This window comes from Ranitomeya variabilis, chromosome 1 (assembly GCF_051348905.1).
Source record: "Ranitomeya variabilis isolate aRanVar5 chromosome 1, aRanVar5.hap1, whole genome shotgun sequence".
Classification (NCBI taxonomy): domain Eukaryota; kingdom Metazoa; phylum Chordata; class Amphibia; order Anura; family Dendrobatidae; genus Ranitomeya; species Ranitomeya variabilis.
Window position 1 is genome coordinate 11,012,056 of NC_135232.1, and position 210,695 is coordinate 11,222,750.

The 210,695-nt window shown below is 46.8% G+C and overlaps 3 protein-coding genes and 1 pseudogene across 4 annotated transcripts; 3 read left to right on the plus strand and 1 right to left on the minus strand.

Moving 5' to 3' along the window:
- The first annotated feature begins 21,750 nt into the window (after positions 1-21,750).
- Positions 21,751-34,352, plus strand: LOC143793500 (uncharacterized). The gene is made up of 9 exons (XM_077280531.1): positions 21,751-21,884; positions 22,361-22,507; positions 22,824-23,003; positions 25,346-25,469; positions 26,636-26,733; positions 26,813-26,891; positions 26,997-27,073; positions 27,196-27,313; positions 31,803-34,352. Exons 2-9 carry the CDS (start codon positions 22,418-22,420, stop codon positions 33,932-33,934), a joined length of 2,898 nt encoding a protein of 965 aa, XP_077136646.1. The 5' UTR covers positions 21,751-21,884; positions 22,361-22,417; the 3' UTR covers positions 33,935-34,352.
- Positions 34,353-56,489: 22,137 nt separating this feature from the next.
- On the plus strand, positions 56,490-132,172 carry LOC143793366 (uncharacterized). The gene is made up of 18 exons (XM_077280275.1): positions 56,490-56,621; positions 57,346-57,492; positions 57,809-57,988; positions 67,375-67,498; positions 72,252-72,349; positions 72,418-72,496; positions 72,603-72,700; positions 72,823-72,940; positions 84,484-85,771; positions 100,283-100,487; positions 101,102-101,311; positions 110,212-110,388; positions 112,069-112,192; positions 125,531-125,628; positions 125,707-125,785; positions 125,892-125,989; positions 126,112-126,229; positions 130,764-132,172. The coding sequence occupies exons 2-18, from the start codon at positions 57,403-57,405 to the stop codon at positions 132,077-132,079; spliced, it is 4,500 nt and encodes a 1,499-aa protein (XP_077136390.1). The 5' UTR covers positions 56,490-56,621; positions 57,346-57,402; the 3' UTR covers positions 132,080-132,172.
- Positions 132,173-135,634: 3,462 nt separating this feature from the next.
- Positions 135,635-143,825, plus strand: LOC143793556 (uncharacterized). The gene is made up of 5 exons (XM_077280626.1): positions 135,635-136,004; positions 136,083-136,161; positions 136,268-136,365; positions 136,488-136,605; positions 142,211-143,825. Exons 1-5 carry the CDS (start codon positions 135,882-135,884, stop codon positions 143,497-143,499), a joined length of 1,707 nt encoding a protein of 568 aa, XP_077136741.1. The 5' UTR covers positions 135,635-135,881; the 3' UTR covers positions 143,500-143,825.
- A 28,239-nt stretch (positions 143,826-172,064) lies between these two features.
- On the minus strand, positions 172,065-190,582 carry LOC143793374 (uncharacterized; annotated as a pseudogene). The gene is made up of 3 exons (XR_013220117.1): positions 190,391-190,582; positions 184,338-184,449; positions 172,065-173,299 (listed from the first exon to the last, which is right to left on the minus strand). The product of XR_013220117.1 is annotated as an uncharacterized LOC143793374 (transcript).
- Between the last annotated feature and the right edge of the window lie 20,113 nt (positions 190,583-210,695).

Consider the following 210,695-nt stretch of genomic DNA (forward strand, 5'->3'; position numbering starts at 1 on the left):
TCATGTATTACTGCCTTACCATTGTGGACTACTGCATACCGGTGATGAATGGTTCATGTATTACTGCCTTATCATTGTGGACTACTGCACACCGGTGATGAGTGGTTCATGTATTACTGCCTTACCATTGTGGACTACTGTATACCGGTGATGAGTGGTTCATGTATTACTGCCTTACCATTGTGGACTACTGTATACCGGTGATGAGTGGTTCATGTATTACTGCCTTAGCATTGTGGACTACTGCATACCGGTGATGAGTGGTTCATGTATTACTGCCTTACCATTGTGGACTACTGCATACCAGTGATGGATGGTTCATGTATTACTGCCTTACCATTGTGGACTACTGAATACCGGTGATGAGTGGTTCATGTATTACTGCCTTATCATTGTGGACTACTGCATACCGGTGATGAATGGTACATGTATTACTGCCTTACCATTGTGGACTACTGTATACCGGTGATGAGTGGTTCATGTATTACTGCCTTATCATTGTGGACTACTGCATACCGGTGATGAATGGTACATGTATTACTGCCTTACCACTGTGGACTACTGCATACCGGTGATGAGTGGTTCATGTATTACTGCCTTACCATTGTGGACTACTGCATACCGGTGATGAGTGGTTCATGTATTACTGCCTTACCACTGTGGACTACTGCATACCGGTGATGAGTGGTTCATGTATTACTGCCTTACCATTGTGGACTACTGTATACCGGTGATGAGTGGTTCATGTATTACTGCCTTACCACTGTGGACTACTGCATACCGGTGATGGATGGTTCATGTATTACTGCCTTATCATTGTGGACTACTGCATACCGGTGATGAGTGGTTCATGTATTACTGCCTTACCATTGCGGACTACTGCATACCGGTGATGAGTGGTTCATGTATTACTGCCTTACCATTGTGGACTACTGCACACTGGTGATGAGTGGTTCATGTATTACTGCCTTACCATTGTGGACTACTGTATACCGGTGATGAGTGGTTCATGTATTACTGCCTTACCACTGTGGACTACTGCATACCGGTGATGAGTGGTTCATGTATTACTGCCTTACCATTGTGGACTACTGTACACCGGTGATGAGTGGTTCATGTATTACTGCCTTACCACTGTGGACTACTGCATACCGGTGATGAGTGGTTCATGTATTACTGCCTTACCATTGTGGACTACTGTATACCGGTGATGAGTGGTTCATGTATTACTGCCTTACCACTGTGGACTACTGCATACCGGTGCTGGATGGTTCATGTATTACTGCCTTACCATTGTGGACTACTGCATACCGGTGATGAGTGGTTCATGTATTACTGCCTTATCATTGTGGACTACTGTATACCGGTGATGAGTGGTTCATGTATTACTGCCTTACCATTGCGGACTACTGCATACCGGTGATGAGTGGTTCATGTATTACTGCCTTACCATTGTGGACTACTGTATACCGGTGATGAGTGGTTCATGTATTACTGCCTTACCATTGTGGACTACTGTATACCGGTGATGAGTGGTTCATGTATTACTGCCTTACCACTGTGGACTACTGCATACTGGTGATGAATGGTTCATGTATTAGTGCCTTACCATTGTGGACTACTGTATACCGGTGATGAATGGTTCATGTATTACTGCCTTACCATTGTGGACTACTGTATACCGGTGATGAGTGGTTCATGTATTACTGCCTTACCATTGTGGACTACTGCACACTGGCGATGAGTGGTTCATGTATTACTGCCTTACCATTGTGGACTACTGCATACCGGTGATGAGTGGTTCATGTATTACTGCCTTACCATTGTGGACTACTGCATACCGGTGATGAGTGGTTCAAGTATTACTGCCTTACTATTGTGGACTACTGTATACCGGTGATGGATGGTTCATGTATTACTGCCTTACCATTGTGGACTACTGTATACCGGTGATGAGTGGTTCATGTATTACTGCCTTACCATTGTGGACTACTGCACACTGGTGATGAGTGGTTCATGTATTACTGCCTTACCATTGTGGACTACTGTATACCGGTGATGAGTGGTTCAAGTATTACTGCCTTACCATTGTGGACTACTGTATACCGGTGATGGATGGTTCATGTATTACTGCCTTACCATTGTGGACTACTGCACACCGGTGATGGATGGTTCATGTATTACTGCCTTACTATTGTGGACTACTGTATACCGGTGATGAGTGGTTCATGTATTACTGCCTTACCATTGTGGACTACTGTATACCGGTGATGAGTGGTTCATGTATTACTGCCTTACCATTGTGGACTACTGCACACTGGTGATGAGTGGTTCATGTATTACTGCCTTACCATTGTGGACTACTGTATACCGGTGATGAGTGGTTCAAGTATTACTGCCTTACCATTGTGGACTACTGTATACCGGTGATGGATGGTTCATGTATTACTGCCTTACCATTGTGGACTACTGCACACCGGTGATGGATGGTTCATGTATTACTGCCTTACTATTGTGGACTACTGTATACCGGTGATGAGTGGTTCATGTATTACTGCCTTACCATTGTGGACTACTGTATACCGGTGATGAGTGGTTCAAGTATTATTGCCTTACCATTGTGGACTACTGTATACCGGTGATGAATGGTTCATGTATTACGTCCTTATCATTGTGGACTACTGCATACCGGTGATGGATGGATCATGTATTACTGCCTTACAATTGTGGACTACTGTATACCGGTGATGGATGGATCATGCATTACTGCCTTACCATTGTGAACTACTGCATACCGGTGATGGATGGATCATGTATTACTGCCTTACAATTGTGGACTACTGTATACCGGTGATGGATGGTTCATGTATTACTGCCTTACCATTGTGGACTACTGCATACCGGTGATGAATGGTTCATGTATTACTGCCTTACTATTGTGGACTACTGTATACCGGTGATGGATGGTTCATGTATTACTGCCTTACCAATGTGGACTACTGTATACCGGTGATGAATGGTTCATGTATTACTGCCTTACCATTGTGGACTACTGTATACCGGTGATGAGTGGTTCATGTATTACTGCCTTACCATTGTGGACTACTGCACACTGGTGATGAGTGGTTCATGTATTACTGCCTTACCATTGTGGACTACTGTATACCGGTGATGAGTGGTTCAAGTATTACTGCCTTACCATTGTGGACTACTGTATACCGGTGATGGATGGTTCATGTATTACTGCCTTACCATTGTGGACTACTGCACACCGGTGATGGATGGTTCATGTATTACTGCCTTACTATTGTGGACTACTGTATACCGGTGATGAGTGGTTCATGTATTACTGCCTTACCATTGTGGACTACTGTATACCGGTGATGAGTGGTTCAAGTATTATTGCCTTACCATTGTGGACTACTGCATACCGGTGATGAATGGTTCATGTATTACGTCCTTATCATTGTGGACTACTGCATACCGGTGATGGATGGATCATGTATTACTGCCTTACAATTGTGGACTACTGTATACCGGTGATGGATGGATCATGCATTACTGCCTTACCATTGTGAACTACTGCATACCGGTGATGGATGGATCATGTATTACTGCCTTACAATTGTGGACTACTGTATACCGGTGATGGATGGTTCATGTATTACTGCCTTACCATTGTGGACTACTGCATACCGGTGATGAATGGTTCATGTATTACTGCCTTACTATTGTGGACTACTGTATACCGGTGATGAATGGTTCATGTATTACTGCCTTACTATTGTGGACTACTGCATACCGGTGATGAGTGGTTCATGTATTACTGCCTTATCATTGTGGACTACTGCATACCGGTGATGGATGGTTCATGTATTACTGCCTTATCATTGTGGACTACTGCATACCGGTGATGAATGGTTCATGTATTACTGCCTTACCATTGTGGACTACTGCACACCGGTGATGAGTGGTTCATATATTACTGCCTCACCATTGTGGACTACTGTATACTGATGATGAATGGTTCATGTATTACTGCCTAACAATTGTGGACTACTGCACACCGGTGATGAGTGGTTCATATATTACTGCCTCACCATTGTGGACTACTGTATACTGATGATGAATGGTTCATGTATTACTGCCTAACAATTGTGGACTACTGCATACTGATGATGAATGGTTCATGTATTACTGCCTTACCATTGTGGACTACTGTATACCGGTGATGAGTGGTTCATGTATTACTGCCTTACCATTGTGGACTACTGCATACCGGTGATGAATGGTTCATGTATTACTGCCTTACTATTGTGGACTACTGTATACCGGTGATGGATGGTTCATATATTACTGCCTCACCATTGTGGACTACTGTATACTGATGATGAATGGTTCATGTATTACTGCCTAACAATTGTGGACTACTGCATACTGATGATGAATGGTTCATGTATTACTGCCTTACCATTGTGGACTACTGCATACCGGTGATGGATGGTTCATGTATTACTGCCTTACCATTGAGGACTACTGCATGCCGGTGATGGATGGTTCATGTATTACTCCCTTCCATTGTGGACTACTGTATACCGGTGATGAATGGTTCATGTATTACTGCCTTACCATTGTGGACTACTGCATACCGGTGATGAATGGTTCATGTATTGCTGCCTTATCATTGTGGACTACTGCATACCGGTGATGAGTGGTTCATGTATTACTGCCTTACCATTGTGGACTACTGCATACCGGTGATGAATGGTTCATGTATTACTGCCTTACTATTGTGGACTACTGTATACCGGTGATGGATGGTTCATATATTACTGCCTCACCATTGTGGACTACTGTATACTGATGATGAATGGTTCATGTATTACTGCCTAACAATTGTGGACTACTGCATACTGATGATGAATGGTTCATGTATTACTGCCTTACCATTGTGGACTACTGCATACCGGTGATGGATGGTTCATGTATTACTGCCTTACCATTGAGGACTACTGCATGCCGGTGATGGATGGTTCATGTATTACTCCCTTCCATTGTGGACTACTGTATACCGGTGATGAATGGTTCATGTATTACTGCCTTACCATTGTGGACTACTGCATACCGGTGATGAATGGTTCATGTATTGCTGCCTTATCATTGTGGACTACTGCATACCGGTGATGAGTGGTTCATGTATTACTGCCTTACCATTGTGGACTACTGTATACCGGTGATGAGTGGTTCATGTATTACTGCCTTAGCATTGTGGACTACTGCATACCGGTGATGAGTGGTTCATGTATTACTGCCTTACCATTGTGGACTACTGCATACCAGTGATGGATGGTTCATGTATTACTGCCTTACCATTGTGGACTACTGAATACCGGTGATGAGTGGTTCATGTATTACTGCCTTATCATTGTGGACTACTGTATACCGGTGATGAATGGTACATGTATTACTGCCTTACCATTGTGGACTACTGCATACCGGTGATGAGTGGTTCATGTATTACTGCCTTACCATTGTGGACTACTGTATACCGGTGATGAGTGGTTCATGTATTACTGCCTTACCACTGTGGACTACTGCATACCGGTGATGAGTGGTTCATGTATTACTGCCTTACCATTGTGGACTACTGTATACCAGTGATGAGTGGTTCATGTATTACTGCCTTACCACTGTGGACTACTGCATACCGGTGATGAGTGGTTCATGTATTACTGCCTTACCATTGTGGACTACTGTATACCGGTGATGAGTGGTTCATGTATTACTGTCTTACCACTGTGGACTACTGCATACCGGTGATGGATGGTTCATGTATTACTGCCTTATCATTGTGGACTACTGCATACCGGTGATGAGTGGTTCATGTATTACTGCCTTACCATTGCGGACTACTGCATACCGGTGATGAGTGGTTCATGTATTACTGCCTTACCATTGTGGACTACTGTATACCGGTGATGAGTGGTTCATGTATTACTGCCTTACCACTGTGGACTACTGCATACCGGTGATGAGTGGTTCATGTATTACTGCCTTACCATTGTGGACTACTGTATACCGGTGATGAGTGGTTCATGTATTACTGCCTTACCACTGTGGACTACTGCATACCGGTGATGAGTGGTTCATGTATTACTGCCTTACCATTGTGGACTACTGTATACCGGTGATGAGTGGTTCATGTATTACTGCCTTACCACTGTGGACTACTGCATACCGGTGATGGATGGTTCATGTATTACTGCCTTATCATTGTGGACTACTGCATACCGGTGATGAGTGGTTCATGTATTACTGCCTTACCATTGCGGACTACTGCATACCGGTGATGAGTGGTTCATGTATTACTGCCTTACCATTGTGGACTACTGTATACCGGTGATGAGTGGTTCATGTATTACTGCCTTACCATTGTGGACTACTGCATACTGGTGATGAATGGTTCATGTATTAGTGCCTTACCATTGTGGACTACTGTATACCGGTGATGAATGGTTCATGTATTACTGCCTTACCATTGTGGACTACTGTATACCGGTGATGAGTGGTTCATGTATTACTGCCTTACCATTGTGGACTACTGCATACCGGTGATGAGTGGTTCATGTATTACTGCCTTCCATTGTGGACTACTGCATACCGGTGATGAGTGGTTCATGTATTACTGCCTTACCATTGTGGACTACTGCATACTGGTGATGAATGGTTCAAGTATTACTGCCTTACCATTGTGGACTACTGTATACCGGTGATGAGTGGTTCATGTATTACTGCCTTACCATTGTGGACTACTGCACACTGGTGATGAGTGGTTCATGTATTACTGCCTTACCATTGTGGACTACTGTATACCGGTGATGAGTGGTTCAAGTATTACTGCCTTACCATTGTGGACTACTGCATACCGGTGATGGATGGTTCATGTATTACTGCCTTACCATTGTGGACTACTGCACACCGGTGATGGATGGTTCATGTATTACTGCCTTACTATTGTGGACTACTGTATACCGGTGATGAGTGGTTCATGTATTACTGCCTTACCATTGTGGACTACTGTATACCGGTGATGAGTGGTTCAAGTATTATTGCCTTACCATTGTGGACTACTGTATACCGGTGATGAATGGTTCATGTATTACGTCCTTATCATTGTGGACTACTGCATACTGGTGATGAAGGTTCATGTATTAGTGCCTTACCATTGTGGACTACTGTATACCGGTGATGGATGGATAATGCATTACTGCCTTACCATTGTGAACTACTGCACACTGGTGATGAGTGGTTCATGTATTACTGCCTTACTATTGTGGACTACTGTATACCGGTGATGAGTGGTTCATGTATTACTGCCTTACTATTGTGGACTACTGCATACCGGTGATGAGTGGTTCATGTATTACTGCCTTACCACTGTGGACTACTGTATACCGGTGATGAATGGTTCATGTATTACTGCCTTATCATTGTGGACTACTGCATACCGGTGATGGATGGTTCATGTATTACTGCCTTACCATTGTGGACTACTGCACACCGGTGATGAGTGGTTCATGTATTACTGCCTTACTATTGTGGACTACTGTATACCGGTGATGGATGGTTCATATATTACTGCCTCACCATTGTGGACTACTGTATACTGATGATGAATGGTTCATGTATTACTGCCTAACAATTGTGGACTACTGCATACTGATGATGAATGGTTCATGTATTACTGCCTTACCATTGTGGACTACTGCATACCGGTGATGGATGGTTCATGTATTACTGCCTTACCATTGCGGACTACTGTATGCCAGTGATGGATGGTTCATGTATTACTGCCTTACCATTGAGGACTACTGCATGCCGGTGATGGATGGTTCATGTATTACTGCCTTACCATTGTGGACTACTGAATACCGGTGATGAGTGGTTCATGTATTACTGCCTTACCATTGTGGACTACTGCATACCGGTGATGAATGGTTCATGTATTACTGCCTTATCATTGTGGACTACTGCATACCGGTGATGAGTGGTTCATGTATTACTGCCTTACCATTGTGGACTACTGTATACCGGTGATGAGTGGTTCATGTATTACTGCCTTAGCATTGTGGACTACTGCATACCGGTGATGAGTGGTTCATGTATTACTGCCTTACCATTGTGGACTACTGCATACCAGTGATGGATGGTTCATGTATTACTGCCTTACCATTGTGGACTACTGAATACCGGTGATGAGTGGTTCATGTATTACTGCCTTATCATTGTGGACTACTGCATACCGGTGATGAATGGTACATGTATTACTGCCTTACCATTGTGGACTACTGCATACCGGTGATGAGTGGTTCATGTATTACTGCCTTACCATTGTGGACTACTGTATACCGGTGATGAGTGGTTCATGTATTACTGCCTTACCACTGTGGACTACTGCATACCGGTGATGAGTGGTTCATGTATTACTGCCTTACCATTGTGGACTACTGTATACCGGTGATGAGTGGTTCATGTATTACTGCCTTACCACTGTGGACTACTGCATACCGGTGATGAGTGGTTCATGTATTACTGCCTTACCATTGTGGACTACTGTATACCGGTGATGAGTGGTTCATGTATTACTGCCTTACCACTGTGGACTACTGCATACCGGTGATGGATGGTTCATGTATTACTGCCTTATCATTGTGGACTACTGCATACCGGTGATGAGTGGTTCATGTATTACTGCCTTACCATTGCGGACTACTGCATACCGGTGATGAGTGGTTCATGTATTACTGCCTTATCATTGTGGACTACTGCATACCGGTGATGGATGGTTCATGTATTACTGCCTTATCATTGTGGACTACTGCATACCGGTGATGAGTGGTTCATGTATTACTGCCTTACCATTGCGGACTACTGTATACCGGTGATGAGTGGTTCATGTATTACTGCCTTACCACTGTGGACTACTGCATACCGGTGATGAGTGGTTCATGTATTACTGCCTTACCATTGTGGACTACTGTATACCGGTGATGAGTGGTTCATGTATTACTGCCTTACCACTGTGGACTACTGCATACCGGTGATGGATGGTTCATGTATTACTGCCTTATCATTGTGGACTACTGCATACCGGTGATGAGTGGTTCATGTATTACTGCCTTACCACTGTGGACTACTGCATACCGGTGATGAGTGGTTCATGTATTACTGCCTTACCATTGTGGACTACTGTATACCGGTGATGAGTGGTTCATGTATTACTGCCTTACCACTGTGGACTACTGCATACCGGTGATGGATGGTTCATGTATTACTGCCTTATCATTGTGGACTACTGCATACCGGTGATGAGTGGTTCATGTATTACTGCCTTACCATTGTGTACTGCATGTCAAAGAAACTTAGTAGAAACTTGCAGCTCTCTGGCATCTTGTTACCCTACTGACCAATAAGGGTATTGACAGAGGATAAGGAAAGGGGAGCAGCTGCTCTAATTTATGGTGAGTATTGTGGCATGTGATGTGACAGGATGTATATATACCACCGGTTCCTGATAAGAACATATATACACTCACTGGCCACTTTATTAGGTACACCTGTCCAACTTCTTGTTAACACTTAATTTCTAATCAGCCAATCACATGGCGGCAACTCAGTGCATTTAGGCATGTAGACATGGTCAAGACAATCTCCTGCAGTTCAAACCGAGCATCAGTATGGGGAAGAAAGGTGATTTGAGTGCCTTTGAACGTGGCATGGTTGTTGGTGCCAGAAGGGCTGGTCTGAGTATTTCAGAAACTGCTGATCTACTGGGATTTTCACGCACAACCATCTCTAGGGTTTACAGAGAATGGTCCGAAAAAGAAAAAAAATCCAGTGAGCGGCAGTTCTGTGGGCGGAAATGCCTTGTTGATGCCAGAGGTCAGAGGAGAATGGGCAGACTGGTTCGAGCTGATAGAAAGGCAACAGTGACTCAAATCGCCACCCGTTACAACCAAGGTAGGCCTAAGAGCATCTCTGAACGCACAGTGCGTCGAACTTTGAGGCAGATGGGCTACAGCAGCAGAAGACCACACCGGGTACCACTCCTTTCAGCTAAGAACAGGAAACTGAGGCTACAATTTGTACAAGCTCATCGAAATTGGACAGTAGAAGATTGGAAAAACGTTGCTTGGTCTGATGAGTCTCGATTTCTGCTGCGACATTCGGATGGTAGGGTCAGAATTTGGCGTAAACAACATGAAAGCATGGATCCATCCTGCCTTGTATGGAGCATCTTTGGGATGTGCAGCCGACAAATCTGCGGCAACTGTGTGATGCCATCATGTCAATATGGACCAAAATCTCTGAGGAATGCTTCCAGCACCTTGTTGAATCTATGCCACGAAGAATTGAGGCAGTTCTGAAGGCAAAAGGGGGTCCAACCCGTTACTAGCATGGTGTACCTAATAAAGTGGCCGGTGAGTGTATATACCTGTCATGTCGGACGCTGTTCAGACCAGGTTGTCCGACAGACAGCGGTAATTCCGCTTTTGACCACTATTTACTCATTGGCGTCTGCTAGATTTTATCTAGCTGTTCCGGGGTTAATTTACCTGATGCTCGGATTGGAAGCTGGGCCATGCCCATTGCCTTTAAATAGTTCTCCTGATCTTTGGGCGTCGCCGATTATAGCTTCTGTCTTGCGTTGTTATCTCGGTCTGGAGTGGAGAGCTGGTGGTTGGAGATTCGTTGCTGGTGGTGTATATTCCTTCGTCTTATTTACTCCTTCCTATATTTGTGTTTATTTTGCCCTGCACATTTATAGTGTATTCCTGAGTGACTGCGGCGTGGTGTATATTTTCCTTTATCCTTGTCTGTGCTAACTGTGGGTATTTAAGTATTACCTCTTCACTGGGTGGTGGGCGGAGGTTTCAGCCTAGGGCTGAGCTCAGGAGTTGGGGTGAGGTTCGAGGCCTGAACATGCACACCATCAGTGTAAACTTCAGGTAGAGGGTCAGTCAGGATTTCCCTAGTCTTAGGGAAATTGCAGGAGCCCGGGTTATTAGCTCTCGCTCACCAAGTCTCTCCCTGACAATACCTCGATCCAATCACCATCAAGTTCCCAACACCAGATAAATACGAAAACTATGCTGCCACCACTGACCTCTTATAGGTGGATCTGACATCCGTTTGGTAACGTTAATTTGCGCGCAGTACATGGCAGATCACTCATGGAACAAGAAGAACGAAGCTAGCAAATGTATAATTTTATTCCAGAAGAATCGGCATTGTTTACAAAAGATACAAACGATATTACAAAAGAGACAAAATACAAATATGGATAAACAGTTATGAAATAAAACGGGATAAAAAATATGAAAGCTTACTAAATCTCAGTCACAGGTATGACGTGTCGATAAAGGGGAGGAGAGATCCCAAAGAAATGAACCACAGCATGGTGTTCAGCTGTCTCTCCTGGCTCTGAATGCTGCCAAAGATGACAATCCTGTTACATGCTTCGGCCATAAAACTAAGAACTCCCACTTTGCTGACCTCACATATGGGCTGTTTTCTGGGAGGTGCACATAGCTGGGAAAGTTATCGATAACTCCTTTTCTTCCCATCTTTGGTCTTGAAGCTCACAGGTCAAAGAGATTGGCACTCTTTCTTCCCTTGTGATTTTACCACTTTTTAGAGTCCACACATGGCATGTCTGGGATTTGCGGGTGGGCAGAAGTAATTTCCAAGGTTTCTTTTCTTTTTTGTAACCATTAATTTTTTATTAAATTTTCAGAAAATGTTTAAACACACAAAGGGTCAAACAAAACCCTATAAAAATTTTACGGACGTATGAGAGGCGCAGAAAATACGGATTGCATACGGTACAATGATTCTCTATGGCCCAGCTCCTATCTGCCGTATTTTACGGATCCGTATTATACGGTCTTGTACGGCCGTAGAAAATCGCAGCATGCTGCGTTTGTCAGAGTATTGCGCAAAAAATCGGCCAATGAAAGTCTATGGGGGCGAGAAAATTACAGATTACACATGGACCATGCGTGTGACTTGCGAGAAATACGCAGCGGTGTTCTCTAGAAAAGCCGGCAATTCAGTGCGGTGAACAGTAAAATCACACTGACAGAATAGAATAGGTAGAATAAATGTGTACAAAGAAGAAAAAACAGTATTTCAGCTCACCCTTAATTCAAACGAGATGGTAGAAGTCAGTCCGAGCACGGAGACAAAGTGTTGCTGCCACAAGACTGATTAGCATGTAGAAGAAAACGGTGTGAATCCAGCTCCAGGATAAAATGCAAAAAAAAATTTATTTCAACATTGCTGCTAGAACATGACCAGCATAGAAATTAGCGGAGAGCTACCAGCACCTGACTGGACGCGTTTCGGGCAGCGAATGTGCCCTTAGTCCTATATTTATATTTAATTCAGCGCTAGATATCAGAGAGGCCGGTAATTCAATTGCCGGCTTTTTCTTTCTCCTTCACAAACGCGACATGATATGAGACATGGTTTACATACAGTAAACAACAATATCCCATACCTTCCGTCGTTCCGTCAGTCCCACGATGTAAATCCATCTGAAGGGGTTAAATCATTTTACAGCCAGGAGCTCTGCTAATGCAGTCGCTCCTCTCTGTAAAATGTTGTGAATGAATGTAATGCAGGGGAATGTCCTGTAGTTACCTCGAGTCGCGGTGAGGCGCCCTCTGCTGGATGTCCTCATATGAACTCGAGCCTGGGAAAAGTTCCCACGCTCGAGTTCATATGAGTTCATCCAGCAGAGGGCGCCTCACCGCGACTCAAGGTAACTACAGGACATTCCCCTGCATTACATTCATTCACAACATTTTACAGACAGGAGCACACTTGCATTAGCAGAGCTCCTGGCTGTAAAATGATTTAACCCCTTCAGATGGATTTACATCGTGGGACTGACGGAACGACGGAAGGTATGGGATATTGTTGTTTGTTTTGTTTTTTTACTTTATTTCATTTCAGGTGACAAGGGTCTTCAGGTGGATTACCAGTATAATAAAATATTTATTTCATTAAAATACTTTCAAATAATGTGTGTGTGTTTTACTAACCATTTGGTACGATTGGATTAATAATGGATAGGTGTCATAATTGACTGTCACGGGAGACCTAGGTGTGAAAGAGCAAATAACCCGGGCCCCTGCGATTTCCCTGAAAACTAGGGAAACCCTGACTGACCCTCACCCCAGAGTTTACACTGATGGTGTGCATGTCTGGGGCTCCACCCTCGCCCTATCTCCTGTTTCAACCCTAAGCTGAAACCACCACCCAACCACCCAGTGAAAGGCCCTCTAACCAGCACCCACAGTAAGCACAGACAAGGATAACGGAAAATATACACCACGCCGCAGTCACTCAGGAATAGACTATAGGTGCTACAGGCAAAACAAATACAAATATGGGAAGGAGGAAATAAGACAAAGGGAAATACACCACCAGCAACGATATTCCAACTACCAGCTCACCACTCCAGACCGAGATAACGACGCACAAGACAGAAGCTATAATCGGCGACGCCCAATGTTCAGAAGGACTATTTAAAGGCAGTGGGCATTTCCTAGCTTCCAATCCGAGCACCAGGTAAATTAACCCCGGACCAGCTAGATAAAATCTAGCCGACGCCACTGAGCACATAGTGGACAAAAGCGGAATTACCGCTGTCTGTCGGAAGACCTGGTCTGAACAGCGTCCGACATGACAGTACCCTTCTACGAGGGACCCCAGGGCCCTCACGGCTTATAGGACCCGGCTTGACCGGATGGCGGCGGTGAAACATTCTGACCAGCCGGTCCGCATGAACGTCCGAGGCTGGTACCCAGGACCTTTCCTCAGGCCCATAACCACGCCAGTGAACCAAGTACTGTAAAGTGCGGCGCACTACACGAGAGTCAACCACCTTGGAGACTTCGAATTGCAAATTACCATCCACCAAGACTGGAGAAGGCATAGGTGTCACGTCCACAAGACCCACTGTCCTTTTTAGCAATGATCTGTGGAACACGTTGTGTATCTTGTACACCGTAGGAAGCTCCAATCGGTACGCTACAGGGTTAATGACGGCGGCGACCCTAAATGGATCAATAAACCTTGGACCCAATTTAAGGGATGGTATCTTGAGTCTTATGTTTTTTGTGGATAACCACACCCAGTCATCCACACTCAGGTCCGGACCTGGCACACGCCTACTGTCAGCCACACGTTTGTACCTAGCACCCACACTCAACAGGCGCTGTTTAACTCTCCTCCAGACTGATGATAATTGTGCTCCTAACTGGTCTTCCTCCGGGACGCCAGAAGAGCCCCTCTGACTCAAAGTACAAAATTGAGGATGTAGCCCGTAAACACAAAAAAACGGAGACTCCCCAGACGACTCCTGGCGGTGATTATTTATGGCAAACTCAGCCAAAGGAAGGAACGTAGACCACTCCTCCTGGTTATCAGAGACAAAGCAGCGTAAATACTGTTCCAAATTTTGGTTCATACGCTCAGTCTGACCATTTGACTGAGGATGAAATGCCGAGGAATGAGACAACTTGATCCCCAGCCGTGAGCAAAATGCTTTCCAAAATTTTGCCACAAACTGAGTACCCCTATCAGACACAATGTCAGACAGAGCCCCATGAAGTCTGACCACCTCCTGCACAAACACCTGAGCCAGAGTCTTAGCGTTAGGCAACGAAGGCAAAGACACAAAGTGCGACATTTTTGAAAACCGATCAACAATCACCAAGATGACCGTGTTCCCAGCTGAGGAGGGCAAATCAGTGATGAAATCCATGGAGATTTCCGTCCATGGCTTACTAGGTACTTCAAGAGGAAGTAGTGTGCCAACAGGATGGGAGCGGGGCGTCTTAGCCCTAGCGCACGTGGTACAAGCTGACACGTATGAGACCACGTCCTGTCGGATCTTGGGCCACCAAAACCGACGTGTCACCAACTGCAAGGTACTTCTAACCCCTGGGTGGCCAGCCAGGACAGCATCATGATGCTCCGCCAAAACTTTTAAGCGGAGATGAAGCGATACAAAAGATTTGTTGATGGGAAGCTCAGATGGTGCCTCCTCCTGAGCCTCGGCAATATCAGCCTCAACCTCGGTAGTGAGAGCCGAAACCACAACACCCTTTTGGAGGATGGGTACTGGATCCTCCCGAGGTTCTCCCCCCGGAAAACACCTGGACAGAGCATCCGCCTTAGTGTTTTTAGACCCCGGTCTGTAAGTGACAACAAAATTGAACCGCGTGAAAAAATTCTTATGGTCGGTAATAACAGTAAACTGATGAACCGACCCCTCCAAGAAGTGTCGCCATTCCTCAAAGGCCAACTTGATAGCCAACAACTCCCTGTTGCCGATATCGTAGTTACGTTCGGCGGACGACAGTTTCTTGGAAAAATAGGCGCATGGACGCAAATCACTCAAAGATGAGCCTTGAGATAGTACCGCCCCCACACCAACCTCAGACGCATCGACTTCCACAACAAAGGGTTTAGATACGTCTGGCTGCACAAGAAGGGGGGCTGAAACAAAACTGTTATTAAGAAACTCAAATGTGCGCACAGCAGCCTCAGGCCAAACGGAAAAATAGGTACCCTTTTTAGTCAGTTAGCGGTTTAGCAATGATGGAAAAATCCTTGATAAATTTCCTATAGTAGTTAGAAAACCCAAGGAACCGCTGAAGTGCTTTCAGGTTATCAGGACGTTCCCAATGCAGCACCGCTTGCACCTTAGCGGCGTCCATTTTAAAACCAGAAGCAGACACAATATAATATAACCCAAGAAAGGCAACTCTTGAACAGAAAATACACATTTCTCAAGTTTAGCATACAGCTTATTCTCTCTGAGAAGCTGTAACACCTGCCTGACATGATCTAAATGAGTATCACGGTCGCAAGAATATATGAGGATGTCATCTAGGTACACGATAACGAATTTCCCCAAAACATGCGAGAACACATCATTAATGAAATGTTGGAACACTGCAGGTGCGTTAGTCAACCCAAATGGCATCACCAAATTTTCAAAATGACCCTCAGGGGTATTAAAAGCCGTCTTCCACTCATCACCTTGACGGACTCTTATGAGGTTGTACGCCCCCCTGAGGTCAAGCTTGGTGAACCACTTAGCACCTGCCACCTGGTTGAACAAATCTGGTATCAGAGGCATAGGCTATGAATCACGAACCGTAATCTGGTTCAACTCCCTGAAAGCCAAACACGGACGTAATCCGCCATCTTTCTTCTTCACGAAGAAGAACCCTGCTGCCACAGGCGAGGATGAAGGCCTGATGTGCCCTTTGCTCAAACTTTCAGCAATGTAATCCTTTAACGCTTGTCTCTCCGGACCGGAGATGTTGAACATCCTTGCTTTAGGCAATTTGGCCCCTGGTTTAAATCTGATAGTGCAGTCATATGGGCGATGTGGCGGCAACTCTGAACAACCCTTCTCAGAGAACACATCCACAAAATCCAGAAGTGACTCCGGAACACTTGAAGTCACAGCAGACACACATGTGGCCAGGCAATTCTCCTGGCAGAACTCGCTCCACTGAATTATGTCCTGAGTTTTCCAGTCAATTACCGGGTTGTGTATAGACAACCATGGAAAACCCCAAACCACCTGAGCAGGAAGATTCCTGAGCACCTTACATGTAACCTGCTCGGAATGTAGAACCCCGATGTGGAGTTTTACCTCAGCCACAAATTCAGTAATCTCCCCCTGTGAGAGAGGAGCAGCATTGATGGTGATGACCACGCGGATAGGACGAGGCAGTTTTTCGATCTTAAAACCCGAAGTGCGCGCAAACTCCTCATCAATGAGATTTGTGGCTGAACCACTATCCACAAAAACAGTAATTGGCAGCTCACTGCCAGCGATAATAACCTTAGCAGGGAGCATGCATTGAGAAACCACCATGGAGGATATACATAAGCTCAGATTGGACTCCTCCACACCCTCTGAGCTTAGAAGTTTTCCGCCGTTGCATTTTTCTTAGACAGCAGAGGACAGATGTTAATAAAATGACCAGTCTTACCGCAGTAAAAACAGGCTCCCTGCTTCATGAGCTCAGGGGCTCGACGCTTCACATGTGACACCCCTGCGATTTGCATAGGCTCCGTGGGCTCACCTGCAGCAACCTCACGTGAACCTAAACCCTCTCCCATAGACGGTGTCTCATGCTCCCCCTGCCGCAGACGGCGATCAATGCGGACAACCAGACTCATGGCGGAATCTAGAGAAGCAGGAGTCTCATACATCAGAAGGGCTTTTTTAACCCTTCCAGAAACCCCATGAATAAACTGACTTCACAGCGCAGGATCATTCCATTGTGTATCGATCGCCCAGCGACGAAATTCAGAACAGTAATCCTCTGCAACTCGCTCCCCCTGGTGAATAGTGCGTATCTTAGATTCTGCTAGAGCCATTCTGTCAGGCTCATCGTAAATATTCCTAAGACAGGAAAGAAAACTCTCCACAGAGTCAAATGCAGCAGAATCAGATGGCAAAGAAAACGCCCATGCTTGGGGATCCCCGCTTAACAATGACAACACCAGGCCCACACGCTGAGCCTCATTACCCGAAGAGATCGGGCACATACGGAAATATAGTTTGCAAGCTTCACGAAAAGAAACAAATTTACTGTGTTCCCCAGCAAATTTTTCAGGCAAAGGAAACTTAGGCTCAGCAACTCTACCTGTCGCTCCAGCTTGCACATTAGATACTGCAAGTCCCTGTTGCTGCACTGCCCCCCTCAACTCAGTGACCTGTAGGAACAGCGCCCTCAACTGGCGGTTTATGGAAGTCATGGGATCCATGACAAAACAAAAAAAAAAGGAATCCTTTTTTGTTTGTTTGTTTTTAAGGCCGATTATAATGTCACGGGAGACCTAGGTGTGAAAGAGCAAATAACCCGGGCCCCTGCGATTTCCCTGAAAACTAGGGAAACCCTGACTGACCCTCAACCCAGAGTTTACACTGATGGTGTGCATGTCTGGGGCTCCACCCTCGCCCTATCTCCTGTTTCAACCCTAAGCTGAAACCACCACCCAACCACCCAGTGAAAGGCCCTCTAACCAGCACCCACAGTAAGCACAGACAAGGATAACGGAAAATATACACCACGCCGCAGTCACTCAGGAATACACTATAGGTGCTAAAGGCAAAACAAATACAAATATGGGAAGGAGGAAATAAGACAAAGGGAAATACACCACCAGCAACGATATTCCAACTACCAGCTCACCACTCCAGACCAAGATAACGACGCACAAGACAGAAGCTATAATCGGCGACGCCCAATGTTCAGGAGAACTATTTAAAGGCAATGGGCATGGCCCAGCATCCAATCCGAGCATCAGCTAAATTAACCCCGGACCAGCTAGATAAAATCTAGCCGACGCCAATGAGAGCATAGTGGACAAAAGCGGAATTACCGCTGTCTGTCGGACGACCTGGTCTGAACAGCGTCCAACATGACAGTGACGCCTCTCCATTATTAATCTGGCTTAATGTCACCTTACAATAGCAAGGTGACATTAACCCTTCATTACCCCATATCCCACCGCTACATGGGAGTGGGAAGAGAGAGGCCAAGTGCCAGAATAGGCGCATCTTCCAGATGTGCCTCTTCTGGGGTGGCTGGGGGCAGATGTTTTTAGCTAGGGGGGGGTCCTATAACCATGGACCCTCTCTAGGCTATTAATATCTGCCCTCAGTCACTGGCTTTACCACTCTGGTGGAGAAAATTGCACCGGAGTCCACGCCATTTTTTTCCGCGATTTAACCCTTTATTTTAGCAGCTACAGCGCCCAAATTTTGCACATACACACTACTAACATTAGTAGTGTGGAATATGCAAAAAAAAAGGGGATATGAGATGGTTTACTGTATGTAATCATGTCTCATATCCTGACGGGTTTGTGAAGGCGATAGCAAAAGCTGGCAATTGAATTACCGGCTTTTATTATATCTAGCGCTGTATGAAATATAAATATATGTGTCTCACTGACATATATATATATATATATATATACCTATTCTATGTGTAGACATTAATTCTACCTATTCTATTCTATTCTGTCAGTGTGATTTTACTGCACACCGCACTGAATTACCGGCTTTTCTATAGAACACTGGTGCATATTTCTCAGAAGTCACACTGTTGGTCCGTGTGGAATCCGTATTTTTCTCGCCCCCATAGACTTTCATTGACGATTTTTTTGCGTAATACGGTGACAAACGCAGCAGGCTGCTATTTTCTACGGCCGTACAAGACCGTATAATACGGATCAGTAAAATACGGCAGATAGGAGCTGGGACATAGAGAGTCATTGTACCGTATGCAATCCGTATTTTCTGCACCTCTCATACGTCCGTAAAACTCGCTAGTGAGACGCCGGCCTAACAGTCCATCTGGTTTATTATGCAGTCATAAACCAGGTTATGCACAGTTCATTGTATACTTCATAGAACACAATAGGCACCTCAGATGACATTAAGTTGCAGCTCTAACTTCATATACGGCTTAACTCACAGTTCAGACACTACACCTGCCTTGACTAGTTCCCGGGGGTGTCCGTACACCGTATCAATGTCTCTAGTCATATAGCGCACACGACATTGATTTGTAGTCTCTAAATACGCTGGACCTCACTTTGTCCAGTTACCGTGGGAGACCACACAGTTCATTACTGACCCCCTGTCAGTGCACACAGTTCCCCATACTCTGGGTTACCTTCCAGGAGCTCCTGCTCCACACGCTGACTCCTGTCAGTCCTCTCTCAGGGAAGCTGCCAACCTTGGATCACCATCTTGGACAATGCCTTGCTCACTAGGCCACATGACAGTCCACATCCTCAGACGGGCTGTAGCTCCCCCTGCGCAGTGCTGTTGCAGACTTTGCTTCCACTCCTTCCCAGGACTCCCAACACAGGTTGTACTATTCAGGAAGTCCTACTCCCAGGAATTCCAACACAGGCCACTCAGTACGCTATTCAGGATGTCCGTCCCCACCTGGGACCGTCCAACACACAGGTCTCTAAGTGCTCTGTTCAGGGATCCGATCCTACTCCCAGGACTCCCAACACAGGTTGCGCTATTCAGGAAGGTCCTACTCCCAGGACCTCCAACACAGGCCACTGCGTATGCTGTTCAGGACGTCCAGCAGCCAATCGCTGCACAACCACAACAAAGATGGCTGCCGCGTTCCATGGCCTGGCAGACAATCCCTGCAGCGTGACTGGGTCTCTAAAGTCCACCAAAACTGCTGGGTGCAGACACCAGTTACCGCCGAATAATCCCGGAAATGCTCGCTGCTCGGCGAGTACAGTGATGCTCGGGCGAGTAACAAGCAGTGGCGAGCACGTTCGCTCATCACTACTTATGTACGATTGAGTACATTTGATTATGTGCGACATAAATAAGCGATTTACGTGAATAACCCAGGACCACAAGTAGGCAAAATAAACATCTCAAAGTCCTGAACAAAATTTTATCCAATCAATATCCACGCTATGTATAATTCACCATACATGAAAATCTAATAGCTGAAGTCTAACTGCAGACTCCGGCTACTTTCACACTTATTCGTCGGTACGGGCCGTCGCAATGCGTCGTACCGACGGAATAACCGAATAACTGTAAGACGTGGGCAGCGGAAGCAGTTTTACAACGCATCGCTGCCCCATTGTAATGTCCGGGGAGGAGTGGGCAGAGTTTAGGCTGCGCATGCACGGTCGAAAATGGCGGACACGACGCACAAAAAAAGTTACACGTAACGTTTTTTTGTGCCGACGGTCCGCCAAAACACGACGGATGCGACGTGTGGCAATCCGTCGCTAATGCAAGTGTATGGAGAAAAAAACACATCCTGCAGGCAATTTTGCAGGATGCGTTTTTTTCTCCAAAATGACGCATTGCGACGTGAGTCCACTCATCTCCAGCAACAATTTACTCACAAGAGACGGAAAAGGAAACAACGTCAGGAACCGGCACTGTATACCGAACACAATGACACAACCGTACACGTCACGCTGGTTTCACATTATGTTTGTAGTAGCAGCTGCGGACTTCCTCCGTGAAGCCCCGCCCTCGGCCGCTAGCTCTGCCTATTTCTGCTTGCGGCCTGTGTGCCTATCTTTAACACTAGGTAGGCAGGTCGTGCCGCAGTATGCGGATGCTTCTGCATGCGTTGTTTTGACGATGCGGCGACCAGCGTAGGACGCAGCTTGTAGCAATTTCTTTTTTTTTTTCCGCATCCTACGCAGGCCGCATGCAAAAATAGGCGGAGCTAGCGGCCGAGGCTTCACGGAGGAAATCCGCAGCTGCTACAAACATAATGTGAAACCGGCGTAACAATAATCACAACCCAGACACCGCACTGCTGACAGGTCCTGAGCCCCGCCCCCTGATCACATGACGGTGACGTCACCACAGGTCCTTCACCACTTCTCTCCTGAGCCCCGCCCCCTGATCACATGACGGTGACGTCACCACAGGTCCTTCATCTCTTCTCTCCTGAGCCCCGCCCCCTGATCACATGACGGTGACGTCACCACAGGTCCTTCATCTCTTCTCTCCTGAGCCCCGCCCCCTGATCACATGACAGTGATGTCACCACAGGTCCTTCACCAACCCTGTCTTGAGCTTTGCCCCCTAATCACATGACATTTACATAACCATAGGCAGTCACTTCCCTCCTGAGCCCCGCCCCCTGATCACATGACGGTGACGTCACCACAGGTCCTTCAGCTCTCAGTGCAGCAGCTCCGTCCTGGTTGTGTGCAGCTCGTGTTCTCTGGTGTCAGCCAGCAGCAGATTTCCCGCCATTCCGGTGAGATTACAGGAGGGTTTGGTGGAGTTTTGGTGCTTGTGGTAAATCTGTGAGAGGAGAGTGTGGGGTGAGATCAGAGCTGTTCCTGTGGAGGCTCCTGCTCCATGTGACTGCGGCTCCTCAGTGTTGGGGACGGGCAGCATTGTATGGGGGATGTGCAGCGTCTGCTCCTCATCTCACGGCCCCGCTGGTGGTGTAGTTACCACGGTGACCGTCCTCTCCTGGCGGTGTAGTTACCACGGTGACCGTCCCCTGCTCGTGCTGTAGTTACCACGGTGACCGTCCTCTCCTGGCTGTGTAGTTACCACGGTGACCGTCCTCCTCCTACGAGGCTGATAATGAGCGGTCAGATCGGCGGAGGAGGCCGCGGTGGAGTTTTGTGGCTTTTCCTCCTGATAAATGTTGATATTTGGCAGAATTTAGTGATTGTCGTTCTCTCGTCCCCTGTGATTTCCTTCTTCTCCTCCATCATGAAGACGCCGGCAGGACGAGATCCCTCCAGCTGATCCAGTGTTCATCCCTCCTCCTCCTGAATGACCCCGAGGATGGACGAGGACAGGGATGAGACCACCAGAAGATTATTCCACTTGGCCCTGGAGATCGTCTCCCTGCTGAGCGGAGAGGTAACTCCTCTACATTTCTATCAGCTTTATTGTGTTCTGTGACAAGTCCGACATCGGGAGGAGGAAATCCAGAATAGAGAGAAGGATTCTTTCCTGTAAGAGCAGTGATTGTGTGGAGCTCTCTGCCCGGAGGAGTTGTCATGGGGATTCCCTATAAGAGCTGTAGAGGGGCCGGGATGTCTGTCCGGAGGGGAATAATATTCCCGGTTATGGCCCCAGATTACTGGAGACGGTTATTGATCCCGGGATTTCTACTGATTGTCAGATCTGGAGTCGGGAAGGAATCTTCTCCCTAAGTGTCTCTCTCCATACACAGGATTACACAATAGTGAGGAAGACACCGGGGGACGGTGTGACTCCCATCATCCATCTCCAGGAGTCAGGAGGGCGGAGCCCGGGCCCCATCACAGAGCCTCCCCCGCACTCCCTGCTACATGAGAGGAACAAGAAGATCCTGGAGCTCAGCAACAAGATGATTGAGCTGCTGAGCGGAGAGGTGACCGCTGGGACATTATACAGCACTGGAGGATTCTGGGGGATGAGCAGAGAGGTGACTGCTGGGACATTATACAGCACTGGAGGATTCTGGGTGATGAGCGGAGAGGTGACTGCTGGGACATTATACAGCACTGGAGGATTCTGGGTGATGAGCGGAGAGGTGACTGCTGGGACATTATACAGGACTGGAGGATTCTGGGTGATGAGCGGAGAGGTGACTGCTGGGACATTATACAGGACTGGAGGATTCTGGGTGATGAGCGGAGAGGTGACTGCTGGGACATTATACAGCACTGGAGGATTCTGGGTGATGAGCGGAGAGGTGACTGCTGGGACATTATACAGGACTGGAGGATTCTGGGTGATGAGCAAAGAGGTGACTGCTGGGACATTATACAGGACTGGAGGATTCTGGGTGATGAGCGGAGAGGTGACTGCTGGGACATTATACAGCACTGGAGGATTCTGGGGGATGAGCGGAGAGGTGACTGCTGGGACATTATACAGCACTGGAGGATTCTGGGTGATGAGCGGAGAGGTGACTGCTGGGACATTATACAGGACTGGAGGATTCTGGGTGATGAGCGGAGAGGTGACTGCTGGGACATTATACAGGACTGGAGGATTCTGGGTGATGAGTAGAGAGGTGACTGCTGGGACATTATACGGCACTGGAGGATTCTGGGTGATGAGCGGAGAGGTGACTGCTGGGACATTATACAGGACTGGAGGATTCTGGGTGATGAGCGGGGAGGTGACTGCTGGGACATTATACAGCACTGGAGGATTCTGGGTGAAGAGCGGAGAGGTGACTGCTGGGACATTATACAGCACTGGAGGATTCTGGGTGATGAGCGGAGAGGTGACTGCTGGGACATTATACAGGACTGGAGGATTCTGGGTGATGAGCAAAGAGGTGACTGCTGGGACATTATACAGGACTGGAGGATTCTGGGTGATGAGCGGAGAGGTGACTGCTGGGACATTATACAGCACTGGAGGATTCTGGGTGATGAGCGGAGAGGTGACTGCTGGGACATTATACAGGACTGGAGGATTCTGGGTGATGAGCAAAGAGGTGACTGCTGGGACATTATACAGGACTGGAGGATTCTGGGTGATGAGCAGAGAGGTGACTGCTGGGACATTATACAGGACTGGAGGATTCTGGGTGATGAGCGGAGAGGTGACTGCTGGGACATTATACAGCACTGGAGGATTCTGGGGGATGAGCGGAGAGGTGACTGCTGGGACATTATACAGCACTGGAGGATTCTGGGTGATGAGCGGAGAGGTGACTGCTGGGACATTATACAGGACTGGAGGATTCTGGGTGATGAGCGGAGAGGTGACTGCTGGGACATTATACAGGACTGGGGGATTCTGGGTGATGACCGGAGAGGTGACTGCTGGGACATTATACAGCACTGGAGGATTCTGGGTGATGAGCGGAGAGGTGACTGCTGGGACATTATACAGCACTGGAGGATTCTGGGGGATGAGCGGAGAGGTGACTGCTGGGACATTATACAGCACTGGAGGATTCTGGGTGATGAGCGGAGAGGTGACTGCTGGGACATTATACTGCACTGGGGGATTCTGGGTGATGAGCGGAGAGGTGACTGCTGGGACATTATACAGGACTGGAGGATTCTGGGTGATGAGTGGAGAGGTGACTGCTGGGACATTATACAGCACTGGAGGATTCTGGGTGATGACCGGAGAGGTGACTGGTGGGACATTATACAGCACTGGAGGATTCTGGATGATAAGCGGAGAGGTGACTGCTGGGACATTATACAGGACTGGGGGATTCTGGGTGATGAGCGGAGAGGTGACTGCTGGGACATTATACAGGACTGGAGGATTCTGGGTGATGAGTGGAGAGGTGACTGCTGGGACATTATACAGGACAGCACTGGAGGATTCTGGGTGATGAGCGGAGAGGTGACTGCTGGGACATTATACCGGACTGGAGGATTCTGGGTGATGAGCGGAGAGGTGACTGCTGGGACATTATACAGGACTGGAGGATTCTGGGTGATGAGCGGAGAGGTGACTGCTGGGACATTATACAGCACTGGAGGATTCTGGGTGATGACCGGAGAGGTGACTGGTGGGACATTATACAGCACTGGAGGATTCTGGGTGATGACCGGAGAGGTGACTGCTGGGACATTATACAGGACGGCACTGAAGGATTCTGGGTGATGAGCGGAGAGGTGACTGCTGGGACATTATACAGCACTGGAGGATTCTGGGTGATGAGCGGAGAGGTGACTGCTGGGACATTATACAGCACTGGAGGATTCTGGGTGATGACGGTGTGGTTGTTGTCAGGTTCCTATAAGGTGTCAGGACGTCGCTGTCTATCTCTCCATGGAGGAGTGGGAGTATCTAGAAGGACACCAGGATCGGTACCAGGAGGTGATGATGGAGGAGCTCCGGCCTCTTACACCACGAGGTGAGAAGCGAGGCTCCTTGTTGGCTCCGGTGGATGTGATGACGTCTCTCCGGCGTCGTCCTATAATAGATGAGTTTTCTCCAGACTTGCTCTGGTTTTCTCTACATTTTCTCCGTCTGACAACAGCTTTCATTTCCCTGATTATTTCCTTTTGATCTGTGAGTCGCGGTTTTCCGTTGTCGTCACGTCTTCATCAGTCTTAAGTCTTCGTTCTCGGCGGCTTCTTTCAGAATCTTTCTCCTTCCTTAGAGCATCGGTCACATTTGCTATTATTGTTAGTTTCTGAGAGGGCACCAGTGACAATAGATGGGCTGATCGCAGCGTCGCCTGTTTATTAACCCTTTTGGTTCTAATTGTCTAATCAGTAGTTATTGGCTGATCGCCATCAAGAATTCATTTAGCCCCTTTCATCATTGCGATCTGCACACATTGGGGTGCGAGGGCGATCGCTGCTGGTTATCAGCTGATTCTGACTGCAGACACTTGGCACTAATTGCCAGTAGCGGTCACGCACTGCTTCTAGCAGTTTAACCCCCTGTATGCTGCGATCCAACGAGATCGCATTATTTTTGGAGCTGGCAGAGTATTGACAGCCCCTCTGCCTTTGTATTGGAGACCCTGCAGCGTGACGCAGGGTCCCAATCTTTGCCATGGTGACCTGATATCATCATGACGACATCGGTCACCAGGCCTAGGAAACTTGCTGATCATCCCCAGTGCATGATGAGCAAGTTTCTCTGTCAGTGCAGCGCTGACTGTTTCTGCAGTATGGGGATACTGCTGCATCTCCATGCAATCAAGCGCTCAACCTGCAAAAAATGATTGTCCCATAGTGGGACAAAATAAAAAAAATAAAATCAAGATATTGATTTGGTTGGTGGTGAGTGGTGTGTAATCAGTATCTCGCACCTGAATGTGTATTATGGGGCTTTTCTGTGGCATCTGACCAGACAATCTCTCCTCGGCTCCCCGTGTGCATCAGTAAGCGCCCATGACCCTGGTGCCTGCTCTCTAGTTGTCCTTTCTGCACATTGATAGGCATTAATCGCTGTGTACCGGGGGCTCCCCACAATACGCCGAACATAGAATTACCGGTTCTGAGAGACGTGTCTCATATATAGACAGATACGCGGCAGGTCATGTATTCAGTCTGTGTGTCTCCACAGATGGATCCAGGAGGAGAAATCCACCAGAGAGATGTCCCCGTCCTCTGTATCCCCAGGCCTGTCCGGAGGAGAATCACAACATCCTGGAGGATCATCAGGTAGATGACACTGAAGCCTCCACAACATCTGACCATGAAGTGATGGGACCTGAGCTCATCTTACATTTTACTTTTTAAGGGTGAAGATCTGATTGATATTAAGGTTGAGGTTATACATGGAACACAAGAGGCGATCGCAATATGGGCCGATCAGCAGGGTGAGGAGGGGAGACTGTCATGTCTGTTCTATGGTCACCTACTACTACTCCCATCATCTCATTATCACATAACACAATCTATTCCATCACTGTGTGTCTCCACAGATGGATCCAGGAGGAGAAATCCACCAGAGAGATGTCCCCGTCCTCTGTATTCCCAGCACTGCCCGGAGGATCATCAGGTAGACGGCGCTGAGCCCTGTACCGGATCTGTATATGGGGGGACATTTCTGATCGAGGTCATAGATGTCACAGATTTTGGTGGTTTCTTGTATTGTGCTGATTGTTACATCTGATAAATCAGGAGGAAGATCCGACTAAGAATAAAGTGAAGGAAGAGACAGAAGAAGAAGCGATGACGAGGGGGGATCAGCCGTGTGTGAGTGACGGGAAGGAGGAGAGTCCGGGAGGTGTTTACACAGGTGTGTGATATTAACTGGCGCATGATGATAATGATGATGATGATGATGATGATGATGATGACGATGATGACGATGACCGGTATGTAATAATAACGGTACTGTGTGATATTCTGTGGAGTCTACGGTGCAATAAAGCTTTATCCGCTGTCAACATTACAGCAGAAGTGTCCGGTGATGGCGCGGCTGCTCTTGTAAAGTCCGGCGGTGCACTGATGAATAACGAGGCCGCCTTCACACCTCTTAATGATTTAGGAAGCACAGATTTAGTTTTCTTTTACCTTTGTTAATATTCTTTCCATCCATATTTTTCATCCACAAGTCCCGTGCTGCCATATAAATGACTGAGCTTGTGTTACGGGTTATGAATCTCTCCGTCCTATGGATGTCGGTGATGTAGCAGCCTCTGTCTGATGCTTATGATTGACGACTCATGTCACATGTAGAGTCGTCCTACCAGTCGCCTGTGTTTGCCTCCTACACTGAGGCTGGCGTTCTGGTCTCTCTTCAGCTGGAGGCTGATGGGATGAGTGCACAGACAGAAGTCTCCTCCCATCAGCCCAGAGGAGTGTTTTTTATTTATTGTTGGTTTCCCGCTGCCCATGTAAAATGTAGACATGTAGCCTGGGGGAGACATGTCGGATAAGGATTAAGTTGGGTACCCATCAGAGGGAGGTCACCCTGCCGTGGTTGATGGGCACACATGAATTGGCCAATTTATGGTTTAAGAACCTTCATTTTTGTAAGTACATTTAATTTAGCAATTAGGCAGCTCAAATCTCATGTATTCAGTGTTTGCATGTATTTTGGCCCTTACAGAGTGCTGCTGTGCCCTTTTTCTTAATGGGGTGTAATGTTGCTGGCTGTGAACCCGCTGCACCACAGACAGGGCTTACCCTGGAGGGATGTGACTAAGTGTCTACCGGTATTCACTAGAGCAGTGGTGGCGAACCTATGACACGCATGCTAGAGGGGACGTGCAGAGCCCTCCAGATGAGCACGTGAGCCATCTCCTCAGCACTAGTGCCACTGCCATCTGAACGAGCACTGTCCCAGCAGGCCACGCCGGCTGAGGGGACGGCGCTCATGCAGAGGAGAGTAGTAGAGTCCCTAATGCTGAGGAAGTGTTGCGCGTACCCACAGGTAGGACTGATATATTAAGAGACCAGAGCAGCGGGAGACCAAGCGGAGGTGAGTAGTTGTTTTTTTTAACCCCTTTCCGACATTGGGCGTAATGATTTGCCCCCATTAGAGTCCCACTAAGTTCCGGAGGCCGCACCTTTCCAGGCACATGGCAGCTGATCTATACAGCTGACGTGCCCACAACAGCCTTGGGGGAAATCGCCAGCGTTGGACTGGCCCACCGGGATACCGGTGAAATGCCCGGTGGGCCCCGACCCAGAGAGGAGGAGGAGGAAGAAAAAAAAAAAAAGAGACGCGGGCCCTTTAAATCTTTGGGCGGCGCCGACCGCTTTTTTTTTGGAAATGGTGTTGTGGTATTTCTCCCTTGTATGTGCTATTTGGTCACCAAGTGGTGGTAATATGCGATCTGGTCATGGTGTGGCGGTATTTGTTCCTTGTATGTAGTATTATTCGGTCACTATGTGGTCTGGTCATGGTGTGGTGGTATTTCTTCCTGTATGTGGTATTATTGGTCTTGGTATAGTGGATTGTGTTGTGGATGGCGGTCATTTGTTCTCTCTGATATTAATTAGGAGAATATTCTTTATTTCCATTAGAGTTTTAATGATTTGTACACAGCGGCAGAGATGCACTTACAGGGGGTTTCCTGTGGAAAAAAGTAATCACCTCTCCACAGGATAAGTGATAACATATTGATTGGTGGGAGTCTGACTGCTTGGACCCACTCCGCAAAATGTGGAACTTTTTATCCCCATTAGACTGCAGTGGCATGTCCGACTAGATCACTGATCCATTCATTCCCTCAGTGGCTGCACTTGTTCTTTTCTGGAAGCCCCAAAGAGAATGAATGGAGCTGCGGTCAGAAATCCCACCTGCCGCTGCATTTTAAAATAGTGATAAAAGTGTCCTGTCAGGGAAAAAACATCCCCATTCTTCCGATCGGTGCAGTTTCTAATGGTCGGATCTAAGCGATCACCTATCCTGTGGAGCCCATGGATCGGTGATAACTTGTTTTAACCAAGAACCCCATTATTACCGTAATTATACATCCCAGTTATTGGTAGATGTGCAGCAGCCGCCGGTGTTTTACAGCCGATGCTCCACTATAATGACAGATATTTGCATATAGCTGTAGGGTGGGCCCCTAGAGTCCATTCCTCTGGTGGGCCCCAGACACCCCAGTCCGACTCTGGAAATCGCTATCCACCTGCGGCTGTTAACTAGTTAAATGCCCATCTCTGACAGCGGCATTTAACTCACGCTTACCAGAAGCGCATTGGAAATCCTGCCCATCGGTGACCCCCATCACTTGTTTACGGGTCACCGATGGGTCGGCATGACAACCAGAGGTCTGAAGCAGACCTCTATGGTTGTCACTGCTGGATTGCTATGAGCGCTGGCCTCATGATTGGCGCTCATAGCAAGTGAGCATTTCTGCTACACACAGGCGATCTGATCATCGCCTGTATGTAGCAGAGGCGATCAGACAACTGCAGCTTCTGTTCTCATATGGAGACTATTGAAGCATGCAGAAATGTTTTTAAAAATATTAAAAAATATGAAGGTTAAAATCACCCCTCTTTCGCCCCATTCAAAATAAAACAATAAAAGGCAAACATGCACACATTTGGTATCGCCACGTTCAGAATCACCGGAACTAATCCGATCGCCAAAAGGTGTAACGAGAAAAAAATTACAAACTCTAGAATTACGTTTTTTGGTTGCCGCTGCATTGCAATAAAATGTAATAACAGGAAATCAAAGATCGTGTCTGCATAAAAACGGTATCAATAAAAACGTCAGCTCGGCAAGCAAAAATTAATCCCTCACCCGACCCCAGATCACAAAAAATAGAGACACAACGGATATCGAAAAATTGTGCCTTTTTTTTTTTTTTTTTTTTTTTTACCAAAGTTTGGATTTTTTTTCACCATTTATATAAAAAAGAACCTAGACATTCAAGATTTATTTATTGTAATTGGTATTGATATTGTTTTCCAGGGTTAATTACCTATGTGTGCACACATATATATGCTGCACTTTGCCTTGACATTATATTGTTATATGTCATAGTCATATGGGACTTTTGGTGATGTGTTTTGTGTTTTAATGGTTTTATTATGTCTACTAATAAATATTGCACATCATCTCAATATTGCTTTATTTTGAGTGTGCGCTTTGTATGCATGGATCTTTTTCTCCTTTTCTTTACATGTTTACCTTCTCCGTGCATGAGGCAGCAGCCTCATTTATATTAATCTTTATCTAGATATGCCCTATAGTAGTGCTCCCTACCTTTCTGTTTTTGTTTTTTATTCTTATTATCGTGACACTACACAAATTGAGTTAAATACCTTGTACATAGTCCTGAGATCCTCTGATTCTTCCGCTGTTTTCCATTTTGCTCTGCATCACTCTAATGAAGAGATATAATGATTTGTTCCTTCTGGCGCTCACCATGTGAAATCTCTACTCTGCAGTCCAGCTGGGCTTTCTTCTTAGTCTTCTCTGGGGACATTCCCTTTCACCCATCCCAGACTCTGCTAATCACAGCTCGGCATCTGATCTAGCAGTCTGAGACTGCCAAGCTGTGATTATCAGCATCTGGGAAGGCTGGAGAACACGCATGTCCCCAGAGACGTCTGAAGAACTCTGAGATTTCACATAGTGTGCATCAGGAGGAACAAATGTGAATATCTAGGCAGTGGCGTGATGCAGCACGGAGCAGAAGAGTCATCAGCGCTCAGGGATTTTTACAGGGTATTTAACTCATTTTTTTTGTGTTCTAGCAGGTGACTAGTCCTCTTTAAAGGACGCCTGTAATTAAGATTTACCCCCTTAATGTACATTCAATGCTATTGCAGTCTTCTAGGGTTTCCTATCATGCCATTAAGCATGCTGAGGACATGATTATGGTGCCTGAAGCTCAACTGCTCCTTGATGTAGGGTCACCTTTGTGACTAGTCTATCTCATTTACATACAGTAATGAAAAATATTAAAGGTCCATTTTTAATTGTGTGGACACTTTTCTACACTAAGGGCATGATAGGAAGCTTGAGAGAGTGAAATGGCACTGGTGGTACTTTAAGGGGGTAAATCCTGATGGCAGGTTACCTATTAGAGCTGTCTCTTTTTGCTGTCTAATCTCGGCCACCCCTGACTTGTGCCAATCTATAAGTGTTCTTCACTTTACCCGTCATTGTGTTAATGTTATGGCATGTAGTTGTCTTTCTTATTACTGGTCCTTTCACTGATGAGAGTCTTCATTGTGAGCTCCATAAAATAAATGTAGAAAACCCTTTTTATGTTGTTAAAATAATTCACCAATTTATCTTTCATCTTTTATAGGAAATTCTTGTGAGAAAAGCGGGTTATCACTAAATTGTAATAAAGAAGATATCAGGAAGCTCTCTAATGGAGAAAACCTCATTAATCTTCATGGACCTCCTGGACATCACAGCACTTCACTTTCTTATAATTCTCCTAATCACGAGGAACATTCTCCTGAGCAATCTCATGTTGTTACCACAATTCCAGGTGACAAAATGGTTACAAGATTTCAGGGTGACAAGCAACTTCCTAAAAACTCAGTTTTTTTAACACAGAGAAAGCATAAAGGAGAAAAGCCATACTCCTGTTCAGAATGTGGGAAATGCTTTACAAAGAAATCAAAATTTGTTATACATAAGCGAAGTCACAATGGAGAAAAGCCATTTTCATGTTTAGAATGTGAGAAGTCCTTCACAAATAAAGGGAGTCTTATCATACATCAGAGAATTCACACAGGAGATAACCTGTATTCATGTTCAGAATGTGGGAAATGCTTTACATATAAAGGGAGGCTCATTAAACATCAGAGAATTCATACCGGAAAGAAGCCATATTCATGCTCCGAATGTGGGAAATGCTTTACAGATAAAGGGAATCTTATTGCACATCAGAGAATTCACACAGGAGAAAAGCCATTTTCATGTTCAGAATGCGGGAAGTCTTTTACGGACAAAGGGTATCTTAAGAAACATCAGAAAATTCACACAGGAAAGAAGCCATATTCATGTTCAGAATGTGGAAAATGCTTTAAAAATAAAGGGAGTCTTATTACACATCAGAAACTTCACACTGGAGAAAAGCCATATTCATGTTCAAAATGTGGGCAATCTTTTATATGTAAATCAAGGCTTGATACACATGAGAAAATTCATACTGCAGAGGAGCCATATTCATGTCCACTGTGTGGGAAATGTTTTAGTCAAAAAAGATATTTTGTTTGTCATCAGAGAAGTCACACTGGAGAGAAGCCGCATTCATGTTCCGAATGTGGGAAATCTTTTGCAAGTAAATCAAACCTAACTATGCATGAGAAAACTCACACTGCAGAGAAGCCATATTCATGTCCACTGTGTGGGAAATGTTTTAGGCAAAAAAGTTATTTTGTTTGTCATCAGAGAAGTCACACTGGTGAGAAGCCGTATTCATGTTCCAAATGTGGGAAATCATTTGCAAGTAAATCAAACCTTACTATACATGAGAAAATTCACGCTGCAGATAAGCCATATTCATGTCCACTGTGTGAGAGACGTTTTATACAAAAATATAATCTTGTTCTACATCAGAGAATTCACACTGGAGAGAAGCCGTATTCATGTTTACACTGTGAGAAATGCTTTACATATAAATCAAGTCTTGTGACACATGAGAGAAGACACACAGGAGAGAAGCCGTATTCATGTTCAGAATGTGGGAAATCATTTACATGTAACTCCAGTCTTGCTATGCATGAGAGAATTCACACAGGAGTAAAGCCGTATTCATGTTCTGAATGTGGGAAATCTTTTATAATTAAATCAAAGCTTGCTGCACATGAGAGAATTCACACTGGAGCGAAGCCGTACTCCTGTTCCGAATGTGGGAAATCTTTTACAAGTAAATCAAAACTTACTATACATGAGAAAATTCACACTGGAGAGAAGCCGTATTCATGTCCACTGTGTGAGAGACGTTTTATACAAAAATATAATCTTGTTCTACATCAGAGAATTCACACTGGAGAGAAGCCGTATTCATGTTCACACTGTGAGAAATGCTTTACAGATAAATCAAGTCTTGTGACACATGAGAGAAGTCACACAGGAGAGAAGCTGTATTCATGTTCCGAATGTGGGAAATCTTTTACATGTAAATCAAGTCTTGTTAAACATGAGATAATTCACACTGGAGTGAAGCCATATTCATGTTCAGAATGTGAGAAATCGTTTATAATTAAATCAAGGCTTGCTGCACATGAGAGAATTCACACTGGAGAGAAGCCGTATTCATGTTCCAAATGTGGGAAATCTTTTACAAGTAAATCAGGTCTTACTACACATGAAAAAATTCACACTGGAGAGAAGCCGTATTCATGTCCACTGTGTGAGAGACGTTTTATACGAAAATATAATCTTGTTCTACATAAGAGAACTCATGAAGGAAAGAAATTGTAATTATGTTGACTTTGTTTTGTAAAATGTAATAAACGGTGGAAGGCCCAGGAGTGTCATACATGTATTTTAAGGGCAGTTGAAGACATTGGACCACTTTACATTTTTGCTGAATCGATTTTGTTCCAAAATCACAATGTTTGGCAAATCGATCCACAACAATTTTGGGTGAAAAAATTAAAATGATCTGGATGTTTAACCCCTTTCTGACATCAGACGTGCTATTCCGTCCATGTGACCCGGGCCAATTTGTCCATCGACGGAGTAGTACGTCTGAGCGATCGGCCGCAAACGGGGGGTGCGTGTCTGATCGGCGCCGGGTATCAGCCAGTAGGTGCCAGGAGTGGTCACAGAGAGTAAGCGCTGTTCCCCGGCGGCAGGTGCTGAACACGGCTCTCATTATTCTCCCCTGCTCTGCCAGCGATCGGCGTGAGCTGGGTAGAATGATGAGAGTTACATTTAAGTAATAAAAGAGACAGCAGGCAGCAGCTGCTGAGACTATTACTCCCATCAGCCTACCCCTGCTGCTGCTAATAAAAGTGACAGCAGGAGCGGCGAATGGGAGTATTCATCTGCCGCTCCTGTGCTGTAAATAAATATGGTAATTTAAAGAAAAAAAAATGGCGTGGGTTCCCCACTATTTTTGATAACCAACCAGACGAAATTCACAGCTGTGGCTGGAGCCCTCAGGTTTCAGCTTCAGCAAGGTTGGATATCAAGAATAGAGGGGTCCCCACTAGTGATGAACGAATATACTCGTTGCTCGGGTGATCTCCGAGTATTTGTTAGTGTTCAGAGATTAAGTTTTCATTGCCTCAGCTGAATGATTTACAGCTACTATCCAGGCTGAGTACATGTGGGGGTTGCCTGGTTGCTAGGGAATTTCCACATGTAATCAAGCAGGCTAATAGCTGTAAATCCTTCTGCTGCCATGATGAAAACTTAATCTCCGAACACTAACACTAACAGTCCCACAGGACTGCACAAAAGAACGCACATCCCGTGACAAGGAAGGCCACCAAAAGGACCTAGCAACCAAATCTCTGGTACCAAAAATCCCAGGATGACCAGCCAATACTGAACAATGAACCTCAGAAATAACTTTACTAGTCCATCTATCAGGGACAAACAGTTTCCCCACTGGACAGCGGTCAGGTCTATCAGCCTGAAACTCCTGCAGCACCCGCCGCAAATCAGGGGAGATGGCAGACAGAATCACCCCTTCTTTGAGAATACCAGCCGGCTCAGGGACTCCCGGAGAATCAGGCAAAAAACTCCTAGAAAGGGCATCAGCCTTCACATTCTTAGATCCCGGAAGGTAAGAGACCACAAAATCGAAACGGGAGAAAAACAGCGACCATCGAGCCTGTCTAGGATTCAACCGCTTGGCAGACTCGAGGTAAGTCAGATTCTTGTGATCAGTCAAGACCACCACGCGATGTTTGGCTCCCTCTAGCCAATGTCGCCACTCCTCGAATGCCCACTTCATAGCCAACAACTCCCGATTGCCGACATCATAATTACGCTCAGCAGGCGAAAACTTTCTAGAAAAGAAAGCACATGGCTTCATCAAAGAGCCATCAGAACTTCTCTGAGACAAAACAGCCCCTGCCCCAATCTCAGAAGCATCAACCTCGACCTGAAAAGGGAGCGAAACATCTGGCTGACGCAACACAGGGGCCGAAGTAAAACGACGTTTAAGCTCCTGAAAAGCCTCAACGGCCGCAGGGGGCCAATGCGCCACATCAGCGCCTTTCTTCGTCAAATCAGTCAAAGGCTTAACCACACTAGAAAAATTAGCGATGAAGCGACGGTAAAAATTAGCAAAGCCCAGAAACTTCTGAAGATTCTTCACAGATGTAGGTTGAGTCCAATCATAAATGGCCTGAACTTTAACAGGATCCATCTCGATAGTAGAAGGGGAAAAAATGAAGCCCAAAAAGGAAACCTTCTGAACTCCAAAGAGGCATTTAGACCCCTTCACAAACAACGCATTAGCACGAAGGACCTGGAACACCATCCTGACCTGCCTTGCATGAGACTCCCAATCATCCGAAAAGACCAAAATATCATCCAAATATACAATCATGAACCTATCCAGATACTTCCGGAAGATGTCGTGCATAAAGGACTGAAACACAGATGGAGCATTAGAAAACCCGAATGGCATCACCAGGTACTCAAAATGGCCCTCGGGCGTATTAAATGCTGTTTTCCATTCATCGCCCTGTTTAATACGCACAAGATTATACGCCCCTCGAAGGTCAATCTTGGTAAACCAACTAGCCCCCTTAATCCGAGCAAACAAATCAGACAGCAGAGGCAAAGGGTACTGAAATTTGACCGTGATTTTATTGAGAAGGCGGTAATCTATACAGGGTCTCAGAGAGCCATCCTTCTTGGCCACAAAAAAGAACCCTGCTCCCAACGGTGACGAAGACGGGCGAATATGCCCTTTCTCCATGGACTCCTCTACATAACTCCGCATAGCGGCATGTTCTGGCACAGATAAATTGAAAAGTCGGCCCTTAGGGAACTTACTACCAGGAATCAAATTAATAGCGCAATCACAGTCCCTATGAGGAGGTAGGGCACTGGACTTGGGCTCATCAAATACATCCTGGTAATCCGACAAAAACTCAGGGACTTCAGAAGGAGTGGAAGAAGAAATTGTCATCAAAGGAACATCACTATGTATCCCTTGACAACCCCAACTAGACACAGACATTGATTTCCAATCCAGTATTGGATTATGAACCTGTAACCATGGCAAACCCAACACGACAACATCATGCAAATTATGCAACACCAAAAAACGAAGATTTTCATGATGTGCGGGAGCCATGCACATGGTCACCTGAGTCCAGTACTGAGGTTTATTCTTGGCCAATGGCGTAGCATCAATCCCCCTTAAGGGAATAGGACTTTGCAAAGGCTCTAAGGAAAAACCACAGCGCCTGGCAAACTCCAAGTCCATCAAGTTCAGGGCAGCGCCCGAATCCACAAATGCCATAACAGAGTAGGATGACAATGAGCAAATCAGAGTAACAGACAAGAGAAATTTAGGCTGTACAGTACTAACGGTGACAGACCCAGCGAACCTCCTAGTGCGCTTAGGACAATCAGAAATAGCATGAGTGGAGTCACCACAGTAAAAACACAGCCCATTCCGACGTCTGTGTTCTTGCCGCTCAGCTCTGGTCAAAGTCCTATCACATTGCATAGGCTCAGGCCTCCGCTCAGAGGATACCGCCAAATGGTGCACAACTTTGCGCTCGCGCAAAAGCCGATCAATCTGAATGGCCAAAGATATTGATTCATTCAGACCAGCAGGCGTGGGGAACCCCACCATAACATCTTTAGGGGCTTCAGAAAGACCCTTTCTGAAAATTGCTGCCAGGGCACACTCATTCCATTGTGTAAGCACAGACCACTTTCTAAACTTCTGGCAATATACTTCTGCTTCATCCTGACCCTGACATAGAGCCAGCAAGATCTTTTCTGCCTGATCCACAGAATTTGGTTCATCATAAAGCAATCCGAGCGCTAGAAAAAATGCATCTACATTAAGCAATGCAGGATTTCCTGGCTCAAGGGAGAATGCCCAGTCCTGTGAGTCGCCACGCAACAAAGAAATAACAATCTTTACTTGCTGAATGGGGTCACCAGAGGAGCGGGGTTTCAGAGCTAGAAACAGTCTGCAATTATTTTTGAAATTCAAAAATTTAGATCTATCCCCAGAAAACAAATCAGGAATTGGAATTCTAGGCTCTAACATCGGATTCTGAACTACATAATCTTGAATACTCTGTACCCTAACAGCGAGTTGATCCACACAAGAGGACAAACCTTGAATATCCATATCTACAACTGAGTCCTGAACCACCCAGAGGTTAAGGGGAAAAGAAAGGCAAAACAAGCTGAAAAGAAAAAAAAATTTACTCAGAACTTCTCTTATCCCTCTTTTGAGATGCATTAACACTTTGTGGGCCAGCTGTACTGTTGTGGACCTGGTGGTTAGGAGCACCCGGAATGACCTGATGGTTAAAACGTAAAACCTGGGACAAGCTCTGAGGAGGTGGTAACTCTACTGACTGCAATCCCTAATCCTATCACACACACTAGAAATAGCCGTGGAGCGTACCTAACTCTCCCTAGACGCCTCTTCACAGCCTAAGAGCTAACTACCCCTAAAGATAGAAATAGGAGCCTACCTTGCCTCAGAGAAATTCCCCAAAGTAAAGGTAGCCCCCCACAAATATTGACTGTGAGTTAAGAGGGAAGTGACAAACACAGGAATGAAACAGATTTTAGCAAAGGAGGCCGAATCTTCTCTAGAAAGACAGAGGATAGGAAAGGGAACTGTGCGGTCAGTATTAAAAACTACAAAAACCACGCAGAGTGTGCAAAAAGACCTCCACACCGACTCACGGTGTGGAGGTGCAACTCTGCACCCTCAGAGCTTCCAGCTAGCAAGGAAATATCATAATAGCAAGCTGGACTAGAAACATAGCATGTACTGAGAAATATATTCAAAAACCAATGAACAACAAATGAACTAGCAGGGACTTAGCTTCTGCTGGAGTAGACAGGTCATCAGAGAAATCCAAGAGAGATCTGAACCAGTACTGAGACATTGACAGCTGGCATGAACTAACGATCTAAGCAGAGTTAAATAGGAAAGCCAGCAGAAGCAATAAGCGAGGGCAGCTGAGAAAGCCAATCTCAAAGATCAGCAGTTCCACTCAAAGCCACCAGAGGGTGTCCAAGGACAGAACTCACCAAAGTACCATTCACGGCCACAGGAGGGAGCCCGAGAACGGAATTCACAACAACTTCCCTCACCAGATCCAGCTTCATATCTCATACCCGGTGTCCACCGGTCAGCTCCACCATATCTGTTCTTCAACTATATCAATAGTAAAAGAATAAAAACTGAAAATGTAGGCCCCTTAAAAAATAGTGAGGAAAGAATGGTTGTAGATGACGAGGAAAAAGCTAAGATATTAAACACCTTCTTCTCCACGGTATTCACGGTGGAAAATGAAATGCTAGGTGAAATCCCAAGAAACAATGAAAACCCTATATTAAGGGTCACCTATCTAACCCAAGAAGAGGTGCGAAACCGGCTAAATAAGATTAAAATAGATAAATCTCCGGGTCCGGATGGCATACACCCACGAGTACTAAGAGAACTAAGTAATGTAATAGATAAACCATTATTTCTTATTTTTAGGGACTCTATAGCGACGGGGTCTGTTCCGCAAGACTGGCGCATAGCAAATGTGGTGCCAATATTCAAAAAGGGCTCTAAAAGTGAACCTGGAAATTATAGGCCAGTAAGTCTAACCTCTACTGTTGGTAAAATATTTGAAGGGTTTCTGAAGGATGTTATTCTGGATTATCTCAATGAGAATAACTGTTTAACTCCATATCAGCATGGGTTTATGAGAAATCGCTCCTGTCAAACCAATCTAATCAGTTTTTATGAAGAGGTAAGCTATAGGCTGGACCACGGTGAGTCATTGGACGCGGTATATCTCGATTTTTCCAAAGCATTTGATACCGTGCCGCACAAGAGGTTGGTACACAAAATGAGAATGCTTGGTCTGGGGGAAAATGTGTGTAAATGGGTTAGTAACTGGCTTAGTGATAGAAAGCAGAGGGTGGTTATAAATGGTATAGTCTCTAACTGGGTCGCTGTGACCAGTGGGGACCGCAGGGGTTGGTATTGGGACCTCTTCTCTTCAACATATTCATTAATGATCTGGTAGAAGGTTTACACAGTAAAATATTGATATTTGCAGATGATACAAAACTATGTAAAGCAGTTAATACAAGAGAAGATAGCATTCTGCTACAGATGGATCTGGATAAGTTGGAAACTTGGGCTGAAAGGTGGCAGATGAGGTTTAACAATGATAAATGTAAGGTTATACACATGGGAAGAAGGAATCAATATCACCATTACACACTGAATGGGAAACCACTGGGTAAATCTGACAGGGAGAAGGACTTGGGGATCCTAGTTAATGATAAACTTACCTGGAGCAGCCAGTGCCAGGCAGCAGCTGCCAAGGCAAACAGGATCATGGGGTGCATTAAAAGAGGTCTGGATACACATGATGAGAGCATTATACTGCCTCTGTACAAATCCCTAGTTAGACCACACATGGAGTACTGTGTCCAGTTTTGGGCACCGGTGCTCAGGAAGGATATAATGGAACTAGAGAGAGTACAAAGGAGGGCAACAAAATTAATAAAGGAGATGGGAGAACTACAATACCCAGATAGATTAGCGAAATTAGGATTATTTAGTCTAGAAAAAAGACGACTGAGGGGCGATCTAATAACCATGTATAAGTATATAAGGGGACGATACAAATATCTCGCTGAGGATCTGTTTATACCAAGGAAGGTGACGGGCACAAGGGGGCATTCTTTGCGTCTGGAGGAGAGAAGGTTTTTCCACCAAAATAGAAGAGGATTCTTTACTGTTAGGGCAGTGAGAATTTGGAATTGCTTGCCTGAGGAGGTGGTGATGGCGAACTCAGTCGAGGGGTTCAAGAGAGGCCTGGATGTCTTCCTGGAGCAGAACAATATTGTATCATACAATTATTAGGTTCTGTAGAAGGACGTAGATCTGGGGATTTATTATGATGGAATATAGGCTGAACTGAATGGACAAATGTCTTTTTTCAGCCTTACTAACTATGTAACTATGTAACTATCTGTTTATCCCGCTAGGACAGCTGCCACGTGTCCGCGGTCTAACTGGAGCTAGCACCTGTGTCCCCCAGGTGTTCTATTCTGGTCCTGTTCGAGGCATCTTACTATGGATACCTGGGGCTCAAGAGTTACGCCCCCTTCGGAGCCCCCCGGACTGAGGTCTCGAGGTTCCACTCAAAAAATAAAAAACGAATGTGAACTTCATCACCTGTGCCTCCGCTTCCATTCATTACACCATGTATAAGTATATAAGGGGACAATACAAATATCTCTCCGAGGATCTGTTTATACCAAGGAATTTTTTCCCACCAACATAGAAGAGGATTCTTTACTGTTAGGGCAGTGAGGAACTGGAATTCCTTCCCTGAGGAGGTGGTGATGGCGAACTCAGTCTAGGGGTTCAAGAGAGGCCTGGATGTCTTCCTGGAGCGTAACAATATTGTATCTCACAGTTATTAGGTTCTTTAGAAGGACGTAGATCTGGGGATTTATTATGACGGATTACAGGCTGAACTGTATGGACAAATGGCTTTTTTCGGCCTTGATAACTGTGTTGCTATGACGCTCACTGTGTCTCTCTGCTGGTAAAGCCAGAATTGAGCCCTTCTTTTCCTCACTCAAGACTTTTCTTTTCAACTCCTTTGGCACGGTTAAACGTTATTTTTTCATTCCTATTACTTTTGGGATATTACTAGCACTTGTTTTGCCATCCAGCTTGTCCTATTGCAGGAGGACTGTGAACACCACAGCAGGGTTTTTTATACTTTCCTTCATTAAATAAGATTTGGTTCAGGTGATCACCTAATCAGAAGCACATTAAGTAGAATGAGGTGTACTCTGGGTGGAGTTCAACTGACCCTGGAATGGAATGGCTGTCAGATATGTAGAGAAGCGGATTTTTATAAAGCTGTGCAGTGGTCTCTTAATTTTTGCCAGAGCTGTATATATTCCTACCAGGAACCGGTGGTATATATACATCCTGTCAGATCACATACCGCAATATTCAACATAAATTACAGCAGCTGCGCCTTTTTTTCTTATCCTCTGTGAATACCCTTATTGGCCAGCAGGGTAGAGGGCGCCAGAGAGCTGAAAGTTCATGACTAAAGGTGAAGTTTTCCTGACACTTCCCAATTGCAGACACACTTCTCCCATTCCTTCCTAGTGTTCCACTATATCACATGCAGGGACGAGGGCGGCGCCTCTGAGGTTACTGATTCCCCACAGTCACCAGTCCTCATGACTGCAGTTATCAGAAGAACTGACCGGGCTCATACAGTCCTGACCACAGAAGACTCCACTCATCTCCAGCAACAATTTACTCACAAGAGACAGAAAAGGAAATAACGTCAGGAACCGGCACTTTATACCCGAACTGCAACGACAGAACCGACAAGAAGGTCTGTTTCACACATCAGGTTTTCGCTGTCAGGCTAAATCCGGCATCGCGTCGGAGCAACGGATCCAACATAAATTGTGGAAAACTGATGTGACGGATCCAATTTTTCGCCGGAACCGTCTAGCGGATCTGGCTACAAACCGGATCCGTCCCATCCTTTTTTTATCTGTTTTACGACAGATTCGTTTTTTAAAAACATCCATGGGAGGCTCCCAAACGTGATTGGTTACTGAAAACATATATACAGTGTTCCTACAGCCCATCTTTGACAGGTTGTTGAGGAGCAAGTGGCTGGTGAAGATGGAAGGCGTGAAGGCAAACATTCTAAAGGTTACTGTGGATTTTACTGTTGAGGTGAATCGTTTGAAAGCGATTGTTCTGGAGAAGGAGCGAGAGAGACAGCAGTGCATCATGCGTCTGCGCCGACGACTTTTTTGGATTCACCCAATATCAGCACAGAGAATGATTCGTGGGGTGTATTCAACATTATACATGGAGTTAAGAGGAAACCCAGAGAAGTTTTTCAGATTCATGCGGATGAAAGCGGAAAACTTCGACTAGTTGGTGGAGCGGGTTGGACACCACAGTGCAAGAAGTGATACATATTGCCGCTTTTCAGTTTCACCGGCAGAACGTGATGGTGACTCTTCGGTAAGCCATTTTTATTGTATCTCCTACTGTTAAATCACACTTATAACTGTAATGTTGTTGCTGGTAGTTTTTAATAATTATTTTTATTGTAGCTCCAACTGTTAAAGCTAACTTCTAACTGTAATGTTATTGCTGGTATTTTGTACTAATTTTTGTCTTCCTTTTTTCACAGATTCCTTGCAACTGGAGAATCCCTTTCGTCACTCCATTTCCAGTTCAGACTTGGGATTTCTACAATATTGGGAATTGTGAAGCACACCTGCCATGCATTGTGGGACTCTTCACATGGCGAGTTTATACCATATCTCACAGCAGAGAGTTGGCTGGAGATTGCCAATTTCCACCACCAAGACCACTGCGTGAAACCTCGGGCTGCCAATGCCTTTTGTATATGTTGGAGATGAAGCCTTCCAACTCTCGGAACACCTGCTGAAGCCTTACTCAAGTAGTGGATGGACGCCAACTAAAAGAATTTTTAACTACCGACTAACACGAGCACAGAGTATGGTGGAGTGCGCTTTGGGGATTCTAACAGCCAAATGGCGAGTTCTGTTAACCGCTATCAACCTGAAGACTGACACTGTTGACAAGGTGGTTAAAGCTTGTGTGGTCCTTCACAATTTTGTTATATGCAAGGAACAGATTTCCATTGATGACAACTTAGAAGAAACCACCTTGCATAATTATGAGAACATTACTTATAGAAGTTCTGTGTCAGTTTCCAGAATGAGGGATAAATTTGCTGAATACTTTATTTCACCTCAAGGAAGAGTAGACTGTCAGGATGAGAAAGTGTGAAAGATTTGTCTTGGACTTTCTTTACCCAAAGTATTTGACCTTTTTTTTTACCCAAAGTATTGTACCTGGTTGGGATTTACCCAAAGTTTTTAACATGTTTAACCCAATGTATTTTACCTGTTTGGTTGTATTGTACCTTTTTAACCCAAAGTATTGTACCTGGTTGGGTTTTACCCAAAGTATTATACCTTCTTTTACTCAAAGTATTTAACCTTATACTGTAATAAATGAAAGACAAAAAAATTAAAACCAAAAAACTGTTTTATTTACAAATTAACAAAAGTTTCATACATTTAAAAAGTGTGGGGTGGAGATAATACTGGAGGGGCTGTCAGTTTGGGACACTTCGACAGTGGAAGTGTGGAGAGATAACTGTGGTGGTGGTGGTGACGGATCAGGAGCAAAAACAAGATGAAGGGGTGGAAAAAGAAAGAGAACATGTGGATATAAAAGCGGGAGTAGAGTTGGGATTTTGGAAGGTTTGAGGGGTGGTGTGGAGGGATTGGGAGGCAGAAGAGGTGGTGGGTGAAGAAGAGGGTTGTGTTAGGGGCATGATGGGTGTGGAAGGAGACTGGTGGTAGTGGGCATGGAGTAGAGGTTGGGTAGGGAGTGGAGGCGCAGGTGATGTGGTTGGGAACTGGTACGGGGCAGGATTACTTGCATCTGCTGGTCAGGAGATAGCTTGTCCACGCGCTCGAGTACGACTGGAAAAAGGTGTAGTTTGGAGATTTACTTGCATCTGAATGCATCCTATACAGACGTGTGTGCAACTCAAGAATACTGTTGCTGAGCAAATTAAATCCTGCAGTCATTTGCTCAGACAACAGTTTGAGACAGTTCTGGAAGGCTGCATTCAGATGCAAGAACTCGGGCGCATAGCTCAGTACCTGACCCCTCTGGCGCTACTGCCCAGAACCCACAGGTGTTGCAGAGGTGGCAGCATCAGAAAGGTGGGGTAAAGGAAAAGCTATATCCTCACCAGCAGATTCATGTAACGCAGTCGGCCACGATGCTCCAGCGCTGGTGGATGGGACCGAGGGATTAGATGTGAAGGAAGGCTGGGAAGGTGCAGAGGGGCCGGGACTGTCGAAGTGTCCCTCGGTGGCAGTCTCCTGAGGGATCGCTCCAGAAGGGTTCAAGTCTGCTGGCTCCTGAATGCTGCAGACGGGGCTGTGGAAAAAAGAAAAAAAAAGTAATTAATATATTGATATTGCTTGGCCCTGGCTGAACCCCCCCAAAAAAAGTGTTAGACATGTAAACATTTTTTATTAAATGGGGTGGGTAATATTTACCTTTTGCTCCCCATCGTTGACTGGAGGAACAACAGGGCCCTTGCATATTTGTACTTGCTCCTGCATCCTCCCCATCCACTCAGGGCCTGCATCTCCTTGTTAAACTCCTTCTTGAAGCGATTCCGGATTGACTGCCACCGCTTGACAACTTTTTCACCTGTAAAGTGAAAGCACAAATTGGTTAGTATACAACACTTTACATCCAGCAACATAACTGAACTGTGAATACTTATGCGCTTGATTCTGGGCCAGAGCATCGAGGTCCTCCCAGTTGTCCACAAGTTGTTGGCATACTTGCTCCCAGAGCCAATGGGTAACACCAAGATCTGCATGGCGGCGGTCCCCCATATTCCACAGTCGCTTCCGCATTCATATTAGATCAATGAGGAGGTCGATGTCTAGCCCGGCCTCCTTACCGTCCGAGTCAGGAGCACGCTGTGAAGCCTGTTAAAAAAGACAAATAACAAAGACATTAGAATCAAAACAACATAAAGTGGAAATTTAAAAAAAAAAAGATACTTACTCGATGACGACCGCCCTGGCGCTCACAACGACGACCCTGGGAGGCGCTTTGAGGAGCTCTAGATTGAGCCGCAGAATTAGAAGACTAGAAGAAAAAAAAATGTGCTTGGATGTATGCTATGTGTTGTGCATACGGTGATGTCTGTTTATGTGTTGTGTGTACTGTGATGTGTGTGATGATGTGGTTCTGCGATGCCTGTAAACTTACCAATTGCGAGCCCACTCCGGGTATCTCCCCACCCCTTACGTCTCCTTCTGGAGGCACTTCTTCTGCAGCTTCCTATTATTAAAAAATGATATATTAATTATGTATATATATTACATGAACATCACCGAAAAAAAAAGTGAACAAAACCGAAAAAAATATATTTATTTACCTCACAGCACTGACGATGTGAGGGAGGGCTCACAGATGAAGACATGGCTGCCTACTGCTGGCTGTAGCTGGCTGCGGCTGTAGCTGGCTGTAGCTGAAGCTGGCTGTGGCTGTAGCTGGCTGCTGGCCGTAGCTGGCTGTGGCTGTAGCTGGCTGGCTTGGCTGCTGGCTGGCCAGGAGCAGGTGCAGCTCTGGCTCTGGTGGCAGGTTCAGCTCTGGCGGCAGGTTCAGTTCTGGCACTGGCGGCAGATTCAGCTCTGGCGGCAGGTTCAGCTCTGGCGGCAGGTTCAGCTCTGTCGGCAGGTTCAACTCTGGCTCTGGCGGCAGGTTCGGCTCTGGCGGTAGGTTCAGCTCTGGCGGCAGGTTCAGCTCTGGCTCTGGTGGCAGATTCAGCTCTGGCGGCAGGTTCAGCTCTGGCTCTGGCGGCAGGTTCAGCTCTGTCGGCAGGTTCAGCTCTGGCAGCAGGTTCAGCTCTGGCACAGGCGGCAGATTCAGCTCTGGCGGCAGGTTCAGCGCTGGTGGCAGGTTCAGCTCTGGCTCCGGTGGCAGGTTCAGCTCTGGCTCTGGAGGCACGTTCAGCTCTGTCGGCAGGTTCAGCTCTGGCAGCAGGTTCAGCTCTGGCACAGGCGACAGATTCAGCTCTGGCGGCAGGTTCAGCTCTGGCTCCGGTGGCAGGTTCAGCTCTGGCGGGAGGTTCAGCTCTGGCTCCGGTGGCAGGTTTCAGCTCTGGCGGCAGGTTCAGCGCTGGTGGCAGGTTCAGCTCTGGCTCCGGTGGCAGGTTCAGCTCTGGCTCTGGCGGCAGGTTCAGCTCTGTCGGCAGGTTCAGCTCTGGCAGCAGGTTCAGCTCTGGCACAGGCGGCAGATTCAGCTCTGGCGGCAGGTTTAGCGCTGGCGGCAGGTTCAGCTCTGGCTCCGGTGGCAGGTTCAGCTCTGGCTCCAGTGGCAGGTTCAGCTCTGGCTCCGGTGGCAGGTTCAGCTCTGGCTCTGTCGGCAGGTTCAGCTCTGGTGGCAGGTTCAGCTCTGGCTCTGGTGGCAGGTTCAGCTCTGGCTCTGGTGGCAGGTTCAGCTCTGGCTCTGGTGGCAGGTTCAGCTCTGGCTCTGGTGGCAGGTTCAGCTCTGGCTCCGGTGGCAGGTTCAGCTCTGGCTCTGTCGGCAGGTGCAGCTCTGGTGGCAGGTTCAGCTCTGGCTCTGGTGGCAGGTTCAGATCTGGCTCTGGTGGCAGGTTCAGATCTGGCTCTGGTGGCAGGTTCAGCTCTGGCTCTGGCGGCAATTTCAGCTCTGGCTCCAGTGGCAGGTTCAGCTCTGGCTCTGGCGGCAGGTTCAGCTCTGGCTCCAGTGGCAGGTTCAGCTCTGGCTCCAGTGGCAGGTTCAGCTCTGGCTCTGTTGGCAGGTTCAGCTCTGGTGGCAGGTTCAGCTCTGGCTCTGGTGGCAGGTTCAGCTCTGGCTCCGGTGGCAGGTTCAGCTCTGGCTCTGTCGGCAGGTGCAGCTCTGGTGGCAGGTTCAGCTCTGGCTCTGGTGGCAGGTTCAGATCTGGCTCTGGTGGCAGGTTCAGCTCTGGCTCTGGTGGCAGGTTTCAGCTTTGGCTCCGGTGGCAGGTTCAGCTCTGTCGGCAGGTTCAGCTCTGGCAGCAGGTTCAGCTCTGGCACAGGCGGCAGATTCAGCTCTGGCGGCAGGTTCAGCACTGGCGGCAGGTTCCGCTCTGGCTCCAGTGGCAGGTTCAGCTCTGGCTCCGGCGGCAGGTTCAGCTCTGGCTCCGGCGGCAGGTTCAGCTCTGGCTCCGGCGGCAGGTTCAGCTCTGGCTCCGGCGGCAGGTTCAGCTCTGGCTCCGGCGGCAGGTTCAGCTCTGGCTCCGGCGGCAGGTTCAGCTCTGGCTCCGGTGGCAGGTTCAGCTATGGCTCCGGTGGCAGGTTCAGCTCTGGCTCTGGTGGCAGGTTCAGCTCTGGCTCTGGTGGCAGGTTCAGCTCTGGCTCTGGTGGCAGGTTCAGCTCTGGCTCCGGGGGCAAGTTCAGCTCTGGCTCTGGCGGCAGGTTCAGCTCTGGCTCCGGTGGCAGGTTCAGCTCTGGCTCTGGTGGCAGGTTCAGCTCTGGCTCTGGTGGCAGGTTCAGCTCTGGCGGCAGGTTCAGCTCTGGCTCCGGTGGCAGGTTCAGCTCTGGCTCCGGTGGCAGGTTCAGCTCTGGCTCCGGCGGCAGGTTCAGCTCTGGCTCCGGTGGCAGGTTCAGCTCTGGCTCTGGCGGCAGGTTCAGCTCTGGCTCCGGCGGCAGGTTCAGCTCTGGCTCTGGCGGCAGGTTCAGCTCTGGCTCTAGTGGCAGGTTCAACTCTGGTGGCAGGTTCAGCTCTGGCTCTAGTGGCAGGTTCAGCTCTGGCTCTAGTGGCAGGTTCAGCTCTGGCTCTGGTGGCAGGTTCAGCTCTGGCTCTGGTGGCAGGTTCAGCTCTGGCTCTGGTGGCAGGTTCAGCTCTGGCTCTAGTGGCAGGTTCAGCTCTGGCTCTGGTGGCAGGTTCAGCTCTGGTGGCAGGTTCAGCTCTGGCTCTAGTGGCAGGTTCAGCTCTGGCTCTAGTGGCAGGTTCAGCTCTGGTGGCAGGTTCAGCTCTGGCTCTGGTGGCAGGTTCAGCTCTGGCTCTGGTGGCAGGTTCAGCTCTGGCTCTGGTGGCAGGTTCAGCTCTGGCTCTGGTGGCAGGTTCAGCTCTGGCTCTAGTGGCAGGTTCAGCTCTGGCTCTGGTGGCAGGTTCAGCTCTGGCTCTGGTGGCAGGTTCAGCTCTGGCTCTGGTGGCAGGTTCAGCTCTGGCTCTAGTGGCAGGTTCAGCTCTGGCTCTGGTGGCAGGTTCAGCTCTGGTGGCAGGTTCAGCTCTGGCTCTAGTGGCAGGTTCAGCTCTGGCTCTAGTGGCAGGTTCAGCTCTGGCTCTGGTGGCAGGTTCAGCTCTGGCGGCAGGTTCAGCTCTGGCTCCGGCGGCAGGTTCAGCTCTGGCTCCGGTGGCAGGTTCAGCTATGGCTCCGGTGGCAGGTTCAGCTCTGGCTCCGGTGGCAGGTTCAGCTCTGGCTCTGGTGGCAGGTTCAGCTCTGGCTCCGGGGGCAAGTTCAGCTCTGGCTCTGGCGGCAGGTTCAGCTCTGGCTCCGGTGGCAGGTTCAGCTCTGGCTCTGGTGGCAGGTTCAGCTCTGGCTCTGGTGGCAGGTTCAGCTCTGGCGGCAGGTTCAGCTCTGGCTCCGGTGGCAGGTTCAGCTCTGGCTCCGGTGGCAGGTTCAGCTCTGGCTCTGGTGGCAGGTTCAGCTCTGGCTCCGGGGGCAAGTTCAGCTCTGGCTCTGGCGGCAGGTTCAGCTCTGGCTCCGGTGGCAGGTTCAGCTCTGGCTCTGGTGGCAGGTTCAGCTCTGGCTCTGGTGGCAGGTTCAGCTCTGGCGGCAGGTTCAGCTCTGGCTCCGGTGGCAGGTTCAGCTCTGGCTCCGGTGGCAGGTTCAGCTCTGGCTCCGGCGGCAGGTTCAGCTCTGGCTCCGGCGGCAGGTTCAGCTCTGGCTCCGGTGGCAGGTTCAGCTCTGGCTCTGGTGGCAGGTTCAGCTCTGGCTCCGGCGGCAGGTTCAGCTCTGGCGGCAGGTTCAGCTCTGGCTCCGGTGGCAGGTTCAGCTCTGGCTCCCGTGGCAGGTTCAGCTCTGGCTCCGGTGGCAGGTTCAGCTCTGGCTCCGGTGGCAGGTTCAGCTCTGGCTCTGGTGGCAGGTTCAGCTCTGGCTCCGGTGGCAGGTTCAGCTCTGGCTCCGGTGGCAGGTTCAGCTCTGGCTCTGTCGGCAGGTTCAGTTCTGGCTCTGGTGGCAGGTTCAGCTCTGGTGACAGGTTCAGTTCTGGCTCCGGTGGCAGGTTCAGCTCTGGCTCTGGTGGCAGGTTCAGCTCTGGCTCTGGCGGCAGGTTCAGCTCTGGCTCTGGCGGCAGGTTCAGCTCTGGCTCTGGTGACAGGTTCAGCTCTGGCTCTGTCGGCAGGTTCAGCTCTGGCTCTGGTGGCAGGTTCAGTTCTGGCTCTGGTGGCAGGTTCAGCTCTGGCTCTGGCGGCAGGTTCAGCTCTGGCTCTGGTGGCAGGTTCAGCTCTGGCTCTAGTGGCAGGTTCAGCTCTGGCTCTGGTGGCAGGTTCAGCTCTGGTGGCAGGTTCAGCTCTGGCTCTAGTGGCAGGTTCAGCTCTGGCTCTAGTGGCAGGTTCAGCTCTGGCTCTGGTGGCAGGTTCAGTTCTGGCTCTGGTGGCAGGTTCAGCTCTGGCTCTGGCGGCAGGTTCAGCTCTGGCTCTGGCGGCAGGTTCAGCTCTGGCTCTGGTGGCAGGTTCAGCTCTGGCTCTAGTGGCAGGTTCAACTCTGGTGGCAGGTTCAGCTCTGGCTCTAGTGGCAGGTTCAGCTCTGGCTCTAGTGGCAGGTTCAGCTGTGGCTCTGGTGGCAGGTTCAGCTCTGGCTCTGGTGGCAGGTTCAGCTCTGGCTCTGGTGGCAGGTTCAGCTCTGGCTCTAGTGGCAGGTTCAGCTCTGGCTCTGGTGGCAGGTTCAGCTCTGGTGGCAGGTTCAGCTCTGGCTCTAGTGGCAGGTTCAGCTCTGGCTCTAGTGGCAGGTTCAGCTCTGGCTCTGGTGTCAGGTTCAGCTCTGGCGGCAGGTTCAGCTCTGGCTCCGGCGGCAGGTTCAGCTCTGGCTCCGGTGGCAGGTTCAGCTATGGCTCCGGTGGCAGGTTCAGCTCTGGCTCTGGTGGCAGGTTCAGCTCTGGCTCTGGTGGCAGGTTCAGCTCTGGCTCTGGTGGCAGGTTCAGCTCTGGCTCCGGGGGCAAGTTCAGCTCTGGCTCTGGCGGCAGGTTCAGCTCTGGCTCCGGTGGCAGGTTCAGCTCTGGCTCTGGTGGCAGGTTCAGCTCTGGCGGCAGGTTCAGCTCTGGCGGCAGGTTCAGCTCTGGCTCCGGTGGCAGGTTCAGCTCTGGCTCCGGTGGCAGGTTCAGCTCTGGCTCCGGCGGCAGGTTCAGCTCTGGCTCCGGCGGCAGGTTCAGCTCTGGCTCCGGCGGCAGGTTCAGCTCTGGCTCCGGCGGCAGGTTCAGCTCTGGCTCCGGCGGCAGGTTCAGCTCTGGCTCCGGCGGCAGGTTCAGCTCTGGCTCTGGCGGCAGGTTCAGCTCTGGCTCCGGTGGCAGGTTCAGCTTTGGCTCCCGTGGCAGGTTCAGCTCTGGCTCCGGTGGCAGGTTCAGCTCTGGCTCCGGTGGCAGGTTCAGCTCTGGCTCCGGTGGCAGGTTCAGCTCTGGCTCCGGTGGCAGGTTCAGCTCTGGCTCCGGTGGCAGGTTCAGCTCTGGCTCTGTCGGCAGGTTCAGTTCTGGCTCTGGTGGCAGGTTCAGCTCTGGTGGCAGGTTCAGCTCTGGCTCTGGTGGCAGGTTCAGCTCTAGCTCTGGTGGCAGGTTCAGCTCTGGCTCTAGTGGCAGGTTCAGCTCTGGTGGCAGGTTCAGCTCTGGCTCTAGTGGCAGGTTCAGCTCTGGCTCTAGTGGCAGGTTCAGCTCTGGCTCTAGTGGCAGGTTCAGCTCTGGCTCTGGTGGCAGGTTCAGCTCTGGCTCTGGTGGCAGGTTCAGCTCTGGCTCTGGTGGCAGGTTCAGCTCTGGCTCTAGTGGCAGGTTCAGCTCTGGCTCTGGTGGCAGGTTCAGCTCTGGTGGCAGGTTCAGCTCTGGCTCTAGTGGCAGGTTCAGCTCTGGCTCTAGTGGCAGGTTCAGCTCTGGCTCTGGTGGCAGGTTCAGCTCTGGCTCTGGTGGCAGGTTCAGCTCTGGCTCTGGTGGCAGGTTCAGCTCTGGCTCTGGTGGCAGGTTCAGCTCTGGCTCTGGTGGCAGGTTCAGCTCTGGCTCTGGTGGCAGGTTCAGCTCTGGCTCTGGTGGCAGGTTCAGCTCTGGCTCTGGTGGCAGGTTCAGCTCTGGCTCTGGTGGCAGGTTCAGCTCTGGTGGCAGGTTCAGCTCTGGCTCTAGTGGCAGGTTCAGCTGTGGTGGCAGGTTCAGCTCTGGTGGCAGGTTCAGCTCTGGCTCTGGTGACAGGTTCAGCTCTGGCTCTGGTGACAGGTTCAGCTCTGGCTCTGGTGACAGGTTCAGCTCTGGCTCTGGTGACAGGTTCAGCTCTGGCTCTGTCGGCAGGTTCAGCTCTGGCTCTGGTGACAGGTTCAGCTCTGGCTCTGTCGGCAGGTTCAGCTCTGGCTCTAGTGGCAGGTTCAGCTCTGGTGGCAGGTTCAGCTCTGGTGGCAGGTTCAGCTCTGGCTCTGGTGACAGGTTCAGCTCTGGCTCTGGTGACAGGTTCAGCTCTGGCTCTGGTGGCAGGTTCAGCTCTGGCTCTGGTGGCAGGTTCAGCTCTGGCTCTGGTGGCAGGTTCAGCTCTGGCTCTAGTGGCAGGTTCAGCTCTGGCTCTGGTGGCAGGTTCAGCTCTGGTGGCAGGTTCAGCTCTGGCTCTAGTGGCAGGTTCAGCTCTGGCTCTAGTGGCAGGTTCAGCTCTGGCTCTGGTGGCAGGTTCAGCTCTGGCGGCAGGTTCAGCTCTGGCTCCGGCGGCAGGTTCAGCTCTGGCTCCGGTGGCAGGTTCAGCTATGGCTCCGGTGGCAGGTTCAGCTCTGGCTCTGGTGGCAGGTTCAGCTCTGGCTCTGGTGGCAGGTTCAGCTCTGGCTCTGGTGGCAGGTTCAGCTCTGGCTCCGGGGGCAAGTTCAGCTCTGGCTCTGGCGGCAGGTTCAGCTCTGGCTCCGGTGGCAGGTTCAGCTCTGGCTCTGGTGGCAGGTTCAGCTCTGGCGGCAGGTTCAGCTCTGGCGGCAGGTTCAGCTCTGGCTCCGGTGGCAGGTTCAGCTCTGGCTCCGGTGGCAGGTTCAGCTCTGGCTCCGGCAGCAGGTTCAGCTCTGGCTCCGGCGGCAGGTTCAGCTCTGGCTCCGGCGGCAGGTTCAGCTCTGGCTCCGGCGGCAGGTTCAGCTCTGGCTCCGGCGGCAGGTTCAGCTCTGGCTCCGGCGGCAGGTTCAGCTCTGGCTCTGGCGGCAGGTTCAGCTCTGGCTCCGGTGGCAGGTTCAGCTTTGGCTCCCGTGGCAGGTTCAGCTCTGGCTCCGGTGGCAGGTTCAGCTCTGGCTCCGGTGGCAGGTTCAGCTCTGGCTCCGGTGGCAGGTTCAGCTCTGGCTCCGGTGGCAGGTTCAGCTCTGGCTCCGGTGGCAGGTTCAGCTCTGGCTCTGTCGGCAGGTTCAGTTCTGGCTCTGGTGGCAGGTTCAGCTCTGGTGGCAGGTTCAGCTCTGGCTCTGGTGGCAGGTTCAGCTCTAGCTCTGGTGGCAGGTTCAGCTCTGGCTCTAGTGGCAGGTTCAGCTCTGGTGGCAGGTTCAGCTCTGGCTCTAGTGGCAGGTTCAGCTCTGGCTCTAGTGGCAGGTTCAGCTCTGGCTCTAGTGGCAGGTTCAGCTCTGGCTCTGGTGGCAGGTTCAGCTCTGGCTCTGGTGGCAGGTTCAGCTCTGGCTCTGGTGGCAGGTTCAGCTCTGGCTCTAGTGGCAGGTTCAGCTCTGGCTCTGGTGGCAGGTTCAGCTCTGGTGGCAGGTTCAGCTCTGGCTCTAGTGGCAGGTTCAGCTCTGGCTCTAGTGGCAGGTTCAGCTCTGGCTCTGGTGGCAGGTTCAGCTCTGGCTCTGGTGGCAGGTTCAGCTCTGGCTCTGGTGGCAGGTTCAGCTCTGGCTCTGGTGGCAGGTTCAGCTCTGGCTCTGGTGGCAGGTTCAGCTCTGGCTCTGGTGGCAGGTTCAGCTCTGGCTCTGGTGGCAGGTTCAGCTCTGGCTCTGGTGGCAGGTTCAGCTCTGGCTCTAGTGGCAGGTTCAGCTCTGGCTCTGGTGGCAGGTTCAGCTCTGGCTCTGGTGGCAGGTTCAGCTCTGGCTCTGGTGGCAGGTTCAGCTCTGGCTCTAGTGGCAGGTTCAGCTCTGGTGGCAGGTTCAGCTCTGGTGGCAGGTTCAGCTCTGGCTCTGGTGACAGGTTCAGCTCTGGCTCTGGTGACAGGTTCAGCTCTGGCTCTGGTGACAGGTTCAGCTCTGGCTCTGGTGACAGGTTCAGCTCTGGCTCTGTCGGCAGGTTCAGCTCTGGCTCTGGTGACAGGTTCAGCTCTGGCTCTGTCGGCAGGTTCAGCTCTGGCTCTGGTGGCAGGTTCAGTTCTGGCTCTGGTGGCATGTTCAGCTCTGGCTCTGGTGACAGGTTCAGCTCTGGCTCTGGTGACAGGTTCAGCTCTGGCTCTGGTGGCAGGTTCAGCTCTGGCTCTGGTGACAGGTTCAGCTCTGGCTCTGGTGACAGGTTCAGCTCTGGCTCTGGTGGCAGGTTCAGCTCTGGCTCTGTCGGCAGGTTCAGCTCTGGCTCTGGTGGCAGGTTCAGCTCTGGCTCTGGTGGCAGGTTCAGCTCTGGCTCTGGTGGCAGGTTCAGCTCTGGCTCTAGTGGCAGGTTCAGCTCTGGTGGCAGGTTCAGCTCTGGCTCTGGTGACAGGTTCAGCTCTGGCTTTGGTGACAGGTTCAGCTCTGGCTCCGGTGACAGGTTCAGCTCTGGCTTTGGTGGCAGGTTCAGCACTTGATGCATGCGTTCTCTATCGTCTTGCCGGCTGGCAGATGGATGAGTGAAGGCCTACTTGGTTGGCTTTATATCTGTTTCCAAATTGGGGACTGGCTAATTGTATCAGAGCATGCTCAGTTAAAAAAAAAAGGAATCCTGCGCCCATAGGCTTCCATTGTAGCAAAAAGCTGGAAGCGCCGAATCCGGAGCTGTCGGGTTTTTCACCGCAGACAAAAAAATGTAACTTTGTACATTTTTTTCCAGATGCCGGAAAACCAATTTTTACCGGATACGGCGAAAGACGGACGAAACATGAGGCCATCCAGCGCTAATACAAGTCTATGAGAAAAAAATGGATCCGGCGACAGCTTTCACCGGACCTTTTTTTTTTCCAGAAATAGCCGGATTTAGCCTGACAGCGAAAACCTGATGTGTGAAAGGGGCCGAACAATCCAGACAGCGCACCACCACCAGCCACCACAGGTCCCTCACCACTCCCGTCCTGAGCCCCGATCACATGACAGTGACATCACCACAGGTCCTTCACCACATCCCTGCTGAGCCCCGATCACATGACAGTGATGTCACCACAGGTCCCTCACCACTCCCGTCCTGAGCCCCGCCCCTCATCACATGACAGTGACATCACCACAGGTCCCTCACCACATCCCTGCTGAGCCCCGATCACATGACAGTGATGCCACCACAGGTCCGTCACCACATCCCTGCTGAGCCCCGATCACATGACAGTGACATCACCACAGGTCCTTCACCACATCCCTGCTGAGCCCTGATCACATGACAGTGACATCACCACAGGTCCCTCACCACATCCCTGCTGAGCCCCCTGATCACATGACAGTGATGTCACCACAGGTCCCTCACCACATCCCTGCTGAGCCCCGATCACATGACAGTGATGTCACCACAGGTCCCTCACCACTCCCGTCCTGAGCCCCGCCCCTCATCACATGACAGTGACATCACCACAGGTCCCTCACCACATCCCTGCTGAGCCCCGATCACATGACAGTGATGCCACCACAGGTCCGTCACCACATCCCTGCTGAGCCCCGATCACATGACAGTGACATCACCACAGGTCCTTCACCACATCCCTGCTGAGCCCCGATCACATGACAGTGACATCACCACAGGTCCCTCACCACATCCCTGCTGAGCCCCCTGATCACATGACAGTGATGTCACCACAGGTCCCTCACCACATCCCTGCTGAGCCCCGATCACATGACAGTGATGTCACCACAGGTCCCTCACCACTCCCGTCCTGAGCCCCGCCCCTCATCACATGACAGTGACATCACCACAGGTCCCTCACCACATCCCTGCTGAGCCCCGATCACATGACAGTGATGCCACCACAGGTCCGTCACCACATCCCTGCTGAGCCCCGATCACATGACAGTGACATCACCACAGGTCCTTCACCACATCCCTGCTGAGCCCTGATCACATGACAGTGATGCCACCACAGGTCCGTCACCACATCCCTGCTGAGCCCCGATCACATGACAGTGATGTCACCACAGGTCCGTCACCACATCCCTGCTGAGCCCCGATCACATGACAGTGACATCACCACAGGTCCTTCACCACATCCCTGCTGAGCCCCGATCACATGACAGTGATGCCACCACAGGTCCGTCACCACATCCCTGCTGAGCCCCGATCACATGACAGTGACATCACCACAGGTCCTTCACCACATCCCTGCTGAGCCCTGATCACATGACAGTGACATCACCACAGGTCCTTCACCACATCCCTGCTGAGCCCCGATCACATGACAGTGACCTCACCACAGGTCCCTCACCACTACCGTCCTGAGCCCCGCCCCTCATCACATGACAGTGACATCACCACAGGTCCTTCACCACCTCTCTGCTGAGCCCCCTGATCACATGACAGTGATGTCACCACAGGTCCGTCACCACATCCCTGCTGAGCCCCGATCACATGACAGTGACATCACCACAGGTCCTTCACCACATCCCTGCTGAGCCCTGATCACATGACAGTGACATCACCACAGGTCCTTCACCACATCCCTGCTGAGCCCCGATCACATGACAGTGACCTCACCACAGGTCCCTCACCACTACCGTCCTGAGCCCCGCCCCTCATCACATGACAGTGACATCACCACAGGTCCTTCACCACCTCTCTGCTGAGCCCCCTGATCACATGACAGTGATGTCACCACAGGTCCTTCACCAACCCTGTCTTGAGCTTTGCCCCCTAATCACATGACATTTACATAACCATAGGCAGTCACTTCCCTCCTGAGCCCCGCCCCCTGATCACATGACGGTGACGTCACCACAGGTCCTTCAGCTCTCAGTGCAGCAGCTCCGTCCTGGTTGTGTGCAGCTCGTGTTCTCTGGTGTCAGCCAGCAGCAGATTTCCCGCCATTCCGGTGAGATTACAGGAGGGTTTGGTGGAGTTTTGGTGCTTGTGGTAAATCTGTGAGAGGAGAGTGTGGGGTGAGATCAGAGCTGTTCCTGTGGAGGCTCCTGCTCCATGTGACTGCGGCTCCTCAGTGTTGTGTGGGGGATGAACATAACACTGTCTCGGTGCACAGATGTGGAGGTGTTGTAGATTCTTAGGCATCTTGGATATGAGGTGAACATGAATTCTATGTAGATAATAAAGGAAGGACCACAGATCCCAGATCATCTACTTATGTTCCATGTTCCTTCCCCACCTATAAAGCTCCGGGAATATAATATACACCTGATTATCTGGGATCTGTGGTCCTTCCTCTATTATCTACGTAGAATTCATGTTCATCTCATATCCAAGATGCCCAAGAAATCTACAACACCTCCACATCTGTGCACCTAGACAGTGTTATGTTCATTCTTTTTACCACATCCCATGTGCAGCGTCTCCTCCTCATCTCACGGCCTCTACTGGCGGTGTAGTTACCACGGTGACCGTCCCCTGCTGGTGATTTAGTTACCTCGGTGACCGTCCTCCTCTGAGGCTGATAATGAGCGGTCAGATTGGCGGAGGAGGCCGCGGTGGAGTTTTGTGGCTTTTCCTCCAGATTCCTCCTGATAAATGTTGATATTTGGCAGAATTTAGTGATTGTCGTTCTCTCGTCCCCTGTGATTTCCATCTTCTCCTCCATCATGAAGACGCCGGCAGGACGAGATCCCTCCAGCTGATCCAGTGCTCATCCCTCCTCCCCCTGAATGACCCCGAGGATGGACGAGGACAGGGATGAGACCACCAGAAGATTATTCCACTTGGCCCTGGAGATCGTCTCCCTGCTGAGCGGAGAGGTAACTCCTCTACATTTCTATCAGCTTTATTGTGTTCTGTGACAAGTCCGACATCGGGAGGAGGAAATCCAGAATAGAGAGAAGGATTCTTTCCTGTAAGAGCAGTGATTGTGTGGAGCTCTCTGCCCGGAGGAGTTGTCATGGGGATTCCCTATAAGAGCTGTAGAGGGGCCGGGATGTCTGTCCGGAGGGGAATAATATTCCCGGTTATGGCCCCAGATTACTGGAGACGGTTATTGATCCCGGGATTTCTACTGATTGTCAGATCTGGAGTCGGGAAGGAATCTTCTCCCTAAGTGTCTCTCTCCATACACAGGATTACACAATAGTGAGGAAGACACCGGGGGACGGTGTGACTCCCATCATCCATCTCCAGGAGTCAGGAGGGCGGAGCCCGGGCCCCATCACAGAGCCTCCCCCGCACTCCCTGCTACATGAGAGGAACAAGAAGATCCTGGAGCTCAGCAACAAGATGATTGAGCTGCTGAGCGGAGAGGTGACTGCTGGGACATTATACAGGACTGGAGGATTCTGGGTGATGAGCGGAGAGGTGACTGCTGGGACATTATACAGCACTGGAGGATTCTGGGTGATGAGCGGAGAGGTGACTGCTGGGACATTATACAGCACTGGAGGATTCTGGGTGATGAGCGGAGAGGTGACTGCTGGGATATTATACAGGACTGGAGGATTCTGGGCGATGAGCGGAGAGGTGACTGCTGGGACATTATACAGGACTGGAGGATTCTGGGTGATGAGCGGAGAGGTGACTGCTGGGACATTATACAGGACTGGAGGATTCTGGGTGATGAGCGGAGAGGTGACTGCTGGGACATTATACAGGACTGGAGGATTCTGGGTGATGAGCGGAGAGGTGACTGCTGGGACATTATACAGCACTGGAGGATTCTGGGTGATGAGCGGAGAGGTGACTGCTGGGACATTACACAGGACAGCCTGGAGGATTCTGGGTGATGAGCGGAGAGGTGACTGCTGGGACATTATACAGCACTGGAGGATTCTGGGTGATGAGCGGAGAGGTGACTGCTGGGACATTATACAGCACTGGAGGATTCTGGGTGATGACCAGAGAGGTGACTGCTGGGACATTATACAGCACTGGAGGATTCTGGGTGAGCGGAGAGGTGACTGCTGGGACATTATACATGACAGCACTGGGGGATTCTGGGTGATGAGCGGAGAGGTGACTGCTGGGACATTATACAGGACTGGAGGATTCTGGGTGATGAGCGGAGAGGTGACTGCTGGGACATTATACAGCACTGGAGGATTCTGGGTGATGACCAGAGAGGTGACTGCTGGGACATTATACAGCACTGGAGGATTCTGGGTGAGTGGAGAGGTGACTGCTGGGACATTATACAGGACAGCACTGGGGGATTCTGGGTGATGAGCGGAGAGGTGACTGCTGGGATATTATACAGCACTGGAGGATTCTGGGTGATGAGCGGAGAGATGACTGCTGGGACATTATACAGGACCGCACTGGAGGATTCTGGGTGATGAGCAGAGAGGTGACTGCTGGGACATTATACAGGACCGCACTGGAGGATTCTGGGTGATGAGCGGAGAGGTGACTGCTGGGACATTATACAGGACAGCACTAGAGGATTCTGGGTGATGACCGGAGAGGAGACTGCTGGGGCATTATACAGGACAGCACTGGAGGATTCTGGGTGATGAGCGGAGAGGTGACTGCTGGGACATTATACAGGACTGGAGGATTCTGGGTGATGAGCGGAGAGGTGACTGCTGGGACATTATACAGCAGTGGAGGATTCTGGGTAATGAGCAGAGAGGTGACTGCTGGGACATTATACAGAACTGGAGGATTCTGGGTGATGAGCGGAGAGTTGACTGCTGGGACATTATACAGGACTGGAGGATTCTGGGTGATGAGCGGAGAGTTGACTGCTGGGACATTATACAGGACTGGAGGATTCTGGGTGATGACCAGAGAGGTGACTGCTGGGACATTATGCAGGACGGCACTGGATGATTCTGGGTGATGAGCGGAGAGGTGACTGCTGGGACATTATACAGGACAGCACTGGAGGATTCTGGGTGATGAGCGGAGAGGTGACTGCTGGGACATTATACAGCACTGGAGGATTCTGGGTGATGAGCGCAGAGGTGACTGCTGGGACATTATACAGGAAGGCACTGGAGGATTCTGGGTGATGAGCGGAGAGGTGACTGCTGGGACATTATACAGGACAGCACTGGAGGATTCTGGGTGATGAGCGGAGAGGTGACTGCTGGGACATTATACAGCACTGGAGGATTCTGGGTGATGAGCGCAGAGGTGACTGCTGGGACATTATACAGGAAGGCACTGGAGGATTCTGGGTGATGAGCGGAGAGGTGACTGCTGGGACATTATACAGAACTGGAGGATTCTGGGTGATGAGCGGAGAGGTGACTGCTGGGACATTATACAGGACGGCACTGGAGGATTCTGGGTGATGAGCGGAGAGGTGACTGCTGGGACATTATACAGGACCGCACTGGAGGATTCTTGGTGATGAGCGGAGAGGTGACTGCTGGGACATTATACAGGACTGGAGGATTCTGGGTGATGACCAGAGAGGTGACTGCTGGGACATTATACAGGACTGGAGGATTCTGGGTGATGACCGGAGAGGTGACTGCTGGGACATTATACAGGACTGGAGGATTCTGGGTGATGAGCGGAGAGGTGACTGCTGGGACATTATACAGGAAGGCACTGGAGGATTCTGGGTGATGAGCGGAGAGGTGACTGCTGGGACATTATACAGAACTGGAGGATTCTGGGTGATGAGCGGAGAGGTGACTGCTGGGACATTATACAGGACGGCACTGGAGGATTCTGGGTGATGAGCGGAGAGGTGACTGCTGGGACATTATACAGCACTGGAGGATTCTGGGTGATGAGCGCAGAGGTGACTGCTGGGACATTATACAGGAAGGCACTGGAGGATTCTGGGTGATGAGCGGAGAGGTGACTGCTGGGACATTATACAGGACTGGAGGATTCTGGGTGATGACCGGAGAGGTGACTGCTGAGACATTATACAGCACTGGGGGATTCTGGGTGATGACCGGAGAGGTGACTGCTGAGACATTATACAGGACTGGAGGATTCTGGGTAATGACCGGAGAGGTGACTGCTGGGACATTATACAGCACTGGGGGATTCTGGGTGATGAGCGGAGAGGTGACTGCTGGGACATTATACAGCACTGGAGAATTCTGGGTGATGAGCGCAGAGGTGACTGCTGGGACATTATACAGAACTGGAGGATTCTGGGTGATGAGCGGAGAGTTGACTGCTGGGACATTATACAGGACTGGAGGATTCTGGGTGATGACCAGAGAGGTGACTGCTGGGACATTATACAGGACTGGAGGATTCTGGGTGATGACCAGAGAGGTGACTGCTGGGACATTATGCAGGACGGCACTGGATGATTCTGGGTGATGAGCGGAGAGGTGACTGCTGGGACATTATACAGGACAGCACTGGAGGATTCTGGGTGATGAGCGGAGAGGTGACTGCTGGGACATTATACAGCACTGGAGGATTCTGGGTGATGAGCGCAGAGGTGACTGCTGGGACATTATACAGGAAGGCACTGGAGGATTCTGGGTGATGAGCGGAGAGGTGACTGCTGGGACATTATACAGGACAGCACTGGAGGATTCTGGGTGATGAGCGGAGAGGTGACTGCTGGGACATTATACAGCACTGGAGGATTCTGGGTGATGAGCGCAGAGGTGACTGCTGGGACATTATACAGGAAGGCACTGGAGGATTCTGGGTGATGAGCGGAGAGGTGACTGCTGGGACATTATACAGAACTGGAGGATTCTGGGTGATGAGCGGAGAGGTGACTGCTGGGACATTATACAGGACGGCACTGGAGGATTCTGGGTGATGAGCGGAGAGGTGACTGCTGGGACATTATACAGGACCGCACTGGAGGATTCTGGGTGATGAGCGGAGAGGTGACTGCTGGGACATTATACAGGACTGGAGGATTCTGGGTGATGACCAGAGAGGTGACTGCTGGGACATTATACAGGACTGGAGGATTCTGGGTGATGAGCGGAGAGGTGACTGCTGAGACATTATACAGGACTGGAGGATTGTGGGTGATGACCGGAGAGGTGACTGCTGGGACATTATACAGGACTGGAGGATTCTGGGTGATGAGCGGAGAGGTGACTGCTGGGACATTATACAGGAAGGCACTGGAGGATTCTGGGTGATGAGCGGAGAGGTGACTGCTGGGACATTATACAGAACTGGAGGATTCTGGGTGATGAGCGGAGAGGTGACTGCTGGGACATTATACAGGACGGCACTGGAGGATTCTGAGTGATGAGCGGAGAGGTGACTGCTGGGACATTATACAGCACTGGAGGATTCTGGGTGATGAGCGCAGAGGTGACTGCTGGGACATTATACAGGAAGGCACTGGAGGATTCTGGGTGATGAGCGGAGAGGTGACTGCTGGGACATTATACAGGACTGGAGGATTCTGGGTGATGACCGGAGAGGTGACTGCTGAGACATTATACAGCACTGGGGGATTCTGGGTGATGACCGGAGAGGTGACTGCTGAGACATTATACAGGACTGGAGGATTCTGGGTAATGACCGGAGAGGTGACTGCTGGGACATTATACAGCACTGGGGGATTCTGGGTGATGAGCGGAGAGGTGACTGCTGGGACATTATACAGCACTGGAGAATTCTGGGTGATGAGCGCAGAGGTGACTGCTGGGACATTATACTGCACTGGAGGATTCTGGGTGATGAGCGGAGAGGTGATTGCTGGAACAGTATACAGGACTGGAGGATTCTGGGTGATGAGCGGAGAGGTGACTGCTGGGACATTATACAGGACTGGAGGATTCTGGGTGCGGAGAGGTGACTGCTGGGACATTATACAGCACTGGAGGATTCTGGATGATGAGCGGAGAGGTGACTGCTGGGACATTATACAGCACTGGAAGATTCTGGGTGATGAGCGGAGAGGTGACTGCTGGGACATTATACAGCACTGGAGGATTCTGGGTGATGAGCGGAGAGGTGACTGCTGGGACATTATACAGGACAGCACTGGAGGATTCTGGGTGATGAGCGGAGAGGTGACTGCTGGGACATTATACAGGACGGCACTGGATGATTCTGGGTGATGAGCGGAGAGGTGACTGCTGGGACATTATACAGCACTGGAGGATTCTGGGTGATGAGCGGAGAGGTGTCTGCTGGGACATTATACAGGATGGCACTGGAGGATTCTGGGTGATGAGCGGAGAGGTGACTGCTGGGACATTATACAGCACTGGAGGATTCTGGGTGATGAGCGGAGAGGTGACTGCTGGGACATTATGCAGGATGCCACTGGAGGATTCTGGGGGATGAGCAGAGAGGTGACTGCTGGGACATTATACAGGACTGGAGGATTCTGGGTGATGACCGGAGAGGTGACTGCTGGGACATAATGCAGGACAGCATTGGAGGATTCTGGGTGTTGAGCGGAGAGGTGACTGCTGGGACATTATACAGGACGGCACTGGAGGATTCTGGGTGATGACAGGAGAGGTGACTGCTGGGACATAATACAGGACGGCACTGGAGGATTCTGGGTGATGAGCGGAGAGGTGACTGCTGGGACATTATACAGGACGGCACTGGAGGATTGTGGGTGATGAGCGGAGAGGTGACTGCTGGGACATTATACAGGACCGCACTGGAGGATTCTGGGTGATGAGCGGAGAGGTGACTGCTGGGACATTATACAGGACTGGAGGATTCTGGGTGATGACCAGAGAGGTGACTGCTGGGACATTATACAGGACTGGAGGATTCTGGGTGATGACCGGAGAGGTGACTGCTGGGACATTATACAGGACTGGAGGATTCTGGGTGATGAGCGGTGTCACGATTCACACCGTGACTGTCACCAATTGTCAAGATCCCTTAGCCGCTGCCCACAATATGTCACGGATTGGGGTGACTTTAGACCAGCAGACGGCTATCACATGTGCAGGGGGCTTATCCTAGTTATCCCTCCACTGCCACAATGTGATGAAAAAAAACACACAAGGCTATTGACCTCTTAGTTTACAGCAGGGGCTTATTTTAGGTATCCCACTGCTCTTCAGTATACCATGAACTGCAGGGATTTGTGTCTATCCCGCTTACAGTTCTACTTAACACTTGCAGCTTTCTGGCGCCCCCCTTACTCTCAGGTCAGATTAGGTACTGCACCTGGGGTAATTAGTCGCCAGAAAGGCTGCCTGCTATGTACTGGCTATTGGGCGCACTGCAGCAACGCGATAACTACTCCCACTCAGGCAGGAACAATAATTATCAAGCCGCAGTCGCTACAGTGACCCCCCCAAAAAGCCGGCACACGGTAAGCTGCCACCAGCTCCGATCAAACAGGTCCGGAGCTAACCCCCAAAATAGTAGCGTAATTCCCTTCAGAGACAGGGTACGGTTTAGGGCAGGAAGAACTAACTAGTATTAAATATTATACTCCATAAATGATTTTTAGGCAGTGTTTATAAAATATTTTACAAAGATGTTACAAATGAGACAATTGCAAATATGTACAAGGTAATTATGAAAATAAAAGGATTAAAGGAAGAAAAGGTAACACTCACATATTCTCAGATCATTGCATTGCAGGCTAGGCTAGGAGAGCTTTCCATCTATCCCAGTGCATTGGCACTCGCAGTCTGGTCGCTTCAGGTAAAAACTCACAACTCCCCCCCTGGAAGCCTGCCAGCAACTTTATAACCTACAGCCTGTGACCTCACAGAAAGGGCTGGCTTTTCCAGATCCTCCTACCTTTCAGTCTGAGTACTTTGAATACAAATTGGTCTAATGCTTATAACTCCGTTCCAGTACATATCAGAATCATATCACACCCAGCATTCAGCTTGTATTAACATGAGCTTTCTTATGAGATCAAATATGTCCTATTATTTACAGAGCAATCCCTACTTCTTCCCCCGATGGAGTTAGACGACTGTGTTTAGAGTGATGGGTAGATGCTTCGATGGAGATCAAGAATATGTATTTATCATTCTACTATCCTAAATAGTTTGTCTAATATCTCACAATAACAGAACAAAGGACCGCATGGTTCTAGAAGTTTCTCTAACAGTTCCTGCTAGTACAAATTTCCCTTGCAGCTATGCCAGTCGTAAATACCTTTCGTCAATAAAACTCCCCCACAAGGCAAGCTCTTCTACACAGACAGATCGAAACACAGGGAAGGAAAGAGAAAAAGAGAGAGGGGGGTTTTAGCCCCCGCATGCTAGCAAGAAACTAACTTATGATATTTCATACCATATCGTGACAAGCGGAGAGGTGACTGCTGGGACATTATACAGGACAGCACTGGAGGATTCTGGGTGATGAGCGGAGAGGTGACTGCTGGGACATTATACAGCACTGGAGGATTCTGGGTGATGAGCGGAGAGGTGACTGCTGGGACATTATATAGGATGGCACTGGAGGATTCTGGGTGATGAGCGGAGAGGTGACTGCTGGGACATTATACAGCACTGGAGGATTCTGGGTGATGAGCGGAGAGGTGACTGCTGGGACATTATGCAGGATGCCACTGGAGGATTCTGGGTGATGACAGGAGAGGTGACTGCTGGGACATAATACAGGACGGCACTGGAGGATTCTGGGTGATGACCGGAGAGGTGACTGCTGGGACATAATGCAGGACAGCATTGGAGGATTCTGGGTGTTGAGCGGAGAGGTGACTGCTGGGACATTATACAAGAAGGCACTGGAGGATTCTGGGTGATGACAGGAGAGGTGACTGCTGGGACATAATACAGGACGGCACTGGAGGATTCTGGGTGATGAGCGGAGAGGTGACTGCTGGGACATTATACAGGACGGCACTGGAGGATTGTGGGTGATGAGCGGAGAGGTGACTGCTGGGACATTATACAGGACCGCACTGGAGGATTCTGGGTGATGAGCGGAGAGGTGACTGCTGGGACATTATACAGGACTGGAGGATTCTGGGTGATGACCAGAGAGGTGACTGCTGGGACATTATACAGGACTGGAGGATTCTGGGTGATGACCGGAGAGGTGACTGCTGGGACATTATACAGGACTGGAGGATTCTGGGTGATGAGCGGAGAGGTGACTGCTGGGACATTATACAGGAAGGCACTGGAGGATTCTGGGTGATGAGCGGAGAGGTGACTGCTGGGACATTATACAGAACTGGAGGATTCTGGGTGATGAGCGGAGAGGTGACTGCTGGGACATTATACAGGACGGCACTGGAGGATTCTGGGTGATGAGCGGAGAGGTGACTGCTGGGACATTATACAGCACTGGAGGATTCTGGGTGATGAGCGCAGAGGTGACTGCTGGGACATTATACAGGAAGGCACTGGAGGATTCTGGGTGATGAGCGGAGAGGTGACTGATGGGACATTATACAGGACTGGAGGATTCTGGGTGATGACCGGAGAGGTGACTGCTGAGACATTATACAGCACTGGGGGATTCTGGGTGATGACCGGAGAGGTGACTGCTGGGACATTATACAGGACTGGAGGATTCTGGGTAATGACCGGAGAGGTGACTGCTGGGACATTATACAGCACTGGGGGATTCTGGGTGATGAGCGGAGAGGTGACTGCTGGGACATTATACAGCACTGGGGGATTCTGGGTGATGAGCGGAGAGGTGACTGCTGGGATATTATACAGCACTGGAGGATTCTGGGTGATGAGCGGAGAGGTGACTGCTGGGACATTATACAGGAAGGCACTGGAGGATTCTGGGTGATGAGCGGAGAGGTGACTGCTGGGACATTATACAGGACTGGAGGATTCTGGGTGATGAGCGGAGAGGTGACTGCTGGGACATTATACAGCACTGGAGGATTCTGGGTGATGAGCGCAGAGGTGACTGCTGGGACATTATACTGCACTGGAGGATTCTGGGTGATGAGCGGAGAGGTGATTGCTGGGACATTATACAGGACTGGAGGATTCTGGGTGATGACCGGAGAGGTGACTGCTGGGACATTATACAGGACTGGAGGATTCTGGGTGATGACCGGAGAGGTGACTGCTGGGACATTATACAGGACTGGAGGATTCTGGGTGATGAGCGGAGAGGTGACTGCTGGGACATTATACAGGACAGCACTGGAAGATTCTGGGTGATGAGCGGAGAGGTGACTGCTGGGACATTATACAGCACTGGAGGATTCTGGGTGATGAGCGGAGAGGTGACTGCTGGGACATTATACAGGACAGCACTGGAGGATTCTGGGTGATGAGCGGAGAGGTGACTGCTGGGACATTATACAGGACGGCACTGGATGATTCTGGGTGATGAGCGGAGAGGTGACTGCTGGGACATTATACAGCACTGGAGGATTCTGGGTGATGAGCGGAGAGGTGACTGCTGGGACATTATACAGCACTGGAGGATTCTGGGTGATGAGCGGAGAGGTGACTGCTGGGACATTATGCAGGATGCCACTGGAGGATTCTGGGGGATGAGCAGAGAGGTGACTGCTGGGACATTATACAGGACTGGAGGATTCTGGGTGATGACCGGAGAGGTGACTGCTGGGATATTATACAGGACGGCACTGGAGGATTCTGGGTGATGACAGGAGAGGTGACTGCTGGGACATAATACAGGACGGCACTGGAGGATTCTGGGTGATGAGCGGAGAGGTGACTGCTGGGACATTATACAGGACAGCACTGGAGGATTCTGGGTGATGAGCGGAGAGGTGACTGCTGGGACATTATACAGCACTGGAGTATTCTGGGTGATGACGGTGTGGTTGTTGTCAGGTTCCTATAAGGTGTCAGGACGTCGCTGTCTATCTCTCCATGGAGGAGTGGGAGTATCTAGAAGGACACCAGGATCGGTACCAGGATGTGATGATGGAGGAGCTCCGGTCTCTTACACCACGAGGTGAGAAGCGAGGCTCCTTGTTGGCTCTGGTGGATGTGATGACTAGAGATGAGTGAATATTTCAATGTTCGGTTCAGATTACGATTGCCAAATTTGCAGAATTCACCAATCATAACTGAACGCCATTACAGTCAATGGGAGGCAAAAACAGACTCATGCTCGACACCTTATAACAGCCCCAAATGCTGCCAAAACACATTAAATTATGGGGAGAAACCAAGTGGCCTCAATTCACCCACAGTACTAATTATAGCATGGCACTGCAGCAATCAGCCAGGCATGAGGTATCGGGGTCTGGGACAAAATTTACAGCTTTCAATTGAACGTCACAGTAAGACGAGGTGGGTGAGCGATCGGTGTAGACCTCCTGTCCTGGGAGCCCTGATACCACATGCAACACCTCTACCTGCTTTCATGCTGAGCCACACTCAGGGGGCACAAATGTGATATAAATTTCGTAGACTACCATTGTCATAAAAATGTAAGGATAGTAACACTGGTAGTTGATTGCAAGGAAGTGGAGGCCTGACGGTCTCGGAGGCCTGCTGCTACAGGCAAGATGCTTGGAGGAGACCCAACCAGGAGTCTACACATTTTCAAAAATTACTGGCAGACACCAACAAAGTGGCATCAATTTCACCTCAGTATAGAAAGTATAATAGGGACTGACGGGTCTTCCACTACACCCAATCCAGCAGATGTTAATATCAGCAGCAGCCGACACAGAAGCCACACTAAAGATATCATAGAGTGCAGTTACGAGACATTAATGCGTCACACTAAAAAATGCAATATCACTTAGTCTGTTCAGTCTGTGATTGGGCTGCAAAAGTCCTTGGAGATCCATGACTTGTTTATCAGAGACAAGCCAGGGAGTCAGTAACGGTCAGGAGCGGATAAGACAGAAGCAGGTCAGGATACAAGCCAAGTCAAAACTAGGGAGTTAACACACTGAAGGGAAACACTGAGTCAAGACGGGAATAGGGGAAAACAGAGACCCGGGTTCAGACAGCAAACGCGGCAGGACAAATCAGAGCAATCAGAGTCACCTACAGCAGCACTAGGCAAAAACTATATCTGGCATCGCCTGCAGGAAGCAGCAGCGATAAATAGTCAACCTGAACCCAGACAGAGGGTGAGAAAGGTTAACTCTTGACATGACCAGATTGGGAAAACAGGACTCAAAACCCGGTCTCGATCATAACACCTGTGCTGCCAGTCTGTTGAATGCCCTGCTGAATAGTAAAGTTAAACTGTTGGAAAAGAACTGTGACTCTGAGATGTTTTGTGGAGCTTGGGATCGCGGAGCTGGAGTGACAGATCCTGAGAGGAACCTGGCCGTGACTGTAAGTGTACTGCTGCACATGCAGCTGAAGGGACACTGTATTGTATCTGTGGGGCGCCAAGGTGTGAGAACAGCCATCTACCACAACTACCACCCTGGCTGCCTTACATATACACGGCCTTCCCTTTATGCAGGTTCAGCGGAGACAGCCATTGATCAAACTCAGCCTGGAGAGCGGTTCAAAACTCTTCAGCTGTATGGCTGCGATCTCCAAGGCATATCACTTTTAAAACTGCCTGATTGCGGTGAGCACTGGCTGCGCAGTATGGAGGTGGTGGGGGTTCGCTATGCATTGTTGGAATGCGTGTCTCAATAAAGCAGAAGTTGAGGGTGCAGGTGGAGGCCCTAGAAGAGATAGAGGAGGAGGCAGAAGCAGTGGAGGAAGTGTTAAATGTAGAGGTTTTTCCTGCAAGCCTTGGGGATTCCAAGACTTGTGCAGCAGCGTCTACCCCCACAGCCACCAGAGTCACCAAGTGCCCAGTCAGTGAGATGTAACGCCCTTGGCCATGCTTACTCGACTAAGTGTCTGTGGTGAAATGCAACCTGGCAGACAGAGATTTAGTCAAGAAATGGATGATGTTGTCTGCGACATGCTGATGTAGCACAGGCACTGCTTTCTTAGAAAAGTAATGGCGACTGAGCAATTGGTACTGGGGGACTGCGACGGCCATCAGCTTTTGGAAACCATCTGTAACAGGTGGAAAGGCAGCGTTTCCGTGGCCAACAGATTGGAGATAGTAGGAGGAAACAATCTTTTATGTGACCACAACTGCGGAACCATGGGCTGGCTGCAGTGCTGAGAGAGGGAGGAGTACGGGGAACTGGTCAAACTGCCGGACCGTGAGAGAGGTGCAGGCGGAGATATTACGGGGGATTGCAAAAGTTGTGGTGTGCTCGTTCTCCGAGATGGGCCTAAAACAGCAGGCATGTCCTTTTCCGTTACTGCTAAAGGTGGGCTTTCAATCAGCGTGACTGGAGCGGGTAGAGAACCTGAGGTTCTGAGGTTGAAGACCTGTGTCTCAATAGTTGGCACAGTAACAGAGGAAGAAGCAGCAGATGCAATTGGTGGGGAGACTAATGGTTGTTGAGGTCCGCTGTTCCACATTTGTGCACAGTGGGTTTCCCAGAGTAACGCATGTTGATTGCGTATGTGAAGGTTCGTACATGTAGTAGTCAAAATATTGCACTTTTTACCTCTACTAAGTTTTATTTTGCAAAGTTAGCAGATTACATGAGTGTCAAAAAAGGCCCAGGCTAGGCAACCGTTGCCATCCCGGCGAGCTGCAGACCCACGGACGCTGCTGGTCACAACTACATTTGTGGCTGAGGATGCATTGCTCGTCGTGGCTGCCACATATGGCACAACGTAACCTCCTCGTCTTCCTCCTCAGATGTCCTACTCAGCTGTGTGCCTCTATGTTCACGTCAACTGGGATCTAACATCTCATCATCATCATCCTCTGTGTTATCACATTCCTCACCTTTGTAGTCGCCCCCCTTCTCTTCCTGCTCTGACAGCACAGTATAGTGTGCATGAGCCTCAGATATCTGAGTCTCATCATGATCACCTCACCCCTGAGGTTAACGTCTGATGACAATGGTCAGGATGCTGCTTGGATCCTACTTCGTCCTGCCCTTGATCCAAGCTAAAAATTTTGGGCATCGGTGCAGATTTCCTTCTCTTGACTCTGTGAAGCTTTTGAATACACTTCTGATGACCATGGCATAGAATGTGTGAACAGCTATTCAGACTCACCCATCTGTGGTTCCGTACTGTCAGTTGTACTGTTGGAGAGTTGGGACGCTGGGGGAAGCAAGGGGAAATTGGTTGCCACCTCTGTGGACTGTACTGGGTGTGATGTTGAGGTGTAGGAAGAGGAGGAGAGGCCACTTGAATCTGCGCTTGCCATCCGCACATGCTCTTTCTGGGCATCATCAACGATGCATACCGCTGTGCGTCTGCCATAGAAAGGTAGTGGAGTAGCCCGTCCAGTAACAGAAGTTGTCAGTTGTCTTTGCATAGGACGTGTCGTTGGTTCACTAGTGCTTTCACAAACATTACCACCTACCCCACATACACCTTGATCACCAAGCCTAATTCCCCTTCCACCACAGCCTCACTTTTTCCCAGTCATGTTGCTCAGATAGTGTGGTAGGAGCTCAGTATTAGCAACCAAAAATTAGATTTTAAATTCTGCACCAACTCTGCAAACAGCTGAATTTCAGCTGCAGTAAATTCCAAGGTGAAATATGGCGTGCTGTGTCGTGTTAGGCTACTTTCACACTAGCGTTAACTGCAATCCGCCACAATGCGTCGTTTTGCCGAAAAAAAGCATCCTGCAAAAGTGCTTGCAGGATGCGTTTTTCCCCATAGACTAACATTAAGCGACGTATTGCGACGGATTGACACACGTCGCAACCGTCGTGCGACGGTTGCACCGTGTTGTGGCGGACCGTCTGGACCAAAAAACGCTACATGTAACGTTTTTTGCTCATGACGGTCCGCTTTTTCCGACCGCGCATGCGTGGCCGGAACTCCGCCCCCACCTCCCCGCACTTCCCCGCACCTCACAATGGGGCAGTGGATGCGCTGGAAAAATGCATCCGCTGCCCCCGTTGTGCAGCGGAGACAACGCTAGTGTGAAAGTAGCCTTAGTCACAGAAAAAAATAATTGAGTGTGGATGAGGCCTGTCTGACAAAGAAGATATGCTGCAAACTATGGTATTTAAGTCAGGTCCCTTACTATGTGACACTAGCAACAGAAAAAAATGTTTTGGTTATGTGCGTGAGATATGCAGACAGCTTAAAGGGAACCTGTCACCACTTTTTTACTCTATCAGCTAAAAATATCATTTAATTGATTGACAGGTATGCATTCCACATCTACATGGAACCAGGTGCAACCAAACAACCCCGGTTCGTGACAAATTGGTGTGAGTGGTAGGGACGATCATGATATCCTCCCCGGGATCTCCGACATATTGTAGGGATCCGTGACATAGTGTTGGCAGCACGGTGTGAACCATGACAAGCTCTCAGAAAACTATCACTGGTAAATGGTAACCGTCCTTCTCCCAATCTGCATAACGGCAAATTAGGAGAGAAGAAAGCGCTGGATAGAAATGTGGAGCTTTCTCCAGCTCCTCTGTGGTTCTATCCCTCGTGGAGAGGGAACTTGGAGAAGTTGTGTTTCTTAGTACGGCTCCTCCATCCGACTGATGAGGGTCTTCTCTGTCCCTCTCCTCGGGGTCCTCTTCCACCGAGTGCAGAGCAGAGAGCATTAGGCTTTGGCCTCGCTGATTATCACTTCATACTTGGGGTCACAAAGTGCTGGGACCTCGGTACCGGTGGTGAAGACCACAACAATGTAATTTCAGGTCATGTATTCAGTCTGTGTGTCTCCACAGATGGATCCAGGAGGAGAAATCCACCAGAGAGATGTCCCCGTCCTCTGTATCCCCAGGACTGTCCAGAGGAGAGTGACAACATCCTGGAGGATCATCAGGTAGATGACACTGAAGCCTCCACAACACCTGACCGTAAAGGGAGCTCTTCTTATATTTTTCTCTTTAGGGTGAAGATCTGATTGATAGTAAGGTTGCAATTATACATGGAGCACAAGAGGCGATCGCAATATGGGCCGATCAGCAGGGTGAGGAGGGGAGACTGTCATGTCTGTTCTGTGGTCACCTACTACTACTCCCATCATCTCATCATCACATGACACAATGTATTCCATCACTGTGTGTCTTCTACAGATGGAGTTGTGGAAATTAATCCACCGGAGAGATGTCCCCGTCCTCTGTATCCCCAGGACTGTCCGGAGGAGAATCACAACATCCCGGAGGATCATCAGGTAGACGGTGCTGAGCCCTGTACCGGATCTGTATATGGGGGGACATTTCTGATCGAGGTCATAGATGTCACAGATTTTGGTGGTTTCTTGTATTTTGCTGATTGTTACATCTGATGTATCAGGGGGAAGATCCGACTAAGAATAAAGTGAAGGAGGAGACAGGAGAAGAAGCGATGACGAGGGGGGATCAGCCGTCTGTGAGTGACGGGAAGGAAGAGATTCCGGGAGATGTTTTCACAGGTATGTAATAATGACCGGTGTGTGGTGATGATGATGACCGGTGTGTGATGATGATGACCGGCGTGTGATATCGTGTGGAGTCTCCAGTGCAGTGAAGCTTTATCCGCTGTCCACATGGCAAAAGAAGCGTCCGGTGATGGCGCAGCCGCTCCTGTAGAGGTCCGGCAGTGTAGGATGCTAGCAGGTGTGAAGGGTGTAGTGACACACAGAAGGCAGAGCAAGGGTTAACAGGTTCTTTATATCAAACAGTAATAGTACAAGTGGGGAGGTAAAAGATATGAACTTGCGGAAGTGAAAAGTCAATTGCAGCAGGTAATAGCAGATTAACTTATCAGTCTCTGGGCACTGGACGAAGGTGGCTGTAAGATACCCCGGCTGCACCGCAGGCTTCACGATATGTCTCTGATCCGGTCCCGCAGAAGGGCGATGCACTGTCTCCTTGCTATGACGAATCCTCCGGGTCCTTCGGCACGTGACTTCCTGATCCGAGGACACGGTGGGGTAGAGATTATAGTCGGCGGCACAGTGGAAGAAGCAGAAAGTTTAGTAGACAAGACCGCAGTAGAAGCACACAGTCCAGCGGACACAGCCACGGGCCAGTCCTTAACAGGCACAGCAAGGATGGGACTAAGCGGCTAATCTGCGGTGGTGAGCGGAGCCAAGGTATGCACTCTATCCTGGTCACTACCCGGTGCGGATATCTCTCTGGGCTGAGGGTAGAATGTGTCGGCAGTCTTCTTGCTAGTCAGGGATATAGGCAAAGCTAGCTGGCTTGGGTCTGTCGAGAGTCATCCGTCTCACTGCTCACAAGCTCGTTCCACACCAAGTGTCCCATCTTCCCGCGCAGACTGCTATTTATGTCCAACCCACCCCAATCAGTCAGGTGTCCTTTACTGCTTTGGTCAGGAACCTCTTCCCCCTGAAACAATGGTGTCAGCCCCGACAGTTCCGGCCCAGACACGCAAGAGAGACCGTTAGCTTGGCTCTCCTCCCTACACTCCCCCACTCTTTTATCTCGCCATTCCACGGGCGAGACTCTTAGAGGAGTGTGTAACCGTCTTCTCTTTTTCTGTGCGGATTGTTGCCAGATGAAATTTTCTTGGTCGTTGCGATTGGGGGGCTTGCCAGCTGTTGTTCGTTTGACGCATCTCAGATCAGGAATAGTATTGGAGCTCTCTAGTGGGGCCTAATCCGGCTGTGAGGGAAGAGCCATGGGTGAGCTTGTATCTTCTGGTTCCAACCTCTCGGAGCTTAATGGTTCACCCCCTTCTTCGTCCTCTGCTTCTACCGGTGTATGGACAATCTCAGGAGCCTCGGGCTCCTCTTCTACTTGGGCAGGGTTCTTAGACAGGCAGGGTCGGCGCATATTCCGGTAAAGAGTTCGAGTGGGGGCATCTTCTTTTCCTTCAGGCTGGACTTCATAGACAGGTCCCTCTGGACTAACTCTTCTCTTCACCCGATACGAGTCATTCTCCCAACGATTTTCCAGCTTGTCTCGAGGGTGCTTCTCCCGCACTAAGACACAGTCTCCAACTCAAAACTCTGTCGCTCTGGATGGGGTCTTCTCTGTATGTTCTGGCTCCTGTAATCTGGTCTGGACCAACCGGTGTAAGGTCTGCAGGCAGTGTCAATGTTCCTGCGCCCACGAGGACACCCCTGTCCGTGGGTAGTCCTCTTCTGGGTCCAATGCCAACTCGGTGATTCCCTTTCCTTCTCGGCCGAACAGAAGAGAGTAAGGTGTATATCCTGTGGTTCGATGTACGTGATTATTGTATTACCCACACCAGTTCAGAAATGTACTCTGGCCACCGGGCCTTCCGATCTTCCTCTAAAGTTCTTAGTATCTGAATCCGTGTATGGTTAAATCGTTCACAGGCACCATTATCTTGAGGATGGTACGGTGTGGTGCGGGACTTGTCAATCCAGTACAGGCGGTGCAATTCATCCTTTACCCTTCCCAAGAAACAAGCTCCCTAATCGGAGTGAATTCTCTTTGGACACCCATAGGGTTGGATGAAGTTCTTACATATTGCGTACGCAGCGGACTCTGCAGTCTGATCCCGGGTCAGAGTCACCACAGCAAATTTTGTGAAGTGATCCACCATCATCAGGCAATATTCATAGCCCTGATGGGCTGGGCCAATGGCCAGATACTCCATTGTCAAGAGTTCCAGAGGAGCGGAGGTTACAATGGACTGTACAGGAGCTTTCTGCTCTGGTGGCTTAGCCAGTCTACATGTCCGGCACTTCCTACAGGCCTCGTCCACTTTCGCCTTCAACTGGGGGGTGGAAGATGAACCGTTGTAGCCATTGGAAGGTTTTTTCTGAACCAAAGTGGGCTCCTTGCTCGTGTGTATCGACAGCAATTTCAGACAATGATATTGTTGGAAGGATGACTTGCCAGGTCACATTCAGCTCAGTCCGCAGTTGTGTTTTCCAATATAGTAAGCCGTTCTTCAGCTGTAGTTGTTCCCATTGTCATAGGATCCTTCAAAGTACCTCTTTCTGTCGAGCTGGGGAGTCTCTGAGAAGCCACACACTCTCAACAAAGCCAGTTCGCTATCTTCCTGTTGAAGCCGAACCCACTCATCTCGAGTCTGTCCCAGTATACCGTCTTGGACTGAGGAATGTATCTGTCCTGCGTAGCCACCACCGTCCTGGTGGACCTCCAGAAATCTAGGGACCTCATCATCTTCTAGCTCTTTGTCTCTGTCCAGCTCGGGTCTTTTACTCTTCCTCTTGAACAGGGCATCGGCGTGGGTATTTTCTGCCCCCCTTCTGTAGGCAATCTTATAGTTGAATTTACCATTCTGGCTACCGATCGCTGTTCCAGGGCCCCCAGTCTCGCATTCTCCAGGTGCGCAAGCAGGTTGTTATCATTACGCACCAACACTTCGGAGCCAGACAAATATTCTGCGAATCTCTCCGTCATATCCCACACCAACGCCAGTAGCTCAAACTTGAAAGAGCTGCAGTTGTCTGGATTGCGTTAGAAAATGTGAAGGGAACGACTTGCATAAGCAATCACCCTCTCTCTTCCGTCCTGCATCTGTGACAACACAGCCCCAAGTCCCAGCAGACTCCCGTCAGTGTGGAGAATGAACGGTTGGGAGAAATCTGCGTAAGCCAGGATAGGGGCTTCGGTGAGTGCCTTTTTGAGATCTTGAAAGGCCTCTTCTTGGTACTCCTTCCAGCAGATCTTCCAGTTCTTGGCACCAGAGGGTACCTTTTTCAACAGTTCCTGTAAGGGCTTTGCTCGTCGAGCAAAGTTCTTCGCAAACCGCCTGTAATATCCGGTCAGTCCCAGGAATGCCCGCACAACCTTCACGGTCTCTGGAGTGGGCCAGTCTTGAATCATGGCGACCTTCTTTCTGGAGGGTTCTACCCCTTCAGGAGAAACGACATGGCCCAAGTATTCAATTTGCATACTGAACAAATGGCACTTCTGGGGCTTCACTTTTAGTCCGTGTCTCTGAAGGCGGGCCAACACTTGTTCTAGGCATTGCAAATGTTCCTCAAATGAAGCCGCAAAGACTATGTCGTCCAGGTAGATGAGCGTAGATTCAAAGTTCAAATCCACCTCTCCATGAGACGCTGAAAAGTTCTAGGAGCATTGGCTAAGCCAAAAGGCATATGGTTGACTTCTTACAGGCCCAATGAAGGCAGTCTTTGCTCGATCTTGTTCAGATGTGGGGGCTTGCCACTAGCTGCTAGCGAGGTCCAGTGTAAAGAAGAACCTAGCTTTCCCCAGAGCAGACAGGGACTCTTCAATCTGAGATAATAGGTACGAGTCCCTCACAGTACAGGCGTTGAGTTTTCGGTAATCCACACAAAAACGCAAGGTGCCTTCTTTCTTCCGTACTAACACAATTGGAGCAGCCCCCGGACTCTGGCTCTCCCTAATCATACCGTCCTGCAACATCTGATTCAATATGCTCTTCACTTCCTGATATAACTGTGGGGGAATTTGCCGGTGTCACGAAAAGGGGGTGACCTTTGATCAGCCCACGGCTATTACATGTGCAGGGGGCTTATCTTAGTTATCCCACCACTGCTACAATGTGATGAAAACACAAACCAGGCTATTGACCTATCAATTTACCGCAGGGGCTTATTTTAGGTATCCCACTGCTGCTACAATATGTCACGAACTGCAGGGATTTATGTATATCCCGCTTTCCAGTTCCACTTTGGAACTTGCAGCTCCCCCTTACCCTCAGGTCAGTCAGGGAACTACACCTCGGATAATTAGTCGCCGGATGGGCCACTTCACTGTGGACTGGCTATCAGGCTCGCTGCAGTGAGGGAATTATAAATGCTCAGGCCACAGCCAGACAATAGCTTATAAAACCTCGTTCCGTCGCTACCAGCTGTAATAACCTAGCCCAGAACACACTTCGCTGCCACAAGCTCAGATTTGTCAACAAAGGGGTTCAAGCCAACCCAATTGAGTAGCGTAATTAACTTCAGGCACGTGAAAATTCGCATAGAACATGGAGAAGACGAAACTAATAAATTTTATATTTTACTCCGAAAAGGTAGGCAGTGTTTACAAAAGGTATATAAAGATTTTACAATATGAGACAATTAGGGTATGTACAAGCAATTATTAAAAAAAACAGGGATTAAAGAAGATTAACACTCACATGTTGCTTAGATTATCCTAGCTAACCATGCTGGTGGGAGGAGCCAGATATCCCAATTCATCAGGGGGTCTTTGTGCAGTAAGGTCCCAGGCAAGAATGAAGGCTGGGCTGACTGGCAGGGGCTGGTTTACCTGCACCCTCCCCTAGCTGCCCAGGTGCACATTTTGGTACGAAAACTTATAATACTCCTAAATGTGCTTGCGAACCTAGCAGAATAACAGCACACACCACTCATCTTATATTGAAATTAGCTTTCTAGCTATTCCCCACGGTTCAGGAGAAATCCATTTCTCTGGTTCTTGGAGCTAGGATTTAGCAAAAGGCCCCGTTGCAAAGCTCAATCAAAGCACGTTCTGAATATGTATTTGTCATATTCCTATCATACACTGGCGGCGCAGTATGGCTTCTTTAATATCTCCCCCACACACAGCAAACCTCGTGTTTGAAGACAAAGAAATTCCTACGGGAGGGGGGAAGGAGCAGTGAGGAGTTTCAAGTTACACAGGGTTTGTGCCTAGGCCAGCGAAGGCAGTGGAAGGGGAAGAAGGGGGGTTGGAGCCCGCAGTGTTGGTCTTGTACAGCTATGCGGATACTCAGACATGGCATATTCACATTATCGTGACAGCTGGCAACGCTCTCTTATGGGCGCGGTGCTCTCAGTTGTTAGTTCTTGCACAATGGCCATGGTGCAGCCAAAATCATCTTTGTGGAGAGCAAAAACTTATTTATACCTTCCCAGCAGAGCGTCTACCTGAGTGGGTTTGAGTTAGGCCAGCTCAGCCCGCATTTGTTCCAATATGGGTCGGCCCTCTTTGATGTAATGAGGTTCTGGCACTGAAATGGAGTTTACTGACACAGTCCAAGGGTCTCCAGGTTGTATCTCCAGTTGTACTGTTTGGGAGGGCATTATTTCTTCAGGTAGGTTCATTATTCGGGCCACCACACTTCTGGGAACAACAGTAATGTCCTGATCTCCTAAGTTAGTGCACCACACCTGAACAGACGCTTCCCGTACAGCGGCTAATGTATGCGCCACTAGGAGCCCCGTGGGTAATTGTTCAGAAGAGGATGGTTCAATGTGGATCTCAACCCCCTCCAAGGGGACACAAGCGCGAACGGGCAGGAACAGTACTGTTTGTCCTGGTGGAAGAACAATTTTGGTGGAGGCCAGTATACCGTATTTTCCGGCGTATAAGACGACTTTTTAACCCCTAAAAATTGTCCCAAAAGTCGGGGGTCGTCTTATACGCCAGGTACGGCATGTGCAGGGAGCGATCCTGAATGTTCCCAGGGTCTGAAGGAGAGGAAACTCTCCTTCAGGCCCTGGGATCCATATTCATGTAAAAAATAAAGAATAAAAATAAAAAATATGTATATACTCACCCCTCCGAGAAGCCTGGCTGTCACCGCTGCAAGCGTCTGCCTCCGTTCCTAAGAATTGCAGAGCGTGAAGGACCTTCGATGACGTCACGGTCAGGTGACCGGTCACATGAGCGGTCACGGACCAATCACAGGACTGCGATGTCATCGAGGGTCCTTCATGCTCTGCAATTCTTAGGAACGGAGGCAGACGCTTGCAGCAGTGACAGCCAGGCTTCTCGGAGGGGTGAGTATATACATATTTTTTATTTTTATTCTTTATTTTTAACATGAATATGGATCCCAGGGCCTGAAGGAGAGTCTCCTCTCCTTCAGACCCTGGGAACCACACGCCGTATAAGATGACTGGGCATATAAGATGACCCCCGTCTTATACAGCGGGCATATCCCAAATTCCATATTTTATATGGAAAAGTTGGGGGTCGTCTTATACACCAGAAAATACGGTAATTACTTTTCCTAACACTCCTCCCTCACAGTTAGACTCCTGTACTTGTGCCACTCGTGCTAGTTGTTGGAATAAAATTTTCTGTGATGTATGTGGGCCCCACTGTTTTAGAGTCTCGTTAGAGGGGTCTCTGAGGAGAAGGCTTCCAAACTCCTTCAGCACATTCATTCCCAAGGTGATGGTGGGTCCATTACTTATTTCTCCCTGGGTTAGTGTCACACCTTTCCGTCCTAGGTCTCTGCCACAGGTAGACACTTGCATCCATGCCACCACTGTGACCGAGATGGGCAGTTGGTTGGCCGCCATTTACTTTATCACAGGGCCCCATTCAGACCGCTTTGCTCCAGGAAAATGTCACCGGAAATAAGCCACTAGCATCGTTGTCACCTGTGAACCCTTGTCTACTAGGCATTGCACTGCACGTCCATCTATCTCTGCCCATATCAGGGGGCATGTTGACACTAAACTTGCCGGACTTCCACTACTCTTCCTCACCTGTTCTGGCTCCGGGCGGCAAGATGTCACTCTTCCCCGGCGGGTGCACTCCCGTGTCCGCTCTCTCCACAGTTGTAGCAAGTGATGAGCCTCGGCTGAGAAAACACTCAGGAGTCACGGCGGGGTTCCGGGCCTTCCCTGCTCTCTGAAGAATTACTGATAGCTTCTGTTTTCTTCCTTATGTCAGCCAGCTCTACTTTCACACTCTCACAAGTTCTCTCATTTCTTCCACCTATTGGGGTTCAGCAATGGCGTTTACAGACACCCCACGCTCTGGACCTCCCCACCGGGACTGTCACCCCCTGCTCACAAGCTCGTTCTCCGCCAAGTGTCCCGTCTTCTCGCTCAGACCGCCATTTATTTCGGACCAACCCCCATCAGTCAGCTGTCCTGAACTGCTGCGGTCAGAAACCTTTTCCCCCTGAAACGATGGTGACAGCCCCGACAGTTCCAGCCAAGACACGCAAGAGAGACCGTTAGCTTGGCTCTCCTTCCTACAACAGTACATGACAAATGTTTAGTCCCTCCTCTGTGCCGGGGTGGAGAGTTGCTTTATCATAAGGGATTACGAGCTTGTATCTACAAACAGCTGCAATGGCCACATTGAGGGTATGTGCACACGTTCAGGATTTCTTGCAGAAATTTCCTGAAGAAAACCGGAAATTTTCTGCAAGAAATCCGCATTTTTTTTTTTGCGTTTTTTTTCCGTTTTTTTTGCGTTTTTTTAACATTCTGCAAGCGTAATTAGCTTGCAGAATGCTAAAGTTTTCCAAGCGATCTGTAGCATCGCTTGGAAAACTGACTGACAAGTTGGTCACACTTGTCAAACATAGCGTTTGACAAGTGTGACCAACTTGTTACTATAGATGCTGCTTTTGCAGCATCTATAGTAAAAGATAGAACGTTTAAAAATAATAAAAAAAATAAAAAAAATGGTTATACTCACCCGCAGACATCAGATCTCCTCACCGGCGTCCATTCCTATAGCTGATGTGTGCGCGCAGGGCCTTCCATGACGTCACGGTCACGTGAGCAGTCTCGACCAATCACAGGACAGTGACGTCATTCGGCAAGGTCCTTCTCCGCACACCAGCTACAGGAACCAGCCAGCGTGCAGCACAGAGGCGGGAACACTGCGCTGGACATCGAGGGTGAGTATAGGACTGTTTTTTATTTTATTTCTTATTTTTTGACCACTTATATGGTGCCCAGTGCGTGGAGGAGAGTTTCCTCTCCTCCACCCTGGGTACCAACCGCACATAATCTGCTTACTTCCCGCATGGTGGGCACAGCCCCGTGCGGGAAGTAAGCAGATCAATGGACTCCTAGGTGTGCGGAATCCCCGCAATTCCGCATTTTTAATGAACATGTTGCTTTTTTTTCCGCTATGCGATTTTTTCGCGGAAAAAATCGCAACATTTGCACAAAAAATGCGGAATACCTTGTAAATAATAGGAGGCATATGTTAGCGTTTTTTTCGCGTTTTTATCACGTTTTTATAGCGAAAAAACGCGAAAAAAACGCTAAAAATCCTGAACGTGTGCACATGGCCTTAGAGTTCTCGTTATCTGACAATCATGTTGGTTTTTGAGACCTGGTTCAAATAACGTATAAACATGGAGGCAAGATACTGCCCAGAGCAGGCGCCCCTTAACATACACGGATTATATCACTAGTCAGCATGTCATTTATGGTGTTGGGCTACCCGTATTAATCATTGCATTCTGGATTCTCTTTCAGCCCTTATTTTTCCCCCAGTGTATAACATCCAGCCCTGTTGTACCTTGGTGTATAACATTCAGTGCTTTTGCCCCCTGGTGTATTAACATCCTGCCCCGTTGCCCCCCCAGTGTATAACATCCAGCCCTGTTGCACCCCCGGTATATAACGTCCAGCCCTGTTGCACCCCGGTATATAACATCCAGCCCTGTTGCACCTTGGTGTATAACATCCAGCCCTTTTACCCCCTGGTGTATAACATCCTGCCCCATTGCCCCCCCACTGTATAACATCCTTCCCTGTTGCACCCTGGTATATAACATGTGGCTCCTCACGGGTTTTTTTTACCAATGAATAGGATAAAATTATTTTCTGACAAGAATTGTGTTACTAAAGAAAGAAACTCCTGCCCAGATCCACTGTGGTTCCTCCTAGATTTGTGAATAACATGATAACGAGGTGTTAACATTCTCCATGCATGCGTCCCCACACTTTCTGACACTCAGCACTGATTGGACAATGTAGGGGAACTCCCTTTTGATAAAGGGAATGGTAACACCCAGTTGTCAGTATTTTCTTGCATTTATAGGTTGAATAGCAGAAGAACTGCACAGCTTAGTGAAAAATAACATTATTAGTCTGGAAATGTGAGGATGGAAAACTAAGAAAAAATAATTAAAAATTAATTAAAAAATTGATATGTAAGGCCTATAATGGGGGGGAATGTTTTTCAAAAAAATCAACTCTAGTTGTACATGAAAGAAGTCACACCAGAGAGAAGCCGTACTCATGTTCAGAATATGGAGGGGCCTCTTCACATAAATCAATCTTGCAAGGCATAAAAACATTCACACAGGAGAGAAGCCAAATTCATGTTCACAACATGGGAAATGCTTTATAAACAAATTGCATCATATTAACCTCTTAAAGGGGTGTAACACTAGTGGGTGTGGACCCACTGCGCCACGGACCAGTCTGGAATGGCGTGACGAAATGTCAAAGACAAACAGAAGCAATGAAACCAGGTGCAGAATAGACACGTAACTGGTGACGCCCAGCAGACTGCGGGAGCCTACTAGGATGTGGCGCTGCCCCATAGGTCACTTCACAGGAAAGGCAGGGAGGGTGGGGTAGACTTATTACTGCACTGGCCATCCTGGAAGCGGAGAGGGACCACTGATCTGAGCTGAGGGGGCAGCTGGGAGCACAGGACACCATAGAGGACTGTAAAAGGGAAATGTGTAGTGTTTGTTCAGTCCCAGGGTGGAGGGTCGCTGTAACTGTGGGCAATACAATAAATTGAGGCCAATACCAAATATATTTAGATTACTTTTTCTTTTAGGACTTTTCTACAATAAATATATTTTTTTTTTTTCAAATATTTTTGTGTTCCCAAACATATATTAAATTGTTACATGGTACCAGTATTTCTCATTGGTGCCATATGGTATACACAACTTTTTGATCAGTCTTATTACATAATAATAAGTGTAATACAATTCATGAATTGTATGAATAGAAGACATGAAAATAGGAAACTTTATAGCATGTGTCACCACAGAAATCTGTGCATTTCTTATTTTGTCTCAGAATTCTCAATTCCTGGGTAAAATCTCCAGAAATTGAGTTAAATACCTTGTGCCTAGCCCTGTGCTCTCCTGATTCATCCGCTGCTGCTAATCAAAGCTCGGCATCTGATCTAGCCGTCTGAGGCTGCCAAGCTGTGATTATCAGCATCTGGACAGGCTGGAGAAAGCACATCTCACCAGAGATTTCACATAGTGCGCTCCAGGAGGAACAAATGTGAATATCTCAGCAATTGAGTGACACAGAGCACAACAGACAATCAAGAAGAATCAAGGAAGCAGAGGGCTTTTTACAAGGCATTTAACTTAATTTTTGGAGATTTTTATCCAGGAATTGAGAATTCTGAGACGGAATAAGAAATACACAGAATCATCAGAGCTCAGGGACTTTTACAAGGTATTTAACTTATTTTTTTCTTTTCCAGCAGGTGACCGGTGCTCTTTAAAGTGCGCCTGTAATTTGGATTTACCCCCTTAATGTATCTCCAGAGCTATATCTGTCTTCTAACGTTTCCTATCATGCCCTTAGGTATACTGAGTAAATGATTACGGTGGCTGGAGCTCGACTGCTCCTGGATGTAGAGCCACCTTTGTGACTAGTCAATCTTATTTACATAGGGCAGTACGGTGGCTTGGTAGTTAGCACTGTAGCCTTGCATCGCTGGAGTCCTGGGTTCAAAGGACCACCAAGGACAACATCTGCAAGGAGTTTGTGTGTTCTCACCGTGTTTGCGTGGGTTTCCTCTGGGTTCTCCGGTTTCCTCCCACACTCCAAATACATACTGATAGGGAACTTAGATTTTGAGCCCCATCGGGGACAGCAATGATAATGTGTGCAAACCGTAAAGCGCTGTGGAATATGTTAGCGCTATATAAAAATAAAGATTATTATTATTATATGGTAATGAAATATTATTTTTTTATTGCGTGGACTCTTTTCTACACTAAGGGCATGATATGAAGCTTGAAAGAGAAATGGCGCTGGTGGTATATTAAGGGATGTAAATCTTGATTACAGATTCCCTTTAAGAAGTGTCTTTCTATTTGCTGTCTAATCTCTGCCACCTCTGACTTATGCCAATGTCACCAGTTTGTAAGTGTTATTCATTTTACCCGTGGTTGTGTTAATGTTATGGCATGTAGTTGTCTTCCTTATTACCGGTCTTTTCACTGACTGTGATCTTCATTGTGAGCTCCATAAAATAAATATAGAAATCCCTTTTGTGTTGTAGAAAAAATTAACATCCAATCTATCTTTCATCCTTATAGGAAATCCTTGTGAGAATAACGGTTTATTACTAAATTGTAAAAAAGAAGATATCAGGAAGCACTCCAATGGAGAAAACCTCTTTACCCTTCATGGACCTCCTGGACTTCACAGTACTTCACTTTCTTATAATCCTCCTAATCATGAGGAACCTTCTCTTGAGCAAACTCACATTGTTACCACAATTCCAGAAGCCAAAGTGGATACAAGATTTCAGTGTGACAAGCAACTTACTAGAAGCTCAGATGTTTTAACACAAAAAAAGCGCACAGGAGAGAAGCCATACTCCTGTTCAGGATGTGGGAAATGCTTTACAAATAAATCAAAATTTGTTAGACATGAGAGAAGTCACACAGGAGAAAAACCATTTTCATGTTCAGAATGTGGCAAATCTTACACAGATAAAGGGAGTCTTAATAGACATCAGAAAATTCATACAGAAGAGAAGCCGTATTCATGTTCAGAATGTGGGGAACGTTTTGGAAATAAATCACATCTTATTAAACATCATAGAATTCACACAGGAGAGAAGCCGTATTCATGTTCACACTGTGAGAAATGCTTTACAGATAAATCAAGTCTTGTGACACACGAGAGAAGTCACATAGGAAAGAAATATTCATGTTCAGAATGTGCAAAATCTTTTAAGAATAAATCAAGTCTTGCTACACATCAGAGAATTCACAGTGGAGAGAAGTTGCATTCATGTTCAGAATGTGGGAAATCTTTTATATATAAATCAAGTCTTGCTGCACATCAGAGAATTCACACTGGAGAGAAGTTACATTCATGTTCAGAATGTGGAAAATCTTTTTTATGTAAATCAAGCCTTGCTATGCATGAGAGAATTCACACTGGAGAGAAGCCGTATTCATGTTCAGAATGTGGGAAATGTTTTATACAAAAAGGAAGTTTTGTTTTTCATCAGACAATTCACACTGGAGAGAAGCCGTATTCATGTTCAGAATGTGGGAAAGGTTTTACAAAAAAATCTCGTTTTATTAAACATCAATCAACTCACACCGGGGAGAAACTGTTTTCATGTTTACCATGTGGAAAGTGCTTTTCACATAAATCACAGCTTCTTAACCATCAGAGAATTCACACAAAAGGAAAACCGTATTCATGTTCTGAATGTGGGAACTCTTTTACATGTAAATCAAAGCTTACTACACATGAGAAAATTCACACTGGAGAGAAGCCGTATTCATGTCCACTGTGTGAGAGACGTTTTATACGAAAATATAATCTTGTTCTACATAAGAGAACTCATGAAGGAATGAAACTTTAGTTATGTTCACTGTTTTTAGTACATTTTTATAAAATGTGGAAGACCTGAGAGTGTTGTACATGTATTTTCAGGGCTTTTAAAAGTATTGAAACACTTTAATACTTTGCTGACTCAATTTGGTTCCAAATCAGCTTTTATGGGCAAATTGAATCCAAAACAAATTTGTTGACAAAAAAATAAATTAAAAACGAAAAAAATAAAATTATTTGGTTGTTTAAAGGGGACCTTCCACCAGCTTTAGCATGTTAAACTGGTCACATCATGGAATACTGGCTGCGGAGCTGAATAAAATGTCTATTTTTTTAGATTTTAATTCTCAGCTCTGTTGTGGGTGTAATCGCTCATAAAGTTTAGGTTAAACTTTGTGATAAGCACAACCAGGGGCGCACCTATAATGAGGACAGTTGAGCACTTTGCCTCAGGCGGCAGTAAATCAGTGAAGATGGGGTGGCAGCGCGGCGCCGCCCCCTGCAGTCAGATAACTTGGTGCCCTGCTCCTGCTTGCATTCCTGTGTGAGGGAGGAGGCTGCGTGGTTACACTTTTAATACAGCAGCAATTGACTCTGCATCCGCCCCCTCCAGCCAGGGAGTGTGAATGATTGGTCCATCCGTGAGTCATTTTACCTCTCTGCAGCAAGTGACTGTGTCTGTGTTCATCAGACTCCAGGTGCTGTATATGGGGGGTGCTGTGTATATGGGGGTGCTGTGCTGTATGTGGGGGGTGCTGTATGAGGGGTGCTGTGCTGTATATGGCGGTGGTGTGCTGTTTTGTATATGGGGGTGCTGTGCTGTATATGGAGGTGCTGTGCCGTATATGGAGGGTGCTGTGCCGTATATGGAGGGTGCTGTGCTGTATATGGGGGTACTGTGCTGTATATAGCGGTGCTGTGCTGTATATAGGGTGCTGTGCTGTATATGAGGGGTGCTGTGCTGTATATGGGGGTGCTGTATATGGCGTTGCTGTGCTGTATATGGGGGTTGCTATGCTTTATATGAGGGGCGCTGTGCTGTATATAGGGGTTCTATGCTGTATATGGGAGGTGCTGTATATGGCGTTGCTGTGCTGTATTGTATATAGGGGTACTGTGCTGTATATGGGGGTGCTATTTGATGGCGGTGCTATATTGTATATGGGGGTGCTGTGTTGTATATTGGGGGTGCTGTGCTGTATATGGGGATGCTGTGCTGTATATGTGGGGTGCTGTATTGTATATAGGGGTGCAGTATATGGGGATGCTGTTCTGTATATGGGGGTGCTGTGCTGTAGATGGAGGTGCTGTGCTGTATTGTATATAGGGGTGCGGTGCTGCATATAGGGATGCTGTGCTGTATATGGGGGTGGTGCTGTATTGTACATTGGGGTGCTGTATAGTATATGGAGGGCTATGGGGAAGCATTATAGTATTTGGAGGGCTATAGATGGTGCATTATAATATATGGAGGACTCTGGGGTTGCCTTATAATATATGGAGGATTATGGGGTGCATTGTAATATATGGAGAATTCTAGGATGCATTTTCTATGAGGCTCCATTATACTATATGGAGGGCTATGGGGGATGCATTATAGTATTTGGAGGGCTTTGGGTGGTGCATTATAATATATGGAGGACTCTGGGGTTGCCTTATAATATTTGGAGGATTATGGGGTGCTTTATACAGGGTGGAGCGCGGTAATTTGCTGATTTGGGAATGAAATAAAAAAATTATGATCATTAGAAAAATTTATTTTATATTTTAATTATACTGAACAGTAATGGAATTTTTAAATTACATGGTTTTAAATAGTGTATCTGGCAAATGTCGACCTTCGCTATCCACACACTGCTGCATACGTTTTCTGAAGTTTTCATGAACTCTAACAAGCATGTCCACTGGTATTCTGCCAATTTCAGCTTCAATATTGTTCCTTAGGTCTTCCAAGGTGTTGGGACGGTTGATATACACCTTAGACTTCAGGTAACCCCAAAGGAAAAAATCGCATGGGGCTAAATCTGGTGAGCGTGCTGGCCAGTTCACATCTCCCCACAAAGAGATAAGCCGTCCAGGAAACATTTGCCTCAAACAATTCATAGTAACCCTCGCTGTGTGTGCAGTGGCACCATCCTGTTGGAACCATGTATCCTCTAGTTCCATTGCCTCAAGAGCCGGCTGAAAATAATCCTGTATCATAGACAAGTACCGTTCGGAGTTCACAGTTATGGCACGACCGTTATCCTGAAAAAAGTAAAGACCAATGATGCCTACTCGTGATATGGCGCACCACACAGTGACGCGGTCCAAATGCAGAGGTCTCTCGTGAACTTCTCTGGGGTTTGTTTCACTCCAGTAACGCATATTTTGTTTGTTTACACACCCACTGAGGTGAAAATGTGTCTCACCAGAAAAAAACACAATTGCGTCACGGGGTATCGTTGCTAACATGTCTTCACAAGAGGTCCGCCGTGTCAAATAGTCCCGTGCTGACAATTGTTGGACCACGCACATTTTATACGGGTGAAAATTCAGTTCATCATGAAGAATCCGGTGGAGAGAACGTCTTGAAATGCCAAAAGCAAATGATTGCTTCCGAGCAGAGCGTTTCGGAGATTGCAGTACTGCTGCTCTAACTCTCTCGATGTTTTGTGGTGTTGTAATCCTTCTCTCAGGTCCCCTTCGTACACATGACACATTCCCTGCTGTTCTGAATGCATTCACCCAATTTACAATTGATTGCCGTCCAGGAACACGTCCGCGTGGAGGAACAGCGAATTGTAAACGAAAAGCACGCTGCACTGCAATGATCGAGTGGGCATTTGAAAAATACGCTTCAACACAAAATGACCTCTCCTCACGTGTCCACTGCATGATGGCAACTGAAAGGCGGAGGAATACAAATCTCCCATCAGCCACTGTAAGCCACACCCACTCTCCCCTCTCTTCGACCGACAGTGCCGCCACAGCATGCAGTGCAAAAAAGCAAATTACCGCGCTTCACCCTGTACTATATGGAGGGCTATGGGGGTGCATTATAATGTATGGAGAATTATAGGATGCATTTTCTATGGGGGTGCATTATACTATATGGAGGGCTATGGGGGTGCATTATAATATATGGAGCCAATTATACTACATGGAGACCATTATATTTGTAGGGTCCTGTGGGGGCATGATAATACTTGGAGGCCTGTGAGGGCACTGCCCACATCTTGGGAAGTTCTCTGCACCCAGCTTGTGCATAGTATTAGATGGCCATGGTAAGTTGAATTTAGATTTTTTTCTGTGGTTTAATAATGAGGGCTATGAGGAAACCTTTATACTTTTTTGGGGGGCGATTTGAGGGCTGTGTTGGGGGCCATTATACAGTGTGAAGAGATGTAGGGGCCATTATATTGTATATGGGTCAATGATACTACATGATGGGCAGTGTGGGGGTCACTGTTGGGAATCATACTGTGCCGGAGTAGTTGACATGGAGTACAGTAGGGTCATTATGCTGTGTGTGTGGAGGGTCCTGTGGAGCAATTCACTGTGGGGGGATCACAGTGTTTTTTGGACACTTTTGTTGGGATCACACTTTATGGGGGCAATGAAAGAGGAATCTAGGGGCTTCAATAGGAGGAAAATTACTTTGTAACGGCGGCAAATACATGAGATATTATGTGACCCAGCAAAATATACTTTTTTTTAAGAGGGATCCCAATTAGAATTCCTTCTATGGGGCCCCATGATTTCTATGTACGCCGCTGGTGCAGGATGCTTTGTCTCTTCCACATACGTCTCTCCTGCAGGACTGATTGCCCATAACTTACACACCAGGTCCATTCCTGCACCTCAGTATATACAGGCATTCCAGCCGTGTTCCTCCCGAGCGGCGGTTGGGCGGTGGAGCTCGTCCCTCTTCCCGCTCCCACATCCCTTGGTAAACCCCATTGGAAAACCCCTGCTATTAGCTCCGGACAGCCCTGTGTGTGGCGCTTGTGATTGGCTAAGCGTTTTGGGAGAAGGAGGCGTAGTCTGTTGGGGAAGACGCGCCATTTTACCAGATTAGTGCAGTGGTGGCTTGTTGAAGCTCAGAAGTTTTAGGTCATTGTATGTGGTGTGTGGGCGATGCTGCATGGTGGACTTGCCTGACTGGTCAGTGCCAGGCAGTGGCCACATTGGAGCTGCCCAGAGTTTTGTAGGTGAGTGCCAGAGATAATAGGTTGGCAATCAGTGCTGCCTCCTGTGCTATAAAGATGTGTCTGTCTACAGGACCCAGCTCTGCCAGCCATCACTGTGTGTCTGTATGCTTGTGCCAGGCCTGCCATTGCCATTAATGATCCTTGTTCTGGATTCTTCTGTGTGGTTCTTGTATGTGCGGTGATGGCGCTGACATACTTGTGTTTGGGTGGCGCCGTTTTGAAGTTCGCCTCAGGCATCAGAGAGGCTAGGTTCACCCCTGAGCACAACTGAATGTTATTGGAGATTTGTCTCTAGGGGTGTGTACTTCATCCTCTCCATGATCTTGAGCAGTCATAATCAGGAAGCAAAACACTGGAAAAAAAGAACACACTCCACAAAATAATGACCTGACAGTATGTTCTGCTCACTGATCTCTGCAGAACTGTGTGTGATTACAGAGTTCCATGAGTAGAACAGAGATGAGTGAGATTACTGTTGAGATTACTGTTCTTCAGGTTTCATTTCTTGGCCGTCAGTGTGGTTGAGGGGCCATAAAGCAAAGCTGAGATGTGTCCATTACAAACATCTCTGCAGCTCTCTTCCCACCGTGCTATCAGCTCTGCTGTATCCCCTCCCCCCACACTGACTGCCTTGAGATTAAAGCTGACTAAAGCCCCCGTCACACTAAGCGAGGTCGCTAGCGAGATCGCTGCTGAGTCACAAGTTTTGTGACGCAACAGCGACCTCCGTAGCGATCTCGCTATGTTTGACACATAGCAGCGACCAGGTCCCTGCTGTGAGATCGCTGGTCGTGTCGGAATGGCCTGGACCTTTTTTTGATCGTTGAGGTCCCGCTGACATCGCTGAATCGGTGTGTGTGACACGGATTCAGCGATGTCTTCACTGGTAACCAGGGTAAAAATCAGGTTACTAAGCGCAGGGCCGTGCTTAGTAACCTGATGTTTACCCTGGTTACCATTGTAAATGTAAAAAAAAAAAAAAACACTACATACTCACATTCCGGTGTCCGTCAGGTCCCTTGCCGTCCGCTTCCCGCACTGACTGACTGCCGGCCGGAAAGTAAGAGCAGAGCACAGCGGTGACGTCACCGCTCTGCTGTTAGGGCCGGCACTCGCAATCAGTGCAGGAAGCGGACGCCGGGGGACGCGCAGGTGAGTATGTACTGTTTGTTTTTTTACATTTTACACTGGTAACCAGGGTAAACATCGGGTTACTAAGCGTGGCCCTGCGCTTAGCAACCCGATGTTTACCCTGGTTACCAGGGGACTTCGGCATCGTTGGTCGCTGGAGAGCGGTCTGTGTGACAGCTCCCCAGCGACCACACAGCGACCACACAGGGACGCTGCAGCGATCGGCATCGTTGTCTGTATCGCTGCAGCGTCGCTAAGTGTGACGGGGCCTTTAGTGTTAATAATTACACTTTGTTCAGCTCTACTACATGTATTTATAATCACGGTGCAGTGAGACCTGTCAGGAGAGCAGACTGTCTCTCATGACATGTCTCACATAGACCTGCTCTAAGTAGTGATGACCGAAAGTGCTCTTTACTCGAATTTGCAACGGGTGCTTGGGTACGCACCAAATATCGCAGGTGCTCAAGCTACATGCCCGTCCCATTAGACAGCCTAAAAGCATGCGGGATTGACAAAACAGTTAAAAAGGCCATACAAGAAAAAAACAAAACCTAACACTGACCAAACGTGTATCAACATGATTTCTCTATGTATATTGTGTCTGAAATTTTACACTGCGAGGAAAAATGACTGTAGAATTACAGATGAAGTGTTTGTCAAAAAATCAGTGAATACACAGATGAAATAACATCGTGAGAAATTAATTCTCAGTAAAGTGCGAAGTGCAGACAAACGGCCCATGGGCTGGGTATACAAACAGAGAAAATGAGGCTGCAAGGTGCTGGGTATATATCTGCTATCTCCTGCGGAGGTGTGTGATCAACCATCAATAATTGGTAATACCATGATCAAAAAATAACCTCATTAATAGCATATAGCACACTGTATACAATCAGACAAACAGATTGTATCATACAGAAAATGTGCTGCTAGACCGGCCTTGTGATCCTTGCTGACTGATTGGTGTTCAGGCATAATTACCAGAGCTCAAGTGCGGCACTTCTTCCTCAGAAGGGGTGCGGTTCTGAGGAAGAATACACTTGAGCACTGGAAACTGGGTAATTATGCCTAGTTTTTTTCTTTTTCTTCTATGGTCTGTTAACATCTCCATAATTTTAATTGTTTTGTATTCCTTGTGTCAATAAAATTGGATATTTCTATTATATACTGCTGCTGTTTGGAGGACCTTCTTTCTTCATAGGTTTTTCTGTAGTCACGGTCCTCCGTGTTATTATGGAGGGCACCATAGCCTCCTATGTTTTCTTCAGCTGTGCAGCCATTATTCCAGGATGTGGCAGTTTAGCATGCTCATACTGGTGAAAGATCCTCTTTAAAGTCGTACTGGGGGGATTTCTGCAGAAAGTTTCCAACAGAATTAGGATGAATATGGGAAAATAATGTTTGTCCTATAAGTGACTTGTAATGGGTTAAAAGAAAAAAAAAGGATAAAATATATCAAATAACCAGTTCTAGGTAATAACCTGGTAAATAAGAAGTGGAGATTAAAGGCTGTATAAAACATAACAATTTTATTGAATCACATTTTCCAGTCCATCCCTCCGGACAGGACACCATGAGGTAGCCCTTCCTTTCTTCCACACTCCCCTCCCACCTCCACCCTCCAGAGTTTTTCCTGTCCTCACAGGGAATTGTCGCATGAGAGGTTGCTCCTAGAGGGAAGGTACCTTCTCCTTTGGAGCTCCAGACTATGGACTCGGAGGGATCGAGGGGTTTCAGCCTTCACTTTACCCCTGTCAAGCACTCCGGGGCTCAACACCTCTCTGGGTAGAGGTCACTTAGCCATCAGTGCTGTATCAGAATACAGATTCAAGGGGATCTGGGGGTCTCAGCCTTCCCTTCTCATTGTCACAGAGTCCAGGCCGACACCTCTCTGGGTAGAGTTCCTTAGCCAACAGCCAGTCTCTGCACCATCTGCAATAATGCACCATTCCTGGATGTGACAGTGTTTTCCTCCATGGTGGGCTCTCATGGTGCCTTATAGTATCTCTGTATCTCATAGTGCCTCTGGTCCTCGTAGTGCCTTTATATTGCCTCTGTGCCTTATTGTGCCTATGGTCCTCAGTGATTCATTGCACTTCTGCATCTTATAGTGCATCATAGTGCCTTGGAAGTGCCTCTGTGCTTTTTGGTCCCCAGTGTCTTGTGCTGCCTCATTGTACTTTTGAGCCTTCTAGTGCATCTGTGCCTCATGGTGCCACTGTGCACCTTGTGGCTTTGTGCCTTGCAGCTTTGTGCCTCTGGCTTCATGCCTTGTGCCCCTGGCTTAGTGCCTTGTGCCTCTTGCTTCGTGCCTTTAGCTTCGTGCCTTGTGTCTCTGGCTTCGTGCCTGGTGCTTCTGACTTCGGGTCTCATACCTCGTAGCTCATGTCTCTGGACCTAGATCCAGCTTCCTTTTCTTCATTCTTTGCAACTTCGCTTAGCCAAAGCAGCAGCTCTGCTCGGATTGGCTTGAGAATTTCTATGTTTCGGAACAGAAGACTCATTTCAGCTACTGTCCCTGCTTTGTCTGGTCAGAAGTTTTCAGATTTCGCCCTTTAGTGTTAAAGTCAGGACTGTTTCATAGTTATAGATGAAGGGAGACATAAATCTATTGAGTGCATCCTATAACACGACACACTAATGACCGGGAGTAAGGAATTAAATCCCAGGAGGTAGATGATTTCCTCATGTTGGGGGAAAGGATCCTTCCCATCTCCACATACGGCAATCGAACTAGTTTCTTTGATCAACATCCTGTCAGCAGATTCCTAATTGTGAAGACGCCTAGTGCCGCTACCGAATATATATATATATATATATATATATATACATCACCAATATATAATTGGTGATGCCGCACAGCGGGTCTTATCACACACCAGTTGCGATGAGCAAACACCTTCTAGCAAACATTGCGGATACATTTAAAAACTTCTAGTCCTTCCTGTACTATGTGGAATTGAGTGATCCAGTAACACAAACTGCGGACATCAGGTTTTGCATCTAAGGCTAAGTGCACACGTTGCAGAATTGCCGCAGAAATTTCCGTGGCAATTCCACAACTGCCGCGGGTATATCGCATGCGGAATTAGCATGCATATTCCCGCTAAACACTAGCGTTTTGCAAGCGTAATTAGCTTGCAGAATGCTAGTGTTTTCCAAGCGATCTGTAGCATCGCTTGGAAAACTGATTGACAGGTTGGTCACACTTGTCAAACATAGTGTTTGACAAGTGTGACCAACTTTTACTATTAATGCTGCCTACGCAGCATCAATAGTAAAAAGATCTAATGTTAAAAATAATTTTTAAAAAATGGTTATTCCCACCTTCCGGCGGCCCCCGATCTCAGCGGTGCACGCGGCGGCTTCCGTTCCCATGAATGCTGTGTGCGAAGGACCTGGGATGACGTCACGGTTTTGTGACCGTGACGTCATCACAGGTCCTTCGCGCACAGCATAGCTGGGAACAGAAGGCGCCGTGTGCACAGCTGAAAGGCTGGAAGACTCCGGGGGCCATCAGAAGGTGAGTATCTCACTATTTTTTATTTTAATTAATTTTTTTAACAATTATATGGTTCCCAGGGCCTGGAGGAGAGTCTCCTCTCCTCCACCCTGGGTGCCATCCGCACATGATCCGCTTACTTCCCGCATGGTGGGCATAGCCCCATGCGGGAAGTAAGCGGATCAATGCATTCCTATGTGTGCGGAATCCCCGCGATTCCGCAAATTAATAAACGCTGCGTTTTTTTCTGGAATGCGTTTCCGCTCAGGAAAAAAATGCAGCATGTGCATACAAAATGCGGATTTCATTCTTTTAATAGGATGCTAATGTGAGCGTTTTTTTTTCGCGGTTTTATCGCGTTTTTATAGCGAAAACATGAGAAAAATCCGGAACGTGTGCACACAGCCTAAATGTATTGTAGAGATTTGAGGTAAGCAAGGGAAGTGGTTGCAGCAAAACATCTGGGCTGGTTTATGAAGACTACATGAACTGCTCAGGACAAAAAAATCAAACAGCCTTTTCCACCACAAAGTAAAAAAAACATAAAGCAAATAGTCCATAGCATAGGTTCGCCTGCTCGGGATAGTGGCCTGCTCTTTAGTCCTTAGCCAAGACAACAGCTCACTGAAAAAACCCTATTACAATCTAACCTTTAATGCGTATAATAAAATAGAAACACAAAATCTAGATACCCCCTCAATAGAAATGTCTCAATACAAAGGGCTGAAAAATGCTAGAGAGAAACAACCATACACCTACTCTAGTCTCTTTATTTCGCTAGTATAATGTAAATCTAGTTAATAACCACCTCTGCTTATAAGATAAATGCAGGGGTGAGCCCATTCTTCTACCTCACAATAAAGAAAAATAGCACCAAAATCAGTTACTCTAATATGGACAAAAAGTGATAAAATTATGCTTACATATCGCAACAGTCTCACTCAACCGGTGGATAGACATGAGTGATCTTCCCCTAGATACCAATCTGCCTGGATGTCTACCTAGGTGCGGAGTTTGGCATCCTAAGAAAAGTGAGAATAGCGCCCCCACTCGTCCGACGGCTGTCCCTTATCTCCTAATTCACCTTATAAGATTTTAGTCAGAAAAAGAAGGCCAGATGGCCTGTACCAGCCATAACTATGTCATCATCCCCAAACCATCCTAACAGACAGGGATTATATGGCGCTAACCTAGGACAACAAGCTCTCACAATATCATGCTTCAAACATAAATATACCAAATGTAAATTTTTGGTGAAGAATCAACAAGTGGAACACAATTGTGAAGTTGAACGAAATTTATTGGTTATTTTACATTTTTGGGGAAATTCAAAACCTGAAAAGTGGGACTTGCAATATTATTCGGCCCCTTTACTTTCAGTGCAGCAAACTCCCTCCAGAAGTACATTGTGGATCTCTGAATGATCCAATGTTGTCCTAAATGCCTAATGATGATAAATATAATCCACCAGTGTGTAATCAAGTCTCCGTATAAATGCACCTGCTCTGTGATAGTCTCAGGGTTCTGTTTGAAAGCACAGAGAGCATCATGAAGACCAAGGAACACAACAGGCAGGTCCGTGATACTGTTGTGGAGAAGTTTAATGCCGGATTTGGATACAAAATGATTTCCAAAACTTTAAACATCCCAAGGAGCACTATGCAAGGATCATATTGAAATGGAAGGAGTATCATACCACTGCAAATCTACCAAGACCCGGCCGTACCTCTAAACTTTCATCTCAAACAAGGAGAAGACTGATCAGAGATGCAGCCAAGAGGCCCATGATCACTCTGGATGATCTACAGCTGAGGTGGGACAGTCTGTCCATAGGACAATAATCAATCGTACACTGCACAAATCTTGCCTTTATGGAAGAGTGGCAAGAAGAAAGCCATTTCTCAAAGATATCCATAAAAAGTGTTGTTTAAAGTTTGCAACAAGGCACCTGGGCACCACTAAACAATTCAACATGGGTTCTCCATAAGCATGTAATTTACACTAGAACAACCAAGGAAAAAAGGCCATGCACACAACAATATAGCCAATGTGTGTGGTATGCAGTGTGCTTGAGTATCTGTATGATTGTCTTCTTCTGAGCATTTCGAGCCCCATCTGTTGCGCTTACATAATTTGATTTTTTCGGGCTTGCGTCTTAGACGATTCCAGCTCTGCAGAGCCAGTGCGCATGTAAGCCTGACTTTTTTTGGACATGCGCTTTAAGGGGTACTTACGCCATCCAGCGATTACGCACGCGCGATCCTATATATTGGGCGCATGCGCAGACTGACTTTCAACGGACTTTATTGACTGGTAATCATAGACGTACAATAACAAGATGGCGGCAACCATGTGCGCTCCTTCGTCCCCGAGCTGGCCGGCTCTCTTACCTTTCAGGTGATCGGCTTTAACTAATCTTGTTTATTGTATATATATGTATATATGTATATATATATATATATATATATATATATACACACTATGTTCCAAATTATTATGCAAATTACATTTTTCTCAGATTTTCCTAAAAGGTCGGGGCAAATGACAGTCAGTCTAATAAAAGTCATCACCCGTTAGATTATACATCGAATTTTATTGAAGAAACCTCCCAATGATAACAGTATAATCTTCAAAATGAATAAAAACTCAAAATGCACTGCTCCAAATTATTATGCACAGTAGAATTTCTAAGCATTTGATATGTTTTAAGGAACTGAAAATGCTCACTTGTGGAATTTGCAGCATTAGGAGGTCACATTCACTGAACAAAAAAGCTATTTAACGCCAAAACATCCTAACAGGCCAAGTTACATGTAACATAGGAGCCTTCTTTGATGTCACCTTCACAATTCTTGCATCCGTTGAACTTGTGAGTTTTTGGAGAGTTTCTGCTTGAATTTCTTTGCATGAAGTTGGAATAGCCTCCCAGAGCTGCTGTTTGGATGTGAACTGCCTCCCACCCTCATAGATCTTTTGCTTGATGATCCTCTAAAGGTTCTCTATAGGGTTGAGGTCAGGGGAAGATGGTGGCCACACCATGAGTTTATCTCCTTTTATGCCCATAGCAGCCAATGACTCAGATTCTTTGCAGCATGAGATGGGGCATTGTCAGCATGAAGATGATTTTGCTCCTGAAGGCACGTTTCTGCTTTTTAGACCATAGAAGAAAGTTGTCAGTCAGAAACTCTATATACTTTGCAGAGGTCATTTTCACACCTTCAGGAACCTTAAAGGGCCTTACCAGCTGTTTCCCATGATTCTGGCCCAAAACATGACTCCTCCACCTCCTTGCTGACGTTGCAGCCTTGTTGGGACATGGTGGCCATCCGCCAACCATCCACTACTCCATCCATCTGGACCATCCAGGGTTGCTCAACACTTATCAGTAAACAAGACTGTTTGGAAATTAGTCTTCATGTATGTGTGGGCCCAATACAACCATTTCTGCTTGTGAACACTGTTTAAGGGTGGCCGAATAGTAGGTTTATGCACCACAGCAAGCCTTTGAAGGAGCCTACACCTTGAGGTTCGAGGGACTCCAGAGGCACCAGCAGCTTCAAATATCTGTTTGCTGCTTTGTAATGGCTTTTTAGCAGCTGCTCTCTTAATCCGATGAACTTGCCTGGCAGAAACCTTCCTCATTATGCCTTTATCAGCACAAATACATTTGTGCTCAGATTCAGCCACAAATCTCTTTATGTTTAAAACATATCGCTTATGTTTTTGGAAAATTTCTAATGTTTTCATCCCTTCACCAAGGCATTGCACTATTTGGTGCTTTTCAGCAGCAGAGAGATCCTTTTTCTTTCCCATGTTACTTGAAAACTGTGGCCTGCTTAATAATGTGGAACATCATTTTTAAGTAGTTTTCCTTTAATTAGAATCACCTGGAAAACCAATTATCACATGTGTTTAAGATTGATTTCAGTGATACATTGAGCCCTGAGACACAATACCATCCACGAGTTTATTTGAAAAACAAAACAATTAAATCATTATGACACTTAAATCCAATTTGCATAATAATTTGGAACACAGTGTATATATATATATATATATATATATATATATATATATATATATATATATATATATATATATATATATATATATATATATATATATATTCCTCGCTTATAGGACACAGGACATCACTTTCCCTGGGGAAGCCACATTTATTGTGGCTATACACGTGGGTTTCATCCCACATTATTTTCCTCTTAGCATTCATTTCTCCATTTGGGACTTGAGGACTCTTGCAACTCTCGGTTTGGGCTATTGGGCCCTCCACTTTGTTTTTCCTCTATTTCAAGAGAAAATTGGGTAACTTTTCAAACATTTGTGCCATATAGAATATGTTATTCTGAGCTTGATTTGGTACCTCAACAAGTTATTTGGCTTGTCACCTGGTCCATGTATCTATATTTGTATATTTGTCTATACATGCTAGGTTCTCGAGCCTTCATGGTTGCCATTTGGCTCATATACATGGTACTGTGAACGAGTATGATCCCAGACACATTCATCTAACTATGCTGTATACTTCGACTACCATATGGTTGTTATTGAATTTATTTGTTTTTGAGCCATACTGAATTAACTTCTTATGCTTTGAGGATTATTGTGTGGGCAGCCATTGCTTCTATATTAATGCATGGCTAGGCTAAGCACTCTGCAGTTTTTAATTGTTTTTATCTGTTGTTGTGTCCTGTATAAGTGTCATATTTTTTAAAATAAATCATATGTAATTTATAAAATTTGGGTGTTCCCATTCTTGTGGGCATGGCCTTTTTTCCTTCTTGGTTGTTTTAGTGTAAACATATTGACCATTTGGACATTAAACCAAATGAAATCAAGAAGTGTCTTTTATTTTTTAATTAAAAAAACAACCTTTATTTACACATGTTAAAATACACATAACAATAAAATAGTGCCTCTAAACCAGTGACTAATATCTCTTAAAGGTCAGCTGAAACATGTGCATGCAAATATCAAAAAACACGATTTGGGAAGATTAAATTCTTTGCTGCTCATATAATCATTATATACTGCTTGCTAACAATATAAAGGACATTTATGTTTCACCTAGTATTAAACATAGGTTGTTTATGGAAAGATCTATTGTCCTAAGAATAACTACTTGAAATAAACTGTCTATTCAGACATACTAATGAGGAGCACAAGGAGAAACAGTAATGAAAAGCATATATACGGAGTGTGACTATCTGCAAAAGTCTCTACAGCAATGCCCCACAGAGGATTATCAAGGATGGCTGAGGCTAATTCAACAACACCAAGAGACCGAGAGGGCCAAGCGGCAGGCCCAAGCCCAGCGAGAGGCTGAGAGAGCCGAGCGAGAGGCCAAGTTCGGAGACACCATGAGCTGCATATGGCCCAACTCAGGATAGCACAATCTACCCCACAGAACTGTGAGTCCAATAATTCAACAACCTTCTTTAAACCCCAGCCAGAGCACTTTCCAGTGATGGAAAAGTATGGGGACTTGGACATATTTCTGCGGAGCTTTGAAAAAGCCTGCAGACAGTACCAGCTGCCTGAGGACCAATTGGCCCGATATTTAACTCCAGGACTCAGATGAAAAGCTCTGGAGGCATTTGCTTCTCTCCCTCGAAACCAAGATGAAGACTATGAGGCCATCATGTAGGCCCTGATAAAAAGTACCAGCTGACTCCTGAGGTCTACCGTAAAAAGTTTCGGAACCTCCATTGTGGACCACACGACAGCTACAGGACTGTCAGTGACCACCTTTGAGCAGCTAAATGACCTGATGGTGAAAAACCAGTTCCTACATCTTTGTCCGGCTGAGGAGCGACAGTTCGTTATGGACCGGAAGCCAAAAGAGGTGGATAAATCAGCGGACATTGCCGACACCTACGAGGCCAATCGTAAACTAGAGGTGCGGAAGCCGGTCATCGCCAGCTGGAAAGGGGGTACTCCATCGATCACCATCCCTGCCCCTGCCAGCTGACCCTCCAGAGGCCTTGTCCCCTTTTCCAACGCCAGGCCTACATGTGATCCCCGCAAGTGTTATTTCTGCAGTCGGACTGGACACCTCAGTGCCACTTGTCCAGAGAAGCAGAAAAAGAACCCTCCATCCAAGGCCCCCAGTTCTTTTTATGGGTTGGCCGGTTGGGACGACCTGTAAAAATTTGGAGTCTGTCACCGTGGAGGGCACTTTCTCTGTAGGCCTCAAGGATGCTGGGACAGAACGAACCCTCATCTGACCTGAACTGGTGTCCCCTGAAGAAATAATCCCAGGGAAAACCCTGAATGTCACCGGGATTGGGGGCGTCTGCTGTCCCCTGCCAATGGCCCGGGGTTTTTATAGATTGGGAAGCAAGGAGTGGGGTGAAGGAAGTGGGAGTGTCCAAAAATGTACCCACAAATGTTTTGATGGGGACTGATTTGGGGAGGATGCTTGCTTATTATGTCCCCGATACCCCTCCCCGATCTGATACTGATGGTAATGTTAATTCTAATTATGTAAATGTAAATGCTTTACCTGATAAGGATGTATCTGGAGGTACAGGAGGGCTCAGCCATGTCACACAGCGGGGTGATATTGCTGAGGATTCCCTAACAGGAGCAAGCATCAGAGCTAAAGGGGATGGGGAGAGGCACGGGAACCATGAAGCAGGTGATGCCGTGCAGCAGACCATGGTCATAACAGAAGGTGACCTGGCTGATGGTAGCTGCCCCATAAATAGCACTGCTCCTGAGGTAATACGGGAGGATGGGGAGGTAGTACCCATAGCCAAGCAGGTTGATGTGACTGTGTTATTCCTCAGGGAGACAGCCTATATAGCTATATAGCCGCTGTCACCCGCAGAGTGTCCAGAACGCAAGTATCATCCTGCCTGCTGGACCCTCCTCAGCCAGAGGAATAACTGAACCAGTTACGGACCTAGAGCAGGACTCAGGGTCCCCACGAGGACGGGAGCTTAACGTTACTTCTGGCTGCCCCCAGCCAGAAGATCCAGGCGGCTGTGCATTCAGATGCTAGCCTGGAGACTTTGAGGAACCTCACTGAGAAGCCCACCTCCGAGACTGATAAGGAGAGGGTATTCTGAAAGCAAGGGAGGTTGTACCAGGAGACAGTTGCCTGTGAACACCAACAGAAATGGTTGAGGGAGAGACAGCTGGTCGTACCCTACCAATTTAGGGATGAGTTGTTACGGATCGCCCATGAGATACCACTCGCTGGACACTTGAGGGTCAGCAAAATGAAGGCCTGGCTGTCTCAACACTTCTACTGGCCCAAAATGGGGACAGATGTGACAAACTACTGTCGCTCCTGTATCATGTGTCAAAGATTGGGAAGGTTAGGGCCTGCTCCCAAAGCTCCCTGCCAGTGATAGAGGAGCCTTTCCAGAGGATTGCTGTGGACATTGTGGGACCACTGGCCATACCCTAACAGTCATATCTAACAGACCGAACATTCAGTGTCTCTCCCACACCACCTCCTCACCTCACTCCCTGTGTGTCGGTGTTCCCCAAGGCTCAGTCCTAGGGCCCCTGCTCTACTCCACCTACACCTTTGGCCTGGGACAGCATATAGAATCCCATGGTTTTCAGTATCATCTCTACGCCGATGACGCGCAGATCTACCTATCTGGACCCGACCTCACCTCCTTACTGACCAAAATCCCACAATGTCTGTCTGCTATTTCAGTTTTCTTTTCTGCTCGCTTTCTAAAACTGAACATGGACAAAACAGAATTCATCATCTTTCCCCATCTCACTCTACCCCTCCACGGGAACCATCCATCAATGTCAATGGCGAGGGTGATCCTCGACTCTGCCCTCTCTTTCAAGCCACATATCCAAGCCCTTGCCTCCTCCTGCCGACTGAAACTCAAAAATATTTCCCGGATCTGTGCATTCCTTCCATGAAACCATGAAAATGCTAGAGCATGCCCTTATCATCTCCCGCATCGACTACTGCAACCTCCTACTCTCTGGCCTCCCCTCTAGCACTCTGGCACCACTCCTATCCATCCTACACTCTGCTGCCCAACTAATCCACCTGTCTCAGCAGGTGATGTCCTTCTTGGGCACTGCAGGGTACTATAGGTGCTTTGTACAACACTATAGTAGCCTTGCGAAGCCCTTGACAGACCTCACCAAGAGGAAGTTACCCAGTACAGTCGATTGAACAAATGACTGTGAGGTGGCCTTTTGGGCTTTGAAGACTGCCCTGAGCACCTCCACTGTGCTAATGGCGATCAACTGCAGTCAGCCGTTCTTAGTACATACCGATGCCAGTGAGTTTGGCCTCGGTGCTGTGCTTAGCCAGGTCAACTCAGGGAATCAAGAGCATCCTGTGTTGTACCGAAGCCGGAAGCTCCTACTGAGGGAAGTGGTCTATTCCACTATAGAAGAGTGCCTGGCCATTGTATGGGGCTTGCAACTCTTGCAGCCCTACTTGTACGGGCACACCTTCACCGTCATGACCGACCACAACCCCCTGAGTTGGCTGCACACCGTGTCAGGTAGCAACGGAAGGTTGCTACGCTGGAGCCTCGCCCTCCAGCAGTATGACTTTACTGTTTAACACAGAAAAGGCAGCGAGCATGGCAATGCAGATGGGTTATCCCAGCAGGGAGAGCCCGCAACATGCGTCTGGAGAAGTACCGAGAGGTTTTGCCTCCGTAGCGCAATCTAAAAGGGGGAGATGTCAGCAAAATATGAATTATTTTCTATTGTCTGGAGACACAAGCAGAGCTGGACTACTCCTCCTCCCATCATTGGTTCCTGTAGGACCAAATACTTCATGCAGCCCCCTCCCCCCTCTGTGGATTTCCACTCCCCCTCCCTTCAGGCAGATGGTCAGCTTTGGAATGAGTTTTTTGCCTGCTAGCACTAGTTAAGCTGAATGCGTTTCCTTCCAAAAACCTCATTGTCCTATAAGCGAAACACTCAAAGTCAAATACAATAGTACACATTAATTCCAGAAACATGAACATTAGATTTCCAGGATCTGAGCACTTGGGGTTACGCATGGCAGCGTTTTGCAGCATTTAGGGCCATCAGAATGATAAAATCGCAGGGGAAAAAATAATGCCAATATTGTTGGCCTGCGTGCTTCCCGGCCAAAGATATAAAGAAAAGTAGTTTTGGATAACTTTCCAAAATAGGTGTACCTCCCTGAAAACAGCTCATATGTTAGGCTTTCAAAGTGGGAGTTCTTAGTTTTATGGCTGAAGCATAAAACAGGCTTGTCCATCTTTAGCAGCATTCAGAGCCAGGAGAGACAGCTGAACACAATGCTGTGGTACTGGATCATTTCTTTGAGAACTCTCCTCCCCTTTATCGACACGTCATACCTGTGACTAAGATTTAGTAAGTTTTGTATTTTCATTCCTTTTATTTCATAAGTGTTTATGCATATTTGTATTTTGTCTTTTTTTGTAATTTGTATTTTGTAATACAAGGAGAGAACAATGGAAAGGACACCATTGTAGGCATTTACTACAGGCCGCCTGTGCAAGCTGAAGATATGGATGAACTCTTTATGCATCAAATGGCAAGTTCTCAAAAAAATATGACATAGTGGTCATGGGTGATTTAAACTAGCCAGACATTTGTTGGGAATCTCTCTCAGGCAAAACTAACAGGTCAAGCAAATTCTTATCCTCTCCTCCTGAGAATTTTATCTTCCAAAAGGTAGGGGAGAAAACAAAGAGATCTGCTACCTTGGATCTAATCCTTATAAACAGGGAGGACATGGTTGCTGGGGTAAGAGTGGCTGGGACCGTAGAAGGTAGCGAACATGCTATTTTAGAATTTTGGATAACTAGAGTAGGAAGACTCAGACTTCAAAGTAAGATTTCAGAAAGGCAGATTTTAAGGGACTCAGAAAGAGAATCGGGGGGGATCCAATGGCTGGATATCCTAAAAGACAAAAATGTCCAGGAAGGATGGGAAATCTTGAAAAATTAGATTCTCAAAGCACAATCATTAACAATTCCAAAAAGAGGGAAGAATAAGAAGCATCTAAGGAAACCAGGATGGATGAACACAGAACTTAAACACATGCTAAAAAGGAAGAAAGAAATGTTTATCAAATGGAAAGAGGAAGGCATATCTAAAGAAGAATATAATGCTGTCTGCAGAACCTGCAGGGCAAGAATCAGATTATCTAAAGCTGACAAATTAAAGCTTCCAAGAGACGTCAAAAGCAATAAAAAGGATTTTGGGGATATGTCACAAGTAAAAGAAAAGTCAAAGATGCTATAGGATTTTTACAGGATGAAAATGATGAAATGGTAAGAAAGGATGTTGAGAAGGCTGAACTTTTAAATTCCTATTTTGCATCTGTTTTCTCTCAGAAAGGAAATGTAACATCAACTGATCTTCACTGTCCTATTAAGGGAATAGAAGAATCCAGGATATCTATAAACAGAAAGATAGTGAGGAAACACTTAGCTAACATAAATTAATTCAAGTCTCCAGGTCCAGATGAATTATATCCCAGAGTACTGAAGGAGATAGCAGAAGTAATTTTTGAACCACTCTCCATAATCTTTGAAAATTCTTGGAGAACAGGAGAAGTCCCAGAAGACAAGAGAAGAGCAAATGTTGTTCCTATCTTTAAAAAAGAGAAGAAGGTGGATCCAGGGCACTATAGGCCGGTGAGTATGACTTCTATACCAGGAGAGATCTTTGAACAAATTATTAAACAACATGTATGTAAGTAGCTGGATAAGAATGAAGTGATTAACCAGAGTCAGCATGGGTTTGTAAGAAATAAGTCATGTCAGACTAACTTAATTTCCTTCTATGACAGAATCACTGACTGGGTGGATCAGGGAAATGCTGTAGATATAGTATATCTTGACTTCAGCAAAGCATTTGACAAAGTATCTCACACAATCCTTATTGAAAAAATTACTAAGTATGGAATGGACAAGGCAACTGTTAGGTGGATTCATAACTGGCTTAGTGATCGGACACAGAGTGGTCGTAAATGGCTGCACATCCAGTTGGAAGAATGTCTCAAGTGGGGTACCACAGGGCTCTGTCCTGGGCCCTGTATTGTTCAACATCTTTATCAATGATTTAGATGAAGGAATTGAGGGTACACTGATTAAATTTGCTGATGACACAAAGCTAGGAGGGATAGCTAATACTAGAGAACAGAGATGATTACAAAAGATATAAATAAACTGGAGCAGTGAGCAGCAACTAACAGAATGGTTTTTAACAAGGAAAAATGCCAAGTACTATATCTAGGCAATAAAAATGAAAAAAGCATATACAGAATGGGAGGAACAGGGCCAAGCAACAGCACATGTGAAAAAGACTTGGCTATACTAATAGAACATAAACTGAACATGAATCAACAGTATAATGCAGCAGCAAAAAAGGCAAATGCAATTCTGGGATGTATCAACAGAAGCATACAGTCTAGATCACGTGAAGTCATTATTGCCCTCTACTCCTCTTTGGTCAGACCTCATCTGGAATACTGTGTCCAGTTTTGGGCTCCACATTTAAAAAAACATCAACAAACTGGAGCAAGTTCAGAGAAGAGCGACCAGAATGGTGACCAGTCTGCAAACCATGTCCTATGAGGAACGGTTACAGGATCTGGGAATGTTTAGCTTTCAAAAAAGAAGACTGAGAGGAGACTTAATAGCTGTCTACAAATATCTCAACGGCTGTCACATTGTAGAAGGATCATCTTTATTCTCATTTGCACAATAAAAGACTAGAAGCAATGGGATGAAGCTGAATGGGAGGAGACACAGATTAGATAATAGAAAACACTTTTTGACAGAGAGAGTGATCAATGAGTGGAACAGGCGGCCACGAGAGGTGGTGAGTTCTCCTTCCATGGAAGTCTTCAAACAGAGGCTGGACAGACATCTGTCTGGGATGATTTAGTGAATCCTGCTTTGAGCACGGGGTTGGACCAGATGACCCAGTAGGTCCCTTCCAACTCTACCATTCTATGATTCTTGCTCTATGAGCAATCGGCCACGTACTCCGTGCAAATTCACTCTATCAAACGGGTGTCCGATCCACCTATAAGAGGTCTGTGCTGGCAGCATAGTTTTGGCATTTATGTTGTGTTGGAGACTTGATGGTGACTGGATCGAGGTACATACAGCTGTGGCAAAAATTAAGAGACCACTGCTAAATTTTCAGTTTGTTTATTTTTTCTCTTTATAGGAATATTTTTGAGTAAAATGTAAATTGTTCTTGTATTCTATAAAGTACTGACAACATGTCTTCGAATTTCCAAGCACTAAATTTTGAATTTATTTTCAGAAAATGAGAAATAGTTAAAAGAACAAAAAAATGCATTGCTCGCACACCTCAAATAATGCTAAGAAAATAAGTTCATAATCATTTAGAAACAACAATACTAATGTTTTGACTCAGGAAGAGTTCAGAAATCAATATTTTGTGAAATAACCATGATTTTTAATCCCAGCTTTCATGCGTCTTGGCATGCTTTCCACCAGTCTTTCACACTGCTTTTGGGTGACCTTAGGCCACTCCTGGCACAATAATGTAAGCAGTTCTTCTTTGTTTGATGGCTTCTGACTATCCATCTTCCTCTTGATTACATTCCAGAGGTTTTCAATGGGCTTCAGGTCTGGAGATTGTGCTGGCCATGACAGGCATTTGATGTGGTGATCTTTCATCCACACCTTGATTGACCTAGCTGTGTGGCATCGGCATTGTCCTGCTGGAAAAAAACAGTCCTCAGAGTTGGGGAACATTGCCTAAGCAGAAGGAATCAACTGTTTATCCAGGATAACCTTGTATGCGGCTTGATTCGTACGTCCTTCGCAAAGATTAACCTGTCCAATTCCAGCCTTGCTGAAGCATCCCCAGATCATCGATCCACCACCAAATTTTACAGTGGGTGCAGACACTATGGCTTCCACGCCTCTCCAGGTCTCCGTCTAACCATTAGATGACCAAGTGTTGGGCAAAGCTGAAAATTAGACTCATCAGAGAAGATTACCTTACTCCAGTCCTCTATGGTCCAATCCTTATGGTCTTTGGTAAATTTCAGCCTGGCTCTCCTTTGCTTCTCATTGATGAAAGGCTTTTTTCGTGCTTTACATACTTCAGTTCTGCCTCTAGGAGAATGTTACGAACTGTTCTTGCCATGCACTTCACCACAGCTGCCATTTGCCATTCCTTTTGTAGGTCACTTGATGTCATCCTGTGGTTGCTGAGTGACATTCGAATAAGATGATGGTCATCCCGGTCAGTGGAGTCGTTTTCTCCCTCTGCAGGTCTGTAGCTTTGTTGTCCCCAATGTCTGCTGCTTGACCTTATTGTAATGGACTGCCGTCTTAGAAATTTTAAGGATGGAAGCAACGTGACGCTCACTGTGTCTCTCTGCTGGTAAAGCCAGAATTGAGCCCTTCTTTTCCTCACTCAAGACTTTTCTTTTCAACTCCTTTGGCATGGTGAAAAGTTATTTTTTCATTCCTATTACTTTTGAGCTATTTCTAGCACTTGTTTTGCCATCCAGCTTGTCCTATTGCAGGAGGATTGTGAACACCACAGCAGGGTTTTTTTATACTTTCCTTTGTTAAATAAGATTTGGTTCAGGTGATCACCTAATCAGCACATTAAGTAGAATGAGGTGTTCTCTGGTTGGAATTCACCTGACACTGGAATGGAATGGCTGTCAGATATGGAGAGAAGCGGATTTTTAAAAAACTGTGCAGGGGTCTCTTCATTTTTACCAGAGCTGTATATATTCCTACCAGGAACCGGTGGTATATAAACATCCTGTCACATCATGTGCCGCAATATTCAACATAAATTACAGCAGCTGCGCCCTTTTTCCTTTCCTCTGTCAATACCCTTATTGCCCAGCAGGGTAGAGGGCGCCAGAGAGCTGCAAGTTCATGACTAAAAGTGAAGTTTTCCTGACACTTCCCAATTGCAGACACACTTCTCCCATTCCTTCCCAGTGTTCCACTATATCACATGCAGGGACGAGGGCGGCGCCTCTGAGGTTACTGATTCCCCACAGTCACCAGTCCTCAGGACCGCAGTTATCAGAAGAACTGACCGGGCTCATACAGTCCTGACCGCAGAAGACTCCACTCATCTCCAGCAACAATTTACTCACAAGAGATGGAAAAAGAAATAACGCCAGGAACCGGCGCCGTATACCGAACACAACAACACAACCGACAAGTAAGGCTACTTTCACATTTCCGTCTTTCCTCTGCCGTCGCAGTATGTCGATTTTTGAAAGTGCAGAATCCTGCATTTTCCCATAGACTTGTATTGGCGACGTATGTGCTCACGTTTTGTCCGCCGGGCACTGGATCCTGCGAAATGAGACGGCCCGTCTATTACAAAAAGCATTCAAGGGAACGGTTTTCTGTACGTTGTAGCCAGTGTTTCTGACTGCACATGCCCAGCAGGAAATCTCGCACTCACTCTCTTTCCTCCCCGGGACTACAGACGGAAATGTGACAGGACAAACATCCGTCGGTACGTCGCGCCGATGCTTTGTGACGGGTGAGTACGACGCAAATGTGAAAGAAGCCTAACAACCCAGACACCGCACTACCGACAGTCACCACAGGCCCTGAGCCCCGCCCCCTGATCACATGACCGTGACGTCACCACAGGTCCTTCCGCTCTCAGTGCAGCAGCTCCGTCCTGGCTGTGTGCAGCTCGTGTTCTCTGGTGTCAGCCAGCAGCAGATTTCCCGCCATTCCGGTGAGATTACAGGAGGGTTTGGTGGAGTTTTGGTGCTTGTGGTAAATCTGTGAGAGGAGAGTGTGGGGTGAGATCAGAGCTGTTCCTGTGGAGGCTCCTGCTCCATGTGACTGCGGCTCCTCAGTGTTGGGGACGGGCAGCATTGTATGGGGGATGTGCAGCGTCTGCTCCTCATCTCACGGCCCCGCTGGAGGTGTAGTTACCATGGTGACCGTCCTCTGCTGGAGGTGTAGTTACCCTGGTGACCGTCCTCCACTGGCGGTGTAGTTACCACGGTGACCGTCCTCCGCCTACGAGGCTGATAATGAGCGGTCAGATCGGCGGAGGAGGCCGCGGTGGAGTTTTGTGGCTTTTCCTCCTGATAAATGTTGATATTTGGCAGAATTTAGTGCTTGTCGTTCTCTCGTCCCCTGTGATTTCCATCTTCTCCTTCATCATGAAGACGCCGGCAGGACGAGATCCCTCCAGCTGATCCAGTGCTCATCCCTCCTCCTCCTGAATGACCCCGAGGATGGACGAGGACAGGGATGAGACCACCAGAAGATTATTCCACTTGGCCCTGGAGATCGTCTCCCTGCTGAGCGGAGAGGTAACTCCTCTACATTTCTATCAGCTTTATTGTGTTCTGTGACAAGTCCGACATCGGGAGGAGGAAATCCAGAATAGAGAGAAGGATTCTTTCCTGTAAGAGCAGTGATTGTGTGGAGCTCTCTGCCCGGAGGAGTTGTCATGGGGATTCCCTATAAGAGCTGTAGAGGGGCCGGGATGTCTGTCCGGAGGGGAATAATATTCCCGGTTATGGCCCCAGATTACTGGAGACGGTTATTGATCCCGGGATTTCTACTGATTGTCAGATCTGGAGTCGGGAAGGAATCTTCTCCCTAAGTGTCTCTCTCCATACACAGGATTACACAATAGTGAGGAAGACACCGGGGGACGGTGTGACTCCCATCATCCATCTCCAGGAGTCAGGAGGGCGGAGCCCGGGCCCCATCACAGAGCCTCCCCCGCACTCCCTGCTACATGAGAGGAACAAGAAGATCCTGGAGCTCAGCAACAAGATGATTGAGCTGCTGAGCGGAGAGGTGACTGCTGGGACATTATACAGGACTGGAGGATTCTGGGTGATGAGCGGAGAGGTGCCTGCTGGGACATTATACAGCACTGGAGGATTCTGGGTGATGAGCGGAGAGGTGACTGCTGGGACATTATACAGCACTGGAGGATTCTGGGTGATGAGCGGAGAGGTGACTGCTGGGACATTATACAGCACTGGGGGATTCTGGGTGATGAGCGGAGAGGTGACTGCTGGGACATTATACAGTACTGGAGGATTCTGGGCGATGAGCGGAGAGGTGACTGCTGGGACATTATACAGGACTGGATGATTCTGGGTGATGAGCGGAGAGGTGACTGCTGGGACATTATACAGCACTGGAGGATTCTGGGTGATGAGCGGAGAGGTGACTGCTGGGACATTATACAGCACTGGAGGATTCTGGGTGATGAGCGGAGAGGTGACTGCTGGGATATTATACAGCACTGGAGGATTCTGGGTGATGAGCGGAGAGGTGACTGCTGGGACATTATACAGGACTGGAGGATTCTGGGTGATGAGCGGAGAGGTGACTGCTGGGATATTATACAGAACTGGAGGATTCTGGGTGATGAGCGGAGAGGTGACTGCTGGGACATTATACAGTACTGGAGGATTCTGGGTGATGAGCGGAGAGGTGACTGCTGGGACATTATACAGCACTGGAGGATTCTGGGTGATGACTGGAGAGGTGACTGCTGGGACATTATACAGGATTGCACTGGAGGATTCTGGGTGATGAGCGGAGAGGTGACTGCTGAGACATTATACAGGACAGCACTGGAGGATTCTGGGTGATGACCGGAGAGGTGACTGCTGGGACATTAGACAGCACTGGAGGATTCTGGGTGATGAGCGGAGAGGTGACTGCTGGGACATTAGACAGCACTGGAGGATTCTGGGTGATGAGTGGAGAGTTGACTGCTGGGACATTATACAGGACTGGAGGATTCTGGGTGATGAGCAGAGAGGTGACTGCTGGGACATTATACAGCACTGGAGGATTCTGGGTGATGAGCGGAGAGGTGACTGCTGGGACATTATACAGCACTGGAGGATTCTGGGTGATGAGCGGAGAGGTGACTGCTGGGACATTATACAGGACGGCACTGGAGGATTCTGGGTGATGAGCGGAGAGGTGACTGCTGGGGCATTATACAGGACAGCACTGGAGGATTCTGGGTGATGAGCGGAGAGGTGACTGCTGGGACATTATACAGGACCGCACTGGAGGATTCTGGGTGATGAGCGGAGAGGTGACTGCTGGGACATTATACAGGATGGCACTGGAGGATTCTGGGTGATGAGCGGAGAGGTGACTGCTGGGGCATTATACAGGACAGCACTGGAGGATTCTGGGTGATGAGCGGAGAGGTGACTGCTGGGGCATTATACAGGACAGCACTGGAGGATTCTGGGTGATGAGCGGAGAGGTGACTGCTGGGACATTATACAGGACGGCACTGGAGGATTCTGGGTGATGACAGGAGAGGTGACTGCTGGGACATAATACAGGACGGCACTGGAGGATTCTGGGAGTTGAGCGGAGAGGTGACTGCTGGGACATTATACAGCACTGGAGGATTCTGGGTGATGAGCGGAGAGATGACTCCTGGGACATTATACAGCACTGGAGGATTCTGGGTGATGACGGTGTCGCTGTTGTCAGGTTCCTATAAGGTGTCAGGACGTCGCTGTCTATCTCTCCATGGAGGAGTGGGAGTATCTAGAAGGACACCAGGATCGGTACCAGGACGTGATGATGGAGGAGCTCCGGCCTCTTACACCACGAGGTGAGAAGCGAGGCTCCTTGTTGGCTCTGGTGGATGTGATGACTAGAGATGAGTGAATATTTCAATGTTCGGTTCAGATTACGATTGCCAAATTTGCAGAATTCACCAATCATAACTGAACGCCATTACAGTCAATGGGAGGCAAAAACAGACTCATGCACGACACCTTATAACAGCCCCAAATGCTGCCAAAACACATTAAATTATGGGGAGAATCCAAGTGGCCTCAATTCACCCACAGTACTAATTGTAGCATGGCACTGCAGCAATCAGCCAGGCATGAGGTATCGGGGTCTGGGACAAAATTTACAGCTTTCAATTGAACATAACAGTAAGACGAGGTGGGTGAGGGATCGGTGTAGACCTCCTGTCCTGGGAGCCCTGACCCCACATGCAACACCTCTACCTGCTTTCATGTTGAGCCACACTCAGGGGGCACAAATGTGATATAAATTTCGTAGACTACCATTGTCATAAAAATGTAAGGATAGTAACACGGGTAGTTGATTTCAAGGAAGTGGAGGCCTGACGGTCTCTGAGGCCTACTGCAGGGCCGGTTTTAGGCAAAAATGGGGTCCAAGGCAAAAGTTTCAAATGGGGCCCCAAATGCTAACATATTGCACAACACACAGAAACATTTTGGTTGTAGTTACATGCGCTGAGTTCAGGCTGCTAAACGAGTGTGACCAACAATGTTGAAGTCATTCGCCGCTTGTTTCCCAGCCTCTTTCCACCGGCTGAGGAGTAATGATGAGGACAGAATGATTACTAGTAGATAAATCTGTCCATATGCAGTATCATCTTAGCAGCATATCTGCAGTTTTCACTGGGTGATGTGCTGATGAGAACAATGGTTTTTGTTCCGGCATAACCAATCCAATCACTTGACGAATATCCTGCATTTTGCACTCCCCCTAGTCCTCCATATAGTATAATATACACCCCCTAGTCTTCCATATAGTATAATATACTCCCCCTAGTTCTCCATAGAGTATAAAACACTTCCCATAGTCCTTCATAGAGTATAATACACTTCCCATAGTCCTCCAAAGAGTATAATACACTCAATACACTCCCCATAGTCCTCCATATAGTATAATACACTCTTCATAGTCCCCCATATAGTATAATATACCCCCCAGTCCTCCATATAGTATAATACACCCCCATAGTCCTTCATATAGTATAATATACTCCCCCTAGTTCTCCATCTAGTATAATAGACTCCCCATAGTCCTCCATCTAGTATAATAGACTCCCCATAGTCCTCCATCTAGTATAATAGACTCCCCCTAGTCCTCCATATAGTATAATACAGTCTCCATAGTCCTCCATATAGTTTAATATACTTCAGTCCTCCATATAGTATAATACACCCCCATATAGTATAATATACTCCCCCTAGTCCTCCATAGAGTATAATGCATAATTCTGACCTAATGAAGTATAACGCAACCCCCCCCCCCCATAGAATATAATGCAGTCGCCCATAGAATATAATGCAGTCCTACAATATTTTGGCCATTACGTGCTCACTGATATATACCGTATTCATGGGCGTGGAGAGCAGTGAAGATTCATTCCCTTTAGTAACGGGCACATGTGATTGCCCAGCAGCAGAAAGCCTGCACCTGCGGCTACTGTGTCCGCTATTAAAGTGAAATTCATATTCACTGCTCTCCACTCCCATAGTCCCTCTCATCTCTCGGTGCCAGCTTCAGTGCATAGCGGTGGGAGGGACTATGGGCATGGGGAGCAGTGAATTTAAATTTCTCTTTAACAGTGGGCACAGGCTTTAGCCACAGCAGTCGGCTCTTGCCTCCTTTCACCCGCTTCTCTGCTGCTTCACTGGCACCAGGCAGGCCCCTGAGTCACAGGCCCCATAGCGGCACACCATGCAGCTGCTATTAGCGACATGCCACTGGCTGGGGCGGACACTAATAGCTTGGGGCCCTTGTTTAAGAAATGTGTTTGGGCCCCCCTCCCTGCCCGGTACGCTGCTTATGAAGATGGCAATCTGGCAATGGAACCCTGGAGTCTCGGGCTCTGAGAAACAAATCAGATTGCCCTCATTATGACTTCCTTGCAAGCAGGGGCCTACATAGCAATCACAGGGCCCCCACAGCTCTAAAAAATATATATATTATATTTTTTCACTGAGATGGAGACGTGATCAGCCCATGTGATAGGTACCTCGCCTGTGGGTGTGGTTATAGTCTATGTAATGGATTTTTTTTTGTTTGGCACTTGTTCTGTGTGAGGAGCTAGGCTGGAGTGAGCCTGAATTGGTTTTGTCAGTTTACATATACTACCAAGACTGATAGCAACCCTGGGAATGGCACCTGGCGGACGCCGCTGACCAGGCAGCCACTTAGTTAAGCCCGTCCCATGCAAGGGTGAGTCTGAGACCAGTGTTTCTCCAAGTTGGAGTATGTTTGTGTTTTTCTCTTACTTTCTGCCATTAACTGTTTAAAGTGTTAATAAACCACTGAAGTTTGGACTGAAAGCCTGTGTGTTGCCTCATTACTGCGGTCCTGCCACTGCCTACCAGAGCAAATCCCTACATTTCGGTGGCTTGAACACGGGCATACGCAGTAAGGCCAGGCAGTTTTTGCTTATTTTTACTCTGGACTCCAGCTTATGTCCTGGGTGAAAGGAGTGGAGCAAACCCAGTCGGGGAACTCTGCAGAAATGGAGGCCACAATAAAAGTACTTATGGAGGCCATGCGATAGCAGCATCCGGCTACGCAGCAGCAGCAGGATGCCATGCGACAGCAACAGCAAGAGGTTATGCAGTAGCAGCAGATATTTAATCAACAGCAGCAGGAAACCAACCAGCTGTTGATACAGCTCATCACGGCGTCGCAGACAACAGGAGCTTCACGGGGGAGTCCATGATGTCTGGAAAGCGATTCGTACAGCGATCCCCAAAATGGAGAAATCTGACAACGTTGAGACGTACCTGGAGATGTTCAAGGGAGTGGCTGAGAGGGAGAGACTACCCCAGGACCAGTGGGCAGAAGTCATTGCTCCGTTTCTGGCCCCAGGACCTATGAAAGCCTATCAAGACCTACCTCCTGAGCAGAGGGAGGACTACACGATCGTCAAGGGTAAGATAATGGCACGTCTTGGGGTAAATGTGTTAGTCTGCGCCCAGCAGGTACACCAGTGGGAGTTTAACCCCTCCAAGCCAGCTCGGTCCCAGTATTATGACCTGTTGCACTTATTCCAAAAGTGGTTGCATCCTGAGGTACTGTCTCCCACGGCTGTGCTGGACCGCATAGTGACATAGTGATAGTAAATTTTGGAGGGCTTTGCCCCACTCCCTACAATCATGGGTCGAGCAAGCATCCCCTACTAATGCGCTCCAGATGATGGACCTGATAGAACGATATGGGGCTACCAAAGAGCTCCAGGGAGGGACTCCCCAGAAGGTGACCGAAAGGTTCCCTAAGTCTCTACCCCTGGCTTGGTGAGCAGAGCCCAGGAAGGCTGCTCAAGACTTGTCTGGGGGAGAAAGGGGCCCCATAGTCTGCTGGCGGTGCCAGGAGCCTGGCCATATGAGAACTGATTGCCCCCATAGGCTGAGTCCATGGACACAAACTTTGGGTATTGCCAATCCCATTATGCCGAACTGATTTGCGCAACCGGCACCCCGGAGGGATCCAATATGGGACATTTGTGTAAAGTTGATGTGGAAGGCATCCCAGCTGTGGCCCTACTGGACTCAGGGAGTCTCGTGACCCTGGTACGAGCCAGCCTGGTGCAAACCAGTGAGTATACTGGTCGGAAAATTGGGGTGTTGTGTATACATGGGGACTTAAAAGACTATCCTACCGCACTAGTGGTGATAAACACGCCAGCGGGGAGGCGGTGCCATGAGGTGGGGGTTGTGATTAACTTACATTATAAATTGATTTTCCTTTATTTTCTGTACTTTGGCCAACAGTTGCCTCACCCAATGGACAATTGCCGACACCGGTGGCAACCAGGTTACATTCTCCAGAAGTGGGACATGAACCTGGTGGCCCAGAGGAAGAAGTATTGGCAGTAGGGGTAACCTCCCCTTCGGGTGGAGGAGGGGGAGAATTCTCCCATAGAAGTGATGGCTGGGGATGAGGAAGACTTGCCGCAAGGACCTGAATTGTCAGACTTAAATGTATTGGGCGATAATTTTGGTACAGTGCAACTACAAGACTCTACTTTGTCTCGAGCCAGGGAAAATGTACTGTTTATTAACGGGGAACCCCAGCAACCTGGGGCAGCCACAGTGTTGCCATGCTTTGAGCTAAACCGAGACCTGTTGTATTGAGTCGAGAAAATATGTGGGGAAATGGTAGAGCAGTTACTGGTACCTCAGGTATAACGTAGGCTGGTAATGGACCTAGCGCATGTACTTGGTGGGCATTTGGGCCAAAAGAAAACCCTAGACCAAATTTTGCAGAGGATTTACTGGCTAGGGGTCCATGAAGAAGTTAAACAGTATTGTAATTCCTGTGCAGTATACCAGGTAACCAGTCACCAGCCACACTTTTGAAGTCCTCTACTTATTATAGAGGTACCTTTCGAAAGAGTGGCAATGGATCTGGTCAGTCCTGTCAATAAGTCAGCAAGGGGGCACCAACACATCCTAGTAGATCTAGATTATGCCACCCGGTATTCTGAGGCCGTTCCGCTTCGCCACACGTCAGCTAAGCTCATAGCAAAAGAACTCATGGGTATGTTTTCCCAGGTGGGGATTCCGCAAGAGATTTTATCAGACCAAGGAACCCCTTTATGTAAAAAATTATGAAAGAACTCTGCCGCTTGTTAAATATCAAACAGTTGCGCACATCAGTTTATTATCCCCAAACAGATGGTCTGGTAGAAAGATTCAATAAGACGCTAAAGAGCATGCTAAAAAAGCCGTTTCTAAAGATGGGAAGGATTGGGATCTCTTACTACCATATTTGTTGTTTGCAGTGCGGGAGGTGCCCCAGGCATCTATTGTAGGGAGATTAGAATAGAGATAAGGAATAGAATAGAATAGGAGTGATAGTAAGGTGCAGGCAGCATGGGGTTACTCAGTGGGGGGGTGGGAGTTAGAGCAGGGCAGAGCATCAGGGATATAGGAGAAGTACTTCTTGATTAGGCAGCAGAGCCCGGGCAGCCTTGCCCAGGGCGAGGTGTGAGAGCAGTGAAGCTGAAAGCTCACAGACCATGGGGATAAAGCTGCTACAGCAGGTAGGGGCCCCAGGCAAGCCATGAAGTCAGTAACGGTCAGGAGCAGATAAGCCAAAAGACAGAAGTAGGTCAGGAAACAAGCCAAGTCAAAACCAGGGAGTCAATACACTGAACGGAAACACTGAGTCAAGATGGGAATAGGGGAAAACAGAGACACGGGTTCAGACAGCAAACGCAGCAGGACAAATCAGAGCAATCAGAGTCAGCTACAGCAGCACTAGGTAAAAACTATAACTGACATCGCCTGCAGGAAGCAGCAGCGATAAATAGCCAGCCTGAACTCAGACAGAGGCTGAGAAAGGTTAACTCTTGACATGACCAGACCGGGAAAAAGGGAAAACAGGACTCAAAATGCGGTCTGGATGACACCTGTGCTGCCAGTGTGTTGAATGCCCTGCTGAATAGTAAAGTTAAACTATTGGAAAAGAACTGTGACTCTGAGATGTTTTGTGGAGCTTGGGAACGAGGAACAAGAGTGACAGAACCTGAGAGGAACCTGGCTGTGACTGTAAGTGTACTGCTGTGCACGCTGCACATGCAGCCGAAGGGACACTGTATTGTATCTGTGGGGCTTCAGGGTGTGGGAACAGAACAGCCAGCTACCACAACTACCACCCTTGCTGCCTTACATATACACGGCCTTCCCTTTATGCAGGTTCAGCGGAGACAGCCATTGATCAAACTCAGCCTGGAGAACTGTTCAAAACTCTTCAGCTGTTTGACTGCAACCTCCATGGCATATCAATTTTAATACTGCCTGATTGCGGTGAGCACTGGCTGCGCAGTACGGAGGTGGTGGGGATTCGCTCTGCACTGTTGGAACGCGAGTCTCAATAAGGCAGAAGTTGAGGGTGCAGGTAGAGGCCCTAGAGGAGGAGGCAGAAGCATTGGAGGAAGTGTAAGTGTAAGGAAGTGTAGAGGTTTATCCTGCAAGCCTTGGGGATTCCAAGACTTGTGGAGCAGCGTCTACCCCCACAGCCACCAGAGTAACCCAGTGCCCAGTCAGTGAGATGTAACGCCCTTGGCCATGCTTACTTGTCCAAGTGTCTGTGGTGAAATGCACCCTGGTAGACAGAGATTTAGTCAAGAAATGGGTGATGTTGTCTGCGACATGCTGGTGTAGCGCAGGCACAGCTTTCTTCAAAAAATAATGGCGACTGGGTAATTGGTACTGGGGGAAAGTGATGGCCATCAGCTTTTGGAAACTGTCTGTATCAGGCGGAAAGGCAGCATTTCCGTGGCCAACACATTAGAGATAGTAGGAGGAAACAATCTTTTACGTAACCACAACTGTGGAACCATGGGCTGGCTGCAGTGCTGAGAGAGGGAGGAGTACGGGGAACCCGGACAAACTGCTGGACCGTGAGAGAGGTGCAGGCAGAGATATTACATTGGATTGCAAAAAGATGTGGTGTGCTCGTTCTCTGAGATGGGCCTAAAACAGCAGGCATGTCTGCATCCGTTACAGCTAATGGTAGGCTTTCAGTCAACATGACTGGAGCGGGTAAAGAACCCGAGGTTCTGAGGTTGAAGACCTGCGTCTCAATATTTGGCATGGTAACAGAGGAGGAGGAAGGAGCAGCAGATGCGATTGATGGAGCGGCTAATGGTTGTTGAGGTCCGCAGGTCCGCATTGTTGCGCAGTGGGTTTCCCAGAGTTACGCATGTTGATTGCGTATATGAAGGTTCATACTTGTAGTAGTCACGTTATTGCACTTTTTAACTCTAAAAAAACACCAGTACACAGGCAAATGTTCTTACCTGTCCAGGCCTCTAACAATTGCACTATCAAGGTGCAGCGGACCCAAGTTAAGATGATAACTACACAGGTGCAGTAATACCGTTGAGGCAGCCAGCCTACAATCAGGGATTGGCCGCTTGGTACACCAGTGCAAACAAATAATCTTTATGTGGCGATGTTCATACAGAAATGCAAAGTATATGGCTCAAAGCCTATTAATGACGCCATATGGTGGGCTAACCAGTGCTGACTATAATGCTGTTGTGAATTCCGTTCTTGGGCTCCCTCCGGTGGTTGTAAATGGCACTTTTGTGAATTCGGCCCTTGGGCTCCCTCTGGTGGTTTTTTAGTGGAACTGCTGCTCCTTGGGTTTAGCATTAGCAGCTGCTTCCACTGATCGTCTCTCCTGGCTCTGCTATTTAACCTGGCTCTGGCCTTCAGCCAGTGCCAGCTGTCAATGTTTCTTGGTTGGATTCAGATCTCTCCTTGGATTTCTCTGATAGCCTGTCCATTTCAGCAAAGATAAGTCCTTGCTTGTTCTTTTGTTGTCCACCTGCTGTGGACTTAATCGCTCAGCTCATGTTATGTTTTTTCTTGTCCAGCTTTTCAGTATGATATATTCAACTTAGCTGGAAGCTCTGAGGAAGCAGATTTGCCCTGCACACCGTGAGTCGGTATGGAGATTATTTTTGTAAACTCTGCGTGGATTTTTTAGCTTTTAATACTGACCGCACAGTATCCTTTCCTGTTCTGTCTATTTAGGTAGTTTTGGCCTCCTTTGCTAAATCCTGTTTTCATTCTGTGTATGTCATTTCCCTCTCCACTCACAGTCAATCTTTCCTTTGGGGGTTTTCTCTGAGGCAAGATAGCTTTCTGTTTCCATCTTTAGGGGTAGTTAGTTCTCAGGCTGTGACGAGGTGTCTAGGGAGTGACAGGAACATCCCACGGCTACTTCTAGTGTTGGTGTTAGGATTAGGAACTGCGGTCAGTACAGATACCACCTCCTCAGAGCTTGTCCCATGTTGCTTCTTAACCACCAGGTCATAACAAATGCATCCCGTGTGAACAGAGGCCACAGTTTACAGAACCATATGGGCCCAGCTGCACCCTGAAAAATATATAAAGTGCACAAAAACATAACAATGTATGTAAGGTATTGGTTGATATTATGGCCACAATACTTAAACTGGCAACCCACGTCAAGGGTCCTTACATTTGCCAGTCCTAGTCTTAACAACAAAAAACACCATAAGAGGAAAAAGCTCCACTAAACACGATTTGGCTATGTGCCTCAGTTAAGTAGTAATCCACTACTTGGATTCTGCTGGTACGGGAAATTGGGAAACGCATTGGTGTGTAGCTCTATTGTTGCACATCCCAAATATGTAACTTTCACACCTATACCACTACTTGGGGTCGAGTTATTCAATAACTCTCATACACAAATGGAAGCACATGGCTGCAAACAAAGAACTGGTTTCTGCTAGCCAACACATTCTGGAGGGAGGGGGGCTGAGTGGTTTAGAATTACTCAGAGTGGGAAGGAGAGCTATCTAGGCAGGGAGAAGAAGGAGGGGCTGTGGGGGGAACCACAGCTGCAGTGTGTGTCTTACACAGACCTAATGGATGTAGGAGAGCTTAGTGTGCATGATAATATAGAATCAAATACGTCATATTTCCTGACAAACACCAAACCTAATTCCCCTTTCACCACAGCCTTGCTTTTTCCCAGCCATGTTGCTCAGATAGTGTGGCAGCACAGTATTAGCAACAAAAAATTAGATTTTCAACCCTGCACCACCTCTACAAACAGCTGAATTTCAGCAGCAGTAAATTACAAGGTGAAATATGGCGTGCGGTATTGTGGTAGTCAAAGAAAAAGAACTGTTTGAGTGTGGATGAGGCCTGGATGACAAATAAGATATGCTACAAACTGTTTTAAAGTCAGGTTCCTTACTGTATGATGTTAGGAACACAAGAATTTTGTGTGACTTCTGGTTCAGTCCTCTATAACACACTAGATGCTACAAACTATTTGAAAGTCAAGTCCCCTATTGTACGACACTAGGAACAGAAAAAATATTTTGGTTATGTGCGTGAGATCTGCAGACAGCTTAATTTCAACCCAACAAAATCACAAAGTGTGATACGGCGGGTTGTCTAAATTTTTGAAACAGAAAAATTTTATATTTTTTTAATGTGCCTTAGCTCTGCAGACAGGTTCAAAACACCGCTACAAAATGACAATGTGGGATACAGCAGGCTGTTTCACATTTAGCTAGCGAAAAAATATTAATTAGAATGCTAGACTCGTGCATTGAGCACAATAGAAGCAGTGCACAACACACTTGTAGGACATGTGCCCTGCTGGCTTTGTCTGTGGACCTCAGTAACGGCCAAAAAAATGCTGGAAGGTAAATTTTAGGGCTCATTTCCACATGTGAGTCACAAGTCCGTATCTCGCATGTGGAAACCAAGCTGTGGAGCCGGCACTCAGGAGCGGAGCGTGCGGCCGCATAGGAACACATGGAGCTGCACAGCTCCGCTCCTGAGTGCCGGCTCCACAGCTTGGTTTCCACATGCGAGATACGGACGTGTGTCTCGCATGTGGAAATGAGCCCTTACAGACACACTGGACTGGAAAAAAAAAGTTTACAAGAACGCCGCGCCTCTGAGCTCTGCAAACCCCCTCCTCTCTTCAAACATGTGACAAACGCTCATGATACACCACCATTATCGCTGATAAAGTGCTGAAAATACTTTTGTGGCAACGCAAATATTTTCCCGCACTTTATACCGAATGTTAAAGATTTTATAAAATTCTTATCGTGTTTTCGATCAGGAAACCGAATGTGCCGTATTTGTGCAGAATTCTTGTTTGGCGATCGTTTTGCGAACAAATTCCTTATTACTAGTGATGACATCTCTTCAGCGTCATCCTATAATAGATGAGTTTTCTCCAGACTTGCTCTGGTTTTCTCTACATTTTCTCCGTCTGACAACAGCTTTAATTTCCCTGATTATTTTCATCTGATCTGTGAGTCGCGGTTTCTCCGGTGTCGTCACGTCTTCATCAGTCTTGAGTCTTCATCCTCGACAGATTCATTCAGAATCTTTCACCTTCCTTAGAGCATCGGTCACATTTTCTCTGCAGATGTCCCGTCCTTCTGTCCGTTCTCTCCTGTGAGTTCTTTCGGTCCCTAAGTCTGTTGTGGATTGTTCCTCAGCAGAGTCGGGGTTAATTTACTGATCATTTTCCCCCTAATCCGCTGTCGCTCGTCCGTCCCTCAGAATCGGTGCAGGCTCAATGTCGTCATCAGTCGTGGTCGGTGTCCGGCTCCTCCCTCTTAGCTGACACTTGTGTCTCCTTCCTTGGACTCCTCCTTCATTCTCTCTCTTCTTCTTTGTGACAAATAACTTTCTCCGTTCTGTGCACAAAGTCCTGGATAAATATCGGCACCGGACCGTCCCTCAGATCTCGAAACACGAGTCGCTGTCCTGACATAAAGATGGAACAGCATCTGGTAAAATAGTTCTTTCTTTATTTTCAGTCCATTAAAAATTTACAAAAATTCCAAAGGTTGCATAGACAGGGCAAGGCAGCAAGACGCGTTTCAAATGCTCACTTGCGTTCTTTATCACAGCTTCTTTTTTCCTTAAGTATATTATATTATCTGGTGTGGATCCACCTGATTCCGTGCAAGTTGGACTTCAAGTATTAGGTGAGCTGGCTTTCTCTTTACTATATGTGACTAAAGATGGAACGTGGTGGAGCCGATCACCTGTCAGAGTCTGACATGGAGGCTTTCCGGCCGTTCTCCGGCCCCTGCGTAGAAGCCAGAACTTTCCATACTGGAGGAGAAGGTCGGATCACCGCGCACTCCTCTCTATAGGATGTTAAAGAAATGGTTCATTTCTATTCTGTTCCTTAAACTGAATAAAATACAAGAAAATAGTCTTATGCAAGAATGGCCTATGTTCCAGTTATCATCTCTCTACGCACAGACTTTTTTATGGCCTGATGTTGTTTTTTTTTCACAATTCCAAAAAATTGGTCAAGGACACATTGTGGTTTCCAAATTCTATGATGATATAGGATAACCAGTGGTTATTAACCACCCAAAATTCTGTGGATTCAGCCCAATTCTTCCTGAGAAGTTCAACTTTTGAACCACTCTGAGGTCACTCTGAAATATAGAAAGTTCCTCCACATTTCTCATGTAATTTATCTCATATCCCAGGATGTTTGACAACCCATTGTATAACTCACATTTCTGCCAATTTATTGTGAAATGCCTCTATTCCCTTTCATCTTGCCGTATAAAAGATAACCATATCCAATAATAAACTGTGATGTTTCTCCTTGAGGAGAGCGGCAATTGTGAGTACGGAGTGTTATAGGCCATGCAGTGCCCCATGGGACATATGCAAATTTCCGCTTCCCAGATGCAGAGAAGTGGACTTCAGCGCCTCCTATAACATTTTTCCTCCCATGAGACATAACATTTTTTATCTTTACACAGACGTTATGTTCTCTGCAGGATGAATTTTGCATTGTCCCGTATGTGCTGAAAAACTGGAAAATATTCAAAGTGAAGTGAAACCGTTATTAAAAACCCGCAATTTCACATTTATTTTTTGGGTTTTGTTTCTCTGCATTTATTGGGCGGTAAGAACGACCTCGCTGTAATTTTCCAGGTCGGTTATGGTGACACAATCTTGTGTGTTTGGGGTTTTTTTAGAATATATTTTCTTGATTATAATATCAGCCCTTTCCCTGACACCCATCACTTTATCTTCTGTTATCAGCGCTGTCTGACGGCTTCTCTTGAATGGAGCGCTGACCTTTTTATGGGACCATTTTGGGGGCACCTGTGACCTTTTGATTTTTTTTTTATGGCGTTCACCGTGTAAGATAAATCCTGACATGGCAATGACAAATATAGTTATTTTTTATTTGTTAAAAAAAATGTTGTTCTTAATTTGGGGAACAATCAAATATAATGGGGACTTGAACCTAAGATCCTATAAATACTGGGCTTCATAGGAAAACCTTGGTGGCAAGGACAGGGGTCTTCGACAGGCCCCCGGCAGCCATTGCAACCCATTGCTGGGGCCCTGCAATCAAGTGACTGATTGGCAGCACCCAACCGCTTACCTGGTACTGTCAGGGTGTCAGCGGCAGTGAAATGGTTATACGGCAGCAATCAGAGCTCGCCCCACAGACCCGCACCTGGCGTCCTTCATACATGACACCAGATATCAGGAAGGGGTTAAAGAGCCTTATCACATGACGTCAGAATGCACGGGGAGGGGAGTCCTTGCCTCAAGGGCTCAATGACCACAAAATGTCAGGAGTTCCGCTCTTCCTCTTCATGGGGTCCGATCACAACTATATAATTGGGATGGTGACGCAGGTGTTGGCCCTGCAGGGACATCGGGCAGCACAAGCTGGGGGGGAGGAGTAATAATAAGTTTTTCGGTCTCCCTTAACCCCATCACGACATGCGCTGTACATGTGCCGGCCACCACGCTGAATCAAATGGTGACCAGTTAAAGATGAAAAGTTGTTTCTTTTTTAATAAAAAACGTGTACATGTTTGGTATCTGCATACTCGTACTGGCCTGGAGAATCCTATTGCCAGGTCATCTTCACTGTATAGTGAACATGATAAATAAAAAAACTCAAAATAACAATTGTGAAATTGCACTTTTCTTGCAACTGTCCTGTAAAAAGCGAGCCCTCGTACTGCTATGGGGATGAAAAATAAACCGTTATAGCTATATCGAGGTGGATGTTGAGATTTATCTTTATTAAAAGAGAAATATGCAGTAACTCGTCTATTAATAGGAGGACGGGAGGTTCTCTCCTCTTAGAGTGATCCCAGAGGATCCTGTCCAGGAGGGAAGCCATGTCCTCATGGTGACGTCATGAGTTTATCAAAAAACAACCACTGGTAAATGGTAACCGTCCTTCCCCCAATCTCCATAATGGTGAATTAGGAAAGAAAAAACCGCTGGATAGAAATGTGGAGCTTTCTCCAGCTCTTCTGTGGTTCCATCCCTGGTGGAAACGAAACTTGGAGAAGCTGTTTCTTAGTACGACTCCTCCATGTGAATGGTGAGGGTCTTCTCTGTCCCTCTCCTCAGGGTCCTCATTCTCAGAGTCCAGAGCAGAGAGCATTAGGCTTTGGCCTCGCTGATTATCACTTCATACTTGGTGTTCACAATGTGCTGGGACCTCAGTGATGAGGACCACAACAATGTAATTTAGCCCCTGATACATAAACCTAGAATTATGGGTTCTGAGAGACGTGTCTCATATATAGACAGATACACGGCAGGTCATGTATTCAGTCTGTGTGTCTCCACAGATGGATCCAGGAGGAGAAGTCCACCAGAGAGATGTCCCCGTCCTCTGTATTCCCAGGACTGTCCGGAGGAGAATCACAACATCCCGGAGGATCATCAGGTAGATGACACTGAAGCCCCCACAACATCTGACCATGAAGTGATGGGACCTGAGCTCATCTTACATTTTACTTTTTAGGGTGAAGATCTGATTGATATTAAGGTTGAGGTTATACATGGAACACAAGAGGCGATCGCAATATGGGCCGATCAGCAGGGTGAGGAGGGGAGACTGTCATGTCTGTTCTGTGGTCACCTACTACTACTCCCATCATCTCATCATCACATGACACAATGTATTCCATCACTGTGTGTCTCCTACAGATGGATCCAGGAGGAGAAATCCACCAGAGAGATGTCCCCGTCCTCTGTATCCCCAGGACTGTCCGGAGGAGAATCACAACATCCCGGAGGATCATCAGGTAGACGGAGCTGTGCCCTGTACCGGATCTGTATATGGGGGGACATTTCTGATCGAGGTCATAGGTGTCACAGATTTTGGTGGTTTCTTGTATTGTGTTGATCGTTACATCTGATATATCAGGAGGAAGATCCGACTAAGAATAAAGTGAAGGAAGAGACAGAAGAAGAAGCAATGACAAAGGGGAATCAGCCGTGTGTGAGTGACGGGAAGGAGGAGATTCCGGGAGATGTTTCCACAGGTATGTGATAATGACCGGCGTGTGATGACGATGACCGGCATGTGACATCGTGTGGAGTCTCCGATGCAGTGAAGCTTTATCTGCTGTCCACATCACAGTAGAAATGTCCGGTGATGGCGCGGCTGCTCCTGTAGAGTCCAGCGGTGCACCGATGAATAACGGGGCTGCCTTCACACCTTAATGATTGAGGAAGCACAGATTTAGTTTTCCTTTACCTTTGTGAATATTTCTTTCATCCTTTCTGTCCATATTTTTCTTCCACAAGTCCCGTGCTGCCATATAAATGACTGAGCTTGTGTTACAGGTTATGACTCTCCCCGTCATATGGATCTCGGTGATGTAGCAGCCTCTGCCTGGTGTTGACGAGTGACAACACATGTCACATGTAGAGTCGTCCTACCTGTCCCCTCTGTTTGCCTCTCACTGCCTCCTGGACTGAGGCCGACGTTCTGGTCCCTCTACATCCAGGCCGGCCGCCCGGTGGCATGAAGAGCCCTGTGGTAAGTCAGGAAGTGCCATGCTATGGAGGTGTGGGTCTGACATACGGCTATCATCCCTCTGCCACTATGGAGGCCATCTTGGATGTAGAATGACCAGAACACCAGTCTCAGTCGGAGGACAGCGGAGGACACCAAGTAGGTGACAGTACATGACAAATGTTTAGTCCCTCCTCTGTGCCAGGGTGGAGAATTGCTTTATCATAAAAGTGATTACGAACTTGTATGTACAAACAGTTGCGATGGCCACATTTATAGTTCTCGTTATCTGACAATCATGTTGGTTTTTGAGACCTGGATCAATGAACGTATAAACATGGAGACAAGATATTGCCCCGAGTGGGCGCCCCTTACCATACAGGGATTATATCCCGTCAGGATGTCATTTATGGCCGATATTAAAATATGGATAGATTCACTATATGGAGAAAAGTATTGGGCCACCCCCATCAGTCATTGCATTCTGGCTTCTCCTTCAGTCCCTTTTGCCCCCTGGTATATAACATTCAGCCCTTTTGCTCCCCAGTGTATAACATCCAGCCCCATTTTCACCCCCTGGTGTATAATATCCATGTAACGCTCGCACCCAGACTGGTTGGCGCAGGCGTGCGGAGTTGTGGCCCCACTGGATCACTGACCAGACTATCCTGGAAGGGGCATGACTAAGTAGCTTCCTTGGTGTTCGCTGGAGCCTCTGATGGTGAGGTCAGACTTGTGCTTCAGGTAGCTACCAGGTACCACTCCAGGGTGGTGTCTGGCTGTGGCTGCTGATCCCACTGGGGGAGCAAACACAGGCAGACAGGCACCACGGCTGTGACACTGACAGGCGGATGGGCACTGCAGAGACACTGGCGGGCAAACGGGCGCGACTGAGACCCAGGCAGGCGGGCACGGCTGGCAGACAGGCGGGCACGGCTGAGATACTGGCAGGCATGTGGGCACGGCTGGCAGGACAGGCGGACAGGGTTGATACTCTGGCAGGACAGGTAGGAACCAGTATACAAACGGGTATATGGAACTGGTATGAACCTGTTCAGACAGGTGGGTATATGGGAACAGGTAGGGACCTGTTCAGGCTGGACGATATAAGGAAACAACAAGGGACCTGTTCGGCAAGTTGCAGAACGGATGTACAGCAAGACCACAAGAGAGGATGCAGAAACAGAACCACAAGAGGTGGAGCCAAGAGCAGAAACGTAGAAAGCAGAGATGAGAGGAGAGGCTAAGAGCAGAGAAGGAGGAGGTGGAGCCAAGAGCAGAACCTCTGGAGGTGGAGCCAAGAGCAGAACCTCTGGAGGGGGAGCCAAGAGCAGAACCGCTGGAGGTGGAGCCAAGAGCAGAACCGCTGTAGGCGGAGCCAAGAGCCAGAAGGCGCCAGAGCCACAGGTTTGTGGCAAGTAGAGCAGAGAAGCGCAGAACCACAGGTTGTGGCGAGCAGAGCAGAGAGGCGCAGAGCCACAGGTTGTGGCAAGCAGAGTAAAGAAGCGCAGAGCCACAGGTTGTGGCAAGCAGAACAGAGAGGCGCAGAGCCATTGGTTGTGGTGAGCAGAGCAAAGAGGGGCAGAGCCACTGGTTGTGGTAAGCAGAAAGAGAGAACACAGAGGTACACACAGCAGAGTGTGAATTGCAAACAATCAAAGAATGGACATAGACGAGAGTTCAGACAGGGACAGACTCAGATACAAGAAGAGGACGTGGATATAGGCCTGCGAATTGCAGCCCTCAGAGACAGAACAGGACTTGGCAGCTCAGTAGCAAATACTAACTGAGGGAAATAGTTTGCTCAGGTGTCCTCCAATGGGTGAGGACGCCTTAAGTATCAGAGGCCTCTAGGCAATTATGCGGGGACACCTTAGGAAGGTGCACAGTCTCAATAAGAATCTGGAATTGCCAGCGCTGACCCCTATGCACACAGCTAGGAGGCGTGCTCAGAGCAGACAGACATGAGGCACACCGCATGGCCCGGGGTGAGTGTTGATGTATCAGGCAGGTGGGGGATGGAAGACCATGCAGTGATGCCGGCAGGGTTGTTACAATCCAGCCCTGTTGCCCCCCGGTGTATAACATCCTGCCACGTTTCCCCCCCCCCCCCCCGTTTATAACATTATTTATTATTTAGTTATACAGCACCATTAGTTCCATGGTGCTGTACATGAGAAAATGGTTCCATACAGCTTTATACATAGCATTTACAGTAAACGAATTTACAATGACAGACTGGTACAGAGGGGAGATTTGCGCACTTACATTCTACGGATATATATAACATCCTGCCATGTTTTAACCCCCCTTTGGTGTATAACATCCAGCCCTGTTTTCACCCTCCCTGGTATATAACATCCTGCCCCGTTGCCCACCAGTGTATAACAGCTGGCCCTGTTGCACCCTGGCATATAACATGTGGCTCCACACCTTTCTTTTAACCAGTAAATAGGATAAAATTATTTTCTGGCAAGAATTGTTTTACCAAAGAAAGAAACTCCTGCCCAGATCTACTGTGGTTCCTCTCAGATTTATGAATAACATGATAACAGGGTGTTACCATTCTCCATGCATGCGTCCCCGCACTTTCTGACACTAGGCACTGATTGAACAATGTAGAGGAACGCCCTTTTGATAAAGGGAATGGTAACACCCAGTTGTCAGTATTTTCATGCATTTATTGGTTGAATAGCAGAAGAACTGCACAGCTTAGTGAAAAATAACATTTTTACTCCGGGAATGTGAGGATGGGAAAACTAAGAGAAAAATATTCAAAAATTAATTACAAAATTGATCTGTAAAGCCTATAATGGGGGGAGTGTTTTTAAAAAAAATTAATCTCTAGTTGTACATGAAAGAAGTCACACCAGAGAGAAACCGTACTCCTGTTCAGAATATTGAAGGGGCTTTCCACATAAATCAATCTTGCGAGGCATGAAAACATTCACACAGAGCTGTGATTATCAGCATCTTGACAGGCTGGAGAAAGCACATCTCACCAGAGACGACCAGAGATTTCACATAGTGCGCTCAAGGAGGAACAAATGTGAATATCTCAGCAATGGAGGGACACAGAGCACAACAGACAATCAAGAAGAATCAAGGAAGCAGAGGGCTTTTTGCAAGGTATTTAACTCAATTTTTGGAGATTTTACCCAGGAATTGAGAATTCTGAGACAGAATAAGAAATACACAAAATCTTCAGAGCTCAGGGGTTTTTACAAGGTATTTAACTTATTTTTTTCTTTTCTAGCAAGTGAGTAGTCTTCTTTAAAGTGCGCCTGTAATTAGGATTTACCCCCTTAATGTATCTCCAGAGCTATTTCTGTCTTCTAACGTTTCCTATCATGCCCTCAGGTACATGATTATGGTGGCTGGAGCACGACTGCTCCTGGATGTAGAGCCACCTTTGTGATTAGTCAATTACAGTGGTTAGCACTGCAGCCTTGAGCCTTGCAGCGCTGGAGTCCTGGGTTCAAATCTCACCAAGGACAACATCTGCAAGGAGTTTGTATGTTCTCCCCGTGTTTGTGTGGGTTTCCTTCAGGTTCCTCCCACATTCCAAAGACTGATAGGGAATTTAGATTGTGAGCCCCATCAGGGACAGTGATGATAATGTGTGCAATCTGTAAAGCGCTGCGGAATATGTTAGCGCTATATAAAAATAAAGATTATTATATGATAATGAAAAATTAAAACTCCATTTTAAATTGTGTGGACCCTTTTCTACACTAAGGGCATGATATGAAGCTTGAGAGAGAAATAGCACTGGTGGTATATTAAGGAGGTAAATCCCGGTGACAGGTTCCCTTTAAGAAGTGTCTTTCTATTTGCTGTCTAATCTCTGCCACCCCTGACTTGTGCCAATGTCACCAGTTTATAAGCGTTCTTCAATTTACCCATCGTTGTGTTAATGTTATGGCATGTAGTTGTCTTCCTTATTACTGGTACTTTCACTGTCGAGGTTCTTCATTGTGAGCTCCATAAAATAAATATAGAAATTACTTTTGTGTTGTAGAAAAAATTAACATCCAATCTATCTTTCATCCCTATAGGAAATCCTTGTGAGAATAACGGTTTATCACTAAATTGTAAAAAAGAAGATATCAGGAAGCACTCTAATGGAGAAAACCTCATTACCCTTCATGGACCTCCTGGACTTCACAGTGCTTCACTTTCTTATAATTCTCCTAATCATGAGGAATCCTCTCCTGAGCAATCTCACATTATTACCACAATTCCAGGTCACAAAGTGGATACAAGATTTCAGTGTGACAAGCAACTTACTAGAAGCTCAGATGTTTTAACACAAAGAAAGCACAAAGGAAAAAAGCCATACTCCTGTTTAGAATGTGGGAAATGCTTTACAAAGAAATCAAAATTTGTTAGTCATGAGAGAATTCACACAGGAGAAAAGCCATTTTCATGTTTGGAATGTGAGAAATCCTACCCAGATAAAGGGAGTCTTAATAGACATCAGATAATTCATACAGGAAAGAAGCCATATTCATGTTCAGAATGTGGGAAATGTTTTACATATAAATCTAAATTTGTTATACATGAGAGAATTCACACAGCAGAAAAGCCATTTTCATGTTTGGAATGTGTGAAGTCCTTCGCAGATAAAGCGAGTCTTAATAGACATCAGAGAATTCACACAGGAGAGAAACCGTATTCATGTTCAGAATGTGGGAAATGTTTTGGAAATAAATCACATCTTATTAAACATCATAGAATTCACACAGGAGAGAAGCCGTATTCATGTTCACACTGTGAGAAATGCTTTACAGATAAATCAAGTCTTGTGACACACGAGAGAAGTCACACGGGAGAGAAGTATTCATGTTCAGAATGTGGGAAATCTTTTATATATAAATCAAGTCTTGCTGCACATCAGAGAATTCACACTGGAGAGAAGTTACATTCATGTTCAGAATGTGGAAAATCTTTTTTATGTAAATCAAGCCTTGCTATGCATGAGAGAATTCATACTGGAGAGAAGCCGTATTCATGTTCACTGTGTGGGAAATGTTTTACACAAAAAGTAAGTTTTGTTTTTCATCAGAGAAGTCACACTGGAGAGAAGCCATATTCATGTTCAGAATGTGGGAAATGTTTTACAAAAAAATCTCATTTTGTTAGACATCAAACAACTCACACCAGGGAGAAACCATTTTCATGTTTACAATGTGAAATGTGCTTTTCACATAAATCACAACTTCTTAACCATCAGAGAATTCACACAAAAGGAAAGCCTTGTTCAGAATGTGGGAAATCTTTTACATGTAAATCAAGTCTTACTACACAAGAGAAAATTCACACTGGAGAGAAGCCGTATTCATGTTCACTGTGTGAGAGACGTTTTATATGAAAATATAATCTTGTTCTACATAAGAGAACTCATGAAGGAAAGAAACTTTAGTTATGTTCACTGTGTTTTGTATATTTTAATAAACAGTGGAAGACCTGAGAGTGTCGTACATGTATTTTTAGGGCAGTTAAAATCATTGAAACACTTTAATATTTTGCTGAATCAATTTGGTTCCAAATCAACTTTTATGAGCAAATTGAATCCAAAACAAATTTGTTAACAAACAAAACAAAAAAACTAAATAAAATTATCTGGATCTTTAAAGGGGACCTTCCACCAGCTTCAGCATGTTAAGGTACCTTCACACTAAACGATATCGCTAGCGATCCGTGACGTTGCAGCGTCCTGGCTAGCGATATCGTTTAGTTTGACACGCAGCAGCGATCAGGATCCTGCTGTGATATCGCTGGTCGTTGAACAAAGTTCAGAACTTTATTTGGTCGTCAGACCGGCGTGTATCGTCGTGTTTGACACCAAAAGCAACGATACCAGCGATGTTTTACACTGGTAACCAGGGTAAACATCGGGTTACTAAGCGCAGGGCCGCGCTTAGTAACCTGATGTTTACCCTGGTTACCAGTGTAAAATGTAAAAAAAACAAACACTACATACTCACCTTCGCATCCCCCGGCGTCCGCTTCCCACACTGACTGAGCGCCGTAAAGTGAAAGTGAAAGTACAGCACAGCGGTGACGTCACCGCTGTGCTGTTAGGGCCGGCGCTCACACAGTGCAGGAAGCGGACGCCGGGGGACGCGAATGTAAGTATGTAGTGTTTGTTTTTTTTACATTTTACGCTGGTAACCAGGGTAAACATCGGGTTACTAAGCGCGGCCCTGCGCTTAGCAACCCGATGTTTACCCTGCTTACCCGGGGACCTCGACATCGTTGGTCGCTGGAGAGCGGTCTGTGTGACAGCTCTCCAGCGATCAAACAGCGACGCTGCAGCGATCGGCATCGTTGTCGCTATCGCTGCAGCGTCGCTTAATGTGAAGGTACCTTTAAACTGGTCAGATCATGGAATAGTGGCTGCGGAGCTGAATAAAATATCTTTTTTTTTTTTTTTTAGATTTTAATTCTCATCTCTGTTGTGGAGGTAATAGCTTGTAAAGTTTAGGTTAAACTTTGTGATAAGCATAACTGAATGTTATTGGAGATTTGTCTCTAGGGGTGTGTACTTCATCCTCTCCTTGATCTTGATCAGTCATAAGCAGGAAGCAAAACACAGTAAGGCTGTGTGCACACGTAGCATATTTTTCGCGTTTTTTTTGCGGTTTTTCGCTATAAAAACGCTATAAAACCATGAAAAAAACGCTAACATTAAGCATCCTATGTAATAGAATGCATTCCGCAATTTTTTGTGCACATGCTGCATTTTTTTCCTGAGCGGAATCGCATTCCAGAAAAAAACGCAGCATGTTCATTAAAATTGCGGAATCGCGGCGATTCTGCACCCATAGGAGTCCATTGATCTGCTTACTTCCCGCACGGGGCTGTGCACACCATGCGGGAAGCAAGCAGATCATGTGCGGTTGGTACCCAGGGTGGAGGAGAGGAGACTCTCCTCCACGGACTGGGCACCATATAATTGGTAAAAAATAAAAGAATTAAAATAAAAAATAGCGATATACTCACCTTCGATGTCCCCCGCAGTCTTCCGGCCTCTCCGCTGCACGCTGCCGCTTCGGTTCCTATAGATGCTGTGCGGTGAAGGACCTGCGATGACGTCGCGGTTTTGTGATTGGTCGCGAGACCGCATGTGACCGCTCACGCGACCAATCACAAGCCGTGACGTCATCTCAGGCCCTTCACCGCACACCAGCTATAGGAACGGACGCCGCTGAGGTCTGCAGGTGAGTATAACCATTTTTTTTATTATTTTTAACATTCTACCTTTTACTATAGATGCTGCATAGGCTGCATCTATAGTAAAAAGTTGGTCACACTTGTCAAACACTATGTTTGACAAGTGTGACCAACCTGTCAGTCAGTTTTCCAAGCGATGCTACAGATCGCTTGGAAAACTCTAGCATTCTGCAAGCTAATTATGCTTGCAAAACGCTAGTTTTCTGCGGGTATATGCATGCTAATTCTGCATGCGATATACCCGCGGCAGGAGGCGCAGAATTGCCGCGGAAATTTCCGCGGCAATTCTGCAACGTGTGCACTTAGCCTAAAAAAGAACACACCCCACAAAATAATGACCTGACAGTATGTTCTCCTCACTGATCTCTGCAGGACTGTGTGTGATTACAAATCTCCATGAGTAGAACAGAGATGAGTGTGAGTACTGTTCTTCAGGTTTTTTTGGAACCATTTTGGGGGCACCTGTGACCTTTTGATTATTTTTTTTTATGGCGTTCGCCGTGTGAGATAAATCCTGACATGGCAACGACAAATATAGTTATTTTTTATTTGTTAAAAAAAATGTTGTTCTTAATTTGGGGAACAATCAAATATAATGGGGACTTGAACCTACAATCCTATAAATACTGGGCTTCATAGGAAAACCTTGGTGGCAAGGACAGGGGTCTTCGACAGGCCCCCGGCAGCCATTGCAACCCATTGCTGGGACCCTGCAATCAAGTGACTGATTGGCAGCACCCAACCGCTTACCTGGTACTGTCAGGGTGTCAGCGGCAGTGAAATGGTTATACGGCAGCAATCAGAGCTCGCCCCACAGACCCGCACCTGGCGTCCTTCATGCATGACACCAGATATCAGGAAGGGGTTAAAGAGCCTTATCACATGACGTCAGAATGCACAGGGCGGGGAATCCTTGCCTCAAGAGCTCAATGAACACAATCTCAGGAGTTCCGCTCTTCCTCTTCATGGGGTCCGATCACAACTATATAATTGGGATGGTGACGCAGGTGTTGGCCCTGCAGGGACATCGGGCAGCACAAGCTGGGGGGGAGGAGTAATAATAAGTTTTTCGGTCTCATTTAACCCCATCACGACATGCGCTGTACATGTGCCGGCCACCACGCTGAATCACATGGTGACCAGTTAAAGATGAAAGGTTTCTTTTTTAATAAAAAACGTGTACATGTTTGGTATCTGCGTACTCGTACTGGCCTGGAGAATCCTATTGCCAGGTCATCTTCACTGTATAGTGAACATGATAACAAAAAAATTAAAAAAAAAATTGTGAAATTGCACTTTTCTTGCAACTGTCCTGTAAAAAGCTAGCCCTCGTACTGCTATGGGGATGAAAAATAAACCGTTATAGCTATATCGAGGTGGATGTTGAGATTTATCTTTATTAAAAGAGAAATAAATATGCAGTAACTCGTCTATTAATAGGAGTACGGGAGGTTCTCTCCTCTTAGAGTGATCCCAGAGGATCCTGTCCAGGAGGGAAGCCATGTCCTCATGGTGACGTCATGAGTTTATCAAAAAACAATCACTGGTAAATGGTAACCGTCCTTCCCCCAATCTTCCATAATGGCGAATTAGGAAAGAAGAAACCGATGGATAGAAATGTGGAGCTTTCTCCAGCTCCTCTGTGGTTCCATCACTGGTGGAAACGAAACTTGGAGAAGCTGTTTCTTAGTACGACTCCTCCATCTGACTGACGAGGGTCTTCTCTGTCCCCCTCCTCAGGGTCCTCATTCTCCGAGTGCAGAGCAGAGAGCATTAGGCTTTGGCCTCGCTGATCATCACTTCATACTTGGTGTTCACAATGTGCTGGGACCTCAGTGATGAGGACCACAACAATGTAATTTAGCCCCTGATGCATAAACCTAGAATTATGGGTTCTGAGAGACGTGTCTCATATATAGACAGATACACGGCAGGTCATGTATTCAGTCTGTGTGTCCACAGATGGATCCAGGAGGAGAAATCCACCAGAGAGATGTCCCCGTCCTCTGTATCCCCAGGACTGTCCGGAGGAGAATCACAACATCCCGGAGGATCATCAGGTAGATGACACTGAAGCCCCCACAACATCTGACCATGAAGTGATGGGACCTGAGCTCATCTTACATTTTACTTTTTAGGGTGAAGATCTGATTGATATTAAGGTTGAGGTTATACATGGAGCACAAGAGGCGATCGCAATATGGGCCGATCAGCAGGGTGAGGAGGGGAGACTGTCATGTCTGTTCTGTGGTCACCTACTACTACTCCCATCATCTCATCATCACATGACACAATCTATTCCATCACTGTGTGTCTCCTACAGATGGATCTAGGAGGAGAAATCCACCAGAGAGATGTCCCCGTCCTCTGTATTCCCAGGACTGTCCGGAGGAGAATCACAACATCCCGGAGGATCATCAGGTAGACGGTGCTGAGCCCTGTACCGGATCTGTATATGGGGGGACATTTCTGATCGAGGTCATAGAGGTCACAGATTTTGGTGGTTTCTTGAATTGTGTTGATCGTTACATCTGATATATCAGGAGGAAGATCCGACTAAGAATAAAGTGAAGGAAGAGACAGAAGAAGAAGCGATGACGAGGGGGGATCAGCCGTGTATGAGTGACGGGAAGGAGGAGATTCCGGGAGATGTTTCCACAGGTATGTGATAATGACCGGCGTGTGATGACGATGACCGGCATGTGACATCGTGTGCATTCTCCGATGCAGTGAAGATTTATCTGCTGTCCACATCACAGCAGAATCATCCGGTGATGGCGCGGCTGGTCCTGTAGAGTCCGGCGGTGCACCAATAAATAACAGGGCCGCCTTCACACCTTAATGATTGAGGAAGCACAGATTTAGTTTTCCTTTACCTTTAAGAATATTTCTTCCTTCCTTTCTATCCATAGTTTTCTTTCACAAGTCCCGTGCTGCCTTATAAATGACTAAGCTTGTGTTACAGGTTATGACTTGTTGTGAATTCCGTTCTCGGGCTCCCTCCTGTGGTCATGAGCGGTACTGTGTGAGTTTATTCTGGGGCTCCCTCTGGTGGCCTTTAGCGATATGGCTGGTCTTGGCTGGGCTCAGCTTCTTCATTTCCTTCTATGCTGGGCCTATTTAATTCACCTGGCCCTTCATTTGTTGCCTGCTGTCGGTGTATTCAGTCCTGATATTGAGCTCTCCTGAATATTCCTTGTGACCAGTCTCCTGCTGGAGAAGCTAAGTTTGTTTGTTCATTTTGCTCATTATTTCCTTGAAAACGTTTCTCTGTATATGATGAGTTCAGTCCAGCTTGCTTATATGTGATTTTTCGCTTGCTGGTTAGTTCCGGGGTGCAGAGTGCGCCCCTCACATCGTGAGTCGGTGTGGGGGTTCTTGTATTCTCTGCGTGGTTTATTTTTGATAGTTTTTGTACTGACCGCACAGACTCCTATCTATTTTCAGTCTATCTAGTGTTAGCGGGCCTCATTTGCTGAACCTGTTTCATTTCTACGTTTGTCTTTTCCCCTTAACTCACCGTTATTATTTGTGGGGGGCTGACTAAAACTTTGGGGTTATTTCTCTGAGGCAAGTGAGGTCTTTGCTTTCTCTCTAGGGGTAGTCAGTTTCTCAGGCTGTGAACGAGGCGTCTAGGATTTTAGGAACGCTCCACGGCTGCCTTTAGTGTTTGTGGATAGGATCAGAATTGCGGTCAGTATAGCTTCCACATCCCCAGAACTTGTCCTATATTCTGGTCATATGTGTCAGGTCAGTTTTGAGATCCTACCACCGGATCATAACAATGACTCTCCCCGTCGTATGGATCTCGGTGATGTACAGCCTCTGCCTGATGCTGACAAGTGACGACACGTCACATGTAGAATCGTCCTACCTGTCCCCTCTGTTTGCCTCCCACTGCCTCCTGCACTGAGGCCGACGTTCTGGTCCCTCCATATCCAGGCCGGCTGCACAGTGGCATGAAGAGCTTTGTGGTAAGTCAGGAAGTGCCGTGCTATGGAGGTGTGGGTCAGACATACGGCTGTCATCCCTCTGCCACTATGGAGGCCATCTTGGATGTAGAATGACCAGAACACCAGTCTCAGTCGGAGGACAGCGGAGGACACCAAGTAGGTGACAGTACATGACAAATGTTTAGTCCCTCCTCTGTGCCAGGGTGGAGAATTGCTTTATCATAAAAGTGATTACGAACTTGTATGTACAAACAGCTGCGATGGCCACATTTAGAGTTCTCGTTATCTGACAATCATGTTGGTTTTTGAGACCTGGATCAATCAACGTATAAACATGGAGACAAGATATTGCCCCGAGTGGGTGCCCCTTACCATACATGGATTATATCCCCTGTCAGCATGTCATTTATGGCCGATATTGTAATATGGATAGATTCACTATATGGAAAAAAGTAATGGGCCACCCGCATCAGTCATTGCATTCTGGCTTTTGCCCCCTGGTATATAACATTCAGCCCTTTTGCTCCCCAGTGTATAGCATCCAGCCCCGTTTTCACCCCCTGGTGTATAACATCCATGTAATGTTCGCACCCAGACTGGTTGGCGCAGGAGTGCGGAGGTGTGGCCCCACTGGATCACTGACCAGACTATCCTGGAAGGGGCATGACTAAGTAGCTTCCTTGGTGTTCACTGGAGCCTCTGATGCTGAGGTCAACTTGTGCGGCAGGTAGCTACCAGGTACCACTCCAGGGTGGTGTCTGGCTGTGGCTGCTGATCCCACTGGGGGAGCAAACAGGCAGACAGGCACCACGGCTGTGACACTGACAGGTGAATGGGTACTGCAGTGACACTGGCGGGCAAACGGGCGCGACTGAGACCCTGGCTGGCACTCTGCCACACAGGCGGGCATGGCTGAGATACAGGCAGGTGGGCACGGCTGGCAGGACAGGCGGACAGGGCTGATACTCTGGCAGGACAAGTAGGAACCAGTATACAAACGGGTATATGGAACTGGTATGAACCTGTTCAGACAGGTGGGTATATGGGAACAGGTAGGGACCTGTTTGGACTGGAGGATATAAAGAAACAGGTAGGGACCTGTTCGGCAAGTTGCAGAACGGACGTACAGCAAGACCACAAGAGAGGATGCAAAAACAGAACCACAGGAGGCGGAGCCAAGAGCAGAAACGTAGAAGGCGGAGATGAGGAAAGGTGGAGGAGGAGCTAAGAGCAGAGAAGGAGGAGGCAGAGCTAAGAGCAGAGGAGGAGGCGGAGCTAAGAGCAGAACTGCTGGAGGTGGAGCCAAGAGCAGAACCTCTGGAGGTGGAGCCAAGAGCAGAACCACTGGAGGTGGAGCCAAGAGCAGAATCGCTGGATGCGGAGCCAAGAGCAGAACCGCTGGAGGTGGAGACAAGAGTCAGAAGGCGCAGAGCCACAGGTTTGTGGCGAGCAGAGAAGAGAAGCGCAGAACCACAGGTTGTGGTGAGCAGAGCAGAGAGGCGCAGAGCCACAGGTTGTGGCAAGCAGAGCAGAGGTGCAGAGCCACTGGTTGTGAGCAGAGCAGAGAGGCGCAGAGCCATTGGTTGTGGCGAGCAGAGCAAAGAGGGGCAGAGCCACTGGTTGTGGTAAGCAGAAAGAGAGAACACAGAGGTACACACAGCAGAGTGGGAATTGCAAACAAGCAAAGAACGGACATAGACGAGAGTTCAGACAGGGACAGACTCAGATACAAGAAGAGGACGTGGATATAGGCCTGCGAATTGCAGCCCTCAGAGACAGAACAGGACTTGGCAGCTCAGTAGCAAATACTAACTGAGGGAAATAGTTTGCTCAGGTGTCCTCCAATGGGTGAGGACGCCTTAAGTATCAGAGGCCTCTAGGCAATTATGCGGGGACACCTTAGGAAGGTGCACAGTCTCAATAAGAATCTGGAATTGCCAGCGCTGACCCCTATGCACACAGCTAGGAGGCATGCTAAGAGCAGACAGACATGAGGCACACCGCATGGCCCGGGGTGAGTGTTGATGTATCAGGCAGGTGGGGGATGGAAGGCCATGCAGTGATGCCGGCAGGGTTATTACAATCCAGCCCTGTTGCCCCCCCCGGTGTATAACATCCTGCCACGTTTCCCCCCCCCCCCCCCCTGTTTATAACATTATTTATTATTTAGTTATACAGCACCATTAGTTCCATGGTGCTGTACATGAGAAAAGGGTTCCATACAGCGTTATACATAGCATTTACAGTAAACGAATTTACAATGACAGACTGGTACAGAGGGGAGATTTGCGCACTTACATTTTACGGATATATATAATATCCTGCCCCGTTTTCACCCCCCCCGGTGTATAACACTCAGCCCTGTTGCCCCTTTGGTGTATAACATCTAGCCCTGTTTTCACCCCCCCTGGTGTATAACATCCTGCACCGTTGCCCACCAGTGTATAACAGCTGGCCCTGTTGCACCCTGGCATATAACATGTGGCTCCACACCTTTCTTTTAACCAGTAAATAGGATACAATTATTTTCTGACAAGAATTGTTTTACCAAAGAAAGAAACTCCTGCCCAGATCCACTGTGGTTCTTCCTAGATTTGCGAATAACATGATAACAGGGTGTTACCATTCTCCATGCATGCGTCCCCGCACTTTCTGACACTAGGCACTGATTGGACAATGTAGAGGAACGCCCTTTTGATAAATTGAATGGTAACACCCAGTTGTCAGTATTTTCTTGCATTTATAGGTTGAATAGCAGAAGAACTTTAAAGCTTAGTGAAAAATAACATTGTTACTGCGGGAATGTGAGGATGGGAAAACTAAGAGAAAAATATTCAAAAATTCATTACAAAATTGATCTGTAAAGCTTATAATGGGGGGAATGTTTTTCAAAAAAATCATCTCTAGTTGTACATGAAAGAAGTCACACCAGAGAGAAGCCGTACTCCTGTTCAGAATATGGAAAGGGCTTTCCACATAAATCAATCTTGCGAGGCATGAAAACATTCAGGCTGCCATCACACTAGCAGTATTTGGTCAGTATTTTAAATCAGTATTTGTAGCCAAAACCAGGAGTGGGTGAAAAATACAGAAGTGGTGCACGTGTTTCTATTATACTTTTCCTCTAATTGTTCCACTCCTGTATTTTGGCTTACAAATACGGATGTAAAATACTGACCAAATACTGCTAGTGTGACGGCAGCCTCACACAGAGCTGTGATTATCAGCATCTGGACAGGCTGGAGAAAGCACATCTCACCAGAGACGACCAGAGATTTCACATAGTGCGCTCAAACAAATGTGAATATCTCAGCAGTGGAAAGACACAGAGCACAACAGACAATCAAGAAGAATCAAGGAAGCACAGGGCTTTTTGCAAGGTCTTTAACTCAATTTTTGGAGATTTTACCCAGGAATTGAGAATTCGGAGACGGAATAAGAAATACATAGAATCATCAGAGCTCAGGGTTTTTTGCAAGGTATTTAACTTAATTTTTTCTTTTCTAGCAAGTGAGTAGTCCTCTTTAAAGTGCGCCTGTAATTAGGATTTACCCCCTTAATGCATCTCCAGAGCTATTTCTGACTTCTAATGTTTCCTATCATGCCCTCAGGCATACTGAGTACATGGTTATGGTGGCTGGAGCACGACTGCTCCTGGATGTAGAGCCACCTTTGTGACTAGTCAATCACAGTGGTTAGCACTGCAGATCTGCAGTGCTGGAGTCCTGGGTTCAAATCCCAGCAAGGACAACATCTGCAAGGAGTTTGTATGTTCTCCCCGTGTTTGTGTGGGTTTCCTTCAGGTTCCTCCCACATTCCAAAGACTGATAGGGAATTTAGATTGTGAGCCTTATCAGGGACAGTGATGATAATGTGTGCAATCTGTAAAGCGCTGCGGAATATGTTAGCGCTATATAAAAAATAAAGATTATTATATGATAATGAAAAATTAAAACTCCATTTTAAATTGTGTGGACTCTTTTCTACACTAAAGGGCATGATATGAAGCTTGAGAGAGAAATAGCACTGGTGGTATATTAAGGAGGTAAATACCGGTGACAGGTTCCCTTTAAGAAGTGTCTTTCTATTTGCTGTCTAATCTCTGCCACCCCTGACTTGTGCCAATGTCACCAGTTTATAAGCGTTCTTCAATTTACCCATCGTTGTGTTAATGTTATGGCATGTAGTTGTCTTCCTTATTACTGGTACTTTCACTGTCGAGGTTCTTCATTGTGAGCTCCATAAAATACATATAGAAATTACTTTTGTGTTGTAGAAAAAATTAACATCCAATCTATCTTTCATCCCTATAGGAAATCCTTGTGAGAATAACGGTTTACTAAATTGTAAAAAAGAAGATATCAGGAAGCACTCTAATGGAGAAAACCTCATTACCCTTCATGGGCCTCCTGGACTTCACAGTACTTCACTTTTTTATAATTCTCCTAATCATGAGGAATCCTCTCCTGAGCAATCTCACATTATTACCACAATTCCAGGTCACAAAGTGGATACAAGATTTCAGTGTGACAAGCAACTTACTAGAAGCTCAGATGTTTTAACACAAAGAAAGCACAAAGGAAAAAAGCCATACTCCTGTTCAGAATGTGGGAAATGCTTTACAAAGAAATCACAATTTGTTAGTCATGAGAGAATTCACACAGGAGAGAAGCCATACTCTTGTTCAGAATGTGGGAAATGCTTTACAAAGAAATCAAAATTTGTTAGTCATGAGAGAATTCACACAGGAGAAAAGCCATTTTCATGTTTGGAATGTGAGAAATCCTACACAGATAAAGGGAGTCTTAATAGACATCAGAGAATTCATACAGGAAAGAAGCCGTATTCATGTTCAGAATGTGGGAAATGTTTTACATATAAATCTAAATTTGTTATACATGAGAGAATTCACACAGCAGAAAAGCCATTTTCATGTTTGCAATGTGCAAAGTCCTTCGCAGCTAAAGCGAGTCTTAATAGACATCAGAGAATTCACACAGGAGAGAACCCGTATTCATGTTCAGAATGTGGGAAATGTTTTGGAAATAAATCACATCTTATTAAACATCATAGAATTCACACAGGAGAGAAGCCGTATTCATGTTCACACTGTGAGAAATGCTTTACAGATAAATCAAGTCTTGTGACACACGAGAGGAGTCACACGGGAGAGAAGTATTCATGTTTAGAATGTGGGAAATCTTTTATATATAAATCAAGTCTTGCTGCACATCAGAGAATTCACACTGGAGAGAAGTTACATTCATGTTCAGAATGTGGAAAATCTTTTTTATGTAAATCAAGCCTTGCTATGCATGAGAGAATTCATACTGGAGAGAAGCCGTATTCATGTTCACTGTGTGGGAAATGTTTTACACAAAAAGTAAGTTTTGTTTTTCATCAGAGAAGTCACACTGGAGAGAAGCCGTATTCATGTTCAGAATGTGGAAAATGTTTTACAAAAAAATCTAATTTTGTTAGACATCAAACAACTCACACCAGGGAGAAACTGTTTTCATGTTTACAATGTGAAATGTGCTTTTCACATAAATCACAACTTCTTAACCATCAGAGAATTCACACAAAAGGAAAACCTTATTGATGTTCAGAATGTGGGAAATCTTTTACATGTAAATCAAGTCTTACTATACATGAGAAAATTCACACTGGAGAGAAGCCGTATTCATGTTCACTGTGTGAGAGACGTTTTATATGAAAATATAATCTTGTTCTACATAAGAGAACTCATGAAGGAAGAAACTGTAGTTAAGTTCACTGTGTTTTGTACATTTTAATAAACAGTGGAAGACCTGAGAGTGTCGTACGTGTATTTTCAGGGCAGTTAAAATCATTGAAACACTTTAATATTTTGCTGAATCAATTTGGTTCCAAATCAACTTTTATGGGCAAATTGAATCCAAAACAAATTTGTTAAAAACAACAACAACAAAAAATTATCTGGATGTTTAAAGGGGACCTTCCACCAGCTTCAGCATTTTAAACTGGTCACATGGAACAGTGGCTGCGGAGCTGAATAAAATGTCTGTTTTTTTAGATTTTAATTCTCATCTCTGTTGTGGAGGTAATAGCTTGTAAAGTTTAGGTTAAACTTTGTGATAAGCATAACTGAATGTTATCGGAGATTTGTCTCTAGGGGTGTGTACTTCATCCTCTCCTTGATCTTGAGCAGTCACAAGCAGGAAGCAAAACAGTAAAAAAGAACACACCCCACAAAATAATGACCTGACAGTATGTTCTCCTCACTGATCTCTGCAGGACTGTGTGTGATTACAAAGCTCCATGAGTAGAACAGAGATGAGTGTGATTACTGTTGAGATTACTTTTCTTCAGGTTTCATTTCATGGCAGTCAGTGTGGTGGAGGGGACCAGGACAATGGCCTCCGGTGGCCATTTTCCTGGAAACCACAGCATTACAGGAATGGAAGTGAGGGGGCTCCGGACTTTCACAAAATGTCGTTGGAGCCGGCGCACCACCGAACATCTCTAAAACTGCCACACATCAGCCTGGTATGAGACTCCTGGTAAGTACATTCTGACTATATGATGCATCCCCATTTTCCTCTAAAATTTTTTTTTGGAAAAAAGTGTCTTATAGTCCGAAAAATACGCTGTCTGAAATTTTACACTGTGAGGAAAAATGACTAGAATTACATATCAAGTTTTTGTTATCACAAATTTCCATAGCCTCTCTAACCTTATACCCATCTGCCCAGCCCCCGCTTCCCCAGTCCCACTAACAGGAGCTCTGTGGAACGCTCGCTCTGTCCACAACAAGCTTTCCTACATCCATGATCTTTTTGTTACTACCAAACTTTCCTTCCTCGCCATCACCAAAACCTGGCTCACCCCTTCTCACACAGCCTCTCCTGCTGCACTTTCGTATGGAGGCTTCCACCTTTCTCACACACCCCAGCCCAGCAGCAAGCATGGCGGAGGAGTTGGTTTGCTTCTGTCAGATAACTGCTCCTTCACCCCAATCCCACTGCCACCCTGTTACCCTCCATTCCTTTGAGGTGCACTCTGCGCATCTACTCCCCCTCCGACTGGCTGTCATTTACCGCCATCCAGGACCTACCACCACCTTCTTTGACCACTTCACCACCTGGCTACTTCATTTCCTTTCTAATATTAGAAATCCCCAAATCATATTATTAGTCTGGGACAACACATGTGTGTTATGTATAACCAGACCCATCAATTAGCTCCAAATACCATGAAGAAATAGGAGAAACCGGAGCATATTTGTATAGAAAAAGATATACTTTATTGTAACAAAAGATGATAAAAACAGCAGTAACACTAAAAAGTGTGTGGTGAGTACCATGATTCACAAATACAAGAAGGCATCCACCCCTCTAAAATCCCCATATACATACTGGTCCAGGAGGGAAATCCCTTCTATATAATGCAGCCCGGTAGAGTGACTAACAATTGGTCAATTATCAGAATAAAGAAATGAAACAAAAGATATGTACTAAATAGATAAATAAGACCAAGTCAGCTTACCAGGGTGCAGAGAGGGGGATAGAGGAGCGGAGTCCCACCAGAGTAACAGCCCCCGACACGTGTTTTGCGGCTAAAGAACGCCGCTTTTTCAAGGAAGTGCACACATAGCAGGAAAGGACCTATATTTGACCTGGCTGACCTCTGTCACATGTGCAAGTTCGTCCAATAGCAGCGGCGGCGCATGCGCACGGCGACGGACGGGTCCGCCATGGGGGTAGGGCGTCAGGCCAAGTGCGCACGCGCCGGGAATGAACCCGGAGCGCCCGCACAGACACAAAGACGCCCGCCCACATGGGGGAGCCGCCCACCGGCCGGGCGATGCGCACGGCCGCTGGGTTAGGCTACTTTCACACTAGCGTCCGGAACAACCCATCGCTGTGCGTCGGGCCGCCGTTCCCGACGCTAGCGTGGTCTCCGCCGCACAACGGGGGCAGCGGATGCATTTTTCCCACGCATTCGCTGCCCCATTGTGATGTGCGGGGAAGTGCGGGGAGGTGGGGGCGGAGTTCCGGCCGCGCTTGCGCGGTCGGAAAAAGCGGACCGTCGGGAGCAAAAAACGTTACATGTAACGTTTTTTCTCCCGACGGTCCGCTACCACACGCCCAAGCGTCGCAAAACGGACGCGACGTTTTGCAATGCGTCGCAAATGCGTCGCTAATGTTAGTCTATGACGAAAAAACGTATCCAGCAAGAACTTTTGCTGGATGCGTATTTTCGGCAAAACGACGCATTTGCGACGTATTGCAGTTAACGCTAGTGTGAAACTAGCCTAAGAGTAACTACTTAAAGTCCCAACCAAAGAGCATGCAGTGGTAGTCTCTGTCTATTGGGGCAAGGTAAAACGTATATAAGACACAGTGGTGGAAACACAGTATAGCGATGTAAAAATATATATATGCAGCAATTTACATAAATACAGGTAGATATAATACACTGTGCATGATGAAAGAATATGTAAAAATAGGGGCGGAAATATGTACCCATGATAGCAAAAATACTGGATATATAAAAGACATAGTTGATAAATATTCACAAAATAACAATTATATTATAAAAATAAAATACAGTAAATAGTATAACAATACATCAATTTTTATAGAAACTGATAATAAATATAATTAAATATATATCCAGTGGGTAACAAAGTTGTAGTTGTATCCAGCACCAAAAACCATAGAATCAATATATCCAATAAATAGCACATGTGGTATAATAAGTTGTAGTTGTATCCATTTGTTGAGACACTGCCGTCATACATTAGAGACACTACGGACGTCTTGTCGAGGGTTGATGGCATCCTTGTGGATGATGACACAATTTTGGTTACCGCCGACGTCGAGGGGCTCTATACGTGCATTGACCACTCTCATGGGTTGGCTGCTGTTCGCCGTTTCTTGGGGGCCTCCGATCTGGACGGCCCTCTGAGTGAGCTGATCCTCGAGCTGGTGGAGTATATCCTCACCCACAATTTTTTCGTCTTTAAAGACAGATTCTATCTACAGAAGCGCGGCACAGCCATGGGCGCGGCGTGTGCGCCCTCGTATGCCAACCTCTTCCTTGGCGCCTGGGAGAGGGAGATTTTTGGTGACGGGGGCCCACCCGCTGCTGCCCATGTGCTGTGCTGGTATCGCTATATTGACGACATTTTGTTTTTGTGGGGGGGGTCTGCCCACCAGCTCGAGGAATTCATGGCTATCTTAAATAACAACAGACAAAATATACGGCTCACATATACCTATAGTGAGACCGTTGTGGACTTCCTGGATGTCCGTCTGGAGGTAGATTCTGACCAGCGCATCCAGACGGATGTCTTTAGGAAGCCCACCTCAGTCAACTCTTTATTGCATGCCACTTCTGCCCACTATCCAGCCACGGTGAGGGCCGTCCCGATCGGACAGTTCCTCAGGATGCGGCGAATCTGCTCCTCCGAGACCAAATTCGAGGCACGGTCGGATGACCTAAAACAGAGGTTCAGGGATCCCGGCTATAGCCGCAGATCCATTAAGGCTGGTTATGACCGTGCCCGCAGAACCCAGAGAAGCGATCTACTGCACCCTGCCACTCGACGTCGAGCGGAAGGTGGAGGTGATCATATTCGATTCATCTCCACCTTCAATCATGAGTGGGAGAGCATGCGTACAATTCTTAAAAAGCATTGGCCTGTACTTAGGACCGAACCTTCCCTGCGTGTTTCCCTGGGTGACTTTCCTCTCATGACGCCGAGGAGGGGTATGAACCTTGGCGACATGCTAGTCAGGAGTCATTATATTCCTACTATCAATTCTCCCTTTGGTACTGCTGGTCCCCGCCCGGGTTGCACCTCGTGTGGGCACTGTCTTGCCTGCGCCAATGTCCTGCGCTGCTCTGAATTTAAATCTAGTGATGGCTCTAAAACCTTCCAGATAAGACATCGGATTTCTTGTGGGTCGACCAACATTATTTATTACGCAACTTGCCCATGTCCAAAGATTTACGTGGGCCTTACCACACGTGAACTTAGGGTCCGTATACGCGAGCATGTGCGGGACATTGACGCGGCCAGGACGGTGCCCACAGAGATAGATTTGAAAACACTCCCCCGGCACTTTTGGTTGCACCATAATTGCAACTCTAAACTACTCTCTGTTCGGGGGATTGATGCGCTTCATTTGGGTGTGAGGGGCGGGGACAACAAAAAACGTCTCGCGCAAATTGAGACAAAATGGATTGTCCTTTTGGATAGTGTGACCCCGAAAGGACTTAATGAGTCCTTGAGCTTTGCTCCATACCTCTAGTAGCTTATATGTGATACAAATGGGTCCTCATTATCCCGCCAGTTTCTCTTGTTTTTATTCTATTTTTTAATTTTTAATCTTGTTATTCTCGTTTTTGCAGCATTAATAATTCCTCTTACCTGTGGGCCTTCTTTTTGGCCCTGGCTTTCCTTCTGCCCCGTCCACTTGGATTCGTTCCTCTGGAGTTCCTGGTGTCTCAAGATATGGACAAGCTGTGGGAACACATCATATACCACATGTGCTATTTATTGGATATATTGATTCTATGGTTTTTGGTGCTGGATACAACTACAACTTTGTTACCCACTGGATATATATTTAATTATATTTATTATCAGTTTCTATAAAAATTGATGTATTGTTATACTATTTACTGTATTTTATTTTTATAATATAATTGTTATTTTGTGAATATTTATCAACTATGTCTTTTATATATCCAGTATTTTTGCTATCATGGGTACATATTTCCGCCCCTATTTTTACATATTCTTTCATCATGCACAGTGTATTATATCTACCTGTATTTATGTAAATTGCTGCATATATATATTTTTACATCGCTATACTGTGTTTCCACCACTGTGTCTTATATACGTTTTACCTTGCCCCAATAGACAGAGACTACCACTGCATGCTCTTTGGTTGAGACTTTAAGTAGTTACTCTTACCCAGCGGCCGTGCGCATCGCCCGGCCGGTGGGCGGCTCCCCCATGTGGGCGGGCGTCTCTGTGTCTGTGCGGGCGCTCCGGGTTCATTCCCGGCGCGTGCGCACTTGGCCTGACGCCCTACCCCCATGGCGGACCCGTCCGTCGCCGTGCGCATGCGCCGCCGGCGCCGCTGCTATTGGACGAACTTGCACATGTGACAGAGGTCAGCCAGGTCAAATATAGGTCCTTTCCTGCTATGTGTGCACTTCCTTGAAAAAGCGGCGTTCTTTAGCCGCGAAACACGTGTCGGGGGCTGTTACTCTGGCGGGACTCCGCTCCTCTATCCCCCTCTCTGCACCCTGGTAAGCTGACTTGGTCTTATTTATCTATTTAGTACATATCTTTTGTTTCATTTCTTTATTCTGATAATTGACCAATTGTTAGTCACTCTACCGGGCTGCATTATATAGAAGGGATTTCCCTCCTGGACCAGTATGTATATGGGGATTTTAGAGGGGTGGATGCCTTCTTGTATTTGTGAATCATGGTACTCACCACACACTTTTTAGTGTTACTGCTGTTTTTATCATCTTTTGTTACAATAAAGTATATCTTTTTCTATACAAATATGCTCCGGTTTCTCCTATTTCTTCATGCTATTTGGAGCTAATTGATGGGTCTGGTTATACATAACACACATGTGTTGTCCCAGACTAATAATATGATTTGGGGATTTCTAATATTATTAATTCTTTCTGTGTGTTTCACAGCTTTTCCCTCTACATTCATGGACTTCCGTGCACGGGATCGTACCTGGCGTGCACAATTGAATGAGGTGTTCCATGATAACATAGAAGGGGGTAATGATGGGCCCAGTAAAGAGTTACATGAGACGATTACACGTTTTAAGGACCTTTTGCGCAAAAGAACGCGCATTTGGTGGAATCACGAGTTCTTGGATAAATACATCCAAAAGGACCTCATCCCGAGGGGACTCCGTATACAGGTGTTCCCCTCGTTCCCTATAGAGGAGGAGGATGTAAAAGGGAAGTGGGAAGATTTAATTAATAATTGTTCTAAGGGCTTCATGGTTCTCCTTAAACAAATGAACCAGAAATCACTGGAAAGCATGGAGATTGAGATTGATACCTTACAAGCCATCTTACATAGGGATTTGACAGGGGACTCCCTAAAAAAATTAAACGATGAGCTCGATTTGGAGCTCCAGAGATGGGCCAACGAGATTCAGGCAACTAAATCTAAGAAATTCCAACGGGATGCCCAAGATAAACAACTTGGCCGAATGTATAGATGGCAACACTCATATGGACGGTCCCGTGCCAGATCCAGGAACAACTACCAATCCAGGTCGAGATCTACCTCCACACGCTCCAATACATCTAATTATGATGACGATACGACTACCGTGTCTCAACCCAGTGGCTCGATGTCTACAGGACCTAGTGACAATAAAAGAATGGCCACAAGACAATTGGCCAAAACTAAGACCACTGGAGGGAGGGCTGCCCAGGTAAATACGCAGGGATTGTTGCGGGTGATTAATTTATCTACACACGCTCTTTCAGTAAACCAGATAGAGGTTCTGAGTAGAGGTCTGACATTCTCCCCCACTAACTCTTTTAATTATTTTGCAGCATTGAAGGACCTTCATTTATTTTCACGTAAATTGATTTTCAAGAAACTTCACAACAGTAGGGACCTGAATGACTGTGAGAGGGAGACTCTTCGGGATCTGGAGGATTTGCTTGAAGAGCAACAAATGCCAAGCTTAAGTAAGTTTCCACCATTCACCCGTCCCAAATCCGCCAGGTTCCCCTCCTTGGCTCTATCACCAGCAATTGAAATCTTTACTAAGCTGGTGAGTGAGGATTTCAAAAAACTATCCTCACGGCGCACGTATGATAATCTAACATCACAACAGCGCCTTGCTATTAAACAACTAAAAGATATGAAAGATGTAGTGTTTAAGCCAGCAGACAAGGGGGGGAACGTGGTGGTTTGGCCATGTGTGAAATATGAGCGGGAGGCTTTCCGCCAGCTCAGAGATTCTAGTACTTATATCAAGCTTTCCTCCAGTCCCTTGACCTCCTTCTCGCGGGAATTACAGGATATACTTGTGGGAGCCTTTGAGGCTAATGTCATCACTAAACAGGTACTTGATGGACTCATTGTCAGGTCACCCAGGGTCCCCACATTTTATCTACTACCTAAGATCCACAAGGATGCCCTCAACCCCCCGGGACGTCCTATTGTGTCAGGTATTGACGGCATTTGTGATCCGGTATGTCAATTTGTTGACTTTTACCTTAAACCATTTGTTGAGACACTGCCGTCATACATTAGAGACACTACGGACGTCTTGTCGAGGGTTGATGGCATCCTTGTGGATGATGACACAATTTTGGTTACCGCCGACGTCGAGGGGCTCTATACGTGCATTGACCACTCTCATGGGTTGGCTGCTGTTCGCCGTTTCTTGGGGGCCTCCGATCTGGACGGCCCACTGAGTGAGCTGATCCTCGAGCTGGTGGAGTATATCCTCACCCACAATTTTTTCGTCTTTAAAGACAGATTCTATCTACAGAAGCGCGGCACAGCCATGGGTGCGGCGTGTGCGCCCTCGTATGCCAACCTCTTCCTTGGCACCTGGGAGAGGGAGATTTTTGGTGACGGGGGCCCACCCGCTGCTGCCCATGTGCTGTGCTGGTATCGCTGTATTGACGACATTTTGTTTTTGTGGGGGGGGTCTGCCCACCAGCTCGAGGAATTCATGGCTATCTTAAATAACAACAGACAAAATATACGGCTCACATATACCTATAGTGAGACCGTTGTGGACTTCCTGGATGTCCGTCTGGAGGTAGATTCTGACCGGCGCATCCAGACGGATGTCTTTAGGAAGCCCACCTCAGTCAACTCTTTATTGCATGCCACTTCTGCCCACTATCCAGCCACGGTGAGGGCCGTCCCGATCGGACAGTTCCTCAGGATGCGGCGAATCTGCTCCTCCGAGACCAAATTCGAGGCACGGTCGGATGACCTAAAACAGAGGTTCAGGGATCCCGGCTATAGCCGCAGATCCATTAAGGCTGGTTATGACCGTGCCCGCAGAACCCAGAGAAGCGATCTACTGCACCCTGCCACTCGACGTCGAGCGGAAGGTGGAGGTGATCATATTCGATTCATCTCCACCTTCAATCATGAGTGGGAGAGCATGCGTACAATTCTTAAAAAGCATTGGCCTGTACTTAGGACCGAACCTTCCCTGCGTGTTTCCCTGGGTGACTTTCCTCTCATGACGCCGAGGAGGGGTATGAACCTTGGCGACATGCTAGTCAGGAGTCATTATATTCCTACTATCAATTCTCCCTTTGGTACTGCTGGTCCCCGCCCGGGTTGCACCTCGTGTGGGCACTGTCTTGCCTGCGCCAATGTCCTGCGCTGCTCTGAATTTAAATCTAGTGATGGCTCTAAAACCTTCCAGATAAGACATCGGATTTCTTGTGGGTCGACCAACATTATTTATTACGCAACTTGCCCATGTCCAAAGATTTACGTGGGCCTTACCACACGTGAACTTAGGGTCCGTATACGCGAGCATGTGCGGGACATTGACGCGGCCAGGACGGTGCCCACAGAGATAGATTTGAAAACACTCCCCCGGCACTTTTGGTTGCACCATAATTGCAACTCTAAACTACTCTCTGTTCGGGGGATTGATGCGCTTCATTTGGGTGTGAGGGGCGGGGACAACAAAAAACGTCTCGCGCAAATTGAGACAAAATGGATTGTCCTTTTGGATAGTGTGACCCCGAAAGGACTTAATGAGTCCTTGAGCTTTGCTCCATACCTCTAGTAGCTTATATGTGATACAAATGGGTCCTCATTATCCCGCCAGTTTCTCTTGTTTTTATTCTATTTTTTAATTTTTAATCTTGTTATTCTCGTTTTTGCAGCATTAATAATTCCTCTTACCTGTGGGCCTTCTTTTTGGCCCTGGCTTTCCTTCTGCCCCGTCCACTTGGATTCGTTCCTCTGGAGTTCCTGGTGTCTCAAGATATGGACAAGCTGTGGGAACACATCATATACCACATGTGCTATTTATTGGATATATCGATTCTATGGTTTTTGGTGCTGGATACAACTACAACTTATTATACCACATGTGCTATTTATTGGATATATTGATTCTATGGTTTTTGGTGCTGGATACAACTACAACTTTGTTACCCACTGGATATATATTTAATTATATTTATTATCAGTTTCTATAAAAATTGATGTATTGTTATACTATTTACTGTATTTTATTTTTATAATATAATTGTTATTTTGTGAATATTTATCAACTATGTCTTTTATATATCCAGTATTTTTGCTATCATGGGTACATATTTCCGCCCCTATTTTTACATATTCTTTCATCATGCACAGTGTATTATATCTACCTGTATTTATGTAAATTGCTGCATATATATATTTTTACATCGCTATACTGTGTTTCCACCACTGTGTCTTATATACGTTTTACCTTGCCCCAATAGACAGAGACTACCACTGCATGCTCTTTGGTTGGGACTTTAAGTAGTTACTCTTACCCAGCGGCCGTGCGCATCGCCCGGCCGGTGGGCGGCTCCCCCATGTGGGCGGGCGTCTTTGTGTCTGTGCGGGCGCTCCGGGTTCATTCCCGGCGCGTGCGCACTTGGCCTGACGCCCTACCCCCATGGCGGACCCGTCCGTCGCCGTGCGCATGCGCCGCCGGCGCCGCTGCTATTGGACGAACTTGCACATGTGACAGAGGTCAGCCAGGTCAAATATAGGTCCTTTCCTGCTATGTGTGCACTTCCTTGAAAAAGCGGCGTTCTTTAGCCGCGAAACACGTGTCGGGGGCTGTTACTCTGGCGGGACTCCGCTCCTCTATCCCCCTCTCTGCACCCTGGTAAGCTGACTTGGTCTTATTTATCTATTTAGTACATATCTTTTGTTTCATTTCTTTATTCTGATAATTGACCAATTGTTAGTCACTCTACCGGGCTGCATTATATAGAAGGGATTTCCCTCCTGGACCAGTATGTATATGGGGATTTTAGAGGGGTGGATGCCTTCTTGTATTTGTGAATCATGGTACTCACCACACACTTTTTAGTGTTACTGCTGTTTTTATCATCTTTTGTTACAATAAAGTATATCTTTTTCTATACAAATATGCTCCGGTTTCTCCTATTTCTTCATTCATTTCCTTTCTGCAGACAACCCCACTATCATAATGGGCAATTTTAACATCCCCATTGACACTTCCCTCTCAGCTGCCACTAAACTTCTAGCTCTCACTTCCTCCTTCGGCCTCACTCACTTCTGCAGCCACTCACAAAGATGGTCACACACTGGACCTCATCTTCACCCGCCTCTGCTCCCTATCTAACCTCTCTAACTCACCTCTTCCTCTTTCTGACCACAATCTGCTCACATTCTCTTTCCTCTCCATTCCTTGTCTACAATGCTGACCCCACAAACTTGCACACCCTTGCAGAAATCTTAACACTTAGATCTACACTAACTCTCTGAATCCCTCTCACAGACATAAGTTCCCTACACAATGTGGATGATGCTGCCGCTCTATCTAACATCACAATAGCTGTAGCTTTGGAATCTCTTGCCACTCTTACACATACCAAAGCTCGCAAAATCAACAGACAGCCCTGGCACACCAGCCTGACCAAAGAACTGAGGCGAGCCTCCAGGGCTGCTGAGCGGAGATGGAAAAGATCCCACTCCAACGAGCACTTCATCGCATTCATCAGTCTCTCACTACTTTAAAGACCACACTCGCCACAGCAAAACAAACCTAATTCTCATCTCATATCCTCCCTGTCTCACAACCCTAAACAGTTATTCAACACCTTCAATTCTCTCCTCCGTCCCCCAGCACCTCCTCCCTCCCCAATCATCTCAGCTGAAGACTTTGCCTCATTTTTCAAGCAGAAGATTGATAACATCAGAGACAGTTTTAGTGGACAACCCCCAGAGCCCTTCCTCCCAACTGCCCAGCCCTCCACCTCCAAAACCAACTTCTCCACCATTACAGAAGATCAACTCTCCACTCTACTCTCAAGATCGCATCACCACCTGTGCACTTGACCGAATCCCTTCTCACTTCATCCCAAACCTCGGCACAGTCTTCATCCCAACCTAAACCCATCTCTTCAACCTATCATTAACAACTGGTGTTTTCCCCTCAAGCTTTAAACATGCCTCAATCACACCTATCCTCAAAAAGCCTTCTCTTGACCCATCCTCTGTATCTAGATATCGCCCTATATCACTTCTCCCCTATGCCTCAAAACTACTGGAACATCACGTCCATCTTGAACTGTCCTCCCATCTTTCTTCCTGCTCCCTCTTCAACTGCTTACAATCAGGCTTACAGTCGCACCACTCCACTGAAACTGCCCTAACTAAGGTCACCAATGACCTATTAACTGCCAAGAGCAAGCAACACTATTCTAGGCTCCTCCTCCTGGACCTGTCCTCTGCCTTTGACACAGTGGACCATTCCCTGTTGCTGCAGACCCTCTCATCCCTTGGCATCACAGACTTGGCCCTATCCTGGATCTCGTCATACCTAACTGACCGGACATTCAGCGTCTCACACACCACCTCCTCACCTCGCCCCTTATCTGTCGGAGTCCCGCAAGGATCAGTTCTAGGGCCCCTGCTCTTCATTTACACTTTTGGCCTGGGACAGCTCATAGAAACTCACGGTTTTCAGTATCATTTCTATGCTGACAACACACATCTCTGGACCAGATATCACCACCCTACTAACCAGAATCCCTCAATGTCTGTCCACTATTTCATCCTTCTCCGCTAGATTTCTAAAACTTAACATGGACAAAACAGAATTCATAGTCTTTCCCCATCTCACGCGACCCCCCCAACGAACCTATCCATTACGGTAAATGGCTGCCCACTCTCCCCAGTCCCACAAGCTCGCTGTCTCGGGGTAATCCTTGACACTGATCTCTCCTTCAAACTACATATCCAAGTCCTTTCCACTTCCTGCCGCCTTCAATTCAAAGATATTTCACGGATCCGTACATTCCTAAACCAAGAATCTGGAAAACCCTTGTCCATGCCCTCATCATCTCCCACCTCGACTACTGTAACCTCCTGCTCTGTGGCCTCCCCTCTAACTCTCTCGCACCCCATTCAATCTATTCTAAACTCTGCTGCCCGACTAATCCACCTGTCCCCCCGCTATTCCCTGGCCTCTCCCCTGTCAATCCCTTCACTGGCTCCCCATTTCCCAGAGACTCCAGTACAAAATCCTAACAATGACATACAAAGCCATCCACAACCTGTCTCCTCCATACATCTGTGACCTCATCTCCCGGTACTTTCCTGCACGCAACCTCCGATCCGCACAAGATCTCCTTCTCTACTCCCCTCTTATCTCCTCTTCCCACAATCGTATACAAGATTTCTCTCGCGTATCACCCCTACTCTGGAACCCTCTACCACAACACATCAGACTCTAGCCTACCGTCGAAACCTTCAAAAAGAACCTGAAGACCCACCTCTTCCGACAAGCCTACAACCTGCAGTAACCACCGATCGACCAAACCACTGCACAACCAGCTCTATCCTCACCTACTGTATCCTCACCCATCCCTTGTAGATTGTGAGCCCTCGAGGGCAGGGTCCTCTCTCCTCCTGTACCAGTTGTGACTTGTATTGCTCAAGATTATTGTACTTGTTTTTATTTTGTATACTCCTCACATGTAAAGCGCCATGGAATAAATGCCGCTATAATAATAAATATAATAATAATAATTGTTAAAAAATCAATACACAGAATTGAAATAACATCATGAGTAATTCATTCTCAGTAAAGTGCGAAGTGCAGACAAACGGCTCATGGGCTGTGTAAACAGACACTGAGAAAATGATGCTGGAAGGTGCTTGGATTTATCTCTGATGTCTCCTGAGGAGATGTATGATCAGTCATTAACAATAGGTAATACATGATCAAACAAATTAATATTCCACAGGAGGATCCGGAATTAACAACATAAATAGAATATACAGTGGGTACGGAAAGTATTCAGACCCCTTTAAATTTTTCACTCTTGAAGCTCTATGGGTATTGCACCCTTCCCAGGCTATAAACATTGGCCCCCATCTGTCGGCTTTCCCTCTGCTGGTTACAAAAATTGCGCAGGGGCCCACGCCATTCTTATGAAAAATAATCTTTTATTAATTAAATACATGTACAGTAAGCTGCACACACACTACACGAATTGTGTTTGTCACATACATCTGTATAGCTATCTATTCTATGTGTATTTAGTGTATGTAATACAGCGCTTCTATCCTGTCGGCTCCTGCTGTGATTTTACAGTACACGGCAGATGAATTGCCAGTTTTCTTCTATCTACGTAATATATACAGTACAGACCAAAGCTCTTCAAGAGAATGCCAAAAGTGTGCAAAACAGTCATCAAAGCAAAAGGTGGCTACTTTGAAGAACCTAGAATATGACATATTTTCAGTTGTTTCACACTTTTTTGTTAAGTATATAATTCCACATGTGTTAATTCATAGTTTTGATGCCTTCAGTGTGAATGTACAATTTTCATAGTCATGAAAATACAGAAAAATCTTTAAACGAGAAGGTGTGTCCAAACTTTTGGTCTGTACTGTACGTGTCTCCAGAAGCGCGGGCTGGGCATAATGTCCTGGTGACTACATCGTACTGGTCACTACAGCGGCAGTTTGCAATTTTCACTCTGTAACATCCACTGCTGCTTGTTTCTGGAAATTAACTATGGAGTCAAAATCATTACTACACCTGTAAATAAATTCCCAAAGGGGTATAATTTCCAAAGTAGGGTCACTTGAGGGGGGATTCTGTTCTAAGAATTAGGGGCTCTGTATATGGAGTCTGCAAACTGTTCTAGGAAAATCTGCTCCAGGAGGCAAATAGCGCTCCGTTCCTCCCGAGTCTCTCCGCATGGCTAAGTAGCACTGTTCAGCCACATATGGAGTATTGCCACATTCAGTAGGAATTGTGGGACAAATTTTGGTGCCATTTTTACCCACTTGTGTAAAAAATGTAAAATCTTTGGCTAAAACAAAAATTTGTTAAAATTTGGTAAAAATGTAATTATTGTATCTTTTATCACTGCCCAATGGTATAAAGTTATATGACACACCCATGGTGTCAATATGATCACTACACCACTAGATGAATTCATTGAGAGGTGTAATTTGTAAAATGGGGTCAGTAATGGGGGGGGGGGGGGGGGGGTTCTGCTGTTCTGGCACCTCATGGGCTCTCCCAGTGGGTCATGGCACCTGCAAACCATAACAGTAAAATCTGTCACTCCTTCCCTTTTGAGCTTTGCTTGGTGCGTGAAAAATATTTCCTGATTACATGTAGTGTATTGGCACACTCAGGAAAAATGGACCTCAGTTTGTAGTAAAATAATTTCCTAATAGCCCTAGAAAAATTAAAAACTTGGGACTAAAACAAGATTTTAGTGGTAAAAATGTAATTTATTCTTTACCGCTCAATGAAATGTGGAAACTACAAATACGACAAAAACGATCCAATATATCTTGTGATGCAGTGACCCCTGTGGCAGTTAGGGGGCGCTGTGTGTGCTCCTTGGGATATGCATGGAGGCATATGTTGTTATAATGGTGGTGAAACAGTGAATGGCAGAATTGTGAGTGGCCGATATGTGTCGCAGAGGGAGTCTGCGTGGTAAGTCTGATGCAATGTTGTTGTTCTGGGACCTGTAGTCCCTAAAGAGTTTGTATAGTTATGAAGGGAGACTTACTAGGCTAGTTATGAGAGATGGGCGGGTCAAACTAGCCACTCACCCACACACTCCCACTGTGGGAGTGGTTACAGGTGTATAATGCGACCAGGGTGTGGGTCACATGGTTCCTGTATGGTTCGCTGAGTGTGGACCTGAATGGTCTATGCTGGAAGGTCCTGGAGAGCCTTTGTGTTGGGAGTGTCATCTCCCTGAAGAGCACATGGGGCTTTGGACCTGGTGGCCTGGGGTGTTGGACAGATGTCCTGAATAGCACCCGGACAGGTCACATGCCTGTGTGTTGGACGGTCCCATGTGGGATGGACATCCTGAATAGCGCACTGAGTAATCTGTGTTGGAAGTCCTGGGAGTAGGCTTCCTGAAGAGCACAACCTGTGTTGGATCTCCTGGGAGTGGGAATCCTGAAGAGCACTTGCCAGTGTGTTGGACGGTCCCATGTGAGATGGACGTCCTGAATAGCGCAGTGAAACTGGGGTCCTGGACGGTCTGTGTTGGAACCTCTTCTGAGTGGAGTCTTCCTGGAGCACCTGAGAGACTGTAGACCTGGATGGTCTGTGATGGGGAAGCTACCGTCCTTCGGTGGCTCTGGACTGACTGATGTGTGCCTGCCAGGCAAGTTGGTGAACCCCGTAAGGCAGTTTTCCCAGGAGAGAGGACTGACGAGGAGTCAGCAGGTGGAACAGGAGCTCCCATAAGGTACCATTGACTGTTGGTGCTTGTGATAGTCTATGAACTGTGTGGTCTCCCACGGTAACTGAACAAAGTGAGGTTCAGCGTGTATAGAGACTGCGACCCAATGGCTTATGCGCTATATGAATAGGGATGTTGATGGACTGTTCGGCGTACGGACACCCATGGTAACTGGACGAAGTGAGAGGTCCAGCATGTTTATTGTCTGTGAGACAAAGCCGTATATGAAGTGTCTAAGATAAAGCTGCAAGTTAATATCACCAGTTGGTGCCTATTGTGTTCTATGAAATGTATATAATGAACTGTGCATAACCCGGTTTATGACACTTTAATAAACTGCATGGACTGTTTTGTGTGAAAAACCGTGCCCGTGTGCTTGAATCCCGTGCCAAGTGAGTGTCCCCCAAGACACGTGGTAAGCGCAATCTTACAATATGTACAAAAGGTCTTTTATTACATATATGACAGAAAAAATGGGGTCCATGGGGAACATGTGCAAAAAACAAGCAGAAAGTGCAATTGTGCAAAAAACGACGTTTGGACCAGGACAAACCACATTTAGTATTTGTATTTACCATGTATCATATATTTTAGATTCAATAATCGGCAAGATACTATTAAAAATGAGGTTAAATGCCCTACCAATAGGGAGTGGATTATAAGCCGGCAGGATGTCATAATAGTATACACTTCAAAGAATGAGTAACAAGATATTCTAATTTTGGCATCCCATGTTTAAAATTAAACTGTCTGGGAGGGGCATTGCCCAATTTTTAAATTACTTGTACCACTAACCTGGTCATATGGCCATTAAGCTCATGTCCACTATAAAGCTAATGCCCCTATAGTCATATCACTGAAGGTGTGTCTCTTTAGGGGGTCCTTTTTCCTGCAGCTCCAGGGGAGCAGCCTTTGTGCCCTCCTATGCTAACCTGTTCCTGGGGCTGTGGGAAAGGGACCTCTTAAGGCCCCGTCTCACATAGCGAGATCGCTAGCGAGATCGCTGCTGAGTCACAAGTTTTGTGACGCAACAGCGACCTCCATAGCGATCTCGCTATGTGTGACACGTACCAGCGATCAGGCCCCTGCTGCGAGATCGCTGGTCGTGTCGGAATGGCCTGGACCTTTTTTTGGTCGTTGAGGCCCCGCTGACATTGCTGAATCGGTGTGTGTGACACCGATCCAGCGATGTCTTCACTGGTAACCAGGGTAAACATCGGGTTACTAAGCGCAGGGCCGCGCTTAGTAACCCGATGTTTACCCTGGTTACCAGCGTAAATGTAAAAAAAAACAAACAGTACATACTCGCCTTCTGATGTCCGTCAGGTCCCTTGCCGTCTGCTTCCTGCTCTCACTGACTGCCGGCCGTACAGTGAGAAGTGAGAGCACAGCAGTGACGTCACCGCTGCGCTCTGCTCTCAGTGTACGGCCGGATCTCAGTCAGTCAGAGCAGGAAGCAGACGGCCAGGGACCTGGACACCGAAAGGCGAGTATGTACTGTTTGTTTTTTTTGGTAACCAGGGTAAACATCGGGTTACTAAGCGCGGCCCTGCGCTTAGTAACCCGATGTTTACCCTGGTTACCCGGGTGCTGCAGGGGGACTTCGGCATCGTTGAAGACAGTTTCAACGATGCCGAAGTCGTTCCCCTGATCGTTGGTCGCTGGGGAGAGCGGTCTGTGTGACAGCTCCCCAGCGACCACACAGCGACTTACCAACGATCACGGCCAGGTCATATCGCTGGTCGTGATCGTTGGTAAATCGCTAAGTGAGACGGGGCCTTTACTGTCTGACCAACAGTCGTCTATGGAGCGCGTCCTACTCTGGACGCGTTACATAGATGACATTTTTTGGTCTGGCAGGGCAGTCAGAAGTCTCTTGAGGAATTTGTTGGGGGCTTGAATGACAATAGTCGGAACATATATCTGACTGCTACGTTTGACAAAGACAAAATCGAATTTCTGAATATGACACTGACTAGAGATATGGAGGGTACTATACAGATGACAATTTTCAAGAAACCCACATCAACAAACATGTTGCTTCATGCGTCCTCCTCCCATCTGGCCCACATGGTTCGGTCGGTCCCAGTTGGCCAATTTTTACGCCTCCGACGTATATGTTCAACAGACGAGGATTTCGAGACAGAAGCTAGGGATCTCAAGAGCCGTTTCAGGTAACGAGGATATAGCCATCGCATTATTAATAAAGCCTATCTTCGGGCCAAACATAGTAATAGGAACTCTCTATTATACAGGACGGGTTGTGTGGCACAGAACGGATGAGGTTACATTTGTGACCAACTTTAATTCTCGCTCTGAACAGGTACAAAAAGAGGTTTTTGGAGAGGTCTTGGCCCATCTGAAAGACAGATCCAATCATTGCTAAATTAATATCAGACAAACCATTAATCACATATCGGAGGGCTAAAAATTTGCGCAACCACTTGGTACAGAGTCATTATGTAGGAGACCCTCCTAAAACATTCTTGGATAATATCAGCGACAAGTAGAGAGGTGGATGCAAAGTCTGTGGCCACTGTGTAGCATGTGTAAGCATAGTTAAACATGACAAATTTGTTGATTCCTCAGGCACAAAAGAATTTAAGATACTCAAATCTATTATATGTACATCCAAAAATGTAATTTAACCCTAGCATGTGTATTGGAGGCCTTTTATGCTTACTTTTTTGCTATTATCTGCAAAATTACTTAAGTTAGAATTTTGAAACTCCAGGTAATCCTCAAGTATGTCGTTGGTAATATCCAGTTGTTCATATAATTGTTTTCATAGGCATTTCGGTGTGACAATGCTTTTTTGGTGAAAACAACATGTGTACGGATTGGGGGCCTTTTAGGCCCCCATGTATTTTTTATCATGTTCTCAGTAGTGTTTGTGTCTCAAGTTACTTTAGTTGTACTCAGTAAGGCCAGTCTCACACGTCCAGATAATTCCGGTACCGGAAAAATCGGTACCGGAATTATCGGTGTCCGTGTGCCCCTGCGTTTCTGTGGCACATCAGTGTGGCACACGTGTGCCGACTGGGTACCACACGTACCGTGTCGGAGACAGTGCTAGAGATAAGTGCTGTCCCCCCACGTGGTGCTGAAGCCACCATTCATATCTTCTCTGCAGCAGCGTTTGCTGTAGAGAAGATATGAATAATCCTTTTTTTTTGTTTCTCGTCTTTAACATAAAGATCCCTGTCCCCGCCCGCTGTTATTAAAATACTCACCCGCCTCCCTCGCAGTGTCCTGTCCTGGCCGCAGCTTCTACTGTATGAGCGGTCACGTGGGGCCGCCGATTACAGTCATGAATATGCGGCTCCACCTCCCATAGGGGTGGAGCCGCATATTCATGACTGTAATCGGCGGCCCCACGTGACCGCATACAGTAGAAGGTGCGGCCAGGACAGGACACTGCGAGGGAGGCGGGTGAGTATTTTAACAACAGCGGGCGGGCGCACAGGGGGTGGGAGGGGGGTGGGGACCTGGATCTTTATGTTAAAGACGAGAAACAAAAAAAAAGGATTATTCATATCTTCTCTACAGCAAACGCTGCTGCAGAGAAGATATGAATGGCGGCTTCAGCACCACGTGGGGGGAGAGCGCTTACTGTAAGCACTGTCTCCAGCACGGCACACGGACTGCACACGCGCTCCCACGAACACTGACATGTCTCCGTGTTTGGCACACGGAGACACGGTCCACAAAAAATCAATGACATCTGCACAGATGCATTGATTTCAATGTGTCTACATGTGTCAGTGGCTCCGGTACATGAGGAAACTGTCACCTCACGTACCGGAGCCACTGACGTGTGAAACCGGCCTAATGCTGGTGGAGGGGCCAGGGTGTGGATAATAACATGTGAGGATGTCATGTGATTTTTGGAGGGAGAGATAAGGCCATAACATCATCTCAGGTCCTTCTGAACACAGTAAGGCTATGTGCACACTTTGCGGTGTGCTCTGCGGGTTCTCCCGCAGCGGATTTGATAAATCTGCAGGGCAAAACCGCTGCGGTTATCCCTGCAGATTTATCGCGGTTTGTCTTCCAGTTTCCGCTGCGGGTTTTACTCCTATACTATTGATGCTGCATATGCAGCAATATGCAGCATCAATAGTAATGTTAAAAATAATAAAAAATGGTTTATACTCACCCTCTGACGTCCCGATCTCCTCGGCGCTGCACGCGGCAATCCGGTTCCAAAGATGTACGAGAAGGACCTTCGCAACATCACGGCCATGTGACCGCGGCGTCACCGCAGGTCCTGCTCGCACAGCAACCCTGAGACCGGACGGCCGTGTGCAGCGCTGAGAGGTGAGTATATCATTATTTTTTATTTTAATTCTTTTTTTTTTACACTAATATGGTTCCCAGGGCCTGGAGGAGAGTCTCCTCTCCTCCACCCCGGGTACCATCTGCACATTATCCGCTTACTTCCCGCATCGTGGGCACAGCCCCATGCGGGAAGTAAGCGGATCAATGCATTCCTATGTGTGCAGAATCGCAGCGATTCTGCACAAAGAAGTGACATGCTGCAGGTTATAAACCACTGCGTTTCTGCGCGGTTTTTCCCGCAGCATGTGCACAGCGGATTGCTGTTTCCATAGGGTTTACATGTAAATGTAAACGCAATGGAAACTGCTGCGGACCCGCAGCTGCAAAAACGCTGCGGATCCACGGTAAAACCCGCAAAGTGTGAACATGGCCTAATGATGCTGCAAGTTCATACAATACATGCCCAGCAAGCCAGCCAAATATGGAATCAAAATCTTCTGGATGTGTGATTCTGCAAATTATTATGGCATAAATGGCGTAATCTACTGTGGCAAAGAGGTTGGTGCACCAGTACAGAAGGATCTGGGGTCTGAGATTGTGAAAACACTTGCTGTTCCAATATTCAATTCAGCTAGAAACATTACCATGGACAATTATTTCACCAATGTTGAACTAGGCAATTTTCTGCTTCAAAAAGCTATTACACTTGTTGGTACTATCAAGCGAAACCGCCAAGAAATTCCAGCAGCACTCAAACACAATCGTCAGAGAGCCCTTTATGAGAGTGTCTTTGGATTCAATAAAGTGACTTTGGTATCTTACAAAGCGAAGGAGAAATCAGTGATTTTACTCAGTACCATGCATCACAATTGCAGTACTGACAGCAATGACAGAAAATTAAAACCAGAAATCATCCTGCATTACAATAAAACAAAAGGAGGTGTAGACAAAATGGATGAGATGGTGGGAGAATACTCATGCAAGAGGCAAACAAAATGATGGCCTGTAGTACTTTTTTCAAATATGCTTGATGTAGCAGCCCTAAATTCATTCATCATTTATACAGAAACTCATCCAGAATTCCATGCACGGAGGAAGGACAGGAGACGCCTATTTTTGAAGGACCTTTGTCATGAACTTGTAATGCCTCACATGATACAGCGAAGCGACGTGAAAGGCTTGCTAACGCAAACTAAAGAAGCAATGAAACGGTGTGGTGTAGTTTCAGATGATTCCAGGGCCGAGAAAGAAAGAGAAAGCGCTGTTTCATGTGACCAAGAAACACAGACAGGAAAACTGAGAGATTTCGTTCAATTTGTAAGGAAAATGTTTGCAAATAACAATCTTCCGAAAAAATAACTTGTCAAAATTGTTTGGAAGACTAATATAATAGAAAAGAAACATAATAGAAATGTAGCTGCAGCTAGTTTGGTATAGATTTCTATGCGTTTTTTCATATGTTTGTGTGAAATTTTGTAAAAAAAAATTTGGGGGGTGTTTTCGGTGAAAAATTATAATAAAAATTTTGCTTACTAATCATATTTTATTTAGCAGTTTTAAAATAACTTGTAAAAGTTATATGTGTGTTTTTTTCATATGATTTGCATGGGGGCCTAAAAGGCCCCCAATACATTAATATGAAGATTTCTGATGTCACGCATACTAGGCTTAATACGCATCTTGTTTCTGTTCACTGATATATATAGGATTGACTACCCGTCAATTGAAGGCCAGGGTCAGGGAAGACGTGCTAGGAATACAGGCAGCAGTTAAAGAGAAGGATGCATACTCTCTCAAAACATTACCGAGGCACTTTAAGCTATACCACAATTGTGATAGTAGTGCCATACGTGTCAAAGGCATTGACATGATTGATGTGGGGATCAGAGGCGGCAAGATTTCGCAACGCTTAGCGCAATTAGAAACTCGCTGAATATGGACCTTGTTGTGGGCTTGAATGACAATAGTCGGAACATATATCTGACTGCTACGTTTGACAATGACAAAATCAAATTTCTGTATGTGACACTGACTAGCGATATGGAGGGTACTATCCAGACGACTATTTTCAGGAATCCCACATCAACAACCATGTTGCTTCATGCATCCTCCTCCCATCCGGCCCACATGGTTCGGTCGGTCCCAGTTGGCCAATGTTTACGCCTCCGACGCATATGTTCAACAGACGAGGATTTCAAGACACGAGCTAGGGACCTCAAGAGCCGTTTAAGGGAACAAAGATATAGCCACCGCATGATTAATAAAGCCTATCTTCGGGCCAAACATAGTAATAGGAACTCTCTATTATACAGGATGGGTAGTGTGGCACAGAGAACGGATGGTTAGATTTGTGACCAACTTTAATTCTCGCTCTGGAGGGGTACGAAAGGTTTTGGAGAGGTCTTGTCTTGGCCCATCTTAAAGACAGATCCAATCATTGCTAAATTAATATCAGACAAACCATTAATCACATATCGGAGGGCTAAAAATTTGCAAGACCACTTGGTACAGAGTCATTATGTGGGAGACCCTCCTGAAAAATTCTTGGATAATATGAGTGACAAGAAGAGAGGTGGATGCAAAGCCTGGAGCCACTGTGTAGCATGTGTAAGCATAGTTAAAGATGACAAATTTGTTGATTCCTCAGGCACAAAAGAATTTCAGATACTCAAATTATTACATGTACATCCAAAAATGTAATTTATTACGCATCTTGTCCCTGTTCACTGATATATATAGGATTGACTACCCGTCAATTGAAGGTCAGGGGCTAGGAATACAGGCAGCAGTTAAAGAGGAGGATGCATCCTCTCTCAAAACATTACCGAGGCACTTTAAGATATACCACAATTGTGATAGTAGTGCCCTATGTGTCAAAGGCATTGACATGATTGATGTGGGGAAAGAGGCGGCAAGATTTTGCAATGCTTAGCGCAATTAGAAACTCGCTGGATATGGACCTTAACCCCTTTAGGACATGCGTTGTACTAGTACAGCGCATGTCGTGTCTCCCCCTTTGATGTGGGCTCCGGCGGTGAGCCCATATCAAATTTGCGACATGTGAGCTGTTTTGTACAGCTGACATGTGCGCACAATAGCGGCGGGTGAAATCGCGATTCACCTGCAGCTATTAACCTGCTAAATGCCGCTGTCAAACGCTGACAGCGGCATTTAACTACCGCTTCCTGCCGAGCGGCCGGAAATGAGCGCATCACTGGCCCCCGTCACATGATTGGGGGTCGGCGATGCATCAGGATGGTAACCATAGAGGTCCTTGAGACCTCTATGGTTACTGATGCCGGCCTGCTGTGAGCGCCACCCTGCGCTCATAGCAAGCCTGCAATTCAGCTACATAGCAGCGATCTGATGATCGCTGCTATGTAGCTGAGCCGATCCAGTGGTGCCAGCTTCTAGCCTCCCATGGAGGCTATTGAAGCATGGCAAAAGTAAAAAAAAGTTTTTAAAAATATGAAAAAAAATCTAAAAGTTTAAATCACCCCCCCCCCCTTTCGCCCCATACAAAATAAAACAATAATAAAAAAAAATCAAACCTACACATATTTGGTATTGCAGCGTTCAGAATCGTCCGCTCTATCAATAAAAAAAAATTACTTGATTTCTAAATGGCGTAGTGAGAAAAAATCGAAACGCCAGAATTACGTTTTTTTGGTCACCTCGACATTGCATTAAATGCAATAACGGGCGATCAAAAGAACGTATCTGCACCAAAATGATATCATTAAAAACGTCATGTCGGCACGCAAAAAATAAGCCCTCACCCGACCCCAGAACACGAAAAATGGAGACGCTACGAGTATCGGAAAATGGCCCTTTTTTTTAGCAAAGTTTTGGATTTTTTTCCACCACTTAGATAAAAAATAACCTAGTCATGTTAGGTGTCAATGAACTCGTAATGACCTGGAGAATCATAATATCAGTCAGTTTTAGCATTTAGTGAACCTAGCAAAAAAGCCAAACAAAAAACAAGTGTGGGATTGCACTTTTTTTGCAATTTCACCGCATTTGGAATTTTTTTCCCATTTTCTAGTAGAAGAAATAGTAAAACCAATGGTGTCGTTCAAAAGTACAACTCGTTTCGCAAAAAATAAGCCCTCACATGACCATATTGACGGAAAAATTAAAAAGTTATGTCTCTGGGAAGGAGGGGAGCGAAAAACGAAAACACAGAAATGAAAAAGGGCCGTGGCGGGAAGGGGTTAAAAACAGTGCACCCCCATGGACTCAATGAGACTCTTAGCTACTCTATGTGCCATTCCTGTGATCGTTAGTCCGTGTAGTGAACTGTGCCGTTACGTGCAGCTACGTGATTGTGCGTGTTTTTAGCATTGTTTTTATTATTTTAGATTTGCATTTACGTTTGGATTGATGTTGGTATCTGATTCCGCCACTTCACCTCTTCGCTCTACTAAGGAAGTTTGAAATACAGCTGCCATTTAATTATATGCTATATGGTGTGATTTGTTCTTTTAAATTCAGTGTTTAATTGTCATCTATGCATGTTTATTGTGATACGTATGTCACATCATGTGTTGTTGTTGTATGCCCCAGTCTATATACAAATGGTACATTTTCTGTAGGGGTAATATGATCATAATATGTATTATGTATTCAAATTGTTTATTAAATTATTGATTGATTGCTAAAGGATGAGCATAGTAGCTGTGCTATGTGCATGGTGTACTGCGTGCATAGCGAGGATATCTTTGTAATTTTGATATAGGTATGGGGAAGTTAGTTTAGATAAGTTATCCTTTAGACGCTGAACTTCTCACCGTTCTTGCCATAACTTGCTATAATTTCTTGTATTTAGCAGCAATTCCTATTATGACAGGTAGGCGGAACTAACGATGATGACCTTGTACGCGCATGCGCCTGGCCCCGACACGCTGTGCGGCCTTCGGCGTCTATATGCAGGGGAGGTTGTCATGGTGAACACAGGGCGGCACCTCTGCATGACGCCGACGCCGCCTGGGGTTGCGGGTAGTCATGGCAGCGGGCGTGTCATTTTCGGTAAGGGTCATCGCTACTTCCTGTCCGGCGGCAATTTCAACCCGGCACTTTATTCACTTTGCCCCTGACGAAGGAGCCAGTCTCCAAAACGTGCGTCGGGTAAGACGTGCGGACCCTGACTTCCACATCCAATATTTTCAGCTTTTGAAGTAATTACTTTACAGATGGCTCTAGGGGCATTTGCTTTATAGTGGACATGAGCATAATGGTTATATGACCAGGTTAGTGGTACAAGTAATTTAAAAATTGGGCAATGCCCCTCCCAGGCAGTTTAATTTTAAACATGGGATACCAAAATTAGAATATCTTGTTACTTATTCGTTGAAGTGTATACTATTATGACATCCTGCCGGCTTATAATCCACTCCCTATTGGTAGGTTATTTAACCTCATTTTTAATAGTATCGTGCCGATTATTGAATCTAAAATATATGATACATGGTAAATACAAATACTAAATGTGGTTTGTCCTGGTCCAAACGTTGTTTTTTTGCACGATTGCACTTTCTGCTTGTTTCTTGCACATATTCCCCATGAGCCCCATTTTTTCTGTCATATATGCAATAAAAGGCCTTTTATACATATATATTGAATCGTTTTTGTCATATTTGTGGTTTCCACATCCCCGTTTGGTTAAGTTTTTGGTGACTGATCCACATAATGTCCAAGATTGACAGCAAATCTATTTGGAAAAAAAAGAAAAAAATAGGCTTACTATGAGATTGATATAATGCTGTTATATACCATTATCATCCTATTATATTTTTACCACTCAATGGTATAAATCTCTGTGAAGCACCTGTGGTGCCAATGTGATCACTGCACCCTTGAAGGACCACTACGTACCCATCTTGGACAATCAGAAAGCACTGAAACTTTGTAACACAAAGGGATAATCAAGGCAGGTTTTTTTTCCACCGATTTATGGAAAAGGTCAAAGTAGTCGGGTCACAGAGAGGTCCAGTTAACCATCCCAGCTTTCAGGCACCATGTAAGGCCGGTTTCACACGTCAGTGGCTCCGGTACGTGAGGTGACAGTTTCCTCACGTACCGGAGACACTGACACACGTAGACCCATAAAAATCAATGCATCTGTGCAGATGTCATTGATTTTTTGCGGACCGTGTCTCTGTGTGCCAAACACGGAGACATGTCAGTGTTCGTGGGAGCGCACGTTTTACACGGACCCAATAGAGTCAATGGGTCCGCGTAAAACACGCACCTCACACGGACATTCTCCGTCTGGGGTCCGTGTGCGTGCAGGAGACAGCGCTACAGTAAGCGCTGTCCCCCCCACATGGTGCTGAAGCCGGTATTCATATCTTCCCTGTAGCAGCGTTTGCTATAGAGAAAATATGAAGAATAGTGTTAAAAATAAAGATTTAGGTGTCCGCCGCCCTCCCACCCCCTGTGCGCCCCCCCGCTGGTCAGAAAATACTTATCCGGGTCCCCCGTCGGCTGTCGCTCCTTCCTGGTCTGGCCGCGCCTCCTACTGTATGCGGTCACGTGGGGCCGATCAATTACAATCATGAATAGTCGGCTCCGCCCCTATGGGAGGTGGAGCCACATATTCATGACTGTAAATGATCGGGCCCACGTGACCGCATGCAGGAGAAGCCGCGGCAAGACCAAGAAGGAGCGACAGCCGACGGGGGACCCGGGTAAGTATTTTCTGACCAGCGGGGGGGCGCACAGGGGGTGGGGGGGCGGCGGACACCTAAATCTTTATTTTTAACACTATTCTTCATATTTTCTCTGCAGCAAACGCTACTGCAGAGAGGATATGAATCGCAGCTTCAGCACCATGCAGAGTGGGTACCACACGCTCCGTGTGGTACCCACTCGCCATACGGGCGGCACACGTGTGCCGCAGGTATGGCCTCCGTGAGTTCCCAGGCACACGGACACGGATAACTCCGGTACCGATTTATTCCGGTACCGGAATTATCTGGACGTGTGGGACAGCCCTAATGTTGAAGTAGACCCTTCCAAGGAGAGCTAATTTCGGCTGAGGTACAAACGATCTACAGATCTGCCATTATTGGTTTAAATTAAAACGAAAAAAATAAATACGATGCATCGGAGGCAAGAAAATACACCAGTGTCTGTCCGTGTACAATTATGGTCTGGTTCTCAGATTCTCAGTCACAAGTATTTATTACAACCACAGAAATAAGGAAAGTGGGAATGGCTTCTTACATTACATTACTTAAGAGAGAAGATATTTAAATTGGGAAAAACAAAATCATAAATTATGGATTCTGCTAAAATTCCTTTTACACTGGTTCTACCCAGCTTACTATACTTTCAGAGATAAAGAACACACAGACACCGTTATATCAGAGACAACGCCCTGTGTTATTGCTTTTATGAATAATACTTATAAAGCGAATACTAAAACACAGAATTATCCGAGATATATAGGGAGATGTAACTGACTAAATAATAATCAAAGTACAAATATTTACCATAACACTCAATATGAATTATTTGATGCATTTCAAAATTTGATTTGCCTGTAAAACATTTTACACATGTAACGGATCAAAATGGCTTCTCACCTTTGTGACTCCTTTGGTGACTTCAGTAGTCTATCTTTAGTAATAAAACATTTCCTGACGTATAAACAAATGTATCAGCCTTTCACCTTAATTCTGTAATGTGTAACAAGATCAAACATCTCTGTAAAGCACATTGTACATTCTCAACATAATTACACCTTTCCCCCTCTGTGTAATCTCTGATAGTAAACCAGACTTGACATATGTACAAAATGATTCTTACATTCTCAAGATGGATAAGGGTATGTGTCCACGTTCAGGATTGCATCAGGATTTGGTCAGGATTTTCCATCAGTATTTGTAAGCCAAAACCAGGAGTGGAACAATTAGAGGAAAAGTATAATAGAAACATATGCACCACTTAAGCATTTATCACCCACTCCTGGTTTTGGCTACAAATACTGATGGAAAATCCTGACCAAATCCTGATGCAATCCTGAATGTGGACACATACCCTAAGGGTATGTTTCCACGTTCAGGAAACGCTGCGTTTTTGACGCTGCGTTTTTCTGCTGCGTCAAAAACGCAGCGTCCAGATGTTACAGCATAGTGGATGGGATTTTATGAAATCCAGACTCCACTATGCGTTTAAAAACGCATGCGTTTTTGCCGCGAAAACGCATGCGTTGTGCGTTTTTTCAAAACGCTGCATGTTGCTACTATGAGCAAAACACGCAGGTACACCACAGGTGACCTGCCAGTGACCTCAGGTGCAGTTTTGGTCAGGATTTTACTTGCATAAAATCCTGACCAAAGACTGATGCAATCCTGAACGTGGAGACATACCCTAAGACTTCCCTCCTGTGTGGATTCTTTCATGTGTAACAAGACTTGATTTAATTACAAAGTGTCTCGCACAAAACGAACAAGAAAATGGCTTCTCCCCTGTGTGACTTCGATGATGATCAAGAAGTTTGGCTTTAGAAATAAAACATTTCCAACATTCAGAACATGAATATGGCTTCTCTCCTGTGTGAATTCTCTGATGTTTTGCAACATCAGCTTGATATATAAAACATTTCCCACATTCTGAACATGAATATGGTTTCTCTCCTGTGTGAATTTTCGTATGACTTACTAAAGCGGAATTATCTGAAAAACTTTTCCCACATTCTTTACAAGAATATAGCTTCTTCTCTCCTGTGTGAGTTCTCAGATGAGCTACTAAACCTGATTTATCTGAAAAACATTTCCCACAATCTGAACAAGGGTATGGCTTCTGTCCTGTGTGGATTCTCTCATGTGTACCAAGATTTGACTTAATTGCAAAGCATTTCCCACAAAATGAACAAGAAAATGGCTTCTCCCCGGTGTGACTTCGATGATGATCAAGAAGTTTAGTTTTAGAAATAAAACATTTCCCACATTCTGAACATGAAAATGGTTTCTCTCCTGAGTGAATTTTCTGATGCCGGACAAGATGCGATTTACCTCCAAAACATTTCCCACATTCCGGACATGAAAATGGCTTCTCCCCTGTGTGACTTCAATGATGATCAAGAAGTTTGGTTTTAGAAATAAAACATTTCCCACATTCCGAGCATGAAAATGGCTTCTCCCCTGTGTGACTTCGATGATGATCAAGAAGTTTGGTTTTAGAAATAAAACATTTCCCACATTCCGAGCATGAAAATGGCTTCTCCCCTGTGTGATATTTTTCATGTATAACAAGATTTGATTTATTTCTAAAGCTTTTCCCACATTCTGAACAAGAGTATGGCTTCTCCCCTGTGTGAATTCTTCTATGTATATGAAGATTTGAGCTTCTCGCAAAATGCTTTCCACAGAGCCCACATTGAAACTCTTTGCTTACTGTCTGATCTCTGCTTCTAACAATCTGAGATTGGTTAGAAGACGGTTCCTCAGGATTAGGTGGATTATATGTTGGCTCTGTACAGTTGAATCCTGAATGTACTTTAGAGCTGGTGAGATTTTCTTCTTTAGAGTGTGGTTTCGTATTTTCAGCTTCTAATTTATAATTTGCCGATAACCTGAAGCTTCTCTCAGACTTGTTGTCATTTTCTGTAAAGAGTAAACATGATTCTTTTTAAGTTTCTTCACAATCCAATGTAGATATAATGTTACTATTAGGGTATGATCACACATGGTGTAATTACAGCTGAATTTTTTGCACCAAAGACCAGAGAATGTTGGCAGGAAAAATACGGAGTACAATATGGGCATTTTTGAGACATTTTGATGCGTTTTCACTTGTATTAATTTTTTAATGCATTTGAATTGGTAAAAAACAATGAAAAAACTGACAAGCTGCTTATTTGAAAAAAAAAAATACATTGATGATTAAAATACCCAAGGAAACAAAAAAAAACTAGAATGCACATAAGATTCCAGAAATCACATCCATTTTGTCAGTTTACTACGTATTTTACATACAAAATATGCTGCTTAAAATGCACAGCAAAACTGCTGCAATTACACCCCGTGTGAACACAGCCTTAGAAAGAACAAGACACATGCAGATTGTGATGAATTTGAAGTGCAGTTTTTGTTTTTTTTACCCAAAGCCAGACAAGGATCCAGCAGGAAGGAGAAGTAAAGAACATTTCTTTTGAACCAAATTACAGTTCTGGCTGAAAAAAATTGCATTGAAAACTACCACAAAAAAAACTACAGGTGTGATTCTCAACATCTTTGTACACACATAAACTAAGTATAAAATAGTTGCTAAATAGGTCAGCTGTTAGGAAAATGATATCTGGCGGAGATAAAACACAAGTAGTATGGTGTATGATCTGTGCAAGCAAAGGATCATATGTTCACATTCTCTTAAAAAACTAAGAAATACTTTTTTTCCAGGATGAGTTGTAATTTATTTATTTATTTTTTTTACATACAATTTACTGAAAAAAGGGGAAAAAATTCCAAGTGCAGCGAAATTATGGCGAAAAAAAATTGCAATTCCACCAGTGTTTTTGGGTTTTGTTTTTAGTTCATTCATTGTGTGGTAAAAATAACTCCGCTCCACGATTCTCCAGGTCAGAACAATTCCACCGATATAAAACTTAGTGTTTTTATTATGTTAGTGATGAAAAAATCTGCAATTTGTATTAATAAAAAAAAAAAACTACATACATATTTTGTTTAGGACACCGTAACCTTCTTATTTTTCCGTCCATGGAGCTAGGTCAGGGCTTGTTTTTTGTACAACAAGTTGATGTTTTTATTAAAACTATTTTAAAAGGTTTATAAAAGTTTTTTTTTTATTCGGGGGGGGGGGGGAACCAAATATATTTAATTTTTAAATTGTTTTACATTATTCTTAAAGGGGGGCAATTTTACGATTTCTTATCCTATACAACACCACCACATTACTGCAGTATACAGCTCTGGGTAAAATTAAGAGACCATCACATCAAAACGCTGTCATGGGCAGCCCAATCTCCAGACCTGAACCCAAAGAAAACCTCTGGAATGTAATCAAGAGGATGATGGATAGTCACATGCCAGCAAACAAAGAAGAACTGCTTACATTTTTGTACCAGAAGCAGTGTGAAAGACTGGTAGAAAGCATGCCAAGACGCATGAAAGCTGTGATTAAAAATCATAGTTATTCCACAAAAATATTGATTTCTGAACTCTTCCTGAGTTAAAAAGTTAATATTGTTGTTGCCTAATGATTATGAACTTGTTTCCTTTGCATTATTTGAGGTCTGAAAGCACTGTTTGTTTGTTTTGTTTTTAATTTTGATCATTTCTCATTTTCAGAAAATAAATACAAAATTTATTTCTTGGAACTTCGGAGACATGTTGTCAGAAGTTTATAGAATAAAACAACAATTTACATTTTACTCAAAATATTCCTATAAAGAGAAAAATCAGACAAACTGAACATTTTGCAGTGGTCTCTTAATTTTTGCCAGCGCTGTATAGATGATGTCTTATCCTATATAACACCACCACATTACTGCAGTATATAGAGATATCGCGGTTCTACTGAGGCTCAACCTCTCACAAGAGGACCATGATGTCAGTAATGGGGACCTTCAGAAGGCCCTGGATGACCAGAGTAACACAGAATTTCTTACTGTTCATCAATCCTTCCATAACTAAATGGTCACTAAGGCTACTTTCACACTAGCGTTAACTGCAATACGTCGCAAATGCGTCGTTTTGCCGAAAATACGCATCCAGCAAAAGTTCTTGCTGGATACGTTTTTTCGTCATAGACTAACATTAGCGACGCATTTGCGACGCATTGCAAAACGTCGCGTCCGTTTTGCGACGCTTGGGCGTGTGGTAGCGGACCGTCGGGAGAAAAAAACGTTACATGTAACGTTTTTTGCTCCCGACGGTCCGCTTTTTCCGACCGCGCATGCGCGGCCGGAACTCCGCCCCCACCTCCCCGCACTTCCCCGCACCTCACAATGGGGCAGCAGATGTGTGGGAAAAATGCATCCAGTGCCCCCGTTGTGCGGCGGAGACCACGCTAGCGTCGGGAACCTAGGCCCGACGCACAGCGACGGGTTGTTCCCGACGCTAGTGTGAAAGTAGCCTAAGATGCACACAGCCCAGAAGGGATAATAAAACACGGCTTCTATTAAAAAAAAACTCTCAAAGCTCCGAAAATAAAAACAAAATCAAATTAAAAAAATAACAGAGTATGAAGACCCCAAGAAAAGGTTTTATAAAGTATTTTTCTCATGTAAAACTAAACTTTATCATTTGGACATCGCTGTAATTGTTTCGACTCACAGACCTCATCAACTGTATCTTTGCTCCGTGTCAGCCAGTAGATACAAAATACTAAACTTTGCGGACTCTCAATAACGCTGAATGGTGAACGATGTGAAAAATACAAATTTATAGTTTTCTGTTCATCATTGCTATAAAAAAATGGAATAAAAAATGTTAAATCATATTTACAAAAAAAAATGGCCCAGCTGAAAACGGCAGGAAGTCCTGCAAAAAAACAAATCCTTACACAGCTCTAGATATGATAAATAATAATAATTTTATTTTATATAGCGGCAACATAGTCCGCAGCACTTGACAATTAACCAGTGACATACAGACAATAAATGCAATACAAGGTAAGACAGCTGAACAGTTATAGGAGGAGCGAGGGTCCGGCTCCTCGCAAGGTGCAATCTACAAGGACACAGGGGGACACAATAGGTGAAAAGTGCGGTTATTTCAGGTCTAGCAATTGTAATCAATAGGGATTTTTAGATAAAGCTGCAGGATCCGTTCATCAGCCCGTGCAAATATCAAGTGCATGGAGTATGTGGAGACAGATGAATAGGAGGGAGCAGATTCTGAATAATGTTTAGAAGGAGGGAACAAGGGAGAGTAAGGTTATTATTTTTACAATTCTGACCACTGTCACTTTAAGAGGTTACAACTCTGGAGCTTCCATGGCTCCCACTGATTCTGAGATTGTTTTCTCGTGACATATTGTACTTCATGTTAGTGGTAAAATTTATTCGATATCACTTGCGTTTATTTATTTAACCCCTTCCCGACATGTGACGGTATAGTACGTCACATGTCGGGACCCCCGCTTTGATGTGCGCTCCGGCGGTGAGCGCACATCAAAGTCGCGACATGTCAGCTGTTTTTTACAGCTGACATGTGCGCGCAATAGCGGCGGGTGAAATCGCGATCACCCGCCGCTATTAACTAGTTAAATGCCGCTGTCAAACGCAGACAGCGGCATTTAACTACCGCATCCGGCCGTGCGGCCGGATATGAGCGCATCGCCGACCCCCGTCACATGATCGGGGGTCGGCGATGAGTCAGGAAGGTAACCATAGAGGTCCTTGAGACCTCTATGGTTACTGATTGCCGGTGGCTGTGAGCGCCCCCCTGTGGTCGGCGCTCACAGCACACCTGCAAATCTGCTGTGTAGCAGCGATCTTATGATCACTGCTGCATAGCAGAGCCGATCGGGCTGTGCCTGCTTCTAGCCTCCCATGGAGGCTATAGAAGCATGGCAAAAGTAAAAAAAAAAAGTTTTTAAAAATGTGAAAAAAATAAAAAAAATATAAAAGTTTAAATCACCCCCCTTTCGCCCCAATCAAAATAAATCAATAAAAAAAAACCCCAACCTACACATATTTGGTATCGCCGTGTTCAGAATCGCCCGATCTATCAATAAAAAAAAAGCATTAACCTGATCGCTAAATGGCGTAATGAGAAAAAAATTCGAAACGCCAGATTTACGTTTTTTTGGTCGCCACGACATTGCATTAAAATGCAATAACGGGCGATCAAAAGAACGTATCTACACCAAAATGCTATCATTAAAAACGCCAGCTCAGCACGCAAAAAATAAGCCCTCACCTGACCCCAGATCACGAAAAATGGAGACGCTACGAGTATCGGAAAATGGCGCAATTTTGTTTTGTTTTGTTTTTTGCAAAGTTTGGAATTTTTTTTCACCACTTAGGTGAAAAATAACCTAGTCATGTTAGGTGTCTATGAACTCGTAGTGACCTGGAGAATCATAATGGCAGGTCAGTTTTAGCATTTAGTGAACCTAGCAAAAAAGCCAAGCAAAAAACAAGTGTGGGATTGCACTTTTTTTGCAATTTCACTGCACTTGGAATTTTTTTCCCGTTTTCTAGTACACGACATGCTAAAACCAATGATGTCGTTCAAAAGTACAACTCGTCCCGCAAAAAATAAGCCCTCACACGGCCAAATTGACGGAAAAATAAAAAAGTTATGGCTCTGGGAAGGAGGGTAGCGAAAAACGAAAATGGAAAAACGGAAAAAGCTCCGGGGGTGAAGGGGTTAAAAAAAACAGAAATTTGGCAAAAACTTTGAAAATTTAGCAATTTTCAACCTTTTAATTTTTGTACACTTAAACTAGAGAATGGTGTCACCCAAAATAGTCAACATTTCCCACATGTCTACTTTACATCAGCACAATTTTGGAATCATAATTTTTTTTTTATTAGGACACTATAAGGCTAAGTTCACACGTTGCAGAATTGCCGCAGAAATTTCCGTGGCAATTCTGCAGCTCCTGCCGCGGGTATATCGCATGCAGAATTGGCATGCATATTCCAACAGAAAACTAGCGTTTTGCAAGCGATCTGTAGCATGGCTTGGAAAACTGACAGGTTGGTCACACTTGAGTGTGACCAACTTTTTACTATAGATGCAGCCTATGCAGCATCTATAGTAAAAGATAGAATGTTAAAAATAATAAAAAAAAATTAAAAAATGGTTATACTCACCTGCAGACAGCCGATCTCCTCAGCGGCTTCTGTTCCTATAGATGCTGTGTGCAGGACCTTCGATGACGTCGCGGTCACATGACCGCGACATCATCGCGGTCATGTGACCGCGACGTCATCGCAGGTCCTTCACACACACCATCTATAGGAACGGAAGCGGCCAGGTGCACTGCTGAGAGGCGGGAGGACTCCGGGGCCATCAGAGGGTGAGTATATCACGATTTTTTATTTTAATTCTTTTTTTTTTTTTTAACAATTATATGGTGCCCAGTCCGTGGAGGAGAGTCTCCTCTCCTCCACACTGGGTACCAACCGCACATAATCTGCTTACTTCCCGCATGGTGGGCACAGCCCCGTGCGGGAAGTAAGCAGATCAATGCATTCCTAGGTGTGCGGAATCCCCGCGATTCCGCAAATTTAATGAACATGCTGCGTTTTTTTCTGGATTGCGATTCCGCTCAGGAAAAAAATGCAGCATGTGCACAAAAAATGCGGATTGCATTCTATTAAATAGCATGCTTAATGTGAGCATTTTTTTCGCGGTTTCATAGCGTTTTTATAGCGAAAAACTGAAAAAAACGCAAAAAATCTCCTACGTGTGCACACAGCCTAAGGGCTAAAAGTTGACCAGCGATTTTTCATTTTTCCAACAAAATTTACAAAACCATTTTTTAGGGACCACCTCACGTTTGAAGTGAGTCTAGGGGGTCAATATAACAGAAAATACCCAAAAGTGACACCATTCTAAAAACTGCACCCTTCAAGCTGCTCAAAACCACATTCAAGAAGTTTATTAACCCCTCAGGTGCTTCACTAGAACTAAAGAAATGTGGAAGGAAAAAATGAACATTTTACTTTTTCACAAATTTTTTTTACTTTGGAACCAATTTTTTTTTATTTTCACAAGGTTATCAGGAGAAAATGGACCACAAAAGTTGTTGTGCAATTTGTTGCGAGTACATCGATTCCCCATATGTGGGAGAAAGCCACCGTTTGGGGGCATGGCAGGGCTCAGAAGGGAGGGAGCGATATTTGACTTTTTGAACTCAAAATTGGCTGGAATCAATGGCGTGCACCATGTCACGTTTGGAGACCCCCTGATGTGCCTAAACAGTGGAACCCCCCAATTGTAACTCCAAACCTAACCCCAACACACCGCTAACCACAGCCCCTAACCCCAACACATCCAAACCACAAACCTAACACTAATCCCAACCCTAACCGTAATCCCAACCATAACCACAACCCTAACTTTAGCCCAAACCTCACACTTTAGCCCGACCCTAACCCCAATGGAAAAATGGTAATAAATAATTTTTTTTACATTTTATTATTTTTACCTAAGGGGGTGATAAAGGAGGGGGGGGGTTGATTTACTATTTTTTTTTTAAATTTTGATCACTATGATAGGGTCTATCGCAGTGATCAAAATGAACCAATAGGAAAAATTTCCCATTGTTGCCGGGTGCCGGCCGGCAGATCTTGGTTGACGCAATGCACATGCGCCCGCCATCTTCTCCCGGAAGAAGACGGCGGCGGCCAGGGGGACTTCACGGGGGGATGCGATCACATCAGAGGAGAGAGAAATTAAATGGAAAATTTACTTTTTTTTTTGCGGTCGCCGTTGTACCGTTAATAACAGCGATCGCAACACTGGGATCAGGAAAAACTGACCCGAATCATGTTCTCTGGGGTCTCAGCTACCCCCGGTAGCCGAGACCCCAGATAAATCTTGACCCTGGGGGTGCTATACACTTATTTCTCAGCACCGTTAAAAAGCGGAGATGAGTGTTCACTGTATGAAGAAATAACAAGTAATGATACAACTGGTTCGGCCGGAATCATACCGCTGCACAGAACGACGTCACCATGGCAAATGGTTTCACATTTCAGGGGTTTAAAAGAAAAAAAGAAGCCAGAATTGCTGTTTTTCTTCTATTTCTTCCCATAAAAAGTTTATCAGTTATTAAGTTTAATCTGTTATTAAGTTTAATCTACCCCATAAATAAACCACCGATATTGGAAAAACAATGCTTTGTAGTAAGAACCGAAAAATGGTCGATCATAAAGATATTACAGACTTCACAGAAGAGAAAACCATCTGACTCAGGACAGCGCTCGTCCTCACAAACCATTAAATCTTGTTTTACAGACAACGACTGAAGAGAAATATTATATAGAAATAATAATCGCTGTAGAGTTCAGAGCTGAAGTCGGTGGTAGATGTGACAGGAACGAGAACTATGAAGGAAGGAAGTGTAACAGGTGCAGGAGAGTCCACAGAACACCTTGTAGAGGACGTCTCTGCACCCCAGCTCCCTTATATACTGTACATGACTCTGTACAGCTCCTGCCCAATGTGTCCATATATATTTGGACAGAGACAACATTTTTCTAGTTTTGGTTATAGACATTACCACAATGAATTTTAAACAAAACAATTCCGATGCAGTTGAAGTTCAGACTTTCAGCTTTCATTTGAGGGGATCTACATTAATTGGATGAAGGGTTTAGGAGTTTCAGCTCCTTAACATGTGCCACCCTGTTTTTAAAGGGACCAAAAGTAATTGGACAGATTCAATCATTGTAAATAAAATGTTCATTTCTAGTACTTGGTTGAAAACCCTTTGTTGGCAATGACTGCCTGAAGTCTTGAGCTCATGGACATCACCAGACGCTGTGTTTCCTCCTTTTTGATGCTCTGCCAGGCCTTCACTGCGGTGGTTTTCAGTTGCTGTTTGTTTGTGGCCTTTCTGTCTGAAGATTAGTCTTTAACAAGTGAAATGATGCTCAATTGGGTTGAGATCAGGTGACTGACTTGGCCATTCAAGAATATTCCACTCCTTTGCTTTAATAAACTCCTGGGTGGCTTTATGTTTTGGGTCATTGTCCATCTGTAGTATGAAACGACGACCAATCAGTTTGCTGCATTTGGCTGGATCTGAGCACACAGTATGGCGGCTCTGAAGACCTCAGAATTCATTCCTGTGTCACATCATCAATAAACACTAGTGACCCAGTGCCACTGGCAGCCATGCATGCCCAAGCCATCACACTGCCTCCGCCGTGATTTACAGATGATGTGGTATGCTTTGGATCATGAGCTGTACTACGCCTTCACCATACATTTCTCTTTCCATCATTCTGGTAGAGGTTGATCTTGGTTTCATCTGTCCACAGAATGTTCTTCCAGAACTGTGCTGGCTTTTTTAGATGTTTTAGCCTTTTTCTTCTTGATGCTTATGAGTGGCTGCACCGTGCAGTGAACCCTCTGTATTTACTTTCATGCAGTCTTCTCTTTATGGTAGATTTGGATATTGATACGCCTACATCCTGGAGAGTCTTGGTCACTTGGTTGGCTGTTGTGAAGGGGTTTCTCTTCACCATGGAGATTATTCTGCCATCATCCACCACTGTTGTCTTCCGTGGGTGCCCAGGTCTTTTTGCATTGATGAGTTCACCAGTGCTTTATTTCTTTCTCAGGATGTACCAAACTGTAGATTTTGCCGCTCCTAATATTGTAGCAATTCCTCAGATGGGATTTTTCTGTTTTCGCAGCTTTAGGATGGCTTGTTTCACCTGCATGGAGAGCTCCTTTGACTGCATGTTTACTTCACAGCAAAACCTTCCAAATGCAAGCACCACACCTCAAATCACCTCCAGGCCTTTTATCTGCTTAATTGAGAATGACATAACGAAGGGATTGCCCACACCTGTCCATGAGATAGCCTTGGAGTCAATTGTCCAATTACTTTTGGTCCCTTTAAAAACAGGGTGGCACATGTTAAGGAGCTGAAACTCCTAAACCCTTCATCCAATTATAATGTGGATCCCCTCAAATGAAAGCTGAAAGTCTGAACTTCAACTGCATCTGAATTGTTATATATATATATTGTTAAATATATATGGACCTAACTGTATATATATATATATATATATATATATATATTTATTACACACCTATGAAGGACGGACGAGTAACTGGTGCAGGAGAGTCCACAGAACACCCTGTAGAGGACGTCTCTGTGCTCCCAGCTCCCTTGTATCCTGCCCTGTACATGACTCCATGTACAGCTCCTGCCCAATGTGTCACTTATACAGTATACATACACTGCTCAAAAAAATAAAGGGAACACTAAAATACCACATTCTAGATATCTCTGAATGAAACATTCCAGTTGCAAACTTTTATTCATTGAATAGTGGAATGTGTTCAGAACAATAAAACATAGCAATTATCAATGTAAATCAAAATGATTATACCATGGAGGTCTGGAGTTGGAATGATACTCAAAATCAAAGTGAAAAATCAAATTACAGGCTGATCCAACTTCACTGGAAATGCCTCATGATAAGGAAAAGATGCTCAGTAGTGTGTGTGGCCTCCACGTGCCTGTATGACTTCCGTACAACGCCTGGGCATGCTTCTGATGAGGCGGCGGATGTCTCCTGAGGGATCTCCTTCCAGACCTGGACTAAAGCATCTGCCAACTCCTGGAGAGTCTGTGGTGCAACTAGACATTGGTGGATGGAGCGAGACATGATGTCTCAGATGTGCTCAATCGGATTCAGGTCTGGGGAATGGGCGGGCCAGTCCATAGCTTCAATGCCTTCATCTTGCAGGAACTGCTGACACACTCCAGCCACATGAGGTCTGGCATTGTCCTGCATTAGGAGCAATCCAGGGCCAAGGGCACCAGCATATGGTCTCACAAGGGGTCTGAGGATCTCATCTCGGTACCTAATGGCAGTCAGGCTACCTCTGGCGAGCACGTGGAGGGCTGAGCAGCCCACCAAAGAAATGCCACCCCACACCATTACTGACCCACTGCCAAACCAGTCATGCTGAGGATGTTGCCGGCAGATCGCTCTCCATGGCGTCTCCAGACTCTGTCACGTCTGTCACATGTGCTCAGTGTGAACCTGCCTTCATCTGTGAAGAGCACAGGGCGCCAGTGGTGAATTTGCCAATCCTGGTGTGCTGTGGCAAATGCCCAGCTTCCTGCACGGTGTTGGGCTGTGAGCACAACCCCCATCTGTGGATGTCGGGCACTCAGACCTTCCTCATCCAGTCAGTTTCTAACCATTTTTGCAGACACTTGCACATTTGTGGCCTGCTGGAGGTCATTTTGCAGGGCTCTGGCAGTGCTCCTCCTGTTCCCCCTTGTACAAAGGCGGAGGTAGTGGTTCTGCTGTTGGGTTGTTGCCCTCCTACGGCTCCCTCCACGTCTCCTGGTGTACTGACCTATCTCCTGGTAGCACCTTCAGCCTCTGGACACTACATTGACAGACACAGCAAACCTTCATGCCACAGCTCGCATTGATGTGCCATCCTGGATGAGCTGCACTACCTGAGCCACTTGTGTGGGTTGTAGAGTCCGTCTTATACTACCACAAGTGTGAAAGCACAACCAACATTCAAAAGTGACCAAAACATCAGCCAGAAATCATTGGTACAGAGATGTGGTCGGTGGTCCCTACCTGCAGAACCACTCCTTTATTGAGATGGTCTTGATAATTGCCAATAATTTCCATCTGTTGTCTATTCCATTTGCACAACAGCAGGTGAAATTGATTGTCAGTCAGTGTTGCTTCCTAAGTGGACCGTTTGATTTCACAGAAGTTTGATTTACATGGAGTTATATTCTGTTGTTTAAGTTTTCCCTTCATTTCTTTGAGCAGTGTATATTACACACCTATGAAGGATGGACGTGTAAATGGTGCAGGAGAGTCCACAGAACACCTTGTAAAGGACGTCTCTGTGCTCCCAGCTCCCTTATATCCTGCCCTGTACATGACTCCGTGTACAGCTCCTGCCTCATGTGTCACTTATACAGTGTATATATATTACATACCTGTGGAAACATCTCCCAGAATCTCCTCCTTCCTGTCACTCACACACTGCTGATCCCCCCTCGTCATCGCTTCTTCTTCATCCTTCACTTTAATAATAATCAGATCTTCCCCCTGATACATCAGATGGAACAATAAGTACAATATAAGACGAGTGGGAAATAAGAAACCACCAAAATCAATGACTACAACTACAGGATCAGAAAAGCCCCAAACCCTCCATATACAGTGTCATCTACCTGACTGTCCTCCGGGATGTTGTGATTCTCCTCTGGACAGTCCTGGGGATACAGAGGACGGGGACATCTCTCTGGTGGATTTCTCCTCCTGCATCCATCTGTGGAGACACAACCACGTAGTGACTGACTACACAGCACCTGTATATCTATACACCCGAAACTTCTCTATCAGAACCAGTTTTTCTATGTTGTGGTCTTCTCCACATAAATGAGGGTCCCAGGGCATCTAGTGTAGACCTGATGGGGACAATGGCCTATGAGAGAAGATGGACGGGCAGGAAGTCCTCATTATAATATTTTTACAAATGTCCTGTTGGACAAAGGATTCATACAACTTCCACCGATCATAAACACTAAGGCCTGTTTCACACATCAGGTTTTCACCGTCAGGCTGAATCCGGCGAATGTTGAAAAAACGGATCCGTCGCAGATTGTGAAAAACTGATGCGACGGATCCGTTTTTTCGACAGATCCGACTAGCTGATCCAGCTAGTTGGATACTAAAAAAATCTGAGCATGTGCAGTTAAAAAAAAAAAAAAAAACCCGGAATCCGGCATTTGAAGGATTCGGCGTCATCCAGTGCCCATAGGCTTCCATTGTAGCAAAAAGCCAGAAACGCCTTATCTGGGGCTGTCTGTTTTTTTGCCGCAGACAAAAAATGTAACTTTGTACGTTTTTTCCAGACGGATCCGGCGAAAGACGGACGAAATGTGAGGCCATCTGGCGCTAATACAAGTCTATGAGAAAAAAACGGGTCCGGCGACAGCTTTCGCTGGATCTGTTTTTTTCAAAAAAAAGCCAGATTTAGACTGACGGCGAAAACCTGATGTGTGAAAGGGGCCTAACTTGTATTAATTTTAGCGAAAAATTCATTGTCCGTATTTTTCTTCTAGAAAATGAGCCGACAGCGAGGTACTGGCCACTGTGGTGGAGCAGAACCCGTGATACTGTGGGATCACTGTATGTGCACACGACGTCTTCAGGAGGTGAGCCCGCAGAGGTTTAGCTACAGGACGACACTTTAGGAAATGCCAGGAGATTTTTTCCTAAAGCCTCTTGTTTAACATTTTTGATTGTTTTCTGGGCGCTTCATCAACATTTTAGACTGATAGTTTTTAAGCATTTTTCTATTGTTTTGGGGTGACCATTATTTACTGGCATTTTAAAGATGGAGAGCAGCTAACAGTGAAAAAAACTCAGAAAAAATACATACCATGAGATACAGCCTTCCCAAAACCCTGTCTGATGACAAATGCACACTTAGCAGGATGCAGCAGGCCTCCACTGATAAAGGCAAGGGGCAGCGCAGGTGCAAACTACTGATAAAAAGAGCCACCCCCACACCAGCCAGACACTGCAGGGGTTGGCTGCCTAGTAGAAAAAATACACATTGATATAGCTCGCATAGGACGCCAGTCATACAGGTAAGTGTGATGCACAGTGTCTGGTATGCAGCCTATTAATGACACCCCTGTATTAACAGGCGGGCTGCCCAGCACCATAGTATGCAGCACACTGTGACAGACGCCCCAAAAACCAAACCAACAAAAAGATGCCTGGCCACATCCCGCAAAAAAATGATATAATATAAAGTGCAAACAATTAATGCATATGATAAACACATACATTAAATGAGGTATTGGTTTAATATTTTGGCCAAAATTAATAAGCTCGCAACCCAACATCAAGGGTCCTCATTACTTGCGAGTCCTACCACTAAAATAAAAAAACAGCTAACATAGAAAAAACTCTGAAAAAATACATACCATGAGATACAGCCTTCCCAAAATCCTATCAGTAGTTTGCACCTGTGCTGCCCTTCGCCTTTATCAGTGGAGGCTGCTGCATCCTGCTAAATGCGCATTTTAGGCTACTTTCACACTGGCGTTAACTGCATTACGTCGCAATGCGTCGTTTTTCCGAAAAAACGCATCCTGCAAAAGTGCTTGCAGGATGCGTTTTTTCTGCATTGACTAACATTAGCGACGCATTTGCGACGCATTGACACACATCGCAACCGTCGTGCGACGGTTGCGCCGTGTTGTGGCGGACCGTCGGGAGCAAAAAACGTTACATGTAACGTTTTTTGCTCACGACGGTCCGCTTTTTCCGACCGCGCATGCGCGGCTGGAACTCCGCCCCCACCTCCCCGCACTTCCCCGCACCTCACAATGGGGCAGCGGATGCGCTGGAAAAATGCATCCGCTGCCCCCGTTGTGCGGCGGAGACCACGCTAGCGTCGGTGACCTCGGCCCGACGCACTGCGACGGACCAAGCCCGACGCTAGTGTGAAAGTAGCCTTAAAGATACTTTATTTTAACTCCATTCAACAAAGGAAAATAAACACCAGTGGTTTTTAAAGCAAAGATGTTGAAAAACAACTGAAAAGATGCACATGTGTTTTTAGTCTTTCCATTGCGTTTTATTATAAAGTATAGAGTTTCGTCAGAGTGGAAAACTCTCGAACAATGGTCGCTCACTTCTTTTAACCACTTGGTGTCTTTAGAAACCTGAAGTAGTTAAAAGACTGAACATATGAACAGCAAGTCGTTGTTACATAGAAATGACCATGTTCACTTTTTTAGCATTTAATTAGCGCTATTTTGGAGCAGAATCCACCTTAAAGATGTCTTGTGCACATACCGATAGATGGTATTAGTAGTGGTGGTCTGCAATCCGCACCACTATAAACTGAAGGGCTGCTCAATCAAATAATATATAACAATATGTGTAGAACGGACCTCACTACATGTTTCACCAATAGAACAGCTTCATCTTTGCCTCTTTATTCCCCTGATGAAGCTGTTGTGTCAGTGAAACATGTAGGGAGGTCAGATCTACACACATTTTTATACATCCTCTGATTGAGCAGCTTATCATTTTTTAATGATTGTGGTGGAGACTGTATATCCCCGCTGCTAGTACTGTCTAATAACAGTATAGTGCAGCCAGCTGGCGGTCCAATCTCTGGAAGTCTAAGGAGCAGTCTGGAGAAAAAGGGACAATTTATTTTCAACAAATACTAATAAAAGTTATGTTTTATGAGAGATGGAGGCGTTAGGTACCCTGTGCACAACAGTCATTATTCTTCATATTTAAAGGCCTTGTTTGGCACCGAGCAGTGGAGATTTCGATGCTGCCTTGTCCTGCAGAACAATACTGGTTTTCTGGAGAGACACAGACTTTTTTCTGGTCCACTGCTGGGAGAAAGTCTTCAAATCGCAGGCAGGAGGTTTGGGAGGCGATTGTGATCCACCTTCAACCGGAAAAGGTCCAAGAAGCTCCTCTGTAATAATCCCACTGATAGCAGTGCCCACCTCCACCTCACTGGCGTCTGGGAGGAACTGGAGATGGTGCCCAGTACTGATCCAGCCACAGCTCGTCCATCCGTTCTGTTCAGAGTCACCTCATCTCATCAGTCCATAAAACCTGTGAACAATCTGTATCAGATATTCCTTGGCCAGACTTGATGTTTCCACTTGTGTGTTGCTCAGTGGTGGTCGGGCTCAGCCTCCTCACCTCAGCCGTGTCTCTGATCACTGAACACCTTGTACTTCTGAGTCTTGTTCAGTGGTGGTCGGGCTCAGCCTCCTCACCTCAGCCGTGTCTCTGACCACTGAACACCTTGTACTTCTGTGTCTTGCTCAGTGGTGGTCGGACTCAGCCTCCTCACCTCGGTCGTGTCTCTGACCACTGAACACTTTGTACTTCTGTGTCTTGCTCAGTGGTGGTCGGGCTCAGCCTCCTCACCTCGGCCGTGTCTCTGAGCACTGAACACCTTGTACTTCTGTGTCTTGCTCAGTGGTGGTCGGGCTCGGCCTCCTCACCTCGGCAGTGTCTCTGAGCACTGAACACCTTGTACTTCTGTGTCTTGCTCAGTGGTGGTCGGGCTCGGCGTCCTCACCTCGGTTGTGTCTCTGAACACTGTACACCTTGCACTTCTGTGTCTTGCTCAGTGGTGGTCGGGCTCAGCCTCCTCACCTCGGCCGTGTCTCTGAGCACTGAACACCTTGTACTTCTGGGTCTTGCTCAGTGGTGGTCGGGCTCGGCGTCCTCACCTCGGTCGTGTCTCTGAACACTGTACACCTTGCACTTCTGTGTCTTGCTCAGTGGTGGTCGGGCTCAGCCTCCTCACCTCGGCCGTGTCTCTGAGCACTGAACACCTTGTACTTCTGGGTCTTGCTCAGTGGTGGTCGGGCTCAGCCTCCTCACCTCGGCCGTGTCTCTGAACACTGAGCACCTTGTACTTCTGGGTCTTGCTCAGTGGTGGTCGGGCTCGGCCTCCTCACCTCGGCCGTGTCTCTGAGCACTGAGCACCTTGTACTTCTGGGTCTTGCTCAGTGGTGGTCGGGCTCGGCCTCCTCACCTCGGCTGTGATTTGTAACTAAACTTCCATGATTCTCTGATCGCCCCGATATCGGAGTCAATTCATCAGTGACGCTTTCTTTCCTCTTCCACCATTTGTTACTTTTCACTCTGATAATTCTCTTTTTTTGGTTCATTTTGCCCGAGGAAAACAAGCTGCTAATAAACCTGTGCACCCTGATAAAGGGCGGGACATCCAGAGACCACATCCCTCATTACATACAGACATCACGTGATCTGCTTCACCCAATCAGCATTCGGGATTACAGGGCGGAGGTGGAAATCTGCAGAATAGCGATGGTCACAAAACTCCCTGCTGGATCATACTATACACAGCGGAAGAGGTGAAGAGACGGAATTAAAGTGAATCTGTCAGCAGGATTTTGCTATGTAATTTGAGGACAGCAGCATGAGGAAGGTGTTAAAAAACAGATTTCAGCGATGTCTCTCCTAACAAGCTCCATGATTTTGTTTACTTGCAATTGTTGCTTTAGTACCAGCGTCTGATCATTGCTGGACACAGCAGCACCTGCAAGCTAGTCTGAGTCTGCCCCTCCTGCGATAAGCAGCTTACTGTCTATAGACATTGTATATAGGAAACCACGGTGTGGTTGGGGGCAGCTTTCTCAGATCTGCTACTTGGTATATCTGTAAACTCTAATTGTGTCAGAATGGCTGCACCCAGTAATCTAAGTGTTACATTGTTGGATTGAGGACTCTTTCGCCAACATCATGCTGCTGTGAGATGAGGGAGCAATAACCTGCTGACAGATTCCCTTTAAGGATCTTCTCCATTATATTATTACACAAACATATCTACACATTGTACAGGACATCAACATGGCAGCCAGAGCCCACTGTAATAACTATATATCTCCTCACCTGGTGGTGTAAGAGGCCGGAGCTCCTCCATCATCTCCTCCTTGTGTCCTCCTAGATACTCCCACTCCTCCATGGAGAGATAGACAGCGACGTCCTGACACCTTATAGGAACCTGACAACAATGACACCGTCAGCACCCCACTATGCTCCAGCCGCACTGAGAGGCCATAACCTCGCTTGTCTCATGAGAGAATCATTACTTTCATATGCACAATATACTGTGAACTTTGCCTTTAAGAGAGGGACTGTACCGTTACCTCTTTCAGTAACATTGCTATGTTCACAAGTTCACCTGCATGTCTGGCTGCTTGAGACTGTACCATTACAGGAGTTCCAAGTCCTGAGCTTGGAATTAACCCCAGGAAGTCTGTGTGAGTGCTACTGGATGAAATTTGTTGAGGTTAACTGGTGCGTCACTTAAGTTAATCAGTCGAACTGGCAGTCTTCCGTTGGAGACAGTTACAATGCTTCAAGCAGCTTTCACTAATGGTTGTCCTTCTAGCAGGATTGGTTGGAGGAGAGCCTGATAGTCTTGATTTTCAATACCTGGTCGAGTACGGCACCATACCATGGTCTCTGAACTAGGCTGTAGAATCACTGGTTGAGTGTCTCGGATGCGGACACGGCAAATTTCACCTTTGCTATTTGCAAACTTCGGCTGGTCGACAAGCACATGGATGGCATCCTGATAGACCGCTTCATAGAGGGGGAGAGTTCTGAACTGTTGCAGAGCCAACTCTGCATGATTGCTGCATAACATCACAGCTTCACCTTTGCAGACTTCAAGACTCTAGCCACGCTGCCCACCGCTTCTGCCACCAAGGGAACTGAGTGGCCTTAGATTCTGAAAGATCTCGTCCACATTTACAATAACACCACCTACTGCTCAACTGGTCATACTCCATTTTAACTGATGTTCTCCCGACAAGGCCAGTTGACATCAGACTTGGCTCTAGGTGTACAAGTACTTGACGCTATTAATCCTTTTCCACAAACGTACTGGGTGATTGAACACCGCAGACGCATGGTGTAAGCCAAGAAAATTGTTGATTCTCACATGGAAGAAGCACGAAGAAGAAAACAAGAAGACTATACTCAACTCGCTCATGCCAAGCCCTGACAAATTGGCGACCGAGTCTGGCTCCAAAACCATCGGACTGGAAAATTGGATACACTTTGGGAAGTTGAACCGTATGCAATACCTGCTATACCCTTTTCATTGTCTGTTGTGTTCGAGATAACCAAAATGGGTTGGAAACCCTAGACTGTACATAGAAATCGCCTAAAACTCCTGAGGGAGACACCACTACTCAAGTCACCTTTGACTGGAACACAAAGTCCTCTAGATTCATCCGAAAGACTGCCGAGCCTCGCTGAACTTATCTTTGCTCCACAATTTGGGTTTCCTGGCTATCATCGGTTCATTCCTACCTCAACAGAGAAAACGTTTCTTCCACTTGAAGAGACCAAAGAACCTGAACTGATCTCCAGTCAATGGACAGTACCTTTGAGACGCTCTGAGCAGAGTACAAAAAAGTATCCTACCTGCTCGGTACAGGGACTACGTACCTCACCATATCCTTCTTGAATGATATGCCCACTTGGCATTTACATACTCAGATTTACCAGATTAATAGGTGTTCTTTTTCTAGTTAATTTAACAGGTCAACGACTGTGCGTTGCTCACAAAGCCAAGAAATCTAAAACTTCATTAACCCCATTTACATGTAACAGTATTATAGTTATTACTAAGAATGTTGTTTATGCTCATGTTTATCTATTATTGCATATTTTTTCTAAGTATGGACATTTACAGTGCCTTGCAAAAATATTTGGCTCCCTGGAACTTTTCAACTTTTTCCCCACATATCATGCTTCAAACATAAAGATACCAAATTATAAATTTTTGGTGAAGAATCAACAACAGCTGGGGAAGATGTGGTGGCAGGAGCCGCAAGACCGCGAAAATCTCGTGCGCCCCGGCTGGAAGCAGTAGTGAGGTGGCGGTAGAGAATGGTGGGCGCAGCCATAGCTGACCACACCACCGCAGCGGCAGCACCAGCGGCATGCCCATTACCCCCGCGATTACGGCAACCTGCCATTAAAGAAACAGTGAGTACATCCTAAACTCACATGCATGCACATCACTTGTGGAACCAGCATAATCAATATATTTAATGTATCAGGAGAGGATCTATCAGAACCTATACACATGAAACATTGACCCTGATCACAGTACAGCACCATTTAACCAGCTCAACGGTACCTTAATTCCGCAAACTCTACATTACTCTACTACTCGTCTGCATTCTAAGTGAGTATAACTAACATCAATGACCTCATTACATTTATACTTATTTAGATCATAAATCATTAAGCTTGCAAATCTATTCAAGCAGGGCAGGGGATCGTCAAATCCCAGGGGAACAACCATTCCCAGCTCTAACAGGAAAAATTGCGAATATATATCTAGTAAGATCACACAGTGCGAATTAATGCTTACCCGCACAATTTTATCACCTCAGTATATTTGCAAACATTACATAAAAAAATGCACACATTTATATATTTTTTCTCTTTAAAGACCCTACAACTCTAAAAACAGGATCTATATGCAACAAAGATCCTACTACAGCCTTAAAATAGGACCTAAACGCAACTACCCACGACACCAAACAGTAAGTGGTTCTACACCCATATACTTCCTTATTCAAACAAATTGTATAGTCCTTTTTGTATTATGCTTTAGAAAAACAATTTATTAACTGACAAATTCCTATGATAATGAGGGCTCCATGCTACGGCGTAGACTGGGACGGGCAGTCTCCGGGTCTCCATTCTCTCTCTGTCCCTGCCTCACTGTGCTGTGCACAGACATCCCTTCACCGGACCCGGTAATCCCCGCTCACATTAGCATACCGGCAGAGGTGTATCTAGGGTTTCTGGCACCAGGGGCAAGAATTCATTTTGGCCTCCCCCCCCCCTTCACCAAGGACATTTGCGATTTGCACACTCAGTCATGTACCCACGAGCCGCTCTCCCTAATGCTCTTAATGTTCAGTGAAAAACTGAGAGAAGCAGAAGAGAAGCTCGTTGTCACAGGACCATAAGTATGAAAGTCGCATATGAGTGAGGTCTCCATGTGACGACTACTGGAACCTGCAGAGCTGAGTCCTGACATCGCAGCTTCTAAATTCTCACAACTAATGCACTGCACACTTCTAGGATTCTCCCTTGCCGATAGACAGTCATGTCAGCACAAGCATGTGATTTGTATACTTCTGGCCACATTCCAACTAGACGTGCCCGGCCTCGCTCAGTTCATTTTCATTGACGGAGGCCACATATGTCTAGTCAGCACGTGACTGCATGTATGTAAATCACCAGCACGAGAGAATCCTGACAGCGTGCAGTGCGCACTGTGAGAACTCAGAAGTCTGCAGTCACAAAGTATGACTGCAGACTCATTACAAACCTGGACATCCCCTTTAATGCTCCTAACATAAATAAAACATGAGTTAGTATCACAAATAACATTTACATCCAGGTACCTTATAGATGACGTCGCCTCTGGAGTTGTTCTCCTTCTTTTCTTCATCTTGTCCAGACCCCATGATGAGTTTTCTCATCCACAGCCGTCTCTGCAGACTTCCATCTTCTCCGTTCTTTTGCAGAAAATCTCCACATGACGCCCTGAAAGATACAAGTGTCATTATAATGCTCCGGAATAAGAAATTGCCCCTCACTATATTGTCTACACAAAATATGACCCCCACACTGTCCCTCTTATGGTACACGCTCTTCACACTGATCTCTCCTTTCCATACCGGCCCCCTCTTCATACTGTCCTCTCACTCTGTGTCCCCCCTATAGGGCCTTGTATTTATACTGTACTCTCTTATCACACTCCCCCTCCTTGGTATACTGTCCCCTCCTGGCTGTGCCCTTACACTGTCCCCCCATGCTACACCCCCACTTCTCAGTTTCTATTCTGTGCCCACTCACTTTTCTCTTCCCATACTGTCTCCTCACACGATTCCCCTGCCTCCTCATACTGTCTCCTCTCACATCCCTCCTGTTCACCATACTGTCTCCTCATATATTTACCCCCTCACTTTCTATACTGTCTGCTCACCTGACTCCCCATTCTGTGTCTGCACACATCCCATCACCCTCACTCCCGTACTCTGTCCACATACATTTTTCACATCTCTACTCATACTGTGTCCACATACATTCCCCCGTTCGCTCCCCATACTGTCTGCACCCATCCCCCCATACTGTTTCCTCATACATGCCCCCATTACCCCATACTGTTTTCTCGTACATGCCCCCCATTCCCCATACTGTTTCCTCATACATGCCCTCATTCCCCCGTACTGTTTTCTCATACAAGCCCCTCATTCCCCACACTGTTTCCTCATACATGCCCCCCAGTCTCCATATTGTTTCCTCATACATGTCCCCCATTCCCCCGTACTGTTATCTCATACATGCCCCCATTCCCCCGTACTGTTCCTCATACATGCCCCCATTCTCCCGTACTGTTCCTCATAGATGCCCCCATTCCCCCGTAGTTTCCTCATACATGCCCCCCATTCCCCCGTACTGTTATCTCATACATGCCCCCCATTCCCCTGTACTGTTTCCTCATACATGCCCCCATTCCCCCGTACTGTTTCCTCATACATGCCCCCATCCCCACGTACTGTTCCTCATACATGCCCCCATTCCCCCGTACTGTTCCTCATACATGCCCCCCATTCACCCGTACTGTTTCCTCATACATGCCCCCATTCCCCCGTACTGTTCCTCATACATGCCCCCCATTCACCCGTACTGTTTCCTCATACATGCCCCCCATTCCCCCGTACTGTTCCTCATACATGCCCCCCATTCACCCGTACTGTTTCCTCATACATGCCCCCCATTCACCAGTACTGTTTCCTCATACATGCCCCCCATTCCCCCGTACTTTTTCCCATCTCAACCTTTGCTCATTTTGTGTCCTCAAATCTCCCCCACACATTAAATCCCCCAACCCCACTACAAATCTCACCCCACACATAATAAATCCCCCTATCCGCCCTCAAAATTGTCCCCACACACAATAAATCCCCCCATCCCCACTACAAATCTCTCCACATACAATAAATCCCTCCATCCCCACTCAAATTCTCCACACACATAAAAAATTCCCCCATCCCCATATTAAAATCCCCCCATCCCCACTCCAATTGTCCCCCCGTCACTTAATCTTTGATGTCTTCTGCTCCACTGGAGCACTTACCACCAGTGTTTGCCTGTGCAGCGCGAGTGAGCGACATCAGCAGCGTGATCACATGATCTGATCACGCTGCTCACGTTGCTCTGACCCGGGAGTCAGAGACTCAACTGTACTCACTTCGGTAAGATGCGAGTACAATTGATCCCTGGGCAGGGACGGACACTGACAGCTTGGGGCTCCCGTGCAAGAAATGTGTCTGGGCCCCCCTCCTTTTATGGCGACAAAGTATATATATATATATATATACATATACATATATATATATATATATATATATATATATATATATATATATATATATATATACACTCACCGGCCACTTTATTAGGTACACCTGTCCAACTTCTTGTTAACACTTAATTTCTAATCAGCCAATCACATGGCGGCAACTCAGTGCATTTAGGCATGTAGACATGGTCAAGACAATCTCCTGCAGTTCAAACCGAGCATTAGTATGGGGAAGAAAGGTGATTTGAGTGCCTTTGAACGTGGCATGGTTGTTGGTGCCAGAAGGGCTGGTCTGAGTATTTCAGAAACTGCTGATCTACTGGGATTTTCACGCACAACCATCTCTAGGGTTTACAGAGAATGGTCCGAAAAAGAAAAAAAATCCAGTGAGCGGCAGTTCTGTGGGCGGAAATGCCTTGTTGATGCCAGAGGTCAGAGGAGAATGGGCAGACTGGTTCGAGCTGATAGAAAGGCAACAGTGACTCAAATCGCCACCCGTTACAACCAAGGTAGGCCTAAGAGCATCTCTGAACGCACAGTGCGTCGAACTTTGAGGCAGATGGGCTACAGCAGCAGAAGACCACACCGGGTACCACTCCTTTCAGCTAAGAACAGGAAACTGAGGCTACAATTTGTACAAGCTCATCGAAATTGGACAGTAGAAGATTGGAAAAACGTTGCTTGGTCTGATGAGTCTCGATTTCTGCTGCGACATTCGGATGGTAGGGTCAGAATTTGGCGTAAACAACATGAAAGCATGGATCCATCCTGCCTTGTATGGAGCATCTTTGGGATGTGCAGCCGACAAATCTGCGGCAACTGTGTGATGCCATCATGTCAATATGGACCAAAATCTCTGAGGAATGCTTCCAGCACCTTGTTGAATCTATGCCACGAAGAATTGAGGCAGTTCTGAAGGCAAAAGGGGGTCCAACCTGTTACTAGCATGGTGTACCTAATAAAGTGGCCGGTGAGTGTATATATATATATATATATATATCCACACACACATATATGTGTATATATTGCATTCCGTATATACTCGAGTAGAAGCCGACCTGAGTATAAGCCGAGGCACCTAATTTTGCCACGGAAAACTGGGTAAGCTTATTGACTCGAGTATAAGCCGGGTATGCATTGTCCCCTCATTCCTATCCCAGTGTGTGTGGCTCTCCCATCTTGTATGCATGGCTCCCCCTTCTCCCATCTTGTATGCATGGCTCCCCCCCTCCCATCTTGTATGCATGGCTCCCCCCCTCCCATCTTGTATGCATGTCTCCCCTGTTCCATCTTGTATGCATGGCTCTCCCCCCATCCTTGCATGCATGTCTCCCCTGTCCCATATTGTATGCATGGCTCCCCCCTCACATCTTGTATGCATGGCTCCCCCCTCACATCTTGTATGCATGGCTCCCCCCTCACATCTTGTATGCATGGCTTCCCTGTCCCATCCTTGTATGCATGGCTCCCCCATCCTCCCCGTCCTCCTTCTCCTCCCGTCATACTCACCTTCCTCACACCGCGCTGAACGTCCCGATATCTCTGTCTCGGTGCGGCAGCTTCTTCCTGAGTTCCTGAGTGAGCGGTCACATGGTGCCACTCATTAAGGTCATGAATATGCGTCCATATTCATCACCTTAATGAGCGGTACTCGTGACCGCTGAGCACAGGATGAGCTGCCGGCGCTGAGACCATCGGAGTTGCAGGTACTAGTGTTGAGCGATACCGTCCGATACTTGAAAGTATCGGTATCGGAAAGTATCGGCCGATACCGGCAAAGTATCGGATCCAATCCGATACCGATACCAATACAAGTCAATGGGACTCAAGTATCGGACGGTATTCCTGATGGTTCCCAGGGTCTGAAGGAGAGGAAACTCTCCTTCAGGCCCTGGGATCCATATAAATGTGTAAAAGAAAGAATTAAAATAAAAAATATCGCTATACTCACCCTCCGACGCAGCCTGGACCTCAGCGAGGGAACCGGCAGCGTTGTTTGTTTAAAATTCGCGCTTTTACTTGGTTACGTGAAGTCCCGGCTTGTGATTGGTCAGGGCGGCCATGTTGCCGGGACGCGGACCAATCACAGCAAGCCGTGACGAAATTACGTCACGGCTTGCTGTGATTGGTCCGCGTCCCGGCAACATGGCCGCCATTAACCAATCACAAGCCGGGACGTCACGGGAGGCTGGACACGCGCCCATTTTAAAAAGCGCGCGTGTCCAGCCTCCAGTGACGTCCCGGCTTATGATTGGTCACGGCGCCATGTTGCCGGGACGCGGACCAATCACAGCAAGCCATGACGAAATTACGTCACGGCTTGCTGTGATTGGTCCGCGTCCCGGCAACATGGCCGCCATTAACCAATCACAAGCCGGGACGTCACGGGAGGCTGGACACGCGCCCATTTTAAAATGCGCGCGTGTCCAGCCTCCCGTGACGTCACGGCTTGTGATTGGTTGCGTCTCCCATGTGACTGCGACGCAACCAATCACAAAGCCGGGACGTAATTTTAAAATCCTTAAGGACCTGAAATTACGTCACGGCTTGCTGTGATTGGTTGCGTCTCCCATGTGACTGCGACGCAACCAATCACAACGCCGGAACGTAATTTTAAAATCCTTAAGGACCTGAAATTACGTCACGGCTTGCTGTGATTGGTTGCGTGCCGGTCACATGGGCGGCACGCAACCAATCACAAGCCGGGACTCACGTAAAGGAAAGAAAAGCGCGAATTTTAAACAAAGAACGCTGCCGCTTCCCTCGGTAAGGTGCAGGCTGCGTCGGAGAGGTGAGTATAGCAATATTTTTTATTTTAATTCTCTCTTTTACACATTTTTACATTAATGTTGTTTCGATACCGATACCCGATATCACAAAAATATCGGATCTCGGTATCGGAATTCCGATACAGCAAGTATCGGCCGATACCCGATACTTGCAGTATCGGAATGCTCAACACTAGCAGGTACTGCTGGAGGAGGAGGGTGAGTATACTGTCTTCAAGGAGGTGAGGAGGGGAGGTAGGTAGGTGAGCGGGTGAGCTAAAAAACAAAACAAAACACCAAGCTCAGGTGCCGCCCCCCCCCCTGCATCCTGGCGCCCTAGGCACGTGCGCTCAAGTGCCTAGTGGCAAATACGGCCACTATGTCATTTGTACAAGGCTTCACCCTCCAACTGTACACTGAGGATGGCTTTTCTTAAGATGGGGGATTTTGTGGTATCCCGGTACCCATTCTACTGCTGCTGAATCAGACAGTTGTCATGTGGCAGTAGATTTGTTCCAGTGTGTCAGAATGAGATTAGGCACTGTGAGTTAGAAAATACATTGCATTGTATACTGACTCATAAATGTGCTGTGCTGCCATCTACTGGCCAATGTGTATATGAAAGTTATGTGATTCTTCTCCTCACAACAAGCTGCCATAGCAACGGCAGGGAGGAGCCTCCAGCTCAGGGCTCACACACACTTCCTGAGGTAACTTAGGCTGCTTTTACACATCAGTTTTTTGCCGTCAGGTTCATTCCGATCGCTCGACGGATAGACGGATTCGTCCTAAATTGCGAAAAACTGATGCGACAGATGTTTTTCCACCGGATCCGAGTAGCGAATACAGCAAAAAAATGGATATGTCGCATCAGTTTTTCATCCATTTCTTTATAGGTTTTACGACAGATCTGTCTTTTAAAAATGCCCATGGGAGGCTCCCAAACCTTATTGGCTACTGAAAACCTATATACAGTGTACAGTGTTCCTACAGCCCATCTTTGACAGGTTGTAGAGCAAGTGGCGAAGACGGAAGGCGTGATGGCGAACAATCTGAAGGTTTATGTGGATTTCATTTTTGAGGTGAATCGTTTGAAAGCGAAATCGTTTGTTAAGGAGAAGGAGCAAGAAAGACAGCAGCGCATCATGTGTCTGCGGTGACAACGTTTTTGGATCCATCCAATCACAGCACAGAGAATGACTCGTGGGGTGTATTCTACACTGTACATGGAGTTATGAGGAAACCCAGAGTTTTTCTCATACGTTCGTACAATGGTCCACACATCTACCCAAATTGTATACCAAATAGAAAAATGAAGGCAGCACTCAAAGTGCTTTCAGGGTTAAACAGGTATGTAGTTTATTCAGACCCACATGTCTGGGCGATGTTTCGGCTCGCACTGAGTCTTTCTCAAGGTTTAAGAAAGGCTCAGTGTGAGCCAAAACGTCGCCCAGACATGTGGGTCTGAATAAACTACATACCTGTTTCACCCTGAAAGGACTTGGAGTGCTGCCTTCATCTTTCTATTTGGTGTATATATATATATATATATATATATATATATATATATATATATATATTTTTTTTTTTGTTTATTTATTTTTTTGATCACCAAAAAGACCTACAAAAATAATTAACCTCACAACCCTGACGACGCGGGGGAGGGCTCCCAGAAGAAGACATGCTGTGGCTGGCTGCTGGCCTGGTAGACTGTGGCTGACTGCGGATGGCTGATGGCCTGGCTGGCCAGGGGCAGGTTTGCTCTGGCGGCAGGTTTCAGCCCTGGCGGCAGGTTTCAGCTCTGGCGGCAGGTATATGTGTTGCTTACTGGCTGGCTGGTAAATGGATGAGTGAAGCCCTACCTGTAAGGCTTTATATCAGTTTCCCAATTGGGGGCTGGCCAATTGTATGTGAGCATGCGCAGTTTAAAAAAAACGGAATACGGCGCTGGATTCCGTCATGTGATCTGGCGCCTTCCAGCGCCCATAGGCTTCCATTCTAGCAAACGCTGGATGGCACCAGATCTGGCACTGTCCGGTTTTTAGCTGCAGACAAAAAACGTTACTTTGTTCCTTCTTTCCGGCCGCCGGATAAACAATTTTCGCCGGCGAACGACGGATGAAACATGAGGCCATCCGTCGCCAATACAAGTCTATGAGAAAAAAAAAAGATCGGGCGGCACCATTTGCCAGATCCATTTTTTTCAAAATTTGCCAGACTGAGCCCGATGGCAAAAAACTGATGTGTGAAAGCAGCCTAACAGTTCTGGGCGGTTCAAGCTGCCTGAGGGAGCAAACACTACTGCTCTCATCATAGTTTTCCATTCGAGTCCACGCTGAGGGGACGTCTTTCTCCACATAATCTCCTCCACAAAGGGCTGAAGCAATCAGGAGAGATAACGCTGCACGTGTTCTCCTCCATGCTGGTTATCCTCTTCTAGCCAGGACCAGATCTACATGGCTGCCACGCAACCAACTTTGCTTAACCTACCCCCTGCGATAGGGAATGGTAGGCTCAAATCCATGAGTACTTCCACACTTTAGTGTGTTTCCACAGAGAGCCAATCTGTGAAGGTCCTGCCATCAGTGTAATATTTCTTGGACTGCACATAGCATTTCCTGTAGCGGCAAGTGAGGAGAACTCTGCTCGAGCCGCCCTGAGAGGCCATAACCTCGCTTGTCTCCTGAGGAGAGAATCATTACTTTCATATGCACATTATACTGTGGACTTTGCCTTTAAGAGAGAGACTGGACCCCGTTACCCCTTTCAGTAAAATTATTATGTTTACAAGTTCATACCACGGGCGCTTCAAACCCTGCACCCAGAAACCAGCGCTACAGGAGGGTCCCCGGGGGTCCTATACCATCCACAAGGGCCACCTCCCTCTACTGACAACTGTGGACATGAGGGAAGTGTTGAGGGGTCCAGCGACCCACTACAGCTACCGTGACATCATTATCTGCTGCCAGTGGGACTACATGCCCCAGCTGGCCCTTCTGCAACATCTGGCACCTCCCCAGTGGCCCATCGCAACTACACCACCAGCAGAGGACGGTCACCGTGGTAACTACACCACCAGCAGAGGTCGGTCACCGTGGTAACTACACCGCCAGCAGAGGACGGTCACCGTGGTAACTACACCACCAGCAGAGGACGGTCACCGTGGAAACTACACCACCAGCAGAGGACGGTCACCGTGGTAACTACACCGCCAGCAGAGGACGGTCACCGTGGTAACTACACCACCAGCAGAGGACGGTCACCGTGGAAACTACACCACCAGCAGAGGACGGTCACCGTGGTATCTACACCACCAGCAGAGGACGGTCACCGTGGTAACTACACCACCAGCAGAGGTCGGTCACCGTGGTAACTACACCACCAGCAGAGGTCGGTCACCGTGGAAACTACACCACCAGCAGAGGACGGTCACCGTGGTAACTACACAGCCAGCAGAGGACGGTCACCGTGGAAACTACACCACCAGCAGAGGACGGTCACCGTGGAAACTACACCGCCAGCAGAGGACGGTCACCGTGGAAACTACACCGCCAGCAGAGGACGGTCACCGTGGAAACTACACCGCCAGCAGAGGACGGTCACCGTGGAAACTACACCGCCAGCAGAGGACGGTCACCGTGGAAACTACACCGCCAGCAGAGGACGGTCACCGTGGAAACTACACCACCAGCAGAGGACGGTCACCGTGGAAACTACACTGTCAGCAGGGGCCGTGAGATGAGGAGCAGACGCTGCACATCCCCCATACAATGCTGCCCGTCCCCAACACTGAGGAGCCGCAGTCACATGGAGCAGGAGCCTCCACAGGAACAGCTCTGATCTCACCCCACACTCTCCTCTCACAGATTTACCACAAGCACCAAAACTCCACCAAACCCTCCTGTAATCTCACCGTCATGTGATCAGGGGGCGGGGCTCAGGAGAGAAGAGCTGAAGGACCTGTGGTGACGTCGCCGTCATGTGATCAGGGGGCGGAGCTTAGGAGACAAGTGGTGAAGGACCTGTGGTGATGTCGCTGTCATGTGATCAGGGGCGGGGCTCAGGAGAGAAGTGGTGAAGGACCTGTGGTGACGTCGCCGTCATGTGATCAGGGGGCGGGGCTCAGGAGAGAAGAGCTGAAGGACCTGTGGTGATGTCGCCGTCATGTGATCAGGGGGCGGAGCTTAGGAGACAAGTGGTGAAGGACCTGTGGTGATGTCGCTGTCATGTGATCAGGGGCGGTGCTCAGGAGAGAAGTGGTGAAGGACCTGTGGTGACGTCACTGTCATGTGATCTGCGCATATTACAGGACCTTCTCCATTTCTCTTCACTCATTACTTTTCTCCACTGCTGAGCTCCGCCCCCTCCTGCACTGATCACATGACGGTGACGTCAGCCCCGGTCCTCCTATCACAGTGCAGTATCGCTGTTCTGGGGAGTTCTTGTTCTCTGTTATCAGCCAGTCCCTGCCCGCTGCTGCCTCTTCTCCTCACACTGGTGTTTCCTGCCTCCTCTCAGCCATCACATGTGACCGGTGCCCACGATCAGGAATGACTAGTGAGGTGACTCCTCTGATCTCTGCACATTGTACGGGTGACGTTTCTCTCCACAAGAGATGGACGTGCTGTTCTCTGGAGACACGTCTGTCCCCGCGGGGGGGGAGCGCCGACGTCTCTGCACACTGTGGACACGGGGTTTCTTGAAATCATCCACTATACTGTAACATCTGGAGGCTGCGGATGTACTCGGCGTCCAACCTGCAGCGATTACCGACCGGGGGCACCTGCTCTAGTGGTCCGGCTCCTGTCCTCATAGCTTCATCACTGCACAATGCCGCGCTCCTCCTCCTGCAGAGCCGCTCTGCTCCTGGGAGTCGCGCACAGTGACACACACACACACACACCATGAGACACACACACTATGAGACACACACACCATGAGACACACACACCATGAGACACGCACACCACGAGACACACACCATGAGACACGCACACCACGAGACACACACTGACACGCGCACACCATGAGACACATACACTGAGACACACACCATGAGACACGCACACCATGAGACACACACTGACACGCGCACACCATGAGACACATACACTGAGACACACACCATGAGACACGCACACCATGAGACACGCACACCATGAGACACGCACACCATGAGACACGCACACCATGAGACACGCACACCACGAGACACACACCATGAGACACGCACACCACGAGACACACACTATGAGACGCGCACACTGTGAGACACGCGCACACCATGAGACATACACTGAGACACACACACACCATGAGACACGCACACCATGAGACACACTATGAGACGCGCACACTGTGAGACACGCGCACACCATGAGACACATACACTGAGACACACACACACACCATGAGACGCGCACACACTGTGAGACACGCACACCATGAGACGCGCACACCATGAGACGCGCACACCATGAGACACACACACTATGAGACGCGCACACCATGAGACACACACCATGAGACACATACACTGAGACACACCATGAGACGCGCACACTTTGTGAGACACGTGCTTTGTGAGGCAGAGGTAAATGACTGTTCTTTTATTGATCGCTCCTGGCTGTTGTTCACCTTGTGAAGTTGCTCGGCCTTTTCCTTCCTTCCCTCTAGAGACTTCTATGTCTCAGTTTGCCCCTTACTCAGATGACCCCGATCTTGTGTCCTTCCGCTGACGTCACACTCTATGGAGCGGAGTGTAGAGTGCAGCCTTGTGCCTGTGAAGCGCTGACATTCTGCTCTGTTCTCCTCAAAGCTTCTCTTTAACTGTAGAAAGTCATTACAGAGAGCAGCTACTTTAACCCCTTCATGACTGATGACGTATACTGTATTTACATCATCGGCAGTGTCGCTTCCTTTGGTGCAGACTCACACGCTGAACCCGCATCTTTCCCCGCACTTGATGGTTGAAGTAATCAGTCATCACGTGCCTCTAACGGCTGCAGGTGACTCTGAGGTCCACCCGTATCTGTTAACCAGTTAAATGCTGCTGTCAATCACTAGCCGAACAGAATCACATCATAAGACCGGCCCATTGGCACCCCCATCTTGTGACCGCAGAGCACCGATGGGTTGTCATGACAGGCAGGGGTCTGCAGAAGCCCCCTTTGTCTGTAAATCTACACTGTGTTCCAAATTATTATGCAAATAATGTTTCCTCCTATTTTGTCTAAATTACCTCTCTGAATCACAGTCATTGTTATTTCCCAGTCATCTACTATTCTAGTATAATTGCAATGTTTTGGAACAAACTGCCTATGAAAACAGGATCTTTCTAAAAAAAAAATAAACACTCAAAATGCATGTTCCAAATTATTATGCCCAGCAGAGTTTTCAACCTTTTTTTTTTTATTTTGAACAAAAAAATGGTCAATTGTGAAGTTATAAGCATTATCAGCTTATCTATATATATAATTGTCTAAGGGCTTTTCTGTCTGTCCTGGAAATCCCGCGTCTCTGATTGGTCGAGGCCGCTAGGCCTCGACCAATCAGCGACGGGCACAGTATCGACGTAGATGTCATAATGGTTGCCATGGCGACGATGATGTCATAAAGGTTGCCTCGACCAATCAGCGACGGACACAGTCTGCCGCGAATTCTGGAATCATCATTGTCCATATACTACGGGGACATGGGCTCCATGCTGCGATCTCGCGAGACCGCTACATCATCATCTCACGAGACCACAATGCACTCTTGGGACCGGAGCGCACGAGCAGCTTCGGTAACCGCTTCGCCGGAAGGTGAGTATATAACTATTTTTTATCTCTTTTTTTTTAACAGGGATATGATGCCCACATTGCTATATACTGCATGGGCTGGGCAATATGCTACATGGGCTGTGCTATATACTACGTAGCTGGGCAATATACTACGTGGCTGGGCAATATACTACGTGGCTGGCCAATATACTACGTGGCTGGCCAATATACTACGTGGCTGGCCAATATACTACGTGGCTGGCCAATATACTACGTGACTATACAACGTGGGCTGCACAATATACAACGTGGGCTGCACAATATACGTGGGCTGCGCAATGTACAACGTGGGCTGCCCAATATACGTGGGCTGCGCAATGTACAACGTGGACTGCGCAATGTACTACGTGGGCAGCGCAATATACTACATGGGCAGCGCAATATACTACGTGGGCGGCGCAATATACTACGTGGACTGCGCAATATACAACGTGGGCTGCGCAATATACAACGTGGGCTGCGCAATATACTACATGGGCTGCCCAATGTACTACGTGGGCTGCCCAATGTACAGCGTGGGCTGCGCAATGTACTGCGTGGTCTGCGCAATGTACTGCGTGGTCTGCGCAATGTACTGCGTGGGCTGCGCAATGTACTGCGTGGGCTGCGCAATGTACTGCGTGGGCTGTGCAATATACTACGTGGCCTGTGCTATACACTACGCATACATATTCTAGAACAGAGGTCCCCAACCGCCGGTCCGCGGACCAGAACCGGGCCGTTGGGGTTTTTCAGCCGGTCCGCGGCGCCGCTGACAGCTACCATATATACTCGAGTATAAGCCGAGATTTTCAGCCCAAATTTTTGGGCTGAAAGTGCCCCCTCGGCTTATACTCGAGTCACGGTCGGCGGTGGGGTCGGCGGGTGAGGGGGAGAGGTCGCTGAGGCATACTTACCTAATCCCGGCGATCCTGACGCTCCCCCTGCCCGTCCCACGGTCTCCGGGTGCCCCAGCTCTTCCCCTGAGCGGTCACGTGGGACCGCTCATTAGAGAAATGAATAGGCTGCTCCACCTCCCATAGGGGCGGAGCCGCATAATTCATTTATCTAATCAGCGGTAATGGTGACCGCTGACAGAGGAAGAGGCTGCGGCACCGAAGACCAGCTGTCCGGGGGAAGGAGCGGGACGCCGGGAGCAGGTAAGTATTACATATTCACCTGTCCTCGTTCCACACGCCAGGCGCTGTCTCCATCTTCCCGGCGTCTCTCCTTACTGACTGTGCAGGTCAGAGGGCGCGATGACGCATATAGTGTGCGCGCTGCCCTCTGCCTGATCAGTCAGTGCAGAGAGACGCCGGGAAGATGGCGCCGAGGAGCTGCAAGCAAGAGAGGTGAGTATGTCATTTATTATTTTTATTGCAGCAGCACAGCTATGGGGCAATAATGGACGGTGCAGAGCACTATATGGCACAGCTATGGGGCAATAATGGTGCAGAGCACTGTATGGCACAGCTATGGGGCAACGGTGCAGAGCACTATATGGCACAGCTATGGGGCAATAATAAACGGTGCAGAGCACTGTATGGCACAGCTATGGGGCAATAATAAACGGTGCAGAGCACTGTATGGCACAGCTATGGGGCAATAATGGTGCAGAGCACTATATGGCACAGCTATGGGGCAATAATGGTGCAGAGCACTATATGGCACAGCTATGGGGCAATAATGGTGCAGAGCACTATATGGCACAGCTATGGGGCAATAATGGTGCAGAGCACTGTATGGCACAGCTATGGGGCAATAATGGTGCAGAGCACTGTATGGCACAGCTATGGGGCAATAATGGTGCAGAGCACTATATGGCACAGCTATGGGGCAATAATGGTGCAGAGCACTGTATGGCACAGCTGTGGGGCAATAATGGTGCAGAGCACTATATGGCACAGCTATGGGGCAATAATGGTGCAGAGCACTATATGGCACAGCTATGGGGCAATAATGGTGCAGAGCACTATATGGCACAGCTATGGGGCAATAATGGTGCAGAGCACTATATGGCACAGCTATGGGGCAATAATGGTGCAGAGCACTGTATGGCACAGCTATGGGGCAATAATGAACGGTGCAGAGCACTATATGGCACAGCTATGGGGCAATTATGAACGGTGCAGAGCACTATATGGCACAGCTATGGGGCAATTATGAACGGTGCAGAGCACTGTATGGCACAGCTATGGGGCAATAATAAACGGTGCAGAGCACTGTATGGCACAGCTATGGGGCAATAATAAATGGTGCAGAGCACTGTATGGCACAGCTATGGGGCAATAATGGTGCAGAGCACTATATGGCACAGCTATGGGGCAATAATAAATGGTGCAGAGCACTGTATGGCACAGCTATGGGGCAATAATGGTGCAGAGCACTGTATGGCACAGCTATGGGGCAATAATGGTACAGAGCACTATATGGCACAGCTATGGGGCAATAATGGTGCAGAGCACCAGGGAAACAAGCATGGTGCTCCCACTCATTCTGAACCTATGGTAAGTTGAATCACATTCTCATTATAAATGTCATAATTATATGATAAGTATGCACTAAGCTCCATCCCTCCATAATCCCACCCCCATATGACCAAAGCCCCGCCCCTGCCCCACCCCCACCGGGCCATGGAAAACTGGTCTTGCTTAAAGCCGGTCCCTGGTGCAAAAAAGGTTGGGGACCTCTGTTCTAGAATACCCGATGCGTTAGAATCGGGCCACAATCTAGTTACAAAATGAAATCAAACAGTTTTCAAGTGAAACCTTTATTCTAGGTGATGTTACATTTGCACATAGGACTCCTTGTTGGAAAGAAGCTTCTGAACTCTCTCATGCATTGAATTTGTCAGTTTTTGGATGGTTTCTGCTCCAATTGTTTTGCATGTGGACAGAATCCCCTCCCAGAGCTGTTGCTTAGATGTGAACTGCCTCCCGCCATCATAGACACTCCTTTTGATGATGCTCCAGGGGTTCTCAATGGGGTTGAGGTCAGGGGAAGATGGTGGCCGCACCATAAGTTTGTCCTCTTTTATGCCCATAGCAGCCAGAGATGCAGATGTGTTTTTTGCAGCATGAGACGGTGTATTATCATGCATGAAAATGATCTTGCTGCGGAAAGCACGGTTCTTCCTCTTGAACCATGGCAGGAAGTGTTGTTTTACAAACTCCACATAGATTATGGAGTTCCTCTTTACCCCTTCAGGGATCATAAAAGGGCCGACAATCTCTCTCCCCATGATTCCAGCCCAAAACATTACTCCACCTCCTCCTTGTTGGCGCCTTAGCCGTGTTTTCATGGGGTGTCCATCAACCAGCCATCCTCCACTCCATCCATCTGGACCATCGAGCGTTGCACGGCACTCATCGGTGAACACAACAGTTTGGGAGTCAGTTTTCATGTATCGTTTGGCCCACTGGAGCCGTTTCTGCTTGTGTGCAGTGGCTAGAGGTGGTCGACAGGATGGCTTACGCACAGCTGCAAACCTCTGAAGGACCCTGCATCTTGTTGTTCTGGGGCCGTTGGAGGCACCAGCAGCTTCAAAAACTTGTCTGCTGCTATGACAAGGCATTTTTGCAGCTGCTCTTTTAACCTTACGCAATTGCCTGTTGGAAAGAGTCCTCAATTTTTCCTTATCAGCACGCACACGTGTGTGCTGGGAATCAGCTACATACTTCTTGATTGTGCGATGATCACGATGAAGTCAATCAATATAAAACCCGGCACTCAACTTCGATATGGCTGCTGAAGGTTTATTGTGTAGTATCAACACAAAAACGTTTCGGTCCTGTGGACCTTCATCAGTTACTAATAGTGAGGTGAGAGGAGAAAAGATCTCTTGGCCAATAGAGCCCTATTGGTGTAGCTTAATGTCCAGAGTGCCTCCACGATAGCAGCATTGAGGCTGTGCTGTGTCCGGGTGTAGACGCGGTGTCCACCGCTTGTCCCAACATATGCCGGGCCGGACTCCGGCATATGTTGGGACAAGCGGTGGACACCGCGTCTACACCCGGACACAGCACAGCCTCAATGCTGCTATCGTGGAGGCACTCTGGACATTAAGCTACACCAATAGGGCTCTATTGGCCAAGAGATCTTTTCTCCTCTCACCTCACTATTAGTAACTGATGAAGGTCCACAGGACCGAAACGTTTTTGTGTTGATACTACACAATAAACCTTCAGCAGCCATATCGAAGTTGAGTGCCGGGTTTTATATTGATTAACTATATGGTGTGGGAACCTACCCGTGCACCTCGTGTCAGCAGTGCTCACGTTTATATTCACCGCACGATCACGATGAAGTGTCTTGGCAATGTTGATTGTAGTCATGCCTTGACCTAAATACTCCACAATTTGTTGCTTCTCAGCAGCCGACACATCCTTTTTCTTTCCCATTTTGGCAAAAAATGTAGGCTGCTTAATAATGTGGAACAGCCTTCCTAAGTAGTCTTGCCTTTATTTGGACACACCTGCCAAACTAATTTGCACAGGTATCTGCAATTGCTTTCAGTGATATAAAGAGCCCTGACACACATCTCCATCAATGAGTTTACATGACAAACAAAAAAATTCTAACCTTATCACTCCTAAACTTTGTGCATAATAATTTGGAACACAGTGTATGAATGCCGGCCTGTGGCCAACATTCATAGATCGTGATTTTTGCTACATGTAGTATTTCTGAAGCCATGTTATGTGTAGCACAAGCAATCGGACAACCACAGCTTCACGTCTCTATTGAAGCAAGTAAAAAGTGAAAAAAAGTTGTAAAAAATATTAAGAAGCCCCATTAAAAATAAAACAATAAAATAACACATATTTGATATCGCTGCGTTCAGAAATGTCCAATTAATAAAATCTAAAATAGATTAATCCAATCAGTCAACGGCTTAGGGTATGTTGCCACGTTCAGGATTGCATCAGGATTTGACGCAGGTAAAATCTGCACCAAATCTGCACCTGAGGTCACTGGCAGGTCACCTGCGTTTTTCATGCGCTTTTTGACGCGTTTTTCATGCGGATTTGTGTTTTTGTAAGCTCAATAAAGATATACCAAAAAAAGAGGGCGATGTCATTTCTTGTCCAACCTCTTCATTTACATACTCCATTGAAGAATAATGTTTACACACACAGATAGATGATAGATACATAATAGATGATAGATAATAGATAGATACGATAGATAATACTAAGCCCGATGTTTAGTATATCTATGTATCTTTAGGTATATCTATCTATAAATATATAGATTATTCATCTATGTATATAATCATCTAAGGGGTACTTCCGTCTGTCTGTCTTTCTGTCTGTAACGGAAATCCCACGTCACTGATTGGTCGCGGCGAGCAATCAGCGACTGGCTTAGTCCGGCCACAAATTGGCCCCTCCCTACTCCCCTTCAGTCAGTGCCAGTGTGTCGCCCATCCCGGACCAACTTTTTACTATTGATGCTGGCTATGCAGCATCAATAGTAAAAAGATATAATGTTAAAAATAATAATAAAAAAAAAATCATGCTATTCTGACCTTCCGTTGCCTCTGCAGCTTTCCGGCTCCTCCCGATGCTCTCGGCAGCTTCCGTTCCCAGAGATGCATTGCGAAATTACCCAGATGACTTAGCAGTCTCTGGCTAAGACCGCTAAGTCATCTGGGTAATTACGCAATGCATTTCTGGGAACGGAAGCTGCCGGCTGCATCGCGAGGAACAGGACAGCTTCGGTGGACGACAGAAGGTGAGTATATAACTATTTTTTATTTTTTTCACAGGGATATGGTGCCCACAC

What these genes read in the sequence shown, in the direction of transcription:
- LOC143793500 (XM_077280531.1), top strand. Translation starts at nt 22,418, where the DNA reads ATGACCCCGAGGATGGACGAGGACAGGGATGAGACCACCAGAAGATTA. An exon ending in TCTCCCTGCTGAGCGGAGAG is followed by an intron (nt 22,508 to 22,823) that starts GTAACTCCTCTA and finishes CTCCATACACAG; the next exon opens with GATTACACAATAGTGAGGAA. An exon ending in TTGAGCTGCTGAGCGGAGAG is followed by an intron (nt 23,004 to 25,345) that starts GTGACCGCTGGG and finishes GGTTGTTGTCAG; the next exon opens with GTTCCTATAAGGTGTCAGGA.
- LOC143793556 (XM_077280626.1), top strand. Translation starts at nt 135,882, where the DNA reads ATGTATTCAGTCTGTGTGTCCACAGATGGATCCAGGAGGAGAAATCCA. An exon ending in AATATGGGCCGATCAGCAGG is followed by an intron (nt 136,162 to 136,267) that starts GTGAGGAGGGGA and finishes TGTCTCCTACAG; the next exon opens with ATGGATCTAGGAGGAGAAAT. An exon ending in TCCGGGAGATGTTTCCACAG is followed by an intron (nt 136,606 to 142,210) that starts GTATGTGATAAT and finishes TCATCCCTATAG; the next exon opens with GAAATCCTTGTGAGAATAAC.
- LOC143793366 (XM_077280275.1), top strand. Translation starts at nt 57,403, where the DNA reads ATGACCCCGAGGATGGACGAGGACAGGGATGAGACCACCAGAAGATTA. An exon ending in ACATCCTGGAGGATCATCAG is followed by an intron (nt 72,350 to 72,417) that starts GTAGATGACACT and finishes TTTTCTCTTTAG; the next exon opens with GGTGAAGATCTGATTGATAG. An exon ending in AATATGGGCCGATCAGCAGG is followed by an intron (nt 125,786 to 125,891) that starts GTGAGGAGGGGA and finishes TGTCTCCTACAG; the next exon opens with ATGGATCCAGGAGGAGAAAT.